The following is a 243,793-nucleotide window of genomic DNA, read 5'->3' on the forward strand; positions in this document are numbered from 1 at the left end:
ACTTCATTATGTGCCCCCAGCTCTTGCCCTAGAAGAAAGCAATTAATTGTTTTCTAACGAACCTTTGCCTTCCACACATGACTGCACATGGCTGGCCAGCACCCCCAGGGACCAACCCAACACTCCTTTCCCACAGGGACAGCCTGCTCTTCTAGCCTGCCTCTCACAGAAGTTCTTTCATGCCACCTCCTTCCCCTCTCAGCCTCTTTAGAGGTTTATTCTGCCTTTTTTTGCAAGACAGAGTTTGACAAGCACATCACTGGCTATATCCAAAATGTGTTTGCAAAGACCACTGCAGCTTCTCCACAGTGTAACTTTGTCTGGTCCTCTATCCCCTTTGGTCATGCACAGCTATCAAACACTGCTGTCCCTTTACACTTCTCGTGAGGAGAAAACCAATAGATCCCAACCCTAGCTACAATCCCAAGGAAAATGCCAGCATGCTGGCCCAGAGAATTGGAAAGTGCCCTGTATGGAGGCAGAGTAAGCCACAGGCACTCGTTCTGCAATGAGAGCGTGTCTGCATCTCCTGGGCTGGGCACACTGCTGCAGTGCTGGGACAGGGGGGCTCACCCCAACCAGCCCTGGGGGCACGGGGAAATCGGCCTCCCTGCAGCTCAGGGGGAGAGAAAACCTCCTGTAATTTACATCGTTTTTTAATGTTCGTCTTGTTTTTTAATTTCCCAAAGTCGAGTCCCTGGGAGTTCATTTTTCTCCTCCGCAATAGAGTAAGGCGAGCGGAGGCTTTTCCGGCTCTCTGGAGAGCTGCCTATAGCCTACCACAGAGTGGATAAAAACCTGCATAAAAAGACCACCCAAGGGACTGGGAAAGTGGTCCCTAGAGGGAAGAAAGAGGCATTTTGTTTAGAAAGGCTGAAGCACAGACAATTACCCAAAGCAGGGGGGGAAAAAAAAAAAACTGCATGAAATCTCCTGCTCAGCTTTCCTCTCTGAGAGCCTGACAGGAGCAGTGGCTGGCAGAGCTGCCAGCACAGGAGAAGGTAGCAGGGAGCACATGTGCACACACATGCATGCACCAGCACGTGTCCTTATGGAAAACTGGCAGCATCTCGGGCACAGGAAACATTTCCCTGCGTTTCCTTCCCCTTACAGAGACCCCAGTTCACTGCTCACTGCGTGGAGCAAATGGCTGGAGTCCCACAGCTGATCTCCACAGTTATTGCAACACTCAGAGCGTGCTCAGCCCTGACGTGTCCCCTCCTGCTCTTACACACCCAGCAGCAATGGCCTTGCACACCCATGAGGGCTGCAGCCCTGCTGCCAGCCTGCACTGGCACACCCAGTGCTGCTGCCACGGGCAAGGCACAGCACAGCTCCAGCAAGGACTCTCTCAAGGAAATTAAAAGTGGAAAAGGCATCACATTAACCTCCTTAATTTTTCATTTCTGACACACACTGTTTTCTCCTCATTTCAAAGAATTTCAAGTTAATGTCTGGAGGGCAGAAAAATCCATTTCCCAATATGCCTGCTGCAGCTTTTTCACCAATCGACTGCCCTTCCTGGTACAATCACTGGGACATTGATTTTTTTTTCCCTCTTTTTTTTTTTTTTTTTTTTTTTAAAGCATCATCCAAAAATCTATCAATGCAAACAGCATCTTTGAAAAAAATACCAGCAATACAATGCAAGATGCTTCCTCCACCCTTTAACCTCAATGCTGCAAGAAACCAGTTCTAGCAGCAGTGTGGCAAGGGCAGAGGCAGACCTAAGAAGCTCATGGCAGTGGGAAAAGCCTGGAAGAGGAGCAGTGGGCAAGGAAGAGGCTGCTCTGTGCAGTGCTAGACAGGATTTAGGGAAGCCCACTACAGGCAGCTCCCTGTATGTCCCCTACCCACAAAGGTGACAAGGGACAGAGTCACCCCCCCAGGGACACAGCCCAGCCCAACTCTGGGCTCACCTTGAGACCTCCATGGGGAGCTTTGTTCCCCATCCTGCAGTGAACAGCAGCCCTGGGGATGGGCAGCAGGCAGAGGAGGCTTTTCTGCCTACGGGACAGAGCTTGTGGCTCACACGGGGCCCAGGGCTCACACACAATAGCCTGGGTTCTGGTGAGCCTGGCAAAACCCGCCTCCTATTGCTATGCTAAATAAACACTTCACTCAACAGTCTTGGCACTTATTAAGCACCTGGGAGAGAGACTGCTTCACGTTGTCCAAAACACTCTTAATTACTGTTTAATCAAGATCTCTTCCCCTCTAGAAAAAAAAAAAAAAAAAAAGAAAAAAAAAAAAAAGAGGCGGGTAAACATTTGCATGTATTTTCCACTGCAATCACATTACACATCTCTGTGACAAGCAAATTCTTGGCAGAGCTCAGGAAGAACACGCTGCCTGTGCAGGAGCATCGCAGCACAGCCTGCTCAGCCAAATAGCCTTAGGTCCCCCCTTCCTTAGGTAAGAAACAGAACCAGGAGGATTTCCTGGCACATGGACTAACGCCATCAAATGCTTCTTTTATTTGTTGTTGACACATGTATAACAGTAGAAGGATCACTAAATAGCCTTGTAATATCTTGATTTATGGATTATTCTTCCCTACAAATAGCACATGGCAGGGACAGCATGCCTTCATGCTGTATCTCTGCTAGCACAGGAGCATTGGATTCCTGCTATTAGCACCCACAAATCCCAGGCAGCACAGGGCTGAGCCTGGCAGATGGGATGCCCAATCCCCTGCTATTGGAGCAGGTGAAGGCACAAAGCACTGTGTGGGTGTTTAGGCACAGATCCTTTTCCTTTCTGTAAGCCTTCTCAAGCTGGATTTTCCCTGAGCATGGAGCATTAGAGCTGTGCCTGGCAATGTGCAGCTGTTTCCAAAGACCTGGGGAGTGCTCTGTGGCACTGCCAGCCTGACTGCCCCATGGCCTGGGCTTGGGGGTCAAGATCCTGCACAGAACCTCCCTTCTCCTCCCTTTCACGCTCAGCTCTTCCTTTAGATACAGGGGATTTCCCTTAATTCATTAAACTGGCAGTTGCAGTGCTCTGACAAAAATGAATTTATATCAGAAAAGCACAAGAAAGAGAAGGGCCTTTGGGACAGCATCTCCACACTGCTTCACACCAAGGGCCAGGTCCCAAACGAGCCAGGCAGGGTTCAGTCTGGGTCACAGCACCACTGCCTCCATCACAGAAACACATCCAGCAGTGCCCTCTGAAAGCTCTGGAAAGAAGCAGGATCATGTCGAGGGCATGTGTTCCAGCACCCGTGTGCTGCACCTGACTAGTTCTGTTGACTAAGTGACAATTACCCGGGATTCACTGCTGCTCATAGATTATCAATGGCATATGACTTTGCATTTTAACAACCACTAATCTGCCTGCTAAACCCAGAATATCAGGTTAAGTCACCTAATGTCATCTTTTGAGTAAGGCAAAGCAGAATTTAGTTGATAGTGATTTGACCAGTTGCTGGTGAAAGCATCCAAAGCAGCTCAGCTGCAATATTCCAACACGGATGGGCAGGCTTTGGGTAAAGGGGCACCTGTACAGGAGAGGGGACAAACTGACTCCCCAGCACCTTTTGCACCGTGAATGCATTCAGAAGATCCAAATCTCTTCATAACAACAGGCTTTGAGAAAAGGGCAAGAGCCCCCAGGGGAGATGGGCACAAAGGTCTCCCTAGGACAAATAAGCAAGATGTAGATAAAACAATCTTGGAGTACACATTAAGCAAAGATTCGTTTATTCACTTTTCTGAATGACTGAATTTCTTCCATTTCTCCTCCCTATCCATGGTACAACATCCTCACACAGACAACAGGCAGCCCACCAGATACGTGCACATCCACATTCCCGTGACAATGATGTGACCAGGTGCTGCACAGCTGAACCCAACACACACTTCAGCTCCAAATTAGCATTCAAGCACAAACTGAGCTGTGTCAGTGCTCCTCAGCAAACCAAACTAGTCTAAGATTATCTCTGTTCTCAGCCCATTTACCAAATAGGTCTCGTAGTGAACATGTGCTGACTCTTGATCTAGGGAATGCATCCAAGGAAAACAGCTGCCAGAGGCTTCACTGCGAATGAACACTGTGTGCTAAAGGAGTCCCGTGCCTGACACGGAGCTGGAAAGCTGGCGGGGCTGGAGGTTGAAGTGGGGACAGACAAAAAGTTCACCCCCTCAAGTGCCATCTCTGAAGAATGGGACACAGAGGGCGGGGCAGTCATTTCAGCAATCCCCAGCCCAGAACAGCTCTCTACAGGAGCACCAAGCCCTGCTGCTCTCTCTGGACAAGCCCCCCCAGCCCAGACACATGTGCCTGTCGGGCACTGAAGCCTGCCAGGTGCCTGCAGAGCTGTGCAGAGCTGCCCCTGCTTGTGTGCCTTCCTCAGCTCCATGGGAGGATGGCTCATCCCAGCACCAAAGACCCTCCAGTAGCAGCACTCCCACCCCAGAGCACAGCTCAGGCCAGCACTGCTCCCCTCTGTAGTCTGAACCAGCACTAACAAACCTATCAATTAAAAACTTGGGAAGGGCTTAAAACTCCCTTTCCTGGGGAACAGGAACAATTTGAAAAAACAAAACAAACATTTTTCTTTTTCCTAAACAGGCAGTGAAGCCAGGATCTCAGCATGCTGCAGCCAGGAACAGTGGCTGGGAGCAGGATAATGCCCACCTCTGCCCCACTGACTGCTCCCCATTGCTGCCATGCAAAGCTTCATCACCATGGGCAAAAACACCAAGAGAAACAGACTGGTTGCTGCTCCATCAGTTAAACAAGACACTTCACAGGTTGTGAAATCAGCATCTGACTTCACTGCTTTCTCCTTCCCTCATCCTTTGAAAATTCATTTTCTCCAAGATTTTGAGAAACTACAGCAAGGAAGATGGAAACCAGTTCAGAGTGCACAAAAGAAAGGTCAGCAAGTGCATCTGGATAACTTTTAAAGATAATTACTCATTTTCATATCCTCCTTCCATTCTTCTGGCTGGGAGCAGCAGACACAATGCACAACTCTTCCTTGGAGCATTTTTTTGGCACTGGGTGCTAAGGGTCTTCAGAAGAAAGTCAGAAAACATTCTGGGCTGTGCTACCCTTGCATCCCAGGCAGAAGCTAATGTCTGGTGTGGAGGATGCCCATCCATTTCCTGCTGAGCCCACAGCAGGATTTCTCTGGGCCTGGTTAGTGAAGTCCCAGCACAATAGTGCTGCAAGGCCCTTCATCATGCTGTGCTTCAGCAGCATTCCTTGGCCCAGCAGAGCACACCAGCAGTACGAGACGTGAACAATGGCCAAGCTTTGTTTCCATGTTCCTGTCTCCTGAGCCCATGAGGAACATCTGGTTGCCTTCCTTCCACTGCAGAGGGTGGGCATGGGTGGGTCCCCAGTGACAGCAGCAGGGCTACAGTGAGCAGCACACCCCAAGCAGCCTATTGATCCACACAAGATGAGGCAACACCAAGGACGTGCTTGGAGAGGTGCCTGCAAGACTTTTGCCACGCTGGCAGCAGGAATTAGAATCTGTGTGAATGTCAGCGCCGCAAACAAAACCAGGATGAAAGACTTGACCGTGGCCTGCAGAGAAAGTGGCCACTCGTTTCTTCAGCTCCACAGACTAGAGCAGGAATCCCCAGGCTGTACAACATTTCCTGGTTCCTGCCAGGACATGGGCATCTGCTCTGAGGGCTTTAACTCATCGGAGCCAGTGCAGGAAGGCACTCAGGCTCACGGCCAGTTTCAGTAGCAATGCAGGACCAACAAGCAGGAGCCAGTAGCCCTGCACCCCACAACCTGTGCTTGGTCTTGGAAGGGATCAGGAAATCTCTCCCACAGAAGTTCCACAAGAACACTGCCTGTGCAAAGCAGAGACACAGTCCTGTTTCTGAGGGACATCCATCATGTGGGACTCCCATTACCAAGAGAGGTGAGGACACCAGTCTTTGACCCAGGAAACACAGGAGCAGCCAGGGCACTCAGTCCCTGCTCTGAAGGGGTTCAGGTTCCAGGTATGCTCAAGAAGTGACTGCATGTGGCACTGAGTGCCATGGTCTAGTTGATAAGGTGGTGAAAGGTTGAACTCAATATCTCAGGTCTTTTCCAGCTGAATTGATTCTTGTGAGTCCCTTCTCTTAGGGGTGTTTGGTGTCCCTTAGGATAAACAGAGATCAAGAGTGCTGTGCCTCTGGGAAAAAAAAGCTTTTAGGAAATAAAAAACCTTGATCCTATAATAATAATAATTCATATAAAGTAACCCATAGATTCAGCTTGTCTGATTTGAAAGCCAAGGCATAACTCAGAGAGAAGTTGGGGGGCTGTGAGATGTTGGCAGGAGACACCAAGTCCCCAGGAGGTTTCAGGCACGTGCCCACAGTTCCCTGCTGAGGAACTCAGGCAGATCCCCAATAACCTGGCTCTCATGTGCCACATCTGCAGAGCCCAATGCCTGCAGAGCCACTGGGACCAGGGCTGTGATGGCACAGGCAGAAGCCTGGCCCTGAGCTGTGCCATGCTCAGGGCAGAGCTCTCCCCACCAGTGCAGGTGGTGATGGAAGCACTGCCTGGTGTCTGTCTGTCTGTCCACCAATGTGACCCAGCAGTCTGTCCTGGGTCCTCAGGGCAAGGGCCCAGCCAGCAAGTGACACGCTGGCTGCAGGCTCAGCAGCTCCATGCAGCTGAGAGCCCAGCACAGAGGGAAGCCTGGATTAGCTCCTGGCACTGTAGGAAGTGCTATAATAGCAGAAGCAGAGCAGCAGGCAGCAATTGTGGAGCCTGAGCAAAAATCCCTTGTTTTCACTGGCTAGTTCTGGTTTCATGTTTCTGATCTTTTAAACATCAGGCACTCCCCAAGCCTGGCCAACAGCTCCCTAACGCAGCACTCTGCTCTGCCAGCAGCCTGACCCGTGCCAATGGGTTTCCTCCAAACTGCCAGCTCCAGGCTGGAGACAGAGCTCCAGCCCCACTGCATATGGGCTGGCAGCAGCAGGAGCAGCTGAGCTCCCTGCCCAGAGGAGAGCAGCACCATCCCACTTGCCTCCAGCCAAGCTCACAACTCCAAGGCACTTTTCCCAGCCTGTCTCTGCAGGCAAACCCATGAGTGCCCCAGACCAAGGCAGCACAGGCACAGGGAGCAGTCTGCAATGGCATGGTGCAAGACCAGTACAAACCAGTGCCAGCTGCACTGACACATGCTCTGCTGTCAGCCCAGCCACTTAACCACTCTGTTTGTTCCCCTGGCTGTAAGGCAGCCAACAGCAGACCTGCTTGTTTCCCTTTCCAAAGGGGAGAAAGAAGATTGTGGAAAATAAAATCACTCTTAACAGCCTGGAAAAAGCTGCAAGTTATGAGTCCACAGAAGCGATGAGAGGTCGTGTGGGCAGGTGAAGGGTTAACAGGTGGAAGCCAACGCCCCTCTACCAGGCAGCCAATATTTCTATCAATAAATTATGCATCAGCATCTAGTAATAATGACCTAGCAGGCAACGCTATTTAAAACAAACCAATCGATGGTATTAACGTAATCCCCAGGAGAAAACAAGACACCACACAGAGAGCTGGGGTCGGAGCAGACCAGGCCAAGGAGAAAGGGACCTTTGGGAGAGCAGTCAGCCAGCAGGGACAGAGGTCCCTGAGCTGAAAGGCCAGGCAGGGGCTCAGTTCAGCCTAGAGCAGAAAATAAAAATCACCTCCCCAGCCCTGTGCCACAGCCACGGCAGCCTCAGAACGGGCTGGCACCAAGACCACCCCCGGCTCACCCATGTGGCAGCTGCTGCAGCCTGACTCAATCCCCCAGGCCAGACCCTGCCCAAGCATCTGGGCCATGCCACACCAGCCCTCACTGCAGGGCAGCCCACCCACAGCAGGCACAGTGCCCTTAATCTCACCCATCCCTGGTGCTGCTCACCCTGCAGAGCCACCAGAACCCGGAGGGGAGCAGGGATTTGGGAGCTGATGCACCCCAGCAGCGTGGTCCCAACGCACAGATACAGGGCTCACCAGCTCACACATATAACACACTTCATGTGCATTCTCCATATTAATAAATGGGGAAAGAAGGAACCATCAATCTGTGAACTGCCAATTTGCACAGGACTAGCTCTTTTACTGGCTACGCACTAGCACCTTTTACAGCCCATTAATTACTTTCTCTAATAAAGTTTGACAAAATGATAACTTGCCCATGAAAAGTGTTGTAATAAATACATTTTCTCTAACTTTGGACCATTCTTGCATGTCTGGCTCATAAACCCCTCCCATGGTTCAGTAACTTAGAGCCTACCTGTACTTTCCAGGCAAGGAGGGGGCACGGTGGCTGGTGGAGAGCAGCAGCAGCACAGTGACACTGGTGCCATGGCCAGCAACCAGGGACCTCTGCACACCAGCAGGAGCTGGCCCCACTGCCACACACAGCCCACACTGTGCCCTGGAGTCCTGGGGACCCCCCAAAGCCTGGCCTCAGGGCACCCCATCATTTCCCACTCTTTGGGGCACACACAGACCCCTCAGCTCAAACCCCTGGCAGTGCCCATGACAGGGTTGGCCAGCTGCATCCACAGCAGCACCAGCTCTGGATGAGGAGGACCAGGGTCTCCACGAGTGTGGGGGCCATCAGCACCTCCAAAAAGCCAGGTATCTGTCTCCCATGCATGCACTGCTTCTACACTCCCTGTAATTTAATTCCCCATGCCTGCCACTAAGGCACATCATGTTTCCTCAACAGATGCTGACAGCTTGGGATGCCCACTGCTTCCACTCTATCCACACAAGGCCACAGCTGAGCTCAGTAGACAGTAGAATGGCTGAAGCTGATCTATCCTAATACAGAAACAGGTAACAATTGGTATGTTTTAGTCTCAATTTCAAATTAAAAGCTGTTTAAAGACCTCTTTGTTGCACTCCTTAGGAGCACCAAGAGACCCAACTCATCTGAGACAGAAATTCCACCACTGTCACCTCTGCAGAGGAGCACAGTGAGTGCAGCAGCTTTGACTGAAGGTCTGAGCAGGCTGGCACTGTGGTGGCACACCCTGGCCCTGCTGCAAGCCAGCCCCACGTTTGCTGTGCTGCTCCTCCAGCAGCCAAAGGCTCCTTCCCTGTTTAATTAGTTGAGTGACTCTGCTCTGCCCAATAAAATCATCACCCCCCTCGGCAGTGCCATGCCATGGAAATTTATGATCATAATTTAGAGGCTGAATTACCACTGTCGGTACCTGTGCCATATGAATTACTCAGTCATATTAAATTCAACTGTTGATTTTTGCAGGGTTATGTGAAGCAGGAACACTTAGAGCCAATGAAATAATGGAGGAGAAAGAATTATGGCCAGGGAAGTTACATTAGCTGTTCAAAGCACCCTGCACAGAGCCCACCTGCCCATCCCCAGCTGAGGGCTGCTGCCCCAGCAGTGCTGGGCTCCTGGGGACATGAGAGCTGGGAGATGGAGCTGCCCTCTCCATGCCAAGATCCTGGCCATGCAGAGCTCTGTTGTCAGAAAATCTGAGGGAGAACTCTGAGCAGAGTTAAGGAGCTCCTTAACCTGCACTGACATGAAAGAATCCTTCCATTTCTGAATCCAGCACTCCCAGGGCACATGCTGGGGTAACTTTTACCACACAGAATTTGCTGGTCTGCAGAGTCACAGACAGAAGCTCAGGGACCCTCAGCACAGCACCAGAGCCTCAAATCCCAACATGATGATCTGAACCCAGCACTGACTTTCACACAGAGATACTTGTGAAGACTACTCTACAAAGTCAGAGCAATGAATTTGAATTCCTGCCAGCCTAGACACACTTGGTCCAAGACTTCAGATCCCAGCAGCCTGCTCTGACATAGAAAAGACAAAACCTGGAGCCCTGCAATGCCACAAACTGGAAACAAAAGCCCTTTGACTGGAAAGCCTGAGTCTCAAGCAGGCTGATTTTGGAGTGATGGCTTTAACAGCTTATGTGCAGGCAGGATTTCTAATGCACAAAGAGCAAAGTGCATTTGTATATGGAGCAAGTATTAATCAACTAATGCAGAAAAAAAGTCCATCGACAAAAAAAGAAAGCCTGGGATGCTTTATTATAATCCTGGGGGTTTTGGTATTGGCAAAATAATTTCCTCAAAGAAAGTTGCAAACCCTCATTTCACACACAGATCTCCACGTGTCCATCCCAGACCTCTCTAATCATGAAAAAAGTGCATATAAAAATTCTCATGCACGGTTTCAATCAAGTGCATTTATCTATATAGATTGCCCTTTTTATGCCAAGATAATGTCAGAAACTCTACACAAATCATCACAATTTACACTCTCCTCCTCTTTAGTATAAGGCAGACTCTGCCAAATCAAGGGCTAATATATCACATTATTTCTAGTAATCCAAGGGCTGCCTCCTGCCACCTGCTTTATGAAATACCTATGTCTTTGATTCATTGATCCCTGCCTAACCTTGTAGGTAGAAAACCTTTTCTCCCTCCTTATAGAACTTTAACATGTTGTGTACTGTGCTGCTTGGCTGACACCACCCTCTGCCCCTCAAGCCAGGATTAACCCTCTCCTGTAACACAGGACCACATGTATTCTGGAAGCCTGCCAAGGATTTATTTTTTAGACAATAAATATATTTTTCTTCATTTTAGGGGAGAGCAAAAACACAATTCCCACAATCAATGCAGTCAGTTGCATGCCTGGGGAAATGCAGAGGTGAGCAGAGCTGCAGGGTGCCCCACTGTCACAGCATCTCCCCTGCCCAGCCCCTCACTTTTTGCCCAGCAGGAGCAGATGGACCTCAAGACAGAGATCCCCTCTGTTCTGGCCATACAACATTGAACATAACAGCAGCTGTCACCAGAAACTCAATTTTTTGGTATAAAACCTTCTCTTTACACAGAGCAGTCATTTGAGTTGCCAACATGACCTCAAAGAAAAACACTTGGTAAAAGCAAATTCCAAAGAGCCAAGAACTAAATCCAGCTGATGTGAGCACCTGAATCCCTTTGCAAAGGGCACCCAAGCCTGGTGGCAGGGCACAGGCAGCAGTGTGGGCATCAGGGCCAGACACTCTGCTTCTGTGCACCCACCAACTCCACCTCCTGATGAGAGGATGGAGACCAGAGGGAACCTCAGCCACTCAACAAGAGACCCCCAAGGCCTCCCACAGCCATGGCATGGGTGGTCAGACCCAAAAGCATTTGGGAACAGATTTTCAGTAGCAGTGCTCATGAAACTGGACCTCCTGCAAGAGCCTGCCATGCCCTCTGCCCCTTTGTGATGGAGACAGTTTGGTATTCCAGCTGTGCACCCCAGCATCACACAGCAGATCCAATGTGAATTGGTAAACAGTGCTCCTGGTGCAAGAGTCCACAGAGAAGTTATCCAGAGGAAAAGCAAATGTGTAAAGCAAACAGTGTGTGGAGAACACAGCTGCAATACAAAGCATGTCCTTCCCTCCCAGTGCCAGCTCTGGGATGACTAATTCTGTGCAAGGATGCAGTCACAGACACACCTCAGATGCCCTTCTTCCACAGCTCTGAAAGCTGAAATAAAAGTGTGAGACTGGCAAAAGCTGGTGCCTGCAGCCCCTCTCCACATGAACAGGTCTGTCACTGCTCTGCACATTAAGAGCTCTATTCTCACAGGGAGAGGACAGCCAGCATACCCAGTAGGGATATTTCCCCAGGAAACAAGGTTAAAAACCCCTCAGCATTTTCCAAGCCCCTTCCAAAGCCCCCCAGGAGGTCCCTCCTGGCTGTTAAGGACTTCACAGGAAGGAGCCCAGCCATGCAGAACCAGCTTTCCCAGCTCCTGCCCTTTCACAGATCTCTCTGGTCCTTTCAGATAAAAATTTTTAAGTACAGGGTCTTCTCTGGTCTTTCTAAAAGGGTTACAGCCCCTGGCCTAAGAGCTTGCTGGCAAGCCTCTTCCACGTGTTTTTTGGTCCAAATGCACTCTCCCAGCCATGGTGACACAGCTCCCTGGGGAGTGAGGGTGGCCACTCACACTCTGAGCCCAATGGGAAGGCACACCACAGCCAGGATCCACTTTGTCCACTTACAGTCTTACCCAGGGCATGATTTCAGACATTTTCAGCAGATTACAAAAAAAAAGGAGTTTGGTTTCTTTTTTTACAGGGAGCAAATCTAGGTCTAAAAATCTTCCCCTGCATCTTATGTCCAGTAGCAAGGTCTCCTCTGTTCATTATAATCTTCAGTGTAACTTGTGCTCTGCAGCTCCTTTAATCACATCAGATATGGGAACAGAAAAATGTCATTGTTCCTTGGCCATGAACAATACCATCCGTGGAGCCATGAGAAAGTGCAAGATGGATATAAAAAAGGCGGGCTCTTGTCTCCCCATAATCTCTTCTACAAACTGACAAAAGAGGGTTTTGTATAGAGAAAATTGCCACATACAGAAACAAAACAAAAATAGAGCATGCGAGCTGGGACCACTTTTATCTGGAGAGGCACCACAGGGAGATATGCCAAATGTGATTCATTTTAACAAGTTTAGCCCTTGAGAGACAAGAGGAGAGCCCCCCGTTAAGAATGAGGAGGTTAGCCAAGAGGGTCAGGGGGGGAACAAGGCCTGGCACAGCCAGGGAGGGTAAGTGACCCTGAAAACTGCTGCATCCCTTATTACAGTGGCAAGGGGTTCTGGCTTGGGACAAATGTCTGGAAAAAACAGCCTGGTCTGGGGTGAGGATGGGGCAGTTCAGGATGCTTTACTTCTGTTAGGTTAGCCTGTGCATTGGCTCAATTACAGTGGAGTAATTAAAGTCTATAAGCAGATAGAGAGGTTCTTGCTCACCCATCCATTATGGGCAGCTAGCAATGATTAACTGCACGACCCTTTGGGGAGATTCTTCCCCTACACAGGCACCTGAGCAAACACCCCAGAGCTGCTGAGAAACTGCATGCAAAGCACCAAAAGGCTTTGGTAAAACATCATACACACACCCACGTGTGCTAGGGACCAGCCTGCTGCTCCCCAGGCTCTGCAGGTACAGAAAGACCCAGATCAATACAACCACCAGCCCTCTGAATGAAATCAATGCAGCTCAACAAGCACCTAAGTCCTGGTGTCATCACATTATTTATTGCCCAAAGTCCCCATCCCACATCAGTCCAAGGAAGAGCTTGAGTACACTCCCTCCCTCTGCAGCACACAATTAAACCTCAGGTTCTGCTTCCTGAGGCACAATAGGATCAGGAACAACACTGGCACCACACACCACCATGGGGCTCCCAGAGGAGCAGCCAGCACCTTCCTGAGAGCAGCTCTGTGCCCACAGAGCTCACAGCTTCTCCTCCAGTACCTTCCTGAGAGCAGCTCTGTCCCCACAGAGCTCACAGCTTCTCCTCCAGCACCTTCCTGAGAGCAGCTCTGTGCCCACAGAGCTCACAGGTTCTCCTCCAGCAACTTCCTGAGAGCAGCTCTGTCCCCACAGGGCTCACAGCTTCTCCTCCAGCACCTTCCTGAGAGCAGCTCTGTCCCCACAGGGCTCACAGGTTCTCCTCCAGCACCTTCCTGAGAGCAGCTCTGTGCCCACAGAGCTCACAGGTTCTCCTCCAGCACCTTCCTGAGAGCAGCTCTGTGCCCACAGAGCTCACAGGTTCTCCTCCTCCAGCCCTTCCCTGCCTCCCTGGGATGTCACTCTGCTCACTGCCTCCTTTCAAGCCATTGTTAGTTTATTAAGCGCTTTAAGAGATGCAATTTGTGCCCCAGGAGAACAAGCTGCAGAGAAAGAGCTCCACAGTCCTGGTGGCCTGGCAGCACCAGCCAAATGTCACATCCAGGCCCAGCATGGAAGCAGCCAGTGCCATCCCCCACGGTGCCTCCAAAGAATGGGCGAGATGGGCACGGCCCCAGCACTGTGCTGCCCACCCTCCGTGGAGGGGCCACAGCACCAATAAAACTGTGGCCATGACAGCAGACAGCCACAGGGCCGGGCTCTGAGCCTCTGCAGGGTGGACAGGGAGCTCCAGCACGGCCAGTCCTGTCACACCAGCAGGCAATGGGGCTTGGGCAGGTCCAGAGCAAACCTGGCCCAGCCATCAGCCCCAGGGAAAGGGCACTCCAGGCTCACAGAATTAACCAGCTCTGGCCTTCCCTGCTCACTCTGGACACACAGCACTTCCAGGGAAAAACTGAGCAGGCTGTGGTGTGTCGCACCAGCCAGCCCCTGCCAGGCACCACAGTGCTGCAGGGGCCAGGGAAATCCTCCAGAACATCAGCCCCATGGCAGGGATGAGAGCTCAAACACTCCCAGCCTGGAGATGCAGCAGGATCCTCCCTTGCTCTGCTTCCACACAAGTGAAAATGCAGATTAAGTGACTTCTCATACAATGGGGACACCCAACTGCAGACATTTCCCAAGTCCAGCCATGCTGAGCTGCTGGCTCTCCTCAGCTGTGGGCTGCACACTGCTCTGTGCAGGCTCCTTCCACAAGCTCAGGGCTTGCCCACAGCTGTCTGGCACAAGTGTCAGGCAGGGGCAGTGCAGGAGGAGCTGTACATCAGTGGCTCTGCTCCCTGCTGCAGCCCAGCATCCCACGACAGGGAGAACAAACTCCCTCCCAGCACATCATCACAGCCCTCCACTCTTCCCCAGTGCCACCTGAAACTTTCCTTACTCACCCTCCTCAGGCCTCTACATGCCACTTGTTGTGTCATCACATCAATAAATCATCAATAGCTTGCACAAAATACCCCCCAGTCTGCCTTCTGCCATGTAGGTCTTTAACCTGAAAGCTCTGAAGGTCTCAGAGCCCCTCCCTGTACCACCAGCAGCTCACACACCCTTCACAGGTGTTTGCTTTTTTCAGATTAATCCAATTCCCACCCTTGAATGAGTGACAAGTGTCTTGCTTGACACCAGATCATGCCAGCCAAATCCCCAACCAAAAGCCATGTCACAAATTAGGTCATTTAGGATTCCTAACCAACACTGTTAGCTAAATCCTTAACACTGTTAATTATGTTTCCTATCACCAATTTACAAAGTGACTCTATTGATCTTGCCCCTGCTCTGCAAATTACAAAGAAATGACCAGAATTAAAAGCAAAATATCTGAATGGGAGCTTCCCCCCAACAGAGAGGAGGGCTGCACCTCAGCACTGATGCCCCTGATGTAAGTCTTCCTGGAAAATGATCTGCGTGTTGTCACTTTTTTTTTTTTTTTTTTTTTTTTTGCAGAGGGCAATGAACTAGAGGTCTAAGGAGCAATATATATTTTTAGCTGTGGTTGTAGCTTGGATTTAATGATCTTCCTACAAGCACAATGCTAACCTGAGGTAGCAGCAGCATTTTACATTATCTCATTGAGAAAAATATCACAGAAAACATAGTTATAAGTACATTGTGCAGGAAAATAGCCTGGCAATACCAGGGCAACTATAGTTGAGAAAAGTGAAGAAGTCTCATTTGAAACTGAGAAGTTTCCTCATTCCTCAGCTGGGCAAATCCCCACTTTAATCCCCCTGGGACAGGCAGATGGGCCACTGAAGTCAGCACTGCCCTTGCCCTGCTCCCCAGCAGTTGTGGCTCCATGCAGCACCAGGGCTGCAAACCTGGCTCTCACCTGCTCCTGCCAGGAGCTGAGCTCAGCCCCAAAACCTGACACTCATTTCCATGTCGTTTGCTCTGGCAGGAAGAGGCGTTCTTTGAGATGAGCTCCATCAAAGCCTGAGTGCATCGATCTCCTTACAGTCAGAAAGCTCAATTAGACCTTCAACAACAAGGGGAAAGAGATGGAGATTCTGCCCACCAGCAGATCACAAATCCTCTTACTCAGAGGATACAGTTCATATTACACCCAAGCAAGAAATCTATCAAGTCATTTTAATTAATTCCTCTCCTCTAAAACACTTGAAAGCTGACTGGAGAGGGGACACACTCCTGCAGGGAAGTGCTGTGTGCTCACATACCTGGGACAGAGCTCCCTAAGAACACCTATGGAGGATCCCTTCTGCCTTTATGGGACTGCACAGAAATTCCACTCCACTATTTCCACATTTTTATTGTTTTTAATATTCCCTCATCTCCTACAGCTGCAAGTAACCAAACCTGCAAACCTCCAGATGCCACTCACCCAGGCTTGGGGGAAATGAGGCCAGCCAGAACAGGGGCAAAGCAACCAGGGCTGACAAAGCACTGCAGAGCCAACCCCACGAGAGATGCTAGCATTGCTCAGGCTCTGAAATAAGTCTGTTTGGATGCTTCACTGACAGTACAGAGAAAGAAAACCACTGGGAAAGAAAAGCCTTATGGAAACTGAAGGGATGGGAAGCTGTCATGGGAACACAGAGGAAGAAGCAGGCCAGGAATAAACCCAGGCTACAGATCAGCAGGAAGCTTCTAGCAACAAGAATGAGAATGTTCCAGACAGAATAAAATTTTTGTCCCTTCTTCCGACAGCCTGGAAGAGGAATTAATCTCCACCACTTCCTCCTCAAAAAGTCCTACCCCTTCATTAGCACATCTGTCTCATGGGCATCCACTGAGTGACACTCCGAGCAGACAGACAGAAACACCCGTGATTCCACGCAGGAGAACAAACCTAGTGAATCTGTCTGTCTGGACACACAAACTGTGTTCAGCACCACAACATCCAAACAAATTCCCAAGGGTCTCAAATTTATATTGACTGTTCCCAAAAGGCTGACAGATACCGTGCAGGAGGGAGCCTGGGAGATGTTTTACCAGATTTTAGAAACAAAACCTCCTTAAATATCATGAAACATTAAAAAATCCTCATAGCTGCTAGTGTTTGCAAAAGGAGAGATGACAGCAGCCGCTGTCCTGCTGCCTGCGTGCGCAGCCAGTTGGGTTTTCATTGCAAATCCACTCAGCATCTCATTACTGTCCATCACGGGGGCTCCAGTACCAGGACCAGATTCACTTCAGCAGTGTGAGCCTTGCTGCCTAATGCAGCTGGATTAATGGGAACACATCTTAAGGAACATCCTCACCAACCAGAGGAAAACAGTAACATCCTCTGACAGTTCTTAGGCAGCAAAGCACAGATCCCCAAAGGGAGAGAAGTTCAAAGAATCTCCAGACCTGACGGGGCAGGGACCTCGTGAAAGGCTGTGGATGACATGCCTTCCTCTGCAAAGAGCTCTCACAGCTTGAGCTGCAAGAACAGGAGCTGCATTTCCACTTGCAGACATGATTCCACATGAAAAGAAGATGGCACGATGTGAAACTCTCAGCACTGCAGAACGCGAGGAAAAGTAAAAAGTGCAAAATACAAATACACTAACTCGGTTACAGTAAGCCAGAAATTTTTATGAAAATGAACTTCCATTAGCTGAAGGACAAGTATTAACTGTCATTAGGAAAAGCATTCAAAATACAGACAAAAGAGTCTGCTATCATTATGTTACTGGTATTATGTCACTATCTGACTTTATGTTGTGCTTCCTCAGAGCCATGAAGAAGACTTGGAGGGCTCAAAACAGCTGTGTTAACCAAAGGAATCCAGTTTTTAAAGTTATTGTCTTGCTTCACTAGGCACCTTCTCATAAAACACAAAAAGAAGCAACTAGCTGCTAAAGCATGGGGTTTGAAGCCAGAGTTTCCAGCTCCCAGTTCACCACAAAGGCTCTCAGTAAAAATCAGATTTTGATGGCCACTGATGACAAGGTACATCACACTCACACCTCACTGCTTCATCAGTGGCAAGAACGGGGGGCAAAGGGACAAGAGATTTGCTCCACTTCTCTTTGCCTTTCCCACACCATTTGCAGGATGGTCTGGCTTTACGGAAGACATGTCCCACTCTGGGAAATCCATCTCTGATCCCCCCATCCCTGATGGCACCGTTCAGCTCACAGGACTTGCATGGCCCTGCATTCCAAATGGAAAGCAGCAATGCTGTGCACAGACCAGCCACCCACAGGAGCCACCACAGCCATTCCTGTGCTGCTCCCTTAGGTCTAGGTGCAGCCTTTAGCCATGTGCCTCCCACATTCTCCCAGCTAAGTTTCCTCTGCACTTTTCCATCATTCTTATCACCCTGACCAAGCGGGTCTGTCCTGCAGGATGTGAGCCAGACCACCTGCAGATTCCCATCCCAGGGAAGACATGCCTGACGGATGCAAAGCAGAGCAGTCAGCCACACACGGTGGAAGTGCACTGAGCCTGCTCCCGGGGTGGCAGCTCTGGAGGTGCATTTCCATAGCTCGCATTTCCATAGGGTCACGCTGGCAAAGAAAGGAGAGCGCCGGGGAAAGACTGGCTTGGCGAGTTTGAGAAGAAGGCTCTTCTCCACCAGCCTTTAGATACAAAGGTCGAGGGCTTGCAAGGGTCAGCAACCCCTCTTAATATTCACCAAAGCAGCAACAACAAAGGCAAGCTGGGGAAAGGGAAGCGTTCCTGTGGAGTCCCATCTTCACTCTGGATACCACTCCACAATGAAGTTATTTCAAACCGCCCATAGGTTAAGCTCCGGCTTTCATCCCAATAGCACAGTTCCTGCTGAGCTCTGCCTGCAAAGGCACATCAAGCACAGACACTCAGATGACATCTAACCTCACCCAGCTCGCTGCAGCAGCACCTTTCTCAGCCAGGCTGGAAATTCAGATAACAGAAGAGAATGTGTCAATTGCCTAACATTTAATGAGAGCAGAAGGAGGTCACAGCTCTGTCTGAGCAGCACTGTAAAAGCTCCCATCTGTTAAAAATGCAATGCTGGACACTGGCAGTGCTTGGTAAAGAGAAAAGTTCCACCTTCTGAAGCAAACCACACAAATGATGCTTGGCTTTGATGGTGATTCCTAGGAGGCAAGCCTCCCATTTCACCTTCACACACCTGGGCATTAACCACAAAGTCAAGGACACTTACTGCTTTCTCATTCAAAAGGTCTGGATCGTGTCTCCCTGAAATTATCCTCATGCTGTGACAGCAGCTGGGAAGCTGGGAAGCCTGTCCCTCTGCATGGAGCAGCCTGGGATGCTCCTGTGAGCTCAGGAATGCCATGTCTGGCTGCAGTCACTGACACCACGGAGGGGAGCAGTGGCAAACAGGGTCTGACTGCCCCAGAAAAATGATTGAGTTCTTCCTTTCAGGTCTTGCAACCACATAACACCTGCACAATAAATCCTGGGTGTCAACAAAACCATAAAGGATTGGTGCCACCACCAAGTATTCTCTTCCCCATCTGTGTTTCTCTGGAACTGAAGATGTGGCTGTGACTACAACTGGTCACCTGCCAGCTTCTCTCCCTTGTGTTTCCATCCTGCATTTACAGAGTGGCATGGGCAGCCCTTCACAGCCCAACCCATGGAAAGGAGCAGAGCTCCTGTGCCCACACCCTGTGCCCACTGTGCCTCTCACCACCCACCTGGGCACTGCACAAGCAGCAAGGTCTGGTCAGCAGCAAGCACTTTGTGTCCTCCTTGTGCCTGGCTGTGCAGGCAGAGCTGTGAGAGAACATGAGGAGTTAAGCTTTTTTGTACAAAATGTGTAAAGATTTGGTCTGCACACTTGGTGAGCTGCAGTGGTTGTGGGCCAAAACATTTTGCTGCATATTTCTGAAATTATTTGTCAGAAAAGAACGTCAGTGACATAGAAAATGAGTTGCAGATGTAACCTTTTCAGGCATCAATAATAACTTAAGACATTTGAAACAAAATCTTAACTCACAATTGACTCCATCACATGGGGCAGTTTCTGAGGGCTCACAGAGGAGAGGCAGGACTGTAACACATCCCAGCAATGGTGCCCCCTCCAGCTCTTCCACTTAGCGAAAAAAGAATTCAATTCTTGCATTTGCCAAAGCTACCTTGCTTTCTGAGACCTTTCTTCCTGGTTTCCAGGCTATTCCTGGAACAAATGGGCACTCCTGGCTGGAAAAGGAGGCTTCCAGACCAGGTGCAATAGCCAAGTCCCACAATACACCGACATTAGGACAGGCAGAGTGATTTCTCTGAGGTCCAGCATAAAGACAAAGGAGCTATGCAAGAAAGATTCATGTTTCAACACTTCATTCATACACAGAGCTCCTGCTCCTGTGGCCAGTGTGGCTGCTCCAGCTCAGGAAGGATGAGGGAGAGCAGGGATGCAGCACTGCAGACAGCACAGATGTCCTGTGTGTCAGTGTGCCACAGTGTCCACAGCCCCGTGGACCCTCGGTTCATCCACAGCCTCTGGAGGGTTCCCACTAGCTCAGGGTCCATCAGTGCTACAGGTCTGGCACAGCCAGAGGGCCAGCACTGCCACCACCCCAGTATTTCTGTAATGAATATCACCACTGTCATCTCAGAGGCACATGCTTAAGGAATTTAACTACTTTAATACAATGGGCTCAAATTGCCAAAGAATGTTTGTGCATCAGTGTGAAATCAGAAATTCGGGGAGGGGGTGCTTTATCTGTCAAAGGCCAACCTCAGGGGGCTGCCAGAGCAGACAGTGGGAAGCTGGATTGCATTTGACACGCATCAGCCCATCAAACACAAACAGCCTTCAAAGTGCTGGGAGGCTGAGGCAGCCCCAGCACAGGCTGTGCTGGCCCCACTGGGCTCCGACCCGGGTCACGCCCCGTGGGCTGAGCAGGACCCACCTGGGCCTCCTGGCCTGATCTTGCTCCATAAATCACAGGAAAAGAGATACTTCTAACAGCTCAAATTAAGATGAAATGCCTTAGTTTGCAGGCTGGGAGCTACCTGTGCCATTCTCCAGGCTGTGTGTCACTGCTGAGATGGCCCAGCCACTCTGCAGCTGCGCAGGCAGAGGGGACAGAGCAGCACACCAGGGTGTGCCCCCATCCAGCCAGGTGTGAGCAGTGAATGACTGTCCAACAACAGCCTGCCCAGGATGGGCAGAAAACATCCCAGCCTGCACCATGGGCACATGCTGCCAGGGCTCGAGGGAGGCCAACCCAAAACAGAAATCCTGCTGGGATGGTCAGACCTCAGCCAGGCATGGCCACTGCTCACACAGCCCCACTGCTGGCTGTCAGTGGGGCTGGGAATCCTGGCCTTGGCTGGGGCACACTCCCTCTGCCCCACAACCATCCCTTCAAGTTTTGCTGGAAGGTTTCCAGTGCCTGGAAAGAGCCAAACTTAAATTATTCCAGGGGAAAAGAAACACAAAACCTTGTCTTCAGATTAATCCCCAGACCTCCACCCTGAACAAACCCCTTCTGCAGCCCCCACTGCCAAACCCAGCCCCAGCTCTCCAGCACAGGCTGCCTGTGGAGCTCTTCCAAGGGGCTCTGAGCCCTCTGCAAGCATGAGCACAGCTGAGGGGAATAAATAACAGCCCCAACGTAAAAACCAGCCTTTTCTAACAAAGCAAAGTCTCAAATAGTAAATGAAGGGAGAGGAAGGGGAGGGAACGTGCCTGAGCACCCCCTCTTCACCGCTCCAGCGTCACTCAGCTGAGCAGGGTGCACAGCAAATAACACCCACTGCACTGTCCCCCCTGCCCCAGCAGCGAGACCCCACACACCAGGGAATGCAGGGGAACAGATGGATTTTCCATGGGAAGGAGCTGTGACTGCTCCTTCCAGTTGAACATGTCAGCCCAGCAGAGCCATGTGTTCAAACCATTAAACTGCTGCCTTTGCTCTGCCAGCAGTGAGGGGAGAGAGGGCTTTGAGGAGGGATATTCAGAGGGAAATGCTGCTCAGCCTGGCACAAGGCAGACAGGCCAGAGACCCATGGCTAGAGCCTGAACCCATCATTTGTATGTACCCAAACAATGAGATTTTTCTCTTCCAGATACTTCTTGTCAGTGAGATGAAGTGACAGTAAAATATGAAATTGCATTTGTGCAGCAGTAATCTCTCACACATGGGGCTGCCTTCACCAGGGCTCCTAAGAAAGAGCCTTGAGAAGGAGTATCAGGTTTATAAGGTTTTGGAGGTTGTTTACACACAGGTTAGAGTAAGGGGTTATTCCAGGGGTTAGAGGTTATTCCACTGGGATTATTTCAGCCAAAACCTGTGCACAGCAGAGATGCACAAAACCTGTGCACAGCACTGAGCCAGACAGATTTCTCAGAGATGAGGGTGTGGGCCATTAATTGGGGAAACTGACAGTGTTTAATCTCATTGCATCAAGAATGAGGGACATTGAGGGTCCATGAATTGATATAATTTAATTTAAATACAAATACAATATTTCTCTCTTTATCTTCATTAACATTGAAAATGTAAATAGTTTCACACAGACTGCAAAGGAGCCCCTGCCATGTTTGCTGCTGGGAGAGAAGGCCATGGCAGACATAGTGTTTACAAGGGATTGCAGGCTTAAATTGTCAACCACTTCCCCAGTATCACACAGAGCTGCTGGCAGACCAGGCCAGGAGCTCAGCGCAGAGTGGAGGCTGCACCAGTCAGGTTCTGAGGCATCAAACCCAGCACCTACCCTTGCATTTAGGAGAGGAGACACAATGCTGATGGGGCCAGGAACAGTCATCTGGAACACTTCTGTTCCCCTAAAAGAGAAAATTATTTTCCATGGAAATTAATTAAAAGCTTCTGTTAGCAGCAATGGGAAATAATTTAAAATTGTATCTTGCAGGTAAATGAAAGTGCACACCAAAAGCACAGCGGTGGGAGAAGGCTGGGCCTGCAGAGTGCAGGTGGGAGGTGGCAGGGCTGATGCTGCCTGCAGCCCCAGCACTGCAGCCCTTGTGTGAAGCTGCTTTCCAGGGGGATGTGCAGGAGGGATGGGCCATGGCCCACCTGGTTCTGGGTGCACGTGTGCAGTGTCCTGTGCAGAAGTACCTGGGTTTACTCCCAAAGGACAGGATTCATTTCATCAGGGAAAAGCTTGGAGTCCACCACAAGTTGTTACCCCCTGAGAGGGTGGGCAGAATGGGAAAAGCACAGCATCAGCACTGGCAGGCAGAGGAACCTGAGACAAACTCAGGATTTTTCTGCATTTCATCCCATAAAACCTTTCTTTGGGCTGAGTGATACTCTGTGTTGCTTGGCTGACCAAGACTTGGGAACACAAGGCACAGAATTCAGACCATTCAAAAATGTAGGTATTCTAATAAACAACCCAGAAGACCTCCCTAATATGGGAGGGAAGCATTCTGTGGCTAGGTTTCCACAGAAGCAAAATATTTCCTGGAGCAGGCTGTCCACCAGAGGAACAAATAAGGTTTCAAAGGCTGAAACTTTGGACATGCACACCTCCCACTGTGGACATGGTGCACGTGTCCCTCCAAGGCCACTCTCCAGCCCAGCACAGCACAGGGCAGCCCTGGCCACTGTGCTGGGTGCTGTGCACAGGTTATTGCAGGGTTCTCACACAGGTTCATGTCTCCAAGCACTCCCTCATGCCTCAGGAGAACCACGCAGACCATGTCCAGCTTTGTTGTTCCAGCCATACTGTTGAGGCTCCTGTTTACTTGGGAATCATATGTTTTCTGCCCTGGTCCTCACTGTATTCAGAACAGTTACTTAGCTTCAATAAGCCCCTTGTTAAAGCCTTTTCCTTTCTGTAATCTCATCAAACTAACCAAAAGGAGTTTGTTCTGAAATAGAGTCCCATTTTGTAACCTGGCTTCCTGGAGGAGCGCTCCCCATGCTCACCCGGCCCCTCCACCACAAAAGGGCTCTGCTTGTCCTAGCGCTGACAAAACACTCCGTCTGTTTGGGTTAGTCAGCAGGGGGTTAATGAAAAGCCCGGCCCTGGGGACTCCCACCTTATCTGCAATCATGAATTTATTGAAGAATGTGTTAATGTGCTGGATTTTATTCATCAGGGGTCAGGGCTTTTCAAATTCTTCCTCCCAGCTCCCCCTCTTTCCATCCCTCCCCAGCAAGCTCACAATGCTGTTTAAACAAAGGACTCCCAACACAAAGAGCAAATTTACACAGTAAAGTTTTCTTGCAAGCCCAGAGCAGAGTCTGGAAGAATTCCAGCTTTATAAAGAGAAAAGGGGGTGGGGGGAAGAAAGGGGGAAGGGAGACAGGGGCATTTTGCAGAGGATAAAAGGAAATTGAGAAAAGTTCCCACCTCCTGAAGCTCAGCCCTGAATATTCTCCATCAGTTAACCCCAAAGCAGGAGGATGTTTTGGCAGAACATGAGCCCTCATAGCATCAAACTTCTCAGCCTCCTTCAGACAGAGGCTGAAATGAGTGTTTCAATATCACATTTAGGGTGACACTTCAACAGCTCCTTTGTCTGTGGACTGCTAACAGAAACCTCTAAGAGGACACAGCAACCATTCACCAGGGCTCCTCCTCTGCTCCTTGTTTCACAGGTGTGACACAAGCACGATCTAAAAGGAAATAACAAGGCTCAGCAATGGTGACACGGTGACACGTGTCCAAGGCCAAGTGAGATCCCACCTCCCATGTCCCACCACATGCTGTCCCAAGACCAGGGACCCCCAAGATCCTGTCAGAGCACCCCTGGCACCTCCCACCCAGGCTTGGCAAGGGCCCAAACCCACTGCTACCTGCCAGTGCTGGAAATAAGCAGCCAGGGATCCCCTTCCATCCCCTGGAACATCATCCCCACTCCACAGCTGCAATAAAGGGATGTTTGGCTGCTTGCTTTTATTCTTCTTCACTAAAAGGTTAAGGCTCCCCACCAATCTGTCCATTTTGGTTGTGCTGGTCAGGGCTCTGGGCATAAGAAAACAGGGCACAACCCTGCACCAGTGAACCAAAGATGACCTACTTGATTTTCTTCAGGTTTTGTCACCTCCACTTCCTGCACTGTCATTAATGAGCTCTGGCAACATCTCAGAAAGGAGAGCTTAGAAGAGACATCACCCCCATCCACTCCTCTGCCCTCTAGGCAAAGCCTTACAAAGCTCACCTGAGAAGAGTTTTTAAACATTTTACAAGTAAAATGTACGTGATGTTATTGGCCATAACACTAAAACTGCTGGGGGGTGCTACATCCTGGTCCCCAGGCAGGAGAGTAACCCCTTCAGGTATATGACCTGGGGACTTTGGGAAATATTAAAAGAAACTCATTATAATTCTATTTTCTAACAACTTTCTCAGCCAAGAGGATGCCATTGACCCAAACTTTCATTCCTGTGTTTATTTACCTTGGTTTTTATGGAGATGCCTTCTGCCATACTCGCATAGCACCAGCAGCAATCTGCAAGCAGCTCGCCCAAACAGCAGGAAAATGGGGTTTAAAGATTCTGTAGTGACACACAGGACCCCAAAGAGCACTGCAGGAATGTTGGCTGGCACTGCAGGGACAGAGCTGCAACAGCCACATGGCTTTGGAGGGGCCAAGCAGATCTCAGCACATGGGATCCAGCTGCACTGCCGTAGATTCCTGACTGCTGAACATACAATACATATTTACAGAGCCTCCTCCGTGACAGGAATTCCAAAGCCTCATGCAGAAAGTAACTCAAAGGACATAATTAAATCAGTTAAATGGCTTGGGCAAAGAGATGCAGCTACAGACAGATTTCAACTCTCGGCACAGTCTCAGGCCACAGGAAACGATTAGGAGTGCAAGGAGTGTAAAAGCTCCAGGACCAACCACTTGCTTTTCTTTATTTAATAAACCATAATCCATGCTTAACACTGCCACAGACCAGGTGAGCCTCTGAGCACAGTGCCCCGGGATGAAGGCAAGTGTTTGGGTAGGCAGGCACCGTGCCAGCATCAGCAGAGGTGACATTACCAGGTGACAAGTAAAGCCAGCGTCACGAGCAGAAATCAAAGACCAGTCAGTTATTTTCATCTGTTAATGTGATGTGCAGTGAACAGGGAGCCCCTGCTGCCTTTTTGGAAGCAGGAGCTCGGGGCGGAGCGTTGCCAGAGCAGGAGGGGCTGCTCCAGCTGCTGGCAGAAGCAAAGGAGCCTTTGCACAGTGGGAGATCTGGGAGCCAAGAAATGGCCTCATGTGCTGGAGGAGCCGTGTGAATCCAACCATTAACAGAGCTCGTGGTCAGTTTTACTGAACAACTAGGACAAAGCAGGAGCAGTGCTGTGCAGGGCTGGGTGCTTGGAGAGCTACCCTGGGGGCTGCTCCCACTGCCCAGCAGCTCCAGGCATGGTCCAGCCCCTCTGGACAAGCTCCAGTGACAGGAGGAGAAAGAGAGACACAGAGAGAGGGCACAGAGAGTAGGACAGCCCCAAGAACCCCATGGTAGCATCTGGGCAGAGCTGCACAGACATCTCCACCACCCAGCAGCAAAGAGGGCACCAACAACTCAGTGTACAGACAGGGCCACCATCCTTCAGTGCCTCTGGGGACAGGCTGGGGAATGAGGAACACCAGAAGCTTTTACTGCCCAACCAGTCCTCAGTCCCATGGGGGAAGTGCCTGGGCAGAGGGGAAGGTCTTATCTTCTCTGGGCTTCCCTGCAGAGTGACTCCACAGCTGCCACCAACACTGCCTTTTTTCCTCCCTTGGGATCAAAAAGAAGCAAAATTTAAAACCCACCAATCCTGCTGGGCTGCCACTGATGGCAGAGAGCAATCAGCAAAGCAAAGTGCACCCCAAACCTCTTGGGAGCCCCAGATGGGTGAGGGTTTCCCCAGATCAAGTGGAAATTTGTATCATCACAATGCCCAGGGCTTACCTGAATATGAACAGTAATCAGCTCACTTCTTCACATCCCTGGGAAAAAGGACTTACTAAAAAAAACAACAAACTTGGTATGAAATATAGAGTAGCCACCATTAACATCATATTTATTGTTATTTAGTTGCTCAGTAAAACATATACAGATATGTACAATATGCAGGAATACAGAAGACTGCACTTTACATATTAAAAAAAAAAAAAGAAAAATAAGACTCAATTTCATGAGCTATCGTCACAGTCTTCCAACCAAGCATTTAGGAAATGAATTTAACAAGAATAAAAAAAAAAAAAAGAAAAAAAAAGAAAAAAAAGATTACAGGATTGCCTAACACACAGCAGAGTCAAGTTTTCATATTTTACATGTGCAATAACATTTTTCAGAAGAGTTTGCTAATGCAGTACGGATTACCAGTGTTTTGAGGTTTCTTTTTTTTCTTTTCCATGAACCAAATTTAGTACAAAGAAATAACATCCTTTTGCTTAAGGCTGTTTTAAAGCTGTAATATTCTTGGGTAGTGAATAGTGATAAAGTTATAACTGCCGGAAATCAGAACTTGCAGTTTCATCAGTCAGAACCTAAGAGTGGATGGACTCAAAGCAACAATTTTAATAGAGAGTTTCTAAGACAAAATTAGACTATTTCCTCCATTAGCCTTAAGCATTAAAGAAGAAACAATTCTATAAAAATGGGTTATGCTCTTACACACCATCCCTGTGAATCCAGTAGCTGACGAAGCCTTACCCTGCAGCTTAACAAAAATAAGTCAAATGTACCAGTTTGGTTTTTATTTCCCCCCACCCTCCCAGTGCCCATCCCACTGCTGTGCTCATCTCATCCCCTTCATCTCCCAAAACTGGAATTTTTGCCTTATTGGTGGTGCCTGGAAATCCAGTCCCAATGTCAGGTTCTCAAGGGCCAGCCAGCCCTGGAGTGACCATGGAGACCACAAGACCTGCACACCCCCAGGTGACCCAGGTGACAGAATTCTGGTGCTCATTCCCTTCCACCCTCAGACACTGTGAAAACCTTAACCAAGTAACAAGCCTAAAGCCCCTTACTGATGCTCAAACAGCAGAGAGCAAGAAACCCCAAGAGAATGTGATCTGGAGAAAATTTGAAAGAATATTTAATAAATGAGGCCTATTCTGTCCTTTTTTGGCAAAGAGGTATTTGATCACTCCTCCCAGTTCAAATGCAAGGGAAATTTTGCTCCGTTGGCTATGACATGGTAACTTGCAGACTAAGCACAGGGTTTCTTTTAGGAAACAGAGGGAGCCAGGCCCAGGGCCAGGAGATGGGGATGTCCTGCTCCCCCAGCCCAGCCCCGAGGTGTGTGGGAGCCCCCGGCGCCAGGCTGGTCACAGAGAATCCCCAGGGCAAAAGGCAAAGCCACATTTTAGCTGCTGTTCACAGCCCCAAGCAGACTGTGCATCGTACCACGGGGCTTTGGCTTCTTGTACAGCTGTCCCCCATCTGCGAGCCATGTAGGACACACAGGCAGGAGGTTCTTGGGGAACACAGATCTGATAAAATTCTCCCCCTGCTGACCCAACTCAGCCCCTGAAGGAAGTGAGACTCAGCAAGCAGAGGTCAGACCTCAGTGCAGTTCAGCCCTGCCACTGTTCCCTCAGTGTCCACTGCTGTCTGTGCCTCAGTTTCCCTCTCCACAAGAGTGCAACTTACCTCTTCCACAACTGGCTTTTACCTACAGCTCCCAAATATGTTTCAGTTGGAATATAACTATTCAGAAAATGACATAATTTCCATTCTTACTGTGTCAGGCCATGCTGACACTTTACACAAGTTAAAAAAAACTGATCAGTGCATTCAGTGTAAAATTATTGGAGAGAATGGATACAATAAAATTACTGTAGTTCTGTGACAAAGCTTGAGCCTTCTGTATATGCTGTCAGTACCACATCCCCAGGTGATGAGCAGGACATGATGCCTGTCCTCGTCAAAACGTAGAGTTTCTGATCTTTGGCAAAAAGCAACAAAACCCTAAAAGCACAGGTTTGGTTGGTCCTGGCTAACAGCTGCCTCAAGCAGAGCTCATTCAATCGAGATCAAATGGACAGGAGGTCAGCAACAGGACTGTGTGTGACCATGTAATTCAGTTAAACTCCACAGCCAGTGAGCCCAGCACACTGCCAGCCACTGCCTTAACTCCTCACTCTCTGACAGTCCGAGCCCTGCACTGCATGCACTGCCCGGAGCAGAGCCAGGGGTGGCCAAGTGCCACAAGACCCAGGGCTCCAGCACAGCTCAGCACCTGCACACACAGCCCCTGGCCTCGGACACCCCAGCCTCATCTCACAGGGATTCACTGATTTTAAAGGAGTTGCTTACACTCTGCATTTCCATACGTGAGAAAGAGTTCCAAGTGGATGGGAACAACACTCCAGGAGAGAAGCACAAGCTGCTGAGAATGAGCCAGCAGAACTGGGGGGTGAGACCGAGGCACCACAGCTCCACTCAAACGGAGATTTCTCTTTAAAAGCCTCTGAACTCCGTGTTCCCTAACAGGTTCCTTCCCGTGGCACAGGGTGTGCATCCCTGACCTCAGGAAGCCTGAAAAACCTGTTCTCTTCAGTGCAGCAGGAAAAACTAAAAACAAAGGACAAGGCAAGGGACTGCACTCTGAGCAGGAATGCCACCAGACCATGAACTTGGCCGAAATTTTCAGCTCTAAGTGATGGAAGGCAGTACTGTACCAGTGTCATCCCAGGGCCCCCTGCTGCAGACTGAGCCCCCCAGAGCAGCACACATGCTCTGGCATGCACAGAACACCTGTGCTCTGCTGACAGGATTTAAAATCAAACACATACTTAGGTAAGCCAGGACTTGAGGAATCACAGGCAAAGAGGCACCTTCTGGAAGGGGGCTGACAGTGATTACTAGGAGATACTTTACTGGGGACGGTGACATTTTATTGCAGGTGTAGGAGGAGCTCTGTGCTCCTGGTTGCACACCCTGACAGAGGTACAAGCCATCCCAGCTTTTTGATCCAAACCAAGTGGGTGTGAGGCAGCTCCACAGCCAGTTGCTCCAGGATGGGCAAAAAATCCTCATCCTCGTGGAAGCTCCAGCTTTAATACAAAGTAAAATAATATTGAAAACCAAGATTAAAAACTATCCAAATTTATCCAAAGTCAATTCATTGACCAGACCCATAAATCAATCCATGCATGGTTAATAAGAGCACATTCAAATCACATTTCCAAACACTGTGAGTCTCTCTGAAGCCACACATGACTGAGAGTGAGGATTCCAGACCACCCTTGGCTTTTTAGGCAGAATTTCCTCTCCATTGGTGTCTACCAAGAATATTACATCAAAATAATTAAAGACCCAGCACAATCATCAAAGATAAAATATAAAGCAGTCTTCAACTCTGTCCCTTCAGCAGGAACACATTTGTGAAATGAATAAATAACCCTAGAGAGCCCAACCTTTATTTCACAATCAAAACCAAACCCTCCAGTGCTGTTCCTGAGCTCCAGGAGCTGTGGGAGGTGAGCCGCAGGCACAGGGCAGGACGGGGCCACTCCTGGACACAGGGACACACAAATAATGGACAGTGTGACGTAAAACCACTGGAGAATCAGCCCGTCATGTCAGCTGTGGGTTTATCTGATTTGCTTCCAACTTTCGTCTCGAATGAGCATTATCTATCCTGAACAGGAAAGGATGGCTTTCCTTTTATTGTGTGCATCCAGCAACGCTGTTCTTCGGTGCGTGGCAGAACGGGGCCTTGAACGAGTTTGGGGGATTCTGACACCAGGTCTCCCTGCCCTGGCAGATTAGGAAATGCTGCCCCTGGGCACACAGCCCCCTGCATCTTCCAACTTGGACTGCCCCTGACCCCTGCCACTGCACTGGGACCTGTTGTGGCAGGGGATGGGGCATCCCCAGGTAAATGCAGGGGACACTGGACCTGCTGCCAATCAACAGCATCTTTCTGTAGTTTAAAATGGGCAGGGTGCAGGGGATTTTCTTCTCCAGAATGAATAAAGTGGGAACTGCAGGAGCACCACCAGGCAAGCAAGGTGGAGCCTGGGCCTTTGGAGGAGGAGATAATGACTATCAGACTTATTTAGAAAAACCTCTCCATACCTTCCCTGCTGTGCCTGAACCAGCCCATTCATGACAGAGCTCCATCCCAGGGCTACACCCAGGGACACAGAGGAAGGAGCATCCCGGCCTCACCAGGAGGCACAGAGCAAAATGAGACTGAACCTTTTTAGTAGGAGAGCCTCACTCTCTCAGGAGAGGGCAGGTCCATGCCTAAATATTCAACAGAGCATCAACTGCTTGGTTTGTATGAGACTGGCAAAGGCTGGGTGTCACTATAACATATGATTTAATGCTGACCATTTTGCTTTCACTGGTGTTTATTCCTGAACTGCTGCTCCTCAGGATCACCATCCTAATAAGCACTGAACAAAGCAAAACAAAACAAAACAAAACAAAAGAAAAACAAAGCAAATGAGGAAGAAAAGGAGGAGGAGGAAGAGGAGAATCTTTGTCTTATTATGACATACGTGACTTGGACACACACTGAGATGAAAAAGGAAAAGGCCTCATCTATAAATGTATGCCAAGGTTACAGAATAATGGGAAAAAGTGGTCTAGCAGGAAAATCTTAAGCAAAAGTGTGCTAACTGCAGAAGGGTTAACACTGGTAACATACTGTGGCAGAAGATTAAAAAAAAGTTGAGGTTTACTTTAAATTAACCCTTTCCAGTCCATATGCCACTAAGCAGGTACCAACCTAGAAAAATAGTCCACCTAGCAGTAGCGGCCCTTTGAAATTAAAAAAAAAAAAAAGAAAAAAAATAATAATTTCTTTTGTTCAAGTCAGGGCAGCCACAAAAGTCCCGAATCTGTTGGAGATGTCCGAGTGCAGGGACCTCCACGTCGGCACCGCAGTCCGGCCCTTCGCCTCGCCCACGTCGTCCGTGCAGTGGACCGAGAGGCACTGCAGGTGGGTGCCCGTCTGCGCCGCCGCCGCCGAGGTCTTGCTCGGGGGAAGGTCGTGGGCTGGAAAGGGTTCACAGAGAGAGGGTTAGGAGATGCAAAATCCCATCAACTCACAGCCTGCCAGCGGCTTTGCCACCCCCTCTCCCCACCGGCGCGCCCCTGTCCTGCATCCCTGGCTCGGAGGATGCTGTGTCACACCACTGGGTCACCAACCCCTCCCACCCCGAATTGAGACCCCGTGGCTGGTTGTTCAGCACATGAACACCACCTGAGAGAAACCAGAGATATGTGAGAACGCCGGGGATGGAGCTGGGAGCAATGAGTGTGTCCCAGAAGCAGCACAATGGGGAACTTTGACCGCACACTCTCCGCTTCTGGAAAGGGACGCTGAAACACCTCTGAGCAGGAGGCCAGCCCCAACCCTCCAACCCTCCCGCCATCCCTCTTCCCCTCCTTTAATGGAGCACTGTGATAATATTTTTCTTAAAATTTCTTTCTTAAAATTTTCTTTAAAATGTTAGGACTTTGTATGATCTTCAGCTATCATTACTTTCTGTTAATCACAAGAATATAAGATCTTTAACTGAAACATCCTAAACAATGCCACTAGGCCTTTTTCCTCTGCATTTTACAGTTAATGTGAAGAGCAGCTAAAAGGGGTGGAACATGACAAAGATGCCAAAAAACAGCTGTGAATGTTTAACCTCTCAAGACTTTTCCTCCCATCACCTTTCTCCTGTTCCTAAAAGCCAAGCACTGTAGGGATACCATGGTGCAACTCACATTACTTTCACTGAACCTCCTGCTATACCAGATACAAAGCCAGAACTGAACAGCTTGTTACACAATCACAATGATATTAAAAGATAATGCTAAACTAGCCAGGAAGTCCCTGGTTTAAACTGGAAAAGGCTTTCAATGCTTGATTATCACGGGATGTCAGAGATGCTCATAACTAAAACAGTATAATAACACCACACAGGAACTACCAAGAACCTGGGGATGTGATGCTGGGAGAAGGAGTCAGGCTCCAAAGCAGCACTGCTGCCTGCTCAGCCCTGCTCTGTGTTAGTGCTGCAATGTGCAAAATCTGCACAGAGCTCTGCTACACATCTCAGCTGGGCACACTTGCTTTTCTCCACAAACCCTCCTGTGCTGCTCAGGGATCCAGCAGCAGCAGGGCAAAGGTGCTCACACTATCTGTACTCAAAAGGATTCCAGCTCCCTGCAAGTGTTGGGTGTTTTCAGTCAGTTTTGATAAATAGGCAGCACTGAGGGGCTGAGCAGAAGTGTGGAGCAGAGGCTGCTGCGCGATACCCGAAGTTTCAGCAGGCAAAGAGGTGTTGGCACAGATCCCTTCCCAGCACATGGAGCTTCTACTCTTCTTTCCTGTCACCCCTGAGTCCCATAGCTAAGGGAAAACCACAAGGCAAAAACCTCAGACTCCCTGAATAACCCCTATTTGATCGGGTATTCCATTTCACTTACTGCCCAGAATGCAGGTATACCTAAGACATTTTTTATTTATAAATTACTCAAAACTCAGATGGGAGTGTGCAGAAAATTGTGAACAGGAAATGTTTTCCTTACTAGTATTTGTTCACAAGACACACAGTACCCACTGTTTTTATTCTTAGGTCTCCCTGACTGCACAGGACATGCTGGGCTCGGCACAGGAAGAGCCAGCGCCTCGAGATTAGTCCTTGTGACAGCAGCTCTCTTCCTCTCCTGCAGAAAAAGAGGAAAGAGTCCCACAGCTGAACTGCTGCCACAAGGGGCCCAGGGGTCCCAGCAGTGTTTCTACAAGGGCTGCAGGAGAACCCCAGAGCTGAGAAGTCCAACAGAGGTGGCACATTCCCAGGCAGGAATTGGAGCCAGAGCTCCGTTGCACCAGCTGTGCAGGCACTCCAGCTCCTAGAACAGAGCTCATCCTCAGCAATGACTACATGAACAAGTTCATGTGCCACAAGCAATTAGAGAATAAAAAATTAGGCTTATTTGCTTGTAAATCAGCAAATTATTTCTAAGCCATTTGCTGTGGATAAAATTCATAAGCAAACTACTGATAGAGAAATCAAAGCGAAATCTGTCCCACATGGATGAACAAGATTCCTTGACTAGAGAGGAAAACCCAAGTAAAAGAGGTGAGCAGGAACTGAGCCTCAGTTTGCAAAGCCAATACTGACTGCCTGTGTCCACATGAGCCTTGCTCACCATGGGACACCACTGTGGGAGCTCCAGCTCTCCTGTCCATCACTAACGAGCACAGAAAATGACGTATTCAAATCCAAAACAAAGAGAGCTCACAGCAAAGCTTGCACTGGCACAAGAATTCTCAAAGCCAATCTGGATGGAAATTTTCAGTGTGATTTAATTTCTTCCAGTATTTTTGTCTTGACAAAGGTATGATGCTTTCCAGGAAAAAAAAAAAAACGTTGTAGTAAAAAATTAAAGTTGATGAGAATTATGTTCTTAAACATGAGATACTGCCTGATGCTTGTCCAGAACAGTAACACCTCCCAGCAGAACTGTTTCACCAGCCATCCTCTCTGCCTCCTCCCTCACAGCCACAGTGTCCTGGCACTCCCCAGCCAGTGTCCACAGTCCAGAGCAGTTCTGGTAGCTGGGATGGACGTGACTCGGTGCATTAAAATTAGCCAGGTAATGCAAGATGGTGTCACCACATCATTGCCTCACAGCTGCCAAGTTCCAGATAAATCATTGTCAGTCATGAAGTACCTCACTGAAAGCATGGAATTTTCAAACAAATTATCTTTAAACTGCACAACTGCCTCTATTAGCAACTACTGCAAGGAATTTGTGTTATTAAAAAAAGCAGTACACTTCTAATAAGGGCCATCCTCCACACCCAAGATCTTGAGATGGTCTGGGTGGAGACTTCCCCTCCAAACCAAAGGACATGACACAGAATCCAGGACTGACAAAAGCACACCCACCCTGTGCAAAGGACAGCACGTGCCACTTGGAAACAGCAAATGCTGAAGCAGAGCTAAGAAATCAACCATCATAGATAAACTCATGTCATGTTGACGTGAAAGGCACAAAACTCAAAGCAGTAAAGTGACCAAAGACTGAAATAAATCTGGAAAATGCTCCCCCCCCAGGATAGTGTCCTTCCCCACTGCTGTTGGGATGGTCTCAAAAGCCAGTGTGCTTTTAGTAAGAGCTTCTGACCAAGCTTTACCCAGCCAAACACATTGCAGCCATTCAGCCCCAGACAAACAGCGAGGAGAGAGTGCCCGGTCAGACTCCCCAGCCTCCCTCCAGGCCCGACCCTCTGCTCTGACCTTGCACATTTAGGAAGCTGCTCTTTCGTTCTGCTCTACTTTGCAAAGGCACACAGCCTTTGAGAAGAAAAGGTTGCTGGTTGTTTGTTTGTTTGTTTACACAGCATTAATGGCAGCGTGGTGACTAACCCAGGAGCCTGGCCAGCAGCGTTGGAGCCTGCAGCTGGGACACAGGACGAGAACCAGGAGTTCTGCACCATAAAACAATTCAATACACACACTGCATGCTGCTTTTCCATATCACCTCAGGAAAAACACATTTCTCTAGTGAGGTTAGACCCTGGCACTCACCTCAGTCTGCGGACACCATGTGCACACACCTTCTGTCCCTCCAGCTTCCTTCTCCCTTTTTTGTGAGACCCTGAGCAGTTAAGCTGCTCCACATAAAGCCTCTTTCATTGTGCAGCATCTTCTTATGCATTATGAAAAAACAAACCTGTTCTCTTTACTGTGACAACCCCACAGAGCACCGTGCAAACCCAGAGGTGTCCCAGTTTTTACTAAGAAAGTAATCCCACTAAAAACGAGTTCACCTGCACAGCTACCACGCTTTCCCTGCATCTTCTCATCAGAGAGGAAGCTAATTGAGGGAGGGCTGGTGTAGCCAAGGCAACTGCAGATGCTATGCTGAGACACCAGGAGCTGATGCTGCTCTTCAGGTGCTGCTTATGGCATCCTTCTCATTTTTGCCAAAATCACCACCAACAAAAGGACAGAAAGCAGCGAGACACAAGAGTGAGAACACAGACACAGTCTGGTAGGGGTCTGGTTGGGAGTGGGTTCCACTCCACATTTCAGCGTTCCTGAGAGATTGAAGTGACAAACAGGAGGTGAAGATCCCTAGAATGGCTCCTTGCCCCAGGGCTCATCCCTTACACTTCTTCACCGCTCTGACACAGCCTCAGCCGCCTGCGCTGCCCAGGGTCCGGCTGCCCGGCGCAGCACGGCCCCGCCGCCGCCCTCGATGGCCAGCCAAGCGTGAAGGCCCTGGATTGCTACTGATCTTGTTAAGGCTGAATCTGAGGATTTGGCCAATAACACTATATTCCCCGATCAGAGATCTGTTTCCCCTCTACCATCTGATAACCACTCTTAAAGGACGCGTTAATGGGCTTCTGTTCACTCTGTGACCGTTAAGCAGAGGCCAAGCTACCATAAGAGGGAATAGATTTGAGTAATGATCCCTTATGAGGCAGCAAACCTACATATAGTGTTTAAAATTATTCCCTTAGGACAAGATGTTTTTCACCAAATCTCCCACATGACAGTTTGACATATTGGTTCAGGCACATAGCTCTGCATTTGTACACAGCACAGAAGCATCTCTTTTCAGTTTTTGAGAAAAATAAGGTCTGAAAACATTTCATGTTTCCCTGGACACTGGACCTAGTCTCCACAGATTAATTTATTCCTGAAATTGTGTTTTTAAACGCTCCCAAAATTTTATTTTTAAACACAACTAGTTCATTTGTGTTGATAAACAAATGAGCAATCTCCTTCCTCACCTCTGCAGCACTGACAGAGTCCTTGACAAAGGCATTTTCTTGATCCTGGAATACAAGGAGGCAATGGCTTGCATTTGTCCCTAGACACAAACATGGCACCTGCCACCTGCTCACACCATCATCCTGCACTGCTTTCAGGTGCTTTCACCTCTGGCAACCTGTGCTGGCTTTGGGCTGGATGTCTCTGCTGTTCCCAAGGCTTGGAGGGCACAGACTGCCTCTGGGCCCGGACTGGCAGCACCCAGCTCTGCTGGCACTCGAGGAAAAGCCCCAACTACCGATTACTAGAACATTCCTCTTAATCTGATTTTACTTCTTCATTTATCCTGTGTAATCCCTGCCCGTAAGACACTTACAGGTGCTGCTCTCTGCTCTGTATGCACAGAATTCGGTGCTGGTGGTTCAGGTGAACAGCTGATGCCAAGGACTGGTCACGACGAGCTCAGCGGAAATGGGGACAGGTGACTCCTCACGCTGCTGACCAGAAGCACTCTGCAGAGACTCCCCAGCTCCAGGCTATCAGCCACATTTCACTCCATGACATTTCAAGAAGCCATTTGGCTTGGTCAGCCCCTCAATTTATTGTCAAGGCCCAGCCAGCTGAGCACTCTGAGAGCCTTTCTCACGAAAGGAGGGAAGGCTCTTCATCAAACATGCATGCACGGTGCAGAGCACCGTCCCACAGCACTCGTATATCCCACAAACCAGGATTAAAGCTCCAACTTTGCTGCAATACAGACAAGACTCACCCAAAGGCATGGCACACCCAGGATAATACACAGTCTGTTCACCCTTAATGCTGCCTGCTGCCCACCCCTTCATCAGCCCATCAGCCCTGGCAGCATCCTCTGGTCCTCACAGACCCTTCCTCCACAGACAGCCTGATTAATTGGAGGTGCCTGAGGCTCTAAAGGGAGCGTGTATCAGCCCATGCTGCAGAGATGTTTATTTTGTTTTCAGAGGTCTCCAAGCTGGCATGGGGCTCCATCAGAGCTCGCTGCTTGCACAGAATTCAGATAACAGGAGACATTTGCAGTGCTTGCTGCAAATGCATATTTTTCTTTTTTCTCCCTTGACCTCTTTTCCTGCTCCTGTTTTCACCAGGAGCAATGGAAGGATGTGCATGCCACGACAGGGAGGCTGCCCAAACCCACGGCAGCGTTAAGAGTTTGCTGTCAGGCTGTAGGGTTACAGTCAGTCTGTGAGGCACACGCTCACACAAAGAAACAGGAAAAACTGATGAAAAAAAAAGTGAAGTAGGAAAAATGCTAACCCTATCAATGGAAAAGGCAGCACCCATCTTACACGTAGCATGACCTTGAAGACACAGAACAAAGAATGTGTGGATGAGGACAATGACATTGCTGTTCTAAAATCCACATTCCCTCCACTGTGCCAGGAGCAGACAAGAGATGGGGAACACATTGCTCCCCACCTTGCTGCCACTGCCCGGCAGGAGAGCAACACAACACCATGGCTCCACAGGCAAGTGTGAAACTGCCTACACCTATTTATTTCTCTGGAGGCTACTGTTAAATCGCTGTTTTCCAGTTCTGTGACTCTCCGAGAAGAAAGGTAAGCTCTGCATCCCTGGAGAAGCCAGCAGCTCTGGGCCTTGGGACAGCACCAGTCCCGCACCTTGCTAGATGGCTACAGGGACAACGGACTGTTTCTAACTCATATCCTTCCTCTCTTCTGGCTACCCTAAGTTCCTCTTTTCAGTTTAACACACTGACTCTCAGGCTGTCTTCCCTGCAAAACACAAACCGCAGAGGGGGTCCTGCCTACCCCCCTGGTGAAGTGGCTGATGTTGGGGTTTGGTTCTCACAGAACAAAAGACCATTCTGGTAAACCAGCTCCCAGGCCAGCTGCAGTGCTGCTGTCTGCCAGTCTGGTCCTGCCTACCCCATGCAGGTGAACCACTTCTTGTCTGTGATAGCCACGAAAAGCTGAGCTTCCAACCAGGGCCTAACCCAACCACACAGCTCCAAACCACTGGTCAGGTCTTGGTGCCATCACCAACACTGTGTGAGAACCGTGACCCTGCCCAAGCAAGAAAAACTGGCATTAAAAATCAAACCAAACCAACTGCCAAAAACAGTCAAACAACATCTGGACACTTCCAAGAGAAAATAAACATGAGTCCAGCAACTGCAGCCCATTCCAGCACAGCAAACTCAACACGCACAACATCCATATGCTGCCATCCAACACCAGTGAAGCCTCAGAGAGCTCCAAGTTACTTGCCAGGGTCTGTTGTTCTCCCTCAAAAAACCTGAACACCTGCTCATCTCTGCAAGGAGGGAACTGCCTAAGTCCCACCCACCAGCTCCATCACACTGACATTCAGACCTGGCATTGGGAAGAGGCTACAACCAACTTCTCACTCAGACCCGGCATTGGGAAGAGGCTACAACCAACCTCTCCCACATAACCCCTCCTTCTGAAGGGCTGTGGCTGTCTTAGACACATCCCTGCCTCTGAATCCAGCCTCCAACATGAGAAGAGCACCTCCACAGCAGGAAAGATATTAGCTTACTGATCCTGTGTTTTCTGGGCTGCTGGCATACAGCACCTACTTGCACTAACTAAATGCTCTGAGCCCATTTTCACCAAGAATCACAAACAACACATCCCTGATGAGAAAGGAAATGCTGGGTTTTGCTTTTAAATTTATTTCATATGTACACTATCACTATCACATGACAGTTTTACACATAGCTCCAGCCCGTCTCTTGACTGCCAGAACACGCAAGCAAACAAAAGATTTTCAATAAAATCCAAAGTGGAATTTTTTGATTGCACAGAAGTCACATGAAATTGTTCAGTAAGCACTCACTTAAATAAAACCAGTTCTGGACACTGTCTAGTATTACTTCAGGACAGGCTAAAATTGAAAAAAGATGCTACTTAAATGTTCTGCATTAAATCACCACCTGGACATTTCACATGGAGCAGGCCTCCAAAAATAAGATAAAATGCCCACTTCTACTAGGAAGGGAAGGGGAGTACCAATGGATTTGTAAAGGCAATGAATAGTTCATGATTATGCACAGATCAAACAGAAAGGGAAACATGTAAATTCCAGTACTCCATCAGATTTGTGCAAGAGCTTTGACACAATTGTGGGGGGAAACATATATATTACAGTAGCAAGTAGGATATTTAAGCCCTGCAAATCATACATGGAAAACTATTTTCCTTAAGTGAAAAGAGAATTAAAGATGAAGATTCCCTTCAAAGAACTTTGTTTGTAGTCATTTAGTTTCAGGATGCAAATTAAGTGAGCACTTGTTAGCCAAGCAAAAGAAGGGAATTAGCTCTGAAATATTATCATTTTTTTCTTATACCATTCAGATACATTTGGCCAAAGACTTTTGGGCGTTTTGCCGCCTTGCTCCCCCAAGAGCTCCCCAAGGAGCTGTGTCCTCTCATCCCAAAGCCAGACCTGCATCCAGCCTGGCTGCCAGGGCTGGGACAGGGATCTGCCTGGCCCCTGTGTCTCCTCCCTGGCTCTGCCCGCAGCTCCCGGAGCTCTCTGCCCCATCTATAACTCACAATTACGAGAGACCGTAACACAAAACTGCCACAGGCAAAGTCAATCTCTCCCAGGGGCCTCACACATCTGAGGCTCCTGCACACCAAGAAACAGTGATCATGAGCAGAAATGCTTGGGGTTAAACCACACGAGTTCAAGGATATTCCTGAAAACACAGTGGGAGCTTACCAAAGGCTAACATTAGTGAGAAGAACCAGCATCAAGGATCATTAGCTCTTTTATGCCATTTATTTATAGCCTACCTTGAAACACATCCCATTGCTCTTTAGGACACCTCCAGCTGAAGTTTGGTGTCTCAGAGCTGAATGAGGAGACTTTGGGAAACAGCATTAATGAAAACAAAAGGTGTTCAAGCAACTCTACCACTCACAGATCAAGAGAAAAGGGAGACCAGAGACTTCAGGTCAAAGCTGGCACCTGCAGAGATACAGTTCATAGACGGACAGAACAGGCTGAACAGGGCTCTAAGCACCTGGTCTAGTGGAAGGTGTCCCTGCCCATAGCAGAGGTGTGGAATAAGATGAGTTTTAAGACCTCTCCCAGCCCAAACCATTCTGTGATGCTATGGGGCACTCCTTGACCTGCTCTGTGCTCAGCAGCCCCAGCTGCTTGACACCTGACACTCCAAAAACAGGGGGTTCCAAATCACTGCCTGCAAGTCCCTTGCAAGTAACTCACAGGCAAATTCTAAAGAATCTGCAAGAAATAACTGTAAAAAGCAGAATTGTCAGGAGGCCTGAGCTTCTTAAAGAAGGGTCAAAATCTCTGCTGGAAAACATTTAAGTGCTGGCAAATCAGACTGAGAGCTGATATTATCAACCCAGCACTTCCTGGGCAAATCCTTGCTAAATCTCTTCTGCTATAGAAAAATCCCAGATTCTGGTATACCCTAAATTTTGACTACAGAAAGAGATAGAAATGTCATCATATAATGGATTTGGCATATTCAGAAACATCCCCTAAAGCAGCAATAAGGTGTGGTGATTGAGCTGGGGCCCAGAAGTCTGATGGAGGAACAGGGTTTGATTTAACAGCATGTTTAAAAATTAAATCTATCTGAAGGAAAAGAAAAAAAAATCAGAAGAAATGCATGACTATATGAAGAGCAATGGCAGTAAGAGAAATTCAGCATTAAAAACCACACAAAGAATCCTGGCATTCTTAGGTATGGCTATAAGTGCCACTATTAGGGTAAGAAAAATACAAGCTCATCTTTTACTTTCAATTGTCACATCACTGTGGAGAGTCTTCATGAAATTCTCAGAATAGCAACGAATCAGAAGCAAACAGCTGTTCAAGCAGGAAAGTCACAGGTAGACAGACTCTCCTTGCTTCAACAAAAAATTAACTCTAAAGTTTCACAGGCCAGTAAATCAAGAAAATGGGCCTGTACAACACAGGACGAACAGCCTCATCTTCCAGCCCTAAGCTGATATATGGGCCTGTGTTCTCCTTCCGGCCATATGCTCACGTGATTTATGATCCACAACAATTTCAATACTCCTGGAAAATGAAAGAACAGCAGACAATTAGTTCACCCCACTACACTGGGGATTGTGTGGGCTCTGCCCTGCAGCACCTCTTCAGGGAGTGGGGGCCAGAAGCTCCAGCTGCCCCTGTCAAGGGCAGGGGAGGGAAATGGGGCTGAGCAGCACCCAAGCAGTGGCACAGGGAGAACATCACATCCCCAAGACTTCACTGCATGCAGCAGCCCACAGGAACTCCAAGAGAGATGCAGAGGGACTTCTAACCAGGGCCTGGAGTGACAAGACAAGGGGGAATGTCCTCCCTCTGAGAGAGGGCAGGATTATATTGGATACTGGGAAGAATTATTTACTCAGCGAGTACTGAAGCACTGGAACAGGTTGCTCAGAGAAGTTGTGCCTGTCCTATCCCTGCAAGTGTTCAAGGCCAGGCTGGAAGGAGCTTGGAGCAACCTGTCTAGTGAAAGGTGTCCCTGCCCACAGCTGGAATGAGATGACCCTTCCAGCCCAATTCTCTGATTCTCTTCTGTGATTCATTCCTATCCCATTTGTAACTATGGCTGTTTGTGATAACTGCTGTTAACCTGGTCTAGATCCGGTCAGTGCAGAAGTACAAACCATGCCACTAGCAGGGCACAGCACTTGTAATCTCTACCTGCAGCTGTCCCAGGCAGGGCACTGCCTGCAATGCAAACACTGTCAAACCAGGCAGGTTCAGCTCTGCAGTACCTGCTTCACTGCCACAACACAAATGCAAAGGCATCACCAAACAAACAAACAAAATCCTCCACCCCACCCTGAATCAAGCTTTTCCCTCGAACAGGTGGGGCGAAGTGCAAGTTTGACAGCTTGAGTCATACAGCCAAAACTTCACCCAACCCCAGCCATCATAGCACTTGTGAGCCACCACAGAGCACACAGCAGCATCATGCCCTCCATGGATGCACATTTTGTCCACTGGGAAATGTGCCAAATAACTCAGGTACCCATAACAGTACTGCAATGAATTCTGCTATTGCCATCCTCCTCAGGTCTGGATCCACCCAGCTTCATCCCCCAGCAGCAGAGCTTCCAAGGCAGATGGGCCAGCAAGGATTCAACAAGAGAGTGAGCAAAATGGAAGCAGGAGCACCCATTACCCACAGGACCACAAGGATAGACTCTGAGCTCAGTGTCTTAGTGTACCTGCCCTGCCTCCTTTCCTGAAGGACTTAAGCAGAAGGCAACTGAGCTGAAGGAGTTAATCTGGCCTGGAACAACCTATCTCTGGTTTCTCAGAAACTTCAAGGCTGCAGAGCTGGGCTTTCTGCTCCCTGCCTGCTCCTGCCTGCCCTGCTTGCAGCCTGACCCCTGACATTTCCACTCTGCTTCTCCCTGGCATGGAAAACTTAACCATACACAAACAAACAGGTTGGGAGGACAGATAAATGGAACAGAGGAGGAGAAAGGGAAGATTGCTGAGATTCCTTGTCAAGGTCCTGATTAAATAACAGCAGCACCACCAGACGTGGGTGAGGGGCTGGCATTTATCAGTAAACCCTGAAGTCTACAGTGAGACATCTCTGTTTAATTAATCCTGAAAGGGCCCCTTCCCCCTTCTACTTCCCAGGGAGGTTTTGAGGATCTGCGAGTTTAAAGACACAGCGAATCCTTTTTAGTTCTTTGCTTACAAAACACGAGGGCAAAACCACAGTCAGGATTTACTAATTCTGTGGCAAAGGCTTCCACTGCATGGACACATGCAGGCAACCCCCACTGAGGGGGCATCTTGGATTTAGTCATACCAAACCCTCTGAGGCAATACAGCCACCACATGACAGCTTCAGTGACCAGCTGGAAACCTGCACACACGTCATCACAACCAGGCATGGATCTGCAGATCACCTGGACTCTTCTGCCCTTCTTATACCATACTCATTTCCCAGGGGATAAATCCCAGTGCCTGGAGCAGTTCTACCATCGCCCATTTCTGTAGAGTTTTCCCACTCTGGCATCAACATCACCCAGAAAGGAAAGAGACTGCAAATACACATAAAGCAAGACAATTGCAAATGCTCTTGCCTCTGGGCTTTCACATAGCTTGAGGAGGCTTGGGAGGACCTTCCAAGACATCTTTCATTTCAGGAGGCGCCCTGCCCTTTGATCCAAGGTGAACACTGCCCTAGTGCAGAGCACCACAGCCATGAAGGGTCACAAAGCTGGCAAGTCCTTCCAGACCTCAGCAGCAGGGCAAGGTGAGCTCTGCTTTCCAGGGTGCCTTCATCCCACCACAATGCTCTAAGTCTCTGAGGGTTGCAACAGCAATGGCAGCTCTGGACCCTAGAGAGTGGACAGACCACCAAGCCCCAAAACAGCTTCCAACAGATGAGGCTTCAGCGAGCACTTTGCACTCAGCATCAGTCCTCAACAGGGAGCAGGTCTGGCAGCAGTGCTCAGGCCCCCAGCACTGCCACCTTAACCACCATTCACCCAACCATCCATCCAAGCAGCCATCCAGCTCATGGTAGAATTACAGAGATCAATTCTTTTTGTGTGGTGGAACTTGCAAAAAGAGGAAACAAAAAAAAAAAAGCAGAAAATCTCTGCAATAATGACTTCTCATCCAATCGGAAGTAAAAGAAGGGGTGGGGGGAAAAGGGAAAATTTAAAAGTCTAAGTTCAAATTGTAAAATAAATCTGTAATTCACATCAGCTTTATAAAATTCCCAGGAAAATACAAAGTCAAAACCAGTTATTTTCTTGAGGATCTATATTCTTAAATACCTGGTTTCAACATTATCTCTTTTTAAAGAAATACTGGGATGGGGGATGAACTGTGAGGAACTGAAAAAGGTCTCTGCCTACCCGAAAAAAAATCATTATGTAATGACAAGAGACAATCCAGTCTATAATCAAAGACAGAATCCTGACATGTTCAAAGAGAAAATTATTGTAGCAACAGTGACTTTGAAGATGAGAAGGGTTTTTTTGATTGAAACAATGGCCATCAAGATTTTTACTGTAACAGTCAATGTTTAAATGCATCACTCAGCATGCCTGCAGGTACACTGAGCACCAACTGCAAAAAAAATGAAAAAATAAAACAGTGACACCGAAGAAATTCCTACCTAAAGTGGAACAAGGCAATGCTCTCTGAGTGTGAACCACTCACACCAGGGAGCAAACACTCCTACTGATGGGCATGCTTATCCCAGGGAGTGAAATTTTACAGGAAAACTCAAGAGCCAATGTCCCATAATATGGAACTCGCAAGTTAGAAGGCACTACACTAAAATATTTACATTTTCAACATCTGCTTCCAGGGAATTACATCTTTGGCTGCAGAAGTCGTGATCTGCACTCTTTGCTGAACCAGTGTGATTCACAGAAAATGAATCACGAAAGGCAAGTTTGGTGACTAAAAAAAACAGATCTGTAATGCACCTAATGAGCAGAATCATATTTGCTGCTGTTTGATTGGGGGACTATCAGAAGATGACTATAAATATCCCTTTCAAAAACAGAACTTGGATTTAGCTCAGTGTTGGGTGTAAGAGTCAGACAGATTGCCTCACACCTCTCCTGTATTTCACCTTTTAGGGGAAAGCCCAAGCACCATCCCCCTGAAGGGTAATTTGTCACAAAAATGATGCAAAAGCTGTGCAGCATCACTACCATCAAAATTTGTATTCATGGAGACTTTGAGTTGCATCAATCCTGTCCGTCTCCATCACTATGAGCATTGCTTATATGTGGGAACCATTTTATTAAAACTACGAAAACACCAAACTATTTATTTAATAAAAGCATTTTCTCCACTGTAACTCAAGAGTGAAAAGCTATTTAAAGCAGAATCTATCAGCCCTACTTCTTCCACACACTTCTATTCTCACCATTACATTAAAAACCTTTCACCAAAAATGAAACCATTAAAAAGCATGAATACATGTTTCGGTTTTCTCTTAGCTAGGACTGGCAAATCTTCCTGGGGCAATTCCACTTCAGTTTACAGAGGATTCCCCCTTCTTTCTTTCATAGCCATTTACGTATCTTCTGCAGAAAAGGAACATATTGAAACTGATGCCTGTGTGTTTTTGCTGATGTTGTTCCAGGCCACACCACACTTGGGCTCACCACCTGTGCTCCAGGTGTGCAACAATGAACCAACACAGACTAAGGCCACAGTGGGCTTGACCCTTCTCCTTTTTGGGCTATTTCTGGCAGAAATGCCCTGGTAAGTGCCATGCTTGTGTCCCCACTGCGTGGTGGCCACTGGCCAAGTAGCGGAGCCGTGAAAGCACAGCTGGCATGCACAGCACACACAGTGGCAGCCCAAATCCAGCTGTGACAGCAGGGTAAGGAGCACACCCTGGGATGGGACAGGGTCAGACTAGGACACCCACCTTGGAACTCAACATCTGTTTTCCATGGAATGCCCAGACAGCCCATAGTAGCCAATTCTATGACATTTTAAAGCAGGTAGCACTGCAGATAAAGACAGATCAATTTTGCTCTACAATTTTAAATGAAACTCTCCTGTTTTGGAAAGAATTTCATTAAGGTGAAAATATAATACAGAACTACCCATTTAGGAAGAATGTGCTATTAATTCTTAGCAGTGTATGTGGAAGGGAAAATTGCATTTTTATCTAAATGGTTTTTTCTGCATAACCCATTTCCAGTATTCTTTTACAGTTCAGCAGTGGGAACTTTTCACATTTCTATTTGGGCCAGACCACTGTGGAAGGCAGCCTTCAGGAACGTGTCAAATGTAACCCCTTAAAACGTATTCCAAGAGAAGCTCCACAAACTGGAGAAAGGCCAGAAGAGCACACCTTAAAGGATGGTTGGAAAAGAAAGGGAAAAAAACTCTCTCTTAAAGATGCAAGCCAAATTTTTGAGGGGGAGAGGAAAAAGGATGTGGTTTAGGGGTTGGGTTTTTTTTTTCCCTAAGGGCCAAGAAGTGTTTTGGTCTTCCCTCTCCTCTTCCTCACTTGAAGCAGAAACACCTCCTCTTTGATGCAGTTCCCAGTCCCAAATGCACACAAAGAGCAGAATGGGGCCATGCTATCACTGAAAATGGACATTCTGAGCTGTAACATGTACTAGTACATACAACCAAAACAAGTGTATGCTATGAAAGACTCATTTTATCAGCATAAACAAATGTTCATTTCTCACCACAGTTTCGTACCATTTGAAACTGAATATAATCCAAACAATAATTCCAAACAACTGATGCTGGGATCCAAGTTTCCCTGACATACTGCCATCACACAGCAAGAACAACGTCGAATAAAAGCAAAAGCAGATTCCGAACTGACTGCTTTGAGTTTTACCCTGTTTGCTTAATCTAGTACAAAGAAAAGCAAACATAAAATCCAAAGTTTTTAAAATTCTTCATTTCATCATCAAGGATCTCGGATCCAAGTGAACTCAAACCTCAACAGCACAGTGGCCCTGTGTTTAACAAACAAAGCCACTGACTTTCCAAGCACCGCAGCAGGGCTCACTGAAGAAGCTGAAGCTCCGTGTTTTCTAAGCATTGTTCATTTGACTTTCTTCACCTCTTCTATTTTTTTCCCCCCTGTATTGGCTTTCATTAGCTTACTTCAGAAAATTAGTATAACAAAAATTTTTATCTTTCAAAACAGACATTTAAAAGTGCAGCAGTTATGGAAATACAATTGGACAATGAACAGTTTTTATTCCCTCTACCTCGCCACACTCCGCATAGCAAAGCAGTAATTACAGGAATCTACTTCTGGTTTAAGCTCTACAGTAAGCTCTTTCCAAATTTAAGGCCAGCAACCAACCCTTCATTATGCTTAATAGGTAGACATAAAACGTAATTGTATCACAATCTCCCAATGCACGTTCCCAGCTCTGAGGCTCACACGTGTCTGGCTCAAAAGAAAGATTTTTTTATCTGTTCTTTTCCGTGAGAGAAACACTGCAGCACCACTGGCATCAGCCACTCGAGGAAAACTACACAAAACACTAGAGGATCTGGAAAATTACCTGGAGTAAGACTTCCCTGTGTTGGTAAAACCTCACATCTCCAAAGTGGTGTTTGTTGGTCTGTAGTAGCTGCACTCCTGTGGTGCAGGAGCCCCAGCAGAGTCAGGACCGTGGGCTCCTGCCCTGGGGACCCAGAGCACTGGGAGCACCAAATTCCCTTCTGCCTTTCCCATTCCCACCTCAGCCAAAATAAGTAACATCAGGACATAGAACATGAACTGGGTTTATCTACAGGACACACCACTTTGTCACGTAACACACAACACAACTTTGATGCACAGTTTAAAAGCAAAGCTCACCCAAATCACCAGGGTTGCCCTTGAGCTTTCCCCATTCCCCTGCACATTTTCCAGCCATCACCCTCACACCCAGCCTGCCAACAGCACAAAGAATTGGCATTGGGATGAAACTTCAATAATAATAATAGCAACAATAACAATAATAATAATTCAGAGTGAAGGAATGATTTACTATTCTCCCTTTTTTGTGATCTGCCTCTTTCAAAGAGGTTTGTATGAGATTTGAATTGTACTTGGGACAGCCCTTGTTTTCCCTCTGCCTCCAGAACCATGGCATGGTAGGGAGAGCACAGGGAGCTGGGCTGCGTGTGGTTTCTCCCAGCACAAAAAGAACAGTATGTGCCTACATTTAGAGGTAGAGAAGGGAACCATAACATCCAGGAAAAAAAGAAATAAATCTTACTGATTTTATCTTCAAAAAAGCGTTTGTGTTTTTGGTGTGTTTAAATCAAAAATGTGCTGCAAGCGTTTGACCCTACATCCAGCAACAATAAAATCTGTTCCATCATAAAATACCAGCTGCTTTGCACTTCGAATAATAATACTATTTTTAAAGGGTTTCAGAATTATTGTCTCATAGACTGTGGTAGCTTTTATTACAATTACTGGGGAACTCCTTTTTTTCTTTTGTAGAGTACAATCAATAGGCCCATTTATTATCTTCTTGTTTTTAAAACTGCGTTTGGTCTGAAATTTTGGGTTACTTTTCAGACTAGGCAAAAAAACATTTTTCAGCCTAGTATTTGGCACCAATAAAAATTAAAACAATTGAGTCAGATCAAAAACAGCTGTAACATTAGATGCAAACAGTTACCTGGCTGCCTGGCAGGTCTAAGGGACACCTTTCTTCTAATTATCAGCTCAGTACCACTCCAGGAGTAAGTCACACCAGGTGGTTGTGATCTGCTGGGCAGCTCAGACCTGGGGTCTCCTGTGTCCTCCTCTCCCATCAGCCAGGGGAGGAGGGAGGAGAAGCCCTCCCTTGGTGGTGCTTCCAACCCCAGGCATCTGGAAGAGGTAAAAACCCACCTTGCACCAAACTACTTCTGCAACATTTAGGTCTCTTTTCCTGTTGCTAGGACTGACAAAGTTATTTAGAAATTCATTCACTCACAGATCAGAAGTGCTGTAACTGGGATTTGGGTTTATTTTTTCCAGGAGAGGAGAAATGCTGCCCCGGAGAGGGCAGCACAGCTGCGCCATCCCCACCAAACAAGGAATCCGTGCAGAAATGAGATCACCAGGTGGGATGAGATGCTCTCAGCCCTTCCTTCCCTGCCTACACACGCTTCCCAACCCAGCAGCATTCAGCACTGGCATGCCAGCCTTTGCTGAGTACCCAAGTGCCCTCCAGTTCCCTTGTGCACCTCACCAGCATCCTCTGCCCAAACCCTGGTGGCACCGCACCGTGCTCCGGCGGCGAACAGACAGCTGCCCAGCCCAACAACGCCTGTTTTAGCTCATTTGGAAAGTAAATCTTTAGCAGTGGGAACATCTCCCAGGTTTCTAAACCCCGTGGCAATTTATGGTGCAATAAATATGATCTGAAATAAAAATAATCCTAGAGTGGGACCTGGACACGGACTCCTGCTGCACTCTAATTCACGCGTGGACCCCGATCTCCGTAAGCACGACGGCGATGCCTGGACTGACCGAGCCATGCAGCCAGGAGCAGGAACGCTGTGCAGACACTCCCTCCCTGCCTGCTCCTACTCACAGCCTCACCTCCAACAGGGCAGGGAGGGAAGGCTCAGCCCCGTTCCCCAGGGAGCAGCACGACAGCAGCATCCTCTGCCTCTTCTGACTGCTCTCACCTGAGACCAAAAGGCTTTTAAATGCCATATTATATCCACCCACCTCCCTCCACAAAAAAAAAAAAAAATAGTGGAAGATTTTCCTAGGAAAGAGATCCTAAAATTCTGACCAGATAATAACCCCAGCCCAACCTCCATTTCCTATGTTAATAGATCAATTTACATCTTTCTAGCAAAATGGTTTCAGGCTACATTATAAAAAAGAAAAAAGTCATGCCTTTCTTCTGAAACTGCATTTTGGGAGAGGATTAAGGAGGAAGGAAGGATATGACTCTTTCCAGGGCTTTGCAGTGTATTTGCTTCACACAGTAAATTAATATTCTCAATTTTAACTCAGGAGTACATTCTTAATTAGGGTATGAAATGTTTTAAAAATTTCTTCACTTTACAAATGGCTGCTTTTTCAATTAACTGTGCTTCCCCAGCCTCAGGATGATCTTTCTATTAGCAACAGAATGCTTTCGAGTATTTTGTGAATACTAATTCACAAAATTAATTAAATGCAGACTTAACTCTGAAAACATATCTTTTACCACAAAAAAACCCTGCTGTCTTCCAGCTACTGACCGATCCCAGGCTTGGCTGGGATCAAGGGGATCAAGTCCTAAAGGCCCAACAGTCAGAACTGAAGGTAGGAGAGTTAAAAGAAAAAAAACAAAGTTCTTCATTTTGTATTTTAAATGCTCCAAACACAGAGGGGGATTAAAATAAGATAAATATCCCAAAGTTCACACCAAGTGGCCGCGGGAGCAGGACTGTGGCACAAGTCTCCCATCGCTCACAGTCAGGGCTAGCAGAGCCCTTCGAGCTCCCACATGCTGTCTGTGTTTAAACTCAAATAAACTGTATTTATTTCAATGTAAAAAAAAAAATCTATCAAAGCAGCACTTAACTGTAACCAGATTTCTGCTTACCAAACCGAAAAACCTTTTTTTAGACAAACGTTAAAAGCTGATAAAAAATGTAGACTGCCCAGTGTCATGCTCAGTGGTGTTATGTTAAAACACTGAACAGATACAAACAGATTTGCTGGAATTGAAAACAAACACACACAAAGTCCTCTCTGCAGCACCTCAGGCTGCAGCCAAGACTCGGAGGATGCACACGTGCATCCCAGGGAGCGGCACCATCGGTGGTGCCAGAGCAGCTCCTGCCCAAACAGGCAAGGCAAAACTTGGGAAAATGTTACTTCCAAGTGGCCAGCATGGATCAGACCCAATCCTACAGAGAGGGACGTGCCCTACCTGTGAGTCAGGTGTCTCGAAAGGGCACGAGCAATGAGCAAAACCACTCCTATGACAGTGCCTGTGCTGCTACAAAAAATAACCCCAGTACAGGAAAGAAACACAGAACAGTGGTGAGCACGTATTTTTGCATTAGTATGGAGAAAAAGTAAAACTCTAAGAAAGGCACATTTCTAGACCATCGAGTCTTAAAACTTATTACATCAACTAAGGAAAATGCATTCACCCCATCCAGATGCTTTTGTCATTTGCCAGGAGATGAGCAGAACATGAAGCCTTAGAGGAGAGGGCACTGGCAGGGAGACGAGAAGAAGGGGTGCTGAAGAGGGGAACAGTAAAGCAATATCATCTAAGATGTTCTCTTTGAAGTATTAAGAAAGTCAGCTTGTAAAAATTAATGGATTAGACCTCCAGCTGTTCAAGTCTCAGCTTTAAATTTAGAAGGCATTTGACTTCGGAACATTGGCACATAATCCATAAAATATATTTAAATATGTTTAAAAAAAAACCCAAATCCTTTGTATTAAAAGGTCACTAATAACTCAAAATGTTTTTACTGCACCAACACAAAAGCATCTGGCAAAGGAAAAGTAGCAAACTACAAAGAATAGCAGTATTTTTGTATAAGCCAGTCATCTAATCACTGTGTGTAAACTGGGTCTATCTACAGAACAGCAAAAATTCAGAATCACATTTTTAAAACCAAGAAATCCAACCAAGACCAGGAAGGTGAGAGCAGACCTTGAATTTCCTAGGTGATTCTACAGCTTCACCTATTTAATTTCCATAAGGTTCCCCGTGTCCCTTACCCAAGATCTGGTGAAGAGCCAGCCATGTTCTGAACAGCCCTCACTAACAGAGGCTCTTGTTTAAAAACGCCGCTCAAAAAACGAAACAAGAATCATTTCGTATTTAAAAATAAACAACACACCAATCTTAAACATGTCCTGCAAACCCCAATCATGTGTTTACAGGTGCAAACATCGTTCTTTTCAAGGGTGTAGATTTTTCAATGGAAAAGCCAGACCAGCTGGACAGGGAGGCGGATGCCGGCCGGAGCCGCGGCGCGATGGCGAGGCGGGTACCAGCGCCCACCACCCGCACTGCCTGCACCCAACACGCTCCAGTCCAAAACATGCACAAGGACAATCTATTCTATACTAGAGATAAAACAGGGGATGATCCTCTGCCTACAATTTGACAGGTCTCTTTCAATATTCTCAATGCACTGAGAAAATACGTCATTAAACGGCTTCTGATAGTTCAGTAAATTTAGCGTTAACAAAGCATACACGTTAGACCACCTGAAGATTCATTTCAGAACTGGCTCTGCACTTTCTGAGGAGACTCTCTTCACACACAGATTTAACAGAAATACACGAGAAACCACTGACTGAAAATGTACAGTAATTTGTCTAGTACTAAAATTTTATATGGCCACATAAAGGCATTTTACTGTACCAAAACCCTTCCCGAGTACAGAACTCTACCGAGGCTGGGAGTCAGCTGGTTCAAATAAAAGCAGCCTATTTAGTTTTAGGTTAGACTTTGTTTGATGCCTTATTCTTTGTTCTACACAAGTAACAACAAATTGTATCTGTAGACATTGCTAATTAATAACGCTTTTTATCAAATTTTATTTGCAGTTCTGTGTCGAGCATTCCACTAGGTCATTGGTAAAAAGAACAGGTATTGTACCTTAAAAATTGAGGAGACATGGTGTAATACATCACAGATCAAAATAAATCTACGCTGTCATCCAAGCTCATATATAAATACTAAGTCTAATTCATTTCCTTTTACATCACACATAAAGATCTGAAGCACATTCACAAACCAATTTTAAGAAACAGCCCCCTCTAAGTCTGTCTCATGCACATTCTCACACCAAGTGTGTGCAAAATAACCCCGTTAAAACTCACCTTGCAACTGAATGGGCCATCAGAAAATAACAGACTTTGGGGCAAGGGAGCACCAGGAAGCAAAGCAGACAGGTAATCTGCATTAATTCAAACACAGCTAGATTGTCCACTGAAATGAGAACAGGTAAATCTAGAGACCAAAAATTAACAGCCAGACAGACGGTGGATGCAAAGGCAAACAGTGGCCACAGTTGTTACTGAAATGCCAATAAATTTACACACTTCCTGCCCTAAATATTTTAGTATATCACAGTAAGAGGAAATACTACTGAAAATTCTGTCCCTTGCTTTCTCTAATAAATGCCATAAAGGTCGACAAGCACAATGCTACAGAATGTTTATAAAACAAAGGAAAATATTTCTAAACAGACCATTTTCAAGTAGAAAGTATTAAAAATTAATACTAAAAATAGTCAGTCAAGGTAAACAATAGAGAATTTCTATCATTCACATGAGGCCAAGCAGGGGCAATCCTTCCAATTCATTTTTTTTTAACAGGTTTGAAAAGTTTAAAGCATCATATTAAATCCAAATCTAATGCACACCAAACTCTCTCCCAGGATAAGCAGCAGGAGCGTTCTTCCCTCATCACTTTGTTTGCTAATCCAGATGATTTAATAAAAATGTGGATTTGATATATGCCGAGTTCATCCTGTAACTTCAAGAAAAAGGCAATAACTTCTTTTCTCACTAAATTGTTAAAATTGTCTAAGTTTCAGCAGCCCAGTGAGGCAAACAAAGCAGCACGGGGAATCACAGCCCCCTTGCTGGAAAAGGCGCTGAGCTCTGCTGCTGAACTCGCTTCCACAGCGCTCACCACAACGCAGCCGCTCACAGCACATCGCTTGCAGTGAGGGTTCAGCGCCTGAAAAACCTCACCAGAGGTCTGGCAAACTCGGTCCCAGTAAACAAACGCAGTCCCTTAGTAAAGCATCTTAAAGAACTAAGCAGTATTTAAAATAAAGCAAGCAGCAGAACGCACTGGAAAGGGAAAGAAAACAAAGGCTCCCGGCCGCATCTGGACCGAATTTGACCTTTGTTAATGTATTTCTAGTAATTCACAGATGTTACACACTGCTCCAGCAGGAGGGTTGGCCTGTGGGCTCATTGCAGTGACAGGTTGGGTGTAACGATGAAATATTAACAAAAACTTACAGATGAAGGCTAACGGTGCCGCGTGGCACGTGCCCGTCAGCCCAGACCGACGAGCCCAACAGCCACCGCGCAGCAAAATATATTCCCATCCTTTCCAATCAACACCTGCAAAGTTCTGGGTACATACTGATGTCTTCACATTACATCTGCAGTATGGGACCTTCAGAATTTCAACTAAAAACTAAAACCAAAACCCCACCAGCACTTAACCACTCGGTTTCCAAAGAATATTAATACACATTTCACTGAAGAGGAAATTTTCTGGTTTGGACAAACCAGGAAAAGCAAAACCCCACTAAACTGGCCCCGGATTTTTAAGTGAATTTCATCTGGTCATTCTTTGTCAGCTAGAGCTGTGGTGTTGGAAGTCAAGACAACCCCTCTACACTCAGTGTTATTTATCTCTCACTCCCAGTTCAAGCTGCTAGGCAGAGGAAAACACAAAATTCTAGAAAGCATTTTCACAGGGAAAAAAACCCCAAACCTACCAGCTACCTCACATAAAACATGTTGGTACAAGAAATGATGCATCACAGAAAACTCCTTACAGAAAACACATTTCAGGGCAGAGCCATGTCCAGGCAGCATTACTAATTCTGCATTCCGAAATGGAACGTGCTCGCGGCGGGCCAGCGTCGGAGGTGTCACACCTCGCAGGGGCACCAGCAGCACTGCTCTGCTCTCAGCAGCCTCCAGACCCACAGCTCAACAACTGCCAGAGACCAGCAAATCATTCCCATTATGGGAAAAAAGGTGAGCTACAAGAAATCTGAGTAGCCATTAAAACAACAAGTTGTTTCGCCCATAACCTGCGCATTAACAGAGTATTTGAGAAGTTCCTCATCCTGCTCTATCATGGCCAGCTCTGAAGCCGGACCCTCCGGTCCTGGCAGTGGCTGAGAGTGGCAGGCAGTGGACACAGTACCCAGCACTGCACCGAGGGGAAGCTGCCCCCAACACCCACTGCCCCTTCCTCCACGTCCCCGGCACCCGAGGAGCCGCCGGTGCCAATGGCAGCAGTGCCACAATGGGAACAAATCTCCAACCGCCTGCCCTCTCACGGCAGGTGTACATCAACAATGCCTGCACTGGGGAGGACCCCAGGTCTAATGTTGCTCTCACTAACGCTGCCCAGCCCCAAAACAGTGCCCACCTTCCAGCACAGAATGCCGAGGAACTGCCTGAATTCAGAGCAGCGCTGTCTGGAGCCTGCACATCCACCCGGACACCGGGTTACTGCTGGAACAAACACCACAGTGCAAATCCCAGCCGACTGAGAAGGTTTCAAATCTCAGCCCATGTCTAAAGAAAGCCTTTTCTTAAACACAGTTTCACACGCTCACGCTTTGGCAACGTTAAGTTACATTATTTCTACTGACCGAGGTGAACAGCCTGTTTTGTCTCACCCATTGTATCTTTATCATCTCCAACAACAGTTAAAGTAAATTCTCTGCGAGTCTGTATAAATTTCCTCATCCGAGGAACCAGCCCATTCAAATCCCTCAAGTGACTAAAGCATGAACCAACCCGAGCGCCTCTGCATTGTTGTGGAACTGGTTTGCTATTTTATGTTAAGCCTCTGAAATACTAAAACATATCCTTATATAGGAACACTGATTAAATGGTTTTCCTTCCAAGTGATGAACTGTTTTAACACCAACATTGTGGTTATCGCGACCAGAAAGCAATTACTTCTTTCACTAGCTGTTACTAAGAATAGCTGTGATCAAAGTGACTGGAGGAGTGCTGTTAAAAGACGCTGCAGAAGCATCGCTCCTTATGAGACACACACACACAAAATATAGATCATTTTAAGCCAAATTACACTTTTAATAAATGTGCTGTTCAGAATTAAATCACTGCTCGGGATTTCTTTTAAATCACTGCTCAGGATTTCTTTTTTCATCCAAGAAGTCGAGATCTATAGAAGTTACTCTTTCAAAATCTATTTCTAAGCACAGCACGATCTGTGAGATCTGTGTATCTGTGCATGTGTGTGTGAAAGTGCACACGTAACGGGGTGAGAGAACGTATGTATGTGCTTGAGCCTGCCAAGGCAGAAGTAACAGGAACTGTGATTTGTGCTAACTAGCTATTGATCCAGTCAGATCTAGATGTTGTGTACAAGAAACAATAAAAGAGAAGGGGCCAGGAAGGATGCTGTGTGCAACTCCATTTAAAAATGGAAAAGAAGGGCCCCAAACAAACCAATTTATGTCCTTGCCTGAGTGAAGCATGGAGAATGCTGATGGGCTTCCTCGGGTCTGCCGTGCATGCTAAACACTCTGCTCGAAATGAGAGTCTCCTGCGCTGGGCATTAAACATGAACAAAGAGACAAACCGTGGGGGCTAGGATTCACGCTTCAGAAAGCCAAAGCTGCAAAGCCAACCAGAACCGGGTTAGGAAACAGCCCAGTTTCCTAACCAGCCCCCTTCTAATTTCACCAACAACTTTCTTAGCTGAATTACTAAATGTGGAGAGCTGTAAAAAGTCAGCCTCTACTACCAGAGATAACGAAAACAATTTCAAACTACACAGCAGTACCAAAATATCATCTTGCCCAGGCACAAATAATTAGTTTATATTGTGTAAACAGCACACATGTATTTCTAGCACACTAAAACCCACTCGCCTGCCCTCAGATAGCAGGTACAGCATGTGCACCCATTGTAACAATCACATACAGCTAGGCAGGTTGCAAAATAGGGATTTGATAAGATAAAATAGAAACCAATTGAATCTATCATCATCCTTATCTTAAACAGCTTTTATAATAGAGGGTTTTCCATTAAAATATTTTTTCCTAAGCCTGGGGAATTATGATGCCCTCTGGACACAAGGAAGGATCAAAAATGACAACTAATGTCAAAATTAAACATCTGTCAACTAAGCAAGTTTTACACTAACAGACCCAGAGCCTTATTTTAAACTGCCTTTCAGTTAAATACAAAATCATTTGTTACAAGCCGTTCAGTTCAGTATCACACTGCTGTGGGCTCCAAATGCAAGCAGGGGGCACCTGGACCTGAAGGGGCAGCACTACCACCAGGTTCGTGTTTTTGTGGTTTGGGAAATCCTCAGTCACAGTTTTGGGAAAGTGGCTGGGCGGTTCAGCTGGTACCAGGCTCTGTGGGAGCCCCCTCCTCAGCACCCCATGGCTGGTGGGACCCTGCAGGAGCCCCCTCCTCAGCACCTCAGGCTGCAATCCCCTTCTGCAGCACCCCAGGCCCAGGAGCTCAGGTGGGGCTCACTGGGAGCCTCTCTGCCCATTCCCCAGGAGGCATGACAGGGACAGGGCTGGCAGCAGAGATGCCATGGGGCAGTTGTCACCTGGGCCAGTCCGGCAGCAGGCACTTTGTCCCTACACTGGTCCCCCCAGCAGAGCCACCCAGCATTCCTGTAGCCCCAGCCCAGGCTGGGAAGGTGCCTGACACCCACCAGGAGTGAAGAGGGTGTGGAGCCAGCGTGTGCCCAGACTACCAGAGCTGCAGCCCCAGCACGTCCCCTTCCCCAAGCAGCCCACAACCACCCCTACCCCTGTGCCAGTGCCCACGTGGGACAAGTGATACCTTCTTTGCTGGGGTTCGGGGGCTTGGGCTTCTCCCAGGGCGCCATGGGCTTGTCCTCCTCCTGCCCCTCCATCAGGGCCTTCTCTCCAGGCAGGTACCAGGTGGAGTTGTGCTCTGCCATCAGGGAGTCCAGGTCGATGGTGCTCATGGTGCCCTTGACACCTTCTGAGCAGCAGCTGCCCAGGTCACTGTCCCCATTCTGCCCCGCACACTCTCCCTTCTTGCTCTTCAACCCCAAGGGCTGGTCTTCCGAGATGCTGAACTGTTGCCGCTGGAGCTGGATCTGTGCCTGCAGGATCTCCAGGGGGTGGATCTCATCCTGGGCCGAGGTGCTCGTGGGGGTCCGCACCTGCTCCATGCTTGGCGTGCCAGGGTGAGCGCCCGCCGTGGTGCTGAGCCCATAGCTGTCGGGGGTCGAGGTAGATGTACTGAGAAGGCCAAGGGCCAGGGGCTTCTGTCCGTTGAGAAGTGCGTGCTCCCCACGGGGCAGCTTGGGCGAACCACCCAGCAGCGGGCTACGGGTGGGCTTGGAGGTGGCATTGTCAGAGCTGGAGGACACCTCGTCCTCGTTGCCATAGCTGGTGCTGACCTCGTCGGGAAAGTCCACGTGCGGGGAGCTGCCATCTGACTTGGTCACGCTCTGGATGCCGCTGTCCAGGGAGGACATCAGGTCGGGCTGCTCCGCCAGCAACAGTTCGCTGCCCTTGCCCCAGGATGGCGAGGTCAGGGGCTTGTCATGAGGGGTGCCTCCACCGCGCTCAGCGCCCGCAGCCCCCGGCGGGGCCCCCGCCGCCACCGGCACTGCCGGCTGCCCTGGGCTGACACCGGCTCCCCCACCCTCGGCAGCTGAGAACTTCTCAAAAAACGTGCCGGGGCTGACGTGCCCACTGTCCCGTTTCCGGCGACCCCGACCCCGCCCGCCACCCGCCTTCCCCTCGCCACCGGCCACCGGCTCCAGCGCGTAGCCGGGCGAGAGGCTGCTCTCCGCGGGCAGCAGCGGGCCAGTGCCCGCTGCTTTGCCCGTGCCACCCCCACCTACTGGTGGCCCTGCTGGGAAGTAGTCCGGGGCAGCAGGTGGCGGGTCAGGCTCGGCCTGGCTGAGCTTGCGCTTGGCCTCGGCCGGGCTCTTCTTGTTGAAGGTGACGTTGAGGTTGGGAGCGCCCAGGCTGGCGATCATGTTTTGGCAGGCAGTGGAGAGGGCAGCCAGGCAGCTCTGCCCGAAGACATTGTCCTTGCTGGCCGCCTTGCTGAAGGAGCCCAGCGAGAGGGCACCCAGCTTGCTGGCGGCGGGCCGTGGCGGGGGCGGCGGGGGGAACTCGGGCGGGGGTGGTGGGTAGGCCCCTGGCGAGGCGCTGAGGGCAGGTGCAGCCCCGTGGGCCGCCGGCTGCCGCGCCGCCGCCCCAAAGGGAAAGCCGGGCTGAGCGGCGAAGTCGGCGGGGCCACGGCGCTCAGCAGGGGCACTGGGCAGTGCCACACCGCTGCCTGGGGACTGCAGCTGCGAGAGGCCACCCATTGTGGGGGTGAAGGGCGGATGGACGCCGGGAGACGGCAGGGCCTGTGCTGGCCCCTCGCCTGCCATCCGCAAGGGCTCCTGCAGCCCCAGCCCACTGGCGCCCGGCCGGAAGAGCACGGCAGGGCCACCCGGCTGCAGGCCCAGCTCGTGGGGGGCTGCCTCGGCCGGTAGCCCGGGTGCTGCCAAGCGCCTCGGCAGCAGCTCCCCAGGCGGCGGCGGCCCTGCGAACCAGGCGCTGTCGGGGGCCAGGTGCGGCGCTGGCGCATCGAAGTTGCGGCCGCCACCAGCCTCCCGCTCGAAGGCTGGCGGGGGCAGGCCGCCGGGTGCGCCCACCTCACCATGATGCCCCAGCTGCTGCAGACTGGGCGGCCGCAGGCGCTGCTGGCTTCGCGAGGCCATCTGCTTCATCACCAGGGCCGCGTTCTGGCGCTGCGCCAGCGCCGGGTGCTCAGGGCCGCCGTGTGGCAATGGGCCCCCAAAGGCCTCAGGTGCCGGCGGGGTGAACTCGCCCGGCAGGCCAGGGTAGGCCGTCGGGGAAAGGTGACTCTCCATGGCCGGGCCGTGCATGCCGCCGCCCCAGGAGGCGCAGCGCTCGACGCCAGGAGTGTTGGGGAAGTCAAACCGCGGCCTCTTGGCGACGCTCACGTAGGGGGCATCGAAGTGCTGCAGTCTTTGATTTGGTGGCTGTTGCGGAGGAGGGTGCTGCATATTAAACACGGGGTCGGTGTAGGGATGCATATTCCTGTTCTCCAGTCTGTGAATAGGGTATTCAAACTGTGCATGCTGGTTCTGCATTATGGGCCCATTGTCCTGCAGGTTGGAGTTGGGAGCGTTGGCTTCTGTTTGCTGTTGCCTAGGGATGGCTGGCGGGCAGGAGTTCTGTCTGGCCAGCAAGCCCGGCGGCTGCTGCGGTGGTTGCGGTGGTGGTGGCGGCTGCTGCTGCTGCTGCATCAGCGGGTGCCTGGCGTTGGCCCCCGGCTCCAGACTGGCCGACATCTTCCGCGCCCCCCCGAAGCGCTCGAAGAAGACGCCGTGCTGCTGCGGCGGGTGCTCCTTGGCCACGGCCATGCCCGGCGCCCGGGGCAGAGCGGGCGCCCCCGCGAAGCTGCCGCCCGCCGGCACCTGCCGCCCGCCGCCGTAGTGCGGCAGCTGCCCCTCGGGCTCCGACGGGGAGAAGACGGGCAGCTCGAAGTGGCTGGCGGGGCCGTCGCCAGGGTAATTGTATTCCAGCGAGTCCACGCCGCCCTGCGCCGGCAGTCGCCGCGGCTCCAGGCCGTGGGGCTCGGAGGAGCCGGCCGCCGGCAGCCCGTGGAAGGAGGCAGCGCGGTTGGGGGACTGGTCGAGGGGCAGGCAGGGCGCCGGCACGGCGTGGCTGGCGGCGCCGGCGCCGTGATGCTGGAAATCGGGCAAGGTCCCGGGGCGCTGCTGCCCGAAGCCCTCGCCGCCCTGGCCCTCGGCCATGTGCTCGTAGCCGTCGGCGAACGCCGTCTGCCCGCCCAGCGCGCCGCTGTAGCCCAGAAGGCGCCCGCCGTGCACGCAGGAGGCGCCGGGGTCGGGCCCGAAGCCGCCGCCGAAGTGCGGTGGGTGCTGGTGCGGGTGGGGGGCGCCGCCGGGGCCGCCGTGCGGCTGCTGTCCGCCGAAGAAGCCGTGCACAGGCGGCTGCATGCCGCCGCCGTGCAGCTCGGCGGGGCCGCGGCCCGGGAAGCCGTAGCCGTCCCCGGCCAGGCTCATGTTCATGCCCAGGAGGGGCGGCTCGCCCAGCGCTCCCAGGGCCGGGTCCGCCGGTGCCGGGCCGCCGCCGGGGAAGGCCGGCGCCTTGAAGTGCGCGCTCATGCTCAGTCCGGGCTGGCCGAAGCCCCGCTCCGCCTGCCCGCCGCTCCGGCCGCTGTTCTGCGGCTCGAACTGCTCCAGCCCGAACATCCTGCGCGGCTCCTCAGCAGGGCATGGCCGCTCCGCGCCGCTCCGCCGTCCCGCTGCCCGCCGCTCCCCGCTGCTCCGCTCCGCGCCACTCGGCCGCCCCCGCTCACATCCTGCCGCGCCGCCGGCACCGGCCGCTCGCCCGCGCTCACCCCGCCGCTCGCCGCTCGCTGCTGCCCGAGAGCCGACGGGGCGGCGCGCCGCCGCTCACAGGCTCCGGCGCCCGGGAGCTGCGCGCCGCATCGCCGGCCGGCCGTGCGCTCCCGCGGCTCGCAGCGCTCCGGCGGCGGCGGGGCCGGGGCGCGGGGCCGGGCGGGCGCTGCGAGGGCTGCGCCGCGCTCCCCGCGCGCTGCCGCGCTCTCACCCAGCGCTGGCGGAGCAGCAACAAGTTTTGCATTTCAGCGATGAATTTCAGCCATCGGGGCTGCGCCAATGAGCGCCGCGGTCCGGGGCGGAGCTGCCGTTAAGGTGGCTCCGCCGCCGGCCCCGCGCCCCGCCCGCACCGCGCCCCGCACCGCCCCCCGTGCCCGGCAGCGCCGCTGCTCCCGCGGCGCACGGAGCGCGGGCGGACGGGGAGGTGCGCGGTGTCTCGGGGTCCCGGAGAAGGGTCCTGAAACGGGGCGGGGGGTACTGAAGCTGGGACCAAGTGGCGGGTGTGGGGAGCCACCGGCCGCGCTGCCCGGCGGGGCGAAACCCGGCCGGCAGCCCCGAGCCCTGGAACAGGAGCGGCCCCGCCGGCCCGCCCCGAGCCGGGCACCGCGCGGAGCCTCGCGGGGAGCGGGCGCTGCGGCAGCGGGGGGAGTCACAACCCCGTTCCCCCGGAGGGACAAACACCCACCAGGCCCGGGGGCCCACAGATCGCCGGCGGGACACGGTGCTTCAGGTGCTCGCGGATGCACATGTCGATAGTTTAAAGAAATAGTAATGAATATTGCTCCCACCAAAAAAAAAATGAGATCTATAAATAAGCGGCTGAGGACTGTTTGTATATGGCAGGAGAGTTTTAACGGGATTTTTTTCTGCAGGATCAGGATGCTGCGCTGTGATTAAATATTGATTTTGTGTAATTAGTTTTCATGTGAACTATCCTCCTTGCTGATGGCCTGGAGATTTCAGAACTGGCGAAGAAATGGAATTGGACGTGGAAATTATTACTTAGCGAAGTGACAAGGGGGGAAGAGGGGGGCGCGGGGCTGGAGCTGCGGGGCGGGCACCGGGGTGGAAAAAGCAGCACGCGCGGTGCGACCGCGGCACAAAGGAACGGAGGGGCTGTCTCGCTCCTCGCTACGGGAACGGCGGCAACAGAGGGAGGGACTGAGGGAGAGACGAGACCGCCGACCCCTGCATAGGCACAGCGGTCCGGACCGACGGCTGCGCCTGCCGGAGCCCCGCACCCCGGCCCCGCACCCGGCGCGGCTCCGGGTCAGAGGCGGCCCCGCGCCCGCGGCTCCCCCAGCGCCGCCGCCGTCGCGCCCCCTCTGCGCCTGCGTGCGCGCCGTCGGAGCGGCTCTTCCGAACGGGCACAGCGCCCCCTGGCGCCCGCCCGGCCCCCGCCGCGCCCCCGCCGGGCGGAGAGGCCGCGCTCCGTGTCCCCGCCGGGCAGGGTCCCCCCTCCTTGTCCCCGCCGGCAGGGTCCCTGTTCCGTATCCCCTCCGTGTCCCCGCCGGGCAGGATCCCCGCTCCGTGCCCCCTCCGTGTCCTGCTCCGTGTCCCCTCCGTGTCCCCGCCGGGCAGGGTCCCCGCTCTGTCTCCCATTCCGTGTCCCGCTCCCTGCCCCGCTCCGTGTCCCCGTCAGGCAGGATCCCCGCTCCGTGCCCCCTCCGTGTCCTGCTCCGTGTCCCCTCCGTGTCCCCGCCGGGCAGGGTCCTCGCTCCGTGCCCGCCCCCGCTCCGCCCCGACGGCGGTCGGAGAGCCCCGGCTCCGGCCCAGGCTCCGTGTCCCCGTTCCGCTCCGGCGGCGGGCGGGCGGGCCGGGACCCGCGAGCATTCCTGGCCGCGGAAGGACAGGGTGTGTGCGGGGGATGTCGGGCGGAGTCGCCGGGAGCAGCGGCCCGGATTTGTCTCGGGGCACCGGCGCCGCCGCCACTCCCTTCCCCGGCCCGTCCTGCCGCTTTTCTGCGGGCGAGCAGCCCATGGGCCCGGGATGCCGCCGCTCCGTCCCGAGCCTCTCCTCGCCATGGGCACAGAACGGCCCAGACGTCGCCCCCGGGGCTGCACCCTGGACCTCGAGTCCGGGCGCCGCACCAGGGCTCAGCCCCGCTCCCTCCGGAGCCACCGCAGTTTCTCCGGAGCCCCCTGAATCTGATCCCCACCCCTGGCTCGTCCAGCACCCCCCCTTCTGTGGACTTCGGTGGGAGCCAGATGGTGTCTATAGCTGGACAATGGCAAACATGGAAATAATCTCAGCCTAAGTATTCTGACAGTAATAACAGCGAGCTGCTTGGAATGGCAAGGTCGGATACCAACTGAGCAGTTCTGCCGGTCTGTGGTGTGCATTCGGGAAGGTGGCTCAGCCCCTGTTCCTCACCTGAGATGTGCTCTGGAGCTGCCAAGCTGCCCCACAGCTCCTGGTGTCTGACCCTGGGCTGTGGCCAGCACTTTCTGTGTCACAAAGGGTCACAGTCCCCAGCCAAGGAGAAGGAAACCTCTCTCCATCAGACCAAGCAGTGAAAAGTGTATTTTATAAAACATATTTTTACTTTCATTCTTGGGGTTTTGGTCATCTTGGGGGAAGCAAGGAAAGGCATTATTTAAATAGTTGTAGCTGCTGGGGATTATTTTCTAAATTAACAATAGTAATTGTGCCTGCCAAATCCAAAGTTGAGGGGATTCATTTATTTCAACTCTCCAGACAATAGCACAATTTTGGGTTTCATATTGCAAGCTCTGAAAACCAAATAGTGGGACTGATGTTAAAAAAAATAATTCAAACAACATCAATTCATCAGACTTAAATCCAGCTCTTTCCACTGTGTCAGTTTAACTTGCACTTAGAAAAGTTGCTGCTCAGCAAAAAAAAAGAGAAAAAAAAATTCCTTTTTAACAAAATGAATGCATCATACATAAAACATCACGGACCATACAATTAGTAAGCAAATGTAAGAGTTCAGCTCAGTTCATAATTATTCAGCAAACCTATTCAGAATGATTTTTTCTCCCTGCAGCAATCTACTGTGTGGGCTCATTACCACTGAAAATCTAACGAAGAAACCACCACAGAAACTGCACAAAAATAAGCCCATATGCTCGAGACACTTTAGCTCAGCCAGCCCTTAGCAAGAGCCTCTTAAACCCTGACATGGAGGGAGCCCGAGCTCACTTCCCTGCGGTGTTTGCACTCCCAGCTCTCCAGACGTGTCCTGTCTTCAGTGCAGCCTCAGGTACTTCAGCTGCAGCCACTCCCTTGTCCTCTGTGGTGCCACCAACCCTGCTCTGTGTCACACGGTGGCCCCGGTGATGGGCCCTGCAGCAGAGCCCCCCATCAGCCACTTCACAAGAGCTGATGGGTTCCTCTTGGCAGGGATTTCCCTTCCTAGCAGGGATATTCAGAAAGGAATTGTAATATTTTGAAGGACAGGTCTCCGAATCTGACAGCTGACATTTTGAGGAAAGTTTTAGCCTTTCTGCCTGGAATAGTTTGGGGAAACTCCTGTATCTCCTGTCTCTCAAACTACAGCAAATGTGGTGGTGGAATGGGTGCAGGAGGCAAATGTGTAAAACCATTATGTGAGCTTGTGAGTGCAGGGAGCGCAGAGCCAGCTCCAGAGGGAAGGCAGGGGATGGTGTCTGTGTGCATCTGCTTGAGCTCCTGAGAACAGAGGATTTCTGGGTGTGGAAGGGCTCTGTTCTGGGCAGATCCCAGTGCCTGGCAAGGTCCAGGCTGTGCCCAGAGCAGGCTCAGCACACGGTGCCACACAGGGATTTGCCGCTGAGCTGGGAGGCACCAGCTAAAAAGCAACATGTAGGGACTTCCAGCAATCCGACCTCTGCCACTCCTTGTCCTTCCCTGCTTGAGTGGCTGGAGGTGACATGGTTTGTAATTGAGATTAAAGACAGTTTCATCTGTGAAACCTGATTTGCATTCAGTTTCTGGCAAGTTCACCTTGCCGGTGTAAAAATTTCATGCTTAGTTTTACCAACAATGTGGTTTCTGGAAAGGCTGAACCAAATTCCTCCAGACATTTTACTGCTTCCCATTTTTAAAAATGCATAGCTGAATAAACAGAGTTAAGGGACTAAAACCACCTCAGTCATTTCCCACAGGGACAGACAGCAATTTCAGAACTTAGCCCTTCACAGGGATTTTTCTGTTCAGTTCTTCTGCAAGGTTTGTTCAGTAGGTTTTAATTCCTTTACATGGCTGCAACCTTAATCTGTGTATTTTTTTCCTGTTTGGATTTACAGGTTCCTCAGAATGGATCATGATATTTTCACAATATTGTAGAGTTTTCTATTGTTGCAAACAGCTTTTTTTTTTTTTTTTTGCCAATTTAGTATATTGGGTGCCCTTTATGCCACTTTGGTGAAAACTTTTGCAGCACATGGGGTGCTAAGGTGTACGTATAATGAACACCAAAAATACGTTTTGATTGAATATATAATTCAGATGACTGAAAAACAGGACAGTGCTAAAATCATGCAACACTGAGAGTGTAAATTAGTAAAATTAGTAAAAACAAAAAATGTGAAAGCAATTTTTCCTGTCTGTAGCACAGTGTCCTGCTTGGGCTTTTATTTTTCCCCTTCCAATTCCCATCTCTAAAACACACGTGTAGGATCAGATATTACATTGGGAAGAGGATATTTAAAAAATAATATATATATATATATATATAGCACAACTATATATATATACACAGCATAGCAGAAATAGTAGTGAATTATTTTGGCTACAGTAAAGTTTTATGCTTCCTGAAATAGTTCAGTGAAACATAAATAACAAAATGGCACCTCTTTGTATGGCTAATCAGTGTTTAACTCTTGTCAGTGTTTTATGGTGGAGTTTGTGTGACCAACTTTGTTCTGCTCTTTTCCTAAACTTGAACCAGGTGGGAATTTATGTAAGCACGGTGGAGCAAGAACAATCTTTGAGCATCTGGAAAGTCTGGCTCACTGTGGGTGAGGCCAAAAAAACCACCAAAGTTAATTCATTTTTCATCATCTTATAAATTGAATTACTGTGAAAGGAGAGAGCCAGAGGGTGTTCGATAAAGTCCTGATGACTTAATTTCCCCGAAGTATTAGGGGAGAGCACTCTCCTTGGCGATTCCTCTCCTCATCCTGCAGTTCCATCCTCACCTTGCCTCCCTGGACAGCACTGGCTGCAGGTTTGGAAGTCACTGGTTCTCAGGACTGGGGACCAGTGTGGTTTATCCTGCAGAACCTCCCTCCCCAGGGCTGTGGCTGCCGTCCCTCCCATCCCGGCCATCAGGACACGCTGGCTCCCGGGGCTCCCTGACCTCCTGGCTCTGCACATCCTGGGGTGACAGGGATGCTCCAGGCCGTGGGAACGGCCAGAACTCAAAGCCACCAGGCAAATAAGCTGCTCCTGTGTTTATTATTTATCAGGCTACTTCATAAGGTTTAACAGCACAACGTGTGTTCCTAAAGCTCGGCTCACAGTCCTGACTTTCCCAATTCACACCAGTGCCCCTGCCCACACACTGCAGGGAAGAGGCATCCCAAGGCAGCGAGCAGCATGGATTCACCTGCCCATTACAGAATTATTTGCTTTCCAGCAGGAATCACTCCGGCACTATTGGCTGCTCCGCACAGCTGGCCTGGCTGCTGCTGCCCCTCTCCAAAAGCCTCCCCCAAACCTCCCAAGTCCCCGCCAAGGCACAAAGGGTTAACGAGCTCCTGCTGCCCATAACCATCGCTCCTCCACCATCACGGCCCCTCAGCATCTGTACAAAGGGCCTGATTTAATCCGGGTTGCAGACGACTCACATTGTACTCGCAGCCTCGGAGTGATGTCGGGTGATCAGGTTTCCAACTAATATCCAAGGCACAGCCCGAGCACTGAGCGGGAACAAAGGCACCTTTGTTACTGAAGAGAAAAAAAAATCCCCTGAAGATATTAGCAGTGCAGTAGAGTTCAAACTGTTAAATGATTCAAATATTATTTAATGAATACATTTGAAATGAGGTCTCACAACCCAGAACACTTTTTAGATCATCATTTACAAAGAGCCGCCTCTTCGCTTACTTCTTTATGAAGTTGCTGCTTTCAGATTTCAATTATGGTCATTTTGCTTCCAGCCTTTTTCAGGGATTTCCCATGTTGGTGTGGCTCAGTTCTTTTTATGGTACAGTTTAGCCAGTGACTACTGGGTTTTTCAGAAGTCCTGATAATCACATTCCTTTAATTTACCTTGGACTGTGTCTCTGTGTGAGAAACAAGGAGACAGCCTTTTGCAGAAAGGAGTAACAGCATTAGGTGTTGTTCTAGAGGGTGCTAAAGCCAAGCTTATAAAACAGAAGTTTGGTAAATAAATATATCAAGATTTTAGCTGGGATTGGAGAAGCTCTGCAGTTCAGGTTCAACAAATGCCTCAAATTTCTTGTGCGTCTTGGATACACAATTCTAAACCAGAAAGCCATGAAATTTTAGAGAGAAAAATTAAAGAATAAAGTTAGATGAGGTTCAGGAAAGAAGCAAATCTCCCACCTGAGGAATAAAGTTATAAAGTTAAATTAGGGCTTACCATGCTTTTAGCAATGAGAAATCCAAAGCTGCTCTGAAGCACAGACAGCAGATATTGTCCCTAAAGGGTAACAGCAGCACATCTGGGTCTGTGTTGGCCTGTGAGACGTTTATAAAAATGCAGCATAACTAGCAAAAGTGAGGAAAGAGCACCAGAACAGAGTGTTTACAAGTATCAGCATACCAGCATACAAAGGCCCAGGGCAGTGGCAGAAATACCTCCAGACTCTGTCTTTAGGTGTGCACTGCAAAGAAATCACATTCCCCCACACCAGGCTCCCTCCTGGCTCCACTGCCAGGGGTGGGACCTCAAACAGGCACTGCTGAGACAGGGACACAACACAGGAATTCCCTTAACTCACATTAAGGGTCCTCATGCAGGTGATGCCTCAGGTGGAAGCAATGGAAATCTGCCTCCAAAACCTGGGCTCGACACATTATCATTATAATCTTTAAAACTATTGTGCATGCCAGAACTCTGTTTGTGGTAGGGTTTGCACACTGAATTCTGCCCACAGCAGACAACAAAAAGAGGAGGCTCCCAGGAATGAAATGTCTGCAGCCATCACTCTGGATAATCTCTGCTTCCCAACAATTATACCCTGTTGATTAAAATTCATTTTCCATATCAATTCAAGCAAAATTTAATTAAAAGTTATGAAAGTTCAAAGAAAATCTTTTCCCAATGACTTTATCAAGACACAATTCAACAGAGAAAACTCTTAAATTGTATGAACTGAATAAAAACCACTGCAACAGCCTTGTGCTTCAGATTTTGCCATAAAACCACAGCACAGCATTTCAAGGACTTGATGTAGCTCCTAGTGGCTGAATCGACTGGGGCTTGGAAATGCAGAGTAAGTTGCCTTAGAAGACATTTTCAGATTGCTCAGAGAGTATTTAGAAAGACCTGAGGATGGAAAATCCCAAAAGACCCAAAATCTCAGCAGATTTTTTCCTGAAATTTTTTAGTCTACATGTAAAGGTAAAAGACAGAAATCATTCTCCTTTCTCCTCAGTGATCAAAAATCCTCCAGAAAAAAATGCAAATTCCTTACAAGTCCCCTTTAGATCACACTTGTGTACAGCCAAGTGATGGATTTCAAAGGTTACTGCTGGAATATGGTTCACAGCAGTCTATTGCAGTGAGTAACTATCACGTTTACATATCCATTATATCAAAACCACGTTACACTTCCACTGCTTCCTGTTGGTTCACCATCTGGAAGCTAAACAAGCTGGTAGTAAAGACAGAATTCAATTCTGCATTTACCAAAGGAGCCATACAAGCCTTCATTTGCAGCAGGTGATTGCACAACCTGAGCAGGCAGAACCCTGCCCCAAAGCCAGCACTGGGCCCACCCTGAGGGGAGCTCAGCCAGCCCCAGGAGTGGGACCAGCCAGGGAGGGACACCCAGAAGCCCCTCAGCACCTCTGGTGCCCCGTGGGAGGCACTTCCCACCTGCCCAGCCCCAACTCTGCCAGCCCAGCACCTCACAGTGGGCAGCCACAGCAGAGTCCTCCCTGCTCAGCCTGAAATCCCAAACCAAACCCAGCCTTGGGTGAGAGCAGCCTTTGGGACTCAGAACACCAGCTCAGGAGCAAAATGTGAGTGCCTGAGATAAGAGACAGAGCTTTTTATGATCAAATTTATTTAATGAAATTTCAGTGTCTGCTTTACTGTCAGGCACAGTGACTGCCAAAGGAAACTAAACATTGTACATCCACTACAAGATTCTCTCAGATTTTCACAACTAGTCCAAATCCATGAAGTCACAGGGCCCTCTCCTCTGTGCTGTAACACATGAACAATGGCAGGACACAGCTCCAGCACTGAGCCCTGGGGTTCAGGGTACTGCAATGCCCTCTGTGTGTGCCATGTCTGTGCATTCACCAGCACAGCCTCCTGCTGGGGCAGGACAAACAACCCCTGAACTAACCCAGAGAGGAACCTGACACATCACTGCTGCTGCAGGGCACAGGTGTGGCAGTGCCAGTGTGCACAGCACCAGGACAAGGTGCACAGCACACCTGGCCCATGCTGCCAGGGCAGCAATGCTTTGTCACTGATGGTAACAGAAATCAGATCCCTCCTGGGAAGTCAGGCAAGGCTTGCCCTGCCAAGGGTACTGGGAGGAAACCAAGCATTAATAGATCTTTATCTAACTAGTGCTTTTAAAAATACATTAGGATAATGTCCCTCTGTTATGGGCTCTGAGTAGTTCTTTAAACATGCTGAAGACCTTTTCCCCATGGAGTTTCCTACAGGAGGCATTTGTTGTCCCAGGGGCTCTCACACATCAGCCCTCACAGACAGAAGGGAAACATCTCAGGGGCTACAACTGAAACTGTCATCCTATCTGAAAGCCTACATCTCCCAAAGTGTATTTCCAACATGAAAACAGCTAAAATCACAATTATATTCCACTGCTGTGTGTGAAATCCAGAATGTTTGCATGGCTTCCAAAGGGAAGCTCTGGAAAACAGCCACTGCACTGGCAGGAGGATTTCTGGAGGGAAGGGCTGAACCTGTCCTCACAGCCCAGCCTAAGATACACTGTAAAATGCCCTACAGGTACTGTCAGTGTACTTGTCTAAAAAGCAGCTTCTGGAAAATTTAAAGTTGCAAATTACTTTATAAATCACAAGCCATTTTTCCTTAATCTTGCCAATTTTAATGAAGAAAACTGTTAGCATTTCAATGTACAAAAGTCCAATAAAACATGATTTTTTTTTTCTTTTAAATCAGTGAGTGGGTAAAGTTTGGGTTAAACTTATTCAACAGTAAAAGTCTTCCAATTTCCACTAACAGAATTTTTTTTCTGATTTGACTAGAGGATAACGACAATCCAGAAATAAATAGCTATAAATACATTCATTGTTCCTATTCCAAAAACTCATCACATAGGGAAGACAAAAAAACTGAAATTAACTTGTTTGAGTGTTCCTTTACAATGAGAGATGGGCAAGTTAGAGCAGAGTGACTTGGACAGGAGAGAAAACAAGTAGGGCAGAAATTGGTCCAGTATTGACATTCATGAACATACCAGTTAGCAAAATTCATCCTTTAAATGACACTACTCAGTTGATTTTTTATTTGCTTGGGGTATACATAATGAAAGCAGTTTCCTTGGAATCTTTGCTAGGACAGGTATAGCACCCGGAGACACTGTGACCACCCCTTCTGTCTGCATGTGTGTGTGGAGTTATATACAGAGTCATGCACCCACACACACGGCCAAGGTCCGGCACCGGCGTCCGTCCGGCGTCACTCGTCATTGGCAGCGCTCGTTCCTCTCACTTGGCCTTGGTTACGCAGCTGTGGAGAGAGCAAGTGCGATTTCTGCATTAGCAGCTTCTTCAGACAGAGCTCCAAACATGCAGAGAGATTAGCTCCAGGGAAAAGCAGGACAGGGACTCGCAACGCCACCGGGACTGAGTCACACCAAAGCAATGCCGGCTCCTGAGGGGATCTCAGTGGGTAGGACCTGCCCCCAGGGGTGGGAGCCCACACAGACCAGTGGCATGTGGCACCTTGGGCTGGGATGTCACATCAGTTCCTCTGAGGAACAGCAGCACCCAAGGGCTGGGCACAAGCACCAAGAGGTTGTAACTCCTGGAGAAGCTGCTCCTGCAGTAATGGCTCTGACACAGTTCAGTGCCTATGAAGACTGGGAGGAACTGGATTTCAAGAACTGAACGTGTTTGGAAGGTGATGCTCCACAGCTTCCCTGAGTGACATGGACCAAGCCCACAGATCACTCTGCTGCTGCGTGTGCAGCGAACCGATGCTGGCGTGTCTGACTGGTGCCCAGAAGGGGCTGAGCCAGGGCTCAGCAGCACATTCCCCACCTCGAGTGCCTGCACTGGGTGAGCACCAGGCACCAGGGCAGGTGGCCAGTGCTGCAGGAATTCTGCTCCCAGCCTTAGTGCCTGCATCAGTGCCCATCTGCTGTGTCCTGGGCACTGTGGGTCAGCCCCACCTGCTGATCACCACACCACACTACCGAGCAGGAGGAGGGTAAGGCCCACATGGGTTATGTGGACATTAAGATGATTTCTGCTAGCAATTCCCATCCAAAAGAACATTAATCCCTCTTCTCCTTTTCCATCCAGCAGTTGACTTACACAGCTCGCTTTGCCTCAGAACCTACAGAGAACTCCTCTAGACGTCCGCAGCCAAAGTGCCTCGAACGGAACCCTTCTTACGCATCTGAAGTGAAATAAAACGTGAGCTCCACACACAGAACCTGCCACACCGTGGTTAGTATGAGAGAAGGAACGACCTGCAGGGCCAGCATCTGCTTCTCCCTGGCCAGGGCCAGGACCAGCTACAGCTCAGGGGGTTTGGCCATGGTATGGTATTTCTTTTTGGCAAGGAGACCTGGGAACTGGAGAGAAGCTGTAAATAATGCTGCTTGAATTTTTACCAAGCCCACGATGCTCCAGCATGGAATCACTGCTCAGGATACCCAGTGTGGCATCTCTACCCTCACACAGGCATGAGAGAGCTTGGTCACAAGGCTTTGGCTGGACCAGATGCTTTCCTACTCTGCACTGATGAGCTGATGCATGTTTCATGGAGCAGAGGTGCTTCTCATCTCCAGCAGCCAGAGACAGAATCCACCAAGTGAAACATAAACAGTGATAAAAAGATGGACTGGGATAGAGGAACTCTGGAAGAACACTGATGAGGATTCAGAGAGTAACAGAAAGTAACAAAAGCAGAGATCCTGACTATAAAAATCGACTGAAGATGAAGCACAGGAGCAAAAAAAAGAACTGGAATGTGCACAGAACCCAGAGAAAGATCAGCTCGGAGCAGAAGGAAGAAAGGGTGTTCATGAGAAGGGGAAGAGTACCAGGACACTGTGGGGGAAAGAACATGCACTGCCAGCCCTGCTTTGTGCCTGGTTTGGCTCTCAGCATCACAGAAGTGCCTAGGGCAGCCCTGTCCACTCCTGACCACCCTGCAGGGAACAGGGGCATGGACATTAACTGAGCACCTCATTCCCAGAGGTCCTGGCCATAAAACACTTTGTGGTGAGCTGGGGATGTAATGGCAGTTACTGGTGAGCACAATGGATAGAATAATTGAATATGAAACAAGATGACAAATTATTTTGGATAAAACTAGCATTCATATTATTGGGCAGTGACATTTTTACCCTTAGGTTGTCCAATAATGCACTACACCACAAACCCATCATTTATAGGTGTTTGTAGATACCCCTCTTGCAACAACTGGAAAAATCCCAAGACAGTAGGTCCTCACTCCTCTCATATTTCACAATTTCCACAGAAATCTGGGTTAGTGTAACATCATACATTTATCTTGTGCAAAAAAAACCAAACCAAACAACCCAACTTTTTCAACAACACACAAATTCCAAATTCCTGACACTAACATCTTACACAACAAGTTGTTTGCAAAAAACAATTTGCCTTTGCAAAATGAGAAAATATTAAGTAAATACTTTTGATGTTTAAGAATAAGGATAAATGTTACACCCAGAGATATGTGAGCTGGGTTTGGCTTAAGGTAAGAACTAAAAGAGCAGCAAATATTTTGAAAAATATTTAAAAGGAGCTACTTACCAGTGAGAAATGTGAAACAAAATATCCACAGTCCACAGAGACACAAAGGAACAATTTCATCATGCACACAGGTGTGTCAGGGTGTGCTGCCTCTCTCCAGCACACCTCTGGTGTGCACTCCTCACTGCCACTACCCTTGCTCAGGGAAATTGGATAAAGTCTGTTTCAGTGCAAATGAAAAACCATGCATGTGCAAAAGGGAACCCTCCTGGCAAAAATCAGTTTAGAGAGGACAGCTGTTACACTTTCTCCTCCACAGACACCTGGGAACAGGTGGCTCTAAGAACAGGATCAGGCATGAGTTAGAACTCAGGAAGAAAACTCCCATGATTTGAGAGAACAACTGCCAAAAATACCCAAATGAGAGAGCACAAGGTCTGCAAAAGTGAGTGACCAACCTTGTCCAAAGGGCATTCTGGGGCTGCTGACCCAAAGCCTGCAGCTTATGGGAATTGGTGCTACAGCTCAGCACAGGGCTGTGAAGAAACTTCTTCCAAAGCCAGGAAACATCCCTACACAACACAGGCTGTTCCACACTGTTTGCAAAGTCCCTGGAGAGCATGAGTGGGGAGGGAGGAGCTGCAGCTGGTTTGGCACCAAGAGCAAAGATGCACCAGGCACAGACCATGGAATGTGTCACAGAGCTCCTGTCCACAGCTGGTCTGAAGCAACCAGGTTAGAGGTGTCTGGAATGGGTCAAACCAAGCAAACAGAAACTTGTAGCTGAAGACACACTGTGTCTTGGAAGGACCAAGACATTGGAACTGACTGAGCAACCTGACTGGGTTTGGGGTATGAGGCAATTGTCAAAATGGGAAGGAAATGCAACTGCAAATCTGAGAACTGCAAAAATGCCAGCAGGATTTAACAAGGGAAAGGTTCATGCCAAAGGTCATGTTCTGGAAAGACTCTGCAGAAGGTGAGCCTGTGGTGGCTCTTCACCTCTGAATGTAGAGAGCAGGGACAGTGTCCTAAGTCTGAGCTTTCTCCCAGACATCACTCCATGACACATGAGGCCACATGGATTTGGTCCTCACAGCCACTGAAGCAGGAAAACTGACATGAGCTCAGCTGGTTTCACTGACTTTCTTTGTGGAAGTAAAACTTTGGTGTGGTAATCAGGAGTGGAACAGCTGACAGGTGACACAAACTTGCTTGAAAACATGCTTGAAGAGAAAAAGTAATCAGATCTAGTGATGACTAGAAATGAAACAAAGCAAGATGGAACATGATGGAACAGGACAGTGACAGCTTTGAGCTCCAACCAACAAGTGGCAAAAGGGCCCTGAACAGGACTTTGTGCAATGGGAGTGGTGCCATAAACACCAATCAGACATCCTGCATTTGATGACATCAGAGGTACTCACCTTACAGCACCTCCAGCACGACAGCACAGAATGCAGGAGCTTGAAGCACATGGGGCTGCACTCAAGGGGCCACAGTGCTCACCAGCAATTGCCCAAACACACACACACACACACACACACAGGCATGGACACCACACAACTTGCCTCAGTTTCTGCACAGATAAATCTGCAGGTAGAAGCCTGCACGTCTGAGCCTTTAAAAAAAAGTTTTCTTACCGCTTCCAGCTCCTTCTGGGTTTCATCCTCCATTCTCCTGATGTCCTCCATAGTCAGCTCAATCCACTTGTCAATCCAACAGAAGAGCTGGCGGTGGAAGTTGGTAAATATCCTTTTTTCTTGCTTTAAGAAGATAAACAAGCATTAGATCACAGGCAGGACTTGCTAAAGGCTAGTGAAGTGATAGCAGCTGCTGAATTTGAAGAGTTAAAATCATCAAGTAATTCACACTGCTATGGATTCAGCCACCTCACACCCCTGGATCCAATTTAAATTCACCTCATTTCTCAAATGCTTTGACATGGAAAAAATGCAAAAAATTTCACTATCAAAAAAACAGTTTCGAAAAAGTTCAGCCATTCACATTACTTGAGAATTATGAAGAATGTTGTTAAAATCTGTTCCAGCTCCAAGGTGGCAGCAGCCAAACCAGAAGCCACTTGCTGAAGACTTTGCTTTTTTCCCCTAGAGAACTGTTCTGGTACTACCAGTGAAGCCCCACTTGCAGAAAAACACCAATGGTTTGACTGGCTGGGGAAACGGACAGGAATTCCCTGGCTGTGAGCAATAGGAAACTGCACCACTGTTCCTGCTCAAACCCCCACATCAACACAGCCCCACAAGGCACAAGTACTCACCTTTTGTATAAAGTTTTCAACTTTGTTTTGCAGTCCCCACCACTTAAATTTGATGGTCACCAATTTGTAAGCACACATTTTGGGACACTCCTCATCGGTTGCTAGCTCCTTCTGTTTGGGAATAATATAAAAGAAGTTTTAATACTTTAGAAGTTTGATTATTAGAAATCATAATTTTAATTAGTGCATTAGAATTATAAATAATATAATTAATTTATAGTAAATTAAATTTCACTATGTTGTTATGATAATAAGCATTATTACAGAGAACAACATTCTGATCAGTAACTTGGGGCTGTTCCTGACAGCCCCCCTGTGATTCTCTCCAGGGCACAGCACTGGGCTGCTCAATCCCTCTGGGGATCTCTGGTGTGGCACACACAGCCCATTCCCTCCTGGGATAGATCCTGGTGGCTGCCAGGGGGCACTGGCAAGTTCTGTGCTGTTGTTGGGTGTCACTGGGGTGACGGGAAATGTGTGCTGGGCCACAGGAAATTTGAGCCAAGTTCTGAAGGAACCATGAGCTTCATTATTCTGCTGATAAAGACTTCATAAGGCTGTTGTTACAGCTCCCAGTACCTTCCAGTTTGGCCCCAGAGGTCCTCTCTTCGTCTTAACTGACTGGAATAATGCAGGATCTTCATCAGCTTTGTAGTCCTGTAACATAAACACTCTGAGAGTCAGAAAACACCACCAGATTTAGTATCTCACTGTGTTAAGCTTCTGCTCATGGCTGCCAAAACAATTCCCTGAGTGTTCTGGAGCAGGATGGGTGCAGGATGGTGCTGCCTCACCATGGACAGCTCTGCTCACCTCCTGTGCATGGGGGGAAAGCCAATGGGTGCAGAGCTGAAGGGGACAAATGCTTCCAACAGATGGATTTACTGAATTTTACTGATGAGAGGTATGAAAATGATTATTTCATAAAGATGCTGCCACGGAAACTAGGAAAGGATTAAAAACTCTGGGCTCAGTGAAAGCAAGTAAGGTTTATGCTGTATATAAAAAGCATTTATCCAAGATTAACATTACACCCACACAACCCAACTGTAACAATTTAAGTGGCTTCAAAGCAGAACAAATGCTTGCTACAGAAAAGCCCAAGAAAGTTTAGCAGAGTTTAAGATCCCATTTTTAAATAAAGTTTCAATGAAGTCAAAATCTGCAGAACACAGAGTGACAGAAACACCTCCAAGAGAAGCAGCTCTGGCTGCTGAAGACCACATCAGTTTTCATCTCCAGGTTCTTCCATCAGCAAAGGAACAAAGGCTACTTCGGGACTAAATTCTGAATCCACAGAGCAAGGCTACACATATTAACTGTTAATGCTTCCACAGACATTCTGACATTTACAAAAACCTACTGCAAGCCAAATGGAGCTGAAAAATTCAGGAAGTCCTCCCAGAGGAATATGATTTCACTTACAGAATATCAGCTGTTACACTTTCTTCTCTCCAGTCTTCTCTCATTGTTCTCAGTTCTTTTAACATACCTACCTACACTGCATATTAAAATAGGCTGAAGAAACCCTAATTTATCTAGAAAACATTACCAGGTGTTCAGACAAACTTCCATATTGAGGACTCAAATATATACTTTAGGAATTGAGCAGGTATTTCCTAGAAGCTGCCAAGTGAGTGAAGACATTTCAATCCCATTGCTAATTTGTTTTATGAACTTCCACAAACCAGGACTCTCCTCCAGTTGTCCCTCTAAGCTGAAACAACATTCTAGTTCGAAGAACCCACACAACAGCCAGCCAGCCTCAGCAGGGCTGCCATGGTGCTCCACAAGCCTTCCCCTGGCTCAGAGGAACCTGCATCAGCACTGCACAGCAGCACTTAAACATTTAAAAATTTGAATTATTATTACTGCAGAAAGACTACAAGTTGTATTTATCACCTGAATTTTAGTGAAACCCACTTATGTATGATTTTACTGTAATAAAGCACATGTCCTTTCCACAGACATCACAAAGAGCAAATACACAGCAGCACATGAGATCCAGCCCTGAGCACAGAACTGAGCCAGAGCCACTGGCTGTGTCTGAGAACAACTTCTCATCTCACAAGTTATTTCCAAATATTGTAGGAGAGGACAGCTGCAACTCACTGGAATCCTCAGGTTCTGCATTGTCCTGGAGGCTCAATGTGCTACACTTAAAAAAAATCATTTTTAACAATCCTTGTGTGCAGAGAGTCATCTTCTTGACATTTAAATCACCTTTAAGATACCTATGCAAATACTACAGCAAAATGTTTTTACAGAAATACATTGAATGTTTTAAATTACTGATCATGGCTGCCTTTTAAAAATTTCACACAACCACTGGAAAGAAGACACTGAAGTGAATCAAGCTATAGCCATGGCTAAACAATTTTGCTCTATGTAACTAATTGTTGGCAGAACTGCTGCTGATTTGGGGCAGCAATGAAACAGAAACACAAGAATTCCACATCTTAGTGCCAGGTACTGCATTGAGACAACCCTGAATTTATTTTCACTGTGTGAACATCCTGCCAAGGCAGAGCTCACTGTAGTGGTGTGAGGCATTTAAACTGAGCTACATGAGCCTTGATCTGCCTGGTTTATGGGGTGGAATGATTTGTCCATGGACAGTGTCCAGGGACACTCAAGTCCACAGGATGCTGTTACCTGCAATCCTACCTCCCATTGCACAGGGACACTGGTCAAAAACAACTGTGCTCTTTCTTGCATTTAGGGGCCACATAAAAATAACCACAGCTGGAAACAAATGGGAAAGAAAATGTTATCTGTGAGTAAGATGTAGGAGTGAAAACAGAAATTCCAAGAAAACAGATGAGTCACAGTAAAGTTTTCTGTGCTAGAGACAGAAGCTTTGAACCAAGACCTTTCAGAACTCAGTTAACCCAAATCCTGTTAAGGACAGGAAAAACCCTTTATAGACTAAAGCCCAGATGTACAGGAGAGTATTGCAGGAACTCCTCTCTACACACAAATCCTACAAGCATGCAGGGAAGAAGACTGGACTAGAGCCAAAGTACAAATAAACAACAGTTCTTTGCAGAGTTTAAGGAAAATATCTGTGTAGCAAGAGCTTAACTCCTGACAACAACAAGTCCTTCTTAGGAAGAAAAACAGGCAGCTGCTGGAGCAAATATTACAGCTCAAAACCCTGAAAGCTCCCTGGAAAGCCAGAAAGGCAAACACCAGCCTGCAGCAGCATAACAACACAGAGGAGCAAAACCATTTCAAAGAAATACACAAATACCATTTCACAGGCAGTTTCTGCTCAAATTCTCAATATAATTAATTTGCATTAATGCAACTATCTGTTATCAAGAATGAATTAGCGAGTCCATGAACCACATACAATAAAGTAGTATCACAACAAACCCAGGACCTGGGCACTTCTTTACAGTTCTCACTCTCAGTCTTTAGACCTGCTCAGAGTAGCAGCAGTGCTCCTGAGAACTCATGGTTCACTATCATGTGATATAAAAATTCAAAGCATATATACAGGACAAAATGATTCTAAGAAAACTTTTAGAACCTAAAATGAAAATTACACAAGTCTGATGCCTGATCTGCAAATCCATGAAAATGGAACTGAAAATGGGAGGGGTATCACACTAACTAGGCAGATGGACACAAATTCTGGCTTTCCAGCTCAATATTGTATTATTGCTTTAAGCCAGAGAATGCACATACTGCTGGTGTTATCGAGCAAAAAGCTCACACACAGATCCTGTGGAAGGAAACCCCAACCAGCACTTCCCTCTAACATCATCCACAGCTCTGAATGCTCAGCACAGCACAACAGAAGACCAAAATCAGGTGTATCCAAGTATGTGATACTCCCATATCTTCTAACTGAAACAGCCACCAGCACCACTGCACACTGCCCTGACAAGCACTCGTGTGTTTTAGGCAGGTTTAGCTAAATGGTTTTTAATAAAAAATGTCCTGCAATCACTCCCATCTCCTGAAGAGTCCTGCAGCTACAGCACAGCTATCAGGGGAACCACTGCCTGAGATCACCTTTGAAAGAATGCCAAGGTTCCAGTGAGAAATGACACCAGCCTGGTTATCAGACACACATCGTGGTGCCTGCCCAGAGCGAGAAGTTAAAGGTCTCTAGGAAGAGGCTGGAAGAGATGAATATTTATAAACACCCAGCACAGGATGAGAAGAAGTGCATAAAACTAAAAGCACATCATATTTGTACACAAACAGGCTGTCCCATGGGATGTGTCACAGCATGATGATTCCAAGGTTCAGCACTAATAACGTGGAGCTGTTTAGCTGCCTGTCGTGATAAGACTGAAATGGGAGAGATCCAACTACCAAGCTCTGAAACTCAAGAATCTTTTAACACTTCCTTACTGACTACAGAAGAGCAATTCCTATATTCCAATATATTTCCTCAAACTGTAGAAAAATGGACAGCACACAGAAATCCAAACTCTTAAGGCATGTGTAATCTGATTCATACAAAATTGTAATTTTAGAACTTTCTTTCAAGTAATAAAGATCCACTATGACCTAAACAAGGCATTTAATGTCTTCATTGTACAAAAATAACTATAAATCTGATTTCAATTTGTTTTCACTGCACTCTACTTTTCTACAAATTGTTTCCAAAACCACAACTTCCTCTGATGTTAATCAAGTGCTCATTTTTGCTTACACTTTAAAAAAAGTCTTTCTCTCCTGGGAAGTCACTTTTATATACAAACAACATAAAGTGACACAGACTGCATGCTGGAGATGATTAAGAGAAGGTAGGGTTAAATGTGTATCTAAAGAAAGTCACAGCTGTCACCCAAATTATTTCTACACATACTTAAATGAACACGAGTCAGCATATGCATGCCATCAGTAGCTTAAATAAATTTATATTTTCATATTTATGCTGATTGTAGCTCTGAAACTAAAGTAACTGCAGCACCACAGGTGGGTGAACAACGTTCATTCACAGAACAAAAGGATACAACTTGAATACATGAAAACTCTTTCAACATTGCTGGATTTTACAGATGTAGCTCCATTCTTTCAGTTCTACTGTTACCTGAGGTCATACATTTGAGCTTTTCCAGGTAAAACTATGTTGAGAGAATAAATGTAGAAATAAAATTTTCCTTTGGCAATACTGACTATTCATTTTCCCTAAAAAATGAAGCAGACCAAAAAAACCTCACCCAGCCACTTAGAATTATAATTCCCAAACAAGTATCACAACAAAAATCCAAAACCAGACAAAGCACGTGATTTCAGACATTACCCCACAGAGTGAGCTGGTGATTGCTTGAGTATCACTGAACAAAGATGAAGAAACTGCAGGAAAAGATCATCTGACATTCCTATCTCTGTTGGGTGAAATCCACACTGTTTTAGATCATTCACTACCAACACCAAGCACAACTGGAATCAGCTGCATGCTACACCCCTGTTCCACCACAGAACATTTACTTACCCCTGGTTCTACTTGAGTTCTATCTGCAATGTCAATATGGACAACCTCAACACTCTTCCATGTGTTTGCATCTAAATTGTGAACCTGAAAAAAAAGAGAAGGAATTATTCCCATGCTGGGAATCACACAGTGATGCACCTTGTGCACTCCATGTGTGTGCCAGGGAGTTTTTCAGGATGCTGTAAAGGCAGCATTCTCCAAACCTACCCTTTCTTCTTCTGCCTTTCTCAAAGGGAATGATCTCCACACAATTACACTTTAATTCAGTCACTAATCAATTTTAAACCAGCACAAAGCCTTCACTTCTTGGGCATTCAGGAAACCTGGATTTAAGACTAAGCTGTATTCATCTGTCACATTTGTTAGCTCTAATTAGAACCATTACCCATTCCATTATCTGCAAGAACTTTTTGAGCTAGAAAGGTGTAAAAATTCCAGGTGCAAATATGCAGATTTCAATAACCTAACTGGTTCCCTGAATCACAGGACTGCCTTGAAGGTGGACCAGGACCAGGAGTAGTGTGAGGGTGTGGAATCAGCTCCACACCTAAACTCAGTCACAGCCAGAGGAGCTGTCCAAGAACAATCCCTGCTCTGTGCAGCACACCCAGAGTTACAGCTCACACAAGCACTGGAAACAGACTGACAACTACTCCTCTCTGAATGGTTTATAAATGTTTATCACTGCAGATAAAATTTTCCTGAAATGACACATGAACCAAATTGACTGTGTGGGGAGAAAAACCAGAACATCACCAGCTGGGACAATTTAGAGAGGCAGATTCAATATTTAACTAGAGTGTTCACAGATAACTCCAGTGGTCCTGAGAAATCTGTTCTCATATAAACTTGTCAGCCTAACTTTCAGCAGCATGTCTACAGTAAAAGAACATGAAATAAAAAAAGGACTTGCTGAAAAGCTATTTAAGTATTTGCATGAGAATCAAGCACCTGTATTGACCTCTAAATATAAAAACCAAACCTCTTCTGCTGTCCTTGGATCTGCTTAGATGAGACAGCTTGACCACCTTGCAAGGACCTGAAAAATGCTTTTCTTGCTTTACTCACTGGTCAGGCAATGACTTAATGCAGTAATTATCCACCATCACCAGGTACAGAATACTTTATCTGTACTAACTGTACAACTGCACTAAGGCTTGGTACCCAAACCCCAACTCACGTTCTCTGTTGTTCCCAAATCTGGTTTATGCCAGGTCTCAATTTTTATGAAGAAGTCATCTTTCATGTATTCATTCTGTAAGAATTAAAAGCAAAAAGCACAAGTCTGATTACACCTCTCTGTTCTAAGTTTAGATAAATGGTATCTTCATACAAGCCACTACTAATCCCTGACTAGCAACACAATCTATTAAAATTACCAGAGAAACAGCTCCCTTACCTACACATAGAAACAGGTACATGATAATCTTGAACTAGAGCAGTGAGTACTAAATTAAGACCAGTCATGGTTTTAAGAAATCCAGCTCTACCTGTGCAGACCAGCAGAAATAATCCTGCCACTTGCTGCCCTGCTTCTTCAACCCTTAACTTCTTTACCTCAATATTCAAGTAATTTTCAAATTATTAATCCTGCAGTTAGATGTTACTGTACAGCACAATTCCAATCACAAAGCTGGATCATAATGGCCTAGCTGCCATCAAATTGTACATCTCAAGAAAATGACATAGCCCTGCTGATTCCAGAAGGGAATGCACAGGTATCACAATGAGTCAAGCTCAACAGTTCAAACTCACTTGTTGTTACTCCTTGTGTCACATCCACATGGTTACAATCTAAACCATGTTTGCAAGTGAGCAGATAAAGCAGTTTAACATTTAACTAGTAAGTCTTCATTAAACAGGTCACCAAAACATGTAAAATGGCATTAAAATCTTAACGACATGTCTCCCATCCAACTTAAAAAAACAAGCCCAAAACCTGAGCTGTGCTGATCCATTTAGAGTCCCAGTTACCCCACTTCAACTGAGGCAGGAATTCATTTCACAGCAATGGCATTTCAGACAGGCAGGTAATGATTCCATTTCACTGCTCCTCCTGCATTCAGGAGTGTAGAAGCCTCTGATATGTTGCTTTTCCCCTCCCACTTTTTTTAGCATTATGTCTTACCAGGACAGACATTATGCATCTGTAATGGTAATTAAAGGCATAAAAGAAGACATAGAAAATGAAATCATTTCTCTGACAAATTACAGTTCTAATTATAACCATGTGCAGACAAATAAAGTAACAGGGAGCTCTACACCAGGAGTCCTAGCAAGGCACATATGTCAGTGGTAGTACCAGACAAAATATATCTCAAAAAAACCCAATATATAACTGGTAGGATTTCAAATACTCACTGTCACAACTGGTGTCGTTGGAAAACACATGCAATGAAAAGGAAAAGAAAACACAGCATTATTAGTTACAATTGTTTCTGAAAGGTCTCACATATAAAAACACCAAGGAAAGAACACACATGCGGCAGACTCACTTGTTCTACAGTAGGGATATGCATTCCAGGCCTTCTCATGGAACACCAGGGAGCCTTCTGGAGCAATCATCCGTACAAAGCCAGGGACTTTACTGGGAAAACAAACATGGACAATGTGTTTAACATCCTGACAGCTGAAATTCCTCATTGGTTCCTTCCACTCCAATAATAAAGGTACATTCTACCCAAGCATTTGAGGGGTTGTGATGTATGTGGTCACCTGCAGTGAAATACACAGGAACTTCAAAATTCTTCCTGACTGTGACACGATTAAGAAAAAAATGGGAACAGTAATAATAAGGTAATTGAGAGTGAGCTGTGTGATCACAAGGAAGGCTGTGCTATCCTTCCTCTTGCAAAGCTCCAAAGACACCTCCTGAGGAAGAGCCCTGCTCAGAGCCCTCACCTCCAGTTGCCTGGCAAGCAGCTCCTGACCTGCAGCAGGAATTTTATGTCCCACTCATCTCTGATTCCTGTCTAGAGCAAGCAAACACACTTCTTTCAGCTGTCCCAAAGTATCCCACATATTTAAAATTCATCTATTACATCTCCCCACTCACCAGAGCACTCAAGCACAATTCAGCAAATTACAAAGCAGCAGGAAAACATACACAAGTGTCCCAGAATAGCAAACAATGGAAGGCTACCCTCACTTTTAAACACTTCTTACTCAATACCAAGGGACTACAACGTGCATCAAGGCTTTTCTCACCTCTTTAAATGATAGATTTTGTGAGTATATTGTCCCTTCTCGCCATCCTGTTCATAAGGCTCGTTTTTTAAGACCTGAATTCCTTCCCCACCTCCTGTTTCGTTTTTGCTAGCTTCTGCCACAGAATAAAGTTGCCCAACTTGATACTGAAAAGGGAAGAAAAGTCAAATGTTAGCACCAAAGTTGGCCAAAATTTTTAACACATTGAAAACAATTAGCTTAGTAGTAATACTACAATTAAGTAGTAGAAAAAAGATTATCAGCAAAGTAAAATACACCATATAAAAGATATTTAGTGAACTCTGACAACTTTTTGGCAACACATATCTGCAGCTCACAAACACCAGGTCTACACCCAGCAACTCAACACTTTGGTGCACACCACAGCTTCATTTTTCCTATCCCAAGAGCTAAGTGAATTTGTTGTTCTCTGCTGCACCAAGAAATATCAATTTTGAGTTTACAGATCTTGGAGTGACCGATTTTCAGCTCTGAGCCTTCTCAATTCACACTTTCAACCACTAAATGCTGCCCTTACAATACCCAGGACAGGCACACTACAGAACAAATGTAATGCTTCCCTCAGAAGATTGTGCAACACCCTGTCATGACAGATATCCTATCACGACTTTCTTTTAAATGTACTTCAGTGCCATTTGATTTGCTGGTTTCAGATTTGGGAAGACAATTCCTACACCTGTGGCTTCAGGAAAAGGCTTGGAGTCCCTCAGTGCTGGTTCAGCAGCAAAGTGGTGCCACAGGGCACAGCTGTACTGGCAGCAGTGGAAGGCTCAGAACACCTCAAGGCTCTGTGCTGCATTTGCTTCCTTGGAAATTCCCTGATCAGAACAGGACTCAGCCCTGTGTCATCTCTGGCAGCACAGCCACAGCACAGGGAATGTTTGGTCACATTTCTGACACAAATCCCCTCCCACCCCTCAGTCTGAATAAAGCAGGGAGGTTCAGGACGTACCTCTTGCACTGAGCAAGGTAAAACCACTCGGCTGAAAGAGGAAAAGAGAAAAATCAGTAAAATGAATTGTTAGGCTTCACCTGCAGATAACAGATACAACACAGATGCTCGAGAAAGAAGTGTCAATAGGAGGCAATTCAAGTTTTCTCTTCAGATATCTCTGTGACAGCAAGGGTTTGGATATAACAGAATAGGCCCACGTAAAGCTCAATGCCAGATTTGTGACAAAAGGAAAAACAAGGGATAGAAAATGGTAGAAGCCGCACAAAAGAGCCAGGAAATCTGGGATCTACTTCCAGCTCTGTCACAACTTTGTGTTATGCTAAATTTGTTTATAAACTTTTGCACCTACGCATTACCTTTACTACCACTAAGGCTACTGGACTCTGAAGTAGTTAGCAGCCAAAAGGTGGGACAGAGAATAAACCAGATTGTGGTTTGCTGGCCACGGGAAAGATGAGCCCAGCGGCGTGGAGCTCCCGGCGCCACCAGAACCGGGAGCCGGGACAGGGGAGCCCTCAGCGGGGCTGTCCCCGCCGCACCCGAGCTGCTCCCCAGGGAGAACGGGCAGGAACCCCCCCGAGACCGAGCCGGGCTCGCGGAGCTGCCGGTGCGGGGCCGCGGCTGTGCCTGCAGGCAGGGACGGCTCGGGCCGCGGCCCCGCCTGCCCAGCGGCCTCTCCCGTCACGGCGGCACCGCCGCACGGAGCGGCCCCGGAGGAAGCGGCTACCCCGGGGCCACACGGCAGGAGCGGCACAGGGCGGGCCCCGGCGGCGGCGGGCGCGGCCGGGAGAGACCCGTCGGGGCGCGGCCCGGGCGGGCGGGCGGCGGTCGCTGTAGCAGTGGTGGCGGCGGCGGTCCCGGCCCGGCTCCCCCCGGCCCCGGCCCCGGCCCCCCCGGCGCTCCCGCCGCCCCCACTCACAACTCCTTGATCAGCACCATCTTCCCGCCGCTCCGCGCACGCGCCGCTCCCGAGCCAGGCCCCGCCCCCGCCCGCGCGGCCAATGGCGCTCGCTCCTCGCCCGCAGCCGCGCACGCGCCGGGCTCCGCCAATCGGAGAGCGCGCAGCTCCCGCGAGCGCACACCTCACCCGCCAGCAGCCAATCAGAACGCGCCGGGCCCGCTCCGGTGCGCGTCCGCCCTCCCGTTGCCGGCGGGGTGACGTCATCGGCGGGCGCCGCACGCGGGGGGCCGGTGAGGGGCGTGAGGGGCCCGGCGGGGAGCGGGGACAGAGAGCGGGGCTGGGGCCGGGCCGGGGCGTGGTTCTGGCGGTTCCGGCGGTTCCGGATACCGAGCGCGGCCCTGCACGGCAGCGAGATGGACCCTCCGCGCTGCCTGGCGGGCGGTGCCGCATAGCCCGGGTTCCCCGCTCCGCGGGGTCGGGCCCGCACGGACGCCGCCGTTGCCGAATGGGGTCACCCCCAGCGCCTCCCAGTGTGTGGAAGTGAGGAGCTGCAGGGTTGATGAATGTCGGGGAGCCCGTCCCCGCTGTGACACCGACCCCGTCAGCAGCGCCGCTGTGCTACTGCCGGCCCCCTCCTCTGCCTCACACGGGGGGAGCTACAATTCCCTTTTATAATCTGTTTCAAACAGAATCCTTTACCCGCGGATCCCAGTTAACTCCGGAGTGCCCCTGTGTTGCCACGCAAATGAAGGCTCACCAGAGCCGTAGCAGATTGGGTTTCTGCGGCCAATGCCGCCCTCTTGTGAGACCTTTTCTTTTAGCCTCCATCGCAGGCACAAGAAGGACGACAGGGATTAATTACGACCTGACAACCTAACAAGGTTCACTCAGGGTGGGGCTTCGACCTTCAGCTAGTATTCAAAAATATTATATAGTATTCAAAAATTATATAGTATTCAAAAATACAAAATTATTATTGTTGCAAGAAGTCTGCAAGTCTAAAAGCTCAGAAACATTGAAAGAAGGCTGAAGTCAACCCCATGTGGAGCCCTTCCAGGATGTGAGGAACCCGGAACACTGCTCCTGGAGGAGAGGAATTCCCTGGTACCTCAGGGGTGCTGGGACAGTGATACCGGCCAGTGCAGGACAGTGTGACAGGGACAAGTTCTACCGAGGCTCCTGGCTGGGGGGCAGAGGGATGGGACCACCTGAAGTGTATTCTGTGTGCTGAATTTGGCTTTATCCTTGTTGACATGATTGAAGTTACCCTGTGGCAAAATGTTGCCCTAAGAACAAAGCAGCCAAGCCAGGAAACGTACTTCCACTTTGAGGTTCTCAAAAATTGTAATTCAGGGAAAACGACAGGATTTACTCAAAATAATGTATTCTAAATATATTGATTTGCTTTTTAGTTCCTAAGCATTAGCTTCCATTTTTTTTCTCTGGATGTTTTCAATAGCCATGCAGACTTTTGCTTTCCCTCTCTTTGAAATGTGCACACACAAACGTAAAATCAGGTAAACTGGGAAGGAAAAAACAATCACAAGCTCCACTTGTGTGCAGTGGTGCATCTTTTTCCCCAGAGGTGACCCATGACCCTCTCTGCAGCCCCCCTGGCTCCCCTTTCCCTGGAGCCCATTGTCCCCCATATTTCCTCTGCCAGGAGCCAGAACCAAGGAGGCATTTACACAAAGAACTGAAATCCAGATCAAATTCACCGTTGCCAAACTCCTCTGCCACATAAATGGCTGCAAGGAAAACCCTTGGCAGGCTCTTGCCATGGACTCGTATTTCCATGGAAGTCCTTGAATGGTGACTCAGGGTGCCCTGGCTCTGGCCACGAGGCACAGCAGTGATCAGGGCTGCACTGGGGCACGGTTGGAGGGGACTGTAAATCACTGTTTCCCTCAGCATTCAGGATTTTCCTTTATTTGGTTTTTCAAAATGCTGGCAGCGTGCAGTCCCTGCTGCTGCTCCTTCCCCATATGGACAACATTTGTCTGGTGTTTGCTCAGTCCCCAAACCCTCTGTTTACAGCTGCCTGCTGCCACACACGACAGTGACACAAGTAGCCACATCCCGCTGACCCCAGACTTGGCACAGACCAAGCACTTGAGCCCAGCTGCACCACAGCCCCACTCGAGGAGGGAACGCTGCCCCAGGAGCTGCTCCCTGCTCCTGGCAGGGCTCCACGAGGCTCACCCTGTGCAGAACCAGCACTGCCAGCGGCCCCTGGCTGCTCTCAGAGGCTGAGGGTGCGCTCCTGCAGCCCCAGCACAGCTTTGGGGGTTTGGTTTCACTGTGTGCAAAGGGCACCTTTCACATGGGGGCAGAAGGAAGATTGAACTCCTCAAGTTCCAGCTGGCAGCAGTATGGGGAGACTCATCCCTTTAGCACTGGGTTCTCACAGCCCTCAGAGCTCCTCCCAGCCCTGCGAGTCCTTCTGCAGCTGATACAAGAGACACTGGTGCTCCCAGCACCTGTCAGGAGAAGGAGAAGCCATTTCCAGTGAGCACTGGTCACAGGAACATTGCACTGCACAAAAAGAGGAGGGAAGTTCCAGAGGGAGCTGAGGAGAGCTGCCATGAGTTTCAGCCACGAGACACAGTCACACAGGGGAGCCAACAACCACCCTTCCCCAACATCCTTCCAGATCAAGACACTGAGGCACTGAGAGAACTCATGCTTTAATAGACACTGAAATCACAAAGAAGAAAAGGCCAAATGCCTTAGCAATTTCAATAAAAATATGAAAATCTTTTTACATGGTAAATTTCATAATATAAAAAGTTTAATGCTGTCTGGAAACAGAGTTTTAATTTACAAAGAAAGTCCATAGAGGCCAAACATGGCTAACACTGCACAGGGAGAGCGAGTGCTGAAGGGCTGCTGCTGGGAAGCCTCTGCTGACCATCCTCTCTGGGTCACTGTCTCCAGTGCTCTTGTGCAGCTCAGGGGACGAGTGTCCACACACACGTGCAGCTCTGCTGGGCAGCATGGCAATGCAATGAACCCAAAACTGCTCAAACCCATTATCACCATCCAGCTGAAACTACCAGTGCTTCCTGACAGATTCACAGACACCTCTGTGCCCCTGGATCTGTTCTGCAACTTGGAAGAGATGTTCACAGAACGAGCTTGCCCTAATGAAAGAAAATATGGCCTAGAGTGATATGCATGGGTGTAGCACCCCCTCAATGCTTTTTCCTTGTTTCAGTAAGGTATGATTAAACAGAAGGAAAACCAGTATCAGGCCAGAGGTACAGGCTAACCAACAAAATCAAATTAAACTAGATTTTGATCACGGGGGTTCTTTACTGTTCCCATTTAGTTGGAGCTAAAGACGACAAAAAAATCTGAATTCTCACACAGTAAAACATACAGGGCAAAACCAAAACATTCTGTGGCCTTGGGGAATGGCTGCATGTGGCAGGTTTAATGTGAAAGTGGTTAATACCTAATTGTTATTGCTCACTGTATTACGCAGTGTTGTCACTTGTACCATGCACAAATACAACAACGACAAATGCATTAAACCCACAGAAGGAATTCTAATAGCAAATGGAGAACATGTGATTTTCATTTCCTGAATTTCTCCACATATTGGGCAAACCTGATAGAACTCTTTTTCCTCACAAAGGGGTCGTTTCTCATTCAGGAGGTGGAGGAGTGAGGGACAAGGTGTGCAGTGTCTCCCAGCCACGAGTAAGCATGCATTTCATGGCTCCTGGCAAGCCAATGGAAGTGACCTGTGCCAAGTCAATGGAAACCTAATTCCCAAAAGACTTGTTCTAGTGACACTCACCTTCCATATTTATACAACATCAAATTCCCCAAATACTGAACTTTCTCTACATCCAAACCCTTCCCTGCTTCTAATGCTCCCCCCTCCTTAAAAACAACAACAGAAGAACCACTCCCCCCCACCCCCCACCCCGAATTAGCTCTGTCTGAAAGCTTTAAGCCAGCATGAAACCTGCTGGAGCACAGAAATGGGTTGTAACAAAATGGCAGCATAGAATTTCTACAGGTTAAAAGATCCTTTAGTTATGGAAGTAAACTACAATAAAGAGGCTTATTTCTGGCGTGTTATGCAGCACTACAGGGAGTATTTGCTGTTGCTATAAACAAAAAGCTGCCCACTTCCATCCTGGGTGTTCCTGGGATGTCGTTTCAATAAGTTTATGCTGGTTAGAAACAGAGCAGGTCACATGAAGTCTCTCAGCAGTTCTGTGACCACAGCAAGTGGCATGATCAACAGCACCGCTGTCTCCACAAGGGACAGACTCTGTGCTGCCTTAGTTTGGCCCACTATTCTAATTTTTCCTGCCAAATGACACGAAGGTGATGTTTAGCACCAAACCATCACAGGAAGATGTCATGACAAGTAACTTGCATCATAATGAGTTGAACAGATTGACTCAACTGTTCTGCTACATTGTGTACGAGTAGGTAACTATTCCTTCCTTCTGCACTGAAAACTTTGGTGATCCCCCCCTCCCTTGTTAGCTGGCTGTAACAACCCAGCCCAGTATTCTTTGCCTTTAGTGCTTGTGTTCATTTCTTGTGATGATAAAAAGGAAAACATTCTCCTGAAACCAGCAGACTCCAGAATATTCTCACAGCACACATCTGGTTATGCCCTGTGAGTAAGCTGAGCCTAAGCATTTCCATGTTTCCATATCAGAACTGAATTCTCTGCCCTGCTATCATGCTTTTCCTCCAAGATCCCTAAGAAAATCACGAATTATCAGATCCATGTTTACAACAAGAGCATCCAGCCATGCTAAGTACAATTCTCTGCGTCAGCAACGTACCCCTGGTACGTCCACAGAGCTGCCTGCACTCTCCATTCAGCTGCAAGACTGGAAGTTGACTTAAGATCCAGCTAAAACTCAGGGCCTAATGAATTCAGCCTCACAACACCTCTGTGAGGTAGGTAGGTAAGTATTACTATCCCCATTTAGATAGAAAGGGAAGACGAGGCACGGAGAGGTGAAGTGATTAGCCTTCAGTCACTCAGCCAATTCTGGGAGTGCAGAATAGACACCAAAAACCTTGGTGATACAGTGCTCTGACTTCACAGCCTGTGAATGCCTTGTGTGGATCTGAGCTCACACAGTGGGGTCAATGCTGCTGCATGCCCATGGCTTCAGTGCATGTAAATGATCACTGGGATCCTGATCACATCACTGCATTCCACAGCCACTTAGAAACCATCTCCAGCCTGCCCCTAACTCCTAAACCCCACCTAGCCTAGGGAAGCTGACTACATATTGCCCTGGGAGTGCTCTTGGTCCCCTTTCCTCCACATGTCAGAGGGCACTCAGGTTCTGCATCCAGCCCCTCCGCTTGCTGCCTCGCCTTCTGGTTCCAGCTGCACCAGCAGCTGCTTACACTGGCCCACCTGCTCCAAATGAAACTTGTTTCCACACCTGCTCCAAAGGAAACCTGCCTCCACAGCAGGGAAAAGGTTCTCAGACCTGCCTGTGCTGAGCCCTGGTGATGATTTAGCAGGATCAAGGAGGGATGTTTTTGGACAGGTGACATGTGAATCACACACACTGATGTCACATTCTTGCCTGCTGTGGAACTGCAAAATAATGTTCTGAGCTGCAACATCTGTAATCCTTCTCTGTGCTCATTGAGCAGACAGAGATGTAAGTACTGCCCAAAACTTGCCAGGATAAAAAGTTCACCTCCACAATGTGGTGTGCTAGAGAGACCAGAGCACTCAATAAAACCAGAACTTGTCTCTCTGACACACACTCACTACCACACATGCAGACTCACCTGGTTTGTTGGGCCCCAAACATTTCCTTTGAGCAGACCAATCAGCAAAGTCTCATCTGTGGGCTTTCCCTACAAAAAAGTTACCTGAGATGCAGATTTTAGAATGGGGCACCTCTCTCCTCTTGTCTTTGTTTCACCAGTCTCTAAATCATGCAACAGAACTGCCAGATCCTGCTGCTGTGGAGTTTTACTGACAGCAGTTTCTGGTTTGGCCAACCTGGCAGAGGTATCTAGAGGCATGTGGTCTTGTCCTCTGTCAGCCTCTGAAAGCAGTTGAGTAAATGGCTCATCTTCTCCAGGCAGAGACTTGTACTCATGTTCTTTGTGGTACACAGGAATGTTCTGCCTCCTCTCCCTCTCCCCTCCAACCCCTGATATGTGTAATTTCTGTACAAAAAGCCAGCTGTAAAACTTCTGGTTAAGAAATACGAGGAGGTGGCTTAAAAGCCAGTATTTAATGAACAGACAACCAGATGCTTTGCACCTGCTGCTGCAAATACTGAATACTACAAAGAACCTGTTATCAGGTGAGTCTGGCCAAGGTCCTGATAAGGGAAACAAAAACCCATGTGTGTGAGGCCGTGTGCCCCCACAGTGACAGCAGGCCAGCCTGTCCCATCTCTGGGCCCTGCCAGCTGAGGGCATGACCACGGCTGCTTAGCTACTGGTTCTGTTTTGGTAAAGGCAAGTGGGCAGAAGCAAATACTTCAACAAGACTGTAAGTCATCAGCTGGTACTTGGGACATTTCAACATTTGGAGGAAGGGAAAAATCTTCCTGGTGACAAAAATTTATACCCGTTCCCAGCTGGCAGCCTCAGGGGACGCACGGCTCCCAGAGTGTTGCCAGGTGAGGAATGAGCTGATGTCATGGCATTTGTGGTTTCAGGGTGTCTGTGTCCATTTGGAGGGATCTTCTGTGGTGAAGCAGCAAGGTGTTGCCCAACAGACAGGTCCTTCAGTTCCAGCTTCTCTGCATTTTCTTCTTTGCTGTGCCGTGGTGATAAATTGAGCAAGCTGAGGACATCTTTCTTAGAAGTCATTGTTCCAGGAGCTCCTCGGAGAATCTTTATTGGGCCAGTGGAGTGGTGGGGAGAGCTCTGCCAGAACATCTTTAAGTTGTGAATTGCTTGCACTTTTTCATCGATGGCAGCCAATTTTAATTTGTCTATGTCTGGGGCATCAGCTGGGCTTGAGCGAGCAGAACCAGCTGAGGAATAAGAAAGAGCAGGAGATGGAGTGCTGCCACCAGGAGACTGATGCCCTGAGCTCGGAGAGATATTTCTGGGTGATTTAGAAATGTGAGCACTGTAAGGAGAGCTGGGATACTTGAGTTTAAAGGGAGGCTGCTCAGTAAGGGACCCATGTGAATCACAACCTGGAGACGGCTGCCCACTGTACTGCCCTGTGCCTTCTCTGTTGGACATCTCTGACGTTGTGGGGCTGTTATAGCCAGAGCTCACCTTCTGAAGGGATGAACTCCTGGTTGGAGGCTTTGGTTTGATTGCAAGAGGTGAGGACTGGTTCCTCTGGCTGGAGCTGAGCGGGCGGCTGAAGGCGCTGGTCTCGGAGGAGCGGAACGCGGACACGCCGGCCGGGCTGGCAGCCCCATCGTCAGAGCTGTTGCTCTTGCTCACCTGGCTGCTGCTCCTCTGAAGACGTTCGACAGCAATGAGGTGACTCTGAGTTTCCTCCAGAATTTTCTGGGCCAACTCTTGTGGATCGAGCTTTGGATTACTCTCCTCCTGGGATTTGACGGTGCTGTCAGTCTCAGTGCTAGACTGGTCAGATTCCCCAGTATCAGAACTTGCAAGTTTCCCAACTTTTTGGAAAGGTGAATTTGGGCTGGGGATGAGAGTCATTTTAACAGGAGAATTTGGAGTACTTATGCTCCCTTTGGAGTTGATGGACACTTTAATGCCTCCGTTCTGACTAGTTTTGGGCTGTTTGTGATCAGGGGAAAATCTTGGTTTTATGTTTTCTTGGTAATTGGCCAAAGGCTCATTGCTGATTATAGAGAAACCTTCATACTCTTCCTCATCCTTGCTGGCTGCAGTGGCTTGTGGGGACAGCTGGCTCTGAGCTGCAGATCTGTGTGGATAGATATTCTTGGGCCTCTCATAATCCTGCCGTCCTCTGTGTCCTGCCCCATCCAGCATGTTCTCTGGCTTGGAAACAAAGCTCATGGAAGAAGCAATGGAGCTCAGGCTGTACACAGAAATGGCATCTGAGGCAATGCTGTCTGGACAGGTAGGAGAGAATGGAGGGTTTTGATACTGGGGTACAGGGTTGGAAACAGACTGAGCAGAAGCCAGTGACTCCAGTGATGAGGAACTGTCCAGGCTAAGGCGCTTGGGCAGCTCTGTAGAATCTAGAAAAAGACAAGACAACTGTATGTACATACATGCCCCTAGATACACCATAAAACCAAATAAAACCAGATAATATTCTATCAGAATGAGGAGAAAATGCTACAAAACATGCCCTCAGGCTCTATACTACCTCAGAACAACCAACTACTACTTAGGTAAGGAAAAAGAAGTGCACAGCTCAGGCAAGAACCTCTGTCCAGGTATCCTAGATGGAAGTTACCAGTTCATTATCATCATATCACAAAACAAAGAATGAGTTATATGTCCTCCAGTCGCTGGACTTTATCTCCAGCTTCTGCTCAGACAAGTTTTTCCCATACAAAAATAACATTTATTCCAGTCTCTGTGTCACTTTGGTCTGTGTGACATGTGTGACCTCTGCAGAGATGAGTGTGAGATTTCAGCAGAAGCCATTCTGATCAAATCATCAGATGACACAAGAGCAAAAACACACTGAGCAGCTTTACCAAAAAGTGCCAGCAAGGATTGTAGAGCAAAGTGCATGGTCCTCCTGGTAGCTTGTTTCCCAGTTTTCAGAATGACCTCCTCTTGGCCAACTTCACAAAGGTCAAAACCTGTAGTGGGACATGGAACAGAAAATTACAGCTCACAGAAAGACCCTCTGTCTCAAATAAGAGTAATCTCATTTATAACACAGACAGAACAGAGAGAGATGGCAGCCTTGGAAGGATGACTTCACCTCTCTTGTGCAGTTTGTTGTCTGTTATTTATTAGTGTTTAGCACACCTTCTCCAGGTGTTGGGAGCTTTGTGGCTCTGCACTGGGAGCACACACACTCGTTAACAAGTAATTCCTGTCAGCACTTCTGTAGTTGTAAATTATTTGGAGTTGTCAGGAAATTATACACCAAACACATCTCAGGGGACAGTATCCTGCATGCTAAACCATTTACTATTAATTCCAGGTTTTCTCACAGAAATAGACCTGAAGAGCACAGACCTTGGATTTTGGCAAATGCAGGCTGGGCTGCAGGAGGCAGACAAATGTGAAGCTGTGAGTCTTATCAGTGCTTCAAGCCCCACATGAGACACCAGCATAGGTTTAGAGAGACAACAGAAAGAAGTGTTTTCCTACCTAGAGCTGCCAGAAACTCATGACAGCCAGGCAGCCTCCAGAGCTGGACACTGATGGAGACCTGGATTGGTGCAGAGGGGAAATCTTGCTCCTTCTCGCCTGCCTGAAGTTGAACCAGGACTTGATGCAGCTGAAGACAGCAATACAGACATTAGCCATTCCTTACAAGTCACATCACTGCTTCTCTTACAGCCACAGATAAGGCAATGCCCTTTCCCTGGACACTCTTTCCCTGGACACCCAGTTCAGCTGCTGCTCCTGAACAGAGCAGGGAGATGGGAAGGTCTGGGAAGAAGGACAGTTCAGGGACAGCAACATCAGACAGACTGGAAGAGCAGCAAAGGCAGGGACAGAGCAGGGGTGAGGGCTGGGGGGTGGCCAGTGGAAACTGAGCAAGAAGGAAGCACAGCAGGAACATCTGTGAAGGGAAAGAAAAGGAAAGAGATACTCTGGGGCTGCTCACAGAAATACACTAAAGCCCATTCCATGACTGAGCCATACTCCTTATGCAAATCCTAAGAAACTCATTAACTGGGCAGAACAAGTCATATGAAACCATGGAAGACTTTCCTAATATCTCCATGGCCTCCAGGAAAGAAGTTTCTCAACTGTGCCCAAGGGACAGGAGTAGCAAGCTAGAGAGAAAATGTGTTTATGAAGATCTGACACAAATTAAGATGCCAGGATCCCGTGTAATTCACCAACACAGCCAGGGCAGCAAGGATGGAAAGCCATTAATCAGGGAGCAGCTAACCTCAGGACCACCCATCTCTCACAACCCACAAAAGCTTACACAGGCCTTTTTCCACAGTAGCTCTGTGGAGCAAATCCCAGGCCTGAGAGAGGGTGCAGACACGTTGCAGCACAGGGCATGGGTCTGCAGTGACCCCAGCACTTCACCCTGCACAGCAGTGCCATCCCCGTGCACATCATACTCACCATTCCCACCACATTTTTAACAGCCTTCGGGCAGCAGGTAACAAGAAAGGAAAAGAGGAGAAAAGAACATGGGTTACTCTGTGCTACAAAGTGCCTGTGCTGAGGAACCTTGCAGGGACACACCCAGGAGCGAGCCTGCCAGCCTGACTGACTGCAAGATGCTCTGTCCAGAGAAAGAAGGGAGCAATGGGAACAGCCTGAGCTGTGAATCCAACAGCATGGGAACAGGCAGCTGGAATCTGGGAGTGCCCAGCTCATGACAGCTCAGACACTTAGCAGGCAGACACTCAGGCCAACCCACACTCTGGCAGGAGGCTGAACACAAAACAGCCCTTCTCTTGTTTCCTCTGGGACACAGGACTGGCTCAGTGCAGTCAGAAATCCCTAACTTTTCCTTGAACATGCAGTAGTCTGAAGTTCTCTCTTTTGTGGCTCCTACCTTCTCTTTTGCACTCAAAATAAGCCTTTTTAATCCAGTGCAGCTGCTCAGGCTCCCCCCTTGCTGCTTCACTAATGCCAAGAGCATCCACTCCCCTGTGATGCCAGTCACCCACTCAGGAAAACCAACAAGCAGCACCCAGTGACTGAAATGTCTGACATCCTGCTTCTGTCTGGAATAAAGTCTGCTTTCCTCTGGGACAGGCAGAGCTCCAGATGCTCACACCATGAACTGCCAAGAGGCAGGAGAGGAAAAAAGCAATAACCACAATGGAGGGGAGAGTTGTTGAAAACCAACATGTAACAGGATAGATTGGTGCAAAATCAAATTCTGCCAGGGGTCTGGGCTATGGAAGAAAATTTGCAATACCCCTGCCAGTATTTACTCTGTGGGACAGCAAGGAAAGGGTGAGTGTGTCTTTTGTTACTTGTGCACAGCCAGCTGAATGTTTTCCCTTGGGTAATTTAATTATCTGAGGCAGGGCAGTGATCATGAAGCCACCTCATTAGCACTCTAAGGCATTTCCAGCCATAGGAATGCTGTCCTGTCCTCCCCACAGCCCTCAGACCTGGCCTCCCTTGGGTGGCCATGAGGGAGATAACCCTGAAGTTGAGCACACACTTCTCAGACACTGATGAGAGCCAAGGCAAGAGGCAAAATACCACCAAGGACACTGGTACCAAGGGCACTGGGAACATCCCAAACTCTTCTGCAGATCCTAACAGGAGCTATTTCCTTGGAGCAGACTCATCCTAGGGGGCTGCCAGAGCCACGCAGCAGGTAATAGAGAAGCTGGGGCTCTTTTCTGGCTTTTTCTGCAGACTCCATGTGACCAAAGGGCAGCCCAACACCACACAGAACCAACCCCAGCCCCCCACCACAGCACTGCCTGGAATGCTTCTGCATGGGGAAAGGGGATAGACAGTGAGATATAGGCCCATTCTCTGTGTGAGTGTGTCCAAAGCAGGCAAATGATGAAGAGAAGCCTCATTCCAGGAGCACTCAGGACAATAAGAACCATGGAATGGAAAGCAGCCAGGCTGGTGGCACAGAGAAAGGTCAGGTTAGGCTAGGCATGCTCCAGAGAGGGAGAGGGAAGAGTGTGGAGGAGTTGAGGGGAGCAGGGAGAAGTCCCATCACCACAGGTAGCACTGCCCTTCCCCTAGAGACCAGAAATCCTTTCTGTGGAGCTGTGAGCACACACAGGAGCAGCACAAGCTCACTGAATTTTCTGACAGACCTTGCACTGTCCAAAGCCAACCATACCTTGGGAACTTCAGTAAATACAGTGGGCAATGAGCAGCCAATGTGGGCCAAGGCAGGATGGCCAAACAGCAATTAGGGGTCTGTTACTCAGCTCCCCCACACTGCTGCAGGGATCATGCTTTCACTTGTCACTGAACAGGGAGTCCCAGGGCCACACAGCCCAGTAACCACCTGCACATTTTCCTTCTGAACACCCACTTTCATTCACACAAACAGGCAGGTTTAGAATTTCAACCCTCAAGTCTCCTAGCAAGCTCTGGGTTGGTAAACCAGAGCATCAACCATTCTGCATATTTCTGAATTTACTGACCCGGGAAGAACCATTTGGAACCTGGTACTGGAGGAAAACCTCCCAACTCACCCTGTTGATAAGCTGCTCTCCTGTTTCTGAAGCTGTGATAAGTTTACAAAGTGCCTGAAGTGCAGGGTTAGGCAAACCTGAAAAACATCAGCAGAAACATCTGTATCTGTTTCTTGACTGCAAGAAATGCAACAAGCCTGAACAGAACACACTCTTGGCTAATTCCTAAAACCTCTCCCCCACATCACTGGACAGCTCTGGAAGCAGCAGCAATTTCCAGAAAGCAAAAGGTCTTCCCACTTTGCATCTGATGGCAGGTTTCCTGACTGAGAGCTGGGAGAGAGGAACAGTCACATCATGCTTACTCGACCCAGCAGCAAATGATTCTCATCTGTGACAAAATGTTCAGGTAACATTTACTTTAACAACTTCTTCCCAGTCCAATACATTGACTTCATTGATGTAAAACATCCCTGTTCCACATGGTGACATCACAGAAAGGTGTGAAAAGCTGATGTCTGCCTGGTCAGGGCCCAGAGCTGCCTCCTCTCACCTAGGAGGGACTGGATGGTGGTGCTGCACTGCTGCAGCCGGTCCCCAGGGTCTGAGGTTGGGAAGAACACTGCTGCTGGGAGGCCACTGGCTGGAGGGTCCAACCGAAATCCCACTGCTGTGAGGAGTGCCTGCCAGCCTGGAATGCCACCAACTTTATTCTCCACGCTCTGCTGGGAGGTGTACATGGAGTTGTGCTGCCCGTTCTGGATTCGCTGCAATGATTTCTCCACCTGTGGGGAAGTGACACAGTTTATTGTACAAGGTGCTGTTACTGACTGCCTCTTTTTACACAGAGGAGAGACTGGAACAGCAGGATGGAGCCAGCAAATCCAAGATTGATCCTGGCCTTGAAAAGAGAATCTCCAGTAACTCAGCATTCACAGCTGTAACATCACAGTGATGAGTGTAAATGTTCTCTGGGATGCTGGGAACAATAATGCCACAGAAAACAAAGTAGCAGTTTGTTTGGATAGTTTCCTGTAAGCCTGGCAGCTGCAATTCTCCCCAAAAGATGACTCACCTTGGGGTTCCAGACTGCTTATTACCAGACAAAGAGCCTGCAGCCACATGGCAAACAGGAAAGAGAGATGAGTGTCCACAAACCCCAGCAACTGGGAAGACCAGCAACATTCACAGGTTTCCATCATTCTATGGATACTTCACGCTCCTGTGAGACCACAGATGATGCATTGGGAAGAAAAGTATTAGAAGTCCTGAGTGATCATTCCAGCCACCTGGCAGTTGGCTCCAGTTCCACTGTTCCCCAGGACAGACTGGTGGCACAGATGGGGACAGAAGGGCCTCTTATCTTCCAAATATGCACAGACAGCAGTGACTGTGCTCTGTGTTTCCATGACTGCTATGTTCATAGCTATTTCCCTGTATAAACAATTAATCCCAATGCTTACCCCTTAAGCAGAAACCCAATTCAACAGCTAATGCAAACCAGATGGATCTGGGGAGGATTCTGTCACAATACAATCTAAGATTTTGCTTACTTTGCCTTTTTTGCACTCTGAACACTTCCTTAGGTGTCCAAGTCTTTCCACACCGACCCGGAGTTTTGCAAGAGGATACATCACGGCAGGGGAGAGGGGGGGATGAAGGTGTATATATATTTTTTTTTTTCAAGTGGGAGTGGCTGCTGTTCCACTCATGGTTCCATTCATGCCCCAGGTGAGGGTGTCTCAGATGGGCTGTGGTGTCACTTGTGGTTGTGACAGCGTTTCCTTTCCCTTACCAGATGAAGGAGGACACGCAGAGCATCCCGGGCCCTTTCAGGGTGCTGCAGGATCTCAGTCAGGGCCTGTCCTACCAGTGAAGAAGGGCTGTTCAGCTTCATATCACTCCCAATAAGCATGAAGCCTGCAGGATCAGAATGAGAGACAGTCAATCTCCTGTAATGGAAGATGTTCAAACCAGAGATGTCCTCTGCCCCCAGACTACTGAACAATGGTTCACTATACCCTGCACAGGGACATTCTTCTCCCAGAACTGCTGCCAACTCCCTGCCAGTTGGGCAGACTGAACTTCCAGAAAGTTTCTAGATGCTTCTTACTGTCCCCTGCTATTAAATCAATAGCATCTTCCTGTTCAAGAAAGTAAAAAACCACTGGATTGCAGCTAAACTTGTCCAGGCATGCTCCAGGTCTCCTCTACAGCCACAGAAATCAACACATGCCAATAGAACTGATGGCAGAACAGAACTGTAAACATGAAAAGTTTTCTCTCTCCTGGTCAGAAACCTGTCCTGGCTCAGGCACCATTCAGTGCCAAAGAGCTCTACATTTCCCCTCTCATCCATGCAGTGAGGATGCAGCTGCTCCTGGCTCTGGTGCTCTGTCCAAGACTCAGTGCCATGGGTCAGCAGTGGAAGTCAGGGACAGTGTGTGATGAACTTGCACAGTGCCATGGAAGGGGCAGTACTCAGAAAGCCTGAGCAGCTGAAAGCCTCTACTTGCTGGCAATGCCAAGCACCATATCCACACTCATCCTTTCTGCCTAGGAAGTGGTCACTTTTGGGGCTTTTTACTGCTCTTTTCTTTTGAAAAAGAAAAATGTTGGAAGGAAAAAAATCCCAGCTCAACTGTGGACCGTAACCTGAACTCAGCTCACAGCTGGTACTACCTGAACCACACCCTAATGCTGGACTCAGCATGCCTGAAATCATGGTCAGCTTGACTCATTTTAACAAGTTCACATTCCTCCAGCCATGTGCAGCTCACACCAGAGCCATATTCACCACAGTTTCCTGAGCTAAATAACATGGTTCTGCTGCCTGTGCAAAAATCAATTTGGGGAATGCCTGCAGCTTTCAATAACCAGGCCTCATGCCAGGAAGAAAAATTAGGTTATCTGTACATACTCCTGTCAAAGCACTAGCACTGCTGAACTCCAAGACTTTGTCATTCCAAATCTCAACGTACAGATCTAATTGAGAGGGAGCAAGCACCAGCATTGCACGAGGAGCTGACACAGCTGAGACATTCCCAATGGAGGCAAGGGAAACCTTTCTTCTAAAAGGACCAAAGGAATAAGACCTACAAGGTTTATGTCACAGAAATCACAGCTCCTTGCTACTGCTGCTGCTTCTAAGCAGCACTTCTCTTGCCTCCTGTTGAAGTGTCACTAAATTTTCCATTAAAAAGTCTGCGTGCTCCAGCTGACTCCATCCCACAGATACAGGAAGCATGGGCCTGGAGATTTCAAACACAGAGAATGAGTTGCTGTACTGCACTTTTACTTCTCTCCATCATGAAACACACTTCACCTCACAACTGCTTCTAATTATACCCAATCCATACCTACCTACTGTGCCCAGTGAAATGCTGATGAGTCCTGTGACACTGACATTCAGCCACACTCAGCTGAATCAGGATCTGAGACACAGAGGCTGAATTCTAGGAAAGCACAGGGCACACACTGCTCCCAATTACCTGCCAGCACTGTTCCTTGCTTAGCTCATATAGTTTGGCAGCTCCCTAGAAACCCCATCTGATTTGTCCAGAAGACTCTTCCTACCTGCCCAGTTGGCTGGATGGGAGAACTGCTTGCTGCTCTGCACGGTTTTCATTGCTTCTCCGAGGGCTGCACTGGCTTTCATACCGTTTAAGAGAGAGGAATAGAAGGCGTGCACAAACATTTTGGAAGCAGCCACAGGAATGGGCCAGAGTGAGACAAGGACACATTGAGCCCCAGCAGCCAGGAATGCTCTTGTCAAGCCAATGACTCCATCAGAAGTGACTTTGCTGTTGGACTCTTGGTAAGAGCCAAGAACCACCAGCTTGACAGGAAGACGCAGATCCAGCACATCAGCTGCTGTGAGCAGGAACTCCTGGAGAGGAGGGCAGTCCGAGATGCTCTCCACGTCACTGGCATCATCCTGCATCCTAAGAGACTCTGGGATTGTGTAGGGGTTCCCAAAAGAACTCTTGCTGCTGGCTGGGTTGCTGTCAGTGTTGGGTGTCAGGACCAAAGCAGCCAGTTTCCAGGAGACGTGGGTTGCAAAATGGACACATTCTGCCTGAGTGAGGGCACTCATGACTCTCTCTTTTGTTGATGAGCTGCCCACTAAGGGCTGACAGCCAAGTAACTCAGACACCATGTATGCTTCCTCTTCTGCAGAGGGCATAGGTCCCCACAGCCACCTGTCCATAACTGCTGAAGGGAGCTTGGGATTTCCTATCACAGCTGCCATTGAGGTAGAACTGGAGTAAGCAGGAGTATTCTTCCTCACATGGGACTACACAGAGAAAAACAAAGAGAAAATACCATTCAAAGATCTGGTTTTTATGGTGCTGGTAATAAAATATCCTGTCCCTTTGGTTCTAAATGTAAGTCTGGTTGTCATAATTACAGGAAGACTGCATTTCTTTAGTTTCTCCTGTTTAACTATTCCAAGGAACACCTCTGTTTGGGTCTGGTCAAGACTTCTATCTTCAGATCTTGGGTTAACAAAAAGATAAGAACAGAAACTAACAGATATAGCTCAGGTCCCTTTGAGGGCTGCAGCAGAGCCAAAAACAAAAAGAAGATTGCAGGTTCTCACATTACCAGAACACTACCTGCAATCACTCACTAAGTGGCTCCTCGTACCCATATTTCCAAGATTGGTGTCAGCACTGCCAGCAGAAGGTGCTGCATGCAGCTGATACTGAATGCAACACCAGTAAAGCTGACAAGATTCAGACCCTTTTGCTGTTCCTCTGACTGTGCTTAACCCAGGGCAAACCAAGATGTGCCTCAAAACACTGCCCAGCAAGAGCAAATGTGACTTGGTGCATTCTGCCAGAGACCTGGGCATTAGAAATGCTGCTGCTAAACCTCAGCATGAAGACACTTCCGCAGGATTCACCAGTGAGATTTGCTTTCCCTTACAGCTTTGGTGTCCTGAGACATTAGTGGCCTTCCCCAGTCAGAATGCTAAAATGCAGGTGAACATACCAGCAATGTGACAGGACAGTCAGCCTGGCAAGGCAGCTCAGCACAGATCACAGACACCTACATCTCTGTAGTCTGCCATGCAGTTCCACACTCAGCACATGCAATCCTTTAAAAGAGGATATCCAAATGATCCAATCCCCTTGTCCTTCCTAGCATGCCTGGGGCTGTGATTTTGTGCTGCAGGAACTACATCAGAACCTACTTCAGAGCTGCGGTGCTCAGAATGCTCCTCAGACCCAGGGTGGCCTGTTTGCGGTTTCTGTTCTTGTGTCTGGCACAGCAGGACAGAGCTGCTGCTTTCTGAGCATGCACCAGGACCTGTACCCACAGGAGAGGTTCTGTGAGAGAGGTTTCATAGGCAGTGTCAGACCTTCGAGCTGGGATTCAGTGACTGGATGGACGGCACTGCGATGAGGCTGAAGCGCTCGTAGAGGTACTCGTTGGAGGAGCTGCCCTTCAGGAGAGCAAAAGGAATGAGGTACAGTTCTCCCTCCAGAACCAGCACCAGCTGCCGGTGCCGCCCAACAGGCCCACTGGAATGCATCAAACCCTGAAGAGAGAGGACAGACAATTAGTTTGGCCCCTTCACTCCATCCGTGTCCCTGCCTGCACTTCCCAAGCATCAGGCTCTAGTCTGACCCTGTGCTGGGTAAGGGAACACCCACATCAGAACCGTGCTGGAGCTGCTCACCTGTGCCCAGCCACTTCCACTGGGACAGGCGAGCACAGAGGGCACTGGCCTGTCCACTCTGGGTCATCATCCTGGCCTCAGCCCACGTGGGGCCCAGCCTAACCCTGGTACTGCAGCTCCTTCTGCTCCAGCCTGAAACCTTGGCTAACCCCAACCACCTAAGCCTTGTCACTATTGTCATCACCTTATCTCCTGTCAGGGAATATTCTTCCTGATATTGAAATTCTAAATAGCCATTTCCTCTGAAGAGCCAACAATCTACACACAAATTGTGTCCATGGCCTGCACTTCCAGACACTGGACAGAGTCTTCACCCCAGAGTCACCAAAAGATCTAGAAAGCATCTCATGGATGGAGAAGTGAAGCCGAGAGATTAGTCAATAGGGAATGTGCAGCTGGGCACAAACTGTGGTAACTGCTCCTCGTCCCATATAAGCATGGAAATTTATTCATCTAGTGTATCATAAAAATAATTTGCTTTCACTATGGGAAAGAGTAACTTCAAAGCACAGAAATTTGCTCCAGCTTAAACACAGGCAGCCCACAAAAAAAAAAAAAAAGAAGTATGAAAGATTAGAGCCTTGTCTCTAGATTCTCAACTCTAGATGGTCACCAACCCAGACTATTCTGTGAAAATACCACACTTCAGAAACCAGCCCCAAGCTGCTGTCTGTTCTTGCTTTCCCACCCTCAGAGGGTTTTGGTAAGTGTCTGTGTCAAAGGCTTACTCCTTCCATGGGTCCTATCAGTAAGTCGTAGAGAGCACGGAGTGGGGGTTTGGAGAAAGAAGTCTGCCTCCTTGGAAGTGATGATGTTCCATCCTTAACAGGAGACATGGTACTGCTGAACAGGCTGGTCATGCTCTGGCAGCTCCTGTGGGCAAAAACCAAGGGGAGGTTAACTGCAGGAATCTGAGCTGCCCTGTCACCAAGGGGACTATGCTCTGTAAGATCTTTCATGGGAGGATTTCAGTCTCTATTCAGCTTCACACCTCAGTGAACAGTGACATTAATGGCAGGATGAATCAGCTCCAGACAGCATATGCCAGTGCTATGGAGTTTCTCTACACACTCCAGTGCCTGAAGTGCTGTTCCCAGTTGCTCCTGCACACCCCTATGAGTAGCAGCTGTGTGCAGGCAGGTGTGAGACTCACTGAGCACTGACCACAGCCAGGAGGATTTGCACTTGGGTTGTGCAGCTAGTATGACACCAGAGGAAATACCTGTGACAACAGGCAAACCACAAGACATCAAGATTCTGCACTTCTGCCTCTGCTGTGCAACACCTGGTGCCCATTCTGATATTTTTGATATTCCCACAGAGCTCTGCACGCGATCTCCCGGCATCAGCAGCCACAACTGTCTGCCCTGCTGAGAAAATCAAGCTGCCCCATTCTGGGCTCACTAGTCCAGCAGCTGTGCTCCCCAGAAATGTTATCCTTGGCTTGGGGCCATGAACAACCAGTTTACTTGGAAAGGGTAACTTTCCAAAACATTTCAGCAGGTGGATCTCAAAGGAAAGGTTGGGAGGCCTGGGACATAGCCCAACCATTTCTAGTATATACCAACACGCAGACTCAGAAATTGCTTTTTTCCCTCTGTTTCTCTCCTCAGCTGCTGCAACCAGCTTCCTGACCTAGCTCACATCATGCCTAAAACCTATAGCTCTCTGAAGAAAAGAAATGCTCTTACTGTCCACAAGGAATTTCCATCTTACGGGCACATAGGAATAACCTCAGAATGCCAACAGAAGCCTGGTGTCTGCCCATGCTCTCAGAGATTCCAGTGACAGAATGAGTATGCTGCTCCTGCTGCAGCTTAGAGCTGCTGGAAACTTGTCTGGGGGATTTGTGCAACAGGGGATCAGCACAGGCTTGGCACTGTGTGCTCCCCTCATACCCGTCTGCCCCACTTCACTGCAGCACCTGACTGCAGGGCTCAGCTTTATGAAGCACAGATTTTAAAACCAGATCAGGAAAGAAAATCTGTGCATGGATATCCCAGTGGTCCCCCAGGACCCTGTACCCCAATCTTCCCTGAGTGGCTTGTTGCCAGCAGGCTGCACTTGCCAGCCCCACAACCCATGTGCAGTGATTGTTACACACTCATTTACTGCAGGGAATAGGAGCTTGATTACTCAAATCAGCAAAGCCCTTCTGCATCCTGCATTTCCCAGCCAAGCAGCTCTAGATTTATTTCTTCACCACTTGGATTGCTTTTTATGAGAACAAAACCAAGCAAGCACCATAAATCTCTCTCATCTCCTGCCTGTGTGTGGGTGGGTGGGTGTGTACACAAAGAGTGAGCAAATCCACAGGGGAGGATGGACAGATCTCCTGTGGCAAGCAGAGCTGACCAGGAGCCCTGGCCAGCCCATCCTTTCCTCCCAAAGAAGCCAACAAAAGGCTCCAGGTGCACTGATGATTTCCACCTTGCTCTTGCAATGCAAAGGATTCCCTGATGTCTGAACAGTGAAATCTCTCATTTGGAAGCCTCTGCTCAGACTCTGCAGCACTGCTGATTTATAACCCTTTGTACAGGCAGCCTGGCCTGCAGCAAGCAGAGAAACAGCACAAACAGCCAGGGCTTAGCTCTGCTCCCTCCCTTTGTCTTGGAGATGCAGGAACAAAGCAAAGCCTCAGAGAGCAGGGTCAGACTGACCTGGCTGACCACCAGCCTCACAGGTGCTGGCTCTGCCTGCTGAGGATGAGTGGCTGGGCCTGGCCAGGAAGGAGGGGTTAATCTCAGAACCAGGATTTTGGACAAGTCAAATACACCCCATGGCCAAGCACAGCCACTGGGAGGGCTGGAAGTCAGGCCTGGTGCTGCAGGGGTCTGACAGCCTCAGGAAGCTGGATACCCATAAAGCCTTCCTCAAAGAGACTCTTCCTAAAGATGCAGCCCTAAATCCACATTCAGGGCCTTGACACACACACTGTGCAAAGCTGCAGAAATCTCCAGAAAACAGCCAGATCTGAGCTCCCTGTGGATCCTTTCAAGGATTCACAAGTATCTCCAGAGCCCACTACTGACTGCAAAAAACCCACAGCCCACCCAGCACTCCCTGGCAGGGTGGTCTGCATGTCAGCAGCTGCAGCATTGCATCCTGGATGGCAGAGAACCACCCCAGAAGGGACTCACCAGCCACTGCTGTCCCATCTACCTGGGCTGGCCAGCCCCCTAGGGCTGCCCCTACCCCTCTGCTCTGCAGAGGGTCAGCTGTATGGGTCCCCAGGGCAAGTTGTCAGGCCCTGAGGGCAGTAACAGGCTCCAATGATCCTGAACAGCTTGCCCTACCTAAGGAGCAGAGAAAAGAGAAGCTGCAAGAAGACTCGAGCCACTGTGGCTATCTTGGTGGCTGTACCAGTGGCATCCTCAGCTCAAAGACCCATTGCCCAGTCCTGAGATCTCCACAGTGCTTCCTCCCTTAGTGCTTCCTTCTCCTCCAAAGTCCATTTCTTCTCAGAAGCTCCCTAAGTGAACTGCCATCCTCCCAAGTTTGCTTTTCTAAGCAAAACTGACAAAGAATCCTACTATTCTCCTACTCTCTTAAAAGCACCTACCCTGAATTCAGGGCCCAGCAAGTCAGCTGCAAACAGATGTGGCAGATTCCTAGGTCCCCCTCCACAGGCAAAAGGAGAGGGGCAGGCAGGGAGGGCATCCAGCACTGTCTCTTTATATTGTCACCTCAGTGATCATTGCAAGAACATCACAGACACTGCTGCTTCTAATGTTTCCCCTGTTTTTCTTCTGAGGATGTTTTTAGTTAAATGCACAAGATGCCCCATCCCTGGGCTGCTCCTAAGAGCTGCAAACCACTTACTTGGCAAGACACCTGAGTTAAGCTCCCAGGTTTGGATTCAAAGCAATGTATGTGGCTCCTGAGATGAGGCATGGTTGGCCACTGCAGTATTCCTGAAGATTAGAATTCCCTGGAACAGAATCACATCCCACTTTACCCTGTAATCAGAGGGACAATCTCCTCTCTTTCTAAGCCTGATAAACTACCAAAACATTTCAGCAGTTCTGGGGATCTGCCTGTGTGATCCAAAACTAGCAAGCACTCATAGTCCTTCATCAGTACAGCAGCTTGAACAGATATGCTTGTGGATTCTGAGAAGAAAACCAGGCCAGTTGCTGGTGCCAGCAGGCAGCTCCCAGTTCCGTGGGGATGCTGTAACAGTTCACAAGCTCCAGTGGTGGCTCACAACACTCCAGGCTGATCACATTTGCTTTTCCAGCTGAGAAAGGCCTAGGGTATCCTGTGCTCAAAAACCACAATCGAGCACAGATCCAGTCAGAAACCTTGGGTTGCATCACGCAGCCACACTGGAAAAATTCTGTCTTCAATTTTATTTCCAAATGGTTGCCCTAAGCCCTAATCAGCACAGTCATGTGAAAGGCTGAGAACAAGTTGTAAGAGGCAGAAAATTAGTGGAGACTTGCAGCTAGTACAGTCCTGTAACCCTGGAAATGCAGCAGATTCCCACCTAATTGTATAACACTTGTGATCAACAGAAACAGGTATTTCTGTAACAAGTGTGCAGGAGAGAGCTCCAAGTTCCACACCTCACACACAGCCGGGACAAACAGCGTTCCCCTGCAATTGCTTGGAGTCTCAAAATCAGCATTTGGCCAGGAGAAGAGAAAATTCAGAACAGCTGCTCCTCTGGACAGTCATCAGTTACAACTGGGACCAGTCCTTGCTGGCTCTCCCCTTGAGCTGGCTGCACCTGAACTTGCAATTTAGAGAGAAGCCCACCACCAACACATCTCCTGCTGCTGATCCCCACAGCAGTGCTGCATTCCCACCTGTTCAATAGGTTGTTCCTGCTGACCATCCTCAGGAAGCCAGTTGGATCAGTCATTGAATTCAGCTTGTTATTCATCTCCTCAAACTGCTGGTCCATGATGTCCCCAGCTTCACTCTCTGTCTCACTGCTAGCACAGGCTCTGGGAGGGGGGAATCAGAGAGATGAAGGGATCACTGATGCGAGAAGCAGCAACAGCTTGATGACAAATGCTCAGCCAGTTTGAGCAAAAATGTTTTTCAAACAGAAGCTCAACCAAATGCTAATGCAAAATCCTCCCCAGCTTGCCTTTAGTCAAGCATAAAAGACAATACCACCCCATTTCCTCATCTTCTGGGATTCCTCAAGGTTTAGTGAGTGGCACACACAGGTGGGGGTGCAGGGCCCTTTCTGTTCACTGCAGGCAGAGACTTCTAAAGCTGCAGCACAACACTGAAACGCTGACTCTGCAGGAAAAAACTCTACCCTTATCTGCCTAAGAACACGTGTGAGCACATCCTTTTCAGATCTCCACATACTTCCTTCACTGGCAGAATGACAACAGAAGGAACTGTGCTGCCACTCCTGTTACACAAAGAGGGAAAGCACAGAACGATTTACTCTAAGCAGCAATACAGAGAAACAGCCCAACAATTCTAAATTGCCACTCTCCTGACATTAATACCTAATTTTTCTCTGTGCAGTCGGGCTGCTCATGGTGGGCTGGATTGGGCTCAGTGAGCATTTTGCATGTGAATCATTCTCTTCATTTTGTACACTTTTGTTGTTAATGTTGCTGCTGTTACTGTTTGTTTCCTTGTCTCATTACTGTTTCCAGTAATTTGTTCTTATCTCAACCTGTGATCTTCACCTTTTGTGCCTCCAATTCTCTTTTCCAGCCACCAGAAGCAGGGAGAGAAGGGGAGGGAGCAAGCAAGCCATATTGGGGTTTGGAGACTCTCAGTGGTGGAACTAAACTGGGGAGTACAATTCCTAAACCACAACAATAGCACATCACAAACCTTGGAATCTGTACACTTAAGATAAACCTATGATGCTACCTGATAAAGCCTCCTTGCATCTCATTTCTCTTCTTTCTGGGTTCCTGACAGCTTGACTCCTCAAGGGCATGTTTCCCAATAAAGAACACAGGAATTAAATGAACACATAACCCATACTTGTGCAGGCAACTGGAGCTGTATGGATCATGGATCTCCTGTGAGTGAATTTCCTGGCCAATATGATTTATAACCTGGTAAGTCCTGACAAAAGCCAATCACTTCATGAACATTGAAATGGGGACAGCTGAACCACAGACAGGGGATAAAAAAAACAACATAAGGGAAAAAGGGGAGAAGAAAAGGTTGTCAACAGCTTCTCTCTGCACATTTTTCCTCCAGCTGAGGCATGCTCAGCTCTGAGTCCTGGCAAAGTTTGAAGTAACACACACAGCTCCTTAAAGAGGCAAAAATCCTGAGTTCATGAACCCAAGAGAGCAGGTCACATGCTCTCCCTAAAGAGAGTGGAATCTGTTCTGACACAAGTTCAAGTAGACTTTAAAATCCCTTATACTTGTTTTTTTGGTTTTTTTTTTTTTTTTTTTGCAAGAATGCTTTACTTTGAGGATTAATTAGACCAGCTGAAAAGAATCCTTTCTAGCAGAACCTGAAGGCTGCAGTGTGGAACTGAACATGCTGTGTATCCCTTCCCCTCCAGGAAGTGTGAAGACATGCTCTGGAGGCTCAGCATGCTCTGACCCTGCTCACAGCAGTGTGGACAGCACCAACTGTTCAACCTGAACCCCAGAGCACTCCAGCAAGTCAGGGACTGAGCACTCAAGTTCCCTCACATGTGCTGTGCATATTCACACCCTGCTGCTCACCAGTGCTGGGCAGAGCTCTAGGGCTGGGAGTGAGGCTGGCAGCTTCTGCTGGGGCCCTGGAGAGCAGTGGAATCAGCAGAGCAGAGGGGAAACACTCAAACCACACAGGGAAGGGGTTTCAGAGCAGAAAGTGATGTCCACCCACACAGAACAGCCAAGATTTGTTTGCTTTATTCCCTGCACATGATTCTGACATGGGGAAAGAACATCTGCCTATGATCGTACCATGCTGGTCAAGGATCCTGGTGACAAGCATGAAACCCAGAATCCTTAACCAAAAACATACCCCTACCATCACCACAAAGTAAGGAAGAAGCTGACATCCTAACAAATTAAAAACTCATCCCAGAACCTGAAGACTGAAGGACTGCCTTTGCCAGGAGGAGAATCTGTGGCGACAAACAGCTAATGAAGCTAAAACTGTATCTGCAAAACTGCTGCATGAGGTCCAACTGCAGATTTCACTTATGGATCTTGTGTATCTGCATGTCTGCAGGGTAGGACTCAACAATCAACATGTGGGTTCTAAATTATTTATTCAGCTATAGCCACAAGCCACATTGGGGGTGGTTAGAATTCCTATGGTATTTGCAGTTTTTCAAAGCAAACTGTTGAAAGAGAATTAATTACACTGAAAACTGTAAGTAGGACGAAATCTGTCCATATGCAGTCAGATGTGGCACCTGCCTCCTCATCCAGCCTACAGATTCACCACACAGCCTGTGGGTTTGGGTCTTATTTGCATGTGCACGGAGCTGTTTAGCAGGAAAATAATCATGGTTACAAAAACAAAGCCATTTTTTTTGTTGCTGCTCTGAAAATTTGCCCCTTCTCTGACTCTCAGTTCTCACTCATCCCAAAATGTTGTAAGTTCAGGTGATCACAGCTCCCTTTTAGTGATCCCAACTGACCTTGTGTAGTAGGAATCCACTCCCAGAGCCTCCCGCACGCTGGAGATGTGCTGCTCCAGCGCTGAGTTTGTCAGTGTCTGCAGGGCCACACTGTTGGCTTCATGGAAGTCCCCAGCATTTTCTGTCAGGCTGTCACCCAGATAATACTCATGGAATTTCAGAATTCCTGCAAGGCACCAGAATCAGGAGGTTATTTGTGCAGGGCTAGAACAGCTGCCAGCAGCTGTCTAAGAAGATGGCACGGCCCCAAGCATTTGGCATTTCCAGCATAACTGGGGCAAAGTGTTCTGTGCCAGGTCTCCACTGAACTTCTCCAGCATTTTCAGCTTTGTTTTTAAAATCTAGGTTTGTACTTTGCAGATAATGGCTCAAAGGCACAAAGGCAGAGGAGAGCTTTAACAAGCTGCTCAGAATGCCTTTGCTATTGCAGCACTCATAAATTATAAACCAGACTTTCCATAAAACCCCCTACTACAGTAATTCACATTTCAATTGATGCACGTGAAAAATACCTATTAATAGCCTCTGAGCAAATTAACTGAACACACAAGGCTGAACAAGAGTGTTGTTACTACAGCAGAACCTCCTCACATCACACACAGTGATTTCAGTCTATAAAAGGAAAGAAGATGGATTAAAGCACAGTGAATTATTAAAAGATAGCATTTCACAATGGGTAAACCAGATAAAGGCCACTTCCTGTTTTGCTGAGAATTCCACTGCTACTGCAGATAAAACCTTCCTGCTTTCAGACTGGACTATTCTTCCTGACATAATTAATTCTGCAGCCTGTCATCAACAGTAAAAGGCTGCTCTGGATGCCTTAGCAGCATCAATTATTACACCAGTTAGACAAGAGCCAAGGAACAAAGAATAAAGCAACTCCTTCAGCAGCAACAGCAGCAAACACAGCAACAGCTAAGAGATTCTCAGGGCTCCAACATCAGTGGGACAATGAGCACCCTGGGCTGCCACTGAAGCTGCTCCTTCTGTCAGTGAACAAGAACAGGTCACCATGGCTGGACCTACTCAAGAGCTACTGAAGGGCTCCCCTGAGCAAAACCCCTGAAGCACCACAGTCTGCAACTCACACTCAAATATTGCAACTGCTTTGCTCCAAGATCCACTTTGGGCAAGAAGGAGACTGATCATGAAGCCCAGTGGCAAATCCTACACTTGATCCATATAATTTTAATAAGCTCAGTCTGATAGTGATACTATAGAATTTCTGGCATTTTATTGTGTAAACTACAGGCCTGAAGAGCCAATTAGTGACTGGATGCACAGCAGGACAATCCCATCTTACACTCAGACACGCAACATTGCAAAATGCTCCCAAAAAGTGTCTCTTCCACCCACTGTCTTCCATCTAAGCCAGGCATGTGTGAATGCTTCTTTCCCTTTCTGAAGCATTTTTCATGCAATCTAAATAGTGCTTTTTATCTCTTGAGCTTTGTCATGATGAAGGGCTGCAATTATTAAATTATATCCAGAAAGAACTTGTTAAAATTTATAGTCATCACTTTATTAGATAATGAATAACAGCTGTCTGCAAAAAGCAATCCTCTTCAAATTAATCCTCCTTGCTCCTCTGTGATAAGTATTCCCACATTCATGTGAGGCTCAGGCAGTTCAATGGCATATCAGGAAGTGGGGATGCCCTTCTGTTTTCTGCAATCCACTTCAGTGAATAAACGTCAAAAGCTTTTGGAAGAATAAAGCACAGAACTATAATTAAAGTAGGGACTCTTATGCACAGAAGACCCTCATAGAGCCAACATACTTGGAATTTCATTACTTTTCTGTTCTGCCCCGTGGGAAATATATACAGAGTGGAGGTTGAAAAATGAAAATATTAAACATGTGAAACATTTCCATCTCCAGATGAACATCAAAGTCCTGAATAAGCACTTCTGAGTCATTACTGCTGTGGCTATGCAGTAGCTTTTAGACTTATTCAGATTTAAGGTACTAGATGGAAATGATTCCCTCCTACATTCATTCTGGTCACAAATTCATTCCTCTCCTCCCTTTGTAAGGCCTGTTCCCAGGCTTTTGTATCCAAAAAGGAGCTCACCTGCCCCAGGAGCCAGCAGCCAGCTGTACAGATAACCTGCAGCCAGTGAGTAGTAGAGAACAAGTCCCCTCTGGCCATTCACAGTCTCCAGGACTTGGTCAAGGGTCACAGGAGAATAGGGATCTGAGTCCTGCTGCCCAGTCTGACGTTCCACGAGCAGGTCAGCAAAAGCCCTCGTTCGTCCTCTCTCTGCTACTGCCAGTGCCTCATCATGGTGACCTGGAAAGACAAAGCCATCTCTCAGACCTGACACAAGTGTGGTGCAGTGCCATGTTCACAGAACAGGGACAGTTGCTATCCCAATCCCAACAGAAACCTGGGGAAGCAGTGTCACCAAAAGAGCAGTCTCTGCACTGGAACACAGTCCCACAGAACATATTTGTTGCAGGCAATAACACAATGAGCCACAGAAAGGCAAATCAATGGAGCAAGCACAGAAGAAGAACCAAAGGTGCCCCAAATCCAAAGACAGACACTCATATTGCTGTCCTGGAACAGAAATGGTGTGCTGTGTTGGACAGCTGTGGTGCAAAGGACACATCAGGAACAGCAACCCCACAATTCCAGCTCAATTCCTGGCATGAGCCTGGAGTTCAGCCTCAGCATCTGAAGGCATCTCTTACCCAGACTGACAAGAACTCGCTGCAGGGCCTGGTAGGAGGATGTCTGCAGGTCGAAGAGTGACAGCTTGTAATCTGTGCTCAGCTGCACCTCGTGGCGGATGGTCTCAAACAGCGCAGAGGCTCGGTACAGCTGCGAGGGAAAACAGCCACAGTGACTTCCTTATGGACACTGCCCAAAGCACTGCCTGGGAAAGCAGGAGGATCCAGGGCCAGCACCCCCTCAGGTGTGAACTCTGGCTCACACCCTCCCTGGGACACACCAGGCATTTTCTTCCCTGAGAACTGGAAGCACCCAGAGGGCTTGGAGGCCACGAGCCCCCCAGCACAGGGCAGACCATGGCTTACCTGGTGCTGGGACTCCTCCAGGTTCCCACTGGCCCAGAGGGAGAGGCCAAGGCCATGACGGATTTTTGCTTCATCTTCTCTGCGTCCCAGCTGCTCTGCCAGCCTCAGTCCTGAAAGGGAGTCAGAGTGAGAGAGTGCCAGAGGGGAGAAGGGGCTGTGGCCTCAGTCCCATGGGGCTCCTGTGCAGGCAGAGACAGCTGTGATCTGCTGGCACTGGGATAAAAAGTGGGGCAGCAGCAGTGGTGGGATGGTGAGCAGGGCAGGGACAGCACCAGGATGACCAGTGGGGCAGTACCAGTGCTGGACAGCTGCTGCCAGCCCTCACATCAGCACCAGCATGGGAGGTGACAGTATGAGAGGGCTCAGACACTTCCAGGGACTGAGCCCTCCCTGAGGTTAAGGCACCATCCCCTGAGACACATGCAGTAAGCCCCTATCAGAAAGTTCAACTTTTAAACCCTAAGACCCACATGGACAAACACAATTACAATCTGCTGTCAAATACTGCCAGAAAAGACACCTCTTGCCACATTCCTGGCCTGTTTCCCATCAGCTCTCCCCAGCCCTCTGGCAGGCTCTGCATGGTTTAAGTGCTGAGCCAGAGCAGAGGGCAGGGGCCTGGCCTGAACAACCTGGAGCTCATTTCACTTCCAGCAGCACACTCTGTGCTGTCCCTCTTCCACACACTCCAAACCTCTCACCTTGGTGGCCCCTGTTGACAACAGGGACACTTCCTCTGAGGCACCTCAGGCTTCCCCAGCCTGGGGAGCAGGGCCCTGGCTGTCACCACACAGCTCAGCAGCAGCTAACATTCCCAGGCTATGCAGGAATTCTGCAGCACACCAGGAGAAGGAGCTGTGTTTCATTTCTCCCCTTCCAACAGCACACTGGAACCCTGCCAAGGTCAGTTTCATGAAAACCAAACTAACTGATGTAATACATCCTTCAGCCTCCAGCTTCATTGCTCATCTGCTGCATCAGAGCCCACAGTTTGATCAGCTGCTGCCTGCATGCTGCAAGCCCTTGCAGCAGCACAGCTCCAGGCCAGCACTGACCGAGCACTCAAGAGTGGCAGACGGCTCCAGGACACCTAAGGCTGAACTTCCCTCATCTCTCTATCAAATAGTCCTTGTTTTCACTCAGACTTTAAACTCACTCACTTTGTCTCACTCCTAGGTGAACACATTGGAAGAGCCAGGTGGCTACCAGCAAGGTATAAATCTCTCCTAACAGAACTCTCAGGATCAGAGACATCCATCATAATCCTCTGTGGTTTTCCCAGAGCCAGATCCTGGTAAGCAATGCCATTTACAGAGAAGGTTTACACCTTCAGGCACAAATGAGCTTTACAAAGAGATGCTGCTAGGTACAGTCTAGATTCATGCTCTGAGGCAGCTAAGATGCCCCCAGGAAGGCACAGATCATGCTTTGTCTAGAGGACACCAAGAAGGCTCCAACTGAGATGGCAGACTGGCCATAACAGCTCCACAGACAGCTGCTCACACAGATGCTCAGCAGTAGCTGGGGATGTCTGCAAGAGCTTCTGCATCAAAGGCTCTGTTCGAGCCATGTTTACAGTACCTCACCTCTCCATGCCTTCCAGTCTCCCTTCCACCCTTCTGACCCTACCACTGCATGCTCTGCAGCGTAACTCAGCCCCTTACCTTCCTGCAGGTACATCACAGCCTGAGAGTAGTTCTGTAAAGCATGATGAGTCCTCCCCAGGCTGCTGTAAGACACAGTTTTGGCTACGAGGTCGTTCATTTGCGCCGCAATGCTGAGGTGCTGCTCCTGATACACCACCGCCCTCTCGTAGGTGCCCAGGGACTCGTAGGTGAGGCCCAGGTTGCCGTAGGCCCGGCCCTGGCCCGCAGGGTTGTTGGTCTCCTCGGCGATCTGCAGGTCCAGCTGGTGGTACTGCAGGGCAGTCTCGTACTCGCCCATCTGCTGGTAGACGCCGCCCAGGCCGCAGGCAGCGTCGCTCTCCAGGGCTCTGTCCTTCATCTCCCGCGCGATGTTCAGCTGCCGCTCCAGGCACGAGATGGCCTGCTCGTAGTTGCCCAGCTGGCTGTGCAGGCTGCCCAGCTCCCCGTAAGCCTGGGCTTTGTTAAATGCTTCCCCCAGCTCGTGTGCCACTACGAGCCTCTTCTCAAAGCACACCAGAGCCTGCTGTAAACTTCCCATCGCCCTACAAGGGAAGAAAACAGCAGTGTTTATTTTGCCGGTATTTCCTTGAGAGAAGGTGTTTTGCCATTTCCCCCACAGGTTGGCTCAAACCTTCCAGTCAGAGGCTTCCCCCCAGGAGACATCCCCAGGACTTTTGAATTACCTCCTCCTCTCTGGGCAGTGACATCAGATTCATAATTTGAGCTGTCAGCACCCACAGGACTAACTCACTCCGGTGTCACATCACTGTGTGTTTGTGCAGGCCCTCAAACACACCCCATCAGTACCACCCTGAATCAACTGTACTCGTACTTCACCAACATGAGAACACACATGCAGCTCCTTACCTGTGCCCACTGCCCAAGCCTCGGTAGGCCTTTGCCTGATCTTGCATACGGTTCAAGCTTTGAGCCACAGACAGGTACTGTTCATAATACTTTATAGCTTCCTCAAAATCTCCCAGAGCCTCATAACAATCTCCCAGGTTCCCATACGCTCGGCCCCGATCTAATACGGATTCATTCCCACTGAGCTGCTGCAGCATGGCCAGCTGCTGCTCAAAGTAGCCAATGGCTTCCTCCATGACATTCATGTTCATCTTGGTAATGCCCATGTTACCGTAGACCTGGGCTTCGATGCTGGGGTCCTTCAACTTCTGCCCCAGCTCCAGCTGCTCTTCATAGCACTTGAAAGCCATGGTGTACTTCCCAAGTGACATGTACACTGCAGCGAGGTGACCATGTGCTCTGCATTCACCCGACATATCCCCCAGCTCCTGGTACACCTCCAGCTCTTGTGTGTGGTAACCTAAAGCCTTGTCACACTTCTGTACCATCCTGTATGCAGAGCCCAGGGCTGCATAGGCATTGGCTTCCAGTCTCCTGTCTTTAACGTGATGGGCTAAGCTCAACTGCTGCTCATAAAATTTTATTGCACCATGTACATCTTTTTTACAGACAAAAATATCCCCCAAGTTCCCCAGAGCTCGGAATTTGGCCTGGGAATTGTTCAGAGACTGTGCCAGGGACAACAGGTACTTTTGACACTCCTCTGCTTTGTTGAAGTCCATCAATGCTTTGAAGGCCAGGCCCAGGTTGCAGTAGGCTTTGGCTTGGCTCAGCTTGTCATGAAGATCCTTTGCTAAGGCAAGATCCTGCTCGTAGTACTTAACAGCTTCCTCATAGTTCCCGAGGCAATAATGGGCATAGCCAAGGTTGTGGCAGACCTTCCCCTCGCCTTCCATGTCCTGCAGCTCTGGGGACAAGCGCAGGTACTGCTCATAGTACGGCGCCGCCTGCACGAACTCTCCTCGCGTGCAGTGGAAGTTGCCCAAGTTGCTGAGGGCTCGTGCTTCACTCTGGATGTCCCGCAGCTCCCGGGCAATGTTCAGATGGTTTTGGTAATGCTGCAGAGCACGGTCATGGGCACCCAGAGCCTGATAGGCAACTGCCAAGTTGCCGTGTGTGGATGCCTGGGAGGCACGGTCGTTGACTTCCATGGAAATCTGCAGCTCCTGCCGGTGGTACTTGACAGCCTGGTCGTACATGCCCAGGGCATTGTAAGCGTTGCCCATGTTGCCGTAGGCTCGGCCCTGGGCCGCGTAATCGCTCAGCTCCTGCGCTATGGACAGGTGTGTCTTGTGCAGCCGCAGCGCCGTGTCATAGTCACCCTTCATCTGGTGAATGATTCCTGAAAAACAACACAAACCAGCTCAACAAACAGTGCTCTGTACTAAGGCTCTGCAGCACCCTGCACACCAGGACTGCCTGCAGCCCAGACCCTTCCCTGAGACAGCCCTTCTGAACAAACTCGCTCCTTGCTTCTAACAGGGAAAGCCCAGGGAAGGCTTAGCTTTTATGTTCTACAAAAGCACCCATTCACCACAACAACCCGACACAGTCTGGCCTTATAAAATTGCTGTTTATTTCCAGTCATACCAGTGATAAAATTGCTGTTTATTTCCAGTGATATTTCCAGAAGTGATATCTGGTAGCTCCAGAGCTCAGACTCAACACATTGAGTGAGACAGCACTTGTAGATGCTTTTCCATTTCAATAGAATCACCTTGCATTTGTTATGAGACATGGGAACAGGAGCTCTGATTCTGCTGATGATACCACCCACACTTCAGTTAAACTCTGTGCTAATAATGCCTACAGCTACTTTGCAAACACCTGTGAACAAGCCTGGAGGTTTGGGAGCCACTGAAGGAGGCCCTACAAATATTTTCTGACATTAATTGCAAAAGCTTCAAGAGAAAATATCTGGCATCTTTGGGCGACATGATGAGCACATGAAAAGAGGTACAGAAGTTCTCTTGGAGCTGCAAAGAGGCAGCACCAAGAGACTTTAAATTGTGTTCTATTAATAATGTGAAATGTCTTCTCTCCATCATAGTGGGAACCCTTAAAAGCTGCAAAGGCTGGAAAGCCTGGTCTCCACATGGAGCCTGAGTGTTTGGAAATACCAGATGCTTTTCAAACCCAAGACTTCTGGTTAAACTCCACATCTTGTGAAAGGCTGATAGCTTGTGCTTTACCCTCAGTCCATCACCTCCTGCTCACCTCGTCCCAGGGCACAGAGAATCTCCCTGTACAACACTGCAGCAGCTGGACTCTGTTACAACCTATGTCTGCTCTGCTTAACACTGGATCACACACTTAAGGGGGCTTTCCATCTGCATCAGGGAAATGCAACAGAAAATGTCTGTTGCTTCAGCAGAGAGGCCAACTCTAACATTCTGGCCTGGAAACACACATTTAGATACATTTTTTTGCCTGTCAGCATGGTTATTTTGATGAGGTTTTGTTTTGCATGTGGATTAGATGAAAGAGACAATTAAAACTTGACTTTTTGATTGGTACTGGATGCATTTTAAACAACAATAATAGATTGTCTCAACAAGAACTGCATGTTCCCTTTCTCCAGTATAACTTAACTCTGACAGAGAAGACAAAAATAAAGCCAAATAACAGCTGAAACGTGAGACCCCGCGCTCAGACGCTAGGAGAACTATTCTAACACAAAGTGTGGAGTGGCTGAGTCAGCATACCAACTCAAAGTTATATTTAGGCTAAAATCCAACACTGGAAAACATTCTCTGCTGCACCACGCCATCTCTCACGTCTCTGAGTCTCCCCAGAACTGGAGCCACAGACTCCCCCAGACAAGGTCCCACACTGGAGAAGAGATGGGGAATGTAGTTTGTGCTTTGCTGCTCATGCAAGGCCTCCTGTCCCAGCCCTCCTGCCTGCTGGGTGCTGTCACATTAACAGAAACCTTGTTCATGTTCATTGTTCTTACACTAAACTGCCCACAAGCATTTTTGCATCACACACCTATTTTGCTCCACGGATCTGCCTCAATTTGTGTAAAGGAGGAGATTTGCAAGACTAATTAAAAAATGTGACTGTTTTGTTTTCTGCAGTTTCCCTTATCTTCTTCATTCAGCTCCTGAAGACTCAGCTACTAAGAGAAATTAAGTAATTCATCAAGCTCTTTTCAATTACCTGCTGTTGATAACATCAGAGTACAATTAGCATCTACAAATGAACCAAGTGCCAACTGCCAAGCAGAAACAGGAGCTGATTTACAGCGTGGGGCAGCCTGCAAGAGCTGGGATTCAGGGGCTGCCAACAAACACTTATTTTGATATCCCAGCACCAGCTCTGCTCTGCTGTTCCCAGCCAACTGAGAACACATTCGAACGACAGCTGGAACATTGGCAGCACAACTGCCACAGCCATGGCAGAGATGGAAATGCATCCTTGGTTGCTCCCACATCTGGTGCTGTGAGGCAGCAGGAGAAATAGGCTTCACTCGAATGTAACTCAGTCTCTCCCAGCCTGCCAGCAGCATGCCAATGCTGCTCCTTAGGAGAATACAAAACTCCTACACTCTATTTCAAAGAGTATATATGGAAAACAAACTTAGCTTGGAATTGACCCACGTGTCTTTCAACTGTCAAGGCAGCGATCTATCGACATATCCTGCTGACAAGCTCCCAGAGAAATGGCCAGGTAACAAACCACATTGCTCCTTGCATTAGTACAAGAATTACATTTATTCCTAACTCCTGAAGAGCTCCTTGAATGCATTTTATCTTTTCATTTCCCTTTTGCTACGAGTTTGTGCTTTCTAGTGTTTTTCTAAGGAATTTAATAATTGAACACGGAATACAGCTCAGCAGCACAAAATCTGCCAAGGGCCTGTTTAATTTATTAAGGCAGTCTGGTGAAACTGGGTTGACTAAGAAGACAGCACACAGCAGATCTTGGGCATCCTGGCAGCAGCTCTGATAGTCTCAACATTCCATCACAAATTCTGCTCCGTGTCAGGACCTTACCTAGATTGGAGGAGGCTCTGCCTTCAGCAGCTCGGTCCTGCAGGCTCTCAGCTATGTGCAACTGCTCTTCGTGGTACTGCTTAGCCCTCTCCAGGTCTTGCATACATCTAGCTGCATGGCCCAGGCCAGCGTAAGCTCGCATCTCAATGGCCTTCTCAGCCAGCTCCTGGGCCAGCTCCAACACATAGTTGTGGTAGGACATGGCCTTGTCGAAGTTCCTGCGGTAGTGGTAAGCACTGCCCAGGTTGCTGTAGGCTCGAGCTTCCTCCCGCTTGTTCCCCAGCTCCTTGGCGATCTTCAGATGCTGTTCGTGGCACTGCACTGCATTTTCAAAATCCCCCATTGCAATGTACACTGCCCCCATGTTGCCCAGCTCCCGTGCCTCGGAGAGCTCGTCCTTGGACTGCTTGGCGAGCAGGACACACTGCTTGTGGCTGGCCAGCGCGTTTGGGTAGTCCCCGATGGCCGTGTACACGTGGCCCAGGCTGCTCAGTGCTGAGGATGCTGCCTGCAGGGGCAAGAGAGACAATGTAAGTACAAGCATTCATGGCAACCAGTCAGATGGCTCCAGTCCTAGAAATCAAAACCATAAGAGGCCATCCTGGTGAAGGAATGTGACTGCCAATTAGGAAACCTGCTCTCTGCGGTTCTAAACAGTTCAGGGCAGCAGGAATGGATGGGGTTGACTCAGGAGGACATGGGTTAGTTTCTCTGATGTGTGCAGAGTATGTTTGTGCCTGGTAGAGGGGAAAGACAGCACTGCAAAGATGCAGAGACTATTGAGGAGACAGAGAATGATTGCTCCAGTTACCAACATCCTTCCATACCTTGGTTTCACCAAGCACACCGTGCTCCAAAGAGCACAGCTCTTATTGTGCAGCATCAGGGTCCTGAGCCCCACACAACCCTGGGAATGGAGCAAAGACAACAGCATTTCAGCAGCTGGAGCCTCTGTCCCTTAGGCACACCTTACCTAAATATAGCTCTGTGAAAACCTGAGTTCCTACTACCAAGAAACAGCTGTATTTAATAAGAGAAATGATCTGAGAATCAGATTCTTTTGCCCCCTGCATCTCCCAGGATGCAAACCTGCCTTCCACCTGGCAGAGCCAGAGCTCCCAACCAGTCAGCAGGGCAAGGAGCCAAGGGCAGGGATGTGTTCCTCACACACCTGCTGCCTCAGCAAGGCTGTTCCTTCCAGCGTGCTGACCCCAACTCCTCTGCAGCTCCTACATGTGCATTTCCTTTGCTCCCCAGCTGCTGCTGTGACCCAATTCCAAACCTCCCAAAAGGAGCTGTCATGGTGAGGGCAGCAGCTGGCCAAGGGCTGCCACTCAAAGCTCCTGGGCAGTCCTGGCAATGGCCCCAGTCTCTCCTCAGTGCAGGCCAGAACAGCTGCTACTGGTGTGGCCACAGGCAGAGCTGGGACCGGGTCCTGCTCCATGCTGGCCAGACTGGCCGCAGAATTGGGGTGGTCTGGCCCTGGACAGGCTCTTCAGCAGCACAGTGATATAAATTCTTGGCTGATACCATGAGGGAGAGCTCTTAGAAGGTTTGAGGGAGCCTGTTTGGAGGCTGCTACAAAACCAGCACAAAAACTGTTGCTAGGAATTTGAATCCATTTTTACACAAGTCTTCATGAAGCTTAATATATACAGAGTATTAAGTCACTTGCAACCTAAGTAGGGAAGAAAAGGGGAAAAAAACAGATATATGTAGCCATTTGAAATACTGAGTGGGGCCCATTACAGGCCTCAATGTGCATCAGAGCTCCCTTCATCCTGATAGGAAGCAACATGCCCTTTGCTGTGGAACAAGGCAGCAGCACCCTCTGGGCCAAGTCAAGCCCAGTTCAATGCTATGAGAACTGATCCAGCCTGGAAGTTCAGAAATCCTGGAAGACTGGCCACCCCCAGAAACAGAACTTCTGTTATTGCTGGGAAGAGAACAGAAACGCCTTTCTGGAAAACAAGGAGTCAGTGAAATCTGGTGTCTCCTGGGGCTGCTAAAATAAAAAAAAGTGGACATCCATGCGTGCAGATTGCTGAAGAGATGAGCTCTGGCCAAGAGCCATCAGGCAGAGACTCAGATGATGTTAATGGGCTATGGCTGGGGAAAAGAGGCATAAATGGAAAGCAGCACATCTCAGATGCTGTGTGCACAAGAAAAACTTGACAGAAGCAGGGACCGCGTATCCCGCACATGAGAAGAAATCTTTAGGATGTCTCCTAGAATGGGAAGCAGATGATAGGAATTGAAATTTGTGAGGCTGGAAATGTTTATTCTTAGGGCTCCTAATCCCTTTGCCCAAGAGCATGCCCAGGCTCTCATTAAAGACCTAGAATGAAGGGTACAAGCTTGGCAACCATTCTCAGAGCATGCAAAAACACTTGGCTGACATGCCTGAGTGCCCACGGCTGGATTATCTAAACCAGGATGTGGCAGGAGGACTAGCGAAGCAGAAAAATAAGTTGAAGGAGACGAAAAGAGAAATAGAAAATAAAGGGTGAAGAGCTTATGAGAAATAGCATGATTTGATTAGAAAGCTGGGGCTGATTTTAGAGGCTGGGCTGTGGCAGGAAGGCCACCTTTACCCTCTGATGTGTCCTTCATTCCAATGGTCCTCACATTTTATTCTGCAGTAGCTTCCAGTTACTGATCTGAGGAGAACAGCACTTCTCAATCCTCTGGGAATCTGCATGAGGACAGCCTGTGGCACTTCTGGCTTCCCCAGGCTGGGGCTGATTGGTGCAGCAGCAATCCTCCAGCAAGAGACCCATCAGGGCTCTCTTTGCTCTAGGGGCAGTAAGGGGAGCTAGCCCTTACAGCAGTGTTTAGGAATAATTTGGTGATAACATCTGCTGGGTGACTCCAATAACTCACTTCAGGGGATTAGGAGTAAGATTCCAGAAGAGAAATTCATGATTGTGTGTTTAATAAAATCCTCCCCATTACAGGGAACCCCAAGTGGCTCATCCACTGGGCCAAGAGGGATGGGGTGTTCCCATGTCACTGGCAGAAGAGCCCTGTTGTGGCAGGGACAGCACACAGCTGACACATGGCAAACAGACCCCACCTCTGCTAGCACACACCTCTGCCTGGTAGCAGGGTGATGTGAGACTACAGCTCCATACCACATGGGGTTTGCAACAGCAAACAAAGAAAATCAATGTTTTATGTATCTGACAAAGACAAATTTTACAGTGGGGATTGCTTACACCTCCAATTAAGCAATTTATCACTTTAATAGAAAGCAGATTCTTCTGCCATTGAGCTGAGGCACAGAAGGGAGTTCTGAAAAAGCTTCTTAAGTGCTCTCTTTCTCTCAGAAGCAACAGCCAGCTCAGGTTTTTCAGCTGAGTAAGACAGAGTCTGATGTTAAGCAGATGTGCATCACAGGATGGCACCTGACAATTTGGAGAGATGCATTCCTTAGGTATTTCACCCTTGTCGGAGAATGGTCATTTCCCAATCATGTTACACTTAAACAAGTCTTCACTTGACTGCACAGCCTGCTTAAATAAGAGCACTATAATCATCCTAAAATGGGTGAGGTGAAAATGCTCTGCCTGGTATATCACTACAATGTACCCTTAATCCCTGAGCACAGACACTAATTAAGACTGATCAGAGATGGAGCATGCCCCACTGCATGCTGCTCCTTTCAACTCCCCTTCTCCCTCTGGGCACAGAGTAACAGCAGCTTGATCCTACAGATGTAGTGGAACTGTATCCAGCAGATTACCATGCTACCATGCATATTCATCTCAGCTGCACTGGGGGCAGACAGCAGCACTTCTGAAAGCCAGTGTACCTCTTCATCCTCATCCACACCCCATCACCCCTCACCTGCATGCCCTTGCTCTTGAATGCAAGCAAAGGTGTGCTGGCTCATTGAGAGCCCCCTGAGGGTACTGAGGGGAGCAGACTGTTCCAGAACAGACACACAGGCAGAGCTCTGGAAGCACAGGCTGAGTGTGTGGGTGTCACCACACACAGTAAAATCTCACTGTGCCCTACAGTTGCTCTGTGACTGTTCCAGGTAGGAAAGGCACAGGCTGACATCAGGGACACATCCCAGCCCTTCTCCAAAGGAGCTGTTTGTTTTACAGGTAAGGACCAAGTAACTGCTGTGCACACAAGTGGGACAGCACTGTGATGGGCATAGCTCCAGGACTTGCTAAAATGATCATTTGCTATAAATTACCCTTTATTTCCACTTCTTTAAGCCCTATTAAGCCATTTCCTCAGAATCCACAGGTATGCCTCAGCCTGGCTGGGACAATGCCTGATTTATTCACTAAGACAAGTCTCACATCCAAACAGAGCAGGTGTCCCAGCAAAAATTAAAATTTGTCCTTCTCTCCTCCCTTAAAGGTGAGGCTGATGTACCAGTACTACATCTAACTTCTTCCTTTGTGTGCCATGCTTTTGAAAACTGGAAAGGAAGCAGCAAGCAATATCCTCCCCTCTTATACATGATCAGTATGCAGAAAGAAGGAATGGATTTGCTTTTAGGCAATTATTTCCTAGGGGAAAAATACACTGAAATCAATATCCTTGCCAATCAATATCACTATTTATTTGTAGAAGGTCTGTCTTTTACAAAGAAGCTACCAAAGAGCAAACTCCAAAAAAGCCAAAGCCATGGAACAGAAACATTAGTATCTGAAAGCCTGAAAGGAGCTTTGTAACTACTAACTGAAAGAGAACAACCAGGAATTAATGACACAATAGAAAGACTCAAAATACACAGCATAAAAAGATGGTCTTGACCCTCATTTGATTAATGGGTAAAATCCACAGCTCTGCAAGTGTCACAGAGCTGCTGCTCCTGACAGAGCTTGCCATGGACTGTGCTGATGATCTGCTCCCAGCCCTGTCTGTCCTTACTTGCTCAGGAAATTGTTAATATTTCAGAGGACTTCTCATTCTCCCTGTTCCATAGCAAAAGTATCACACAAAGTACATGAATCCCAGCAAACCTGAGCAGTACTGAGGGATTGACTGCCAGACATTCCAAGGGGAATGCTGACTTTCAGCTGCTCATTTGGACATCAAAATAATGCTGCTCCATTGCAGTGGAAAATCCACTGACTCCATATCCTCCATTATCATTTAGGAGCAAGGTGTCTAGTTCTGCCTAGAGCACTTGTAAAAGTAAACCCTTAACAGAACAGTTTTGCAAATAGTTTTGACCAAATTAGCAGGGTTTTGCTGGAAAGCTGAAGCAACAGTTATTCCACTCCATCTTTTAGGAGTAAATCTGCCTGACACCCATACTAACCAGGCTGTTCATGTTCAGTGTAGGAACTGGTGCAACACCCCTCACTCACCATGGTGCTGGGGACTGGGGGAGTGGGCTGCCATTCTGGGTGGGTTCTGCAAAGCTCCACTCATTCCACAAAGAAATCACACAAAGTACACCAACACAAGAACACTATTAAGGAAATCTCATCCTTGAGCCTATACATCATCTGGGGTAGATCTTTCTTTACCCCAAATAGCCCAAATTTGGTTGCTTTCTGGACACAGGCTGAAAGGCTCCTGTGTGCAATCACTTTAGGGAGAATGGCTGACTTGACATTTTTAGTGGTGATGTAAGTATTCCTCATTTAAAACCACAAGCTTCTCCATGGTGGCGAACCTGAGGAGTGACTCATACCCTGGTCAAAGTCAGTCAGGAAGAATAAGCCAGCAAGTCACAAACTTGGATCTAACAAGTTCAGAGCAGGCAAAGAAAACATCAACTCCTGCAGCAGTGTGCTGCCCTGTGCCAACCCTTGCTGCTTTTGTTTATAAGCTGGACATCCCCTCACTGCAAACTCAATGCAGAGAAGAAAAGCCCTGGTTGAGGTGGGTGTCCTGAAAACCCAAAGAGTGGCACAGCTGCAGCTCTTGCATGAGTTTTCTGCTTCATTTCTTTTACTGCAGGCAGGTCCAGGCCTCAGCAGTGTGCTGAGCTTTGCAGACACTGTGAAAGTAAAACCAGAAGACTGAATTTCTTTCAGCTAAAATCCATGTGCTGTGGAGGTCAAATGGGGACATTTAAAGGAGATCCTCAGGAAGTATTACATTTCCCTCTTGAGTCACAAGTCCAAACAAAACAAAGCATATGGCCTTTTAGTGCATTCCCAAATTTCCTGCACCAGTCAGATTTCTCTTTGTTCTGCTTAATCCTATCACTTTTGAACCAGACGAACCTGTATGAATCCTGTCAAGCTGCCTCGAAAAAAACCTGCTAAAGACAGAAAGAGAAAGGCAAAGAATTTATACTCTCAGATACAAATCCAAATGCTGAAGGTCAGGCACTAAGGCTGATTCACATCTCTGAACTCGTCCTTTCAACCACATAGGTGATTCAGTCCAAGCTGTAATGCAGCATTAGTGGACCCACAATTCCCAAGTAAACTCCTCTGGTAAGTGTTCTCCCAGCAGCTGGCACTCAGCCTTCCTCCAGGGTACAAGGCAGTCTGCCCTGGATCCCTAATAAAGCAAGACTGCTGGAATAATTTCCTCATCACAGCCTGTCTCTGACATCTTAGTCTATGTTTCCAGGCATGACAAACTGCTTTAGCCTGAAGACTCTTTCCAGTTCTCATTTGTGAGGTATTTATATCCTGTCCTCATTTTCCAGATTGTTTGCAAACATAACAAAACAACTGTGGTCACAAGATTTTCAGATTCTTCCTTTCTGAAAAATGTGACAGCCCCAGGGTCAGACCACCTCTTTGCATGGCTGAGTGCCACACACATCCCACAGGCAGGGACACTGCCACGGGCTCCCTTGAACTGCAGTTCATGAATGGATGGGATTCTCCACACTGCACCCAAAACTGCAGATAAGGAGCACATCTTCTAACTCAGAAGAACAGAAAAAATCCCCATTCTGCTGCCCCAGAATTCATACAAGTTCAGGGAAAAGGCTGAATCCATACAGCCCTGCTAGTGACTGAAGATGGGGCTTTACAGACAAAGCAGGGCTGGAGGGACACCTGGAATGCATTTCCCCTTCCCCTCAGGAAAGGGCAGAAAACCTTGGCTTTACAGAATTTACAGATTTCATTAGAAAGGAATGATCTATCTTTCCTTCTGCATCTCCTTCTGGAAACAAGAAGGTGAAATTTGATCTTTGATTTGCACAGCCTGACAGCAAGGAGCTGCACTTTACCAAATGTGGGAGCTTTATACTGACTTTCATTGCTTTGAAGGGCACTGGGAAAAGCTACCAAAACTGCAAACCCAAATAACTACCAGTGGCTGAGCTGCTCACAAAGCATGTTCAGACAGTTGCAGAATCTTCAAATTTCCAAGAGAATCCAACCAAGGATTGTCTGTCCCAGTAACATTCTCCCTAATTCTCCTCCTCCAGGGATGCACAGTGGTTGGTGACCCCTGCCAGCCATGGCTCCAGGTGCAGCCAGCTCCATGGCAATGCCCTCTGTAGCAAAAAGCAGAGTAGCCCATGGTTTCTCTTCCCAGTGGGAATTTCTGCATTCTGGTATTTCCCCTGCCACACAAGAACCCTCACAGATATGCAGAGCAAGGTGACACAGAAAATCCACCTAAGCCTGCTTAATAAACATCTTTCTTCTGTGCTACTTAACTACCCAGTTCTAATTATCATCTTCATCATCTCCATTTCCTGCAAATAGTCAGCCTTTCTGAACAAAATGTGCTGAAGCTGCAAACATGAACTCTGCCTTACATTTGCAGTTGTTTTAAAAAGCATCTTGAGACAGCAAAACCTGGCTCATCAGTTACTGAGCACACCCACCTGCTGCAGAGAATTCCCAGAACCACAGGTGCTTATGGAGATGTCCAGGGCAGCAGCCAGAGGCTGATACAAAGGGTCAGCAACAAGGGGACACTGAGTCTCAGCAGTTCTGCACCTTTTCCTTCCATAAATAGCTGCTTCCAGAGGGAGGTGGGGGAAATCCCTTCAAACCCAGGCCAGGAATGATTGCTGCAAGCTGTTGGTTATTATGACTCAACGCAGGGGCAAGACAGTACTGACACAGTCTGTCAGTCTGTCCTCAGCTCTGCCCTTCCTCAGCCACACTCCTGAGAAAAAGGGCACCAGGAAGTGCTTGGCTGCACCTTCACCCCAGCCCTAGGGAGAAGTCAGGGGTGCAGACAATCCTCTTTCTCACCCAACACCTTCTGCTCACCCCTGCATGGTGAAGAGAGACGCTGCATCCTAGGGAAAGGCAGAGCTCAGCTCAAAGCGTGCCTGCCAGCCAGCAGAGAGGGGCTGCCAGCACCCAGTGGCTTTCTGGCAGCAGCATCCTTCCCAAGAGCTCCATGCTGGCAGCACAAGCACTCATTTCATGATGGTTAGTCTATGATCCTGCCATCCTGCCCTGCTATTTCTGAACAGCGGGGCTGTAATCGAAGGCGTCTGAGGGCCCAGGAGAGAAGGGAGCTATTACACTGCAGAGTTCCTGTGGTGTCCATGGCCTCTGCACACCAGGATTCAAACACAGCCTTTGTGAGGGTTTGGACACTGGACCCAAGAAAGGGTCCCAGCTTTCCCTTTCCTGTCCATTTCTGCTTGTCAGCCACTCACAGCTCCATGACTCAAGTATTACTTCTCTAAATGAAATGCTCTGGAAGGAAGGGACACAGAGCCTTCAAAATGGTCATCAAAAAGGGCCACCCCAACCCATCCCAAGAAATCACACATCCCAGGCTCTACACTGGCACTCTGGCCTTACAGAATTCCTAATACAACACAGTTCTGGACACCTGAGGAGCAGCAATGAAAAGGGAGGCAGGGGACTAGTGTTAAGGTATCAAAAGCTTTCACATTTACATTTTGATTTCATTCTTTCCTCTGATCCTGGAATAGTTCATCAGCTGCATAATCTTTGTCTAAATCACAGCCTGTGATGTGGCATCAACACACCCCACCTACATGAGTTACCTGATGGTTTCCAGAAGATTAGGCTACCTGGTGTTAAAACCAAAGCAATTAATTCAGAAATAGAGTACAGACATAACATTCAGCACCTCCACTATGGGCTGGTGTAACTGCAGCCCTTAGACCACTCTGAAGAGAAACAGGCTGCAAGCTTCTGCTGCTCACCAGAGCCAGCTTCTGTGACAAGACAACAAGCTAAAATAATGGGATGTGGTCTTCCCTGCTAACATCATCTGCCACTCCTCCTCTGGCACATTCCAGTACCTTGGCTGCTGCTTCAGGGAACTTCTCTTTGTACAACTCCCAGCACTTTCAAGAGCACTAAGCAGAGACTGGAAAAAAGAGCAGCAGCCCAAGCTACCAGAATGGGATTTCCTCAGCACATGAATTGCTGGACAGTATGTGCTGACATTTCAATCACAGAGAGCATGGAACACGTCACAACAACATGAGGTTGCTGCTGCTTTTGGACAGGGCTGCGACTCTTTATCCATCAGCAAGGAAGTAAAGACTACATTTCACTCCACTGCAGTCAGGTCTGCTCAGAGTTGACCCTCATTCCTGTTCACAGGCAGCAGTTCCTGCAGCTGGCTCTGAATGAGTAAGGAAAACACAAGCCTCTACCTACAGGCCTCACTACCCCAGGAAAGTTTTATTTTCCACCTCTGCACAAACTGTGTGGGCCTTAGTTGGAGCTAGTGCCAAGAGAGATGCCCAAAGATCAGCTCCTGAGGTGCACATGTGCTGAGCCAGGGTCCTGCAGCTCCCTGCCCATGAGTTCTCTCTGAGTTCAGATGAGCTGTGCAGCACCCTCCTCACTTAGGATGGGATGGTTACACTTTGTATTGCTGCCATGGGGCTACATAAGCAGTGATGCCCACCCTGCCACCAGTGACATGGCTGAAGCAGGGACAGGTATATCCACAGAACTAGCCACTTGAATATCTTGACCAGCCACTGCAGCTGATCAAAAAATCCAACCCATTCCTTACCTGAGACAGCTGTTTCATGGTGCCCTTCACAGCATCTCACTAAGAAGCAGACTTCTCCCTCACTAGCACAGATGAAACCCACACGTGTGTTCAACCCCCCAAATCCCCTCTTGGAGATACCACGGGTATGCCAAATCCCAGGGTCACCTGCCCTATGCTCTCTCTGCACACAAGCACAACAAAACAGCTCAGACTTCTCCCCACACTGACTGAAAGAGCAAATGGCCTGCCTGGACACATAGCCTGTGTTTGTAACAGGAGCTGCACAGACTCCCTGTGCCAAGGAAGAAAAACGTGTAAAATCCTGAGTCCTGTGTGCAGCTGAGACGTTTCCCTGCTCAGCTGACAGCTCCCCTTCTCCAGGCCTGCACGGGGGAGGACAGACCTGAATGCTCCAGACAGACCCTCTGCAACCTCCTCCTCCCTTTATGGGCAGCACTACCCAGCAAACATTTGCTCCAGCAGCCTCAGGACCCGACAGCCCCTCCAAAGACAGCAGTATCCCATACAAAGGAGCACTTTTTACCTTTTCTGCCAATTCTCTCTAAAGTCAGGGGTAAAACAATTACCTCATTACAGTTGCACACCAAATTCCCTTCTGCTGGAATTCACATCAGCCCTACTGCAACTTTATAACATTTGCATTATAAAAATGTCTGCAAAGGAGGCCAAGAAAAACAGCTTTTTGTTCAGAGGAAGCTCTGTGGTCAAGATGATGTCATCAGAAAGCGCCAAATTAATTTCCTGTGGTTACATCCTACAGGAAATCCAAGAAGCTCAGCTTTCTTGCTAAACCAAGTAGTCATTTGTTGTCAATAACTGTTAATTATGTGCCCAGATGTGTCATGAACTAAGGGCTATTACGATTAGCCCTCATTCCCTGGACTCCCCCCCAGTGAGAGCTGTTTAAATCAGTGGGCTGGAGACCAGGCAAAATGCTCCAGCCCCATATCCCAGGCCAGCCTGGGGTTCTGGGGATCCTGTGCTCAGCACATCAGCTCCCCTGCTGCTGCCTCCAGGCCCCACAATGTGCTGGACAAGAAGCCCCCAGAAGAGCAGCAGCCACACAGGTTACCCTGTTAACAGCAACAGGGACTCTGATCAAGAGAACTGCACAAACAATGACAAGCAACAGCTTTTCTGCTCTTCATGAACAGAAACAAGGAAATCTGGAGTGATTCAGGAGGTTTTCCAGCTGGTAAAATAATCAAGAGAATGTCTAGGAAGTCCCTCCCCCAGCCACAGTCCTTCCACAACCTACTGAAAGATGCATTTTTCCAAGGCTTACTTGGTATTTAATTTGCCAAGTTAGTAAAGCAGTAAAGCATTCAGCAAATTCTAGCAGATCTTTTCCACAACTTACCAGTGGGAAACTGATCTTTCTCAGTTTTTACATCTCCCCCAGAACTACTTGTGCTTACATGAATTCTCACCTGTCCTGCTGCCCTGTAACCACCAGTCTCCATTTTACCACTCACAGTAGAGGGGAATCCCTGGAGCAGGGGATAGGTTTTGTACCTATGCACTAAAATATGATTCTGTCCTTACAGTGAACTTTCAGTAGAAATCCCTTGGGACAGCCTCAGTCTATGCAGCCCACTTCCCTGACTGGCAGGGAGCCCAGCATAATTGAATGGTCAGGAATTGAATGATCAAGACAAAGCAGATCCTGCACAATTTGTTTTCAGGTTTGCATGGGTTCTTTTTGTTTTTACTGGTGTTTAGACTAAGTGTATTTTATACAAACACTGGGGACAGGGATCTTGCCCATTTCTTATCTGGAAAAAGCACAACTTAGGATGCAGCTTGGCAGAGTCTAGGTCAGCAGCACCTGTAACACTGGAAATGTGCTGAGGGCAGCGAGGGCTCAGCTGCAGCAATGTGGTACTGACACTGACCCAGCAGCAGCTCCTATCCTGGAGCCCAGAGCCTCTGTGCTGCAGGAACAGGGATGGTAAGGGACAGCAAGGCAAAAGGACCTGCTCAGAGCCCAGAGACTAGAGATGGGGGAGGCAAATGGACAACCCAAGCATCCTGCCCATTGCACTCACATATTGTATCCACTGGTACAAAGACTTTCCTTAACAAAAGGCAAGTGGACACCCAGGAGGAGAAGTCACAGTTTCCAAATTCTTGGGGCAAAACAGGGCAGACAGACAAGGTTTTTTGACATGTTCAGATCTGTCTGAAAACCACGCAGTGCAGACAATCAGCTTTGACTTTAACAGGCTTCCTACCTCTCTGTCCTTGAGCTTCATGGCAAGCACCAGCTGATGTCTGTGGTTAGTAAGGGCTTCCCGGTAATTTCCTTTGGAGAAGAATGCAGAGCCCAGATTTCCATGAGCTCGGCATTCTCCTGTCTGGTCACCTGTGTCACATGCAAACAAAACAAAGATTAGCTAATACAGGCACTGCTGGAAGCATCCAGTGGGAAGACATACGTGAGGTACAAGTGTGAGAACCAGCATTAGAACAAATTCATCTTTAATACACAGCCAAACTTCCCTCTTTGCTGGCCTTCAGAAACTTCTGTGACAGCCATCAATCTTATTTTTAGAATTGTTTTACTTTTTTCTGTGGCCTAATACCTGGCAATTTTCCATTCCTCCCTGTTTACACCTTGCATTGTGAAGGTCAGTCAATGGACAAGGCCTAGAACAAGCACAAAGCATGCTATAGTTTTCTCCACAAAGCAATTCTGCAGCACAGCTCTGCTCAGATGTACAAAGTACACCTACAACCATATTCAAGAGCAGTCCCTATGCTCTCAGTGGAGAGCTTCTGGGCATTGTCTCTCCACCTCTGCACAGTCAAGGCTTTGTCTCACACCTGTCTGCTCTCCTACAGCACCCCACAAAACTGAATGCTCTCACTGTTGGGCAGAATGTCCTGTACTCAAGAGAGATTTTTGAATTTATTTTTAAACATTCCTTGTTCATCATTGCATCACTACAGATTTGTTCCTTCCCTGGCTACTGCCCCAGAATCTGAGAGTGAGTACTTCTGTCCATCAAATACTCGGAAAAGCTTCACTCAAAACTCATGTAAGGTTTTGAGCCTGAGTCTACACAGGGAATAAGAGCAGTTCCCACATACATGACATCAGGTAATTAGAAGACCCTGTAAAACCTCAGCACATCCATTGATCATCTGCCCCTTCCCACAGGCAGGCAAACAGGGATGCACAAACCTGCAGCCTGCACATTTCACAAGCTCCAGATTGGATTTAGCAGCTTGTGAAAACCCACAGAAACCTGAGCATCCGATCACTACCCTAGCTCCTGATTTCACCAGTCCCAACCCAGCCCTCCAGGAGTGAAAGGAGGATTCTTACCTAAACTCTTGGCTACGTCCAAGTCCTGCTGCATGTATCCAGTGCTTTTCTCTGTGTTCCCCAGGGACCAGTACGCACTGCTCAGCGCAGAGAACACCGATCCCCGCAGCTTCAGGCTGCAAGTGCCAATCTTCAGGGCAGCCTCCAGCACCACCACAGAGGCCCCGTGGTGACCTGCAGTCAGGAGCTCCTGGCCAATCACAGACACCACAACAAAGGGGCTCTTGTCCAGCTTCATCTTCTGCAGTTGTTGGTAGGTGGGCTCCAGGGACTCTGAAGCGCAAAACCGAAGACAGAGGTACTCAGCAAACCAAGTTATTTGCATCAGGAATCACCTTCACAGCTCATCTTGATTTTTTTGTAAACAAATGACACACGACTTAAGAGCCAGACAGCTCAAATCCAATGAAGATTTATTAAGGGAGCTTGGGGTTCAAAGGTACCATCTAAGATCTGGCATATCAAGACAGATCACCTGGCAAGCTGTTGTTTGCCTTGCAGAAAGCACTTCAGGAAGGCAGCATAAGACTAGAGCTTAGAGCAGTCTCAGCATAGAGCACTCTCATACTGAGCTCTGAAGTCTGGCCTAATGGCAGAAGGAATACAGCAGATATCTGTGGAATTCTGTAGGAAACTGGAAACGGGCCATCTGCAGTGTCTGAGAGCATTGCAGTTTTTGCTCTTTCAGCACAAACCTTCAGATGAACGTCTGCAAAGTCTGTGCCTCTCCAGATACCCAAGCACATGAAGTGTGCAAAGAGTGGTGACCAAAACTGAAGAAAGAAGCTGCTCTTTCTTCAGGAGACAGTGCTCCTGTGGCATGGCAGCACTGGACCTGCCCAACTGCTTCAATTTGTCTGACTGCAGCAGGGAGCACAGTCGATACACAGCTGCAGGGCAGTCGGCCAGAGATCATCCTGCCAAATTTGGGGATGCTCCCACAGAATATCATATAACCTGCATTCTAAGTAGCAGCCTTAGTACCTTTGGGTAGCAAATCAAATTGCATTCACCAGGTAACTGCTGCATAGGACAGAAACTTCCAGATGAAATCATTTTGAAGGATGAAGAAAAACATCGTAAAAAAGGAAACACCAACAGGATATTTTTTCATTTCAGTGCTCCTTGGCTCCTAAGCCCTGTGGCCCCCAGCACCATCTGCTGAGGATGACAACTGCCATGTTCCCTGCTGACTAACAGCATTAGGGCATTGCAGCACAAATCCTGCAAGAGAAACAGAGCTAGGAGGAGACAAGCCCCTTCCTCTAGAGAAAAAAATCTTGGAAACGGGGACATGATGAAAGAGAGGCAAACACTGCACAGCTCATATGGCTTCAAGGTCTCTGTGATTTCAAACACTGCTTCAACAGAAGTGAATTAGTAGAGCAGCCTTTTTGCCTTCTGGAATGCTGTACTTTGAGAGACAGTAGTGCCACAGAAAAGCTGATGGTGTGCTCCTCTGGGCAAACACTGGCCTGGGGCATTTCAGATGTGCTGCTCCCAACCAAAACATTGTGGGAAGTTGTTCCAGTAACCACACAGCCAGGGCCACAGCAGCACACACCTCTGCCTGCACTAAAACTGGAGAAAGGAAAAAAGGCAAGGACTCCATGGGAACTGCTGTACAAACCCACTCTGATTCATCTCCAGTGCCCCTCAATCTGACTGTCCCACTCAAGCAGAAGGACAGTTTTCATTCCTCCTGTCACTTCAGGCTTCATTCTTGGCATCCTCCTGACTCAGCAGAGAAGCCAAACCTGGAAATCCTTCCCTTCAGGTTCTCCTCTCCTCAGATGCTGGGACTGAAGCTCCCACCTCTGGCTACCTCAGCAGCAGTTGATACCCTGAGAACCCCCTTGTGCTTACCTCGCATGGGAGACTTCATGGCGGCCTCGACCATGCCGACCAGAAGCTGAAGGCTCTTGGGATCCTGCGCCAGCCCCGAGGCAAACGCGGCCAGCGCATCCGCATGGCGTCCCAGGTACTGCAGGGCCACGCCCTGACGGAAGTATGCCTGCAGGGACAGAGGGACAGCAATGCCTGTCACTGAGCCATCTCAAACAGACACCCATAACACAGCTGGCATCACCTCCTGCTGGTGGTCACCATCGCACTCCACCTCCTCTGGTCACACTGGCTGCAATCGATGCCACCAACACTGCAGTTCAGTCTGTGAGCCCCACCAGTGTGCACACCCTCACTGGGATCACCTTTTGAGCTTCAGCAAGGCCCCAAATGCTTTGGACATTGGGGTTGGTCATGACTAGTAAGGCAAAGCTTTCCTCTTGGACATGGCCAAATACTGCTTTTTAACTATTTATAACCAGATGCTTTTTCTCGAGACCCTCCTCTCCAGTCTGGGCTCACACAGTACAGAAGCAACCCACTTCCTCTCTCAATATCAACACTCAGCACCAGCAGGGCCCAAAATGTACTGAAAGCTCAAGCTGCAATGAAACACAACACAAAGATGCAGCCAGGAGCTGAGCCTTCTTCCTCCACTCACATCCACTGAGGCAGACACTGTCCAGCACTGCCCCACTTGCTAAGTGCACTGTATACACAACACACACACATACACATGTATACATTGATCTATGCAAGCTTCTTAGATTAAAGCAAGACACTCATAATTCTGAAACTGTTTACAAGATCATTTTTCTTCATTTTTTTATTTTCCAGAAGACCATTTATGGGAACCTGCAATACCTTCAAAGTAACTTTTATCTCCTATCACCATTTATCTCCATTTCTCCATCAGCAATATCAATATGCAGCTGCAAAGCATTCCCAAACAGAGCTCCCACATCTCCACACATACCAGGAACCTACAAACAAAGCAGGTACTTCAGACACACATTCTGCTCACAGGCAAAGCCCTGGCCCTAAGGGTATCCAGAGCTGCCTGGGAGATACTGGGGAAAAAAACACAGAAAATATAATCCAGTATTTACAAAGTACTCAGGTGTTTGTAGCACACACATCTGTTATAAAAGGTCTTGACTCTTTAAGCACCTTTGATGCATGTTATTCAGGTTTTATCATCATGCCCAGCTAACACCTTTCTAATGCAAATTTTGCTGCACTTTGAGTTCATTCAAACATATTTTGATAGCACAAATAAAGAGGATAAAGCATGATTTGTATTCTTTAAAGGTACTTTAAGAACCAACACCACTCCTTGAGATCAGCTCTCTTGTCTAGGATCTCATCACTCCCTCTTTGTCCATAAACAGCACAGAGACCTGCACTCAAGATACATTAGCTATACATCTGGGAAGTCCTTTTACTTAAACAGGAGAAATCTTTAATTAATTTTTGAATTCATTAGAGCATTCAGGCACTTTTGGACTCCAATCCAGGAAGGCAGAGATTAAGGAAAATCAGAAATGATGTGAGAAATTTAGAGACATGAATATTTAATCTCTTTTCCATTAGGAAGTCTTGATTGTAGAACCCCTTTTAATGAATTCAATGAAAGTGAAATGCTTTTCATTAACCTTCAGTATAAATGTGTTCTTATTGAACCAAACAAGCCACTGTACTGGAAACCCAATTCAGAGTTAACTAGATTACAAGCATGAAGCTTTAAATCAAAGAAAATACAAAGAACTAACAACATGCAGCAGCCACCAAGCACAAGTCCTCCCAGCAGAGAGCGAAGTGTCACCTAAATCATGCTGTACACTATTAAGCCTTGTTTTTACAGAATTACCATCTAATTACTTTCTTTACTGCCTGATGACAGAGGGAGTTGGACACAGCACGACTGTGACTGGGACCTTTCCAGCCCACAAGGCTGCCTGGTCCAGGACAGCTGTGTCCTGATTCAGCTCTCCAGAAGGAGGGCGCGGACACGCAGCCGCCAGCACCGAGCTCTGTGTGGTGTGTGGGCATCTTCTTGTGCTTCACTGGCACATCCTGAATGCTAAGAAAGGAGAATCCCCATCCTCTGAACCCCACAGATGAGGAGACACACAGGCTCCAGATGACAAGATGGAGCAAGACCCACGAACACACAGCTCAGTTCCGCACATTCTGAACATCCTTTCTGGAAAGGGCTTTTATCCGCTCCCCACATCTATTCCTGGAAGTGCCCCTGGAAACCACTTCATTTGAATACAAACACAACATTCAAAGCCCAAAAGAGAAACCTATTAATCATAGCAGAAAGTACGACTTGGGCCTATTTTTCTCCTGCAAAAAACCCTTCCTTCCTTCCTCTTCCAGTTTCCAGCATATACAAGAATGCTCTCTGCACATTGTGTTCCCCACAGACCTTTAACTACCTAAATAAAAAGCATTCACATCACCTATTTCCTCCCCAAGAGGTACTCACAAGTTAGTTTAGCATTGGAATGAAGACACTGTATCAAGGGGAAAAGTCTGCAAAGAGGAAACGGTGAGAATCACCCTTTGGAAGGGGAGAGGAAAAGGGAAGGCAGGGAGCCAGCAGCTGCAGCTGAAGGAATGAGCCAAGGAGCAGCTCCTGGTCCCAACACAGACAGAGCCTTCCCCTGCTGAGAAAGCTTTAAATTTTAAATCACATTATGTGAAGATACTACAGCGCTCACTCTACAGTAACAGTGACATTAATTTTCCAGTGATCCCAAATAAGAAAAAATCAATTCCTTTTAAGAAGATTAAAGCAAGGAGTGAGACAGTGTTTCACTAAAGACAAGACAGAAACAGCAGGTGTTTTCTAACCTGACTCTCTGCATCCTCAGTGTAATACAGACAGCTGGAACCATCTCTTTCATTCTGCAGACTCTGCACCACACTTTCCAGGAACAAGGCACTATGCAAGAAGAAAGCCTCACTCTCAGCTGGGATTTGGCACCAGATGCATCTCCCTCAATGGGAACTCTTTTCCCCTGTCCTTGTGTTAGCAGGATGGACACAGCTGTGCTGCTCCCTCCTCCAGAGCCACAGCAGGTCTGGGGTTCCCAGCACCTGCACCCACCCTCCAGCCTGAGCCCTGCCCAGCACACCCACTGCCCACAGAAGGACAGGGAGAGCAGGGATGCAGCTCTTGCCAGCAGGAGCCTTTAGGGAAGGGAAGAGGATTAAAGAGTCCAAAGCAGCTCTAGGAAGCAGCCAATCTCATCAAGTCTCTGACACTCTGTTGGAGAGGCTGTTAAGTGATCATTCCCACACATCTCTGAGAATCAGAGGGCTCACACAGCCAGGTGGGCTCAGCCTTCTGCACAACAAGCTGCCCAGTTACCCAACTTCATGCAGCCAAAGGAAGGAGGGAGGACAAGGAATAGACAGCACTTTTCATCCAGAATACCTTTGAAAGCACTGTTGATATTCCAGAAGCAAAAATAAGTTACTGTAATTAATTAACTGGCAAAAATATATTTAGCACTTGATTAATGGAAAACACTGTTGCTGTAACAGAGGCTGCTCACACTGCTGGCCTCAGGACAGAACAGTGAGGTGAAGTGGTGTCACTCCCACAGGACCCAAAGGGGAATAAGTCTTTCCACCTCATTCAGGTTTTGTCACCCATTTTTGCAGCCTTGCCTCTTTGCCCTATGCTTTTCAGAACATTCCATGCTTTCACGGCTGGAATAAAATTTTTTTACTGCTTTTCCCTACCCTCAACTTAATTTTACAAAACTTGTATGAGCACCAGAAGAGCACAGAGACAAGGGCCAGGGCAGTTCTGTGGGGCCAGCTGGTGGCCAGGCCACAGCACAGCCAGAATCTGCCTAGGCAGGCACAGCCCCATCTGCAATTCTAAGCCCAAGTCCTATGTTTTCTGCTCGATTTATTGACCCATGTAGTTTCTGTACACACCAGTATTTTCCACCTGTGTTTATTATAGACCATTTAATGGAAAAGGAGAATTTCTGTCTGTCCAATTAGGAGCTGCTACTGGACTGATGGCTGCAGTGTCCAGGCAACACAAATAAACATGCTTATTAGCTCTTTTGATCCTCATCATTTGAGATCCCATCTAGGTAACTGTCTAGACCCTGAATACTAGATTTCCCTGTGCAATCTGAAACAGGATTAGAATGCAAATGTCATAACTGAATGGCCAATACCAAGAGAGGAGCTGAAATTTTTATTAAATCTTTTGATATCAATATGCAAGAATTGGTTTAGGCAACAGTAATTGGTTTATAATTAATAAAAAATATGCAATGAAGATAAAAATACAGTACAAAGACGCAGCATGTAAATAATGAATGGGACCTTTAAGTTCCTCAAGATTTTGCTAAATAAAACCACAAGGAATGCAGCAACAGATTGTACATTTGGGATCTCCCCTCCCTGCTCAGGACCTCCTGTGCCTCCCCCTGCACCCCCCCTTTCTGCAGGGGTCCCACTGCCATCACAGGCCACTGCCAGGGCTCACCTGGTCCCTCTACCACCAAACCCCACACCACAGGCTCATGGACATGGTGCAATGCTGGCCAACATTAACTGGGTAACAGAGAGAAACAAAACTGGAACAGCATCAGAAGAACTTGCAGCAGAAAATTCCTGTCAGACAAACATGGAAAACTTGGAAAAAAGCACCTTGGTCTTAGACAAAGGCTGTCATTGTACACAGGGGAGGAAACTCCAAGCACCTCCATGCTGCTGTGGGACCCTGGACAGCCGGCCATCAGGGCAGGAAAGGCAAACACACAGAAAACGCTTCTTCCATAATGCTCCCTTGGTTTGCCAGATCAGCAGACTATGCCAAAAATAGCAGGAATGATCTCTGATGCATTTAGTGCCTGTTCTCAGTCTGCAGAACAGTCTTGTGCAGTCAGACCCACTGCCCCTCGTGGCTGCCCACGCCAGCTGTGCCCACGGCTGACCAGAGCAATGCAAGGGACCAACAGAAGGGAGGGAATGTGTGAACAGCTGCCACAGCTTCCCAGGGCCAAGCACCAGGTTGAATCTGTCCTCTCCCCTTGTAACTGTTTTACAGCCAAATTCTAGAGAAAAATACGGACAAATCTCTGCTGTGGGATTTCAGGAATGCGAGGAGAGGGAAGACTGCGCTTTAATTCAGAACACATGTAGCACATGCATAAATACTGCTGCTGACCACACGAGCTGAATTCCTGCTTTCCCAAAATCAAGGCTGCACCCCAGGTAACACTTTTCCTTCACAGTCCTACATCTGGCTGACACCTGAACCACAGCTGTCAGCCTGCCCTGGAGAATCAGCACAGCAGATTTGTTGTCTCTGCAGCTTTGTTTCTTTATCCTCTACCTGTTTCCAAGGTGCCTCTTTACAGAACTACACTACTTAGAAATGGAAATTTTCTCCAAGCCCCATTAAGCCTATAGAGAAAAACAAGATGGGTGTGTGTGTGTAAAATACCTTGCCTGGTTTTATCCAGAGAGCATTTAATCATTCTTATTAATTGTGCTTCCACTACCTGCTAATGGGATTCTGTGCACAGCTCATTTACCCACCTGAAATAAATCGAATTTAATCAGTAAATAAAGAGTCAAACCTTTGTTTACTTAGTTGAAGTAAACAACCCAGCTTTTCACAGAGCTTATCCTTGCAGCTCCTATCTCACATGCTTACTCTAGGAACAGCAACCTGCAACCCCTCTTCAGAGGGCATCTCTCCTTCCCTAACAGCAGGTGCCAGCAGACAATCTTCCTGTCTTTATCAACCTGGTGTTTAGTTTACTTTTAGCACTGTACTCTGATATAAATTGTAAATTTAATTCTTTTCCCCAGTCCAGGTACTCTTCCTCTGGACCCCAATACGTGCACTCTTGGCTTCACACTTCATCTGTAAAATCCCTGTGTCTTGCACTTCCCAATTATCCCACCTCCTTCTGGTTTTAACTGCTGTTGGACTGCTGTGAATCTGAAAAGCATTTAGGGTTGTTTTGGAAATGCTCTTGTCTGCAATGAGACACTGAGATACAGCAGAGGTCGTTTAACAACCCTTTAACAACTTTGGTTTACCATGACTTCACCCAAATCACTCAAAACCTTTGTAACTGCTGGAAGTCAGATAAACTTCGATCAACAAATGGTGATTTGTATGTCACAAGAATGAGTGAAGTACAATATTTTAAACTAGCATTTTGGCATTTTAACACAATTTGTCCAACACAGCAGACAGACTCCACAAGAGCAACAGCTCTGCAAACAACCAAGCATTCAAAGAGAAGTGAAATGCACCCTGAGAGCTGCCAGGATTACGCTGAGCTTTGTGGAAAACAAGCCCCAAAGCCACTTCCTTATCACACCTTATCTCATCCTTATCACCATGGGTCTATCCTCAAGACTTGCCTCATCTTAAGGTACACCCTTTCTTACCAGTGAAGTAGAAAACAAATCAGAGCAGCACAAATCTCCAGGAGAGCAAAGCAGAAGACCAAAGTAAGATGGAATAGAGAGCAGTTGGAGCACAGGGTAACAGTGACTGCCACGTGCTCACAGGTGGGTGGCTGCAGTGTACCTGCTCCATATTCCCTGCACAAGCACCTGATGCTCAGCAGGGACTGTGACAAGAAGCCCAGCACACACCTACTGCACTCACGGGCTCCTGCCTCTTGGCTCACTGTCTCCCTGCCAGCACCGCCTGCCAAGGACAAAGCTGATGACAGGGGAGAGGGGAAAAATCAAATTTGCAAAAGTACTAAACATAAATCTCTTTGGCCCAAGTGAACGTGGGAAAAATTCTTCAGCAGGGGCGTCCCATTTAGCAAGTTTTGCCAGATCATTACTCTTGTAATGCAAAGGGGAGAAACATCAACACCATGTTTCCCTACAATGATTCGCCTCCTTTATCACAGATCTCTGAAGCACCAAGTAATTTAGTAGTTGCTATGGAAACTGCTGGTTTTATTGAACAGCCCTGAAAGGGTCAAGAGGTACCATCAAACTGGCCAATTGTAAATTATTTCCCTGCTAAACATCTGCTTTATTTTAGTTGCCCTACCACTTCTCTGTTTTGCTGTTAGAACAGTATCTGGATGGACTCCAGAATAGGTGTCATTCTTCAGTGGGGCTGCAACAGCCAAGCTCAAAAATAGCCATTTTCATTTTCTAATACACTGTAAAATCCTTCATACAAAGGAGCCCTACTGAGGGCAGAACACAAAGGACTGTGGACTCAGAACTCCAGCACACATCAGCACCAACTCGAGGCAGTGACATCACCAAGAGCTGGTTTTCACCATGATCCCTGGGGTTTCACAGGGCTGCTTGCACCAGCCAGGAGATGAACAACCCATCAGGCTGATCCCCTTGTGCCTGAAAGGGACAAAACAGCAGTACAAGAGCACCCTGTCCTTCTCAGCAAGCACCCAGCTCTTCCCAGCTTTGCAACCACAGGAAAGGACAGTCTCCCTTGCCAGCAAGGGTCAGTGCTCCAGGAACACAAAACACTGCATAGCCTGTACTGGACTACCAGAAAACAATGTAATCTACCTTCCTTTAGTCATCATACAGAAAATGGCACCAGAGATTTGAAATGCTAGTTAGTAGCTTCTATTCCTACAGGCCAGGAGAACAGCAGGAGTGCTGGCTTCATTTCCAACTTTGCTATTGAACTCACTGGATTTGTGTCAGTTCCCTAAAAGGGCCAAATTTCTTGTTATTGCCATTTATTGAATGTGTGTCCATGGAGGAAGGCTTCCCCTGTGGAGGACATGGGCAGCAGAGGCACTCTCTGTGTCTATTCCACAGACAGAAAGCTGCCCTAGGCAACATCACCTGGAAATCCTTACTCCAACACCTTTAAGTTGCCTTTAATGTTATCTTTAAGTAACCTTAAAGTTACAACTGTACTTAATTCCAATAACTGGAGTGGGCAGGAGAGAGCATTTTATTACATAACATACCTGAATTTAAGAGGCTGTATGCTTTCTAATGACAGCCATACCTAAGTTCTGTGCCCAGGACAAGCCAGTAAAGGGCAGGCTCTGTTCCCTCCTCATACATTCTCTCCGTTCTTCATCTGGCTGAAATTATTCAAGTGATGACAAAGAAAGCAAAAGCTGTGTCTATGTAGACAAGTTCTGGTCTTTCTCACATACCCTGTGAACTCCATTACTTGTGTAAAGTCTTGGCTTGGAAGAAAATATTCTAAGGTCTGAGGTATTTGGCATGCCTTGGTATGGTGACTCCAGCCTTGATTCAGACTTTCCATCCCCAGGAATCCCAGGAGAAATGAAGATATTTTTCTGTACATCCACAGGAAAATTTCTCCTTCGTCAGGCGATGAGTTCATAGTATTAATTTCAGTTCTCTTTTCTAAAATTATCCACTGCAGACTAAAATTTCCACACACTGGAACACAGCAGGTACTGGAGCATTGCTCTGTTAGGATGCAGAAGGGCTTCTCACAAGGCCAGGGCTTGCCTGCAGAGCTCGAGCCTGGACTCCCCAGAAAGTTATCAGGGCTGTACAGAAACTGCAAATCATCCAGACATAGCTACAGAGAGACCAAAACCAACGAGAAATGTTTGATGTGTCACAGTTCCTTCCAGCTAATGGGAACTCATTACATCTGGACTCTGATGTAGGCAGGTGCCAGGTGATGGAAGAGCTTCCTTAGTACAGATATGAGGGGACATGCAAAGCCAAGAGAGATCCTGCACTTTCAGAGGTTCAGGAATGCTGGAGGAGAAAACCAAGCAGTGCCCGGCTCTGGGACCACAGCTTGGCCAGGGCACAAGGAAGTCCCTGCTCACTGGAGCTGCTCAGCAGCAGAATCTGCAGTGTTAATTCTCTCCTGACTAATAGGCACAGCAACTGCCCTTACAAAACCAACAGCTTGAGGCTTATGGTGCTGAGGATCTGTTCAGCATTCTGCAACACAACCCCCCCAGGTAACAGCTCCACTCCAGCCAGGAGCCCCTGGGCACAGCAGAACCCTGAGCACCAGGCAGGTACCATTGGCACAGAACTCCTTGGCTGTGCCCCCGAGGACAAACCCCTCCTGAAGCTTTTCCTGCAACTTCCTCTTCTGCTGGCCTCTCTTTTGGCATTTCCCAGAGGATGCTCTGACAACCAGGTCGCTGCTGTTCAGCTGCAGCATTCGTGCAGGGTAATTGCAGCCACAGTGAAAGCTGTGTCTCTAGGGAAGGAGAAAGCTCACAATAATTACAGTTCACTGAGAAACCTCCAGCAATAGGGATGGCTGCAGACTCTTCCCTGTCTGTGAACTGTACAAATTTGAACTTTGGGTGAGAGGTTTAACAGAGTAAGCACCAGGCAAGTCTCTCCCACAAGGTACCAAGAGCAAGCAGGAGAACAAAGAGAAGAAAGCACTGCCTGCTGCTTGCCACTGGCCTGCAGCCCTGTCAGAGTGCCAGGAGGAGAACAAGCAGGCTCAGTGAATAATTGAAGATATAGTGATGAAATCTCAGAATGTCAGAAGCATAATACAGTTTTGTAGGTTTCATCATGAAGCTTTGAATTCTCAAATAAGACACACTGAATAATTTATCTCTGTGTCAGCACTGGGTCATCAGCTGTTCACTCACAGCACGCTTCAGGACACTTGAATAGGTCTGAACAGACTAAAGAACAGGGTCCAGAGGGAAGAGGTGATGAAAATTCAACCCACTCACCCTTCCAAACACTAAGGTCAGGTAAAAATGTGTAAACCCCTCAGTCATGCCCAGTGCATGAGGTCCCACAGGCTCTGAAGCATCTCCTGTGCTGACTTCAGGCTGGCACCTGCCATCCTGTCACCCAGACTCAGGCACATCCAGCTTGGATCCAGAGGCTCATCTGTCTGAATTATCTCAAAGCCCTCAGCCACAGCTTTAGTACTAAATACCACAGAGCAGACCATGAACACTGCACAGCCTTTGCCCAGACATCATTTGGAACTTGCCAGGTAGCTATGTGCACTCAGATTTTACTGGTTAAGTTTTTCACACTTTTAGCACTCACTGCTGGGCAGATATCTGTGCAGTAATCCATACCCAGCCTGTTTAATCAATAACTGCATGGCAGCAGGTAAAAATCCCTGCATTTCCAAGTGGAATTCTACAACTGCCACACCCAACCACCCATGATGGGATCAGAGAGCACAGCTCAATCTGTCCGGGCAATCTGCTTCCCTAGAAATCTGCTTTAGATAATATGAGCACACAGGCAGGTCACAAACAACAAAGCTTGTAGGATTTAAATCAATTCTCAACCATCAAAGACTTTCCCACGTACTAATATCCTGAAACAGCCCCCATCAATACTGAGTGACCTGGCAGCATGAGTAATTACCTCCTAGTTCATCCTTTAAATGACAGAGGAATTCTTCCCAGCTGAGCTATTCCCCTGAGCATCTCCCTAGGAAGAAGGAGCAGTACTGAGAAGCAGAGCTGCATGCCTGTAGTTTTCCCTAAGGAAAAGGCAAGTAGTCACCAAGGAATTCCCCTTTCCACCTATGCTGACAGGAGTTTTGTAATGTATCAGATCATTTGAGGGGAAAAAATTAAATGCAATACAACTCCACTCGCATATTTTTTTTGGCTTTCACAATAATAAATTTTTTCTACTGTTTCTCTTAAAAATATCATTTAAATGAAAGGGTCTAGATTAAATTGCAATAAATTTCCTTAGGATTAATTACGTCCATTCATTATTTAATTAAGATACAACAAACTTTTCAACGGTTCTTGAATAACATCACTGACACAATGGGATTTGTGCACTGATGATTGTCAGCAACTGGATACAAAGAGTCAGAAAACACCTGAGTGCTAAAAAGGCAGGGGAAATGTTTCAAAAAGAAATGGAAGGTGACACTTAAGTGTCTGGAAAGAACTGGTCATTTAAATGACAACGTGCCAGACAAAAGGCAAAAGACAAGGAATGAAGAAATCAAATTCACTTAAGTGAGCACGTGTGTGCACTCATGCATATGCAACAGAAAAAAGACAGCCAGCCACAAATCAATCATGCTAACAGACCATATGAACATCAGAAAATGCAGGTCTGAGACAGTGTGTATCCAGTGGGATAGAAACAGAGGCATAAGGAAAGGTACAGCTGCCACAACTGCACCAGAGTGTCACTATGTCCCTGCACTGTCCTGCAGCAAATTTTTCTGCAGATCAGTTAAGCAGTCTTTCATTTAATTCTTGCCTAATTAAGTGAAAAACAAGAACATCATCCTTTAGGTCTTTGTTAACACTTCAGTAAATAATTCCAAGCGTTTCTCTCATTATATGACAATCTTTCAAGGCATCTGTTCTTTCTCATCACACATCTCCAAATACACTTCCAATCAGGGTGCTACAGCTCAAGAAGGACATCAGTGTGCAAGATGACAACCACCACACTGGGTCTGACAAAAGCTCCTGCAGCTGGTTCTGGCCACAATCAGCCTGGATCCCCTGGGAGGAGCAGGACAGACAGGCAATCCTCAAAGCCCTTCTCCACACTCCACCTATTTGTGACTCAGTACAACCTGGAAATGGCAAGACACTGGAGCTTCATCACAGCACATGGCTTTGAGTGGGAGAGTCCTGCAAAGCTCCATCCTTCACTCCACCAGACAATGAATAGGTCAAAGTTAAAAACTCCTGAAAAACGAAACAATTAGGAAGTGCCTTTTCCTGGGAACATGCTGCTTTCACGGCAGCATGACAGAGGTTATTTTGAACTTATTACTTCCACTGGATTCAGCTGTAAGTAATTAAATTTAGTCATAGAAGTTTGATCTATAAATGGAACCTACAGAAGCAATTACCAGAGCTTCCACTGGATCAGGAAGCAATGGCCTGCTCTGTTTGATGTAAACTGAAAAGAACATTATTTATACTGCATGAGAAGTCACAGTAACAGGGTCCCCTTGCAGAGATTTGCTTTGAAAATTACAGTTTTTAGTGAAGAGAGTCACAGGTTATAAATTCCAGCCATGCTCTTCTCCTTCCATTTGAACAGTCTCATGGGCAAAAAAGACAATTGTATGACACAATTTAAAGGACTGGTTTGGCTCTTGTTCTGCACTCAGAAAACACATGAGGGATGAGTTAATTAAACATCCAAGAGATGGGGTAACTAAGCATCAAGATTCTTAAAATAATATCTTTTGATACCTCATTTTGGTCTGTTTGGAATCTAGACTATGCAGAATCTGATGGATCTGGGAGCCCAGTGGGTCTCTCTCAGCCCAGCCCCTGAGCATGCACTTTTTCACTCCTCATACCACTGCTGTACAACTGGACCTGATCAGGAAAAGCTTGCAGGAGAGGAAAAGCTCGTGTATTCCTGAACACAGTGATGGAGAGGTGCAGCCTGACAACATCTGCTGATGTTGTCAGTGGGAAGTGGACACTTGCGAAGAGAGAGCCAACCTGCAGGAAGACCTGGATAGGCTGGAAGAGCGTGCAAACAATTTTCTATTCTTTCTGCACAGGCAAAAACGTTAAAGTGCAGCAGCAACTTGTGCAGGAGAAACAGCTGAAGCCTGCTCTCCCTTGTCAAGAAGATGAAGAGCTTTGCGTGCTGCTGGAAGTGAGATGTGCCACATGCTCATGGAATTTGAATCCCCATCTGGAGTTGCAGCCCAGGTAGCAGAAGGTCACGGCAGTAAACTCCTCTGTGCTCAGACATCAGCATTGCCATCAATATTTCAGTGCTCCCCTTCATAGTACAGGCAAGGGTAACAACCTACTCTTCATCACTATTTCTTTTACTTCACAGAGGAAAGCAGAAACTTTGTTAGCAAGTGCAACACAATTAATGGAGTAATAATGATCAAAACTACAGCACCTTGTAAAACCTTTGCTTGGTTATAGAGATACAGAGTCCTTTGACTACTAATGGCACTGTGCAATGAGGTCTGCAGCAGCTTGGCAGCCATTAGCAATAATTCACTGCCACAAGGCACTTCTCAACCAACATATTCAAGAATCACAATTCTGAAAGCTTTTCCTGGTCAATGTCTGGGCATAAAAATACAAGAAAAATGGAGGGTCTGTGAGGAATGAACACAGATCCCTGCACTGAATATAACATAGAGAATTGTTATAAATATAGGGCATTCACTATCAGATGTTTTAATTTTTTCTATAACACAAAAAATTGATGTTTTGATATTTATCATTTGATAAGGAATGTACTAGGGTCATCCCTTACTGGGACTGAACACAGATTTCTGCACAGATTTCTGCTACTGTGGCAAAATTGCAAACACACAGCCAGGCTCTGAAAAATGGCCATGTGATAGCTCTTGCACAAGGCAGTCTACAGGCAGAAAATAAGTCAAACATACTTTAGCAGATCAAGAAATCCTCTAGTAGTCTCTTCAGGAAAATTACTTTGAGTCTGAAGCTTCTTAAGCCTACCTAGGACAAACCTTTTTGAGGACCATCTTGGTATTTGCGTTCTGACATTGTGTCAGAAGTCTCTCCATAATAAAAACCAAACAAAAACTTTTACCAGAAAACATGAAAAAATTCCTGTCTGGGAAAACCTGCCCCCCCATAAAGACTACCTGCTTGTCAGCCAACCATCAGCTGCTGTCCTACACCAACATTGCAAATAACACCTCAGACACCAGGCACTTCTCACACCAGATCCTTTCTTTGAGGAAAGCAGTTTATGAACAATGGTGCTGATGTAATTCTGTGACTGTGCATTGCATATACTGGGAGATTCAGTACAGCAATCCAGGGAAAAGCAGGCAACAGCCACCATATCCCCAACAAGAACATCTGCTCCATACCCAGCACACACAGCAGTTTCAATCAGGTAATTCTCATGCCACAGGCAGCACCTTACCCCTGCCATGTCTCATCTCTCATCTATCCTACAGAGGGATGCAGCAGTTACAGACCTGGCTAGGAGTAAATGTTCCTTCAGTAATTCAGTCCCATTTAAAAAAAAAAATGAAAAAGTAATTCAGCAGGGTCTGAAGGTTTCAATTTCAATCATCTCCCCTTTGCCCTTTCACGTGACTGCTCCCAAAGGAAATCCCGCTTTGAGGCGTCACTATTGCATGTATCTGAGTCAATAAGCTCCTGCTCTGAAATACACAATACCAAGAGAATCCATTATCCCCCTGCCTTTAAAGACACCCTTCCCTACCCTACACACACACACTGATCCTCTCTTTTGCACACACAGGACTCAGTACCTCACCTGCCAAGCATCTCCTCACATCAGGTAACCCCCAGCTCCTCCTGGCTCGTGCCAGACCCCATGTGGCTGAGCACAGCCCCCCAGAGCAGGGACAAAGCTCACCCACAAGCACAGGGCATTGCTTCAAACAGGTTATTTATCATTCCCAGCTACACAGGAAAAATTGGAGTGCTACAACAGTTTATACTGGTAAAGATATGTAAGATAATGCAAAATATTTGAAAGGTAGAAAACGCGGTTAGTGATGACAACAACCTCCTCCCAGGCTTTGGTTATAAGCAGGTGGGAAAAGAAACTTTCAAGCCACCACTTCAGATAAAACAGACCTTTAGCTTGAAGGCAAAGAAAAATTCAGCTGCAACTGAAGTCTGGAATTTCCAAAATATGTTTTGCATTTATTAAGACATTATTAACATCAGTAGAGAAGATAACCAGTCAATTCATACAGCAGCCCAGACTCATTTAAAGGTTGTTAAAAATGAAATTCAGTGGCAGAGGTAGGAATGTAGGGCATGAAATGCAGAGCACAGACACTTGGCAGAAGGCATGAAAGCAGCATCCTGGAAATATCAACTAAAATAACACTAATTTCTGCAATTGCTGGTTCTGGAAGTAAGGCCCTAGACCCCACTTTAAAGTCTAGACAGTCCAAACTGCTGAACCAAAGCAACACAGCTACTGACTCTGAGTATTCATCTTCTGAAATCCTGAGTACCTGCAGCAGGACAGATGCCACAGAGAGGTGACCTCAGCCTGACCACATTAATCTGATGAAAAAGGCAGGAGAAGCCTTTTTCTGATGATTCATTGCTTTCTGTTCAGTGAGTCTCACCCAAGCTGGATGGACCCTACAGATGCAGTCTCAGAGGCCAAAGGGACATAAAACCAGAGAGCCACTGCTGTATCAATCTTCCCTTTACATTCTCACCTCTATTTTATGTGCATTCATCAGTAAATTAAAAAGCAATAGCTCAAGTCACTGGATTTACAGCAAGAGACAACTGAACACCCGAACTCATTGTTGGGAAATTTTCCTATTTAACAGCCGTTTGTCCCTTTCTACTGTAATTCCATTGCCCCCATCATCCCACATTGAATAATCTCTCCCTGACACATCCCAGTTTGTACGCATTCCATAATCACAGACTTTTATGTTCCCCACTCAGTCAGTTATCCAAATGATACAAATTCAGCCCCTTTGATCTCTCCTCATACATCAGTCCCTCCAGGCCCCTAATCACTTTTTTCACTCTTCTCTGAACTCCCTCCAGTAATGATGTGATTCTAATCCTCTGAAAGGAGAGGTTTTTGGCTCCAGTTCTTCCCACAGATGCGAGCAAACTAATTCAGAGACTCCACAAGCTCCGTGCGTAGCACTGTCACCAGGCACCACACATTAGACCGTGACACCGAAACAAAGATGGAATTTTATTGTGAATGCTAGGGAGCCAGAAGCTGAAAGGAACCACAATGAAAATTAAAACAATAAACTGATCAGTGCTTTATATAGTCACCAGGACTTCAGGGCAGTTTCCTGCTGGATGCTCTGAAGAATGCCAGAGTGACTGTCCCAGGGTTTTATGGCACTACAGCTCCTGTAGCAGCTTCATGATAAATAAATACCCCAAGAAAATAGTGCACAGAGCAAGGCCAGAGCCCTGCCCACAGCCTGAGAGCTTTTTATAGTTACCACAGGCCAGCCCTGCAGCAGCTGCAACTGATATGAGCCCTGCTTATACTGATCAAGTGCCTGGCATCCCACCAGAGGAGGAGACACTATTCACACCTCCACCAAAGGCCCTGGCGAGTGCGAGAGCCTCCAGAGGCTACACATGACCTGTGTGCTATCATTCAGAACCAGTTTTGAACCATTTCCAAACTGAACTACAACTAATTCACTCCAATTTGACAGCCAGTAAGTAAACAAGCTTTAAATTCTATCCTGATGTGTTGCCTGATTAGTGTATTCTTTGCTACAGTTCTGACAAAGGAAAGCACATCAGAATCCACAGTTTTCTGTTGCAGAAAACTTCCCATTTTCTGCATAGGGATTACGCTGGGTTCCTAATCATACTGAAATTACAGGTATCCCAAGCTGGATCCCATGGGCACAGCACTGCCTCTCCTCTGGGGAAGATGAAGATCTCCTGACTTCTTACACAGCCTGTGAAAGCCAGAAGCCTTATGCAACAAACAGATGGCAGAAACAGCTCAAAATGCTCCATTTCAGTGATTAAAAGGTATCAGAGTAAGAGAGAGACAGCTTTTGTTGGGGCACAAAGCATTACATCTGAGAATGTATGTCTGGGAGGGCACTGTGCTGTGAGCGTGGAGAAGATGGAATTCATCAAAGCAGGATTCAAACCATAAAAATGCTGATGGAAGCAGGATGATGGGAGCTGCAGGCACAGCAGGAGCTGCATCTCAGCACCACTGCAATGGCCACTGGTGATGAGTCTCCATGGCAGCAGGGGCTGTGGCAGAACTGCTGCAGGAGAAGGGACAAGCCTGATCCCAGGGGGACAGGAGGCCAAGCAGGGCACCAGGACACACTCCAGTAGTGGTAGACAGGCTCTTTCCCTTGTTCCTAAGTGAGAGACTCAAGATAAATGTAAATGAAAACACTCCTGGAAGTCAGTCCATAACAAAACCAGTTCCTGAGCCTCACATTCCCCATGACATGGAGGCACACTGGAGAAGAATGAGGCACAGGGCTGCAGTGTAAAAACCCCAGGATAAGAACCCCTGAAACATGTCCAGCTGGTTAAGGGACAACTGATTTTAATGCAGCTTTAAGTTGACCTTTTGCAGAAGACAAAAGCATGAGTGCTGTCTGCATTCAAACTGCCTAACAAGACCAGGCTGAACACCTCAACAGATTCAAGGCTGGCCAAGTGAGAGCCTGAGATTAGCTCAGCCGATTAGAGCAGGGTGCTAACACTGGTCATGAGGCTCATCCCCATATGGGCCATTCACTTAAGAGATGGACTTGATCATTCTGGGTCCCTTCCAACTCAAGACTATTCTCTGAAAGAGTATTTTCCAATGAAAATAAGTACCAGGCAAGGAAATGCCTGTGTCCCACTGGAAGCTGTACTGGTCAAATGGATTCAATTGGACATGGCAAATGAAACAGCAACAAATACAGAGTGGGGACCTCCTTGTAATTCCTCCACTCATTGTCACAACCCAGACAGACGTGGGGTACAGCTTCACATGAAGATAGTGATCCTCTGGACACTTGGTACAAATGGCACAAGACACATTCTAGCTCCAAGGGTCATCTGTGTACACGACACCATTACCTTGGGGTGGGGTCCAGGGTTTCTAGGATTTACTACAGAAGCCACAGACTTTTTGTGGAAGTAGACAGTTCAACCATTATCAGGACCATAAGCACTCCAGCAGACTAGCTAATAATGTCTCTGAAATGACTGTAAGATTTGAGGTCACTTTTGCTGCAATGCAAGTGATTACAGCTTAACATAGTTAACATTTATAATGGGGTGAATCCCAGTTTCAACAGCTTATTGGAACAAAAACATAAATCAGTCAATGCTGAGATGATTAACAAGATAAGATTAAGGTTAAAACTAGAAAATCTATTAACCTGTTTAAAAAGTAAGTGTGGTACCTGGCAGGTCATCAGTCTTTTAAGCCTCTAGGGTGTAGATGCTCTAAGCAAACAGGAGACTGAGGCAGCCAAAAGCTTTCTATGAAGGCTAATGGGTCTGTTACTGCCTTGCCATATCAGAAGGGACATTACTTCTCCCTAAACTCAGCAGAGTGAGCCACAGACTATCCCCTCAGCTTCCACTGTGACAGACTCAATGCACCACAACCCCTGGATGGGGTAGGATCTGGGAACAAAGAGCTAGTAAGAGGTTCAACATACAAAAAGAAGCACAAATAAAATAAATCAGTGTCTAGAATGGCAGATTCATGTCTATATCCTAACAGCTGTGAATTCAGCTCACAAAAAAGTTTTAGTTAGAAAACTATATTCACCCATTCTGCTTGTCCTAGTCTGCATATATGCTTGTCATTCAACTGTCACACTTATCCATTCACTGTGTATTGTGAAAATAATTGTAAAGAATTTTAATTATGCCTCAGAAGACACATCATCTCCAGGAGAGACAGACACATGGTCCACCTGCATCTCTGAGTAATTTCCCTTAGGAAAATTTTCCTCTAATGCATTATTTCACGTCAGACAGCCTGCTACACAGAGCAACTCACTTGACTGCACTAATTGCTAACAGTTTGGTGTTTATCATTTCCTGCTTTTTAAAGCCATGTACAGAGCCAGTCAGGATTGTGAGGCACAAAGACAACCAATTCAGAGGGATGCTGACCTACAGAAATAAGAAAACAAATGCTGAAGATGGGAAAATTAAGACAAAAAAAGAGTGATTCAATCTGTATCCCATAGCCTTGAACTTAAGCATGACTGTAACTGAGCAGTTCCCATCTCAATGCCAACAAGTCCTTGTCTGAGATCACACTGAACAGGGTACTTTTGCTGCTAAGACTTTGGTTCTGTAATAGTGAAAACCTAAATGCATTACTGCTCTCCCAGGACTTCCTCTGTGCATGGAAGTAAATTCGGGAAAAGCTGAAGTAATTGTGGCTTTGGGGAACTTGGTATCTCCCTCACTGAGTGCCTGTGCTAAATATTTAATATTTCCCTACATTTCTTTACCCACCAAAACACAGACCTAGTCATTCTAATCACTGCACACAGCAATATCCAAAACAAAAGACCTCTAGACTTGGAAGAGAGGATTTTATAGGCAAAAGGTTGCAAAGAACAGTACCCAGGCCACTGGAGCTCCTCCTTCCTCATTATCCCAGAGTGTCCATTTGCTATGTAACCAAGAGAGAAGTGTGTCAGACTGTGGCAAAGCTGTCTTCAGCAGCTTATGGAATGTTTCTCCGAGCCCTGATGCAATTAACTGCCGGGAAAGTGCTGAGGCAGGCAGAATTAGGAAGCTATAACAAATCAACTATATAATCCTACACCATTTACATTTAAAACAGCTGAATTGCTTTTAACTCACAGAGCTGTAGCATGTTTACAGTTTCATTTCATCTGATCTAGATGTCCTATTCCCCAATCAGGAAAAATTTAAAAATCCAGTTTCAAGGCTAAAATGGGGAAAGACTCAAAAACAAGGTACAGCTCTCCAGAGCTCCCTGACCCAGGTGGCAAGAGTGGCCAACCTGAACCACCAGCACATCCTCAAAGTCACTGCAAACACTCAGAACCACAGGAAAAAAAAAAAACATGATTACCCCAGAAGTTCTTGTTTAGCTCACAGAAGTTTGAGTAATGTACAATATGGAGATTGCTGGGTCCAGGACACACTTTCCCATGAAAACAAGCATGCACAAACTCCAACATTCTTGCTGCAATATCCAGTTAGTTGCAGAGTGAGCAAAGCAACTGCTGTAAAGTGTTAAAAAGCTTTGTGGTGGGAGAGGGGGGAGGTATGAAGGGAAATGGACATTTCCAGAGACTCTGGAGACTTAAGGAGGTCTATTAAAAAAAACCAAAACAACACAACAAACCACAAACAACCACACAAACCTGTTTTTTAAAAGACAATAAAAGCAATGTTTGACAAGGTCTTAAGCTTAATCTGCAGTGTCAGAAAATATACACTACTGTCTTCAGCAATTTTGGCATAAAACAGTTGGGCAGACCCAGATCCAACAGCTACCCTGGATGATGGGAATTTCTCTGTTAACTTAGCTGACTTTTAACCTGGACTGTTGGATGGACTTTGCTGCTACTGCTCAGAAGATAACACCAATTAGAAAGGAAAGCAGCACAGAGAATCCACCAAACGCTTTTAACTTCTGGTAGCCACACACAGAACAGAATTAATGTTGAAGAAAAACATATAAAAGTGACACCTGTACTCAAACAACTCATCACCATCCAACCAGCTGTGTTACAACTGGGACACCCTGTGAGCGAGTGCTGACAGATTTTGCTGATTCCCACAGCTGGCCTTCCCACCCTTCCCCAGGACAAGAAGGTGCAGGACACCCAGGAGTGCTGGCACTGCTGCCCAGCACTGCACAGCCACTCTCACTGCTGTAACTGCAGATTTCAGAGGATCATGGGCTTTAGTTTAGAGTCACCCGAGCTGGAGCACAGCTGGGGCTCATGCCCATATGGTAAATTTCTCTCTTTAATCTAGCTTTGATAGTGAGATGTGTTAAATCTTTGATTTTATTGGCAGATACTGACTGTATTTGCCTAACCTCTGAAGCCTGATGATTGACAGTGTTAATGTACTTTTTAATAGATGAAAAGGGAAATGACAGCTTTTGGCTCACTTTCAAGCACATTTCTTCACTGCAAAATACTCTACAGCTCAACCTGCTTTTCATACAATCTAAGAAATCTATTCTTTATAGTGTTGCTAGTAACTGGTGGCATGCTGAAGAAAACTGTAGCTCAATGGGAACACTTGCTGTGGGAGCTACTTGACTTCCTGAAAGGAAGCTATCTTCTTCCTTTCTTTAATCTCAGCTGCACTGATCTGATCTTAGAAAATCCCAGACAGAAGTTAAACATTACTTCAAAATGATTTCTCAACTCTTTCTACACCAAACAAAGCTTATTCCCAGACTTTTCAAGAGCAGCAGTTTCAACAAGACACTAGTGGTTCCAGCATCAAAGGTGATCTGTATGAACTGCTGAGGGACTGCACTCTTCCACATGAAGGAAATTCATAGAATCACTGGTTCTATGGTTTGGTCTGGAAGGGACATTAAAGCTCATCCCATTCCTTCCCCTGCCATGGACAGGGACACTTCCATTATCTCAGGTTGCTCCAAGCTCCATCCAGCCTGGCCTTGGACACTTCCAGAGACCCAGGGGCAGCCACAGCTTCTCTGGGCAATCAGTGCCAGCGCCTCACCACCCTCACACGGAAGAATTTCTAGCAAGTCTGAGGTAGGGAAAGCTGTGGTTTGCACTACACGTTGTGAGAGACTGGCAAAGGTGTTTCTCTGCCCAGATATCCTTGTCACAAGTCTGCATCTGAGCAAGGGCTAAAACTCAGAACACAGAAATTCATGGAAGGGCTCTCCAACCATAACAGAGTAACATTTCTATGGAAAATGGGATGATGCCAAGTCGTAAGAGTTTCTGCAAAGGCCTAATTAACATGAATAACACAGCTGGATATTTTATGTATCAGCTAAGTCCCTCCTTCCTGCCACTTAAGAGTAAAAATAGTGGAATGCTTTATGGAGGTTAATTCATGCTTGCTTAGGTGTGATTCCACTTTAAGAGAGGGTCTTGCAGCCATCCATATAGGAGGCATATGGACAGCCTGTCTAAATGGTGTTTGCTGAAGGAAGTCACAACATAGCAGCTTTGTCAGGGAAATGTGGACAGCTGCCAGAGTATCAAAGGAATTGCCTTCTATTTCAGACTTGGGTTTCAGGGTAGATCAGCTCATATCATCACCTGACAGGTTACAAGATAATCAGAAAAGGAAAGAGTAATGGTGAAGTACAAAGAAAAATATGAAGAAATCTAAAAGAAAACCGGCATGGTTTGCCAGGAGTTCAGACAGTTGGTTCTACCCCTCAGATGGCTGCTTCCTCAGAATACATTTTGGAATGATTCTTTACAAATACACAGCATCAACTAATCTGAGGTGACGGTAGCTCCCAGACCAGCACAATCCCTTTGGACCCTGCACCAGAGCACTGGCCAAGAGAAGCATCTTGGCTACCAAGGCCTTTGCAGTGTGTTATAATGAGCTACATGTCCACCACTGCACCACTGAGCCCAGGATACAGAACCTGCCCAGCTCCTGAGGTGTCAGCTCCAACTGAGCTCGACCCACCACTGCAATACCCAACTACTCTTGTGCTCCATGGTAGGCAAACAGCTGCCTCCAGAAATGATTCAATCAATTGTACAGCAACCATAAAAAATGCTTCCACAAACTGTTTTCCAATAAAAGGACAAAAACTATTTGCGACTGAAGCCGCTATGCTTAATTCTGATTAAGTGTTTCAGACTTGACCATCCCAAACATCAGGCAAGAAACTAACCCAGTCTAGATCTGGGTTATTCCAATAGCTGAAGGCACTGAATTGTTAGTGCTGCCCTGGAAAGCATGTAACCATAGTTTGCAGATGCACTCATCTCACAGACCTCATTTACTCCATTAAATGTAGCAAGCTACTAAATAATAAAAATAAGAATAAAAGAAACAATAAGTAACTCTGACAGGAAGACCTGTATTTTCATATAATGGAAAAAACCACATTTTTTTAAAAAAGAAAAAAGAAAAAATCACATCAGTAACAGCAGGGTTGAGAGCACAAGTGAGGTACCAATTGCTGTGCCCCCTGCAATCAAACACACTTTGCAAGGGTCACTCCCAAGCAGCACAGCCCCTGGATCCACACAGCATCAGTGCCTGCCCCAGGATGAGCAGGACAGGAGCAGCTCTGGCCTGGCAGCTGTGCTTTTTGGGGAACAAACCCAAGCAATGCTGAAAGCACAATCCATACAGCTTTAATAAATATCCCAGTAGGAATGTTACTGACACGTTTAACTGTGGCTAACCGAAGAATAATTGTCTCAGAGATTATTCCAATTAAATTGATGACACAGACAGGTATTTTATTATTCATAAAGTCCTGGTTTTCATAGCACAGGAGAAAGCAATCTGAGAACATTTCCCTATTCATTACTCCAAACCTTTTCAAACAAGCATCTCTGCAAAAAATCCCACTATGCTGGGCTTCTGCTATTGCCCCACATTAAGCCCAGTTATGAGCCCCTGCGTTTGCCTCACACAGGGAATCCTTTTCCATTCCTCCAGAGACAAGCTCTCCTTCCCAAACACCCTATGGCTGAACCAGCCCATCCAGCTTGTATCAAGGAACTGTACAATTTAATTTTGCCTCTATTTTCTCAGATTTGTATGCTTAGCTGCTCCTGTCAAACTAATATTCCAAGTTCCAGTAAATATACTTATTAATACAAGCTGCTGCTATTCTTACAAATTGATGCAGGAATCCCTATTACAAGGGTCGATTTACCAAGCAGGGTATTTCTGCTTAAATAAGGTAACACAGAAGAATGTTACAAATATGCTAAAAAGCACTAATGTCATGTGGCAGCTGAAGACTTCATTTTTCCACAAAACACTGCAAAGTGACGTTGAAACTAATCAGAAAGACTTTGAATCACTAAATTATTTTCCAGTGTTCAATTCAAATACAGATCTCTGACAAACATGTACAAACACAGAAAGATGATGAGCCATGCAGTGCTTACAAATCCAACCTGACCCCAGGGTGTAATGCAGGTACAATGTACATATCATGCACCCCTGCTGTAATGCATAAGTTCTGACCTTAGCCAGCTACCACATCCTTTTCTTTCACCTTTACCTACATCTAACTTCATGCTCATTTTTAACCTCTTTTGTCAGCTCTTGAAGTAGCAGACCCAGTTTAAGAGAAGCTTTGTGCATGTCACGGATTTTTCTTCTAAACGCAATGTAAGCTCTAGTAGAAATTCAAATGGATGAGCAGGACTGAAGGGATGATTTTAGGTGTATCAGAAGGTTACAAGACCCATGTACAGGAATTAAGGAAGATTGCATTAATCGTCTAAAAGGATTCAAGTACTGCAAGTAGAGCAATTCCATTTCCTAACAGGAACCAATTCAAACCATTTCCCTTGCAGAAATTTCCATAATTACAAGTAATTATCTTCTACACTGAAATTCTGCAGTACAGCACTTACTGCAAAGGACATTCCTATCAAAAGCTCTATTTAGGAAACAGGGGAGGAATATTTTCTTGGCGAATTGTATGTTGCCATCACAGTGATTAACCCACGGTTCTGCTCTGCCAAAACATGCATCTATCTTTGAAAGCATTAACAAGAATCACCAAACCCTATTTAATGACTCTATCATTAGGCTCTTATAAAAGCCTAAAAGATACAGATTTTTAGAAGAGCATGCAGAAGAGGAGAAAAAGATCATATCCACAGATTACATCAAAGGAAGATCAGTTAAAACATTGCATATTGGACATACAGTTCTTTTCTGCTGAGTGAATCAAAGGCTCCAAGACAGCATTTGGATATACATTCCTTTTTGGGCAATAAAGACAAGTATGGCAACAGCTGCTCCAGTATTTGCAAAAGCTGTATAAACGCAAACAAAATACCAGAGGTTACAAGAAACTAATATTTGCATTTGTTGCTTTTGTGCATAAGGAAAATGTCTGTCAGCTGTTCTCCTTGTGCATAAGGAAAATGTCTGTCAGGAACATGTAATGTCAGTTATTCACAATTTTTCATTAGCAAATATGTACAATCTCACATCTCTTGTGACCAGCTGTGGGAACAGAGTGCACTGGACTGCTGCTGCCCCCGTACATCTCTGTTAGTGTCTAAAATCCCAATTCAGCCTTCCAGTAGTACAGCAAAACAGATCCTGCTTCAAGCCTGTGGAAAGGAGAGCACAGTGTTCACTGATCTTCTGCAGCACCTGAGCCATCAGTGATGGGCTGAGCTTGCTCATAGCACAGCATCCTCCAGGCACTGCAGAACATGAGTTTTCAAAGCAGCATTATCAGAGCTCATTGACCCAACAATAAAACAGTATTATCAAAGAACGTTAAAAGTGTTGAAAGACTCTAAATGGCCACAGACAGGTGGAAGTCAATCATCCATACAGCAGGAGATCCTGAAGCACTAGAGATGACAAAGGCAGCAGCAACTTGATAGCAAGGGACAAAATGATAATGTTTTGGGGGACTGTCCTCTCAGAAGTTGCTGGGTCTTTGCTGTACACAGTACAGAAAAAGAGCTTGCAACACCAAGCAGGTGTCACATATCTTACTGTGACTGGAAGTGAAGATACAGAAACCTTAGATCTAAAAAAACCTTAGATAACACACTGTAGTTACAAAGCACACATTTCATCACAGAAATCTAATTAAATGTAAGGTAAGACCGATCAGGATTTTACAGACTTTTCTACTGGAAATATTCAAATCAGCCCTATCAGCCCTGTTCCCACCCAGTCAGTCCTTCCCTCCAGGAGGTGCCCTATGCTCTCTCCTCTCTGAAAGAAGCTTTTTGATTTCTGCCATTGTTAAGAGGAAGGCAGGACAGTGGTCCATCACAGCCGAACAACAGATTACCAGCTCAGATCGCAATGAATTCAGGCATAACATCATTCCAGAGCCAGGGACTGTATTGCCTTAAATGGAAAAGATCTGCAATATTTAACAGGTCAGGAATACTATCCATTTCTGTTTATTTAAGCATATAAGAGGGTAGATTTAGATTTTAAAAGTCTCTTAAGAAATATAAAATAGAAAAGCTCATGAATACTCCTCTGATAACTGCCAGTTATGAAAGTGGGGAAAGAAGTAAGGGTGAGAAAAGAAGGAAAGAAAAAAGGGGAAAAATATTTTTTTTTAAATTTTGCTTATTTTCACCTAATACGAACAGAATTCTGAAAAATGAATTTTATTTTCCAGCTTAGAAAAATCATGGGATTTGCCACATCAGTAAATCCTCATGCAACCAATCCCAGTGCTGCCTGTCACCTGCCAACCTGCCCAGAGAAGGACACCAAGGTCAGCTAAGCTCATGCTCCTTTGCAGGAATTATCAGTCTTGCAAGCATTCCCCATTCCTTTTCCACAGCATAACCCATTTAACCCCACAATACAGAGTGAAAAATTGACTTTTACACCAATAGCCCACCCAGGAGCCAGCCCATTCCATTCCCCATGGAGAAGGACTCTACAGCCTGTGACATTTGAGCTGCAATACAATACAGATTGCAATCACTGTAGATTCCCCACAGTGCTTGCTTGTAAGAGTCACACAGACATCATTACTGACAAGAACAAGGTCACAAAAAGGTATTTCATTGTTTCTAGTGAATAACAGAGGTTGTCCCAGGAACCCAAACACTCCCATTCAACCTCACTTCAGCTCCAAATGGCACAGTGAGAAAACAGCTCCTCTCCATGCAGAACATAGTGTGTGTGCCCAGATTCAGTAGCAGCAGGGACAGATGGAGCCAGGAATGGTGGCACACAGTTACAGATTAAAAGAAAAATATCTGAGCTTTTGGATCCTACTATTACACAGTGACCAAGATGAAATGCACTATTCCGGTCTTGAGCATATACTGAAAATCCAAACAGAGGACTTGGACATACCATAATATAGAGATTCAGACTCCAAAAAACAAACACAGATCTCCAAGAGAGTAAGTTATGGCAGAGAGATAATGAGATTTGCATGAATTTACTAAGAGCATATTTTCTTCTGCACTCCAGGAAAACTGAAGAAGCTGTTTGTACACAGAGGCATTACACATGAATGAATCTTCTTACTGAAATGCTCTTGGTAAATATGCCTAACTTGTGGCAGTCAGGAACAAAGGGATATCTCAGCTCAGCACTGTGTTGCTATTGATGATTTACTGAATCCTTCTTGACATCCACACCCACCACAGTCAGTTCAGGTTTTGTCTAGCAGTTAGTCACAGAATTGATTAGCAATTGACTCCTCTATGCATTTTTGTTTAGGATCTAAACCAGTTGCTGTTATCAGGCTCGAGTAGGCAGAATTTCCCACACTGCTCCTACATAAAAACAAGGTACATTTCATAGACATGAAGCACCACTTGATACAACTTGCTGGCTTGAACAGTTCAGAAAGGAGTGCTCTCACCCCAACTCCAGTACCTCATTATGCACTCACAAGTATAATGACATTTTTATTATTATCCATAGATTCACCATTCTGCATTAGCAAACATGACCATGCCACCATCCACACCATTCTTTTCCCCCCTTAGCAAATCCTAGCCAACAACAGATCAGAGCAGCCCAAGGAAAGTCCAGGGCAATGGGATCCAGCAAAAATCCCCATTTCACTGATGAGGGAGCTGCTTGAGCCAGCATCCTGTGGGCAGCACACGTGGCTCTGCCAGCAACTGTACCCTGGAGCCAAAGGAAACTTCAAAAACAGGTTCAGATAAGGAAAAGAATTAGTGCCAGAACTACAAGACTGTCAGCCTGCCCTCAGTGCCAGAGAAGATCATGGAAGAGGTCATCAGAGAAGGGAACAGAGCTGGGGAAGGGTCTGGAGCACAAATCCAATGAGGAGTGGCTGCAGGGGCTGGGGAGGCTCAGCCTGGAGAACAGGAGGCTTGGAGGGGATCTCCTCACTCTCTGCAAGCCCCTGACAGGAGGTTATAGCCACCTAGGAGTTATTCTCCTGAATACCAAGGGACTGGATGAGAGGAAATGGCCTCAAGTTATACCAGGGAAGGTTTAGGTTGGATATTATGGAAAATTTCTTCATGGAACGAGCTGCCCAGCCCTGGCACAGCCTGCCCAGGGTAGTGGGGGAGTCATCATCCCTGGGAGTTAAAAAATGTGGATGTGGCACTTGGGTACATGCTTTAGTGGTGAACATGATGATGCAGGGCTGACAGTTGGACTTGGTGATCTTGTCCAAACATAACAATTCTATGACTCTTTGTAATTCCTAAAAACTGAGCCACTGAACACGCTGACATGACTGATTTTACGCTTCTCAAAGAATATGATCAATGTAAGGAATCAGTCATGGCTGTAGCCAGATCCTGTAGAATTACTGGCTCCTGAGAGGCTGCCAGCACAGTTGTGCTCACCCAAATGGAGGGGATGTCTGGTGCTGGAATTCCAGCCTGACTTCCCAAAGTAACAGACTCGTTGTGCTGGCAGCCCCTGGCTCCTGAGCCCAGTGCCTGCATCCCAGGGCACTTGTCCAGCATGGACCTTGCTCTGGACTAGAAGACAAGGATGCAGGGGGAACCTGGAAGGAAGTGGAGCCAGAGGTGAGTAACCAAAGTCCATAGGAAAAGAGTGCTTATTAGTTCTGATTCCTGTGGGAAAAAATTAGTAAACAACAGTCATTTTTTAAACTTAAAAACACACACCGTTTCCAACAGAACAGGAGTATTTCAGTCACAAACAAATCCAGTTTTTCACTTGCTGAAAGCAAGAGAACCCGTTACACATTCCAGGCAATAGCTGTGTCTGGGAATCACCAGACAAAGGAGCATACTCCAGGGTTACACACAGGACTAATAAACTGCATGAGATTCTACACAGCATCGTTTCACAGCTGTGAAAGCAAGTATCTCTCAATGAGCAAAACCCCTTAAACATTTAATAATAAAAACATGGGTAAAGCAAAAGGACACGAGTACAAATAAATAAACTGAGGGAGACTCCTGACTCACTGAAGCAGCACATGCATTCAGCTCTCTTATTTGGGTATTCTAATAGGGACAAGGCAGGCAAACGATTTCTCGGAAGTCACTTGAGAAAAGAACCAGCAGTACCAGGGGCTGTGGTACGCTCAGGGCTGCGCTGTCTCATTTTCTGTGCTATTCAGACCTGGGGCAGCAGAAGCTCCTGCCCCTTTCCTGAGGCTACTCTGTGCAGCACATGACGGCAGCACTGCAACGGCACCGGGCCAGCAGAAATCCCAGCCACACTCACGTGAGGCTGCTGGCAGCACGGAATAAATAACCTCTGCTGAGATTCACTGGGACTGAAAACACAGCCTAGTCCAACACGAACACAGTTTGCATCACACCAGGAACAGGAATTATTTCTTGCTCAGACAAGACACCTGACAGTTCAAGGAAGTTCAACTGTCTCGTGCACCCTCTACACAATCAAATTTGGTTGCCCAAAATCAACTCGATTTGGACACAGACAATAGTGCAGAGAAGAAAAATAACCATCTGACATGGTGATTTAAGCATAAGTGGGTGAGCCAATACTGCCGAGTGAATCCTGACACTCTGAACAGAATCTTCCAGAGCCGAGGAGTCCAGCCAACAGCCAAGAATAATATTTCAGTGGTTCAGTCAATACAGCTGTAACCATGGCCTGGAGGGGTTTCCACAGCCGTAACCACAGGAGTGACTGCACATTCACTTGAAAATAGTAAAAACAGACATTTAAAAACCTACAGCTTGTAGACATCTTAAAACCAGTTTGAAAGGAGGCACAGAGGGGCCTGAAAAATGCACCAACACTCCCACCAAGCTTGACTGTCATCTGTTTATCCTTCTTACGAGACAATGACTTGAAATAAGAACTCCTCTCACTAGGTACAATCACTTGCTCGAAAAAAACCTAAAGGAACAGCTTCAGACTAGCTGAAAAGAGATGAACTACCAGTGTACAAAGCCTGAGTGATGATCCGGAGCTGCAGTGGCACAAGGCACGTTCCGACCAGGACAGTCTAACACCGTTCATTCGTGTCTCACACTCACAGCCAGAGACACTCTCATGCCTTTCACATATGATTTCTATTTCTTCCCTGATGTAAGACACAGTATCACACAACATGCTACAGAAGGAGCCCCGCTGGTTCAAGTAGGCTTTCCCAAACGAAAAGAAAAAAAACCAAAAAAACACAAAATGGAAAAAAAAAAAGAAAATAAAAAGTTTAATAGCCCACAGCTGCCAGGAGCAAAGGGTCACTGCCGCAGAGGGGCGGCACAGCACACTCGGTTTGCTGGGTTCTCCCTTCAAAGAATATCCATAAAACGCACTGCCAAGAGCCACGGAACAGCGTCCTGCGCTGCGGCTCCGCGCGGACACCGCGCCCGCCCCGCGCGGGGCCCTCCGCGGGCACCGGGACCGGCCGTGTCGGGGCGCGGCCCCAGCGCCGCCCGCGTCCCGCCCGGGGCACGGAGCGAGGGCGGCCCCGCCGGGCCGGGGCAGCGCCCGACGGAGCGGGGCGGACCCTCCCGGCACTCACCTTCTTCCGGGGCTGCCATTTCATCATATTTGTAGAGCGGGGACGTGCAGCATCAAGGTGGCGCTGGGGCGGCGGGCGCAGCGGGGCCGCAGCCCGCGGTCATGCTGCCCGGCCCCGCCACCAGGCCCGCGCCGCGTCCCGCGGGACAGCAGCCGGCCCGGCCGCGCGGGCCATGGGCGGGGGCTGTGCCCAGCCGGCGGCTCCGCCCGCACCGGTCACGCCCGGGGCCCGCGGGGCGCGGCCGCTCCCGGGCGCATCGCGGGCGGCGAGACCCGAACCAGGACGCGGCCCCGGCCCGGCCCGCCCGGCGCGCGGCAGCTCAGGGGCGGCACCGGCCCGGCCCCGCCCCCGCCGCGCGCCCGGCCCCGCCCCCGCCGCACGCGAGCCCGCGGCGGGCACGGGGCACACGGCCGGCAGGGGGCGCTGCGCGCGGAGAGGCTCTTGCGCCCCCTGTCGGTGTCACCGGCACACGGGGACAGCCCGCGGGACACCGGCATGGGACAGCCCCTGTGTCACCGGCACACGGGGACAGCCCGCGGAGCACCGGCACACGGGGACAGCCTCTGTGTCACCGGCATCGGGACAGCCTCTGTGTCAGGGCACGGAGACAGCTCCTGTGTCACCGGCACACGGGGACAACCCCTGTGTGACCGGCATGGGACAGCCTCTGTGTCACCGGCACAGGCGACAGCCCGCGGGACACCGGCATGGGGACAGTCCCTGTGTCACCGGCATGGGGACAGCCCCTCTGTCCGGACTCGGGGCCAGCCGCTGTGTCCCAGCCCCGGGTGTCCAAGGACAAGGACAGCGGTGTTTCCCGCACACAGGTGTGCCCCTGCTGCAGGTGGGAGCGCTCTGCAGCTCCGTTTCAATGCCTGGATGAAATCTTTTCCCGTCGAGCTGTCGCTGCCAGGGCTGGGGCTGCAGAACACGGAGCTGGGCACTGTGGGCATCTCCAAGGAGCCACTTATTGAAACATCACAGAGCTTCAGCCTGAGCTCTGGGGGCTGCTCTGAGACTGTTCTAATAAATGAACACAGGCTCAGGAGAGTTACAGATCCCTAGGGCATGAACACAGCACAATTGAACTCTGAGCTTACATTATTGAAATGGTGCAGAGGTGTAGTTTTCATTGCTGTGAGGAATGACCAACAACATAGCATCTCTAAGGTAAACAATAAACTTAATGGCAAATGTAATATCAAATCACAGATCGAGAAATATTCACTGTCCCTTGGAATTACAAGAGTTGCTTCTTTCCATTGCAGCTCCTCAGTCCCAAAGGACACCGTGCCTTGGGTCTCAGTGAGGCTGGAGCATGGACAGGGCTATTTCAGCTCCAGCCTTGATGCTCAGATGCCACTCCCTTCCACAGTGACTGTGTGCACTCTGCCAGGAACACAAAGCTCAGACACCAGACCCAAAGCTGCCTTCAGCAGGTCCCACCTTGTCCCACTACCCTCAGACACGAGCTCTGTGTTTCTGTTCCCACACCTTCCCCTGGATTATTGACAGTGCATGTGGCAGCACAGAGATGCAAGTGAAAAAATAAAGCTCTGAAATGCAGTAGGGACTGAAAAGAGCAGGTGTGGCTGAGCAGAAAAGGAACTCCTGCTGGTTTTACTCCCCTGAGCTAGTGTCTGACGGAGCTCTGCCCTTCTATTACACCACCAGCAGAGCCAGTGGACCCTGAAACTCAGATTTCCATAAACTGAAAACCTGGTATTGACAATTCTGAAAAGTTCTGTACAGAGCAGTCGGTGCTTGAGTCAAGAAAACAAGTGCTCAGCATCAGAAAATGTTCAGCACTCAGACAATGCCGTTCTCCACATGGCTGTCAGAACGAAGCTTCATCAAATTCACAGACAGATCACAAAATGTGGTGTTTTGACATAATCAACAGGAGGTTTTTGAAATTCTTCCCAAGAAGGATAATTAAGTGGAAGCAATGCAGGAGCTGTTGTGAGAGACTAAAATGTTACAGTTAATGGCTTAACAATTGCTATGAAGGACTTTTTGCTCATTATGGCAAAACTGTGTAAAGAAGCTGCAGCCACCAAAGCTCACCCCTCCCTGAATGTGACTCCTGACTGAAGCATTGGACTGCAAGTTAAGCATCCTAAGGGAACTTGAGATAAGATAAAGGTGACACTATTTCTGATTATCTCAGGTCTAGCAACAAGGAAATACATAAATAAAAGTATTTTGTTTATTTTACTACTTTAGAGTGAATAATGGTCATAATTTTGGCCAGCTGACACAAAATCATCCAGAAAAATGACAGCCTACACCAATGCCTTTTATGCCTTTTTATTTTCCTTGATTTACTAGTGTTTTTAAAATCTGCATTGTAGATCTGACAGTTCAGTATCTGGTCCTCCTTTCCTACAGTCAGTGAATATCAGAAACAAGCTGTGCATTATTATACATATCTGATAGATCTCAATCTTACAACTCAAAGGATTAAAAACCCTTTAAAGTGTCTTTTTCAAATTAATCTTTGGCAAGAACCTAGAACTATCTGATGTACTATCACATTTCTTGCATAATCCTTCATTTTCAATAACTCCGAAGTTGATATCTTTGTTACACCTTGAAATTCCCTCTGCTCAACCTACATGAGCATCACCCAGCAGCAACCACATGCTGCAAATAGGAAAAGGGTCTGCTGGAGATGGCTTGTTGAGCACTTTGCTAGTCAGGCTGTCCAAGCAGCTTGAGAATTCAGTTCATGGTGTCATTCTACTTAGGTAGCAGCTAAATTGGGCAGTGTTCAGCAGGTACATGAAGACTCAGAGTAACAACTGCCTGCGCTGGCAGCGTGTGAGATGCCAGCACTTCAGTAACACCCACACAGCCAGAGCACTGCAGACCAAGCTCCTAACAGCTGAGTCCCTTGGCAAATTCATGAAGGATAATGAAATCAAGTCCTTTTATTTCTGAATTTATTAAAACAGCTTTCAATTCATTACAGTGATTCTGTGTCTGTCACTTTGCCTCCCTCCAGCCAGAGAGCAGCAGACAGATACGGCACCTCACAAGGGTTTACAGATGAGACTTTGCACAAGTGACTGAGCTATGGCAGCTGCTGAGCAAAAGGTAAAAAGCAGCTCAGAAAATTCTACTCTGGGAGTAGTGCAGGAATTAGGCAATTCTCTTTTAATTAAATGAACCAAGTCTTGTGACAAAAGTCCATCTATTTCACACCTTCTGGGAAATAGAGTCAACACTCCATCATTATCCATGCCATCCTTTGGTGTTTCAAATAAAAGCCCTACTCCATGTCTTGGAGAAGGGAAAAAGGTGAGGATAACGGGGGGAAGAGAGGTGATAATGAGAAAGAGAGTGCCCACAGTGCCCTGCTCCATCATCCTTCCCTTCACAGCCCAGTGAGAGTCTCTGCTGGCACCTCAGTTGGGACTGTATTAAATAAACATGATGTGCCTGAGAAATACCTGTGTGATAGTCCTGCGGCAAAATGTCCTTCTGTTGCTCAATGGACAGGAAACATTCCCTAAATTTCAACTGCATCTTACCAAGGAAGGTTTCAGAACTGTTGAGACTCTGTCATTGGCTTAGAAGGCTTCAGTTGTACCCTTACATGATCCGGAGCACAAAACCATGTTTGGGACCTGCTTCTAATTATGACTTGCCCCTCCTTTTTTCCATAGGAAGTACAATTATTGCTGCTATGGAGACAAGTGTAATTCAGGCAAGATGTGGGTCAAAAACGATACTTGGAAGGCAAAGATTCACAGAAAAGTACCCCTTCTGCTCTCTGTCCTCTTCTGGGCAAGGGTTTTCCCCAATCTTCCCCTGCAACTTCCATCCCCATCTGCTGTCTCAGGTAAGGAGAGCCGAATAAATCACCTGTAACTAACACCTGAAACTTCCCAGCAGGAGAGCTGCTCTTCCTCCCTCACCCTCTCCATTCCCACACCTTACCCAGTGACTCCAGCCATGCACAGATCTGCCAGCACTCACATCATCAGCATCTCTGTGGGCACAACAGCCTTCCTAGCCCAAAATGTGAGACTTATATTAATTTAGTGGAGAAGGCTATACAAATTCAAATTGTTTTTAGGTGTACTTACAATGTTATCAGGTTCCTGAACCAAAACACTGCTTTTATTCCCCAAGACAGTCCATTTTGCCTGCTCCTCACAGTACACCTTCAACATATTTGTATGATTTCATTCCAAAAAACCCAGTTGCAAGCTGTATTATCTTACATGCAGACAGTAGTGAGACTGGAAACAATCTTGCCCTTCCTGGTGTGATGATGCTTGGACTAAAGGCCTGAGATGATAATTTGCTGGAAGAGGCAATTGATTCAAAGGAAAGGTTTGTGTTTGTGCAGGAATTCTGTCAGAATATGAAATAACATCAAGCAGGACAGAGGATGGCTGTGGCACCTTTAAAGAAACTCCAGCACTGAGGAACCAGATCCATCAACACACTAGAGGAACCAACTCCCAAATCCTAGCAGCAAATTAAATGTGAAACCTTTCAATAACAGTTTAAAATCACATCCCCACTTAGACACTTCTTCTAAAGAGGTGGACTTCAGATACACCCGAAAATGACTTGAAGAAACTGAAAGATAAAATAGAGTCAAACTTATTGTTTTAACAATTAGCTCTTCCAGAGCTCACAGGTGAGCAGGGAGGGAGTTTGAATTTGGTGATATACTCTGCACATCAAATTTCTCCTATTTTTCAGACACAGAACCTACCTTCTAAATTTAAAGATATCATAGAAGCATACACAAAGTTTTAATAAACATTCATTTTTAGCTTTGTCTGAAAGGGCTGCACAATAAAACTATTGTATTCTAAAGGATCTGTTTTGTCTATTCTCAATTTCTGTTCCACACAATGGAAATGTAAGCATGGTACACATGCTATCCTATTCCTGAGCCCTGAGATACTCAACAAAAGATCCTGTAACAGTCAGAAACAGCACTTAAAACTCTCTAAGGACTCTTCTCTTACTGATTCAAACGATGGGCAGCTCACCTGCTGAACTTTCTTGTAAAATGTGTACCAGGAATTTCGCTTGTGTCTGTTCACATTTTCAGTCAGGACTGTATGAATAAGAGATGTGACACAATTTATCCATATTCAGCATTGTATCTTCCCAAAGCACAGCATGCTGTATCTCACAGCTGCCCTTTTCACTGCTGCAGCAGTAAGAGAACAGGGGAAAGAAATAAACTGAACTCCTCTACAATGACAAAGTGTCTACAGACAGCGATGAACCCTCAAAACCAGAATCAGACAAATCATCTTCAGAAAGATAGATGTTCAAAGAGCAATTCTTCTGTAGGCTACAGTTAATCTGAAGAACACCTTGTCATTGCTGTGTCAGAGATAACCATTTCAAAAGTGGGAAACAACCTGAAGGTGCTGTAAAACCCTACAGCATCACTGAAATCACTGGAGCAGAGACAATTTGGCCTCTCTGAGGAGTCACATCTAAGACTGTCAGAATAGAATAGTTCTAGTTGGGAGGCACCTAAAACAATCATCTAGTGCAGACTGCTGAGAATTCAGCACCCCAATGAAGAGTTGCAAATGCAATTTTAACCAGCTTCACTACTTCAAACAGTAAAATTAGGAGAGCTCATCACAATAGGAACTTGAGACCCTGTCAGTGACCAAGGCAACCCCAGTTAGCTTTGTCCTACAACAGGGAAGCCACTGCTACATCACACAAGACTTTCGCAGAACCTGACTCCACTGGCATTTTTCTGCATGAAGTTGTGAGGGCATTTAAGAATAACTAGGACAGCTGTTGGCTCCAGCCTAAAAATACAGAACACATCTGCTTAATTTACCTTCGCGTGCTCAAACATCCAGCACTGAAAAAGCATAAGGCTAAAAATGGTACTAAAATTTTTCTCTATGGAGAAACAGAAGGAGCCAACCATGCAGCAGTTTTCATTCATGCCTGACAGGAAGGGTGAGGGGTGAAATGTTTGGAAGAATCAAAAATAGAAAAATATTCAATCTGTACCGACATAAAAGTGTTTACTGATGATAACAAATTGGTTTAAAATACTTTTTTGAAGGTTATGTAAATGCAAGTTAATTATTAGATATTAGATTACTCCATAATCTATTTTTGCAATTAGCATCTTTTCTTACTGAAGTTTTATTACAAAAGGTGACCCCACAGCAGACCCATAAGCACAAACCCAGCCTTGAAGAATGAATTGTACTCATTTCACCTTTCTTTTTCTCCAGCAAAGAATCTTCTGTTTTAAAAAATGAGATTATCAGCAGATGCCTTAGAAACAGCGGCTTTTTGCACAGGCACAGGGCAAACAGGAAAAATAACATTATCTGCTTCCCCAGAATGTCCCTGCTGATGTGTCTGGAGCTCTCAGAACAAGGACTCTGGTGTCACACACAGACCCCAAAGCCCAGGCACCACCATGCAGAACAGAAAACACAATTAGAACTGAAATGTAATTAAGTAATTATAGCTGGAAAAAAGATTGTGGCAAGTATCTTTAACCAGATACACAGTAGCTTTGACAGCAGGTTCTGAATGTGTCAGAAAAACTAAAAAAGCAAGTGTGGGAAGAAATTACCTGAATGATAAAAGCAAAAACAAGAAAGGGGAAGAATTAACTACAAACCTTTCAATTTATTAAGATCTAGGAGAAATGGAAAAGACTCTACAGATCTTGAATTACACTGCTACACATGAAGCCTTCTTTATATGCTGCATGTACAAGCAATGACAGACAAAAGAGAGACAAATTAGTTTGATATATTCTCTCTGCCTGGGCACAGACTTTCACTGTTCAACATGACATCGTAGCAGGTTGTCAGAAATGCAGTGATTGTCAGGTTTTCACACTGCTGCCCAACCACCACTCTAGAAACATCAGAGTTTAGGTAAAATGCTGCCAATAACTCATATTTACACTTCAGAGAAGTGTGCTGTCATTCTACTCCTTCTAATTAAGCTGTATAAAAGCTTAAGCCTAATAACCATGACTTTAATGTCCTAAAACTGAAACAGTTTTACAATGCTTTATTCCAAATAATTCCTGGCTCAATAAAAATCAGTTCATGTAAAAAAAAATAAAGAGTTCTTGTTGCCAGCCTCAACTGCTACAGGACCCCATATCAGATAGACACACTGGTCCCTAAATCTAACAGTCTGGCCTATTAAATCAGTAATTTATTCTGCTGGGTGTCCTGATCATTCTAAGAGAGCAGACAAAATCTGGGAACATACCTCTTGTAGATCCATCTTCTACAAGATGAAGAAGACAGCAAATGGTGCATCTTGTTTATGAGGAAGAAAACAACTTTCTTGCCACTTGTTAGAAGTTTATGCCTTGAAGTCTGGGAGCAGTTATCACACCTATCCAAGCACAGGGACACTTACATTTTCCTCCTGAGTTTTCCAGCTGGAGAATCACCATCACATGCTGAGGACAGGGTCCCACAGCCACCACCAGTCCTCACCAGCATGGCAAAAATGCCTGGGCATCCCAGGCAGGAGGAACCAGATCCCTGCTGTGGTACAGCCTCTGAGCTCAGCAGAACAATTTCTACTCAACAAGTGTAAAATATGAACCTTCTGGCAACTCACAGATCTCACATTCCTCTGAGGCAGCCACCAGAGTACCCTTAAGCAGATCCTTCAGAATGGCACAGTTCCAAAGATTCCAGAGTGGCAATTTACCTGTGTGACTACTGCAGGAGACCTCTTTGTAGCCTTCTACACAGACCAGCAAGATTATAATACTATTAGTTAGCAATGATCCTTTTAGCAGGAAAAATCATCAGTAAACATAAAAAAATACATAAAACAGAAAAAAATCTCTCAAGCTTGAAATGTTGTTCCACTTGGATAAAGAATTCCTGACTTTCTGTAGGCGTTCTCCTGTTGCTGCCTTCCAGCATCTCCCCTCCTCCCTTCAATTAGAGCCTGTGCAAAAGGAGGGAGAAGCAAAGCTATATTTAACTCTCTGTACACCGATGACCAGATAACACTTATTGTACTGAATAAAAATATTTTTAGTTGACCTCAAAATCCAGGGGAAAAAAACTAGGAAAAAAACCCCATATTTTCACCCTGAAATACAGAAAAGCTTAAACCCACCTTTGGCTTTATTGCCTGTGAAGCACTGTGGGATAAGAGATTCAAATAATTCCTGGAGGCCAGTTAATCTGCAGAAAGAGCTGTGCATCAGTAAAGAGAGCAATGTCTGGCACCAGAGCCTCTGCTGGAATGTGGAACCATTCTTAATAGGAAGTACAAGTGAAAACTGGAGTCAATAGATTCCTTTGATTCTCCTCTGCTGTGAGTAATTCCTAAGAAGAAGCCCTCAGTATGTTTTCTGAATAAAACAGGAATTTCTCCGAGCTCATCTCAGAAAAACACTGGGAAAGGCATTCTACACAGGCTGCTCCCAAGAGCAGGACTTGGGCTCCAGGACTGAGAAACCCCACAGAGTGTATTTGTACTCTGCACATACCGTGGCTGAGAGCAGGCTCAGCACAGGACATTTCTCAGCATCTTTACAAAGATGGTTTTCCCATTTTTCAGAGCGCGTTCCAGCGCGCACATCTGGCAGTGCTGCAGTGTGAACAGCAGTTCCTGGCTCTCAGTGCATGTGCTCTGCATCCCATGACATCATGCACTCCTCAGCCTGCCAAAAAGCAGTCTCTACTGTACAGACCACCAAAACAGAGCCCCAGCATCCCTGGGGGAAACAGGGCTAACTTCCAGCCCCAAAAGTTTTCCCCTTGCAAAATCTTGTTCAGTGTTTCATCTGTTGTGCTGCACTCTCTCCCACTCACACCCATTACTCAAAAACAGTTTTCAAATCATTCCTAAATTGCTTCTATTCCATCCTGCCTGTAAAGAGCTTCTCTTTGCACAAGGCTGTAACTACTCAGTCACTTCTCAGCAGAACAACCCTTTTTTCCTTTTATTTACAGTGGGTTTTTAACTCTTTAACAACCTGAAAACTGAGACATCTGTAATTTCCCACAGAAACCTACATTTGTTTTTCTTTGCTATGGGTAATAGTAGGTGGCACTGTACAGACTGAGTGTTCTCTGGAGATGGGATTAATGGCTCATCTTGTGTCATACTCATTACTTAACACTGCCTCAGCAGCAAGGAAGCTCTCTGGCACACTTAAGAAAATAGGTTCTACACTGTAGAGCAAATCAGAAGAAAAATAATTCTATTACCTGAAAAATGTTCAAGTTCAAAATCTTTCAAAACCTTTTAAAGAAAGGCAGACAAATGCCAAGATCAAAGCTCCATGACTTACACACTCATTGGTGGAGAGCCCTGGATCCAAGGCTCTCCACGATTAGACCCTGGAATTTACCAAAATTGGCTCTCTGCTCCAACTCCTGTTATCAATCCCAAACTAATCAGCCAGAAGGAAATAAACACACAGATACTGCAACTCAGTAATGAAATCACAATGAGAGATAAGGCTGCAAGATTTCCCTGCAGTAATTTCACTAACAGAGGTGAAAAACCAGGTCTCCAGGGCTGATTCCTCTCAAATGGGGCGTAATTGTCAAAGGGTGGAGAAAAATTGCAACAGACTGATATTTCAAAATGACAAATTTCAGTTTTCTTCTCATGCAAAGTGGTCTCATGCAAAAGAGCCAACTCACTCATCAGGCAAGGGTCACTCAGAGGTTATGCACAGAAACAGGACAAAGCCAGAAGCCAGGTCTATCACAAATTACCAGGCACATTGGCTCGAGGCAGCAGCAGCCCATAAATCCATTTCTCCCAAGACAGCACTTGCATTTCTAGATACAGTGATTCCACTGACATCTTCTCTGCTCACCATCAGAGTATTTCCAAACATCAGTCTAATGTTCCAGAACAGAAAAATGAGGGCACTTGCATGATTTCAAGTCACTGCCCTCCCAAATGAAAAAGCCATTTTTTTTCCTATTGCCTGCCCCCCTGACTGAAGGCTCCCAAGCCCAGCTGCTGTGTTTGGCACCAGGTAACTGCATTCACTAATTGTGGCTACTGCCACTCACCTCAGAGCTCTCTTGGAAAGGTCACCCAGTTAATGCCCCTGAGTTCCTTTTCATCCAGCATTATTATTAAAAAATAATCATTATTTTAGGATTTTTTCCAGTAATGACCAGTGTTTAAACAAAGTAATTTCCTTTTTAATAATAAAGATTAAAACATGCTATATAAATATAACTATGTAGTGTTTCTCCCACTGAAATATATATGTTTTGTTTATATTACCTCTTCCCCTGGAAAAATCTCAGATTAATTAATTGCCACATATGATACTCCAGGGATAATGTATTCTGCTTTTTACTTCTGGTAGGGGAATACTTGATATAAAGAGAATCCCAACTGTAGATAAAAGAACAGACCTTAGAAATACCAGATTTAAAAACCACTGAAAGAAGGAAGAGTCAATCTGGCACTCCTACTCTGACTGTTATAGGGTGGTTCGTTTTGACTCAGGGAGTCCTGACTATTTCTGGTCCTTTCTCACTTGTAACAGCAGTGCAAGGAAATTTATGCTCCTGAATTTCATTTCTGTGTCTGTTTTCATGGCAAGTTATTCCTGACAGAGTCTTTATAGAAGCTTTAAAGAAAAGTTATCCTGGATCATAGAAATGGAGCACTAATGAGTTTAATTAGAATGCAGTGCATCAACCCTAGATTGAGACATAGCCCAACGTGATTAATTACCCTCTTGGAATGGCTACAGGAAAATAGAGGGGGCTATCAAGGCTATCCTCTAATAGCTGTGTCCACCCACCTTCTCCACCTGCCTGAAGAGGTGTTCTCCTTCCCTGCAGCTTGGCTACCACTGTGACAGCTGTGGGTGGTGCCAGTATCAGCTCAATAGACAATAATCATAATTCATCATCTTCTCTATTAGCAGTTACCCTTGCTCATTTCAAAATCAAGGTCAGCTTTATTTAGCATACTTATCTTTCAGAAAAGTGTCAGTGTTCTAAGCATGAGTTCTTCAGCATCAACTACTAGTTATGTAAAAACAGGAATCTTACTTCACAGCTAAGTTTATAATCATGTCAAATCAAACTAGCTCAAAAATTATCTCAATTAATCCTTTGAAATGCATCAGCAGTTCCCCAGTTCACCCAGTTATAGCAGTATCAAAAAACTAAGTTGAAAATGTATTTACTTGATTTTTACTTTTCAGAACAACTTGAAAAGAGATTTGACTACAAAGATAACTGAAACCTATTTGGAAAGCAGACTGCAGGTAAACCTACAGCTGCTAAAAGTTTATTTGCATTATCTTGAAAGCTGCCACTTTCTGTAGCTCTAAGATGCCCCCAAGGATATCTTAGTCATGATGAAGGTTTAGCCATGAAATATTAGCACCTGAACACACTGTCCATGTGCTTCTCAAACATTACAGCCAGGAAACTGCATGAAGGAACAGGTCTCAGCACGTATCCCAGTCAGGCACCAAAATTAAAAATTTTCAGTTATAAAATCTCCTCCCTATCTTGCTATTCCATAGCTTGTTCCAAAAACTGTACAACTCCTAGAAATGCACAGTTGCTTTAAAGACATTTAGACTTGTTGACCTTCAAAGGTCTATCCCACCCAAGCAATTTCCTGTGAATTCTCTGTTACAATAATCACAGAACACAGACTTGAAGCTCCCAAAGGATTGAGTCTTGCATTGGTAAGAACAACAGACATTTCACAATAGTCTTCCAAAGGTATCCACTATTGACCACTGCCTGTGACATGTGGCAGAGGTCTGTGGCTCTTGACCTCCCTGTGTGTGACACAGGCATTGCTGGGATATAAATTGTGCTCACACATTCTCTTATTGCTGACATAAGCACCCTCATGCCACTTGGGATTCTTGGCTCTGAGGGTGGTGAGGCTCTGGGACAGACTGCCCAGAGAAGCTCTGGCTGCCCCTGGATCCCTGGAAGTGCTCAAGGCCAGGCTGGACACAGCTTGGAGCAACCTGGGCTAGTGGAAGATGTCCCTGCCCATGGTAGGGGGCTGGAACAAGTGAGTTGTAAGTTCCCTTCCAACCCAAACCATTCTGTGATTCTAGGAAAAGCACTACTAAACCCTACTATGTGTCTCAGCAGCTGCCAAAAAGCTGCAAGCCATACCAGTCCCATTCCAGCTCTTCCATTTGTAACACTTCTAATGAGCAGATGGTTAATTTTTGTGAGCAGGGAATAAAAAACAAAATAACTTTTGTTGGTGCAAGTGTCTAGGGGTCCTTTAGGTTATAAAAACCAGTTGTTTTGGACATCTGCTTAAATTTTTGACTGCAAATTTAGCCTGCTCTGGATAACAAGACAAATATTCATATCCTCCATTTGTTTTCAGGTAAAATTAAAACCTGCCAGATATTGTTCAAGGGGTTTTTAGCTATTTAGAAGCTGGGAAATATTTCAAGAGTAAAAAAAAAATTATTGTGCCTGTTTCCTGTGCATTTCCAGCAATAATATTTTTGTACCTCCAGATCACAAACAGTATGTGTTTCTCCACCTTTATTATTGCCACCTCACTGAAAAACAGTAGATGAAGTTCTCACACAACTGTGAGTACCTCACCCTCAGAGTCAGCTCCTCAAATACAATCTCAGGGTGAACCTGAAGGCTACACAATATTGAAAGTGTGAATATTTGAACAATGCTACTGTTCACTTCAGAGGCCAAGGGACTGGGGCAACCCCAAAGTAATGGAAATAACTAGAAAACAAACTTTCCTTATGTTGTACTGCTAGAATTTGGGGGGATTGTGGTATTACAGAGATTCACAGAGGTACCTAAAGTAAAATGTAAACATTACCTTCTTTACCATGATAGAAAGCAAAAATTCAGTTAAATGTACACAAAGGCCCTTCAGAGGCTTCAGCATTTGAAAGATCAGTGAGCTCATTGCATTTACCTTCCTGGCAAAACTGTCTTCAACTCAGATTAGCAGAATGGAGAGTTGCAGATCTGTTACACTTAAGTTGCTTCTTTCTGCTCTACAGTGAGATTTTATAAAACACAAATTCACAAAAGCTGCGTTAAATTTTTAATTAGTGAAATACAGATGGTTATTTTCATACAAATTTTAAATTTTCCTGTTTTTCTTAACCACCAACCAAACCCAACACAATGTGCACCGTATTTACAAATGCATAAAAATATTTATAGTTCCAGATATGATTTATCGCTGTACTTAACAGTACTGAGCACTCTAAATTACAAACAATAAAAATTACATTTCTGTGATTTTTTCCCTTTTTGTTTAGTATAAACACAATTTGGTGTGGGAACACAGAAGAACAAAAGCATTAGTGTTTGGGAGGAGGAGAAATTGTGTGAGAGCATGAGAGACAATGGATGTGTCTGAGCCAGGAGTGAGTTGCTGGTTTGGATCATTAACTAAGAGCTCGATGCTCGCTGCTGCTCCCTCTGCAGACTCCAGGATCAGCATCCTCAGTGCAGCCCAAGTGTGAGATCAAGCAGAACAAATGTGGGAGGGCACAGAATCACACAGGCAAGTGATTTCTTTTTTATCCATTGGAGCACTAATTTAGGCTCTTTAGAAAGCTACATTTACTATACACACTCCTCTTATCCACATGCTTTCTCTTCAGCATTCCCTGCTCTGTTACAGCTTCCCAAAGCCTCAGTAACTGTACCTTGCAATACCAAACATTTCCATCTGAGTTAAGTGCACACATTTTCTGCTTTAAGCCAGGAGGGCTCAGTGCTGTAGCTGTCCTTTCCCAAACAGTCACAGAAGCCATTAATTTCTCGGCACACTTTTAGAGTGCAACCAAACCCAAGAAGCTGACATTTTTTATTTAGTACCCATAGGCTATAACCATGAAAAATTTACTCCCTGAAATACAGTTGCATGCATTTCCTATCCACCCTACTCATGATAAAAAGTAATTTCCTTGCACAGCCTGGTAACAATGGCAACTGAATGAGATGTATCACCATAAAATAAACATGAGCACATCGCACATCTGAATTCTCTGGAGTGAGACTACTACTCTGTGTTCCCAGCAAAGATTTAAATGAATAAGAGGCCTTGAAGCTTGACATGTATCTCTAAAGGCATGGGAGAAGATTCAGGGCAACTGTCATTAAAATTAATCGCTATTAGTGATTACAAACCTCCACTAACACCGTGGCTCACTGCAGGAGAGCTCTCAGGGCCAAAATGAGATGTCTAAGCAATGAAAATCAAGAAGCTTACAGATATTCCTGTGTGATAATCGAGGGGGGCTAAAGGTTACACTTACAACAAAATCTGATGTTAGATTGTTTTCCACTTCCTACTCATCTGGTAAAGGAAAAGCAAAGGAGAACCATATTTTGTATTTTGGACCAATTCAGAATGAATTACAGTGCAAGAAAAAATAAAAATAAAATAATGTGTCCAGAATTCCTATCCTGAGTTATTACAAAAGTCCAGCAAGAGTGAGGCAGGACCCAACCATGCTCTGCCCAACTCACGGGGGAGCTGTCCAGCAAACACTGAACTGAATGTTTCCATGGTAACAGAAATAAAACCACCTTTTACCAGCTTTTTCACACATTTAGAAAAATTATGAAATGGAATTACACTAGATGTTATGGTTTCACAGGACAAACGGGCTCAGAAATTCAATTCTTGAGAAGTCCATCAGTGACAACGAAGACAAAACAGCTCAAATGTGACCTCGAGGACAGAAATCTCTGACAGCAAATCTCTGACAGCTGTCTGACATGTTTGCCAGGAAAACAGTCCCCACAGTTCCTGCTTCCTTAAACATCTCCTACCCACCAGAGCTTAAACTCCATGGTGTGACCCTTCAGTCTCAGCACAGCAATGCTCACAGACAAACCAACACCTTCTGTCAGCTGAAGGGAACAGAGCTCAAGATGATTCTATGTATGATTCTATAATTCTGTGGTTCCCAGTGCTTGTGAGGATGTGGGTTTATAAAATCGTATTTAATTATGCAAATTAGTAATTATTAAATTACTGTTAATTTATTTCATTATTTATTTTGTATCATTCACATTCCACCTTCGTCTTGCACTGTTTTTTCTTTTTTATTTGTGAAGGACAAAAGCCTGCAAGCAGATAGTCACAAGAAGTAAAATCCATATGGATTACATAACCATGGCAAAAATTAAACCTCCTTTTTCACCCTGAAAAAAGTTGGAAAATTATGCCTGAAGTACCCATTTAATGCAGTGTTTCAAGAAAGTTTCTTTCCACTTCCCATATGAGACAAGTTTCTATTAACAAATGTTTCATCCAAGTACATTCTCCCTTTGTTAGCATCCAGAATATCTAGGGCTTGGTATGCATCTTTGAAGAAGTTCATTAAAAATGAATCATAAAACCATGAATTTAACACTTGTCTAAATAAAAAATAAGTTTTCCACTAGAGGAAGTGAGCATTGTATTAGTTCTAACACAAGAAAAACTGAAGGAATAGTTTTCAGTTACACACCTATCAAGCACATGGAATAGAATTTTGACCCTGACAAGAGTAACAAAAGCCATCAAATACACTGCCTGGGGAGAACAGTCTCAAATACTGGACACTAAGACAACTGCCTTTATTATATTATTTTTACATACATCAATATTCATATGATCTATTTTTCCTTTGAGCTGGTTCCTCAACCGTTTTAGAATGAAAAAAGCAATACAGGAATTTGCATACCACTGCCAACTTCTGGTAAAGTCATCAGAAATTATAAAAATAACTCCACTAAAGAGCATATAAAATTTGTGTCTATGACAGACTTCTACAAACTTCTAGAGAAATTCAGTTATTTGGCTTCCAGGACAGAAACTTGACATTCCTGAATGAAGAGAAGAAAGAAAGAGTTCAACACTAACATAAATCCAGAAAATGAAATTGAAACTAGAGTGTCCATTCACTACATGATAGAATTCACAATATTGTTCAACCTTTCTTTTAAACTTCAAGGGCAACTTCTCTATTAGTGGATAATAGCTGAACTATCAGTCATTTATTCTATTGTTCCATGTAACATAAGGGGCTTTATCATTTCCTCTTTGGAGCAAAACAGAAATCATGTGCAAAGATGCTTGTGGCAAAAGGGAAATGTCATCTGCTTTGTCCAGGAGTTCAGACATCAGTGCCCTCAGACACAAACAGAGCAGTGACTCAGAGAACAACAGGTTTATAGAAATAAAAATAATTGCCACAAAACCTCTTCCCTGTTTGCATTAGTTTGAACTGCCATCATGCCCTTGTCTCAGAAAATGCCTGTGCTTAATGCAGCAATTATCCCTGTGCTGCATTTCCACTTGTACATGATCACAGACACTTCACATCTGACTTGGCTACAGGGAGTGAGATGGAATGACCTGAACAAACCCCTGTTGGCACTATAAGGCTAGGAAGATGGAATGTTAAGCCCTGGATGTATTTTCAGCTGTCAGAGAGCTCTCAGCAAGGCCCCTGCTAATTGGTTGGGTTTTCTTGCCCTTGGCACAGTGCAGCACACTGTGTAAATGGTATCCCTGAGTGTTTCCTACTGACTTGCTAGTCAAAGCAATTTCCTGCTTTTTTCATTTTTAGTATTTTCTACTGTCCACTTGCTCACACAAACCCTCCATTTAATTTAATTTCCTCAGAGACTGGCTGAGATTACAGGGCTGTGATGAGGATCCAGTGATGTCCAGAAACATCCCCATGTATCAGCCTGTACACCCAAACAAGAAATGCAGGCTTCTAAGAGCATTCTTGTCTATTACAGAGCAGCCAGGCGCAGCATCCTTGAATCCACTCAAATCCCCTCCTGCTCTTTACTGTCACTCAGCCACCAATGGACAGCTCTCAAAGGAGAGGAGGGCTTGATGCACTCCTTTTAATCCACAGCCTCTTAGGCAGTCTCCTTTGTGCTGTTCAAATTCTAGTCCTTGGCCAACCAGAACTACAGCATAAATTCAGAGAGCTGGGATGAGCCCAAGATGGCAAATCCTAAGAAAAACAGGGTTATTTGCTGCAGAACAAAACCAAAAACATCTGAGACGTGGTTGTTGGCGATTTGATTAATCAAAGCAGCAAATAATGTAATTGTAGCAAAAGGAAAAATAGACGGGAATAAGGGGCTTACAGACACTAGGGTAACAAAATTAGAGCAAACAATTAAAATGCAAAGAAAGCCAAATGTGTATAAATAACGTGAGTGCAAAGCAAACCATTTCAGAAAGCACAGCTCAGAACAGCTGCTCTCCTTCCACTGCTGAGCATCAGTGACACTGCAGCCACAGGAGCTGGATCTGCCAGCACTGCCCTGCCTGATGTTACACAAACACAATGGGCAGCAAGAAGAGCACCAACTGTGCAAAGAAATTAAGGAAATTCCACTTAAAAGTATCTAAAAAATGTGAGCATCTGCATAGAGCTGCAATGAGATCCCAGGCGCTGCTGAACGCCTGAGCACAGAGCGCCCTCTCATGTGCTTCACTCCTTTCTCCACACTCCAATCCACAATTCCAAACTTCACAATGAGTCACCAATATGGTCATCTTAGCAAAGGAATTAATCTCCAAGATGAGAAAACTCAATCCTTGTAGGCTGAGTAAAAACAAGGAATATATATCTCATTCTTAAGAACAACAAAATTGAAGGAACAAACCACTGAAGAACTAAAATCTGAGCAGAAAAATCATCTGGCAAATAACTCCTCAAGGTTTGGGGAGGTGAGAAAAAGAGGCAAAAACACATACTAAAGTTTTAGTCTGAAATCATGGGGTACAAATCCCAGTATTGTGTAAATAAATGAAGGCACTCTTAAAATGCTATCCAGTAGTAACGAGCTTGAATCTCAATGAACAGGTAACAACATACTTTTTCTTAAATATCACCTTTGCAGATCAATCCTCACTTCTTCATTTCAGAACTACTTCTGCATTTCTGCTTTGGATATTCAGGTATGTGAGAAATAAAAACCACTATACCACTCCTGCACAGTAATATAACTGGTTCCAGTGGCAAGAGAACTGTGGGGTAAAAAACTAGCACCTTCCAGGGGAGAAATTCACATTACAGCATTTAGACTGAGTAGAATAACTGCAGTTAATTCCATAAAAGAAAATTTGAGGTTGTTTTATTCCATAAACAAAAGGGTTCCAGAAAACAAAGGAAGGAATAATGAAACCCTACAGGAAGTGCTTAGAAAATTTGTGTTGATTTGTTGCATGCTGAGACTCAAGTACCTCTGTGAGCTTTTCCAATTCTAAGGCAATAAACCAATTTCTCAGAAAGGAGCAATTTTTCTTGTGTACTTGTCTAAGACAGACAACAATTACATGTGAAAATATGTATTTATGTTGGTTTTGGTTTTTTTAGGATGACTTAACTAATGGCATTGGTTCACTGTGTCCCTGTCCCCACTCTCATGTTGCACTGCTACTGTTCTTTAATTTTAAGAATTTAGGGAAAGTAGAACCTACACAACTTATCTGCACAGCAGTTTTCCCCCAGCAATGCCAAAACAATCACTTCTGGTGCAGAGAACACTTCTCCAGTGAGCTAGACTGTTGGGAAAAACATTAACTCCATAAAGCTTTCAAAATACTACATGATGCTCATTATTTAAATATAGAAAACTTTTTGGTGAGGGTGATCCATCACAGGAACATGTTGTCCAGAGAGGTTGAGTCTCCACCCCCAGAGATATTCAAAACCTGACCAGACAATGTCATGAACAACCTGCTGCAGCTGCATTTGTCTCCAAGGGTCCCAGCCAATTTCAGCTATGCTGTGGTTTTGCAACACAAAAAGACAAAGAAATGCACAAGACTCACGATAATGTAACACAAGTTCTAGTAAAGTGAAAAAAGTCTGTCAAATGGTTTTATGTCTGAAAAACTGGAATGCAACTTTCTGCAAATTAAAGACAGACTGTAAGCTGAAGGACAGGACTGGAAAGTTCCCTGCTCATCAAATTAAAAACAAGAGGTCTATTCATGAAAAAAGTTATGTGGTCAAGCCACATTCTTTGCTCAAAAGTTCTACATGAGACCGAGGGTCGGCACTCTGCTTGTCATTCACTGAGAAACTCTGAGGTTGTCAGGGATTGCTAGAGCATGTGGAGGTTTGGGCAATCAGGAGAAGTGCAAGTGGACATGCAAGTGTCCCGTTTTATTGTAAAAGTCCTGCTCACATGCCTGACAGCTGGAGCCACTTAACAAAATACCAGTCCAATACTCTGCAAATTCCCTCACAGTGAGATGACAACACCTAAACTCCCTTCCACTGCAAACACCCAAAGGCTTCACAGCTCACAATTCCCCTTTCTGTTCTCTCATATTTTTTCTTCACTAGAGATACTAAACCACATTTTTAAATTGAGACAATAACTTTAAATTAGGAGAGACAAAGACCATAAGCAAAACTTGTGCCTGATGAAAAGTGCTGTAATTCTTCCTAGTTACTTTTGAATTACATATGCACAGGGCATTCCTTTTGCCTCAACTACATTCTCCAGACTATTCAACTTTTTTCTAGGAGGTGTTTAAGCTCTATAAAAGGTTGTTGCTGTTTTAAGAAATAACATTTTTCCCTGCCTAGTGGCTTGAACAGTTGCAATAATCAGAGATCATTACCGAACCCCAATCTTCAAATCTGTTTGCCAGCTTGGCCCCCTCTCATTCAGCAACCCACTGTGCTTTTCAGGGAATGCAGCTCCTCAAGCACCAGTCCCTGGGGCTTCAAACAGCACAGTGTCACTGAATGGTACAGTCAGCATCCTTCTACTCACACAGGACACAAAGAAATCAAATAAAATCAAGGTACCCCTCAGAGTGCTGAAAACATCCATCTTTGTGATTCTTGCTTCCATTTGTCTTAGGCTGTGAATGTTCCTATTAGCCAAATGTATTCAAGTCTGACAAAGTCATTTCATCTCCTGTTAATGAACAACTTTTCTGTTGAGAGATTAGGAGAATAAATCAATGCCAAAACCCAGTTAATTGTTCAGTAGCAGTAGGATGTTTGTACCTTTTGTTAGCTGTCACAGCACTGAGCCAGCACTCAACGGGTAGTGAAATCTACATTTTAGCACAGAATTAGGTCCACATTTAAACCATTTAAGCCACAGCATTTTTCCTACGATGTGAGGATTTAAAAATATCTCAAAATCAGCAAGAACTAAGGAGAGACTGTTCAGGTATCAGAGCCACATAATATATATATCCCTCCATTTTCATCTACCATGCCTAAGGCTGCACAGCTGTGAAGAGAAATAGAATAAAAATTTTCTAGAGCATGATCAACAGCAAAACAAAGAAAACTGTTCAGTGGGAAATCAAAGAACAAAATGAGCTTGATCTGATTTGCCTCCTGGATATTTCCAAAATGCAGTTTAATTCCTGAAATATTCTGTTATCCTCGCATTCCTCAGTGCTATGTACACAAAATATTTTTCAAATAGCAGAATTCACAAGCCAGCCCCCTCAGACAAAGCCTATGAACAGGTTTATGTGCTTTTGTTATAAACATGTTTTAGCTACACACAATAAGTTATTGTGGTCTGTAAGACATCTGCAATCATTTTCTCATTGCTCATGTCTTGAGCTGCACAGATAAACATATGCATTTGTATAAACATACCTGCTCATTACCCAACATTAATTAATGCTTTTAAGAAGGATTTTGGGGTGGGGATATTAAGAGCATGACTTTCAGCCACAGATTGTATTGAGCTGATGTTAACAAGTAAAAAAGCAACAATTAACAAACTACCCTAGAAAAGTAGTTTGTATCCAAAGGAGGAAAAGAAATATAGAAACTTACATTTAGTAGTTCAAAACTCAAAAATCCTGCATTCAAATTAATTTTTCAACTTGCTAAGTGAAAGGAAGTCAGGTTCTGTATTTAAAACTCAGGCCTTTCAAACCAAATACCAGCTGTCCCTACTAAGCTCCCTCTTCTGGCAAATTTATAAACTCACTTAGACTTTGTATGCAGAAGTTTCAATCTTCCCAGTTCTGTTCCATCAATAAAAATCAATTTTTTTAAAAAAAATTGTAAATAAAAGTTGACATTGAAATATACAGGTTTGCAGCTTCAGACAGAGCCCTCCTTTTGTCTCAGGCTGACACCAACACACATAAGGAAATAAACACCCCTGTTCTGTGTAGGGACACTCTGCAAACTGACACTCAACCATCTGCACCTCCTCCAAGACTCTGCACACCACTGCCTATTTTCTGGTATCAGATATTCTTGAAATACCTGTGTTCAAAACATACCAGACTAGTTAATTCATTCCTCAAAGTACACCTTTCCTTGTTCTGGCTAAAATTAGGATTAAGTATGTAACAAAAATACAAATATACCTTTAAGAATTTGTAAATTAGGAAAACAGAATTACAGAATAAACTAAGTTGGAAAAGACCGTGGAGATCATCGAGTCCAACCTGTGACCTAACACCACCTCACCAGTCAAACCATGGCCCTGAGTGCCTCAGCAAGTCTTTTTTTAAAAACCTCCAGGGATGGTGACTCAACCACCTCCCTGCTCAGCCCATTCCAATGCTGACCCATTCTTTCTGTGAAGGATTTTTTTCTAATGTCTAGCCTGAACTAGAAGCAACCAGTCCTCACCAAACTAACACAAATTCAGGACACAGAACGAAGACAGAGGGGCAGGGAATGGCCTCAATCTCTTAAGGCAAGAGTCACCCTCACTGTGGGGCGGCCAAATCAGTAACAAACAGACTCTGGTAACATTTTTCATTCTCTCCTAAAATCTGGAGTCATTGCAGATGATTTGTGGAAACAACAATTCAAAGTGAAAGGGAAGTACTGTGTGAAGGGTGAGAACATCACAACTCCAGTGGAATGAATATGCAGAGGACAAAAAAATTAATGAATTCAGCTTTGAGTTTTCAATATTTCAGTTACTGTAGTAGCCTCATTTCTCCTTTTTAAAAGCCAAGCCACACTCCCAGCCAAGCCAATTTTATGAGACTTCTCTCACAATTGTGCCAATGAAGGCAGGCAGCACAAACTCCAACTGCTACAAAACATTTCTGTTCAACTCCTTTTTGACCTTCAATCCAGCAATGAAAGGCCTTGAAGAGAAATTAATTTCATGTTTATATTAACTACTGTACCTTCAGCCCAAGTGAAATCAAAAATCTGTTTCTACACACAAAGTCTTAAAAGAACCATGACAACAAAAGAGTGCAGAGACAAAGCCTCTGAAGCAAAACACTGAGGGATGATCTGAAAAACACCAACACCAAACCTTTCAAAGTTAAAAAAGCAGAGACAAGGTTCCAAGTAGGATTATGAAGGTTTGAGAGAAAAGAGGGAAGTGTGTGATGCACTGACAAACTAAAGATACCACTGTGAAAAGATAAAAGGGAAGATACAACCAGTAGCTGTGGCTGAGCTTTATTCAGGACAGGATGCCTGCAAAAGCTATGTTGACTCTTCCACTGCCAACTGATAGTAACTTTTGAAGTATATAAACATTTTGTATCACAGAGAAAGATATCCATTACACACTGATGGAATAAAACAAGAACAGATGCTGTCATCACAGCAACTTCATTTAAGTCTTCCACCAGTACTTTTTCCATCAATGAGGCTCAAAATGTTCTGTAGAACTGACTCCTGATTTTTTGCAAAGCAAGAATAAACAAAGGAGTTTGCTTAAAGTCAAGTGGACATTTAATAGCAGAAATAGAATTGAAACAGAGTTACTTCATGTTTTTAAACTCACTGATATGATCTACCTCTCTTTTTTTATTATTAAGAATGTTTTGGGGTTTTTTTTAATATTTCACCTAAGTACTGCATCAATACCTAAGTCTATTATGTCTGTATTTAACTGACTGTTATTAATGCCTTCATTTAACACAGATACCCTTTCTAAGATCATAAATCTTTTCTATCTTCTATTTTGATCCACAAGTCTTTTCCACTGATCATTTTAAAGGTACCTATACTTCTGTGACTGGCATTTTTAATGTATTCTTGTATGAAACCTTTCCACAACTTTTCATCTAAGTCAACTCTGTATTAAATCACTACCAGACTTCTGAGAACCAGGATACAAAACTGAGCACAGGCACCCTGGGTTTTACACTCCTCAGCCACCTGCAGCCAACCAGCCTGGACAGCTAGAGTTTAATGACAGTAACAAAATTTTCTACTTTTAAACAGAGTCCTTCATACAAAATCTTTTATGACATGCAGCAATACAAACCAGTTAATGACCAAAGAAAACCCCACAAAAAGAACCACCACTCAACAACAACACAACTTAGAAGTTTGTAAATCATCTCCCTGACAAAGCAGGGGTTTCTTCTAATGTGGACTAATTCAAGTCTTAAGGAAGCATATGAAAATGCTTTTCTAGAGGCTAATAAACAATTGTAAATCAAAATACAAGACTTAGAGTGATCTGCTTCGAAATAGAAGAAAACTTTTATAGTTTGGAGCCCAGCTGGTGCAGAGCACCATGCTTGTCACCTGCTCTAATTTTGGAGGAGAGGAACATGGGTGATGAGTTTGCTCTTAAACTGCACCTTTAGCTAAAGTGGCTCATAAGGATGTGTGAGGGATTGACAGGAGAAATAGAATCTGGAGCAGATGCTGTTAAAACCTATTAGCATGCAAAGGGCTGGCCCTAGACTAGCCAAGGCAAGGCAGCTACTGCAGCAATCAATGGCAGCTGATGGGAAGCAAGCCCAGGAGGAAGAGGCAACCAACATAATTTACTCTTCACAAATGTTTCCTTACACAGTCAGGTCTTACTGAGAATGCCAAGATACATATTTCTTCAACTGTTTGTCCAAAATATACTACACACAAACACTCTTCGAATAGTATTCTGAAAGGCTTTATCATTCTAATGTACTAATAAGAATCTCTATGCTACCACTCAAAGTTTTGGAATCACATGTTCCTGGATGCTGATGAATGCTGGCTACATTAAACATTAAAACAGATGTCTGGTCTTCACAACCCAGGAACCATGCTGTGCTAAAACAGTAAAATAGTAGCATACTCCCATTGGGGAACACTATGCTTACACAGAAAACTGTTTAATACCCAACAGGTAATTCAAGTCAACTTTTAAACAGAAAATATATTATTATCTGGAGCTTTCAGCAAAACCAGACTTTAGTAGAGAAATACATGCATGGGTGCTAGACTGGGTGTTACACATAGGACCAACAGCCCACAGGAGCTCCTCCTTCCCCACAAGACAAATACACTTCCTTACCTTTGGCCACTTGGGATTGAGGAGTCGTGCTTTGATGGCATCATCCAAGGCCTTGTCATACTGGTGGATTTTCATGTAGGCTGCAGAGCGGTTGCTGTAGAGAATGCAGTTCTGAGGGTCCACCCCCAGGGCCTCGTTGTACAGCACGATTGCCGTGTGGAAATCGCCGTCATGGCAAGCCTGGTTGCTCTGGCGAACCTTCTCCACAAACTCAGCTTTGCTCAACATGGGACTGTCAGGACTTTTTCTTCTTATGGATTTCGATCCACAGAAAGGAATCTGGGAGGGGGGAAAGGAGGAATTGTATGTTAGTGTTAAGAAATGCTACTCAAAAGAGGGGAAAAAAAGAGAATAAACTATTAGAAACTGTACAGCATAAATTAAAGTCACCAGCATCACTGCAGAACAAATTATGAATTCAGAACCAGATTCTTAAAAAAGTAAATTGTTTATCTATTGAATCTCTTTTTGAGGGTACAGGACTAACAGAGTCTTGCAAAACACATCATTCCCTATGAATGATGTTTTCTAGACACAAGAGCAGCTGCAGCCTGTTTACATATGCTGCACTCCACACACTCAGAAGTGCTTTTCTCCTCAGCCACGCTATTTGATTCTACAGCACTAAGCAGAGTTGCCAGGTAGAGAACAGGTGGCAGCTGTGAATATGATGTGAAGATGATGCTGGTACATCTGAAGTTTGATATGCAGATCACAGAGAAGCACAGACATACACAGACAATGGGAAAACGTGTAAAATCTCTTCAAACCAAAGAACCTGCACCACAATCTCTGCTCACAAATCCAACGACATGCAGCTGCAAATTGTTCATATCTGGGAAGGGAAGGAGGAGTTTTTAGAACCACATACATTCATAGAAGTAAGTGGGACATAACAATTTATTCTAACAACAGAACAGTCATCCTTGGTAGAGCCACCCTCCTACATTGACAACTTCAGGAAATACAAAATAACAAAGAAAAAAAAGATTTAAACCTTCTAATTATAAGACATTATTTACAGTGAGTTGTAGAAAGTTCTAGTTCCATTGATTGTGGTACACCCTTTCTCCGTGTTTAACTTCCCACATTGCACATTTTTCCCAACCACTCCTTTGCAGCCAGTAGCTGTTTCTGTCATGCAAACCCTACTCTCTCCCAAGGATACTCAAGAAGTCAGCAAGAACATCTTAGTCCAACTCTGATCAGGAGGCAGTTGGGAGTTGTGTAGTAACAGTATTTGGCAATACTGTACAGTTACAGGCAATACAATACATATGGTAACATATAAAGTACTTGAAAATATTCATTAAAGGTTTAGACTACTATAATTACGATTGGTGTCATCTAGTTTTAGTCCTGCAGATTGAAAAAGTTTAAGAATATCACATATTGTTACCACAACACAACAACCACAAGGCTTAAATACATTACCAGAGCCAGCTGGGGCATATTTTTAAAGGTGGAAAGGGAAGCAAGCTGCAAACTGACATCCTGTGACAAGGATCAATTGGTCTGCAGGCTTTTCTTTTTTTTCTTTTCTTCCTTAAGTCAAATAACAACAATAGAAAAGCATCAAGTTAAAAAGTACTGATTTCTTATTTTTCTTACTTTATCCATTCTTTTCTAACAGCGTTTGTGTGTTTGTCCAAACTTTTTCTAAACTTCTCTATTGAAGGAGATTCCATGCTTTACTCAGGCAATCAATCTTCTTACACTGCTTCAGGATTTTAACCATTAAAATATTTTTCCTAATACCCAAATCTCCTTTGTGTCAGTAAATGTATTGTTTCTTCTCCAGTAGCAGATTGAGCTATAGTCTAATGTAGACTGAACCAAAACCTCTTTTCATCATCTGTGAGGTTGCTTTTTCTATATTATTCTTGCTAATGCTAGCACTGAACACGTTGCTTTGTTCAAGCAGTGCAGTAACTCACATCTGTGAGTATCTGACAATAAACTTCATCACATGGACAGTTTGTTGTCACCTGAGGGCAAGAACTGAATTCAGCAGCTACTAAAGGTCATGTGTCAAAACACAAAGATGAGGAAACCCTGAGAAAGGTAATTAGTCACCAGAAGGCTTGGAGGTACTGCAGGAAAGGGAGCAGGTGAGTATCTAGGTACCAGGGGCAGCAGTTTCTTCATGTGTCTTTAAAGGTGGCTGCTGTCTCCCTCCCTGGGTATTTCCTGGTCACTGATTTGCATCAGGGACAATGAAAAACTCCAAATGCCATGGATTTCCCACACTTCTATCACATTCAGAGTGAACAACTGCAGCCTCCACAAGCAGTACCACAGCTAGCCATGAACTTCAGTTATTCAAAAGATAAATATTTCAAGAAATAAAAGATAAATATTTCAAGAAATAGATTCCTCACCAGCTGTGGCCATAACTGCTTCCAGCAGGAGCCTGGTTTGGTGCAAAGGCACAGCCAGCCCCAGCCTGCAGAGCTCAGGGGCAGCAGGGGCATCTCACCCACCCCTGTGCCTGGCCACAGGGACTCTGCTGCTCTGCCACCTGCAGCTGTGTGCCCAGGACCACCAAGAGCTGCTGAGCCCTCAGCAGTGGGGCCTCTGCAAGGGCACAAAGCACCCAGCACAACCTCGAGGAGCACCAGTGAGACAAGTCCAACAACAGCTGTCTTTTCTGGCAGTTTATTATGCACAAACAAATGAACACACAAAGCTGTTAATGATCCTTCCAGAATCATACTGTGAGTCTGTAACAACAAGGAGAATCCATGAGGAGACATCCTCTCGGTCCAAGTGAAGTGGTTTCTGCCTCTAATATCCTGTGACGCTAAATAATCTCATGAAAAAAAAAAGAAACTATGATAATTTGTGGAATATGTTACTGTTTAATTCCTGCTATCATGAGAACTACGTAAGGCAGTAAAACATCATGAGGTAAAAGAAAAAACCCTGAAACAGTAAAACTGAGTCACTCTGGCACTCAAACCACAAATAAAAAAAGATTATGATTATGGTACCAGCCCACAAAATGTACTCCTTAGAAAGCCATCCCCACTTTCCAGTCAGCACTGCTCCTCTCCTGTTAACACAGTGGAAGGTGATGGTAATGCACATATTTGGGCTGCCCAGCATTTTGCTACAGAAGGTGCTTGCATGTACCAAACCAGAGCTAAAGAAGTTTCTTAGGGCAGCAGAACAAATAAGGTTCTAATGAAATGCAGAAGAGTATCTAGTGAGAAAGTCTGAGTTAGAAGCTCATATATTTGTAATAAAGTAGAAGATGGCATGAGCTTCTCAACATTACTTCTCCAAACCAGCGTAAGACAGCAGAAATCAGCTCCTACTACAGGGGTCACGTCAGACAGAAGCTTCCACAATATCTGCTTCAGACCAGACTCAGCAACAAATTTCCTTCACTGGTGAAAAAGCCTCCTCTGGCAGAAGGTGCTCAGGATTCAACCCTGTTGGCCATGCAAGTGGAGTGTTAAACACACACAATCTTCTTTGGTTTTTTCATTTTCAAGAAGAAATGAACTCCCAACCGTCCCCAAAGCAAACAGGAACTTGAATATACAGCAAAACTTATCTTACAACAATTTTGTCTTCACTGATCAAGCTGATTAAACTTAGTTCTCTCTACAGAATATTCACCAAATAAAAGAGGTGCCCATACACATTGAAAGATGTGTCTTGACAGCATATTGCTATCCAAAATGCCACAGGGAACAGATTCCCAGTGAGTTCCAGTAAGAAAATAAGAAGAAATAACAGCAAATCCCCATTCTGCTCCAAGAGCACTAAAGAAAACAACATGGTACAAAAGTAAATGTTTTATCAAAACACCAATGTTACACCTCAGAGCTTGTAACTCCTCTCATTTAATGCTACATAATGCAAATAAATGTGCCTTATACAGATGATGCCTTGAGTGGTAAGCCCATAGTTAAGACACCTTTTTTAAAAAACTCTTTATCATTTTCAAAAAAGATACTGATATGTAGAATTTTTATATTTTATATTATCTAAATAGCTCAAGAAACTTATTGAAGTGTTTGGAAAAGGAAAAAAACAAAAAGAGGCAAGCAGAAAAATTGGCACTCCTAATGGATTCTAAAAAGAAAAAGTGACAGTAACTTATGCTAAATACAGGTTTCCAAAATCAGCAACTGAGCTTCCTTTCTATGACAACTTCTACACAATTTATATTTAATCTGTAAAATGGTTTTATCTTTTCTCCCCAAATTCTGGGGTATTACTGATTTTCTGCAATAGAAATTAGCTTCAACAAGAGCCCAAAAATAAATAAAGTACATGAAATCTGTCCCAGAAACCTCCCAGCAGCCAGCACTTCAGCCAGGCTGTACCACACTCCTGAACAGATATGAAACCTTGCCAACCACATGCAACCTTCCCCTAAACACAGCAGAATTTTAACAGAAATAGTGTGGAAAGAAATGGAAGACCACCAAAACTCAAGGATTAGCCACTGTAGGATGATAAGAACTTATCAACAGGAAGGAAACAGATTTTTTTCTTAACTGGAGCTTAAATAAAATTTTATATAGAAAATGTTTTTTCTTACAGAATTTCTTAAAAATGCAAAGAAATTGTGAGCTTCCAATACTGAGCTTGGAGAGATCTGCACTTGTGACAGCAGTTAGATCCATCCTAATTTAAGGCATGCTACATGTTGCTAAAAATTGTAGTAACAACTATGCCATCCTTAGTTAAATTGAAACACTTTTTGGTTCATACATAATTTTTAAAGCTAGTTATTTGTAACAATAATTATATATACAAAAAATTAAATCATAAAGTATCAACGAGGAAACAGACCTTTCCCTTTGATCTGCCTGTGAGCCAGATGGAGACAGAGGCAGCAACGAGGGAGTGATGGACCAATAATTCAGCAAAAGCCAGGCATGAACAGTAACCTCACTCCGGGAACACCTGTCAGGGCAACATTCAGGGCACATCCACTCATCCATTTAGGAATGTATCCACTTGCCACATATCCATTTCAAAGAGCCTGTACATTAGCACCTGAAGAGCTCTTGTTTCACACCAGAAGAAAGCACAGGAGAGATATTATCTAAGATTGTGAAAACTCCAAGAAAAAAGGAAAGACATTAAAATGATGAACAACACCAAGGAAAGACGAGGAAGAAGGACAAGAGGGCACAGGCACCCAGCTCTCCGTTCACTGGTGACAGCTGGAGCATCCCCACGGCTGCAGTGCCAAACTCCGGGAGCGCAGGCTGCGGAGCGGGGCCACACCGCGCATCGCCCATCGCCAATCTGTGCTCAGGGCACGGCAGAGCCACAACCGTGGTGACATCTGCTGTCACCAGAGACGCGCTGACTCAATCCCGTCTCCAGCTTCTAAGCTCTGCCTGTAACAAAGCCCTTGTAACAAAGTTCGTGACAACTTTCCGTACCGCTGCAGCAGTACGGAGCTCTGCAGTGCTGCCAAGTACACCTGACGCGCTTACCTCCAAACTCCGCACATTTTAACGGGATTCGAGTTTGTTTACGGGGGCGCCAGAGCGAGCACAATGCCCATGCCGACATCCGAGCTGTGTGCTCGCGAGGGTCCCGCTCCAGCTAGCGGCGGCCGAGCACGTTCGGGGCACACCAGCCCCGCTCCGGGGCCAGGCCCGGGCCCTCCGCCGGGACCCCCGCCCGCCCCGGGGCTCGCCGGCAGCGCGGACACCCGCGGCACCCCAAGGTGTCCCGGGCGAGCGGAGCCGAGCGCTCGGCCTGGCGTCCCCCCAGCCCCGCCAGGAGCTGCCCCAGCGCCGCCCGGCCCCTCACGGCGCCTCGGGCCAGCGGGCCTGCGCCCCCGCCGAGCTCCCTCCCGCTCCGAGCCGGGACAGCCGCCAGCCCGCGCCCCGCAGCTTCCCCCCGCCGCCCGTGCCCGGCCCGGCCCGGCCCGCCGGCTCTTCCCGCCTCCCCGACCGCTCCGCCGCTGCCCGGCCGGCGTCAACTCACCCGGGGAGGCTCCGCGTCCTGCTCCCGCCGAGCCCGGCCCACCGCCACGGCCCCCGCCGGGGGCGGCGGCGCCTGTTGCTCCATCGCGCTCCTCCTCCTCCTCCTTCTCCTCCTGCGGGGGCCGGGGCCGCCGCCGCCCCCGCCAGGCCGATCCCGCTCCGGCCCCCGGCGCCACGTTCCGGGCCCGGCTGAGTGGGACCCGCACTGCCCCGGCCCCGCCCCGGGGCTGGGCTCCGCCCGGACCCCGGGCACCCCCGCCCGACGGCGCCGGGCCCGCGCCGGACGTCCTGCGGCTGCCGCCCGGGCTGCCCCGGCTCCCCCGGCCCCGGGACGGCCGCACCGCTGCGGGCTCCGGCAAGAGCAGCGGTCTCCTCTCGAACCAGCTCCGTCCTCACGGAGGATGCAGCTCCAGCGTGGCTCTGTCGCCGTACGGGTGAAGGACCGTCCCCAAAAGCAGCGGCAGCTCGAGGGGAAGCGGAGCCCGCATCGGAGCGCAGGAGGTGATGCTGGGCACTGGTGACACAGCACTGGCCAGGCACAGGTGATGCTGGGCACTGCTCACACCGCACTGGCCAGGCACAGGTGATGCTGGGCACTGCTCACACCGCACTGGCCAGGCACAGGTGATGCTGGGCACTGCTCACACCGCACTGGCCAGGCACAGCAAGCTCAGCACTTTGGTTAACCCAAGTGTTCCAACTGCTGTGACCCATCCTGCCTCTTGTCATGAACAGGCTAACTGGATGATGCTGAAGACTCTTGTGCTGGGGATAAAAAGTGATAAGAATTTCATAGATCTAAGTGAAAATTGGATGCCACTTCACCTTAGTGAAACTTACTCTTCCATAGAAAAAAATTAGTCTGAAATTTGAGAAAGATTTCTGCAACCAAATGATGAACACAGGGCCAGCAGCCCACAGGTTTGCCATCAAATGAGTGAGATCAAATTTAGGACATCATTGGAAAGCAGGTCTTGGTCTTAGGACACTGGGAAAGGACCCAAGCAAAGCAGTTACGTACTCTTTATCTAACAACTGTGGGACGTAAAAAAAGATGGAGGAATAAATGATACAAGTTCTCTGTTTCTGTCTAAAAACAAATTGACACTGTAAGTAGGGGATTACCTTCTCATTGGCAATGATGCAGGTCTTTTTATAGTAACTGGTAACCAAAGCCCAAAGGTATCAGCTTTTGCAGTACACCAGGACACAAATCTGGCCCAAACACACTGCAACCCTTGATTCTTTTATGTAGCAAATGGCAGCTGAGTGTTCCCTTCTACTTCCAGTGAGCTACAGTAAGCAGCAGAACTCCCTGAGGATGTGCCAGTGACGTATTTGCACCAAAAGGGCACATCCCCAAGGGCAGACACACCTTTGTTCTATCACCCCAGGGTACCTGGAGTGGACTGGAACCAGTGGTATTGTTTTCATCCAGATGCCCACAGATGTTTCTCCATCCAATCCAATAAGAAAGACATCAGTGTACAATAATCAACATTTTATCATTAACATTGGTTAATATCAAATAAATCAAAACACACAAGATCTCTGCAATGGGCACATATACGAAATGTGACTCATCAATATCTTAATTCCTACCTGATATGGGTTTATTCAATAATGCATTAGGTTTTATTCTTTACAAGTCAACTTAGAGTAGATGCCTTTGACCAGAAGATGCATGTTGAAGAACAGAGTTACTAAACTGTTCTTTCACTCAGTAATGAAATTAGTAATCCTTTAGTAAGAGGCATACAGTTCAAAATTTTCACCTAAAGGCAAGCAAGTTTTTCTCTCTCAGTTAAATTCCTAGATCTTCCCTGACAGGAAGGGGATACATCTTCATTTCATCTCTTGTTATCACGTTTCCTCTTACTCCTGCCTCCTCTGGGAAATAAACATAGTACACACATGTTAAAAGCACCATGCAGATGGTAATTGTTGCTCTGGAAGACAATCAGCCCGATCCCAGTGCAAAAATGCTGTGAGTCTGCCAGTCCAGCATTTACTGTGGAGCTTTACCTGAAGCCCAGAGCACCTCAAGCTCCATCAGAAGTTTTACTGAACTGAATAGTCTAAGTGTCCTCAGAAGTCTGTGGGCAGCACTGTCAGGTAATGCTCTGTCTCAGGCAAAAGCTCAGCAAGTTTAGTATTCCTTCTTCATCTCTTAGGACTAAGCATTATTTCCATGCCTAACCTAGAAATTGGAAAAGAAAAAACAGAGAATGTAGGTGGGGATGAAGCTAGCCTAAAAAATTGTTAGTAACTTAGTACAGGAGTTTTTCTGATACTTTCCTTGAGTCAGACAGCTGGATGGACTAGAACATGACTCATTGTGCAGATTCTCATGCATGCACAGCAGTCACTTCAGTCTTACAAAGTTATTTTTATTTAGAAATTCTACATCTTCAATAGTTTATTCCATTATTATGATTTTTCTTAATAAAAAATTCTGCTCTCCATAAAAAAGCTGTCATTTACAAAGTGATTTTCTCTTCCTTTTCACCTCATTTTCTGAGATGTAGAAGGAACAGCACGCTTAGCAGAGCCATATTCTTCCTCATTTTCATGGAGACGTTTTCTTGTTGTGGTTGGCTGGAAGAAAAACAAAGGAGGATGGCTCCAGGAAACCAGGTGAGGCAGAACCTGACTGTTCTTCTTGTTCCAGAGGTGTTGGACAGTGTGACCAAAAAAGCAGCATGACTAACCCATGTTTCTCTCCCAAGATTTAATTATATTTGATGATTCTCATATAAGACATTGCTCCCAGCTTGAAACAGCTACTGTTCACAATGTTCCTCATTAGAATCTGGGGATGAATAGCACAACACCATCCTAACCTTGCACCAGCACGAGAATTGTCACTTGAATACTAAACATTAGTGATTTGGATCGATTAAAAAACCCCACACATTCAACAATTTTATTCTAAATATAGAAATAATATTTTAAAGCCTAGGCAAGTGTTTCTGTACATTTAAGCAAAGTGTTGACAAAGCATGGAAATCCATTGCTGCTCTTCAGGAAGCAGAACTAACCAGCAGGCTGCCACAGACAGCCCAAAGGTACACTTCTCTAAAGTCTCAAAATTAACTGATTTTATTATTAAAGATTACTTCAAAACCTAGTTTCTCTGTGCATCAAATATTAATCTTCAAATATCTACTGCACATACCATTTTTGACGTTTCTGGTGGATCCATATTGGTACATGTCTGAGCAAGCAGCTGTTGAAATGTAGTTTTCATATCCTCATCCTGCAAAAAAAGACAGCATCTAAGTAGTATATAGAATATTTTAAGGAAAAGCAAAGATTGGGAAACCTGAAGAGAAGTGAATGGGACATTCAATGCTAGAGACAACTAGAAATGAAGATCATTGAGCTCCTATGGATTTCATCTGTTTTAACTGAGTTTTTTTAAGGTGAAGGCAGTGGAGAGGATCCTTTTCTTAAGCAGTGGAGTATTGCAGTATCTCCTTTTTAATTTAACTATTCTTAAGTGCTACAAAAAGGTTTTGGCCTAAATATACATTTAATTTTATATAGAATTTTGACTTGTTTTTTCTTTCCAGTGTCACCTGATTTGATTCTGGCTACATTTGAATTGATAGATAAGGTAAGAAATATTTTTCCATTTATATAACAAAGACCTGCATTTTTTCTTCAGCATGCAACCAAACTAATCTTGTGCCATTCAAAAGACTTCAGTGAAGATTTTGGAGGCAGAAACATCAATTAATTGTTTATATGCCTTTAAGAAATGTTTTATTAAGTAAATATAGGTAAGACATTTCCATTGAGCAGTACTTAGGTTTATGCAGGCTCAACAAGTTTTAAAGTTGTAGATTTAAGCAAAGAATAGAGTAAACAACTTGTTTTGAAAACACTAATTTGAAAGCACTACTAGTTTAAATAAATCTGCAGAACATGCTTACTTCTACTATCTGAAAAATCCCCTAGTGTCCCCAAAATCACCAGAGGGCTAACAGGCATCAGCTGGCCACAGAGAAAATGTGCTTTTTCCTGCTGACTTGTAAAGTCAATACTTCCAAACAACACAAGAGGGAGAGAGGAGCCAGTAACTCCTCCTTACTCACAGTAACAGGACCCAGGAGCTCTTTTGGTGGTATTCAACATGTGTGATATCTAGAACTGAGCATGCTGGATGCTGGCCCTCCAAGCAGGCAGTCTACATCACCTATGAACACCTGACACTCTTAATAACAGCCCCTGAATGGAAACAGTTCAAAGAACAGCAGCTGAGTGCTAGATGACATCTGGATTTGTGGCTGTGATGTTTTCTGGAACCTTCTGTCCTGTCTTCAATATTAAACTTAACAGTAAGAGATGTCCTTACATGGAATCTATAATCAAATTAATAGCAACTTGAGTTTATACACTGAAATAGCTTAAATTCTTAGCTCACCTAAATCTATTTCCCCTTCCCTTTATGCATACCAGCAATTTTTTAAAATCAGTGTTTCATGGTTTCTGAATAACTTTTTCTACTCAGATTTTTAATTCAAATGTAAAAATCTATATCTGATTAACTCACTGTAGATGTTACACACCAAACTACACAAAGTAAAATCCATGAATGCCAGGAAATGTTTCCTGATGCCCAAGAGTATAATCAAAACAAGTTAATCACTTTAAAAAGAGTCATCCACACATGTTTTTTGTCTCAGAACACTATCAGCTGTTGAGCACTGAGGGATACTCCCTTGCTTCCCTCTGTTTCTTATGCTCTTTACCAAAGCATCTGAAATTCTCCCGTTCCCAGTGGGAGAACAGGAACAGCATTGTGCTTGGTGTGAATAAACAGAACCTGTTGTATGGCTCAGATGTAAGCTGGGTGACATTTTTCAGCCCCTTCAAAATAAATATTCAAGAAAGCTCATAGGTCCAGTGGGGACCTCTGCCAAAATTAAGAAAAAAACACCTAAAGGCTATCCCTCTCAAATCTAATTAGACTGTAACAGGAGGCAGGGAAACCATCACTTCCTACTCAGAGGGTTCCCAAACCAGGGACATTTATTCCTACACAGCAGAGTAAAAACCAGGCAGTACTGGATGCTTGCCAGAACCAAACTCTGCACTGCCTGCCCACACAAACATCTGAGGAAGTGGGGGTGCTCTGTTACAATGCTAGGAAGGAGAGGTCCATCCTACCCGAACAGAGCTGGGCTCTAAAAAACACATCTTGATCCTCACAAGTGAAAGAGTTCTGGGAAGAGGTGTCTCAGAAAGGATGCAGAAGCTGCTTATTGTATTGAAAGAAGGTACTCAAGAGACCACTCTACAGGGATTAAATCTTTGAAAACACAACACATCAACAAGTTATCCCCCAAACAACTCAGCTTTCAGTTAAAACTCAATTCCCACCTGAAGCCAAGGATGCTCTAAGGCTTCCTCTGTGGTAAGACGTTTGCTTGGATCCACTACTAACAGCTTCTTCACAAGGTCCAGAGCTAAGACAATAAAATGAGCAGGTTGGCATATGATCAATGCATTCATTATCTGAAATACACTTACACCAAAACTACATGTGACAATGTGCCTTACACCCCTTCAGAACAATGCACTCAATGCAGGCTGGGCAGATCACTTCTCTTTTTTCTAAGCATGGGAAGGGCTGCAGACTGCAACCACCTTTCCTTCACATGCACACAACTCAACACTTCTCAGGATACCAGAATTACCCATAGATACATTTAGCATGTACACAGTTTATGTCCTGAGCATGCATACGAGGCTCAGCACTTCCCTAAAAGCTTATTAATGTGGAAAAGCACAGATAGCTTAATTTATCCTGATTTACAATGCCTTGGAAAGCAGATTATCCATCTGGGAAGAAGAGACAGGACATACACATGTATGCTCAATATAATCTCAAACTTCCATCTTCTTAGGAAAATGCTTAGTAGACACTGTGAAAAATATGGCATTTATTTTTACATTATTACTCCAAATCTCCCATAAAGGAATTTCAGCAAGATTTACTTTTCACTTGACCAGATTATGCTGAATACAAACTAGTAGGACTATAGAAATTATGTTAAGATTGTACATTCCCATGAATGTCTGACTTATTATTGAATAGGCTTCAAAATATTCAGGAAGGAGTTATATTTGATAAGTTTATAAATTTATTAGCCAAAGGATGGCTCTGCACGTACAGAGAGGTGTCTAAGGTAAATACTACAATTATTTTGTGCATTTAAAATGTCCTGAAAAACTAAAAGCACACAGACAGTAATTACCATTTTATTTTCTTATGCAAAAACTGTTTCATGGACTACTTTCACTTACAGTGGGGCAAACATAATAGATGATTCCTCAAATGTCACTGACACTTTCAGCTCAAAGACTAGCACCATGAAAGGACTCTCTTGGAACATTTGTTTTTTGGAATTCTAACTTGTATTCCTTAAGTTCCTGGTATTTTTGGTACAACACTTGAAGAATCTTTAGGCAAAGTCTGTAGACCAGCTTGATAAAGTCAGAAGAAAAAGTGAAAAGAGGAGAAATAGATGTGGACACAAATTCTATACTAGTGTGGTTAATTATGCTAAATACTACTAAGAAATCTCTTCAATAATAAAGTATGTGTTCTTTCTAAGGTTTAACTATGAACTTTAACATTTTTAAAAACTAATTTTTTTTTAAAACTAAACATATTAACAAACAGTGTGCTATGCAGCTGAAAGGAGGATAAAGGAAAACAAAAACTACAAGAAAAGACATAGATATTTTACTACCCATTGTGCTGGAGTCATACCCATGTCTGACACATGCTTCCATTCTTTTGCAATGAACGTGTATTTGCCACGAGTGATTTGATCTTTCAGAGAGAGCTGAGTATTTTGTTCATTGAATGGTGGATATCCACACAAGCTGTATGAAAGAAAACAAGTTAATTAACACAGAATTTGTCATAGCAAATGAAGCACTGACATCACACATTTTAAGGCATCTGCTATCGTAGTGTTTTTATATGTGTGGAGTTTTAAACTCACTTTCACTTCCTCATATAGACACTGAAGTTGCCAAGTCTCAAGCTATGTATGTCAAAGACTGCCCAGTGAAGGTACATCTACACAATATCTTACCATACAAAAAGAATAACTCCTAAACTCCAGCAGTCCACAGCTCGGCTGTATCCAGCAGTCCCAAGTGAATTTAGAACCTCAGGAGCAAGATACATGGGAGTACCACATAATGTTTTCATAAGAGAAGCTTCTCCAAGAATCTTGGATTGTCCAAAATCTGTAATCTTGTATTTAAAAATGGTAACACCACATTACATATGAGGATGGACTGTACTAGAACACATCATACTGTAGACATACATCAGGAGGTAGCATTAAGGCTCTTCCTTCCAAGCCAGTTCCAGTACATGACTATGAACAGAAGTCACCCCAAACATTAAGTGAGAATGGGAGAGGAGGAAGAGGGAGAAATATAACAAAGGATCACACTTTACACTAGCAAAGAGTACTCTCAGATATAAATGGACAACCACAGAATAAAGGTATTGTAGCCTACTAGAAGAGGAAAAAACAACACCACCAAAGAAAATCCACAAATCTAATCCCCCTCCCCCAAAAAACCAAAAAACAAAAAAATCCCTCTCACTATACAGCCTCAACATTTATGGGAATGCTGTCTGTAATTCAAGAATTTAGATTTTATTGGGAGAAAAAATTAACATTTGAAATTACATATGCAGTCGATGGGTTGAAATATCCATAAAAGTAAAATTACAATTATGAAAAAAAAAGTCTATGTTTTAAGTTACTTCATGGTCTGTATGACTAATTCCACAATACCTTTTTGGCTATGCTTAATGAAATATTAAGAAGAATGTGAAGGAACACTCCCAAATTTCTCCATTAATAAGAAATATAAGTTTTCTTACCTTTATAAGACATATCTCTTCAGAAGATGATAGTAGTACATTTTCTGGCTTTAGATCTCTATGTATAATTCCATTGTCATGAAGATACTAAATACACACAGATGGAAAATTAAGGAAAAACAGACTATTAATTTGTTTTAAAATGTAAGCTTTCCATTTTTTCTCATGGCAATGGCAGGATAACTGAAATGGCTGTGTAAGAGGCAGGCATTTAAACATTTTTATTTAAAGCTCCCTAACACGTGCCTCTCCCTTAACAAAACAAAACAAAATGAAAACAAAACAAAATAAAAAAACACACCAAAACACCATCACAAATAAATAAAAAAACAAATGTCAAATCTCAGTGCAGTGTGCAGACCCACATTCTCTGTCACCTTTGCAGGAATTCTGCTTTTCTGTCTCTCTCTTGTTAAACCAACTTGTTAAGAACGCTGTGCTGACTGCTTGCATGGGTTTCAGCAATGACAGGTGACAGAAAAAATCATCATATTGATTTCTTTTTGTAGAATTCACAATTATGTACCTTTACTGCCAGCAGCATCTGATAAAAGTACAACTTGCAGGTATCTTCTTTCATCTTGATTGGCCTTGACACTCTGTCATACAATTCTCCTCCTTCCATCCTAAAACAAATGCAGGTTAACAAGCCAACATATAACTTCCAAAAGATTCATCTCATTAGACAAGACTAAAATCAAAATATTTGGCTATTCTGGCTACAGAGAAAGAATTATTTCTGAAAATGAGGGAGCAACATCCTAAACACAGCACATGCATGGCTGAGTTAAGGTCAATCTCTTGAGTCTTCACTGGAGTTACATGATTTTTGATCAGCCCTTTCTTACAAGCTCATAAATGAGAAAAAAATAGGAGCAATCCACCACAGCAGCAGAGCAAACAATATCCAGGCATAGGAGGATGATTTCTCCTGGTTATCCTAGCTCCTAATCTTAAAAAGGTTTCAGAGAACAGTGGAGGCCAGCAAAAGGAAAACAAAATAAAACAAGCAAAAGTTCCACAGTTCATTGTGGCTATGAAAAAAACATTTCACTCTATGCATTTACTTTCAAACAGGTTACTTACAGTTCCAAAACAATGTAGTAATCCTCTGCTTCAAAGAAATTTTTAATCTTGATTAAGCAAGGCTAATAAAAAAGAGAACACAGAAACACACAAAATAGAATAATTCGTAAAAACTGATCTTAAAGCTCTTATTTCAGAATTTCAAACCAGGTCACTTAAAGTAACACTTAACACAAGTGACTTGCAGATACCCCAGATCACACCCTCAACATTATTTATTATTTAATCTATTTTAGATGCAGAGGAAAGAGGGGATTCAAATTCAAGAAATTGCCAGTGAAAACTACCCTTTATATTTAGCTATTTGCAGAATTTACAAAAACTTGCATCAAAGAAAAGTTTCTGCAACAGTGGCTCAGGTTCAAACTTCTCTTGTCATGTTCCCTCTCAAATTTACTTCTCAGTTATCCAAAGCTTTAAAATCTCAAATCTGGTAGGATTTAGTATACTTAAAAGAAGAAAAAAGACCTATTCAGTAATTTAAAAGGAAAAGTATACATATCCTTTAACACATTTCTAAATGGATAAAATTGTTCTTTTGTTATTACACTAAGGTCAGTAAACTAAACAAGTACATAGAGGAGGAAGCATTAAATAATAAAAATGTACAGTTAACACTCACATGATCTATTTTCTTCAAAATTTCAATTTCTGTATTGATATTTAAAGCTGGGTTCTATTAAAAGAATCAAATACCATATTGGGTAAGACAGAGCTGTTCTGGAATAAGACATATGAGAAATAAGAGATAATACCAGAAAAGACATAATTTCATGCCTTTTGCTACTGTAAGTGACCATAACACACTATTTTTTCCATAAAATGATCAGATGCCTCCAGTGAATTAAATAAACAGAGTGCTGCCACTATCTGGAGCAAGATATTGCTCCTAATCTGTAATTTCACTGCAGGTTAGAAATCCCCAACTAATTTCCAAATTACAAAAGAAAAACAAACCCAAACTTTTTGCTTATATAATTGTATTGTATTTAAACAGCTTTTCTCCCTCCAAGATGCTCTGCAGATGGGGCAACCTAAAATTACATGCTACTCTTTCCTATTTTGCAAGATAACATAAACAGGTTCTATCATCTATGGCTTAGGCTCAACTAATGAAATCAACTCAGCAGAATGTTGTTTGCTCTTCTTCCAATCCAAATCAATCACCTTGGAATACACAACCCACACACAACATTCCAGATATACTCCTGTCTGTTTTGTAGAAGGGCATATATTAGTAATTAAAATTCACAACAGCACCTTGAGCCAGTTGTCTTTAAACTTCTCCAAATTCTGGTTTCTGCCATTAGACACAGGAAAAGCCCTTCCCAAAAGGTTTCCTACAATTTTCTTAAAATGCATTATGATGGAGCATTCAACAAAATTAGCTTAGTTGGTACATTTTTGGTCAAGACTCTGCTGGTTATGATGTGTTTATCTGATGCATTTTAGGACATAAACCAAACCCTACAAGACTCCACACCATCCCTCTATACATCCCACTCACAGTCCTAAATGACAAATGGAATGTGGTCAAGGAATAAAAACAATGCTCCCTGCAAAATTCTGTATATCATACAGGACCAAAAAGCATTTTGAAATTAAACACATAACACATTAAGTAAAAAATACTCATTTGAAGATAGCTGAGGAGTCAGAGGAGTTACCAAATATTCCAAGACCATTGCAAGGTGGCCAAGACAGACAGACAGACAGAAATAACTTACTGCCTCTGTCAGGCCACTGGCCATAAACTTCCTTTTATTGATGATTTTCACTGCCACTTTGTTACATGTGCTCTTCTCAAATGCCAGTTTGACTTCTCCACAGGCACCACTAAAAACAAAAACACAGCTCTGTCAAAAATCTGTCTAACAAGTGCAGGCAAATGAAAGCATAATTTAGAACTGGTTGCTTTCTAACTTCTTGAATAAGGCACACTGCCTGTTCTGAGGAAGTATTCAACAGTTAAAGTCTACAGGACTTCTCAGGAAACATTCAAGAGTTAGAAAATCGATCTAAATAGCAAGTGTTGTCAAGGGCCATTCATCAAAAACTGTAGGAGTCAATATGCAGAGCAGCTGCCCTATTTGTACCAGAAGTACTGGCAGATAGGAGGGACAAGCTCTGTCAGCAATTCCTTCATGCAAAGGCATTTAGGAGAGGAGAACTTAGAGTTCTCTTAACTCTGGACTGCACAAATCTGAGTATCACATTTGACAATACTTTACAGTATTTTTACTAAATAGTAGTTATATTACAGAAAGAAATTCTTCTGCTCTCCATTCAGATTTGTTTCTACTTCATTATTCAACTCCAAATTCATCAGCAACCATTTCCAAAAAGAAAAAAAAGCGCCCAATAAAAATAGCTTCTCTCTCCTTTTTCCTGGACATTTATTTTCTTTTTTGTCTGAAAGCCTCAATAGTGATATTGCTGTATTCTGACATAAAGCCCTTTCTTCTACTTCCAATAACTGAACAAATTAATATACAAACTTTAAAAACTCCTTAAGAATTTACAGACTTCATACAGAAAAAAACCCTAACCAAAACAAAAACCTGGTTTTTGCAATTGGTGGTAGGTTACAAACCCCAAACCAAATAGAGAGACAAAGCCAAAATTCCTGTTTAAAGGGTTGTAAAGAGCATGTTTATTCATGTGTTATCATTCTTCTTTTCCTTTTCTCTTTTAAAACAGTAGCTCAGTTAATAGTGATAATAATAACAGTAATACTTCCAGCACAAGATACTGATAATGATAATTAAGTTAGCCCAAGATACTGATAATGATAATTAAGTTAACCCTTTCTACTGAGGGAAGAAGGATGCTTACCTTCCCAAAGTCTTTGACATGATGTATTTCTCTCTGAATTCTTTAGGAAACATCATCTGATCATCCACCGTAAGATCAGAAAAAACAAACACTGGGAAGATAAGTGGAGATCATTTTCCTATTATGAAGTTTAAAATTTTTATTATAACAAACAGCTATGTTTCATGAGCTTTTATAGTCAACAATATAACTAAGAAAATACTGCCTGCTAGAGGAAAAACTAAATGTGTGCTATAAATTATACCAGCTATAGGTTAGTAGGGTGCAGATTTCTTTAAGTTTTCTTTTTCAGTTTTTTCCTAGGGTTGACAGGGACATGGATAATTTTTATGTGAGTACTAAAACACCTGTTAATGAGATGTGCTCATGAAGCAGCTCAAGCTCCCAAGAAAGAAATCAACACAGAAACAACCTCTTGGCCAACACATGAAAAATCTACTTAAGTTAAAGCACATTTTACCCTTATTGGTCTGTATAGACAATGAGATTTCAGAGTTGTGTGTCAGTGGCAGCCTCCTCCCTTTTCCAATGAGCTCTCTATTAACAAATGTCCCATTTGCACTATGGTCTTCAATGTAGGCAACAAGCGAATTTTTTGGACCCATTTCCTCAAAGAGAAAAAAAAAATAGGGAAGACGACAGTAAAGAACAAGTGACTTTACAATAAAGACGTGATACACTAGAAATTTACTATTGTTGACTGAAGAAATGAGACAGTGAGGTTATTTCATAAACCAGGAGAACAGGAGTCTTGTCAAAGGAGTCAACCCTGAAGATACTTTGATTTCTTTAGGATCTCTGCCCCAAATTCTCTTTTTGAATTATGCCAAAATAGATGGAGAGTTAACGTTTTTAGCACTTACCCTGAAAATTCGGAAGTGCTTCTTGCTATAGTTCTGGTAGAAGCCAGTCTCAGACAATCCCAGCTTAGAAAAGCTGTAATCACAGCTTTTGTCTCTCCCAAACCAGTATTCCTCATTCACACATTCTGTAGAGGAGGGGGAGGTACAGCAGAGAGAGAAGACAATATTGCAGGAAGTCAATAACTATGGCACAACAGAATGATGCCAGATGGTGATGAATAGCATAACAGAGACAAGATTCTTCCCACAGAATCGTTTGTCTTAACTCATACAAAACACCACACCTTGTCAAACCTTTTAATAATTTTACTCTCTTTAGCAGTGGTATTTCTCAGTTTACCTTCAGCAATATATAACTAAATAAAAGAAATTATAACTTTTTTTAAATGAAGCATATAACAAAGAACATAAACACCCCAGAATTTCTCTAAGTCTATGGAAGCTATGTATCTAAATACTCAGTGTAAACACTGGGATGTAGCATGGAATAAATATTATAGCAAAAAATTGCACACCTAAATTTGCTTGTATCTAATTTAAAAATGAACAGGGACTGCTCTTCAGCAAGCTGCTCATACCACAATTGATGAAACCTTTTCCAAGTGCAAAGAGTCGACCCCAAGGCTGAGGAGCCAGCTCTTCAGATTCCTGGTCCTCAGGGATGGATGGAAGCTCCTGAGTGGGAACAGTGTCCAAGGAACTGAGAGTCCCAGAACTTAGGGAAGACTGGCTAGTGCTCTGTGAGCCACTGGAAGAGGAACTGGTGCCACTCTGTGACTGCTGGGCACTCTGTGACTGCTGTGTTTCACTTCCAGTCTCTCGAGACATGTTGGCTTCAAAGAGAATGGTAAAAAAATGCAATTACTACAGCACAGTAAAACTGGCAAACGCTCGCACATTGTACTATTAACATCCAAGTCCATTCTCAGACTTAAGGAAGAAAAACTTCCAACCAAAGAAACTCCCAGGAATTTTGCAAACCTTTTGCAAAAGGATGCTTTTCCTTTTGAAAGACAACGCGGAGCGGCCTCTGCTGGTTCTACAGCAGAACTAAGCCTTATTCCGCGATCGCTACCGGGGACTTCAGCGCTCACATGGGGGCACACAGGCACGGGCTGTGCTCTGACAGAGCATCCCCGCACGGAGCGAGGCACCACGGCTGCTCCCCCAGCACAAAGAGAAAAACTGAAAGGAATAAGAACTATAAAACGACAGAGGTTTTCTTGAAAGCGCCTGAAAGATTTATCACGCCTATACACAATCACTGTACCAAACCCTGCCAGATTCAGACAGCGCAGCCTCGGCAGCTGTTGGCACAAGCAGTGGCAAGAATCAGCATCTCCCTGCCCGTTAGAGCCGGAAATTCACAGCCTGTGGTGCCTCCTTCTGCGGCAGCCAGCCCGCCCCACAGAGCTTCCTCCAACACCTCAGTGCCCACCGGGGCTCCTGGAACCCCACGACCCTTCCAGCCTTCCCTCTGTACATCGGGGTTTCAGCTGGTGGCCATACAGTTTAATGTAACTTCACCTGACCGGGTTGCTACAGTTCATTACGAGCCATAAAGGCACAGCAGCTCCCGCGTTCTCTCCCGTTTGTCAGGGGTTTACAAGCACAGGCGAACACAGAACAGAATCACGGCACCCTCTGGCTCGAAAGGACACAGGCCATCGAGCCCAAGCGCTTCCCCGGCACTGCCGATGCCAGCACTGGCCCCGACCCTGGTTCCACATCCCGACAGCTGTGAAAGCCCTCCAGGGATGGTGACCTCACCTGTGACCGGGGCAGCCCTTCCCACAGAGGAACTTCCCCTCGTGTCCAACCTCAGCCTCCCTCGAAGGGCTCAGACGGCGGGCCCGGGCACCAGCGGCGCGGCCGAGCCTCAGGGCGGCACTGCCGGGCGCCGTGCAGTGAGCGCCCGGACCGGCACCGGAACCGGCACCAGCGGCACCACCGTCCCCACTGAGCGCTGCGGCCTCGTCCCGGGAGAAGCAGCGGGAGCAGCCTGTCCCGTAGCGGCCCGGGGCGGCAGAGGAGAGAAGGGCAGGGCTGGGCAGGGAGCGGCAGGGCCGGAGCGGGACCCGAACTCACGGCTGGCGGGGCTCGCGCCGTCGGGCCGGGGCCGCCGTGCGCGCCGCGCGCGCGCCCCGAGCGCAGCCAATGAGCGCGCGGCCCGCGCGGGGCCCGCCGGGAGCGCTGCGCGATGCGGGCGGCGCTGCGGGCGCAGCTCGGGTGGGCGCGCCGGGCGCTCCGCGGGGCCGCCGTGCTGGGCCACGCCCCGGGGCCGCTCTGCTGGAGCTGCGGCGCTGCCCTCCCCGGTACCGATGGCTCGCCGCGCTTCTGCCCCGGCTGCCAGGCTCTGCAGCCGCCGGCACCGCGGCCTGACCTATTCCGCCTGATGAACTGGTGAGTGTGGGCGGGGCGGCCGCGGGCCCGGCCGGCCGCGGCTCTCACCCGCCTTGTGTCCTGCAGTGACCGCTCCTTCCGCATCGACGAGCGGCAGCTGCAGCAGCGGTTCCGGAGCCTGCAGCGCGCCGTCCACCCCGACCGCTTCGGCCAGAGGCCGCCGGTGAGCGCCGGGCCGGGCGGGGGAGCCGGGCCGGGAGGGGCCCGCGGGGCTCGGTGGCCGCCGGAGGAGCTCGCCTTTAGCCTTCGGCTGCCTGGCGGGGCCGCAGTGTCGAGTCCCCGCCTCTCTCCCGCTCGGGGAGTGAGGGGGTTCGCGTGTGTTTGTCTTTGGGTGCTCAGAAGAGGCTGTGCCGTGGATTTGCGGTGGATGAGGGCCGTGAGGGCCGCTGCGGTTCGTCAGGAGTGTAGTGACCCGGTTCCCAGGTCCACAGAGCCTTCTCCGCTTCACACACGGACTGGCCTGGGGACGCTGCTGTTCCGCGTGTAACAAAGTGTGTTTTGCCGCTTGTTATTAGCTTCCAATTCTTTGCCGTCCATTTGCAGAAAGAGCAGTTCTACTCTGAGCAACACTCTTCCCTGATCAACAAGGCCTACCAGACCCTGCTGAACCCTCTGAGCCGTGGCCTCTATCTAGTAAGGTCTCCGTTAATATTGCAGTGTTCCTCTCCTGACCCTGGGGCTGGTGCTGCACCTTTGATTGAGTCCTTCATGGCTAACTTGCATTCCTCTGAAGAGGATCACCAGAGATTGAAGGGAGAGCAGAGCCAAGTTTCCAAAAATTAATCAGCGTATCATGTCATTTGCTACTCCTCTTACACTGATTTGTGTTTCACATCACACGTGGTGTTTGGCCGTGGCTGCTCATTAGAGTTTCTGTCTGGCCCATGGCAGCCTTTTTTATGTTTTTCTTGGTTTTGGGGAACTGCTGATTTTTATGTATGGAATGAATTTTCAGTCTGACTCTATATGTTGTAGGTTTATTGGATATGAATCTCAATATGCCCCAATAAGAGATTTAATATTAAAGGAAATAATTTCTATTGACATATATGTGGGAATATTTATTTTCGTATTCCCATTTCCTCTGCCAGCTGGAGCTGAGTGGAGTGGAGCCAGTACAAGAGACAGACTGTGATGCAGACTCAGCGTTCCTTATGGAAATAATGGAAATTAATGAGAAAATAGCAGAGCACAAAAATGAGGATAGCCTTGAAGAAATTGAAACTTTAATTAAAGGTAGGTTATGATTTGAGGTATTTTTACAGAACTAATATACTGAATCTTGTGTGATACAAGAGTCTGAAAGCTTTTAACTGTTTTGGTGTATTTCTTTCAATGTCTTCAATTTGAGTTAGTGTGGAATTGACTCACTGCAAGAGCTTCTGCCCTGTGCCCCCTTTTCCAGTGTTGTCTTTACCTGTTTATGCACCTAAACATCACATCTGTCTTGAGAACATTTGTATAACAGAACCTATTCTGATGTCAAAAGAAATACATACAGACAATAAAAAGGAATTTACTCAACCTTCAGCAGGTGAGGGCTAGTTAATAGTTCCAAAGAAAAAACCTGTCAGAATGAGGTTGAATAAAATGCTTGTCTGACCACACTAAATAATGTTATTTATACAGGCATTATAGATCTTTCACCTTCTTCATCTGGTATATATATCCATTATATTAAGTGGTTATTCTCCTTACACAAGCAACTTTCTTTTTATATTGTTGGTGATACCAAAAACACTTGGTTTACTGATATTTTTAACTCTTTGCAATAACAGCCATGTGCTAAAAGCAATTAGAATAACTAAAATAAAAACCGAGTAGCACAGGAGAAAATTAACTGTAGCAGGATAAACAGACAGACCAAAAATAAGTTAGATTGCTATGAAATTAGTGGCCATTGAAACTGCTGTCAGTATACCTGTTAAAACAAAGAAATACATGTTTGAAATGATAATTAAAATTACACTGACAGCAATATTATTAAAAACTCACTTGGCTCCCAAAGGCTGAAACTAGTAATGAGCTCTCCCACCACAGGCAGTCAGAATGCAGTGGTATAAAATATCCTAAGTATAACAAAAAGTAAATGAAATAATTTGTTTTGCAGTTAAACAAGAAGAACTGACCAAAGAGGTGGCTGCAGCTTTTGAAAGAGGTACCTGTTTTTTTATGAAGTTTTTAGCTGCCATACATACCTGTCAAATGCTTAAAGCTCCACATTATCTTGCCAGCAAATATTTCCTGAGCTATGGAACAGAAATACTGCATTGACAAGGGTTCTTTGTTAGGTATTTAGAATAAGTACTTCTAAACTGACATTCCTGCTGATTTGGGAAATTCAGGACCTCACATTAAAAATGAAGTCCAGTACAAAAGTCCCATTCATCAAAATAATCGTTTTGAGTGGGAATGTGGATGGTAAGAAATTCTGTGTGTTTCCCAGAATACTGGGAAGGACAGACTTCATCTTAGACATATTCTGAGGTTTCCACTTGAATTTGGGAGATGTTGTTCTGCAGTCCTGGAGCTGCAGCAGAGCAGTGAGTGCTGTTCTTTGCAGTGAAAGCCACAGAAGCTGTGTGGCAAGTAAAGGCTTGTTCTGCCTAAGGTTTTGGGAACTTCCTGTGCAATAATCAACATAACTGGATTCTACAACCACTGCATAGGCACAAGCTGGAACCATTCCCGAGCTTCTGAAGCTGGGAGGAAACCGTTGCAGTTCTGTGCCAGGTCCACAATGCTGCCGGTTTGTCAGGGGTGGGTGTGTGTGACTGGAAACATCAAAGCAGGCTGGCTGGGCCTGCCTGTGAGGAGTTACATCTGTTACTCTGTGCCATGAAAATATTGTGTTGCATCTGTCTTTGTCAGTAGGTCATAAACCACCCTCCCCTTCCAATTCTTTAACTGAGGAGGAATTGTTTCAATATCAGTTCTGGAACTGGCACTATCCAGACCAGACTCCTCCTGATTTGCATTCTTCACTGTATCAGTTGTCTATCTTTACACTTTAAAACAAACACAAACATTTGTCATGCCTAGTGGGTAGATCAATACTGCAGCCACTTTACAGAAGTCATTAAAGGATATTCATTCACATTTCTGTTCCAAATTGTTCACTGTTATGTGTTTTGTGGAACATTTGAGTTGCGATGTTCCCAAACCATCTGAGATTAAAACAATAGGCAGCATGGTTTTAATAGTGTCTGAGTCCTTGCAGCTCACACCTCTTGGTACTAAAACAGGTGCTGTCACTGAAATCTTGAGATTAATTTTGAAAATGCAAATTCACCTCTCCCTCTTTAAACTAGTAATGCTTTATTTCATTGCAGATGATCTTCAGGAAGCCAAGAAGCTGCTAGCAAAAATGAAATATTTTGCAAACTTAGAGGATAAGCTAAAGGCCAAGAAGGTCCCTTCCTGATGTTGCCTCCTTTGCTATTAAGAGTTAGTGTTATTTTCAATTAAATAGATGGTTTTGTTATCAAAATCAAACCAATGGTGTTTGTTTCCTATACTTCCATCAAAAGCCTTAATTCTAAGAGAAGGAAAATAAATGTAATATTAAAAATAAAATAAATAAAATAAAATTTTATTTGACTAAAATTTTGGTCCGAACCCAAAGTGCGGCTTGTAATCAGGTGCGGCTTATATATGGACAAAGAAGGAAAAGTTGCTGTTTTAGTTTGGAGGACAGGTGTCTGCTGAGAAAGGCAGGATCCTCTCTTTGAAACGGAGTATGTAAACCCCCTCCCTCCAAATTATTATAATTAACTCCTCTTACCCTTTTGCTTCACACACATCTCCTCCCTGTGGAGACTGAGAAACATCACTCCAGCAGGGCAGGGGAAGCATGAAATCACTCCCACATCTCTCTTCTCTTTCTTTCACAGGACCTACAAGACACTGTGAAGCTTGAAAATGAATGTTAACCACACAAAAATCCCTGGCTTAAAATTTTGCAGGCATTTAAATTTTGCAGTATTAAAATTTTGCAGGGAGCATTATCTGATGAAGGTTGGCAATAGAGGAGGGGACCAAACTGGAGCCAGGTACCATCAGAATCTTCCTGGTGGCTAAAAGTTTTGGCCCTGCCTGTCATTTCAGGTGCTGTTTCCCTTTCTCCTTGCTTTATGCTGTCCATCAGCATTGTCTGACAGCATGATGTGGTTCATTAAAAAAGGGAGGGATCAGGTGCAAGACGAATTTTCCAAAAGATCTTCCAAAAGACCGTGTGTAGAGGCACAGAACAGCTTTCTGAAACAGAGTTAATAATTCCAGTTGTTAATAATGCTCCACTCACAGCTGATGCTGTTCCCAGCAATCACAGCCAAGCTGTGCAGATCCCACTTGTTTGCAGGCAGGTTGGGAAAGAGAGAGAAGTGATTCTGAATAATATTTCATGTGACATTTGGCATTTAAGAATGTTATGGCATTGTTTTAAAACACTTCATGATTTCTAAGCAATCCTGCCAGAGATTGCATGTATGAAAATGTGCTTATTGTTTCTACAGGTTGACTTTGCACATGTGATCTCCTCAGCTTTTCAGAGCACTTTTTTGAGCATTGGGACACACCACAGACTTCCCCAAATTAATTGTGCAAAGTGCACAATGTTTTGAAAACCAGTTCCTAAATAGATACTCGGTATTGAACAAGAAAGGTAAGTGATTGGGAAAGCACATGAGCTGCTATTTACAGCAGCTGGATTTCAAAAAGTTTTAGCAAGTTACAAGCCCTCTTGAAAACAAGCAGGAAATATCCCACAATATTCCTTCAATTCAATTGTCATTATTAAGTTGGGGTTTTTTAATGACACAGCTTTTAGCAGCTCAGACCACCTGAAGTGGACCTCCTGCTCACTACCCTGGCCAGCAGGGCTGCAGAAACATGGCATGAAGGATGATCAGGGCTCAGGGAGCTTCAGGGATGTGCTTCAAAGGGCTTTTTTATTGCTCTGCTCATCATCTTCAGAGCTCTGGGCACTGTGTCAGGCTCTCAGCAAGTGTGGAACGGTGGGAAAAAAAACCAAACAAGGAAAAGAAAGAGGGAAGATTGTGTCTGTAATTACTCACCTGTAATTATCTGCCATTGTGCATTCTGTTCCTGCTTCTCAGTAGCATAGAACCAGGAGAGTATTTAATTGCAACATGGCTCTGTCCATGGCATTATCTGCAAGCAGAGCAGATCAGCTCAGTCTTGTGGGGCTGAGGGAGACATGAACTGCTCTGATGGAGATCAGGAGGGGCAGCAGGGCACAGCTGCTGGATCAAGAGGCAGAATACAAATCACAGGGCACCAGTCTGGGATTAAACAAGTGCTGTTCTCTCTTTTTTCTACTGATCACTTGGTGGTGGCAAAGTCCCACATCCCAGCTAGCATCCCAACATGTTCTGCACTGTGAGGCTGATTTTCCAAAGCATCCACAGCTGGCTGGGGGTACAGGGAGCTGCAGGAACCTGGATTTGGGATTGGATTTCCTGGCTGTGCCTCGCTATCCTGTCCTGTGCACAGTGGCACTGCAATTCAGTCCTGGGGTTGCACAGGCGGCAGCAGCTGCGTAGAGAGGAGAGGAACAGAGCTGTGCTCTTGGGAGTTGTGTGAGGAGGAGTGAGGCTGAAGAATGCACTGAAATCAAGTCATGACTTGCAGCAAAAGAGGCTCTGTAGCAGTGAGATGTACCTGGCCACAACTCTGTGGATGCACATGATGGGGGATGATGTGAATTTGAGCTGCTCAAATTCAGAAGCGGAGGGAAAATTATCCAGACTTGACCTACAGTGTGACCTGAGCACAGGGAGAGATGCTGAAGCTGTCCCCTCCTCAGTCCCTGCTCCTGTCCCCTGGCTGGAGCCCAGCTCAGGCCCATTCCCAGGTGCAGGCTGCCCCTGGCACAGGCTGTGGGTGAGTGCAGTGTGAGCCTGCAGATCTGGCTCTGTGCTGTGGGCACTCACCTGGGTACCAAGGGATTTCAGAGCTCTCTGGCAGCACTTTTGTGCCACAAAGTGAGGAGTGGGGTTTCAAACCAATGCTCTCTGCTCTCAGCTGTCCTCTTCCCTGCAGGAAAAGGAGTTTTTATACAGCCTGGCTGGATCTGTGCTCATGAGCTGATCTGACCAGTGAGGAGGATAAAATCAACACTCTTTGGTGTGTTAGCCAGAACATCCAAGTCACCACACAGCTCTGCAGCCACCTCATCTCCTGCTCCCACTCCCACAGCCTCTGTGCTGGTGCCCTGAAACACTGCCACCAGCATTAGACATAACAGCAGGTTTAATTAGAGCCTGGCAGCCTGCCAGCATCCCAGAGGCAGAGCTGAGCTGGCTGCACTGCTTTCAAGGGGGTGTTAAAAACCCAAAAAACAATACACTGGGAAATAGCAGGGCAAGCTTTGTCGCCCTGATGTTGCTGTGGGTCAAGCACCTGTTTTGCCTCAGGTTCATCCCCTGGGAAGAAGAGTTGAGCAGGGGCTCTGTGGTCCCTGACCCCACTCCCAGGATGCTCCCAGGGGTGCACAGTGTGGTGTCGAGTCACATCTCCACCCTGCCCTGCTGGAGAGGGAGATGGAAAAGTGGGATTCCCCCCCCACCATCCCTGCAGGCTGCGGTGGAGCTCAGGAATTTATTCCCTTCTGTGACAAAATGAGATGACACAATGTATTTCCATGGTTATCACAGCAGCACATCAAGGCTCCTGGGGCAATGGATTGCCAGTCTGGTGGGAACTAACCTCCACAAGTAGAAGTTGTTTTACCTTGTTGCATCGTTTAAAATGTTAAGATGCTAGGTTAGGGAAAAAAATAAACCAAAAATTGAAACCCCAGGAACTTTTTTATCAGGATAAAAGTTTTTATTACAAATACCAGTAACTCAAGAGAGGTGCTGTATTTTGTCGTACAGTAGTAGGACGGGATGAGGAATGTCTTTAAGGCTTTCAGAGTTACATAATTAGAAAAACAGAAACTAAATACCCCTATTTCTACATAAATTGGAATAATATCAGTTCCCAGTTATGAGTTCTTGTGTGGGTTTTAACAAGAACTCAGAATGGTACACAGAGCAGAGCATTTGGACGTGCTCAGTGATCCAAACTGAAGACAGAGCTTTGAAATGCAAAAAAAGTGAAGTATCTGAAATACTTGCAGAAATCTGCCAGAGGGACTCACTGAACATCCTCCCTGGCATTTCTGCATCCTACAGCACCAGGTTACAGCTAAACATCAAGTTTTCTGTGGATAATACAATATGTTGTCTATAGTATTTCAGCAATACACATTTTAACAGCATTTTAGCAATACTAACTTGCCTTTAGTTACACTTCCTCTAAATACACTGGAAGATTTAATAAGCTACTTGATCATGTATTATGCTCCTAATTTAGAAAACTATGTTCATAATTCTCACTGAAGTTCTGTTACATTTGTGAAATTATGCAGGCGTCTTTAAAAATTCATCTTGAAGTTGTCTTCTTTCATAAAGCTCCGTTTCCTTTTTTCTGGCATTTCTTCCAAAATTAAGCTTGTGAAATTCCTTTTTGATTTCCAGAAAAGATTTGTTTTTTGTCTCAGGAATTATGAGGAAGATGAAAGCAGCAACAAAGAAGCACTCCAGTAAGAACACCACAAAACAATACTGCTTCAGTCCATTCTGAAAATAAACACGATTGCAACATATTTCAAGTGTAATAGTAGGTTTGAGAAAATAAGCTTTTTGTTTCCATTCACACTTAACATGCTGCTCTGATGTTTTTTAAAAAGAGTCATTCAACCTATTCTTTACCTGTAACTTTTTAGATAAAAGACTGTCAAGTGCTGTGCAATTACTTTTATTTTAAAAATAAGATAAACCATTGAAACAGTTAAATGTCACCATCTAGGGAGAAGTCAACATTTACTACTTAGCTGTCACATATTTTAAGATTGTATGATTTAAGTTTTTCTGAATGTTAATATTTTTCAATGCTGTATGTTAAAAATAAACACAACTGTCTTACTGAGAAGCAGAGCTCAACCATGAAAAAAGGACAGGCAGATCCAGATACCCTGATGCATGCTGTTCCTGCAGGTTTTGCTGGCAAGAATATGTGCTAAAACTAAAAATACAAAGCTGGAGATGAAAGCCTTCCCTAATAATCTTCTGTTTATAGAACTCTCTGTCAGTTCAGGAAGTTCTCAGAGATATGACTCACTGGCCACAGGTGTCACCTCAATGTTACTTTGTCATAGAAGCACAAGGCACTATTAAAAAAATGTTTTATCTAAATCTCAGTATCTGATTAAGTTTTCCTGCTTTTGATACCATCTCTGTTTTTTTTCATCTGGACATGAACATTGCCCTCCAGTACATTCCTTTTACTCTTCATTTATCATGTTATACTGGGGTTTGTGATGTGTAAAAAGTTCTTTTCACAGGGACTGGATCTAGTTAAACTCATTTGAGGGGCAGCGTGCATCCTGGTCAAGTGTAGTAATATATACAAGTGCATTTAATCCAGTACAAGCAATGGGATGGAACCTGGGAGCAGATGAAATGGAAATTGTGCTGTGCATACTCACCACTATGAAGGGAAAGAGCATTCCAACTGTGAAGAAACTAATCCAACTCACAGTCCCTGCAATCATGTAGGCAGCAGGACGTGAGGACTGCACAAATAACTCAGCTGTCAGGGTGTTTGTTATGCCACCTGGGGATGGTTCAGAAACAGAAGAAAATTGTGCTAAATGTCCATCTGAGGTTTTTCCAATGCTACAAAAGATCGACTTTGCTTTTGACTAGCTGATCTATCACAATTCCTAACAGCACAGTGCTGAGGCTACAGCCCTTGAAGAAGTTTCCCACTAAAACACAGCCCCATTTCAGCAGCACTGATCAGGGAGCAGGTCCCTTCTGACAGGTGTAGAACCCCTGTGCTCTGAAGGGCAGAACTAAGCCCTCCCTCACATGTAGCTGCCCCAGAAGTGTGCAGGGTAAGCCTCAGCTGCAGGATGGCCTCACTTGGGTTCCTTAGCCAGAGCAGCAGCAGCTGTGCTGTAAAGGTTTCTTGTCTGTGTGACAGCCCGGCCCTCCCAGACCTTCCAGCACTCACACACGCTCCTGTGCAATACCTGGGCCCAGCCCAAAGCTCAAGATGAAGGCAAATACACAAGCCATGCTCATGTAAGGCACCCAGGAGTACAGTTCCTGAAACAAAAGACAATGAGAAGGTTTAGTTCAGATTTTGATAATCCAGTTTTAAAGTCTGGCTTAACAGTTATGTTTCCTTTTGTATTTTATTTCAACTAAGATCAGCAGTCTTTCATTACTCTTTTACACTTTATTTAACAGTTCTGCTTCAGAGGAATTTAGTGTTCATTCAATAATTTTTACAAAATTATATCATAGAATTACATAATCATAGTGTGGGCTGAGCTGGAAGGGACTTTAAAGCTCATCCCATTCCACCCCTGGCCATGTGCAGGGACACCTTCCACTAGCCCAGGTTACTCCAAGCTCCATCCAACCCAGCCTTGAACACTTCCAGGGATGGGGTGGCCAGAGTTTCTCTGGGAATCCTGTGCCAGGAACCCCACCCCAGGGAAGAATTTCCTCCTTTTACCCCATCTAACCCTTCTCTCAGTTTAAATCCATTCCCCTTTATCAGCTCACTACTTTTCACTCCTCAGTCACATTGTTTAATAGGAACGAGTGCTCTGCACCTGGTAAGTCAGAGAGAAGGTCAGAACAGTGCACCAGAGTGTCATGAGGAGATAACCCCCAATGATCAGGCATCTTCTTCCCACATAGTCTATCAGCAAACCCTGTGGACAAGACACAATCTTCTGTTAGTATACTGATCTCCTTTTTACCAGTATTCTTAAAGAAGAATTATTACTGTCTGTACTGGGAGGTAGAACAAGTGCTCCTTACACAGGAGAGGGCTGTGAGACATTCACAAACTCCAGTGCCAAGTGTCACATATGGGATTTTTTCTGCCGGGATCCCAGCTTGTTCAAAAACGTAAGTCGCATAGAAATAAATCTACAACAGAAAAAACCACAAAAACAAACAATGAGGTTCTTCTGGTATTTAAGACATTGTCTGGAAACAGAGTCATGTTCATACTAAACATACAGATCAGTGCATTTTACATTGTGAGTTACTAATTCAACATAAGCAACAATAACAATCTGTTATATTCATGTCTAAGTGAACATATTGCTATCATAAAAGCCAATAGGATTTGAATATACTTTATATTCAAATTTATATTCAATACTGGGATAAGCCAATCCACCTTTATTTATTTTTTCAGAGGAATGTTTGTCAGAGGAAGTATCAACTCATTCTTTTAAAAAAGTTTGCATACCAGAAACACAGAAATGAGGAAAAAATGAAAGAGAAACACCAAAATAATGTAAGGACATTCCTTCCCACTTATCCCATTTCTTTGACCTTCTCTATGTGCATTCTTTGTGTTAATAAATAATTGAAAAACAGGTGGAAATGGAATAATTATTGAAGCTGTTTGTTCATATGAACTCTTACAGCATTAATGCCACTGAGCTGCTGGCCCATTGTCATCACAATGACAGTGATGAGCTGCCACCTCACACCAGGGTCAGTGAATAACTGCCAGGGCTTCTTGGGCTTCTCCCCGTCTAAGGCAAAACATTCCCGCTGGATGTCTTCCATCTCCCTTCGATACTCTGAGGAACCATGGAATCGTTTCAAAGCTACAAAGAGAAAAAAGTTTATTTACATTTATCTATTAACCACAACTCATGGGAAATCATCTCTTTCCACAACGACCTGGTTTTTGCTACAGTATGAAAAATTTGCTTTGTGGTTTGCTTGTTCCTTGATGTTTTTTCAACATATTTTGCTGTGGTGGGTTTGGAGAATTTTCTGGCATTTCTTTGCTTCTTTTTAGAGCAATATCTGACCTTGAAATATTCACCAGGAAAAATACTTTGTATCTGAACCTCAGATCTTCAAATAGACTTTTCCTTAAAGGACACTCCTACCAGTTTGAAGGGTTTTGCTGAAACTCTAGGCAGATACTGAATCCTTTGTTATGGCCCTGACTTGAATTTGGGATGCAGTTAGTGAGCTGGAGCAAAGACAGAAAATCTTTCTCCTAAGGCAAATATAATCAGAAGTCATTTGGATCCCTGAATAAAATCTTCACAAATGATCTTAAAATTTAAAGAGTATACAGCATCTGTTCCTTTAAAATCTTCATGATTAAATATATCTCAAGTGACAATTTGTCTTCTTAAGGCTAACAGTAAGAGTTTTGATGATCCTGATAATGAACTGTCCACTAAGAGTAATCAGCTTGAAGCTCCAGTCAATGAACTTTTATTTGAAACAGATAATAAAGTTTTGTTCATAACCCATTACAGGCTCCTGAGTTCCACAATCCATATAAGCTTAATTGAGGAAGAACATGGGCCAAAAAGCACTAAATGATACAACTGTGCTGTGTGGATAAAGATAAAAGCTGAATCTGGAACCCAAAATATTCATTGTACCCTTCTGGAGAACAGCAAGTATAGATGTTGGGTATTACCTTTGGCACAGCTCAGCTCATCACCTCTGTCAATAAGAAGATATCTGGGGCTTTCAGGAAACCATGGAAGGAATAAAAGTTGGGCTAATGCTGGAATACAGCTGCTGGATAGCAACAGAGGCCAATGCTTTTCTCCACCTAATAATTCTCTGTGAGAAATGTGGAAAAAGAAGGCAAATAAATATAATAATTAACTATTGGTTATTATTTAGTGTGGTCTCTGTTCTTGGAACTTCTAAGTTCCAGCTGGATGAAGGCTTGAGCAACTTCCTCTGATCACACAGGGGACAAAAGCAGGGGTGGTGCTATGACACAGAAATGTGAGTCCTTTGCTCTCAAGTCCTGTCTTGCCAACATCCACTGTCTCCAGCAAGAAATTGGCAGAAACCATGAACTCAGCTCAAATGTGGCTGCTTTACTGATGCTGTTTTGGTGACCCATCTTAACTGACACCACCGATGGCTGGCTGCTGTTGGAATAATGTGACTCAAGCAGGATTTTCTTCTCCCGGGGGACCTTGTGTGAATTCTGCTACAATGGCACAAGGAATGTTCTGCAATGAGCTGTAGGAAATTGGAATTATTTACACAGGAGTAACACAAAACAAAAGGGGAAAAAAAAAGGCATTTAATACCTCAAACCAATTATTTGTCCTGTCAGAATTCCCCCAGTCAGAAAGATGGAAGTCCCCATGGCCAAGCCACCCCTTAGATGTTTTGGGGCAAACTCCCCAATATAAAGAGGCTGCACACAGAGCCCAACACCTGCAAGTAAATGGAAAAAAAACATCTTCCTATCAATAGAAATTGCTTGGCTAAGAGTTACTAAACCAAAACACATTAAATGGGACTTAATTAATTTCCTATTCATTTAGCTGCCTTCAGATTCCAAGCTAAATTACAGAACATTTTCATCATAAACACATATCATAAAACCTAAAGGATCAGAAGTAACAATAATTTATCATTCACCATAGTTTATTGATAGTAGGAATTAGAAATCATTCACCTGAATTTATTCCAATCAAAAATCTTCCAGCAATCAGTAACTCAAACAATCCTGTAGGAAAACTGATCCCCATTAAAATGGAGGCTAGTATTGCTATAACATTATTCATCAAAAGAGCTCCTTTCCTAAAGGAGAGGAACAAAATAATAATGATAATAATGTTAATAGTGATACAGAACAAACAAAAACTGATTGAAACAAACAAACAAAAAAAAAAACCCAAACCTGAAAACAACCCACCCCAACCAGATATTAAGGAAATCTCTAATAATATGAGGTTTTAAACAGTTTTCCTTTCTGATAATGTGTTGGGGGAAATGGACTTTATACTGATGACACCTGCAGTATCTGGAAACCCAGATATCTGATACAACTGCTTATGTTTTTACAAATGTCTAAACATAAGAAAAATGCATAAAATGACAGAAATGCCTGACAAGGTGGGAGTGGGGTTTCTTCATTCAGACAAATGAAGTGCAACAGATGAAGCAGCAAGTCCTTACTGGCACAAGGGCTGCAAATGTGTCAGGGGGAACTCATGTTTCCAACACACTCTGTGTGCATTCTCCTACTCAGGTTTCAGTAAATGTAATGCAAAGACCAAGTCAAAGGTCATCATTTAGGGCTCATCCTTGAAAGTCACATAGGAATAAACTGTAAAATTCTACTAGAAAACTCAGTTTTAAAGTGGAAAAAACATGGCTAGGTACCCAAGGTACTCTTTTCTCCCCCTCTTTTTCCATTGATTTACTTTCTATCCCAGTGGGAAGGTAGGAAAAGCAAACATGCTTGTCTGTGCCTGTAACTTTCTTTTTGGTCTCTGGTGGTATTTACCAGGAGCAGAGAGTGCTGATATCAATCAGCCATCTCTCAGAAAGCTCACATTTAGCCAGCAGAGAAAGACCAGAGGCCTTACTTGGCGAGTTCCATAAGAACTTTTATTTCATGCGAAGGGAGTCAGGCAGGATTCTCTCAGAACAAAGGGCAGACAGTCATGTTTATAAGTTCAGGGGGGATTCAAACTACAGCCAATAAAAGTTTATACAAAGAACAGCATCCAATCTAAGTGAGAAATTGTAAGAGCGAACTGACCAATTAGAGAGACTAATTTCTAACAAATTATCTTCCAAAGTGTTAGGAGAGTGACCAAATTCTTAAGGAATTTGGCTCAGCCTTGGTATCTAGGATACCTTATCTATTATAACAAGTTCCAGGGGCCAGGGGAAGATGGCTTTGGAGGAATTGTATCATCCACATGTGCCTGCTGCTACAACTGACCTGCCGAGCCGGATCGCCATGCTGCCTCCGATCAGGGCTCCACACAGGCCTCCGAGGGAAAAGATAGAAGCAATGACAGACCAAAGGAAAGTCAGCAAATCTGCATTTAGCTCCTTCTGATAACGACTACTCCAGGTTTCGTTTAAGAACTTGTGTATATGCTGCAGTAGAAAAGAGTGATGAATGTGTAGCATTTTATACAGCACTACAAATAACTTGCATCCCCAATCCTGAAAATCAGTTCTGGGAGTTCATTCTGAGAGATATCATCTGATTGGCAGAATCTTCCTTGACTCAAGGAAGACCTTGTGTTTCCTACTCCCCACACACCTCACAGTCAGCTGAGCAGCTCTGCTTTGTGCCTTGTCTCAGGTGCTGCAGCAGAGGAGAAACACAACCCTGACATGCACTGCCATGAGAGAGCTCTGAGGTCCTTCTGAACAAGGACAGAAACAGGGTGGATGGTTGGCCCTACTGTTTTTAGGAACATCTCAGAGCACAAAGGCATTGCTACCTAAAAAATTTTGAGTCAGGAGACTCATTCTGACACTTGATCTACATCCCCCTGTCTTAGTGTAATCCAATGTCATAGTAAAATCCCTTTTTCAACTCTAATAATACTCCAACTTTCTTACAGTATTCATGTGTCAGAGCTTTTAATCTGTTATTCCACATGCTTGATTTTCTAAAATTTGCCTGTAGAAACTCTTGAACTGGCATGTATCTGTAATCAGAGGCTCCTGTTCTTTGCCTGCAAACAATGAACAAACTTCTTGAACTCTCCCTCTGTTCCAGTATATGACATGTTCTTTCACAGCTTCTTTTAAGCTTTGTAAAAACACTGAAGAAAATTCAGTCTTCACAGTTTCCCAAGCAAATAAATCAGCTAGTAGCAAAAACTGACACCCATCAACCTTCACAAGACCATTTGCTCAGATCCTTGAGCATACACAAAATACGCAGAATCCTGGAGGCCACAGCAAAGAACGCCCAAGTAATAATTAAATGAAAATACCTAAAAGTTACTCAGCCACTACAAATGCAACTTTTTAATTCTCTAAGATGATCTTTTTCAGAAATCTGCCTTGTGATGGACACCTGTACATAGTAACTATCCTTTCTCCCTGTTATTCAGTGATAGGAAGAATGGGAATGGCTCAAAGCTGTGTCAGGGGAGGTTGAAACTTGACATTTGGAGAAACAGTGGTGAAATCCTACAGAATGAATGGTCAAACAGAAGAACAGGTTTCCTAGACAATGCTCCAAGGGCATTTGGACAATGCTTTAATTTTTGGTCAGCCCTGAAGTGGTCAGGTAGTTGGACTAGATGGTCGTTGTAGGCCCCTTCCAATTGAAAATCTTCTGGTCTATTCTACCCTTAGTGTTCTGGGCTATTTTGGTAACTCAAAAATGTATTACTTATTCAATTAATCCTTCTAATAATAAAGGTATTTATGTGGCCTATTTGGCACTTTTGTCTGACACTCTGATGGGAGTTACTCACAAGAAACCAGTGGTAAATTAACAAGATTCCTTTGTATGAGAGGAAGAATGCTTCAGTTCCCAGTGCAATCACAGCAAAAGCACATTTGGCCTCTTGGCCAAGCTCAGAGAGGAAACAGCCCAGTGAACAAAAGTTGAGCTTTTACCTGTGTGGGTGCATTGATAATAGAGACATTATAGCCATACTGAAAGGTGCCTCCAATTCCAACAGCACAAACAGCCAGGAGCAACGTCCAGCTGGGGAGCTGGCGAACAAAACAAAGTCATGGGCATGAAAAGAGAGAGGACCTTGAGACCACACACATGTCATAGCTAAAAGAAAATTATGGTGAAATACATCATGTATTCAGTTTGGAGCAGCGAAAGTTTTGTTTAAAAAAACCATCTGAACTCCTGAACACCTGCAGCAGGGAAAGTATTTAGGCTGGATTTGGCCCTGATCATTAATAACCTTTAGAAATACCACAATTACAAGTCTCCAGATTAAGTGTAGGTAATAAAACCATTACAGCTGTTATAAGAAACTGAGTAAATGCTTTTTGCATAAGCCACACTGCTCACAGTGTCTGCTCTTAGTGTAGGAATACTAGGACTGTTCATGTTTGGAGTTAGAGACACAATAACTCACTAATAATTAACCAAATCTCAATTTTTGTGAGTCACATTTTAACCACAATGTGAGAAGTAACAATACTTTATTTCCCTTTAAACAATATTTTAAGTCCCTAAAATGATTACTTGATGTCTGCAAGTTGGCAGGTGTAAAACCTTAGTACCTCAATCACAATAATTTGTTCACTGGCAATAATATTCAATTTAAAGTTTATTTGCATGTATTTTTTTAAATTTTTCAGTATCTATGACCTAGCTTCGTTCTCCAATCAGTATTTAAAAACTAAAATTCATAGAGTCACGGATTCACAGGTTTCACCACAAACTACTACTGTGATACATTCAAATTTCAAGAATATAAAATGTACTTTGGATGAAGCCCCATGGCCAGAGATCTCCAGAGATTTTTATTTGATATTCCCATGCAGTAGCTCTTTGAGTTTACTTTTTACTGAATATGATCATATTAAAAATAACATCAAGCTCAAGTGTCTAGAAAACCTTTTGTTTTAAATTAGGTCCTATTTCATAATATCTTATTGACTAACTTCAGCTGGACAGAGTGTCTCCTATATTAAAGGCACTTCAATTAATTTCTCCTTCCTTCATATATAAAGGCTGTACATATTTCTTTTAATAAACTTGTACTTCCTGAATTTCTCATTGTAAGGTATGTAGACTATTTCTTCATCATTCTCATTCTTGGTCCAGTTCCCAGAAATGCTGAGTTATTCCAGATAACTATTGTGAAAGAGCTGTGTTCTCCCTAAAGATAATTCATCAAAACATCCTTCCTTTCTTCAGAACTGAAATTTGCAGGCTGAAATTGATCTTTCAAAGTAAAATATAATTAACATTTCCTTATGGTTTCCAAGAATAAAAAATGTTTTTCTGAATATCAACCAAAGCTATGAATCAAGAATAAGAACAAGAGTAAGGGCCACAGCGAGTGGCAGAAAAAAAATGAAATTTGATGTAGTAAATACTGGCACACACACTCAGACCCTTTTATTAACTAAGTACTGTAAACGATTTTGTGTGTTTTATAGGTACAACCTGGAATCTAGAAGGGACAGAAAACAAACAAACAAACAACTCAAAATAATGAACACACATCATATAACCTAGGTTTTGTTATGACAGATCTTTTGTTCTTCCTGCCCAAATCAGCTCGTGACACTGGCATGCTGTCTCACACTGGAATTTGGAGAGAGCACAGATAACCAACAGCCTCATGTGCTCTGTCAGCTACTCAACTCCTGACAGTTTGTAAGGGCGTTCACCTCATCTCAGAAACACGACTCAAAATTCAATTTGTATTCAAGGCGAAACAAGAGGATCAGAAAAGCTGCTTGTACAGCTCCCACTTTCTAACCCAGCGAGGTGTCCAAGCAAAGTCTAATCACTTCATGTATTTCTATTTAAAAGCTCACATGAAATACCCACACATTCCCCATCTGTACATCACTGCTAAAAGTACAAACTCCCTGCAGGATCCACCTTCAGGATGGTTCTGCTTACCTTGCAGGGCGAGCTAGAGCCTCTGAGCAGGGGCTGGTGCTCCATTCTGAGCATGGGCTGAATTAGATTTCCTTTGCAAAATTTAATAAACTACGTTACAGGAAAAAAAGGTGCCAAAAAACTTTAGTTATTAATGTATTAAGACACAGCTTTGCTTTTTTTGTTGTTGTTTTGTTTGATTGGTTTTGTGGTTTTTTTTCCCCCGCCCATTGGGACTCTCCTCGACAGTCCAGAACTTTTCTGTGACAGGGATGTCCAACTTCGAGAAAGCCTCACAGCAGCCTCAGGGAGCTTTTCCACCTCCTGCACTGAGTACATGCACTGTCCTTGCCTAACTCCGCGCAGAACCCCGCAGCCTCCCGCAACTAAGGACAAGGAGGGGCGCTTACCGTGTGCCTGGGCGCCATCCCTCCCTCCCTCCTGCCGCCCGCAGCTCAGCTCAGCTCAGCTCCGCTCGCCACCTCCCCGACGCCGCCTGAGCTCCTCAGCTGACCGGGATTTGGCTGCCGGACCGTGCCCGCCCCGCTACGGGGATTAGGTCGGGCCACGGACAAGAGAGGGGCTGTCTCAGCCATCCTCGGGCACCCCGCGGCGCCCTCACGGGGACCCCGCTCCCGGACAGCATCTCCCACATCACCCAGGACTACAACTCCCAGAAGCCCCGCAGCACCCAGTACTACAATTCCCAGAAGCCCCACAGCGCCCGGAACTACAACTCCCAGAGTTCCCACAGCGCCCGGGACTACAATTCCCAGCGGCCCTGCAGCACCCGGGACTACAATTCCCAGAAGCCCCACAGCAGCCAGGACTACAGTTCCCAGAGGCCCCACAAAGCCCGGGACTACAGTTCCCAGAGGCCCCACAGCGCCCGGGACTACAACTCCCACAGTGCCCGCGGGTCCTTATCCGATCGCGGCGAAAGACCTGGAAGGACCCGGGCTGTAGCGGCGGCCGCAGCCGCGGGCCCGGCTCGGCCCGGGTGAGCGCTGAGGGCGGACGCGGTTTCGCGCGGGGCTCTTCGGGCAGGGCCGGCGTGTCGCGCAGCGCGGATCGCGCCGTTGATGTGCGCTTTCTCCCCCGCAGCAGGAAATGGCAGCGTTAGGCAGATCCTGCCAGGGCATCCCGGCGGGCCCAGCCGTGGAGCTCCCCACAGCGCCGGCCGCTGCCCCGGACCGCCACGGCCCGCAGCCCTTCGCCGCCGGCCACGGCCGCCTGCAGCCACCCGGCATGGGCATGGCAGGGATCGGGAACGACGGCGTCGGTGGATCCTCCGGCCTCTGTCTGCAGAGCAGCTTCGACCTGGCCTCCCTGGCCGCGCTCGGCAGCCACCACGAGGGGCTGACGGTGGCCCCGGTGAGCTCCTTCACCCGGAGCCGCAGCCAGTAAGTGCCGGAGCTGTTCCTGCAGGGGAGGCTGGAGCTGTTCCCTGTGCTTTGGGGAGGCTGGGGGTTGTTTCCTTGCAGCAGTGTTGGACTGGTAGGAGATAAAAATTGTGTTGTGCTCGGCTAAGGACACTGACACTGGCTGGAAGGGGAAGAAGGAGCCTTTTAAGAGGCAAGAAAGGTGATCGAGTGCACCAGCGTCTTCGCATCCTTTGAAACTAATTTATTTTTTTCAGTATGTCCTTGTGATACAGAGTATTAAGAGACTCAAGCTGGGTCATGTGTTGCTCTTGAAGCATTTGAATTTTAGCAAAATTTGGTCTTATCCCTTGTGGAAAATTAAATAACGTAAAGGAGAAGAAATTAGCATGGAATTCTGTTCAGAAAACTGAGCAATTACTTTTGATTTCCTTTGGAATAAAGTGGTCATTTATTGCCCCAAACTTTTTTTCCCTTCACAGCTGGTGACATACTGTGACTTTTGATCTCAGATGTAATTTTAAAAGGGAGGAAAACATTGTTTGAAAATACCAGTGTAACCAGAAGATACGATTTGAATCTAAGTAACTGTTTTTCTTTTGTAGTGTCTCTGTGCGATGTGGAAAGAAGCATAAGCTAGAAGAAGAGGCAGAAGGGTAAATTAATTTGTCTTTTATAGCCTGAAAAATCCCAATTTGCTTTTTGTTTTGTAAAAGTTTTGAGCACATCTCACCTACAAACAGGAAGGAAATCTATAATTGTTTCCATTTGGAACTCTTCCCTTGAATTGCACTTGAGCCCAAATCCGTTTCTATTACCTTATTAATTGTGTGGCACTGATTTTCCTGAATAGGTACTCACATTTTACTAAGAGCAGTGTGGATTTATTTCCTTTGTTGAGGTTGCATTACCATAGTGTGTCAATGCTGCTGAAATGCACTTTCTGTATTATTTGTTCATGTAGAATGCTTTTTTGACAATTGTAAACTTACTTTGTTTCCTAGCTGTCCTGTGCGGAAGAAGAGACTGACAGGAGCCAAAAATTGCCCTTTGAATCCCAACTCTGAAGAATGGATTCTTTGTGCAGGTCAGCAGGCAGCTGGGGAGGTAGCAAGTCAGTATGGTGGCAGCGGTCCTGAAACTGCCATGTTAGAAAGTCCCTGTGAAGAAATGGATCAGACAATGGGGGAACAGCAATGCGAGGTTGCTCGCAGGAAACTTCAGGAAATTGAGGACAGGTAAATGCAGGGATTGAGTAGCCTGGCTTTGCTGAGCTTTCCCTTTTTTTGGTGGGCATTCAGGGGTAAATCTAGCACTTAGCAGTGTGATAACACTGCTGTAAGTCTGAGGTGAACCTTATGTTCAGATGATTTTATTTTAGGCTACATATGTCCTGTAACTGATCAGGCTGATCTGAAATTGAGAGTGCTAGAGCAGGAGATGCTGAGTAAATAACACCCTGCTCACAATCATAATGCAGCTTTAATATACCATAAAGGGGTTTAATGCTCTTCTGTAAGCATCCAGAGCTCAACTTCTAACATTTACCTGCTCAGGCTTGAGCTCAGCTTTTTTCAACCAACTGCAGCTTGTTCTGTGATTAATACTTAAAATAGATGTGGATTTGTCAGTGTAGAGAGTAGCATGAACCAGAGAGGTCTCTCTGCACATTGCAGTAAGGCTGAGATTCATCTTGCTGGTGGGGTGATGTGGGGTAATGGGGTGGCTGTAGACAGTCTGCTGTAGTAATTTAATAAATTTACTGTGCATTCTGGCCCTTGAAAGATTTCTGGGAATGGCATGTGTATGTATCAGTTGATTGCAGTTGAGCTGGTATTCCAAAATATCTAAAATGACCACTGCAGATGATTAAAAAAGCCAAAAGTTACAGAAATTTTAAAAAAAGATTTTTTTGTAGATTACTCCATAGGTGATGCATAAGGAAAAGCAAGGTACTGTTAGACTGTTATTTTTTTATGGGTAAATCAGAGCAGTGATCAGTCTCTATTATCTATGTCTGCTTTGGTCCTCCTGGATTGTTCCCTATTCTTCCCAGCTACTCTGATAAATTTTCTATAAAAGGTTTACCAAAACCAAAGGTTTTCCTTTGCTTCCATTTGGTCTAAGTGCTTCAACAATTTGTGCCAATTTAATCTCAAAAACTGGCACAACACTGTGAAAAGTGAAGCACTGTTTTCAGTACCTTTGCACTAATTCTCAAAGTCCAGTTTTGGGGCATTGAGCAGGTGAAGCAGCTGCATAGCTGAGACTCACTTGTGTAATGTGACTGAATCATACAGTTTCTGTGGAGGGAATTTATTTTCTCTCAGTGTATGCCTGCACTGACACTGCTGGGATAACACAGGGGTGACAAAGCTAGCTCAGGTACCAGGAGTGGCACTGCTGCTCCAGTGGCTTCTGTGATGAGTCCTTCTCAGGATATTTTGGCCCAAGAGAGACTCATGTTAACATGGCCCTGCTGCTTCTGGTACCCAGCCCAGGTCAGAGATCTGAGCACGTAGATGTGACTGTAGTCTGCAGTGGATGTTCCTGATAACAGTATGCTCAATAGTGTTTATCTCCCTCTTCCCCCTCCATTCCTAGGATAATTGATGAAGATGAGGAAGTTCATGCTGATGGAAATGTTAGCAATCTGCCCACTCTTATCCTGTCAGATACCCTTAAGAAAGGGATGAAGAGGGATTTTGGTGAAGTCCTGACAAAGAAAATAATAGAATCTATGTAAGTTCTGGAGGAAATCATGGTGCTATGTAGTGAACATGTGCAAATGAAAAGAGAGACCTCGTTTCATGTTTATGGAGATGTCCTTGGTTGCTGCATGATGCAGCCAACATTGTTTAACAGACCATTCATCTGGTTAAAAACAGGGAAAACTGTCCTCATGTAAAAAAGAAATAAGTGTTACTGTAGTGGTCATCAAGTGTCTGTTTTGTAACTACTCATTTCTAGAGTGAAATTTGTTGAGTGAACCAGCATAAGTTTTGGTTTTATGTATATGAGTTTTCAAAAAGAGAAGATCCTGAAGTGTGACCAAGAGTGGTCAAGTTTGGTGCAAAAAAGAGAGGAAATAAAGGGTTAGAACTAGAAATGATGGAACTAGTTAGGGAAGAGGAAATTTAATAGGGGGGAAAAAGGTATATATTTTCTGGAATATAGCTCCAGGCTAGCTCAAAGGATGACGATACAGATCTTCTGCATTTAATAGCTGCACTTGGAGAACTTAAATTTTACTGAAACTCCATCCCTTCTAGGAGCCGTCCTTCTATGGAGCTGGTGCTTTGGAAACCTCTTCCTGAATTTATGACAGATAAACTGAAGTCTGTTTCTGTTAAGAACTTCAAGCAGCAGAGTACAGAAGTGTGTCAAGCTAAGCAGCCAACACCAAGAGCTCCTTTTGACCCACAGACTGAAACGTTCCCTGCATCACAACAGACTGCCATGTCTCCAGATCCATATGCTAGTTTGGGAATATCTGGGTGTGCAGAAGAAGAAATGGAGTTATAGATGCCAGATTTTAGACTGGAAGTGGTGAGCTTCTGATGATTATTGTTGGTGTTTTTTGATTTTTTTTTTTCTGGTTTGATGTGTGAACCTGAAGTTATATTATTTGTTTTTTGTTTTCTTACTAACAGTCATAAGCACACCACAATAGGGTGACCAGGAAACACCCTAAGATTTCTGTGTTCCTATCTGTTAAATATTCTTACTTTTACTCAAAAGGTAATTCAGAGGCCTTTGGAACAGGGAAGTAGCTTTCCATCTTGCTTAGTGGTGAAATATCCTCTTAATTGCCCTTGGTAAAGTATAAAATACAAATATTGAATGTAACTGTGGTTTAGGCCACACCTTTCACTTACTGAGCCATTGAAACTGGTGCACATAATATGCTTGGCCATTTGGTTTAATTTGAGTTATAAAATGTAAAGAAAGAAATAACTTTAAATCTGGTCATGGAAAATCAACCCCTCTGGTAATACAGCTTTTCACACCAGCTTATCTGTTTGGACTTGATGTAAATTCAGATGTAGAAATTATACAATCCATGGGGTGGTAGGGAAGGAATATTACAGCTGAGCTTAAGTCTTTTGCTTTGTAGAAATTAAAGCCAGCATTTATAACTTGCAGTATACTGCCAACTTCAGTCATCTTTGGTTCATTGGCTTCTAAATTTTACTTGTGGGTTTTTAATGTTCCCCTCCCCAAACAATTCAAAGTTTAGAGAAAAGTGGTTCTGAGCAAAGAGATTCACATTTTACATTGTGTTGAGATTCTTTATATGTGTGGAGTTGGAAAATCAGTTGAAGATAGTGTAACTTCTGATTAAATGAATGGCATCCATTAATCTGGATAAACATGATAAGTAAGTCAGATAACAGGGAGCTGCTTGCTGCCATTAGGAGATTCAAATGCTGGATTATTATCTGTACCCAAGTCCCAGCATTTAGGTGGTGAAGTAAAGGAGATGCCTGTCTTTTTCCTGAGAGAATCTGGACATAAACTTTAAGCCACAGTATGTGCCAATACTATAGCATCACACTGTTTATACAGATGTATGCCAAAAGAATTTTCTGCCCTGTGCAGGGTGCCAAGGAAAGGAATCCACAATGAGCTATTGCTTGTACCTTTTCTCAATGCACAGCAGTTCTTTATGCTTAAGGTTCTCTAACTTGTTTAAGGGTTTTACCTTCTGTTCATAAGTCCTTGAGCTTTCTCAGATAGCTGAATTGAGGCTTTTCATAAGAAATCCCTTTCCCAGTAACAGGTTCTGTTCAGAGTTCTACACCCAAATGTGGTTTTGACATCTTGCTAACATAAAGGAGCGAGTACACAGTAATGCAGCTGCTCACGTAAGAAAATCTACTCCTCCTCTGCACAGCTAAGAGATAATCCTTCTGATAATATTCTTTACTGTTGAATAACCCATAGCTGAAAGTTTAAAATCAAGCTTATTTCCTTTTGGTTGTTCAAGATACCTGTTGGTTAAACCCTGTTTATCTTGCTGCTTTTGTTGAAGGTTGGTCTGAAATTCTCTGTCTCTTGATAAAACATTTCAGAGCTTCACTGAAAGCACTCCAACATTTTATTAGGTATTACTCTGGAAGCCAATATATACCTGTACCATTCTGGAAGGTTTATTAAGTTGAAGAACATGTGCAGCCTATCTTGCTATAATGCCTAATTCCATTTCAGGGTCTGCTATGAATCTCTTGCATGAACTGTGTAAAATTTCTTACGTATTATTAAGCTGCTGAACATGTTTAAAACCTACAGCCTCTGATGTGCTCCAGTGCTTGAGCAGAACATAAAGCAGTGCAGTTTGGAGAAGGCTGTAGTCACTGCAGGTAGAACAGGTGGGGCCTCCAAGTAAGAAACTGGTGTTCAGCTTGCTGGATTGTAGTGAAAGTTCAGAGTTGGAAGTATTTTAGGGGAAAGCTCTGAATCCTAAATAAACTGAAAAGAAAGGATGGAAATACCAAAAATGTGATGAAACCATCTCAGCAACACTAAAGTTGCAACAGAAGATGTAAAACAAACTGTAGGAGGCCTGAACACATCAAATGATGCAGTTGTTTTCCTCTTAAAAACACCAAATTGTGTATCAGATCTGCAGAATAAGCAGCTGCTGTAGATGGCTTTTAAGGATATTTTTTTCCCTGCTAGGTTTGTACCAAAGGTTGACTTTCAGAGGTGTCTTTCTTCTTAATTCAATGCCAGTAGGGCATCACTGACCTGTTACCTGCCATCTAAAACAAGAATATAGTGGTGCACTGTTGACAAAGATGGAGAAAAAGCTTTCTAAGAATTTTGCTTTGATAGAAAACGTTTGCTTTCATTTTTTCACAATGCATTTCTGCCCTTGTGATAGGAGACAGTGGGTTTGAGTTGCTTGATAGAAGAGTGGACTAGAGTGGGAACCAAGTGACAGGAGCACTGACCTACAGCAGTCACTTGGAGAGGGTGATTGGATGAGAGAGAAAGCTGTGGGCATTTACAGACTTCTGTATTTGTGAGTTTCATTTGTTGTTGTCTTCATTAAAAGACTTTTATTAATGCTGTTCACAGACAGGATGGCAAATGCGATGCAGTATTAGGAAAAACTTTATTTTGAAATATGGAAGATTTGATTCTGGTCTGTCTTCTCTTGGGACCAAATCACCCTTTGTATGTCAGTTTTCAATAAATTTTCTAAAATATTTTTTAGATGACTGTTTTATTCCTAGTAAGAGTGAAAAAACCTTGGCAGCCTACCTACAGTCCTGCAGCTGGACAGTGAAGAACTCTTCTGGCTTAAGATTTGAATTTAACAATGTTATGTCAAAAGCATGCCCCTTTTTTCCTCCACAGTATTCAGCAGGACAAGGAAAGGCAACAGCAGGGTAGAGTAAAACTGAAGCTGCCAGGAAGGAAGAGATGATTTAAGTTTGTCATGCCCCAAAGGCCTCTGACAAAGCAACAGAGGTACCAATAGGTGTTGGAAGAGTTTGGGTTTTCACGTTTCATTTTGCTTCAGAATAAAACTATTCAGAACTAAACAAGCTCAGTATTCTTGAAGTTAAGGAAAGTTTGAAGAGAGTTTTAAATTCAGATTTTAATAATTTTGTTGGAATGTATGATTTTGCTTTTTTGTGTACCTTCTTAATAGACTTGATTCTAGTAGAAAATATAGGAATTCTGAATGGTAGTAGGCTGCCAGCTGCCAAACAAGTAGTCTGTGGTTTTAGTGGAAGAGATCTCAGTAACTATTAACAGCTTGTTGTGGGACCTTCTCTCTCCTGTGCTTAACAAGGTTGAAATGTTAAGCACTTCCCATGTCCTTTCTTCAAAAGAGACCATGACACAGTTTTCCTTGGAGTTTTTACATGTTGAAAGGGCTTGCTCATGATTTCCAGGAGGGGTTGGTGCTCCATCAAAGGGTGCTAACAAAATATAATGCAAAACTACAGATCAAATCCTCACTTTTGTTTTTGGACTAGCAGCAATTTATTTGATACTCTTGCAGTCATCCCTATTTTCCACTTGAAAGTAAAGCAATTTATTCTTCTGCCTACTTGGATTTTCAACCTAAATTTGTTATACTGCACAGCTGTAGAGTCTTCACTTCTACCCACATTTCAGGTAGAATCCTTCATTATAAGCTAGGTTACTCAAGCTTGTAATCCAAAGCAGGCCTGTCACCTGGAATGTTACTGACTGAAACATCTCTGGGTTTTCTTTCGTCCCCACCCCATGTTATTTTTGTCAAAATAGAATGCAAAACATGAAATAGTACTGAAACCAATAGCAGCTGTGCCAACACCTGCAACAGCTCTTTTATTTTCAGTGTAAAATTTCTTCTGTCTCCCCAAGTGTTTTTAATATTGTGATAAATACTGGATACTAGAGCAAATGAATGTGGACAATGAAAACGTCCTGCTGTGGTATTTAAATTAGCTCCTGCTAAGTCCAGTTGATGCTTCAGGATATCCTGTGGTAATACAGAATCTGCAGCTCTTTTCAGACCCTGTCTGTCTTGCACTCACCACCTCCCCTCAGACTAAGAATTTTGGACAGCATTACTGGCCACCAGGGTGCCACCACTGCCCTGACTTTTGAGCATTCAGTCTTCAAGCTCCTGCCACCTGCCTACCTTAGAGGATGAAGGTTTTGCTCCAGCAGCTTTGGCCCTCACACAAACCCCTCTATCACATCCCAAAAGAGAACTACTGAAACATCCAGCTGCAGACACCTTATGAGCACTGCTCATCAATGCACTGTGGCAGGATAAGACAACTTAAATGCTCCAAGGCCCAGATATTCTCCCCTCCCCACTGAGTTCTAAAACAAAAAGCATCAGTGAGCTGCACTGCATTTTAATTGCACCAATACAGTTAAATATTAAATGGACAAAGCAACTCTACATAGCAAATGGAAAACAAGCATTTAGTGAAGCTGTAAGACTTAGAGACTATTAAGGTCTAGCCCAGTTGTCTATACATGGATATCCCACTTGAGTTTTTGGTGTTAAAATTTTAACCAGAAAACAAAACATTTTCAGGTTCACAGAGAATGAGCAAGTTACTGAGTAACAAACCTGCCTCTCTCTCCTAAGCAAACACTGACTGGGGGCAACCAGGGCAGGACAGGACACCCTGGGCTTTTTCATACCATCATGGGTAAAGATGACAAACACTTTTCTGAATGGACCAGATTTTCCCCACATACACCCCCAGAGGGGCATATGCTGATATCCTGCCAGGACAGTTATCCAAGGGGAGTTAACACTACCAGGTTAGACACTGATGAGTTGGGGAAAGAGTTCCTTGGCAAAGCTATCCTCCCACGCATGGTCAGCGCCAAGCGGAGACGATGTATCGCTGAAGGGAGACAGGGATCCTTCATACCCAGAGTCACTACAGCCATCCAACAGGTAGCTTGAGGCTTCAAGGCTATGACAAGAAGAGAGCAGATGAGAAATGCCCAGTTCAGGCATGAAGCTGTCTACAGGTTCCTTCTTCACAGACACTGGGACCTCAGGGACGGCCTTGTCTTCGGATGAAGAGAGATTTTCTTTCTCGATTTTCACTAGCATTTTGGTTTGGTTGGCCACTTGGACAGGAATCTCCACTACTAAGGGTTTTGTATACACATGATCAAACCGTATGAGTTCATTAATGGCTTCCAGCTTGGCTGATGGGGACCCCAAAGAAGGAGACAGGGTGGTTGGTAGGGAATTTGTTTCTCCAGAGATCTCTTCCTCCAGCTTTTCCAGGCACGTTGACTCTGAATCAGCATATCTGAGAAACATCTCTGGGTCCAGGCTGTCCAGAAAGCCCAATAGGAGATCAGACTGCAAAAGGAAAGACAGTTTTAGAAAGACAGTTCATTACTTTCACAGCCAAACACCAAATGTAGCATCTATTAAGCCCCCATGTGGAAGTTAACATACACTGACGCAATCACAGTTGTTTTAGCAAGAATATCAAACACACGGTTAAGGCAGTTACTTATCTTGCAGAAATCCACAGAATACACCAGGTTGGTAGGGACCACAGTAGGTCACATCTGGTCCAATTTCCCTGCTCAAGCAGTCATCACACAGCACATGGCACAGGACTGCACCAGATGGTTCTTGACTATCACCAGTGAGGGAGACCCCACACCCTTCTGGGAGATCTGTTCCAGGCATAGTAATTCTTTGCCTATAGCCTTTTTTTTTTTAAGGGTACTGGCAATCCCCAGAGAATTAAGGCTTAAGATTTACAGCCACTATTATAAGATCATTGAGATCTTGCACCCATAAAGTACAAAGGCTACACAAAGCCTAGACCAGAACCTGGCTTAGGCAGACCTGCACATGACCAAAGCTGTGGGGGCTGGATTTTTTAATGAACTCCTGTACTCACCGGACAAAGCCTAACACAGCTGTTCTGAGCCACAAATGTGGCATTCCAAGATATACAACACTACTCTTAAATCTATAGTGGTTCCTAATTTCATGGACAATTTGTGTAAGGCCAGATGCTCACCTCAGAGTCTGAAGAATCCCCGCCATCAGAATCCATGTGGAAGCTATCAGAAGTGGTGACTGCTGGGCCTGCACCTGCTGCAGAGGAACACGTAGTCTGAGTGCTGCGGACTCAGCGGACCCGGTCACCAATCTAATCTCATCCACCTGGGATTCCTTCACAACCTGTAGCAAGACAAAAAACAACCTCAGCCACTGCAAGTATTCTCACAGGCAGTACAATACATGATCTTGAATATCATAATTTTTCTGCAGAGGCTTCCAACACAAATTCTCTATTTGTTCATTCTGTAGGAACCTAAAGGTAAGAGAATCTCCGAAGTTAGCTGAAGCTTCCCTACACTTACATATTTATTTTGTTTAACACTTTTAAATTAACACCTGACCCTCTCTGAGACACACCTACGCGACTGTAACAATTTCTACCTCACTTCTACGACAAAAGATAGAAAACCAAACAAAACTGTCTTAAAACAGCCTGGAACTAGTCAACTTTCTACCTCTCACTTTACTAGTGGCACCCATTTCGACTTGGTACCTGCTGAGTTTCAGAAGAGCCTCCAAAAGGAGGACAAAGGTAAATCCCTGCCCACAGCACCGAGGTTGCCCAAGGCGGGGCGGACACGGCAGCAGCGCGGCTCACCTGGAACTCGTCACCTTCGTCCTCCTCCGTCTTCAGAGCGTCCAAACCCAGGCGGCAGCGGAGCTCCTGGTTCTCCCGCGCGAGGTTACACGTCCTTTCCCGCAACAGCTGGTTTTCCCGCAGCAGCTTCTGGTTCTGCAAAGAGCCGTGAGGCACAGACCGCCCCATTCCTCCCTCTCCTCCAGCCCCTCATCTCCCCCAGCCCCTTACCTCCTCCTCCAGCTCCACCACCTGCTGCTCCAGCTCTGTCATCCGCGCCTTCTTCCTGTCGCGGGCACTCTGGGCCGCCACGCGGTTCTTCAGCTTCCTGCGGGGCAGAGCGCCCGTCAGCGGGAGATCTTGTACCCATCGAGTACAGCCGCAGCCTTCCCACCGCTGCCCCCACTCACCTGCGCAGCGCCTTCTCCTCCGGGCTCAGATGTGTGAGCCGCTGCCGCTTGCGGGCCGGCTGCGTGGTCTCCATCCCGGTGAGGCTGGGGTCGGCTCCTGCCGGCAGGACAACGGACAGATGGCGGGCAGCCGCGGAGCCGGGAGCTTCGGCCGCTTTGCTAGGGATGAGGAGCAGCCGCGGGGCCGCGGCACCGGGCAGCGCTGCCATGGCGGCACGGGAAGAGAGCGGACACGCCGCCCGGCGTCACACAGCGGCCGACTGCGCACCGCGCCGCCCCGCCCGGATTTCTACCATCGTGGCTCTCGCTCATTGGCTGCGAGGCGTGACGTCACGGCCGCGAGAGCCTGTGATTGGCCCGAGGCCGCGAGCAAGGGGTGAAGCGAATTGCATCAGATAAGGGAGGGCTGCGGCCGGTGAAGCGCTGGCGAGGGGCGGGGCCTGCGAGGGGAGGATGGAGCCGTGAGGGGCCTGAGGGGCCTGAGGGGCGGCCATGCCTTCCCGGGCCGTGCCCGCCCGCGATGGCGGTCGCCGAAGCGGACCAGCTCCTTGAAGAGGCAGTGAGGTGTGCCTGGCCTGGCGATGCAGCTGAAGTCTCTCTCTGGTCTCCTTTCCGGAGCCGCTCTGTCCCAAGTAGTCACAAGCATAATCACGGGGAACACAAGTGCCACGAATGGAGCTGTAGCAGATGCCGTAAGAATGGGCTAAAAGTGGGCTAAGAAGACTAAAAAAGCAGCGAGGTTAGTGATTGATGAGTGTAAGTTGCAGGAAACCATGCAGAAATCGCCCAGCCTGTTCTGAGAAGCAGCAGTGCTGTGTGGGGAGCGAAGGGAGCTCCATCCTTCCGTGCTGTCCGACCAAAGAAACCACCCTGCCCTGTGGGCTGGTGTCGGATCGGACAGATCCAGCGTTCAGACAAACGTTTTGTGGTAGAAAGGCCAGAAATACTCTGCCCATGGGAATGCAGGTGTTCAGCCGTGCCCAGCCATGCAGGACATCGAGGCTGTTTGAGCGGCTCAGTGCCCGAAGCTTTCCAAGTTTCCACTTGTGACACTTGCCAACGACCCGAATAGTTTTGAAATGTCGAGACTTTGGCTGCTCACAATTATTTCTGAAAGCCATTTGTACATTGATTTTAAATTAGTTGAGATGTTGAACACTAAAGGAAAACATGAGCTTTGGAAGATCAAAGACGCTGGTGTGCTGGTTTGGCATTAATCCAGGACTGGAGTTCTGCCAGGCTTTCATGATACAGAGAACAAACTGCATTTGTAAGTTTGTGTTTGTTCTTTTCTTACGGACTGCAGCATGACATTGAGCTAAGGCTGAAAGTTCATCTTTCTACTTTGACACCTTTGTGAAAAATACGGCAATTTTTCGATAAGCCTTTTAATCAGAGTGCAAAAAATTGTTTGTTCTGGTCCTGCTAAGCCCCTTAGATGCTGGCCATTGAAAACTGCCTGCTTCTCTTTTGTGTGTCTCTTCTAGATTTGGACTCATGTTTCTTCTGTAATTCTAATTCCCAATTCAAAGTGCTGCTGTCTTCTACCAAAATGCAGGTTCAGTATTAATAACTACTTCAGATTTCAGACATCCATTTCAAGTAGCCCTTATTTGCAAGAAAAGTGTTGATTGGGGTGAACAGGGCTGCCTTATGTTGCTGATTTTTAATATTTACAGTTATACTGGGGAGATCTTATTTATCATGACATGATTTATCATAAAGATACCCAGATGTCTTGATACTATGACTGAAGAAAAATCTTAACCTTCTATCTACAGGTGATTTAATTTTCCTATTTAATTTTATGTGGAACCAGAGCCCACGTGAAGCACACTTCCTTTTGCAACAAACACTTGTGATCATGAATAAACCACAGAAGTGCAGGGACATGTGTGCAAGCAGTGGTGCCTGAGCTGCTTCACAGTGATGTGTAACCAACAAAAGTGGAAGCTGTCCTTGGCACTCGTGGTGTCCACTGTTACTGAACATAATAACAGCATCCATTAGCATGTCCAGTGTTGGCAGTAATAGCCAGCAAAAGAAGGGCATGACACCCTGCACTCTAGTCCTGTTGAATACTAAGACTAGCTCTGGTGCAGAATATATTTAGGCTCACAAATATTATGTTACTACTATTAGGGTATATAAAGTGTTTTATTAAATATATGGTTGAGTTATTGGGTAAAAGAGTGCCTAAGGAAAGGTCCATAAAGCTGGTCTTACACTGTGACACCCTTTCAGGGAGTTTTAACAAAAAGGCTTCAAGTTTGATTGTGATTTCCACTTTTTTTTTCCCCCTTCACTGTTTACACATTCCAGTCTTTGTATTTTTCTTTTTTTCAGTCACTGGGTTTAATCCTGTGATCCACGTGACTCAGGAATGCTTCTCACCCTGCCTTCATCCCACTGGGGGTTCAGCACTACCACCAAGGATGTGCCAATGAGGATACTGTTGGCTGTCCTGCCAGAAACCACATTAGTTCCTGCTGAAACAGCTTTATGTTTTATGTTCCAGGTGGCCAACCCACCAGAGGAAATAATTTTGTTTAACAAAGGTGGAGAGGCTTTGCACTTGTGTAATCTCAGAAACAGAGAAAGAAATGTGTGTTGAATGTTATCTACACATGAAAAAAGGGGGAATAGAGGAGGAAAGTAAAATGGAAGAGGGGGGCATAGAGAAAAGATTAACTTGCAATCATAATGTGAGAAAGAGCTTGCTTGCCAAATGTGTGTCTGAAAATACTTGGATGGTGGCCCAGGCCCCCAAGTTCTTGACAACAGCTGGAGTGTTCCCATACCTGTATCAATAGCTGATTAAATAAGAGAACCTGTTTTGCAGCCTAAAACAAGGTTATTCAAAACCTGTAAACTAATTTTACTTATTCTTAAATTTTGTTCTTACACACTGGGATTCAGGAGTGCATCTTTCCAAGTTTTAGTGCTCTCAGTCTCAGGGAATATGCACAATCTGTATCCTCTGGCTGCTGCAAGGAGCTGCCA

The 243,793-nt window shown here is 46.0% G+C and overlaps 8 protein-coding genes across 13 annotated transcripts; 2 read left to right on the top strand and 6 right to left on the bottom strand.

Annotated features, from left to right (window-relative positions):
• Positions 1–26,566: 26,566 nt before the first annotated feature.
• On the bottom strand, positions 26,567–60,828 carry MN1 (MN1 proto-oncogene, transcriptional regulator). The gene is made up of 2 exons (XM_033075923.1): positions 57,332–60,828; positions 26,567–31,531 (listed from the first exon to the last, which is right to left on the bottom strand). The coding sequence occupies exons 1-2, from the start codon at positions 60,762–60,764 to the stop codon at positions 31,344–31,346; spliced, it is 3,621 nt and encodes a 1,206-aa protein (XP_032931814.1). The 5' UTR covers positions 60,765–60,828; the 3' UTR covers positions 26,567–31,343.
• Positions 60,829–70,118: 9,290 nt separating this feature from the next.
• On the bottom strand, positions 70,119–85,916 carry PITPNB (phosphatidylinositol transfer protein beta). Of its 2 annotated transcripts, XM_033075788.2 has the most exons (12): positions 85,846–85,916; positions 84,924–84,954; positions 83,951–84,096; positions 83,239–83,330; positions 83,105–83,112; positions 81,924–81,998; positions 80,744–80,827; positions 75,865–75,942; positions 75,286–75,396; positions 74,648–74,770; positions 71,595–71,679; positions 70,119–70,785 (listed from the first exon to the last, which is right to left on the bottom strand). In XM_033075788.2, exons 1-11 carry the CDS (start codon positions 85,863–85,865, stop codon positions 71,632–71,634), a joined length of 816 nt encoding a protein of 271 aa, XP_032931679.1. In that variant the 5' UTR covers positions 85,866–85,916; the 3' UTR covers positions 70,119–70,785; positions 71,595–71,631. The 2 variants fall into 2 exon arrangements, with proteins under 2 accessions (XP_032931679.1, XP_032931677.1); XM_033075786.2 differs by lacking the exon at positions 71,595–71,679.
• Positions 85,917–88,495: 2,579 nt separating this feature from the next.
• TTC28 (tetratricopeptide repeat domain 28) lies at positions 88,496–196,373 on the bottom strand. Of its 3 annotated transcripts, XM_033075515.2 has the most exons (23): positions 196,290–196,373; positions 190,323–190,601; positions 135,973–136,120; positions 134,107–134,379; positions 133,010–133,140; positions 120,858–121,365; positions 116,860–118,201; positions 116,011–116,534; positions 114,347–114,456; positions 114,002–114,131; positions 113,379–113,597; positions 111,302–111,467; positions 108,531–108,671; positions 104,448–104,592; positions 103,399–103,578; positions 101,607–102,327; positions 99,826–99,950; positions 98,584–98,815; positions 98,091–98,167; positions 96,025–96,048; positions 95,086–95,215; positions 94,458–94,565; positions 88,496–93,989 (listed from the first exon to the last, which is right to left on the bottom strand). In XM_033075515.2, the coding sequence occupies exons 1-23, from the start codon at positions 196,371–196,373 to the stop codon at positions 92,368–92,370; spliced, it is 7,419 nt and encodes a 2,472-aa protein (XP_032931406.1). In that variant the 3' UTR covers positions 88,496–92,367. The 3 variants fall into 3 exon arrangements, with proteins under 3 accessions (XP_032931406.1, XP_032931408.1, XP_032931407.1); XM_033075517.2 differs by lacking the exons at positions 190,323–190,601; positions 196,290–196,373 and adding an exon at positions 166,051–166,146; XM_033075516.2 differs by lacking the exons at positions 96,025–96,048; positions 196,290–196,373 and having other exon boundaries at positions 190,323–190,589.
• A 1,507-nt stretch (positions 196,374–197,880) lies between these two features.
• Positions 197,881–210,857, bottom strand: CHEK2 (checkpoint kinase 2). Its single transcript, XM_033076188.2, has 16 exons — positions 210,767–210,857; positions 209,575–209,829; positions 208,997–209,121; positions 208,594–208,741; positions 208,134–208,224; positions 207,026–207,134; positions 205,921–205,974; positions 205,299–205,360; positions 204,739–204,838; positions 204,213–204,299; positions 203,404–203,567; positions 203,073–203,188; positions 201,677–201,762; positions 199,467–199,547; positions 198,798–198,886; positions 197,881–198,488 (listed from the first exon to the last, which is right to left on the bottom strand). The coding sequence occupies exons 2-16, from the start codon at positions 209,822–209,824 to the stop codon at positions 198,452–198,454; spliced, it is 1,599 nt and encodes a 532-aa protein (XP_032932079.1). The 5' UTR covers positions 209,825–209,829; positions 210,767–210,857; the 3' UTR covers positions 197,881–198,451.
• A 339-nt stretch (positions 210,858–211,196) lies between these two features.
• HSCB (HscB mitochondrial iron-sulfur cluster cochaperone) lies at positions 211,197–219,665 on the top strand. Its single transcript, XM_033075808.1, has 8 exons — positions 211,197–211,399; positions 211,466–211,562; positions 211,943–212,032; positions 212,491–212,635; positions 213,510–213,557; positions 214,732–214,846; positions 215,914–216,062; positions 218,944–219,665. Exons 1-6 carry the CDS (start codon positions 211,197–211,199, stop codon positions 214,821–214,823), a joined length of 675 nt encoding a protein of 224 aa, XP_032931699.1. The 3' UTR covers positions 214,824–214,846; positions 215,914–216,062; positions 218,944–219,665.
• On the bottom strand, positions 218,668–229,504 carry LOC117004745 (solute carrier family 2, facilitated glucose transporter member 11-like). 2 transcript variants are annotated; one of them, XM_033075806.1, is made up of 13 exons: positions 229,261–229,504; positions 228,872–228,961; positions 226,885–226,983; positions 225,236–225,396; positions 223,958–224,082; positions 223,584–223,713; positions 222,950–223,098; positions 221,923–222,110; positions 221,305–221,415; positions 221,094–221,195; positions 220,503–220,578; positions 219,954–220,081; positions 218,668–219,045 (listed from the first exon to the last, which is right to left on the bottom strand). In XM_033075806.1, exons 1-13 carry the CDS (start codon positions 229,276–229,278, stop codon positions 218,827–218,829), a joined length of 1,596 nt encoding a protein of 531 aa, XP_032931697.1. In that variant the 5' UTR covers positions 229,279–229,504; the 3' UTR covers positions 218,668–218,826. The 2 variants fall into 2 exon arrangements, with proteins under 2 accessions (XP_032931697.1, XP_032931698.1); XM_033075807.1 differs by lacking the exon at positions 228,872–228,961.
• A 272-nt stretch (positions 229,505–229,776) lies between these two features.
• On the top strand, positions 229,777–236,454 carry CCDC117 (coiled-coil domain containing 117). Of its 2 annotated transcripts, XM_033075841.1 has the most exons (6): positions 229,777–229,850; positions 229,955–230,253; positions 230,838–230,888; positions 231,237–231,470; positions 232,837–232,974; positions 233,505–236,454. In XM_033075841.1, exons 2-6 carry the CDS (start codon positions 229,961–229,963, stop codon positions 233,755–233,757), a joined length of 969 nt encoding a protein of 322 aa, XP_032931732.1. In that variant the 5' UTR covers positions 229,777–229,850; positions 229,955–229,960; the 3' UTR covers positions 233,758–236,454. The 2 variants fall into 2 exon arrangements, with proteins under 2 accessions (XP_032931732.1, XP_032931733.1); XM_033075842.1 differs by lacking the exon at positions 232,837–232,974 and having other exon boundaries at positions 229,838–230,253.
• Positions 236,455–238,087: 1,633 nt separating this feature from the next.
• On the bottom strand, positions 238,088–241,079 carry XBP1 (X-box binding protein 1). Its single transcript, XM_033075843.2, has 5 exons — positions 240,791–241,079; positions 240,612–240,708; positions 240,402–240,536; positions 239,760–239,923; positions 238,088–239,080 (listed from the first exon to the last, which is right to left on the bottom strand). The coding sequence occupies exons 1-5, from the start codon at positions 240,997–240,999 to the stop codon at positions 238,861–238,863; spliced, it is 825 nt and encodes a 274-aa protein (XP_032931734.1). The 5' UTR covers positions 241,000–241,079; the 3' UTR covers positions 238,088–238,860.
• Positions 241,080–243,793: the final 2,714 nt, after the last annotated feature.

The sequence above is a fragment of the Catharus ustulatus genome, chromosome 18 (assembly GCF_009819885.2).
Source record: "Catharus ustulatus isolate bCatUst1 chromosome 18, bCatUst1.pri.v2, whole genome shotgun sequence".
Classification (NCBI taxonomy): Eukaryota; Metazoa; Chordata; class Aves; order Passeriformes; family Turdidae; genus Catharus; species Catharus ustulatus.

What these genes read in the sequence shown, in the direction of transcription:
- PITPNB (XM_033075786.2), bottom strand. Translation starts at nt 85,865, where the DNA reads ATGGTGCTGATCAAGGAGTT. An exon ending in ATGGTGCTGATCAAGGAGTT is followed by an intron (nt 84,955 to 85,845) that starts GTGAGTGGGGGC and finishes TTCCTCTTTCAG; the next exon opens with CCGAGTGGTTTTACCTTGCT. An exon ending in ATTTGGGAACAACAGAGAAC is followed by an intron (nt 80,828 to 81,923) that starts GTGAGTTGGGGT and finishes CTTTTTTTTCAG; the next exon opens with GTTCACAATTTAGATGCAAA.
- CCDC117 (XM_033075841.1), top strand. Translation starts at nt 229,961, where the DNA reads ATGGCAGCGTTAGGCAGATCCTGCCAGGGCATCCCGGCGGGCCCAGCC. An exon ending in TTCACCCGGAGCCGCAGCCA is followed by an intron (nt 230,254 to 230,837) that starts GTAAGTGCCGGA and finishes TTTCTTTTGTAG; the next exon opens with TGTCTCTGTGCGATGTGGAA. An exon ending in AAGAAAATAATAGAATCTAT is followed by an intron (nt 232,975 to 233,504) that starts GTAAGTTCTGGA and finishes CATCCCTTCTAG; the next exon opens with GAGCCGTCCTTCTATGGAGC.
- CHEK2 (XM_033076188.2), bottom strand. Translation starts at nt 209,824, where the DNA reads ATGTCTCGAGAGACTGGAAGTGAAACACAGCAGTCACAGAGTGCCCAG. An exon ending in GTCTATACAGACCAATAAGG is followed by an intron (nt 208,225 to 208,593) that starts GTAAAATGTGCT and finishes TTATCTTCCCAG; the next exon opens with TGTTTGTTTTTTCTGATCTT. An exon ending in TAGAGCATCCTTGGCTTCAG is followed by an intron (nt 199,548 to 201,676) that starts GTGGGAATTGAG and finishes CTTTTTTTGCAG; the next exon opens with GATGAGGATATGAAAACTAC.
- XBP1 (XM_033075843.2), bottom strand. Translation starts at nt 240,999, where the DNA reads ATGGCAGCGCTGCCCGGTGCCGCGGCCCCGCGGCTGCTCCTCATCCCT. An exon ending in GAGGAGAAGGCGCTGCGCAG is followed by an intron (nt 240,709 to 240,790) that starts GTGAGTGGGGGC and finishes TCTGCCCCGCAG; the next exon opens with GAAGCTGAAGAACCGCGTGG. An exon ending in TGGTGGAGCTGGAGGAGGAG is followed by an intron (nt 240,537 to 240,611) that starts GTAAGGGGCTGG and finishes GGCTCTTTGCAG; the next exon opens with AACCAGAAGCTGCTGCGGGA.
- HSCB (XM_033075808.1), top strand. Translation starts at nt 211,197, where the DNA reads ATGCGGGCGGCGCTGCGGGCGCAGCTCGGGTGGGCGCGCCGGGCGCTC. An exon ending in CTATTCCGCCTGATGAACTG is followed by an intron (nt 211,400 to 211,465) that starts GTGAGTGTGGGC and finishes TGTGTCCTGCAG; the next exon opens with TGACCGCTCCTTCCGCATCG. An exon ending in GGCTGCAGCTTTTGAAAGAG is followed by an intron (nt 213,558 to 214,731) that starts GTACCTGTTTTT and finishes ATTTCATTGCAG; the next exon opens with ATGATCTTCAGGAAGCCAAG.
- LOC117004745 (XM_033075806.1), bottom strand. An exon ending in TTTGATTGGAATAAATTCAG is followed by an intron (nt 223,714 to 223,957) that starts GTGAATGATTTC and finishes ATTTACTTGCAG; the next exon opens with GTGTTGGGCTCTGTGTGCAG. An exon ending in GGACAAATAATTGGTTTGAG is followed by an intron (nt 223,099 to 223,583) that starts GTATTAAATGCC and finishes CATTTCTCACAG; the next exon opens with AGAATTATTAGGTGGAGAAA.
- MN1 (XM_033075923.1), bottom strand. Translation starts at nt 60,764, where the DNA reads ATGTTCGGGCTGGAGCAGTTCGAGCCGCAGAACAGCGGCCGGAGCGGC. An exon ending in CCCGAACCCCAGCAAAGAAG is followed by an intron (nt 31,532 to 57,331) that starts GTATCACTTGTC and finishes AACCCTTTCCAG; the next exon opens with CCCACGACCTTCCCCCGAGC.
- TTC28 (XM_033075515.2), bottom strand. Translation starts at nt 196,373, where the DNA reads ATGGAGCAACAGGCGCCGCCGCCCCCGGCGGGGGCCGTGGCGGTGGGC. An exon ending in AGGACGCGGAGCCTCCCCGG is followed by an intron (nt 190,602 to 196,289) that starts GTGAGTTGACGC and finishes CCCCCCTCCCAG; the next exon opens with ATTCCTTTCTGTGGATCGAA. An exon ending in GCTGCTGGCTCCTGGGGCAG is followed by an intron (nt 111,468 to 113,378) that starts GTGAGCTCCTTT and finishes GGTGCCTTGCAG; the next exon opens with GAATTCTGAAATTCCATGAG.